Genomic DNA, 288,358 nt, shown 5'->3' on the forward strand with positions numbered 1-288,358 from the left:
AACCAAGTGTTAACTGTGATTAAGTTACGCTCTGTGCAAAATTCTACCAGGTGGATTCCTTTTTTATTCTTTATACCCAGCCCTTATTCACCTACTACTTTTCCTACTCTTCCGTTCCTATTACAGAAATCCAGTCCTCCACGACTATTAAATTTTCGTCTCCCTTAACTATCTGAGTAATTTCTTCTATCGCATCATACATTTCTTCAATCTCTTCGTCATCTGCGGCGCTAGCTGGCACATAAACTTGTACTACTGTGGTAGGCGTGGGCTTCATGTCTATCTTGGCTACAATAATGTGTTCACTATGCTGTTCATAGTAGCTTACCCGCGCTCCTATTCTTTTTATTAATTATTAAACCTACTCCTGCATTACCTCTATCTGATTTTGTATTTATATCCCTATATTCACCTGACCAGAAGTCTTGTTCCTCCTGCCACCGAACTTCACCAATTCCGACTATATCTAACGTTAACTTATCCACTGCCCTTTAAAAATTTTCTAACCTATCTGTCCGATTAAGCGATATGACATTCCACGCTCCGATCCATAGAACGCCAGTTTTCATTCAGAGTAGTCCCCGACCAGACATCCGAATTGGGACAATTTTACCTACGGAGTATTTTGCCCAAGAGGACGTCATCATCATTTAATCGTTCAGTAAAGCCGTATGCTCTCGGAAAAAATTGCGGCTGTAGTTTCCCCTTGCTTTCAGCCGTTCGCAGTACCAGCACAGCAATGCTGCTTTGGTTGATGTTGAAAGGCCAGATCAGTCAAACATCCAGACTGTTCCGCCTGTAACTACTGAAATGGCTGCTGCTCCTCTTCAGGAACCACACGTTGTTTGGCCTCTCAACAGTTACCTCTCCATTGTGGTTGCAGCTATGGTACGGCTATCTGTATCGCTGAGACACACAAACCTTACCGCCAACGGCAAGGTCCATGATTTATCATTTCAATTTTTAAATTAGTGTATTCCTTTCACGTACTTAAGATTCAGTCAAAAACTCTCACGTTCATTGCAGACTTCTTTACTAAACCATAGAACAGTTAAATGTCTGAGGGTTCGACTTATTTATATTAATACCATAATTAGTCGGTGTTGGCCAGCGCATGTTGTGGGTCAAGCTGTAAATTCACTCGCTTCGCTGCATTCGTTATCATCGTTGCCACACTCTATACTTCAGACTCGTAAGTTCTGACGAGTAGAATAGGTATCTACAAAAGTTATGATATTTCCGAAACTTCCAGTGTGTTTGAAAATGGAAGTTTACAATATGTTTATCAGCAGTCATGACTTGTGAGTAAGAGACATACATTTTACCGCAAAAACCATCCAAGAATAGAGGGTGGCTTAGCGATATATGAGAAGATGTATTGGGGGAATTACTACGAGGAAACGAAAACGTTCGATGAGGCAACATGGCAGAGCGGAATTCGTAATTACGACTGTAATGAAAACCAAATGAAGAACGGCGTGATGTTTCGCCAAAAGGATTATGATCGACGATAAAATAAGTTGTCTCCTAGATTTCAAGAAAAAGGAAAAGACGGAGACGGTGACGTAATAGAAAGTTGGCTGGTTCAAATGGCTCTGAGCACCATGGGACTTAAAAGCTTAGGTCATCAGTACCCTAGAACTTAGTACTAGTTAAACCGAACTAACGTAAGGACATCACACACATCCATGCCCGAGGCAGGATTCGAACCTGCGACCGTAGCGGTGGCGCCGTTCCAGACTGAAGCGCCTAGAAACGCTCGGCCACACCGGCCGGCATGGAAAGTTGGTAGAACTAAATGTTCACATGTGTGTGAATTCCTAAGGGACCAAACTGCTGAGGTCATCGGTCCCTAGACTTATGCACTACTTAAACTACACTCCTGGCCACTAAAATTGTTACACCAAGAAGAAATGCAGATGATAAACGGGTATTCATTTGACAAATATATTGTACTAGAATTGACATGTGATTACATTTTCACGCAATTTGGGTGCATAGATCCTGAGAAATCAGTACCCAGAACAACCACGTCTGGCCGTAACAACGGCCTTGGTACGCGTGGGCATTGAGTCAAACAGAGCTTGGATGGCGTGTACAGGTACAGCTGCCCATGCAGCTTCTACACGATACCACAGTTCATCAAGAGTAGTGACTGCCGTATTGTGACGAGCCAGTTGCTCAGCCACCATTGACCAGACGTTTTCAATTGGTGAGAGATCTGGAGAATGTGCTGGCCAGGGCAGCAGTCGAACATTTTCTGTATCCAGAAAGGCCCGTACAGGACCTGCAACATGCGGTCCTGCATTATCCTGCTGAAATGTAGTGTTTCGCAGGGATAGTGAAGGGTAGAACCACGAGTCGTAACACATATGAAATGTAACATCCACTGTTCAAAGTGCCATCAGTACGAACAAGAGGTGGCCGAGACGTGTAACCAATGCCACCCCATACCATCACGCCGGGTGATACGCCAGTATGGCGATGACGAATACACAAGTCCAATGTGCGTTCACCGCGATGTCACCAAACACGGATGCGACCATCATGATGTAAACAGAACCTGGATTCATCTGAAAAAATGACGTTTAGCCATTCGTGCACCCAGGTTCGTCGTTGAGTACACCATCGCAGGCGCTCCTGTCTGTGATGCAGCGTCAAGGGTAACCGCAGCCATGGTCTCAGAGCTGATAGTCCATACTGCTGCAAATGTCGTCGAACTGTTCGTGAAGATGGTTGTTGTCTTGCAAACGTCCCCAACTGCTGACTCAGGGATCGAGACGTGGCTGCACAATCCGTTATTGCCATGCGGATAAGATGCCTGTCACCTCGACTGCTAGTGATACGAGGTCGTTGGGAGCCAGCACGGTGTTCCATATTACCCTCCTGAGCCCACCGATTCCATATTCTGCTAACAGTTATTGGATGTCGACCAACGCGAGCAGCAATGTCGCGATACGATAAACCGCAACCGCGATAGGCTACAAACCGACTTTTATCAAAGTGGGAAACGTGATAGTACGCATTTCTCCTCCTTACACGAGGCATCACAACAACGTTTCACCAGGCAACGCCGGTCAACTGCTGTTTGTGTATGAGAAATCGGTTGGAAACTTTCCTCATGTCAGCACGCTGTAGGTGTCGCCACCGGCGCCAAGCTTGAATGAATGCTCTGGAAAGCTAATAATTTGCATATCGCAGCAACTGTTTCCTGTCGGTTACATTTCGCGTCTGTAGCATGTCATCTTCGTGGTGTAGCAATTTTAATGGCCAGTAGTGTAAATGTGAGTAGTTTTCTGCATAGTGAACTTGGAGCTCACATTGTTGAAGACCACATAACGATTCAGACAGCAAACAAGCTCGTCAGAGTCGTAGCTTCTCTGCTGTCCACCAAAATTATTCATTAATTGATAATTTAAATTTCCCTTCTCGGATAGCTGGGACTTTGTACAGTAAGCGAAGAAAAAGTTAATGGGATACGTTGAATAGTCATGACGAATGTGAATGAATCAAATTTGTATTCTTTTTCAAGTTGTCTTCAAATATATAAGTAATCCACTAACTTTTAGCCGCACGACCCATGAAACACCTTTCCAGTTTCCAACATATACAAAAAATTATAATTTGTTCTTCCGAAGAAATTAATTTTCATCTCCTCCACAAAATACCGTAATTGCCAATGTAGAGCAACTATTTATGACATAGTCTTCAATAAACATTTATTGACTTTATAAACTACGTGTATTAAAATGAAAGCGCTTATTTGACAAATTTGGACTCCAAGCCAATTCCATTAGCATGAAGATACAAATTAAGACAAAAGTCTTGTGGCGACGTAAATAGTTGACAAGTAGCCTAAATGAAAATGTGTAATAACTTTGTGTCTCCGTGACAGACGAGTTAACAACATCTTCGCTTGACTGTTCTAATTTTTGTAAGCTCCCTCTGTTCCCGCACGAGAGCATTTTGTCCCTTGTTTTTCGCTGTTCGTTAAAGTAATAAAGTTATAACATTTACGATGTCGGTATTCAATTGAGGATTATAGTTTTCAGGGACCGTATGTTGTCGCTATTCTGAATGAGGATGGCCTTGGATACGTTTCAGATTGTGACCAGATATTCAACAGCGCAACCCGACCTCAAAGATGTCACGCATTCAGTTATGTAAAAAGAGGACAATACAACCTCAGTAGTTACGTAAGTAACGAATATCTTAACATAACATACAATTGGTAATGTGGCTTATACATGCATTGTGTCGGAATATGTCGGAAATTACACAGGAAGCGAGTACCACCGGCAATTTCCATGACGCTTCAGGAGGAAAATGACAAACAAAAGCAAAAGCCACACCGGCGGCTGTCGGGTTCAGTCTTACGCTGAACTACCGTGGCCTTCACAGTCGCAGGGCAGTTATAGCTAGCCAGGTAAGTGTTATCACAGAAGACTACTTGCATGTGGCAGGTGATTGTAATTAAAGTGCAGCTATTGCGGTTAAACTTGGAAGATATTCTAATGTGCCATTACGGAACCTATTTACGCTGAAAAAAAAATTAGTCTCAATTTCGGCAACCAGGTGCAAATCTGGCGCTGTCTATGCAAGGAAGACGTATAGAAATGTGGTGTATCTAATGGATTAAGAACGGGACGTGGACAGAAAAGCCGGCCGGAGTGGCCCAGCGGTTCTAGGCGCTTCAGACCGCTACGGTCGCAGGTTCGAATCCTGCCTCGGACATGGATGTGTGTGATGTACTTAGGTTAGTTAGGTTTAAGTAGTCTGTTCTACGGGACTGATGACCTCAGATGTTAAGTCCCATAGTGCTCAGTGCCATTTGACCCATTGGACAGAAAACGTCAAACAAGTGAAAGGCGTAATTTTGATATTATTAACCGTCGCTTACACAATTTGTTCAGTATAAGCACTGGATCCGTCGACGAGATGCTGTACAGCGCCAGTTTTACACCTGGTGGCCAAAATTGGACTAATTTTTTATCCGGAATAAATCGGTTCCGTGTTAACGCAGTTGAATATCTACCAAGTTTCGCAGCCATGCGATAATTACACTTCACACTCTGTGAGTAGCTGCACTTTAATTATAACCACTTGGTATATACTAGGGAACTGTGTTCTGTAAGACAGGTTTAATCTGACAGGGAGTTCAAAACACCGCACTTTCCGCCATTGAAGGAAAGATTATTCTTACAAAAATGCATAGTGGTTTTCATCATTACTTTCGTGACTCTTCAACAAAGCTTTATTGTTATTCAATCAGCGATGTGATTGTAACATCACAGTTTAGCGTGAATTTAAATGTGTATAGTTTTAATTGTTTTATACACAGTGAGACTGGAGCTCACTTTGGGGGACTGTTTAGCTCACAGACAGTCAAAGGGAAAAGAATGGTAGTTAGAGCACAATATTACTTCCGTATCAAGAACGTCGGACAGAGCAGCAGTCCTGTTTGTATCAGGACACAGAAATTGGGCGTTGCCTCTTGAAGGTATCTTTCGAGCTTTGATTTGCACAAATTTACGGGAAGTGTGACGATCCAAGAGTCAGGATATTTATAACGCCGCATATGTTTTTCTCTCAGCTCTCTTGTTCATTGCAATGGCGTAATTAAGGGCACCATGTAATCCGAAAACATTCATCATGTGAAAGTCAACAATTTAATTTCTCAAATGACGTTCTTAGACCCATTAATTAAGGCAATCATGAAGATGCAATATCTCTTGACTTCCGAAAAGCATTTGACTCTTTACCTTGTTAAAGGAAGTGGTTGCACGTCAGTGCCCGGCGAGGAACTATCTGAGAGTTGTCTTTGATCAGTGCTACAGCCCATAGGAGGGTGGTGGGCCTCGGCAATCCAGTGTGGCTCTGGACTTTTTGGAGCCTCAGTGCTCTCGATGGGTCAAGCTGGACTTAGGCTCGTTCCCAGAGTACTGCATACGCCTGTAATTTGTTGTCGAGATCGTGTGAAGGCCGAAGATCCGACAGTAGCACAAAGGACAGTCCGAAATGCCCTCCACTGCCAAACTTGCATTCACAATAGTTGGCGGCAGTTTGTAGACACCTGTTAAAGTCACCATAGCATCCCGCATCTTAATAGGTTTCCCATCGGTATCCTTGATGGAAATGGAATGGCCCTACTCTGAGAACGAGCTCGTGGAGGGTGGAGGTTTTATGGCAGACTATGATGTGATCTGCCCTTACACTGCTGACCGAATGTGCTCTCCTTTTCTGAGCCTGCCAGCGCCCTCGGCTCCTCTACTGTTTAACTACAGGGTTTCAGAACATTCCTTTATGCTAAGTTTGCATCCTGAAACGCGTTCTTGCGACATCTCTAGGTAAAGTTACTATATTTATCCTCGTTACAGTAGAGTGTTCTGCTCCCGCATAGTCTGATGAAATGAGTTCCCAGATTGTTTGCACTTGAGGGCACTTCAGGCATTTGGTTACGACACCGCTACGTAGCCGGAAGACGCGCCCCACTCGACACCTCAGTCGGTTTCTAACATAATTTTATTCCTGCAGTTACTTGCTATTAGGCCGGCCGCGGTGGCCGAGCTGTTCTAGGCGCTTCAGTCCGGAACTGCGCGACTGCCACGGTCGCAGGTTCGAATCCTGCCTAGGGCATGAATGTGTGTGATGTCCTTAGGTTAGTTAGGTTTAAGTAGTTCTAAGTTCTAGGGGACTGATGACCTCAGATGTTAAGTCCCATAGTGCTGAGAGCCATTTGAACCATTTGAACTTCCTCTTCCACACTGCAAAAGTGAAAAGTGTCTAGAACCAGTTTAAAACGAATAATCAGGGGATGTGCTACATTCCCTACGCATCGCATCTGTAGCGACAGCAATGTGTGTTGTAGAGTCGCACCGAGGCATTTAGCACCTATTCGTCCTGAACTCCATACACGAATGGAATAGGATGAATCTGCAGTTCTGGTATAACTGGAAATGGATACAAAAGTTGGTGCAGATTACCACTTCACGTTTAATGTGAGCATACATTCATGTTACAGGGCACTTGCCTCCCGATAATGCGCCGACGTAGCTACAAAATCGGTGGTCTATAACGTACCTGCCTCTGTGAATTTCTTACCCACGAATTTCAGTTTACAACAGTGGTATCTACTTTCCTATAGCGAAATGTTCCGTAATAAAGGCACAAAAAATGAAGTTAATGACAGCTTCATGTCTGGTTACATTACATTTTAATCTGTATAAACAGAGGTAAGTTAGATGACAAACTGACGGATACCGATGCTGGTTCAAATGGTTCAAAGGGCTCTAAGCACTGTGAGACTTAGCATCTGAGGTCATCAGTCCCCTAGACTTAGAACTACTTAAACCTAACTAAGGTCATCACACACACCCATGCCTGAGGCAGGATTCGAACCTGCGACTGTAGCTGCTGGAAGAAATTTGGGATGTATATAATGTAAATAGTGAGTCTGCGATTCCACTGAATGTTCTCGTTCCACTGTAAAAGCTACGCTCTATGATTACAACTCATGAATATTCTACATTTGTCGCAGCAGTGGACCTAGCAGTGCCTAGGCACATTCATTTTACTCTCTTTTGTAGTATATTATTAAAGAGATGACAGTGTATTGTGTAATTGTGTACAACGTAAACGTATTATAGCAGGTGAGGAACACAGACCTTTTAATTATGTTTCCAGAGTGTCTGTGTTTTATTATAACGGTGCTCCTTTCAGAAAGTCATAGTTTGACAAATCTTTTAGAGAGCCTGCTTACACTACGATTCTCCGTCCTCTTCTAGAGTTTTCTGCCCAGTATTAGATCCCTAACAGATAAGATTGATGGACGACACCGAAAAAGTTCTTGTAAGGGTAGGTCGTTTCGTATTATCGCGAAATAATGGCGAGAGTAACAGGGAAATGATACGCTTGTTGGATTGTCAATTAGTGAAACAGACGTTTTTCGTTCCGGTGTGACCGTTTCACGAAATGTCAATCACAAAATTTTTCCTCCGAATGCGGAAGTACTTAGTTGGGGCAGCGCGGCATTGGCCGAGCGGTCTTAGACGCTGCACTCATGGACTGTGCGGCTGGTCCCGGCGGAGGTTCGAGTCCTCCCCTCGGGCATGGGTGTGTGTGTTTGTCCTTAGGATAATTTAGGTTAAGTAGTGTGTAAGCTTAGGGACTGATGACCTTAGCAGTTAAGTCCCATAAGATTTCACACACATTTTTGAACTTAGTTGGGTCCACACACAGAGGGAAAAATGACCGCCGGCCGGAGTGGCCGAGTGGTTCTAGGTGCTACAGTCTGGAGCCGCGCGACCGCTACGGCCGCAGGTTCGAATCCTGCCTCGGGCATGGATGTGTGTGATGTCCTTAGGTTAGTTAGGTTTAAGTAGTTCTAAGTTCTAGGGGACTGATGACCTGAGCAGTTAAGTCCCATAGTGCTCAGAGCCATTTGAACCATTTGAATTGAAAAATGACCATCGTAATAGAATAAGAGAACTCAGGCGTCGCAAGTGAGCTGTTTTTTCTACCAAGTGAGAGTGAAACAGTTGAAAAAAGTCTGGAAGTGGTTCAGTGAATCATCTCCCAAACACTTGACTGTGAATCGCAGAGTAGTCATGTAGCAGTACATGTCGGTGTCAGATATGGACTGTGGGAAAACTGTATGAGACATGTTGGAAGCATTTGGATTACAGCAGTATGTCGAAGCTGATGTGCATATCGATGGGTAGGAATAAAGGTTGGTGGAATTATTAGAAATGTGGCACCAGCTCAGTTAGAGAACTAATGGAGTGATACTTGCCATGGTAGAACCATATCGGGTTCACCAAACGTCATTTTGGAAAACCACTGGGAAACCTTAAATAGAATGGCCAGATAATGAATTGCACCTCGTTGCTCCCGAAAACAAGTCCTGTTTATGAAGCGAAACGCTAAAACAGGTGCTCGATGTAGTAGACACGTAGGACGTCTGAGAAAAAGTCTCAGATAAAAGAGACTGGTTTAGAGCATCGATTCTGGGGTGTAGTGCTCGTTATCATAACACTGCAGCCAGTACATGAGAATCAAAAACTAACTGATGCTGGTAGAAACTGGAGAGATAAAGGATGGTAATGGTGTAATAATTCGCGAGGGAGACGAGCTCTGTAAAACATCGATAACTTGCTATGTGGGGAAGTAATAAAGCAGTCTCGGCACGTATGTGGAGACTCGTAATTGTTAGAAATGTGCTAGGCATGTCCTATGAATAGTGAATGTGGAAAAGAATGTGCTACTTTTTTGCTGTGAAATACGGAATGAGAAGTGGACAATAGTGTGTTTATGTTTTGTCATAAGCAAAACTTTCTTGAATTGTTGTTGTTGTCTTCAGTTCTGAGACTGGTTTGATGCAGCTCTCCATGCTACTCTATCCTGTGCAAACTTCTTCATCTCCCAGTACCTACTGCACCCTACATCCTTCTGAATCTGTTTAGTGTATTCATCTCTTGGTCTCCCTCTACGATTTTTACCCTCCACGCTTCCCTTCAATACTAAATTGGTGATCCCTTGATGCCTCAGAACATGTCCTACCAACCGATCCCTTCTTCTAGTCAAGTAGTGCCACAAACTTCTCTTCTCCCTATTCCTATTCAATACCTCCTCATTAGTTATATGATCTACCCATCTAATCTTCAGCATTCTTCTGTAGCACTACATTTCGAAAGCTTCCATTCTCTTCTTGTCCAAACTAGTTATCGTCCATGTTTCACTTCCATACATGGCTACGCTCCATACAAATACTTTCAGAAACGACTTCCTGGCACTTAAATCTATACTCGATGTTGACAAATTTCTCTTCTTCAGAAATGCTTTCCTTGCCATTGCCAGTCTACATTTTATATCCTCTCTACTTCGACCATCATCAGTTATTTTGCTCCCCAAATAGCAAAACTCCTTTACTACTTTAAGTGTCTCATTTCCTAATCTAATTCCCTCAGCATCACCCGACTGAATTCGACTACATTCCATTATCCTCGTTTTGCTTTTGTTGATGTTCATATTATATCCTCCTTTCAAGACACTATCAATTCCGTTCAACTGCTCTTCCAAGTCCTTTGCTGTCTCTGACAGAATTACAATGTCATCGGTGAACCTCAAAGTTTTTATTTCTTCTCCATGGATTTTAATACCTACTCCGAATTTCTCTTTTGTTTCCTTCACTGCTTGCTCAATATACAGATTGAATAACATCGGGGAGAGGCTACAACCCTGTCTCACTCCCTTCTCAACCACTGCTTCCCTTTCATGCCCCTCTACTCTTATAACTGCCATCTGGTTTCTGTACAAATTGTAAATAGCCTTTCGCTCCCTGTATTTTATCCCTGCCACCTTCAGAATTTGAAAGAGAGTATTCCAGGCAACATTGTCAAAAGCTTTCTCTAAGTCTACAAATGCTAGAAACGTAGGTTTGCCTTTCCTTAATCTAGCTTCTAAGATAAGTCGTAGGGTCAGTATTGCCTCACGTGTTCCAACATTCCTACGAAATCCAAACTGATCTTCCCCGAGGTCGGCTTCTATCAGTTTTTCCATTCGTCTGTAAAGAATTTGCGTTATTATTTTGCACCCGTGACTTATTGAACTGATAGTTCGGTAATTTTCATATATGTCATCCCCTGCTTTCTTTGGGATTGGAATTATTATATTCTTCTTGAAGTCTGAGGGTATTTCGCCTGTCTCATACATCTTTCTCACCAGATGGTAGAGTTTCGTCAGGACTGGCTCTCCCAAGGCCGTCAGTAGTTATAATGGAATGTTGTCTACTCCCGGGGCCTTGTTTCGGCTGAGGTCTTTCAGCGCTCTGCCGAACTCTTCACGCAGTATATTATCTCCCATTTCATCTTCATCTACATCCTCTTCCATTTCCATAAATTGTCCTCAAGTACGTCGCCCTTGTATAGACCCTCTATATACTCCTTCCACCTTTCTGCTTTCCCTTCTTTGCTTAGAACTGGGTTTCCATCTGAGCTCTTGATATGTATACAAGTGGTTCTCTTATCTCCAAAGGTCTCTTTAATTTTCCTGTAGGAAGTATCTATCTTTCCCCTAGTGAGATAAGGCTCTACATTTTTACATTTGTCCTCTAGTCATCCCTGCTTAGCCATTTTGCACTTCCTGTCGATCTCATTTTTGAGACGTTTGTACTCCTCTTTGCCTGCTTCATTTACTGCATTTTTATATTTTCTCCATTCATAAATTAAATTCAATATTTCTTCTGTTACCCATGGATTTCTACTCGCCCTAGACTTTTTACCTACTTGATCCTCTACTGCCTTCATCTCTCAAAGTTACCCATTCTTCTTCTATATTTCTTTCCCCCATTCCTGTCAATTGTTCCCTTATGCTCTCTCTGAAACTCTGTACAACCTCTAGTTTAGTCAGTTTATCCAGGTCCCATCTCCTTAAATTCCCTCCAATTTGCAGTTTCTTCATTTTTAATCTACATTTCATAACCAATAGATTGTGGTCAGAGTCCACATATGCCCCTGGAAATGTCTTACAATTTAAAACCTGGTTCCTAAATCTCTGTCTTACCATTATATAATCTATCTGAAACCTGTCAGTATCTCCAGGCTTCTCCCATGTATACAACCTTCTTTTATGATTCTTGAACCAAGTGTTAGCTATGATTAAAATGTTCTCTGCGCAAAATTCTACTAGGCGGCTTCCTCTTTCATTTCTTAGCCGCAATCCATATTCGCCTACTACGTTTCTTTCTCTCCCTTTTCCTACTACCGAATTCCAGTCATCCATGACCATTAAAGTTTTGTCTCCCTTCACTATCTGAATAATTTCTTTTATTTCATCATACATTTCTTCAATTTCTTCTTCATCTGCAGAGCTAGTTGGCATATGAACTTGTACTACTGTAGTAGGCGTGGGCTTCATGTCTATCTTGGCCACAATAAGGCGTTCACTATACTGTTTGTAGTAGTTTACCCTCCCTCCTATTTTTTTATTCATTACTAAACCGACTCCTGCATTACCCCTATTTTATTTTGTATTTATAACCCTGTATTCGCCTGACCAAAAGTCTTGTTCCTCCTGCCACCGAACTTCACTAATTCCCACTATATCTAACCTTAACCTATCCATTTCCCTTTTTAAATTTTCTAACCTACCTGCTCGATTGAGGGATCTGACATTCCACGCTCCGATCCGTAGAACGCCAGTTTTAATTTCTCCTGATAATGACGTCCTCCTGAGTAGTCCCCGCCCGGAGATCCGAATGGGGGACTATGTTACCTCCGGAATATGTTATCCAAGAGGACGCCATCATCATTTAACCATACAGTAAAGCTGCATGCCCTCGGGAAAATTATTGTGTGAAATCTTATGAACAGACCTGGAGAGCAAAGAAAACTGGACTGTTTTCGGCGATGCACGTCATTTATCTGGCAAACTGTGACATCTAGTTGGTAAAACAAATACTTTTATAAAAGATTCGAAACATTTATTAGAAATTATACGCACACTGAGGATATCTGCAGGTGACATTCTTGTTAGCTTTGATGAGACATCGTTATTTACTAACGTCCCAGTACTAGATACAATGGGGATCATAAGAGACAATGTTGCTCCAGATGTTTGTAACTTAATTGAACTATGTCTTCGTTCGAGCTATTTCAAATACAAATGGTGAATTCTATGAACAGGCTGACGGCCTTGCTATGGGTTCACCCATTTCTCCAATTGCAGCTGACGTTTTTATGGAACATTTTGAGCAACACGCATTAAGTAGTGCTCCTTTGAAGCCTTCTTGCTAGCTCCGCTACGTGGACGATACATTTGTTATATGGCCACACGGCGAAGAAGAACTTCATGCGTTCCACAATTTCTTAAATGGAATTCACCCCAAAATAAAATTCACCTTGGAGGTTGAGAGTGAGGTCGGTTTCCCGTTCCTAGATGTGCTGGTATACAGAAGATCTGATAACACTCTAGGTCACAGAGTGTACAGAAAGCCGACCAACACAAACAGGTATTTAGATGCCACTTCGCACCACCACCCAACCCAGAAGCAAGCATTACTCAACACTCTGTCTTCACGTGCCTTCCGTATCAGCGATGACGACAATTTAGAATCGGAGTTGAATTTTTTAAAGAGGACAATGAAAGCAAATGGGTATGATAGTTATTCAATCGACAGGGCTTTTAGGCGGAATATTTATACCGCTAATATAAATGACGAGGAACCGCCTTCTCACTCCGTCAGGTTACCGTCCGTTTCTGGGGTCACTGAGCGCATAAGCAGAATTTTAAAGAAAAATGGTATTCAGACATCTTTCTTTAGTCAAAACAAAATAAAAGACTTTTTCTGACGGAAAACGGATGCACCTGATTACCTACACAATGCAGACGTCTATCAAGTGTCATATGGCTGCGGCAAAGTGTATATAGGCGAAACGGGAAGAACTGTTAAAGAAGGAATTGAGGAACACGAACGGCAGATGCGGCTAAAACAAAGTTTAAAATCGGCAGTAGCGGAACATCGCGAGAACTGTGGCTCTGACATCGATTTTAATAACGCACGTGTACTGGCTAAAGAAACAAACATTTATAGAAGAGAGGTCTGAGAAGCGGTTGAAATTTCTAAGAATGCAATAGATTCCTCAATAGAGAGGACGGCTATAGGCTTCCGGCATCGTGGCTCCGCGCCATCAAGGAAGTAAATACGCGGCCGCGGTGTAAACAACGCGCTGCAAGTCACCTCGGCGGACAATAATATTTTGGGTAAGCATTCCCTCTCTCTTGATCTGTCCGTTCGAATCTAGCCACTCATGACGACCAACCAATGGCGGTACCAGGCATTCCAGCCAATACCCCTTCTCCAGCATGTGTGGAATAGAGCCTTTCTGTCCAATGACGATGACAGCCAATGGTATCCACAGGAGATGAGCTACCAACGCCCATTCTTCTGCATTAGCTTATGACTATGGCCCGCCAATGGTAGCCATATGAATTTTAACCAATACAGTCTCTACGCCAGCACGAACGCCAGAAAACTCGTCCTTTATAAGTGGACGCGACACTCGTCTTTGACAGTGTTTTAGCAGTAGTGGACACCAAAAGATCCTGAGAAAGATCCTGGCAGAGGGGTCGAAACGTTGAACATTTTAGAAGAAACATGACGCGGCCTAATAACCCAGAAGATTTTAACTTGAGTGACAACGGCCACGAAAGTCTGCAGACTTACATAAAACAAAATGTGGTTTGGAAGGCTACACGGGACTTGTGCTTTGGTTATTATTTTACAAGTTCCTGATGAACTGATAATTCGGAGTGCCACGTACAGTATAAAGGACGTTTAAGGAATCTGTTATCTGTGTTGCTGTGAACAACGACTTATGCTTTAGCATGTGTTTCATGCACAGGTTTCATTACTTGTACTTGGTACACTGGTTGATATTACTTCAGCGTTTGAATGTTATGTAGAATTCCACGTATTGTGAATTAAAGGACGTTCTTCAAACGAATTGTTTCCTGCAATGAAAGTCAACTGTGAATTGGACGCTGACAAATGTTTTATATTTTGGTATTTTGGTTACTTTCAGAATTCGCAATTGAATTGATGTATACAACTTCATACATAGCACGTAAACTAAAAGTAACATTCAAGTGAACTGCTTTTTCGTGGTGTAACGAACTGTAGTTCAAACACTTGTATGTATTTTGCGCTCTGTTTACTATTTGCAAGTCGCAGCTTGGTTTGTGGTATACCTCATGCAGACTGCGAAATAAGACGACGTATTAAGCAAACTGTTTTCCTATTTGATATGATACACAGAGTACCAAGAGAAAATGTAATGTAAAAGTGTTTAAACGTGGAATTTAATGTTTGATGACTTTGGCACACAATTTTGTTACTCGTGCTAAGCACATTAGTTGGCCGCCATAAGAGAATTGCGAGAACTTTTGCGTTTCTTGATCTGTTAACTGCCAAAAGTGTACCTAAGTTTACAGTACGGATTATGGATGCCCCACCACATTGCGATATGCAGTTCGCAGACATGGAACCACGCCAGGCTACGACAGTTAAGTAATTTGTATTAAATAGTCAGGCTGCTAAAAGACATTTTCGCCACAAACACTGATAGCTTTTATAAACGTTCTCTCTCTCTCTGTTTATGTAATTCGTTTGAACGAAATTTTAATTAATAAATGTATAACTCTTTGGCAGTAATTTTGTGACTTTTCATTGTAGTATCGCACTTAACTGGTTGTTCCATTATCTTTTAAACCACTTATACTACCTTGAAGCAACTTTTCAGTCGAGGAAACTAGTTCTGTTGCTAAATTATTTTAAATATGAAAACTGATTCGATTTGGCGACATGCTTCCTTGCTGTATCCGCGTATATTCAGCTTCTTTCAATCTTTGTCTCTCACAATGTTTAAGTTTACATTCCCCAGTACTTCCATATTCTACTCTTACACATCTTCATCTACATAAACACTTCGCAAGCCCCCGTGTGGTTCAGCGTAAAATGAGTACGTTTCACAGCAATAAGAATTTTAAGACCTAAAGAGGACAGCTAACTCTGTCGAAACCGGTTGTCTTCAATAAAGAAATATTTTATATGCTCTAGGCTGTTGAATGATTTTTAGTATGTGTATTAGGTGGTCTGAAGGTGTCTTGAAAAGCGAAAGCTGACTCACAGTGAACAATGTACGAGGGCAGTTCAATAAGTAATGCAACACATTTTTTTTCTGAAACAGGGGTTGTTTTATTCAGCATTGAAATATACCAGGTTATTCCCCAATCTTTTAGCTACACAACACTATTTTTCAACGTAATCTCCATTCAATGCTACGGCCTTACGCCACCCTGAAATGAGGGCCTGTATGCCTGCACGGTACCATTCCACTGGTCGATGTCGGAGCCAACGTCGTACTGCATCAATAACGTCTTCATCATCCGCGTAGTGCCTCCCACGGATTGCGTCCTTCATTGGGCCAACATATGGAAATCCGACGGTGCGAGATCGGGGCTGTAGGGTGTATGAGGAAGAACAGTCCACTGAAGTTTTGTGAGCACCTCTCGGGTGCGAAGACTTGTGTGAGGTCTTGCGTTGTCATGAAGAAGGAGAAGTTCGTTCAGATTTTTGTGCCTACGAACACGCTGAAGTCGTTTCTTCAATTTCTGAAGAGTAGCACAATACACTTCAGAGTTGATCGTTTGACCGTGGGGAAGGACATCGAACAGAATAACCCCTTCACCGTCCCAGAAGACTGTAACCATGACTTTACCGGCTGAGGGTATGGCTTTAAATTTTTCTTGGTAGGGGAGTGGGTGTGGCGCCACTCCATTGATTGCCGTTTTGTTTCAGGTTCTAAGTGATGAACCCATGTTTCATCGCCTGTAACAATCTTTGACAAGAAATTGTCACCCTCAGCCACATGACGAGCAAGCAATTCCGCACAGATGGTTCTCCTTTGCTCTTTATGGTGTTCGGCTAGACAACGAGGGACCCAGCGGGAACAAACCTTTGAATATCCCAACTGGTGAACAATTGTGACAGCACTACCAACAGAGATGTCAAGTTGACCACTGAGTTGTTTGATGGTAATCCGTCGATCATCTCAAACAAGTGTGTTCGCACGCTCCGCCATTGCAGGAGTCACAGCTGTGCACGGCCGGCCCGCACGCGGGAGATCAGACGGTCTTGCTTGACCTTGTGGCGATGATGACACACGGTTTGCCCAACAACTCACCGTGCTTTTGTCCACTGCCAGATCACCGTAGACATTCTGCAAGCGCCTATGAATATCTGAGATGCCCTGGTTTTCTGCCAAAAGAAACTCGATCTCTGCCCGTTGTTTGCAACGCACATCCGTTACAGACGCCATTTTAACAGCTCCGTACAGCGATGCCACCTGTCGGAAGTCAATGAAACTATACGAGACGAAGCGGGAATGTTTGAAAATATTCCACAAGAAATTTCCGGTTTTTTCAACCAAAATTGGCCGAGAAAAAAAATGTGTTGCATTACTTATTGAACTGCCCTCGTAATAAATATTATTGTGACTCAACCCTAGGCTTACTGCGTACTCCACTTTTTAGCACGTCTACGTTCCTCCCAGTACCGTCGGGACATTGTATTAATGTCGATTATGAATACGTCACCAGCCTGCAAAAACGAAATGATCGTGTGGCTACGTTGGCTGGGAAGTTCGGCCGCCGAGTGCAAGTCTTATTTCAGTCGACAACAGGACAACACAACACCGCGTCCACGAGCGGAGAAAATTCCCAAACTAACCGGGAATCGAACCCGGGCCAGTTGCATGGTACGCAAACACGTTAACCCTGAGCTAAGTAGGCATCGCGTCCTTAAGAAAGAACGGGAGCTGTTACAAATTTCGTAGCATACAAGATGTAGCCTGACGAAAAATTAACGACAGTCGTCCCACTTTCAAAAAGTTATTCGCCATGGTATATTAGTGCAAGACTAGTTTTCGTCCTTCACAAGAGCTCTCCTCACTGCGACAAAGTCAAGTCAAATACCACTGGACGAATCCTATAGTTTACAATGGAGGCTCCACTGAAGTGCGAAACAGTGGAGCTATTGCGCCGCTGTGGATATTGCCATTCGCTGATGATGTTTGGTTTGTGGGGCGCTCAACTGCGCGGTTATCAGCGCCCGTACAAATTCCCAACCTTCGCTCAGTCCAATCTCCCCAATTGCATGAATGATGATGAAATATTGAGGACAACACAAACACCCAGTCATCTCGAGCCAGGTGAAAATCCATGATCCCGCCGGGAATCGAACCCGGGACCCCATTCGAGTGGCAATAGCAGCACTTCGATATTTCCACTCAAGTGGTAATAGTGCCACACTGTTGTTTCCACTCAGCGGAAACAAAGCTGTATTGCTATTTCCACTCGATTGTTACTAACACTACATCATTATTTCTACTCAGTTGCACTTTCTGGGTGAAGAAAAGTCAACATTATTCCTCCGGACTTCATCAGGCGTTGGTGTTCACTGCCTTATGATTCTGCTTGCTTCGCTTGGCTAAGGTAGTGGTTTGTGTTCAGCTGTTTCTTTTCTTTGTTTCGATTTTGATTATTATGCTTTGCTTGACGGTACTCCCATTCATACAGCATTTAGAGTTTTTCAGCTTACTGTTGTAGGTAAACCCATAAAATCTTCATCTAGCTCTCTGCGCTGGAAACCGATGCAGACGAATCTGTCGAAAACCTCCTTTCCGTTTCCTGAAGTTGTACGTTCAACTCTAACTCTGATTTGCGTGATGAAGCATTAATTTAAAAAAAAAGAACTTTTCATCTTTTGTAGTTGAGTATTAAGTATGTGGAAACTAATGATCGTCTAGCGTATTCAAAAATTATTTTGAAGTATAAGCACGGTATAAGATCTCGACCGAGTGGCAAAAGCTTAAGAAGCATTCTTATTGACCCCACTGTGAAAGATGGATTGTGATTTCATACGACCAAGACATACACACACCAAACAAAGTCTGCATCACCTCGGTACCGAGAGTTCCATAACCCGTACAGAAAATTGGAATAATCAACATAAACATCATTTCCGCCCTTTTTATAGCTCGTGAAAACCCCTCATTGCATGTTGTACCACCATACAGAGGTGGTGGTCCAGACTACCGTATACACCAGTACCTCTAATGCCCAGTGGCACGACTTCTTGCATTGATGCATTCGTTGTGGCATACTAACCACAAGTTCATCAAGGCACTGTTGGTCGAGATTGTCCCACTCATCAAAGGCGATTCGGCGTAGATCCTCAGAGTGGTTGGTGGGTCATGTTGTCCATAAATAGCCCTTTTTAATCTAACGCAGGCATGTTCGATAGGGTTCATGTCTGGAGAACATGCTGGCGACTCTAGTCGAGCGATGTCGTTATCCTGGAGGAAGTCATTCACAAGCAGCTCACGATGGGGGAGCGAATTGTCATCCATGAAGACGAATGTCTCGCCAATATGCTGCCGACATGATTGCACTATCGATCGGAGGATGGTATTCACGAATCGTACAGCCGTTACGGCGCCTTCCATGACCAACAGCGACGTACGTCGGCCCCACGTAATGCCACCCCAAAACAGCAGGCAACCTCCACCCTGCTGCCCTCGCTGGACAGTGTGTTTAAGGCGTTCAGCCTAACCGGGTTGCCTCCAAACACGTCTCCGACGATTGTCTGCTTGAAGGCGTATGCGACACTCACCGGCGAAGAGAACGTGATGCCACTCCTGAGCGGTCCATTCGGAATGTTGTTCGGCAACACTCTGCCTATTGCACACAGTTTGAGTTGTAACAGGACGTCCTGTGGCTGCATGAAAAGCATTATTCAACATGGTAGCGTTGCTATCAGAGTTCCTCCGAGCTATAATCCTTAGGTAACGGTCATCCACTGCAGTAGTAAACCTTGGGCGGCATGAGTGAGGCATGTCATCGACAGTTCCTGTCTCTCTGTATCTCGTCCATGTCCGAACAACATCGTTTTGGTTCACTCCAATACGCCTGGACACTTCCCTTATTGTGAGCTCTTCCTGGCACAAAGTAACAATGCGGACGCGATCGAACCGTGGTACTGACGGTCTAGGCATGGTTGAACTACAGACAACACGAGCCGTGTTCCTCCTTCCTGGTGAAATTACTGGAAATGATCGGCTGTCGAACCCCCTCCGTCTAATGGGCGCTGCTCATGCATGGTTGTTTATACCTTCGGGCGGGTTTAGTGAGATCTCTGAACAGTCAAATTGACTGTGTCTCTGATACAATATCGACAGTCAGTCTTCATGGGTCCTGGGAACCGGGGTGATGGAAAAGTTTTTTTGATGTGTGCAGATAAGCTCTTGAGTACAAAATCGTGTTCTAAGCATAATCATGAAATTTCTAGTATTCTGCTTAAGCTTTATCCTGTAGAAATGAACAGAAGAAGCAGTCGAATTTGTGAACTGCGCGGCTGAACGGCAAGCTAATCGGGAACTTGGCACCGGTCATGTCAGGGCAGTATTTTTGCTGAGTGACTTCACACGATATTGCCAATTTCCTTCCTAAATAACGGGTAGTGTGTCCATTAAGCGATGTTGAGCAAGTTTTTGATTTTTTGGATTTCATTAAGAATCACGACCGTGATATTTGCATAACAGTTGTCTGTGATTTTGCAACAGGTTTCATTGAAATAATTTTCTGTAATACGGGTAAAATGCGGTAGCAGTACTGTCATTATTCTGAAGTTGTGGGTGTAAACGGAACGTATAGACTGAATGATTGTAATTAGGTGCTGAACGTGTTTACTATGCTTGTAGTATTTTCTCTCTAGAGTACATAAGCCAACGAAAATGTTGAACTGTGTTTCGTAAGATCAAGTTGAACAGAGAAAACCTTGTTTCCAACACTGTTGTTGGACAGGGATTTTCAGTCGATCCAGTCCACTAACGATATTGCCGTGTGAAGTGCACGTAGAGTGTGAGACGTGGGAATTCAGTTACCGCTGGTTGCACAGCAAACACATACACTTTATTTAAGGAAATAATTTTTTAAACCCAATAATTTTAAAAAAATGACTGCAACACAAGCTACACTGACGGCTGAAGGCCTTGTTAAGAGAGAATTGAAAATTATTTTTCGGCTGAAGGCCACAAGCAATACTTCAGAACAAGTAATGGCTGAAAGCCTGAATCACAAATGAGGAAGACAATTACACGTCAAAAATATCAAAATAATTTTTTAAACAATCTTTATATAAAAATTGACTGTAACACAAGCTACACTGCCAATTGAAGACCTTATTAAGAAGAATTCAAATTATTTGTTGGCTGAAAGCCACAAGAAATAGGAATAATTTAAACAAAATACTGTTTTTAAACAATTGACATAATCAGACCAAATAAAAAAAAGGAGTGATCCACAGACAGTGCTCCAAGGATCGATCTGAGAAAAGTTTCTACAGCTGCGTAAGCGGTGAGATAGACAGCCAAGAGTTATGCTCACTTAAGAGGATGTTAACTCAAACGAGGGACAGCTTGAACGCCGACCGGCACACTCGCAAAATCGACCTGAGATGCGATAACCAATACCACGATAGAATAAAATTTAACATCGACAAATGATAAGCATATATTACACAAGTTGGCTGCAGCAAATCCTAGTATGCAGATAGGATTAAGACCAAACTCCCCTTTCACAATCTGACTAGATGTACACGGAACCGCAAAAGACAGTTCCACAAACAAGTCAAACAGTTCTAAAACAGTCATTATACAGCAAAAAGTCGAATTGTGAGTAGACATGAACGCTAAGGACACAGAGACGGTGGAAAGACCAGATACACGTCGTCCACTGAGACGACCGACCGAACGACCAACCGTCGGTTGTTGAAAGAACTGTTCTGAAACTGGGTCGTTCGAAATCAAAAGGACTATGTCACGTAGCTTCGTAAATGCAGATTACTGTAAAAAAAAATTTTTTTTTGGCTGTTAAAATTGGTTCACCCTTTCACATATTTAGAAGAACTATTACACACCTTACGGTATGGAAACTGGAGGTGGTCTTCAGGCTGGAAATAAAGTTTTGATAGTCGTCAGTATCTCTCAGAACTCTGATGCTTCACACAGAGGCATTGCGTGTACGATCAGAAGACCCTTCGTAAAATTGCCCTTTAAATTACGAACGACTGTTTTTGTTTAAATGCGATGGCTACTGACACTGTCGTAAGGAAGCGTTAGATCAGCGGGTAGAGCGTTGTACGCCTTGTCCCCGGAACTCACTTATAGCAGCTTCTGTCTGCATCTTGTTGCCCGTATGACACAGGTAAACTTGAAAGTGAACATTCTTCTCGTGCTGAATGAAATATTTTGCTCAGTATTACTGTTCGAGTGATCAAGGGCAGATTTGCAGATGCAAGGGTGGCCTCTGTTTGGTCCTAAATAATGGGTGCTATTACGTTTCAAGACGTTTTTTAGCGATTTTTCGGTCAAATGATTAATCCTCGGTCCAATATAGGGTAGCATCCACCCCATCATCCGCAGAACCAACCGACATGCTGACTAAAACTGCCCTGTATCTGCTCAAGAGTGTTGACGTGTTCAGACCTAACACAGGGCGGGGCAAATAAAAGCGACTCGGAGAACAGAGTTCCACGGTACACAAAAACATAGCAGGGGAAGGGAAATGCAACACTAGCCTGAGTATAGCAGATGTCGAAAGTGACCACCATTCATCTCTTAGCACTTTTGGGCCGTGGCCAGCAAGCTACAGAAGGCGGATCGAAGCTAGATTGTTGGAGTTGATGGAGTCCCATCCGAAATATTCTGCGGCAGTCCTTGAAGACTATGAGGACTGCTGTGATACACAGACCTGAGGGCTCCCCACACAGGTGATCAGGGTGGCCAGCTAGGGCCGCGATCAGACTGACCTCTGCTAACATCTCTGTCAGACGTGAATACTGTGCAAATGTGCTGCAAGGCTGGCTGTAAGGGCAGTTGATCCCTATTGTTGGAACTACTGTAAGTCTTTTCCTTTTCCCTTAGTGCTACCACAAATAGTTTCAAAATGTTGGCAATGTGACAAACCGGAGTCAGCGTCTGATGAAAGAAAATGGGACCAATATCGCGGCGTGGATACACTGCACACCAAACCCCAACATTCAAACTATGCAATGGTGTCTCGTGGAAATTATGCGGATTCTGCGCTGCCAAGAAAGATTCTGTGATTCTGTGAGCTGGCATAACCAGTCAGGTGAAACCAGCCTTCATCAGACATAAAGACTAGATCCATGTCCAAGAAATTCATTGTTATCTCAGTGAATAGCCATTCATAAAACTGGAGGCGCTGAGGAGCATCTGCTGCTTTTCAGTGCACGAGCAACAGACATTCAGTAGGGACGCATTTGCAGGTCCAGGTGGAGTATTCGTTCGCATGGTCGACGTGATAAGCTGATCCCTTGCGACAGACGTCGGACTGATTTGATAGGACTACGAAGCATTTTCTGGTGAACTGCAGCCACATTTTCTGGTGTGCGGGCACATTTCGGAATGTTTTTTTGACTTTTTCAACACAGATCCTGTGACACCATTTTCGAACTTTGCGCTGCATGGAACTCTTTGCTGGGACTTTGATACCATTAAACGTCAGAGCAAACAACTGGCCACACGGTTACTACGAATTTTTTGTTACTTAATTTTCCACAACGAATACCTGCTGCTCCACTGAGTACCCTCGCCCCCTTTGCACTGCTTCACTCACACTGACACAGCCCGCACTATGGCATGAACCGTTGTGTGATGGTCACGTAGTGCGCTGGTCACTGGGTGTGATTATGTGTGTACATTCACCTCAAATCATATCCACTCGTCTGGGCCACTTTTATTTACCTCACCCTGTGTGTGCACGTGTATGGTAATACAGATAAAAGTGCATGCATAAGATAAGAGAGGCCAAATCGAAAATCATCATCAAAAGATGACAAAGTGCACTTTTTGAACAAAAGTAAACTTTCTTCCGATCTTCTTTGTTCATATAGTCTAGTATAAATAGCGCGATTTTAGCGTTACTCGACGTATCTATATCGTTTTTGTTGCAAGAACTCTGAAATTGTCCACACGCGTTAGACGAAAGGATGTGGGGAAGGAGGCAACGCCGAAACGTCCTATTAGGCGTTTGTATGCATGAGCTAGTACGTTTCTGCATGTTATACTTATTTTTAAGTATTTGATCTTCGGCTCCGGTAGCTTCTTTCTGTACGTGGTTAAATATGCGCCAGTCTGTGATACGTGTGCACGTCCACATGTGCTTATCGCTGAATGAGTGGCGTCTTACCATCATTCTCTTTGGAACAGTGGAGCCCAGAACAATTTTGGTGGAACATTTTGAACTTCCGACGCTTCATCAGTTTCGTATATTTTTGGCGCCATCGGCCTCTCTGTAGTCCCCAGATCGTGCTAGTGATTACATACTGCTTTTTCATTATGCGAGGTGGCAGTATATCCATAATCGTGTCTGAGGAATGCCTGAGCCGCATCCTACTGTGGTTCCGTGATCAGCAGTGCGTCCTATTTCTGTATATTATTTCCAGCATGCGTATCAATCGCAAATAATGAAATCAGAAGACATCTATTGAATATCACTAGACTCTTGCAGTACAGTAAATCTCTTGCCAGAGATAAGCGTCAGCAGACAAAGGAATCCGTAAGTTCATGATCAGTATAAGGAAACAGATTTTATAATGTTTTAAATGCCTTGCCATACGGGATCTGATCGATAAATGTCGGAGAAACTGTCTAAATTCGTACCGTTGCCATCTACAGGCTTTCTGTTAATACGGACTTCGAGAAACAAAGCAAAAATCACATTTTCATAATATTTATAATTATCGTTACTTTCAACGACTTGTTTTCAAAAAACATCATATCATATCGCATTCCAGCAAGAACAGTGACACAGTTTAAAAATGCAATATTTGAGAAAAATAGACTTAACGAATTGAATAAAACTTCGGGATTTAAATACTGTAAACGTCGAATAAATTTCAAGCAAGTAATTTTGCTGCTAAATTCCATTACAGTCTATATTCCATTATAGTCAATATATCTAGTTCAATGTGAAGTGTTCTTAGGTAATTATTAATTAATTCCTTGAGTTGTTTAACTTCTCTTCATTTTCTAAAATGTTTTTTTGTTGCGGCCGCTCATGTGATACTTTTATCACTTTTCCACCCCATATACACTACTGGCCATTAAAATTGCTGCACCACGATGATGACGTGCTACAGACGCGAAATTTAACCGACAGGAAGAAGATGCTGTGATATGCAAATGATTAGCTTTTCAGAGCATTCACACAAGGTTGGCGCCGGTGGCGACACCTACAACATGCTGACATGAGAAAAGTATCCCACCGATTTCTCGTACACAAACAGCAGTTGACCGGCGTTGCCTGGTGAAACGTTGTTGTGATGCCTCGTGTAAGGAGGGGAAATGCGTACCATCACGTTTCCGACTTTGATAAAGGTCGGGTTGTAGCCTATCGCGATTGCGATTTATCGTATCGCGACATTGCTGCTCTCGTTGGTCGAGATCCAATGACTGTTAACAGAATATGGAATCGGTGGGTTCAGGAGGGTAATACGGAACGCCATGCTGGCTCCCAACGGCCTCGTATCACTATCAGTCGAGATGACAGGCATCTTATCCGCATGGCTGTAACGGATCGTGCAACCACGTCTCGGTCCCTGAGTCAACAGATGGGGACGTTTGCAAGAAAACAACCATCTGCACGAATAGTTCGACGACGTTTGCAGCAGCATTGTCTATCAGCTCGGAGACCACGGCTGCCGTTACCCTTGCGCTGCATCACAGACAGGAGCGCCTGCGATGGAGTACTTAACGCTGAACCTGGGTGCACGAATGATGAATCCAGGTCCTGTACGGGCCTTTCTGGATACAGAAAATGTTCGACTGCTACCCTGGCCAGCACATTCTCCAGATCTCTCACCAATTGAAAACGTCTGGTGAATGGTGGCCGAGCAACTGGCTCGTCACAATAAGCCAGTCACTACTCTTGATGAACTGTGGTATCGTGTTGAAACTGTACACGCCATCCAAGTTCTGTTTGACTCAATGCCCAGGCGTATCAAGACCGTTATTACGGCCAGAGGTGGTTGTTCTGGGTACTGATTTCTCAGGATCTATGCACCCCAATTGCGTGAAAATGTAATCACATGTCAGTTCTAATATAATATATTTGTCGAATGAATACCCCTTTATCATCTGCATTTCTTCTTGGTGTAGCAATTGTAATGGCCAGTAGTATATATATATATATATATATCAAATACGACATTCGAGATTTCATCACTTAAAATTAACACTTAAGTTGAAATTTCAGTAGCTAAATACAAAACTCAGCATTATAATTTATTGAAATTAATACAATTTAACAAGGGACAACAATTAGGTACAATTTAAGGAACACAATTTACGAAAACGTAGAATCGTAAATGGGCTTATATAATGTAGGAATACTTTTCACCGAGAAAGAAATTTCCATTTTTTTACCGTATGTTCCTTCAGATATATATTGTAAGATACATACACTGTACTGACACAGACATAATCAACTATATTAAGAATTACATTCACCTTACCCTATGCATGAAAAGTTTCACAACTCAGAATATATCGCTCTTTTTGAATGGCCCATCCACACCTGTCAGTAGCAACGCTGAAACAACACTGTTCTCGCCGTGGCGAATCATGAAGTTGCGTACAACAAAACTGACACATCTTTCCTGAAGTGAACAAATTTCGAGATTTGCAGTTTTCGTGCAGGTTGGGGCACTTCACAAGTATTCTCAAGTACAAAAACTGAGAATTGCCGGTTTTTTACTTGTGTCACTTTTCTTGCCTGTTTGCGATATGCAGCCTATATAATATCAAGTGTTTTGGAATATACAAAATAGTGCAGTTTATCCATGTTTATTTAATTTACTTCAGGTTTGTTAAATTTAATGAAAGCACCTTCGTGGCCGAGGACGCGCACAGAGCTGAAATATTCCTGTGATGCTATTTCTATTAGAGTGTCAAATCCGCTGTCCTATTGCACAGCCTCAGGGGAAACGATATGCAGAAATGTGTTTTGCAATTCAAGGAATCTTTTGACTCAGTTGATCCTACTCTGAAACATACCACTTCCAGTTCAGCATATTTGATATGCACACGAAATTTCAGTATCTACACCGTGTTGTCTCAGACATTCCCTATGCATAACATTCGTCAGAGTGCAGATATAGACATCATATTAAAAAAATAATAATCTGTTATGTAATTTGTGATGATTAAAACAATACGTTAACTAAGCGGCCTACTGGTGATATTTATTTATTGCTTTACATCATCCAAGCAGTTTAGAGTCTTCAGAACCTGTCTTACATCGGACGAAGATAGAGATGAAAAACTGTTACTTAACATTGTACACCAAGGAACACAGTTTCATTGCATAATTGTGACACAGTTATGTCTACATATCAGATATTATTATGAGGAAAATTTTGTTTACCAACACAAATAAATATATTGAATAATAATAATAATAATATTAATAATAGCAGACTTTAAGAATAAGAATTATATTAATTATTTTAGCACTTTTGAAACCTTGTTTAACAGCATCAGAAACTGGAGATGTTATTGACAAAGAATGTAAATGAACTGATAGTGATAGCAATAAATAAGTGTGAAGAGCGGACTGTTCCAAAATGACTCTGAAGGGAAGGGTGTGGGATGGGACGTACTTGGCAGGGGTATCGGTGGAGGGTGAATGGAGTGAGCTGTAAACAAGTATGTTAATGAGATACTTACATTGTGATAGAAGGTGAATAATGACACATGGGTTGAAGTTGCAAAGGAATGAAATTTCTTGGAGATTTCGAGGTGAATCGTTCCAAAGTCGGGTTGGAAATGATTTTGAGGTGAAGGCTGTATTACGTAATGGTCCAGAGACGCTGTAATCCTATTCATTGGATTGTCAGAGTTGAAGACAAATAAGAGAAGAGACCAGTGATTGAGGGGACGGTAGAGAAAACAATTTGCGAGTAGTTATTATAATTATTCTATTTTAGTTTTTAGATTTTATACAACACAATCACAAGAGCTTTTGGCAGTACCGTTACAGAATTCTTGCAGCCAAGAATAATCTGCAGACTGTCAATAGAAAGAGAAGATAATAAATCAATGTAACATCTATAAATTGTGCTAAGTAACTATTTACTTAATTACAGTTAAGTGTAAAAATATACCTTAAGGAATACGTTTCAAGCAATTTCTATTGCGTTGTCAACAGTACTTAAAGTAACAGCAGGTAGAGGTCAAGGGGTATTTGACGGAGTAGAATCTTCTCTATGCCTAGTCACACATGTCTATATTCGTGAAGGGAATATCTACTTTGGCTGACTTTATTGTTCTGTGATAAGGTTTTAAGCAAGTTTTAAGAACTATAAAAATTTGAAAACAATTTTAAATTTGAGCATTTGTGAAAAGCAGGCGGAGAAATAGTGGGATGACAGGAGTCTTCGGTAGGCTCATGATTGTGCAGATATATTAAACAAGGAAATTATTGGATGAGAATAATAAGTAAGTGTAATAAAGCAATCTAGAAAAATAGTAAAAATAATTATTTTTTGTCATGTTTGCAAGCAGAAATGAACGCGAGGTATGTTTGACTTAATACACAATAATATGGATCGTAACATCCCACTGCTTATATCATTCATCATTTACAGTGAGCCAGTTGCAACACGTTCAGTTCTTGAGGCAGAATTATGGATTTGGAAATAAAGTGAAGTGATATCTAAAATGTTATACTAAGGTTGTCTGTACTGTGGCAGGAATGAAGTATAATTAAAAATCGTTAATATGCTTTACTACAGAAGAATAGCGTCAAAAAGAAAACCTACAAAGTTTCAAAAATCAGCTTTAAGTGGTGATCGTAGCACTACACCACAAGTCACTACGTATCATTCCCATAACGATCGTGAGGCCAAGATCAGATTAATTACAGCAAAGAAGCATTTAACAATTGATTCTTCCGTCGCTCCATAGGCCGTGGTGAATGTAAAGGGAAGAAGCCCTAATAACTGTTACAATGGGAAGTAGATTCTGTTAGGCACTTCAGTGGTTTTCAGAGTATGTATGTAGATGAAAATCACATGGGTAACAGTTTAAAAGCCATACTAAGAAATCTATTAGACAATCGCGACTATTATCAAGCATATTAAACAAATAATTTGGGAAAAATGTGGGGGTATATTTGCGAACTGTGCGTAGCGATATCCGGCCGCCTTCGTAACCTATGGCTGACCATTACACCCATTACACATCTGTTTAAGAATTCTCTGTGAGCAAGGAGCCACAGACATTAACAGACGAAGACAAAACTAGTCAGTTTAGCTACAAACAGCTTTATATATTCAAATGCAAACTTCTTTTGGACTTGCTAGTTTAAGGGAAACAATTCATCCTTTACGGTGTATTACCTCTGTTATGTATGAAAATATAGTCAGTTGAGATATTTTCGTGAAAACTGTGATTCCAATGTATATATTTTATTACAAAGTTACTAGAAGTATTTCTTGCAGAGAGGTCAGCAAAATTCTGGCTCGCAGAGAGAATAATGTACTTTTTTCCTGCTATCATAACAACCACATTGTGTACCCTACAGTGGAAGTTGGTGTGAATCACTTTCTGCCCTTAACCATTTCTTGGTTTATTAATGAAAAATCCGCTCTAGTTGCCGTTGAGAACTTTACTGAATCCGCTACCGGTTTCGTCGTCTATAGTGGATAATTTTCAAATGGTTCTGACAAATGTCATATGTATGAAAGACATATTAACATTGTACATAACAGAAGTCGATAAAGAAGGTATGTGTATAACGGAAGTACAGGTTTAGCATATAACTCACAGTATGGTGTGGAGAATCAACGTGCAAATGATAAAAGTGCAAGTCAGGTTGATTTAAAATACTACGTATCCAATGATATGGTGAGAAACAATCGCGTGTCACGGCTATATAAAGTGTATAAGTTATTACATTAAAAGTATTGTTTGGATTTACGAAGAGATATGTCCTGATATTTGTAAATTTCAAATTGTCTGTTTTACAAATAAGAAGCTAAAACAGATTTTTAGATTTAATGAAAGTGCCAAATAGCTACATCTGACGGGACATCGAAGTGTAGAATTACGTCCTCTAGCGTGGAAAAGTTGAACCACAGGTAAGTACAGAAGTCGTTAGCGTAGCTTGGACGCTACATGAACTCGTTACGAAACATATTTGCAAATGTCTAGTTACATCTACTAATTTTCTGAGTCACTTTAAAGGAAATCATCAACAACGAGATGTGAGATGTCCAAAATACTGATGCCATTAAGTATATGTTGTCGATTTAGGGTCTTTCCTTGGAAATTTTTGAGATAGGTGTACATTTCTAATTCTTCATATATATCATTCTTCTTCTATGAAGGATTATGAGATTGTTTCCGATATTGTGCACCGTGTGACCCTCCCTTGTCATGTGAGCTGCGTTGGATTAATTTCCAACCTTTTTTTCCCTTTTGAATTCTGCATATTCCTCGCATCGCATTTTAAAATTCGTTCTCATTTCTCCAATGTCATAGCCTGAACTGTAAAATATTTCGCTATAATTCTTGCGTTATGTTAATGTTGTGTAATGAAATATGTAAGAGTGAACTGTTTTAAGGGTTTATTAAATCTAAGAAGTTACATTCACTATTTTATATGCAACACATGCAATTTGAAATTTACAAATACGTCAAGGCACAAATCTTCTTGAACCCAAAGAATACTTCGAGTGTAATGATTTAGTCTTTGTAATCTTGACACGTGCGTGTTTCTCACGTTATCACTGGACACATAACTTTTTAAATAAACCTCACTAGTATTTTTATCATTGCAATGTTGCTTCGGTACAGCTTAATCTAACTTATGTCCTGTACCAGTACTTTTAGGCCGAACATTAATAAAACCGACAAACTCCAAGGACGGATTCCTGACTGGAAAAAAGCTCCCATCAAAATGTGTCCAGAAATGCATCATTTCCACGGTAGATGGTGCTGACGAATGAAAATTCCCCTGACCAAGTGCCGTATGTTCCTTTTATGCTGCAGGCTATGTGATTGATGGAGCGTACTATAAGCAGCGTAACGGTCCGGTATTCATGTCGAGAACAAGCCGAGATGGTGTGTGTGTACGGCCAAGCAGATGGAAAGGGTCGAGAGGCAGTACGGCTATACCAAAACAAGTGCCCTCACAGACACCAAGCATATCACATAACGTTTCAAGCCCATTTTGGGTATTTGTGTGATTATGGGTCCTATCAGACAGACGAACGTACAGGGAGGAGGCAGACTGTGCATTCAGCGGGTTTGGAGGACCGGTTTCTGCAGGATACTTAGATGAACTTTAGTACAAGCTGCAAACGAGGAGCCCGCCAACATGGCCTAAGCCAAAGTACCGTTATGTGTGTCCAGCATGACAACAGCTGCGACCCCTATCACTTGCAACGAGTGCAAGGATTATCAGCAGAGGATATTCCTCTATGGGAACGATTTTGTCAATGGATTTTACACCATACCATTGCAATTATCAGATTCCTGTCATCAGCTCTCTTTATCGACGAAGCAATCTTTACCAGAACTGGCATCATCAGTCTGCATAATCATCTGCAAGATTCAATCCTCGGAGAATGATTGAAGCATCTCATCAGCATCGGTTCAGTACAATTGTGTGGACAAGCATTCTTGATGATCACATACTTGGACTGGTTATTATCCTACAACGCCTCGATAGAGGAACGTCCCTGAACTTCCTGCGGACTATTCTGGCTGAGCAGCTTGAGAGTGTGTCTTTGGCAATGTGACGGGTTATGTGGTTTCTGAATGACAGATCGCCACCACTATTCCGCATTAGAATTCGCTGACATCTCAACAACATATTCCCCGGACGTTACATAGGGCCGGCCACTGTGACAGAGCGGTTCTAAGCGCTTCAGTCCAGATCCAAGCTGCTGCTACGGTCGTAGGTTCGAATCCTGCCACGGGCATGGATGTGTGAGATATCCTTAGGTTAGTTGCCTAGGGGACTTATGTTAAGTCCCATAATGCTTCGAGCCATTTGAACCATTTTTGAACGTTGGATAGTCAGTTGAGGCCCTGTGGCATGGCCTGTTAGATCACCAGACTTAAGCCCCTGGTTTTTTACCCACGCGGCAGGTGAAAATCGTTGTGTATGCTGAACCAGTTTCTGGTGTGCAGATCGTTCAACAGCTTATTCACAACGCCTGTGACGCTATTTGGAGAGAGGTCGGAACAGGCGAAAGACTGTGGAAATCCATGTTGTGACGTGCAAACGCACGCATTGCGTCCCTTGGAGGCCACTTCGAACCACTGTTGTGACGTGGATGCGATGCAGCTCCTTACTGTGTTCTGCAAAGATTTGTTGTTGTCACACGTACACTGTCCATTTCCAGACGCATGTTTATAGGACCTTTTTTCCTCCGTTTCCAGTCAGGAATCCGTCCCTGCAGTTTATCGGCTTTATTAATGTTGAGCCCATATTTCTGTCATATCTACAGCAGTAGTCAAAAGCACTCGAAACGGATAAATACAAAGCCAAAAACCAGTAGTTGGCTCAATAAAGTTCTTAACAGTAATTTCTTAATTAAGGAAATCACAGTACAACACATAACTACACTACTGTCCATTAAATTGCTACACCACGAAGATGACGTGCTACAGACGTGAAATTTAACCGACAGGAAGAAGATGCTGTGATATGCAAATGATTAGCTTTTCAGAGCATTCACACAAGGTTGGCGCTGGTGGCGACACATACAACGTTCTGACATGAGGAAAGTTTCCAACAGCAGTTGACCGGTGTTGCCTGGTGAAAAGTTGTTGTGATGCGTCGTGTAAGGAGGAGAAATGCGTACCATCACGTTTCCGACTTTGATAAAGGTTGGATTGTAGCCTGTCGCGATTGCGGTTTCTCGTACCGCGACATTGCTGTTCGCTTTGGTCGAGATCCAATGACTGTTAGCAGAATATGGAATCAGTGGGTTCAGGAGGGTAATACGGAACGCCGTGCTGGATTCCAACAGCCTCGTACCACTAGCAGTCAAGATGACAGGCATCTTATCCGCATGGCTGTAACGGATCGTGCAGCCACGTCTCGATACCTGAGTCAACAGATGGGGACGTTTGCAAGAAAACAACCATCTGCACGAACAGTTCGACGACATTTGCAGCAGCATGGACTATCAGCTCGGAGACCATGGCTGCGGTTACCCTTGACGCTGCATCACAGACAGGAACGCCTGAGTTGGTGTACTCAACGACGAACCTGGGTGCACGAATGGCAAAACGTCATTTTTTCGGATGAATCCAGGTTTTGTTTACAGCATCATGGTGGTCGCATCCGTGTTTGGCGACATCGCGGTGAACGCACATTAGAAGCGTGTATTCGTCATCGCCATACTGGCGTATCACATGGCGTGATGGTATGGGGTGCCACTGGTTACACGCCTCGGTCACCTCTTGTTCGCATTGACGGCACTTTGAACAGTGGACGTTACATTTAAAATGAGTTACGACCCGTAGCTCTACCCTTCATTCAATCCCTGCGAAACCCTACATTTCAGCCAGATAATGCACGACCGCATGTTGAAGGTCCTCTACGGGCCATTCTGGATACAGAAAATGTTCGACTGCTGCCCTGGCCAGCACATTCTCCAGATCTCTCACCAATTGAAAACGCCTGGACAATGGTGGCCGAGCAACTGGCTCGTCACAATACGCCAATCACTACTCTTGATGAACTGTGGTATCTACATCTACATCTACATCTACATCTACATTTATACTCCGCAAGTCACCCAACGGTGTGTGCCGGAGGGCACTTTACGTGCCACTGTCATTACCTCCCTTTCCTGTTCCAGTCGCGTATGGTTCGCGGAAAGAACGACTGTCTGAAAGCCTCCGTGCGCGCTCTAATCTCTCTAATTTTACATTCGTGATCTCCTCGGGAGGTATAAGTAGGGGGAAGCAATATATTCGATACCTCATCCAGAAACGCACCCTCTCAAAACCTGGCGAGCAAGCTACACCGCGATGCAGAGCGCCTCTCTTGCAGAGTCTGCCACTTGAGCTTATTAAACATCTCCGTAACACTATCACGGTTACCAAATAACCCTGTAACGAAACGCGCCGCTCTTCTTTGGATCTTCTCTATCTCCTCCGTCAGACCGATCTGGTACGGATCCCACACTGATGAGCAATACTCAAGTATAGGTCGAACGAGTGTTTTGTAAGCCATCTCCTTTGTTGATGGACTACATTTTCTAAGCACTCTCCCAATGAATCTCAACCTGGTACCCGCCTTACCAACAATTAATTTTATATGATCATTCCACTTCAAATCGTTCCGCACGCATACTCCCAGATATTTTACAGAAGTAACTGATACCAGTGTTTGTTCCGCTATCATATAATCATACAATAAAGGATACTTCTTTCTATGTATTCGCAATACATTACATTTGTCTATGTTAAGGGTCAGTTGCCACTCCCTGCACCAAGTGCCTATCCGCTGCAGATCTTCCTGCATTTCGCTACAATTTTCTAATGCTGCAACTTCTCTGTATACTACAGCATCATCCGCGAAAAGCAGCATGGAACTTCCGACACTATCTACTAGGTCATTTATATATATTGTGAAAAGAAATGGTCCCATAACACTCCCCTGTGGCACGCCAGAGGTTACTTTAACGTCTGTAGACGTCTCTCCATTGATAACAACATGCTGTGTTCTGTTTGCTAAAAACTCTTCAATCCAGCCACACAGCTGGTCTGATATTCCGTAGGCTCTTACTTTGTTTATCAGGCGACAGTGCGGAACTGTATCGAACGCCTTCCGGAAGTCAAGAAAAATAGCATCTACCTGGGAGCCTGTATCTAATATTTTCTGGGTCTCATGAACAAATAAAGCGAGTTGGGTCTCACACGATCGCTGTTTCCGGAATCCATGTTGATTCCTACATAGTAGATTCTGGGTTTCCAAAAACGACATGATACTCGAGCAAAAAACATGTTCTAAAATTCTACAACAGATCGACGTCAGAGATATAGGTCTATAGTTTTGCGCATCTGCTCGACGACCCTTCTTGAAGACTGGGACTATCTGTGCTCTTTTCCAATCATTTGGAACCCTCCGTTCCTCTAGAGACTTGCGGTACACGGCTGTTAGAAGTGGGGCAAGTTCTTTCGCGTACTCTGTGTAGAATCGAATTGGTATCCCGTCAGGTCCAGTGGACTTTCCTCTATTGAGTCATTCCAGTTGCTTTTCTATTCCTTGGACACTTATTTCGATGTCAGCCATTTTTTCGTTTGTGCGAGGATTTAGAGAAGGAACTGCAGTGCGGTCTTCCTCTGTGAAACAGCTTTGGAAAAAGGTGTTTAGTATTTCAGCTTTACGCGTGTCATCTTCTGTTTCAATGCCATCATCATCCCGTAGTGTCTGGATATGCTGTTTCGAGCCACTTACTGATTTAACGTAAGACCATAACTTCCTAGGATTTTCTGTCAAGTCGGTACATAGAATTTTACTTTCGAATTCACTGAACGCTTCACGCATAGCCCTCCTTACGCTAACTTTGACATCGTTTAGCTTCTGTTTGTCTGAGAGGTTTTGGCTGCGTTTAAACTTGGAGTGGAGCTCTCTTTGCTTTCGCAGTAGTTTCCTAACTTTGTTGTTGTACCACGGTGGGTTTTTCCCGTCCCTCACAGTTTTACTCGGCACGTACCTGTCTAAAACGCATTTTACGATTGCCTTTAACTTTTTCCATAAACACTCAATATTGTCAGTGTCGGAACAGAAATTTTCGTTTTGATCTGTTAGGTAGTCTGAAATCTGCCTTCTATTACTCTTGCTAAACAGATAAACCTTCCTCCCTTTTTTTATATTCCTATTAACTTCCATATTCAGGGATGCTGCAACGGCCTTATGATCACTGATTCCCGGTTCTGTACATACAGAGTCGAAAAGTTCGGGTCTGTTTGTTATCAATAGGTCCAAGATGTTATCTCCACGAGTCGGTTCTCTGTTTAATTGCTCGAGGTAATTTTCGGATAGTGCACCCAGTATAATGTCACTCGATGCTCTGTCCCTACCACCCGTCCTAAACATCTGAGTGTCCCAGTCTATATCTGGTAAATTGAAATCTCCACCTAAGATTATAACATGCTGAGAAAATTTATGTGTTGAAGCTGCATGGGCAGCTGTACCTGTACACACCATCCAAACTCTGTTTGGCTCAATGACCAGGCGTATCAAGGTCGTTATTACGGCCAGAGGTGGTTGTTCTGGGTACTGATTTCTCAGGATCTATGCACCCAAATTGCGTGAAAATGTAATCACATGTCAGTTAAGGTATAATATATTTGTCCAATGAATATCCGTTTATCATCTGCATTTCTTCTTGGTGTTGCAATTTTAATGGCCAGTAGTGGTTTTGCCAGGTACAGAGCAGTGCAGAGCCAGAATGCCGTGCTGTGAAATCCACCCCCGCGTAATGACGCCAGAGGAGGAGGCGAGGGAGCTGGAGGAGTTCCCTGTGGACTGGCTGCCGCCAGGGGAACTGCAGCGATGTAGTGAGGTAGCTGACTTCTACGACGGCGCCTCCATCCTCCTCACAGGCGCCACCGGATTCATTGGCACTCTCATACTCGAGAAGCTGCTGCGCTCCTGCCCCGGCGTCTCCACGGTCTACGTGCTCGTCAGGGACAAGAAGGGCGTGCCGCTGCGGGAGCGACTACGTTCTCATCTGGAGAAACCGGTAAACCTACGATACTGGACCAGAAACTGCTCGTGTCAACACTCACAATAACAGAATAATTTGGCACTCGACAGTATCCAAATACAATGCAACTCGTGCATGTGTCTACAATCACTAATGATGTACATAATTAGTCAAAACTAAGCCTTGAAACTGGATACGTTTGTAACCACACAGTGATGGGACAGTACGTCCGGTGACGTTATTGAGTCGTCAAGAGGCAGGACTGACACCCCTGACGCATGGGTGGTTTGGTGGGAGGTGGCCTGCTCTGTGCCCAAAGACCCTAATTTTTATCATTAACAATGAAGCTTTTGTTGTTCCACATTACACTGTGTCTTAATTCACGGCAGTGAGCAGTGGCAGCGACCACCAGGGCTAATGACTGTGCCACCACGCCATCTCGGACATTGCAGCAGTGCAGACAGGTACTCAATATCCAGAGACGTCATGGCACATTGCCGGCAGATCAGTCAGCACTGTCTGTCCTGTCTCTGGTGTTAGCAGCGCAGGGCAGTGGATTACTTAATTCCTCTCCTCGACATCATAGTCTGCACCCGGGTAAGCGTCAACTGGCCCCGTACACAGTGTGCGATATGCGACTGGGTCACACTGTGGACCATGACAGTTGTAAGCCACACAGTATTATGGTAAATCTACAGGCAAAGAAAATCGATTGGTGGCTGTGGCACACCTCTACACAGTGACAATCCTTGACTGGCCCACCAGCTACGAAGGCCTGATGGTGAATGTCGCCCACAGCGTCCACCAGTCTTGACTCGAACGGCAGCACTGCGGCTTGCAGTGTCAAAATCCTCCTAGCAGGACTGGCTGTTCCATCAGAATTCAAAGACACTCTCCACGAACAGAGGATAGAATAACACAGGTCGTGCCCGAGATTGTTTGGTTGCAAACTGAGATGAAGTAGAGCAACCCACTGGATAGATATACAGGACCACGTTCATTGCCACTGCAAGCGTGATGTTGACTTCACTTGGCCTGCTTTTCTTCACTGGAAGGTTTTATGGCCAATTTACCTGTGGCTGGAAGATGTCTGAACATTGCCTTTCAGCAGCTGTATTATGCAGTGTCAGTACTCTGAATAATCGTTGTTATGTCTGACGTATGGCTTACTTCTTCATTCTGCTGTCCTAGCGATTTGGATACTCAGCTTTTATGGTATGTAGCAGTTACCATCGTCTTGTAGCCACATTACCTTATAAAAGCAGTAGTGCCTCCCCATTGGCATTCCATCTGACAGTTGCGTATAGACCTGGTTTACTCATCTCTTTGTTAGCAATGGAAGACTTCTTAAATTCTACTCCATTCCCAAGATTATTATTTTGTGGTGCGTCATTCTCTCCTTCTTTAACAAATCTGTCTTGGATCAGACTCGATGCTTTGCTAGAACAGTCTTAACAAATATTAAAAGCAAAGTTTACATTGTTCAGTTCAGTTATCTTTCTTTGCTCTAGCTCAGCCCGTGTCCAGAGTTCTCCTTCTTAATCTGTTCTTGACAACCTCACTCCTCAGAGTTTAACTCACTAAACATCTTATCTTATTATTATTTTCGTTTTCTAAGTCATTACTTATCCACTAGTGTAACCTTTCCCCATAATATAGCCGACACATATTCAAGTTTACTGTCTCGTTTCCTCCTCACATAATAAGTAACATATTACTCTTATGCTCCAATAATTATTCCTTATTCATTATTAGTAGTCCAGCTAACAGGTATCAGCTGATGTGGTGAACCTCTGTGACACACAGATGGAGATTACACAAATCTGTATTAGAACCACTATAGTTCTGGAAATTGTGACACTTATAGTCACGACGTCATGAAGCTGTCTATTATTGTCGTACATGCTTGAGTCTCTGCTCTGCTGACATTTGACCCTCCTGCGATGTTGCTAATTCATCTAATGAACGAACTTTGGGTTCAATGTATCATTTAGGAAGGCTAAATTCTGAGCTGACATTACATTCAGCGGCTTCTCTGGTCAATACAAAATTGACTGTGTCAAATTAATAATAGTTGTACCGGTGACTGTAGTCAGAAGACAATATTTCATGACCACTATGACACAGGTCATAGCACTATTTTAGTACCCTGCTGTTCAGCAATTCCATCCTAGGCATGCCCTTGGGATTTCCCTGTTCGTTGCAGTTTATGATTTTTGGGGAAACTGAATAGATCCAACACATGCTCACTCTCTGGAAATAAGGTTGTGGCGACGGTACTTCCCTTTTACACTCTACTTCGCTTACCTTTTCTTCAGTCTGAACAACTCTAGTTGCACAGATCATAACACTTTCTCTCTGACGCTACCACAGTTCCTCAGTGCATACGATAATCCTGCCCTGAAGAGGTGTATGACAACAACTGAACACTACTGGTGATACATCACCTGGAAGAAAGGTATTTGTGTCCTCCCCCTTTTAAAAAAAAGTGCAGTAATACGGTTAATCACGTACTGAAAACAACTAACATTACTCCGGCCTCCAAACCCATAAAATTATCGAAAAAATACCCCTATTTTTTCTGAATCAATCTTCTGACTGGTTTGATGCTGCCCGCCACGAATTCCTCTCCTGTGCCAATCCCTTCATCTCGGGTCAGCACTTGCAATCTACGCCTTCAGTTACACACACACACACACACACACAAAAAAAAAAAAAAAAACGAAAATAGATTAGCATGCTACTTGATGATGTTGTGTAAGTGCGTAAGGTAATTTGTGTGACCTCTCTTGCTTTTTCTGCTTTTCCAATTTATTATCCTCGACTGATGACGATATAGGCAATTGCGGCGAAGTAGGTACAGGTCATTCAAATAGCTTCATTTGTCCCACAGGAACCACAGCAGTTTTTATCCGTAATTGCAGCTTAACGTAGACAGATGGTGTCATTTCTGTGATCTGATGTGGTCCTTGGTATCAGGTCAATAATTTTCTAATCCTCACATGTGTAGGGATTCGTTACCAAAACACACTGGCCTGCTTGGTACTGTGGCGGCCAACCCACACATTGTCCTGGGGTCGTTTTAACGTTTGGGGGCTTTTATATTCGCTCTTGTCACTCTATGTCAAACATCACGTAACATTTATGAAAATTGCTTCACTGAAAGCCTGCTTCGTCGATCCACAGGCTTCTCTCATGAAAGGGAGCAGGCATTTTTCTGCCATACACCACCTTATATGGTAAGAGACCAGTCCCACTTGAATTTTAGAACTTTACAGAGACATGACAACTAGAAGATAGACATCCCAGTCGTCATGATTGGTTCTCACAAAAGGACTCAGTATCCTTGAAATCAAGCGATCCATGCACTCTGTTCTTCCATTAGATTGAGGGTCGCAGGGACTAGTTTGAAGCTTGTGAATGTGCAACTATCTGCAAAGCTGCTTCATTGTGTGAAAATGAAAACTATAGTCAATATGTAACGCTTACCTGTGGGTGTACAATTAAATGGGCCCAGAATACCTATCTTCGGCATTGCAAGTGGTTTCGACGCTTCAGGTAATTCCTGACATATTGCTCCATGTACTGTTCTCTTATCCTCCACCAAAAGTTTCCAACCACCTGCCAGTCAGTTGTTTCCCACCTACAGCGACCCACTAAGACATTGTCATACACTTGCTTCACCCCTCCCGCCGGAGGTTCGAGTCCTCCCTCGGGTATGGGTGTGTAGGTGTGTGTGTGTGTGTGTCGTTCTAAGCATAAGTTAGTTTAAGTAGTGTGTCAGCCTAGGGACCGATGACCTCAGCAGTTCGGTCCATTAGGAATTCACACACATTTTAACATTTTGAGCACTTGCTTCAGCACTTCATCCCTCTAAGTTACACACACTTCATGCATGGTCTGCCTTTCATCATTCTGTACAAGTCCTCACGTCTCATAAACTGCATCTGTGACCTAAATAGTCGACTGTCACTGTTAGGTGCTGAAACCTTTTGCCACGTGGCATTGTTCCCGTCCAACATTTGCAAAGCGTCAACCTTTCTATTTAAACTATTTGTGTTCTTATGCTTTTTTCCAGATTTATGTATCAAGATTTATGTATCAACTCATAATCAAAATCAAAAAGGCTTCAAAACACACCATGTCAACCTACTCAGTGGTTCCTTTAGTCCCTGTAACCACTTCAGTACTGTGGTCCGATACAATATTAAACTTTTCATCATACAAGTAACAACATAAGCATGTCACACCGTAAATGACAGCCAACATGTCTTTCCCTGTCGTAGAATAGCTCTTTTCTGATCTATTCAGTTATCTTGATGTGTTCCTTACTATACAAATATTCACAAAGAAAACATCCAACCTCTAGATTCCTTACATCGCGCAATAAAATAAATTCCCTACTAAATTCTGGAAATAACAATACTGGAGTCGCTGTTAATCCTGGTTTTAAATTCTGAAATGCAGTTTCACAGTCAGTTTATCACTGAAATGTCACTCCTTTTTTCAGCAGCCTCTTCAATAGTCCAGGAATTTCAGCAAGCCCTCTCACAAATTTCTTACAACAGCTACAGAGTCCAAGAAACGTCTGAAACTGTTTTGTCGTCTGTTGTGGCACACTATCGTGGATTGTTTAGCTCGAATGTGGATCTGTTTTGACACCCTCCTGCTGACCTAAGCAGTCCACTTGCGTTGCTGCTAAGTCACATTTATCGATAGCATTAATCATAGTAGGTATAATCTCTTGAAAACTTCCTCCAGTTTCTACACATGCTCTCCCTCCATCTAGTAGCCTCTGGAAGGTAGCCATCGCTTTCTTAAGACCAAATGTAATTCGAAAGTATTAATAATGGCCCTAGGGTACTGTAAAAGCGATCTTTGGATGGTCCTTCTGAACCACTCCCAGCTGATGATAGCCACTTCTTAGATCCATCATCGAGAAATAGTTACACTAACCCAAATTTCCTAGAGTCCCCGTTATATTTGGTATTGTATGTGCATATGTAATAGACATTGCATTCAGGTAGTGGTAATCACAACAAAACCCATATTTTCTCGTGCCATCTCATGACTTTTTGTGACAGTATCACGCTTACACCCCATGGCATGGACCGTCACAAGGATACTATCAGCCAACTGCTGGTCAATAAACTTTCCCATTAATGGTGGCAAATGCCTAAGAATTCTGTATGGTTTTCTGTACACTGGGGCATTACTATCTTTTGGTATTTCTTCCTTACTAAATAGATCTGCAAATCTTAACAACAATGCTCCCATAGCGGGCATATTTTCTCACTAAATGTTTCAATTTCTTGTGCAGTGCAGATCGGCTGACAACTTGATCATGCCTAGGTCATCTTCCGACCTTTTGAGATCATCCTCACCCATGATATACAAATTGGAAATCACTAACCCCTTTGGCAGGCTCTCCTCATCCGTGCCTATATTATCTATACTCCTGGGAACCATGTTAGCCTCATCTACTTGATTCATGCATACTACATTCCTATGTGCACAGTAATGTGATGAATTCATCATTGCACTCTAGAGGCTCAACAATACGCAACATTTCACTCACGTGAACAGATATTTAGTTTATGTATATGCAGTTTATTCGGTATCACCTTCATCACTGGTTAAACCTGCAGCAATGTGACACTAGCTATGCTCATTCACAGCTAAAACAAGGTTTCTCTGAGTTCGATAGTGTAGTGCAAATGGTCAATTTTTGCACGATGTTTATTTATAAATTCAAGTCCCAGGATCACACAGTATCTGTCACTGACAACTGACAACTTCTCCACAGACCTGAAAATTCTTCGCTCCAGTACTGAAATTGAGCGTTGTCGATTCCTTATGATGGCACATTATTCTGACCCACTTCATCATGCGGTCCTCAGCCTCCTCCTAGCTAAATGGTCCAAATTGGCTACCGATGCATGAGCCACCGTATCTGCAAAAAAACTATGGTTCATTCGATTAAATATGCTGACCAGGCAACAGTCCGTCACTGCAGTGGCTTTTGCAGTATTCTGTTTTACTTGGAACGTCATCCAGAGGTTGAGGAATTCCCGTTCGCATCTAACTAACTGTTGATCTGACCTTATCCGTTCTGATTATTACTGGCACACTCAAGCGCCTAGTGGTCCGCTACTGCACATCAGCAACACTGGACTCGCTGCACAGCTTCTTCATGTGGAATGAGCGTCCTGATTTTCAACTACGACGAAAGAAATATCCCACCTATCCCATCCTACGTGTCACAGTATCTTTTTCCTCAAGTAGTGTAACTACCTTAATAACAGAACGTTGATATTCGACATAACCACTAGCAATTTTTTTCCAGACACATCCAACGCCCTGTTTTCAGCTGCTTGCAAAAAGGTTTAACTCACCTCAACATTCTGCATTAATTCATAAGTATTTTATTCTAAAATGCCTCCATTGATTCGTTACGTTTCTGTGACAGTCTCGTAAGCTGGTCCTTGAAATACCTTTCTCTTTTTTTTCGATACTGTAAATTCCCTTCTCAAACTGTTCAAACGTCTGTGTTTTCCTGAGTCCTTCATGACACAAGGCTCATAAGATGGCTTCGACAACCAAACGTAGCCTGCCCATAACTAAACAAGTTTTATCCAACCAATTCCCTTCTTGTGCGGCAGCCTTTAAATCACTAACGGAATCAACTGATGCATTGCGTACGGGATATAGAGCTTTAGGCTCTACTGGCTCAACTTGCCTATGCAAATCTGCGGTTGACTGTTTGCCCACTTGCTGTCTAGTGCGTCGTTATCCAGTGCGTCGTTACATTTCTGCAACTCAGTCAGTTGCTTCCGCAGTGCTTTCAGTCGCTTTCTGTGCAGTCACTGCTCGTGTTTCTGGTATTTGTGCAACCTCCAACCAAACACACAATAGCAAAATTACACGACAATACATACAATTCTGGTGCGAAATACATTACTCCTTGCTCCAAATCACAGCTCAACGAGATTCAAAACACTGCTGTGCCTCATGGCCACACAATAGATGACACTGCACGTAAACATGGCAACTCTTGTCCAGTCCAATTACAATACAGGCAACCTACCGAACACAATTGAACCTCTCTACAATTACCATCAAACTGAGAGATACTATGAGCTCCTATGGCTTAACAAACCAAACTTTCAATTTCATGTGACAGTCACAACGCTTTCACCATGGCCGTAAACAAACGAAAAATAGGCCACAATAAAAATGAAAGAGACACTCACGACATCGTACTGCAGCTGTTACTGGAGCCATAGGTTGTTGGACCACTGATGTCAGATTCAATGATCCCAGACAGCAGCATGTCTGACGCCAGATGCAGGCACTGCTGATGCCAGATGTAGCCATCTGGTGACTGGATGATACGATAGGTTGAAACATCCCCTTACAAGGGAACCTCCCCATCGCACCCCCCTCAGATTTAGTTATAAGTTGGCACAGTGGATAGGCCTTGAAAAACTGAACACAGATCAATTGAGAAAACAGGAAGAAGTTGTGTGGAACTGTGAAAAAATAAACAAAATATACAAACTGAGTAGTTCATGGGAAGGTACGCAACATCAAGGACACTGGGACCGCAGGAGCGCCGTGGTCTCGTGGTAACGTGAGTAGCTCTGGAACGAAAGGCCCTTGGTTCAAATCTTCCATCGAGTGAAAAGTTTAATTTTTTATTTTCAGTTTATGTGACAAACTCTTATGTTTTCATCACTTTTTTGGGAATGATTATCACATCCACAAGAAAACCTAAATCGGCCAAGGTAGAAGAATCTTTTTACCCATTCACCAAGTGTACAAGTTAGGTGGGTCGACAACATATTCCTGTCATGTGACGCACATGCCGTCACCAATGTCGTATAGAATATATCAGATGTGTTTTCCTGTGAAGGAATCGGTTGCCCTATGACCTTGCGATCAAATGTTTTCGGTTCCCATTGGAGAGGCACGTCCTTTCGTCTACTAATCGCACGGTTTTGCGATGCGGTCGCAAAACACAGACACTAAACTTATTACAGTGAACAGAGACATCAATGAACGAACGGACAGATAATAACTATGCAAAAATAAAGAATGTAAAATTTTGAGTCGAGGGAAGACTTGAACCAAGGACCTCTCGTTCTGCAGCTGCTCACGCTACCACAGGACCACGACGCTCCTGAGCTCACAGTGTCCATGATGTTGCCTATGTCGCCCATGGACTACTCAGTTTGTATATTTTGCTTATTTTTTCACAGTTTCACACAACTTCTTCCTGTTTTCTCGATTGATCTGTGTTCAGTTATCAAGGCCTATCCACTGTGCCAACTTATAACTAAATCTGAGGGGGGTGCGATGGGGAGGTTCCCTTGTTAGAAAAATTATAAATTACTGTGCTGGTAAACTCCTACGTTATTTGATACAGAGACAGCTGAGTAAAACTGAACGTACTCAGACATTTCTCTCTTTACTTATTATGATCATCAATAAACTGACATACAATATGTTTAGTGCAACGTAATCTGACTTTCAATAACCCCTGTAAAAGAATGGCGCTGACTAACAACAACCTATACCTTTCATGAATCACTCACCTCACAAAAATCTTCGTTACTCGAACTACTGCAATACAGCGAGCGCCAATACTGCCAGCTAAATAAATAATTCTAACTACGGAGGGCACTAAATACATAGTTAGCAAATGAAAAGTCGTCATATATGCTAATGAAACTTCATTAACAAATATGCGTTTACTGTTCCAAAATACACTGTGTCTTCACTCATAGCAGCTAGAAGTGGTGTGGACAACAGGGAGTTATCCTCGTCAGAACGAGACGACAGTCATGCTAGCCACACCATCTTGCCAACTGCAGCAGTGGAGGTGCACACTCAGTGCGAAGCGCCATAAGCACATTGGCCACAACTCAGCCTGTATTGCTAGCGCTATGCCTGATGTTATCAGTGGAGAGCAGTGGGTTACCAGGGCAGTATCATTGAGTTTGTAGACTGCATCCTAGCTAGCACCCACTGGCCGTAAGTGGAGTGTGCGATGGAGTGGTTCACACTATGGCCCCCAACAGCATCGGAGTATGGCTACAACAATGGAATGCAGGTGGTGGCAGAAGAACACCTCACTATGATGATTACTGCTGACATCTCCCGTATCCAGTAGTTATGCACCCAGAGTGTGAATGTTATCCACAGCATCCCATCGGCTGTGACTACATCACTGTGAATTTCCGTCTGCAAGAACTCGCTGTTCCATTCACGTACAGGGAGGTCATAATCCCAGACTTGTCGGCTGTGAACTGAATACAAATAAATCGGACAAGTGTAATATTTGTACAGGAACTGTCTCACATGTATTACTATTGTGAGACGACTGTGACCTCACTTTGTCTGCTTCTCTTGGCTGGTAAGCTTTCTGGTCCCTCCAGTTTGTTTTGATAGTTGCGTCCAATAGAACATATAGGTCTGAAGAAGGGTACAATTCTTGCCACAGATGGTAATGTGTTTGCTCCTGACTTTGCATGAACAACTTAGATGCTTGAATGTGGCCCCTGTTTTCATAAAACCATATGAGTTATAAATACAACACAAACTCTTAGCAGTCGCCTGGTACTGTTGCACAGCAGAATAGTAAGTAACTACAGAAATAAAATTTCGTTGGAACTAACTGGGATGATGCCAAGTAGAGCACGTCCATTGAGTACGCAATGATGGTGTAACCTATGTCAACAGAAGAAGTGAAGTACATACAGGTCGTGAGTTCATTGCATCAGAGTGTGCAACAGAGGCCGTCATGAACACCTGACACAGCAGATAGAAGACAGTGCTTGACGGACTCAGTGCTGTAATGGGGCTATGTGTAATAGCTTCACCTAGGAATAACACAAGAACACCTTTTGGACTGCAAATTTTGTATAAAGGAACGCTCTGAAGCCCATACATTAAACATTAGGTTAGTCAAGAGCGTTGGTAGGATCAGAAAATGGGAGCACGTTCTGTCGCCAGTTACTGGCTGCTCTAAAAACCTCGCGCTCTTTCCACTTACTCTAGCCACTCCATCGGAATCAATGATACCGATGGAAGGACAGCTTTACCTATTGGAGGATGATCTGTTGAGTACAACGAAGTGACACCAACTGCCACCAGCGTGCGGTTAACTGCTACAAGCCCGCAACTGCTGCATTCCTGCCAGTCACGCCTACGACTACCCGAAGCTTAGGGCCAGGCCGGTCTTCGATGAATGAAGAACCGATCTGTCCATCTGTGAACTGTTCGACCTTGGAGCAGGGTGTATGTGCCTCCACTCCTGGACAGTACACGTATTGCCCTACCAGCTACATGCTCAGACCGCCTCTTGAGCTGCTCCTTGTGTCACAGTTGGAAACAGCAATAGGGACACGCATGCATCTGGTACCGAGCCGGAGCACAGCTTCACTCAGTGAGAACACTGTGTCTACAGCCGTGCTGGGCTGCAGCGACTCGCCAACCACACTATCCTCCTATGATAGGGTCGTAGCGCTAACCTAAGAAAATGCAAGAATCCTGCACCAGCACATTCCTTGCCAGGCGCTGACGTGGTACTCTATGTCTCTGTGCAATGCAGGCTCGGCGACGCCACCATCAGACAGCACTTTGAGGCAGACAGAGTGATTGTAAGACTCTCGGAAGTAAATGAATGTTAACTCAATGACGTCTCATTAGCTCCCAGCACTCCACAGGACTCCACCATCACATCTGCACTCATGTAGCAGGCGGCATCTGACAATAAGCTGTGATTTCTGACGTTCTACGAATTGGGCGCTAGGAGTGCTGACGGCTGTCGCTATCAAGGAGCCACACCAGCACGTCAGGAGCCATCAACATGTGTCATTATGCAGCACGATGACTAACCAATCTTTGTTCTTCTTTCGAATAACCCATTTGGATTGTACGATGAATCAACATTGGCTACTTTTCATTGTATTACATTTCCGTAGTTTCCAAATTTCCTTCATCCTTTTAGAGTGTTTTTCTCATTCTTCTTGAGTTTGTTTTCGTCTAGTTGTTTTCTTTCTCTCCTAAAATTCTGCCTTTTGAACTGCCTTTCTGAAATGTGTTCTGTTTTCTATTGTGTCTATTGTAATTCCAGCGTTTTCCATGTCTTTTTAAGTCTCTGTGAGCCATGCGGGCTTGGATTTGCAGCTCTTGAGTAATGTGAATATTCACTTGGTTAGTCTGTTGTTATCCATTCTGAATATATGTCCAAAAAACTGTAGTCTTCTCTTCTCCATCACACGAGTTAGTTTTTCAGTTTTCAAATATAGCTCTCTGTTTGGTCTTAACCTGTATTCAGCATTATCGTTTCTTATAGCTCCCAGTATTTTCCGTAAAATTTTTGTTTCGACCTTCTCTGGTTTCTCAAGATCTCCATATCTTGTTAGTTTAAGTGCTTCTGCTGCATACAGAGCTTCAGGTCTGGCCACTGTTTGGTAGTGTCTTAATTTCGTGTTCCAGAACAAGGATTTTTTGTTATAAACGTTTTTGGTAATATGAAACGCTCTTTCCATTTTGTGCACTTTAGTTTCTATAGCTGTCTTTTCTTTTGCATTGTATGTAATCCACTCTCCTAGGTATTTAAAGGAATCTGTTTTATGTATTGTATTGTTGTCAACATCAATATTTTGAGGAGCATCACAAATGTTTGTCATGGACTTTGTTTTTTCAAAGGTTGTTTGTAGTCCTACTTTGGTTGCTTGTATATGCAGTTCTCTTATTTGTTCTTGGGCATTATCTACCGAATCTTTAATCAATGCCATGTCATCTGCGAAGACTAAACAGTCGACAGTGATCTTGTTTGGACTTCTTCCTAGTTGAATCCCTTTAGTATTGATGGCCTCCCTCCATTCTCGAACTTTCTCTAACACAAAATTGAAAAGCAGAGGTGACAAACCATCTCCCTGTCGAACATCTGACTTTATTTCAAACTATTTTGAGAGCTCTCCCCTAAATTTTACTTTAGATTTTATATTTGTCAAAGTTGCTTTAATTATTTCAGTTGTTTTAGTATCGAGTCCAAATTCTTTTAAGATATCAAGCAGTGTATTTCTGTCAATTGGATCATAGGCTTCTTTAAAATCCACGACAGTAATTACATATTTCAAGTTCCTGATTTTCCTCATTTCTAATATGTTCTTCAAGTTTAATATTTGTTCTGCACATGACCTTCCCTTCCTAAATTCAGCCTGATACTCTCCTAGCTGTTTGTCAAGTATTTCTTCTGCTCTTTTTCAAAGCGCCTAAGACAAGATCTTATAGGTAACCGGTAAGAGGGAGATTCCACTATAATTGCTAGGGTCTGTTTTCTTCTTTTTGATGTAGCGGATGTATTAGTGCAGATGTCCATTCTGGTGGTAAGCTGTGTATTGTCCAGATTTCTTTGAGTATTTCTGATAGACATTGTATCATATTGTCACAAAACTACTTCCATAGATCAGTATGTATATTATGCTCTCCATGTGATTTATTATATTTAAGGTATTTTACGATTCCTTTTGTTTCTTCTGTGGTTGGCGGCTTTGAGTCCCGTGGTGTTCGGTTTACAATATCGAAATTAGGTTTTTATTTCTGTGGATCACAGTTATGTAGTTCTTCGTAGTATTCAGGAAGCATTCCACGGTTCCCTACGCTATTGTATGCAGTTTTCTGCGTTTTTGGGTCCGTGAAAAATAGGCTAGGTGGAGTGTATTTCTTTAAGTTAATTTTGAAAGTTCTGTAAAAGTCCCTAGCATTGTTCTGTTTGAAGTTGGAGTCTGTTGATGCTAGTTGGTGTTTCATGTATTGTACTTTGATCTTTTAAGGCCTTTTGATGCTTACTTTCGTGTTTTTTGAGGAAGTTTCTATTTTTATCATTTCTATTTGCATTCCATATGTTCCAAGCTCGTAGTATTGTTAGGATTGGTTCGTCACAGTCATCATTCCACCAGGCATGTTTCCATTTTTTGCCAATGAGAATGGTTTCTTCTGCTGTCTGTACTATGTGTTTTTGAATTTGTTCCCATGTTTTAGCTGTTCTCTTTTCCAAAAGTGTCCTGAAATTATTTTCCTAAGTTAATTTTTGAGTGTCAAACTTTTAGGTTGATATTGCCTCTTTCATTTATATTTTGGCCATAATTTTGAATTTAACGATAGTTTCTTTATAGGCTTGTTTTCTTTCCTCTTTTATTTTGGGGCCACGTTGGGTCAGAAGGACCTGCATAGTAATTTCAAAGTGACATTTTTGAGGCCACAAGAACCTGTGGACATATTGAACTTCTGGGGTAACTGCAGAGAAGAGTACTTGCAGCCGGCTAGGTGCCAATATTATAGTTTTCAGGACCGAATTACCGTCTACTAAACAGTGCCAGTAAGGTATAAAATTTATAGAAGATTTGGCCACAAACCATGGCAGTGTAGTGAGTCCCACCGGTCCATGATACGTAGAAAAGATTAATATAGTTTTACTTTCTTATTGATATTGCGTCGATATACTAGTTTTCCAGTTGTTCCGGATTATAATTTAAAATGGAGGTTACACAACGGCCAGGAACGCTTGCAGCAACTGTAAGTAAAGCCGTTGAAGTTTTGAGAAGTCAGGTAGCCATGTTGCTTCAGAATAAAATAGAACGAAGTCACGCTAGGGAATGGATGCATAGGGAACTGGAAATATTATGTGTCACAACTGGGAACTGCCAAGACCATAGTAATTGTACCTGTCCCATCCACTGATCTGATGGCAGATAGTTTCATCTGTTGACATCCGAAGATGTATCAGCCTCTCTGGATAATGTGAGGAAAGCAGCTCTCTTAGGGACTTTGTTCGATGCTAAGTTACGGGTATTAGGTGACGCTAAAACGTTTGTGACTTAGTAAAAAGCACACATGTGATCAGCTGGCCGAAGGGCTTACCCAACCCTGTCGTAACCAAGCAGTGCCATATTTTTCAGGGAGAAGCTCTTGAGATTAACATAAAAGAACAATTAGTAGAGCTATTCTCTGACAGAAATCGTAAGGGGAACTCGCAGACTTACGAACTGACGCACAATGCAGAGGCGGATATAATTCTCTTGCAGGAAGAAGAGAGAGGGGCCTTACGCGTATTTTTGAGGGGTATTTCAGCAGGTATGTCACAAGAGGTGAGGACGGAAAATCGTAGTAATTTGTCCTAAGCTATTAGAACTGCTACAGAGCTGGGGGAGAGAGATATTGCGACTCCGAAACGGAATAACCGTGGTGTCTTCTCCTTTGACTTCAAATGCTACATATGTGGAGAGGGTCATGTGAAGAAGCAATGTCACCAGCCACAGTGCTTTGAATGTTGTGAGTTTGGACATTGGGCGCGTGACTGCAAAATTACAAAGCAGGAGAAGCGTTTTTTAGACAGACAAACATTTAAGGTAGTTACTGACCGTGCTTCATTTAGGTGGTTATTGGGACTGAAAGATCCTTGCAGTAGAATAACATAGTGTGCAATGAAGCTAAGCGAGATTAATTATGAACTGAAGCATAAAGCACGGAAGACAAACACTAACATTGGTGCACTAAGCTGGAGGTTTTGGAATTCTGCAGGCACAAGGCAAAAGGCACAGCAGCTGACGTAGACTGACAGGGTTTTAGGTTGCAAACCCAGTTCATGACACAAAATGGCTTGCTGTGCAGAAGTACAAAGTGTGTGGTGTGCACGTGGTTGTTCCTGTATTGTTCAGGAATGAAATACTGCAACAAGCATTTGATCACCTGTTGACGGGTCATAGGGACATAGAACGACAGACAGGTATATAGCTGAAATATTTTTGTGAAGGACCAGGAAGCAAAATGTTGATATGTGAGAGACTGGGTCCCATGTGCGCAAAGAGCCGTTATTAGTCACTGGTGTATGCAGATACAAAGATTTCGAGAAGCGACAAAATCTTTTGACGTTATTAGTTTGGTTATTCTTGTACCATTTAATAGAATAGAAGCTGAATAAAGTATATTCTGACAATAATAGATCACTTTTCCCGGTCTATAGCAGTGATAGTGATTCCAGTTAAGGGTGTAAGCACAGTCACAAACGAGATGGTTAATAATTGGATATTAACATTTGGCGTTTCCTATGTAGAAATAGAGATTCAGGTACAAATTTTATGTCAGACCTGTTGAAGTAGTTGTGCCGCGTGCTTCATACCTGAAAACTTCCCATAAGTATTTTCCATTCTTGTACTGTAAGGGTTCATTGCACAATTTCGAAAATTTTATGTCATTGTATGATTGTCAGCATGATAACTGGGACACGTAAATTCATTAAGTCGTTCAGCATATAATTCTACAGTAGGGTCTTTTACCATAAAAGGTGGTATAAGATAGATACCATCTCCTTTCCATGTTTTGAAAACTAAATTAGGTGCTAATGAGTCAGTAGAAAAGTTCAAGAAATGATTAAGAGAAGTTTGGTTGAAGGTCAAACAAGCGAATACAAAGTCACTCGAACATCAGGAGAAGTTGGGCAATGTGCGCAGAAAATGTTTGCAATATTGTGTGGGTCAGTGGGTTTTCGTAACAAACCTGTATACATCAAACTGCAGAACCAAAAAACTTGTAACTAATTATCAGGATCCATAGTACGTGGCAGAGATGATTTCAGCGATAAAAGTGAAGGTTCAGCTTCCAATTAAGACATCGATTTCCAAATAACAAGCCAAACCATACCCTTCAGTTGAGCGACAGACGCTTTGCCACGAATTCCAGCGTCACAGATCGCCATGAGACGAAGAGAGACGGATTGGAGAACTCTCAGAAATAAATGACTGTTAATTGAATGCTGTCTCACTTCCGCCCCATCGCTCCACAGGACTCCACCATCAAATCCGCACTATGTCCTACAGTCATGAAGGAGGCTGCATAGACTACAGTTCTTTTACTTCTGTGAGTTCAAAATTTGAGCACTCAGTCAATCCTTCACTGAATTACTAACTATTCTGTTTCACACAAAGCTCTCGTTTGTGTGTCCAGAATTTTTGAAGCATGTATACCTTTTATAAATCTAGAGAAATGTATTGGTGGCAATCCTTCAAATCGCTTAATTCTAGAGTCCCTTTTCCTGTATCGTTGTTTTTTTCCTAGCCTATGATGTTGACTAACCTAGTTTTCTTTAATCTCTCCTCACTCGTGAAGATAGCCAACTGCACTGACACGCCACTTCCAGGTCTTGGTGAGGCGAGCCTGACCTGGTCCGGTTAACGAGCAGTATTGGTGAGCTGGCCAGCGTGGATGAGGTTTCTTAGATGGTCTCTCAATCCCACTAGGTAAATGCTGGGCTGGCACCCACATCCCATATCAGGTGCAAACCACTGAAATCTTTAGAAAACGTTATCACACCTACACATAGGTTTAACTCCAGACACAGAAAGAAGAGGTATAGAGATTCTGTCCTGTGGCGGAATGGTAACCTTAGATGTTTAGTCGTTTCAAATCCTTAATCATCAGCAGCAGCAGGCTTTGTCCTCCTGTAACGAAGTTACTGTCACAACATACTACGAAATTGTTTTCGTCCTTAGGATATTTGGTCAGTATCGCTTTATAAATACTACCTGAACAAAAATGTCAAGCACGCAGTAGACATGGTCAGATGGGAACGTAAATTTTACATATACACACTATTGACAGATATGTAAATGATTAGATTTGCCCTTTGACAAATAGAATGACCAGAGTATTTTTGCTTTGGTCATGTTTAGTGTTGTCAAAGGTACTTGCTGAGTTTATAATGGGAGTGAACAGTGTCAGATGTTAGGTGACCACTGGGAAGAATGTGGAGGTGCTTATTATAAGTTTCCATTTGGCGAGCTGGTTGGATCGTGCAATATCCAGATTTGTGGGAATTCATATGTGACAGTGGTAGAATGTTGAGTGCATGGGTACATAAGACCACAAATGTTCGTCATTGAGGCTATGGTCAACCATGTCTGACCACCACAAGGAAGGAATCGTAACCCTATTATATATAACTGCTTCCGTTTTCCTCAATTGCTAACTTCAATTATGTTTCACCATAAAGATAAGAAAACTTCCATCGTTTGCAACTGAAGTGTATATATATATATATATATATATATATATATATATATATATATATATATATATATATATATATATCTGTGTGTGTGTGTGTGTGTGAGTGTGTGTCATTTTCTTTATTATTTTATTCTAGTTACTTTTCTTATGGAATTCTGTGAATTAATTTGGATATTGATATCCACTGTTGCTCTTTTTGTCATTGAGAATATTTTCATTTTTGTTTATGGCCTTTTGTATGAAATATTCGTCCTGTATATGGTGAGCAATCCCTTCTTTTGTTATTATGGCATAATAATATTTTTGTAACCAGTGTGATATTCATTTTCTGTTATTAAATGTTCTGCATATATACAGTTACATTAACACATAAATGCCTTTACATATTTCTTAGGACCTGATGTTAAAAATTATTCAGTCATCCAAACGTATTTAGAGCTCCAGATATTACATGTTAATTCATATATTCCTTAACTGTTTTATGTATCTGTCTTTTCTGTCACAGTTTTTGTTTTCCTTTGTATTGTGCTGTTTATCTTTTATATAAATTTTTATGCTTTTTGAAGACGGTACTAATCTTGGGTGTCAGTCGGTTGTGCTGCCATTTTTCGTTGAATTATGTCGTTTCTGGCATGAGTGTGTATTCTTTGTTGTTATTTGTTGATTTATTTGGATTGTTTTTTATGTTGCTGTCTTGTGTCTGTATTTTCTAACTTTTGCATCAAGCAGTTGGTGTGTTATGTTGCAGCTTTATCCATTGCTTTGTGCTTTCTTAATTATCATGTGCCATTCTTCTTGATAGTTATTTTTTTTTTGCTTAGAGGTATTTTGCACAGACTGTATACCATATGGCACATTGGCATATTGCTGCTATTTTATGAGAATATGGGTGGTAAGATTCCTGCTTAATTATCGTTAGCGTAGCTGCATCCTTTCTGAAAATGTCTGCTGGATCATTTGATAGATTTTATGATTTTAGGTTGAGATAGTGTATTGCTTCACCTGTTTCTGTTTCCATGGCGAACTGAATGTTGTGGTGTATGTTATTTATCTCTGTGTGTAAACTGTTTATATGTTCTTGTTTTTCATCTATGAGGTGTATAATATCTATATATCTGTGCCCTTGTATTATGTGTAAATATGTTTGTCCGTATTACTTCTGTAAAAATTCTTTTGGATATTTGCGTGTATGTATGAGACTGGGCTTTCCATTGGCAGGCCTTCCTTATGCAAACTGAATGAATTGTTAAATTATTCAAAGGTCATTATTCAAACTAAGCAAATAATGTAAATAAAAGAATTTAAAAGATCACCCACACAGTGCCCCATCACCACAGACCCACAATTAATCTCTATCATGATGCCTGAATCAGTCATGTGACTATGCAGTGCAAGTATGTGCAGTGTGCTACAGTATAGGTTATGTGGAAAGACATATTTACCAGAAGAAACCTGTAATGTGTGCATTTCGCACAAACAAGACAACAAATGGTTGCATGAATACGACAGCAAATGAACGAAAATAACAAAACACAACCATATAATTATAAATAGAAATAACTAGACTCAAACAATCTGCCAAAGAATACCTGCAAATCCCTTATCAATATATACAGGGTGAGTCACCTAACGTTACCGCTGGATATATTTCGTAAACCACATCAAATACTGACGAACCGATTCCACAGACCGAACGTGAGGAGAGGGGCTAGTGTAATTGTTTAATACAAACCATACAAAAATGCAGGGAAGTATGTTTTTTTAACACAAACCTACGTTTTTTTTTAAAAAATGGAACCACGTTAGTTTTGTTAGCACATATGAACATATAAACAAATACGTAATCGGTGCCGTTTGTTGCATTGTAAAATTTTAACTACATCCGGAGATATTGTAACCTAAAGTTGACGCTTGAGTCAGGTGACTCACCCTGTATATGTAATTAAATAATTTGATATCTATTACAGATCTCTGAAGACGCAAAATATGAATCACCAAAATATGTGTGGTATACAAGAAAAAAATTCAGTTGCAGAAGACTTAAGGTTTACTTTATTTATAATAAAACATAATTTCATAATCCTCTTTATATCTGTATCTGCCATCCAAAGAGCGACATGAGCGCCACCTGCCCTGGCCGCTGTGCTACTACGCTGGCCGATTTTACTCAGTCGCTTAGGAGCTCTGCAACTTCCATGTACCTATTTTATTTGTCCGACAAACCCTGTTTTCAGGGCTATATTTTATATGATTAATGTAACTATGCAGATGTTTGCCTAAACGATAAGGACATATCACTTCATGTTGTTATAATATTGTAAGTACCAAGAATCTTTCTCACATCTTGTAATACAATATTTTCCTAATATATGTTAAACTTCATTCTTGACTCATGTTTCATATCTTAATATATGTTACGATGTTCATTGTCCTCAGGCCGTCTTCTGAAGAAGATAGATTTATATCTATTGAAACCTAGGTAAAGATTACTTTATCCTTTGCAACTGGTCGGCTGCTCTTAGTCTGATTTACGTGGAACCGTTGCTGTAGCGCAGCTATGTTTAAAGTACTGAAGTTCTTAGAATTATAATTAAATCACTCTATTTTAATAGCAACCCACACAAATTATCAGCTTCTTATTCCTTACAAACTCAACATTTGTTACACCATTCACTGAAACTAATGTTACTACAACATTAAAAATCTGAACAGTTTCGCTGTACTCCAAATAAGATATGTGGCTGACTTATTTACCCATCACCTGAAAAGAAATTCGAGGATTGGCACTCTTACATCATCCAGTAGTTAATCTGCTCAAAGGAAGATTTAGAGACCCACTAATAATTCTTTTGCCACACACATTACACAGTGAATAATAAAGCCCCAAAGTAAGGTGTTTTACTTGCGCTGTTCTTAGATCTTCAGCAATGCTCGCCAGGCATGCCCTGACTACCTACGTAAGGTGGTACCCATAGCGGGAGACTGCACTCAGCCGGGACTGGGGATCAGCCCTGCAGATGCTACTATGCTCACCAGCAAGGTGTCTGTCGTGTTCCACGTGGCTGCCACTGTGCGGTTCGATGCGGACCTCCGGACCGCCACCCTCACTAACGTGGCATCCACCTGCGAGGTCATCGCACTTGTCAAGCGCATGACCAACCTCAAGGTGAATGCTGGCTCAGATTAATCACGTATTGTTGTCCTAGAAGCAATTACCTTGTTTCTAAAGTGTAGTACGCAAAACCTTCTTATGAGTAAAGGATATTTAGCCTGCTGCTGAGGAGGAATCGAATGGTGAACCTTATAACTATTAAGCTTTGTTTAGAACAGTAGATAACTTGGTAGGTTTTAGAATTGATAGTTATACTGTTCGAGTATGTCTCTCCATTTTGGCTTTGACACACATTACTCGTAGGCTAAATTGCGAAAAAAGTCCTGGTTGATAAACTGCGATGGAGGCACAAGACATAATTACATTAATTAGCACTCTGGAATGGTGTATCAAAGTCAAAATAACTATGGTGTCTTGAAATAATAAATAAACTGATAAACTGATATCCAAAGTTAAGCTAGTTGTGGTGCTTGATAAATGGTGTCAAAAGTGAACAAAGTCAGGATACGGGTCTAGATAAAAAGCCAATAGAAGTATTGTATGGCAGTAGACAAAAAGATCTGAAATACATTGAAGTTATCGTCAAGTTAACATGGGAAACGCTTGTAGTTGGCCAGCCACACAGTTCATTCGCAGCTGGAGACCATCGTAACATTCCATCAGCAGCACAGTTTGGAGGGGCAATATCCTACTGCTGAACTGCTGCCAACATTTGTAGCTGTTGACAAGCAAGAGGCAAATCATTCATCATGATTTTACAACGGTGACAATCACTGGTCATATCAACATTTGACTCTAGCTTTCCCAAAGACAACTGACAAGTGCAGGCCAAGACTAGTCAGTGTTTGCACAAAAACCAAATCGGGATCGATGCACAAACTTTCAGCTATGGATGCCACAATTGTCACTGTGCTTAGGGTTGAAATCGTTTCCTATAATGATGATGTAGATGTGATAGCAGTTATAACATTAGAAGAATGGAGGAGATATCTACTTCTTACAAGGAAACCTCCCCATCGCACCCCCCTCAGATTTAGTTATAAGTTGGAGCAGTGGATAGGCCTTGAAACACTGAACACAGATCAATCGAGAAAACAGGAAGAAGTTGTGTGGAACTATGAAAAAAATAAGCAAAATATACAAACTGTGTAATCCATGCGCAAGATATGCAACATCAAGGATAATGCGAGCTCAGAAGCACCGTGGTCCCGTGGTTAGCGTGAGCAGCTGCGGAGTGAGAGGTCCTTGGTTCAACTCTTTCCTCGAGACAAAAGTTTAATGTTTTATTTTCGCAAAGTTATGATCTGTCCGTTCGTTCATTGACGTCTCTGTTCACTGTAATAAGTTTAGTGTCTGTGTTTTGCGACCGCACCGCAAAACCGTGCGGTTAGTTGACGAAAGGACGTGCCTCTCCTAAGGGAACCGAAAACATTTGATCGCAATGTCATACGTCAACCGATTCCTCCACAGGAAAACACGTCTGATATATTCTATACGACGCTGATGACGGCATGTGCGTCACATGACAGGAATATGTTGTCGACCCACCTAACTTGTACACTTGGCGAATGGGTAAAAAGATTCTTCTACCTTGCCCGATTTAGGTTTTCTTGTGGATGTGATAATCACTCCCAAAAAAGTGATGAAAACATAAGAGTTTATCACATAAACTGCAACAAATGAATGCAACAGTTTCACAGTCACACAGTTTTCCCTGTGCTCTGTCAAAACATATGTTTTTAACGTTTTCAAATTTTTCCGTGTGTAGATCGTCAAATACTGCATATCTCCAAGCAAATCTGAACATGTTCTGGAATTTTGGAGAGCGAAGATTATGTGTGAGTGCCCGAACTTTCATAATTGTCTGAAAATAAAAAAATAAACTTTTCACTCGAGGGAAGACTTGAACCAAGGACTTCTTGTTCCGCAGCTGCTCACGCTAACCACGGGACCACGGAGCTTCTGAACTCGCATTCTCCTTGTTGCATATGCTGCGCATGGATTACTCAGTTTGTATATTTTACTTATTTTTTCATAGCTCCACACAACTTCTTCCTGTTTTCTCGATTGATCTGTGTTGAGTGTTTCAAGGCCTATCCACTGTGCCAACTCATAACTAAATCTGAGGGAGGTGCGATGGGGAGGTTCCCTTGTTAGTCTACACATTTCCAGGAACTTCTCCTATAACATTCTCAAAGGCATGCGAGATATTTACCATAATTTCTTGGTTGCAGGCTTTTGTCTACATGTCAACGGCATATTCGAATGCCCCAAGGGATGAAATTGATGAGGAGTTCTATCCCCCAGCACTGAATGCTGATGAGCTACTGAAGCTGCTCAACATCATGGGCGACGAGCAACTGGCGCAGTTACTGCCTCTGTGAGTGATTAACTTCCGAAAATTTCTGCTCTAGTAAGGGTTGTCAGAAGTGTTTACTAGCCCATAGTCAGTCCTAAACTACACAACTGTACTCATAGAGAAAAGAGCCTTTAAGGAACTTTTTTTCTTTTGCATTTGCTGTACGCACCATGCTGCCAGTTTTTATTACAGCGATAGCGAAAATAATAATATTCTTTCACATGGGAAGGTAGCACTGCGTGATCCTCAATTTGATGTTAAATTTACCTTTAATCTCATTTCTGTTACATCTCATTATTTTTGTCTGTCTTCATTTTACTCTAAGTCTATATTTTGAACTGCTCAACAAGTCCGGTAATTCTTCCGCGCTTTCACAGCAGTTAATCTTTCTGAATATGCACTTTAGCAACCTACATTCTGGCACCGTTTCCTCTCCTAGATGCATGTAGTTGGAGAAGTGGTCACTGAAGTGCATATTATCGACCACTTGCCCGCTAAGCAGTATCAGCGAGGACATCATTTCGTGGATCTATCTATCTATCCCGTGAGATTTAAAAAAAAAAAAAAATAAAAACACTAATTCAGCTACTGAAGGTATCTGTCTCTTCTGTGGATCTATGGCAGATAATGCTCACGAAATGAGATTCTCAACAGTCCCATAGTACATTACGCGTATGAAAGTCTCCACAAAGGATGAATGGATGGGGTAACTGCATAAGAAGATCACCGAAAGCTAAGGCACTGTGTAGTCATTTGGGGGGGGGGGGAATATAATGAGCCTCTTGTCATCCTATAAGACACAGGGACTATTGCATCCACTGTATGTGTGTCTGAGCAGGACTTTGAGATTTTTAATCTATTGAGGTAAAGAGAATCTACTCTAACGGCATGGCTGTGTGCTTGGTGTTGAGGTAGAGCAGCAACGAGTTGGATTCGTCGTTGACAACTAGGTTCACACAACCTTTTGCCCACTCCTGATAACCCAGGAGTATAAGTCTCTTTGAAATAGGTCTGTTGAAGACAAAGGCACAGGTTTCTGACTTGTGTAAGGAGTCTTACTTCATCCACAGGAAATCGACAGTCATTCAGATTTACACTGCTGGACGGTAGGATGTCTGACACGATATTAGGAGGTATCCCATGACTTTCGCCATCTCAGTCTACACTGCAACAGTGTGTTCCAAGTTTCATAGAGGCATGTTTGTGGGCATCATGTGAAAGCTAATTTCGTCCTTAAGTTTTGAACACGTGTAGCACAGTGACAACACGGTCCACATGTGTACAGGACTAATTACATGTTCTAAATACTGTCTGTTCGGATTTATTCCAGGAGTGAGGTATATTGCTACTTATACACATCAAAAAAACTTCTGCATCACCTCGGTTCTGAGAGATCCGGAACCTATACAGAAAACTTGAATACTGATCAACATAACCGTCATTTCTGCCCTTTTTACTGCTCATGAAAACAACACATTGCATTTTGTTCCACCATACAGCGACACCTTCAGAGGCGGTGGTCCAGATTACTGGACATACCGGTACCTCTATTACCTCTTTCATTGATGTATGTGGCATACTATCCACAAGTTCAGCAAGGCACTGTTGGTCCAGACTGTCCCACTCCTCAACGGCGATTCGGCGTAGATCCGTCAGAATGGTTAGTGGGTCACGACGTCGATAAACAGCCCTTTTCAACCTATCCCAGGCATGTTAGATAAGGTTCATGTCTGGATAACATGCTGGCCACTCTAGTCGAGCGATGTCGTTATCCTGAAGGAAGTCACACACAAGATTTCACGATGGGGGCACGAATTGTCGTCCATGAAGACGAATGCCCCGCCAATATCCTGCCGATATGGTTGCACTATCGGTCAGAAGGTGGCATTCACGTATCGTACAGCCGTTACGGCGCCTTCCATGACCACCAACGTCATACGTCGGCCACAAATAATGCCACCCCAAAACAGCATCGAACCTTGCTGCACTCGCTGGACAGTGTGTCTAAGGCGTTCAGCCTGACCGGGTTACCTCTAAACACGTCTCCGACGATTGTCTGGTTGAAGGCATATGCGACACTCAGAGGTGAGAGAACGTGATGCCAATCCTGACAGGTCCATTCGGCATGATGTTGGGCCCATCTGTACCGCACTGCATGGTGTCGTGCCTGCAAAGATGGACCTCGCCACGGACGTCGGGAGTGGAGCATCATGCAGCGTATGACGCACAGTTTGAGTAGTAACACGACGTCCTGTGGCTGCATGAAAAGCATTATTTAATATGATGGAGTTGCTGTCAGGGTTCTTCCGAGCCACAATCCGTAGGTAGTGGTCATCCACGGCAGTAGTAGCCCTTGGGTGGCCTGAGCAAGGCTTGTCATCCACGGTTCCTGTCTCTCTGTATCTCTTCAATGTCAGAACAACATCGCTTTGGTTCATTCCGAGATGCCTGAACACTTCCCTTGTTGAGAGCCGCCCCTGGCACAAAGTAACAATGCGGACGTGATCGAACCGCGGTATTGACCGTCAAGGCATGGTTGAACTACATAGAACACGAAGCATGTACTTCCTTCCTGGGGGAATGACTGGAACTGATCGGTTGTCTGACCCCTCCGTGCAATAGGCGCTGCTCATGGATGGTTGTTTACGTTATTGGAGTGTTTACTGACATCTCTGAACAGTCAAAGGGACTGTGTCTGTGATACAGTATCCACAGTCAATGTCTGTCTTCATCAGTTCTGGGAACTGGGGTGATGCAAAACTTTTTTAATATTTGTATTTAGTATGTACTACTTATCCAGCGTCATTACTTGTGATGGAGTCCTGCTAAAATATCTCATTCGGAAGATTTGTCTAAATTCAGCGGCAGAATTAGCAGCATATTTATGAATGCATCTGTGTTTCAGGATATTGGGTGACTGGCCCAACACTTATACCTTCACAAAAGCAGTCGCCGAGGATGTAATATGCACTCACGCTGCTGGACTACCCGCCTCAGTTATCAGGCCTTCCATTGGTAAGTTCAGAATTTTTATAAACATTTTGTTCTCAGAACGTGAGGTTACCTCAGTCGCTAAGCAAAGAAATTTCGTAGCTATAGCCACGGTGCAACAGTATCCTTCAGCATACGTGTACAGCAATCAGATTCCTTCTAATGCAGCAGAAGCAACAAATGTTGATGTGATGTACTGGTTATGAAATACCTGCAAAGAGCTCATTACCATGGGCAAATATTTCCATTTCTTCTAATGCGTTTAGGGTGTAGCTTTTGGGTGCCTTGTGTAAAATTTCTAAATTATTTCATGTTTACCGGTGATGAGATGACTACCGAGAGCACTGTTGCTCTGATCACATGGCTGCTCTCTACATCGAACTACAAGGTTCCTGCCCGTTTGACCAACACCAAATCTGTTAGTCTCGGCAGTTTATTTTATAAGCACTCGAATTAGAGGAAAATATAAACTTTATTCACTGCAACAGGGGCTTCATAATGAACAAAATTATTTCAGACTTCGTTGGTTACTTTGCTATTGTCCAAGACTCGCTAGTGCGGCTGGCTGACCCCAGGATGTCGCTCGTCTGCCGTCCACCGACTGCGCTGCCCACTGGCCGTGGCAGGCGTGGCCACAACTAAACACGACAGCCGAAAGACGGCGACGAGTCCGAAGCCGACAGCTCTTTCTATGTTAACGAGTTAATACCCTTGCTAAGTATTTTAATGGCAATGTCATTATTACCATAATCAACTCACGAAAACAAGAAGAAGTTGCAATATAGCTATATTAACACCTAGAATATTAAAGTGGGGTGAAATATTACGTTGCTACTAAAACATAGTACGTACAGTTTACTACTCTACTACTCTACATTTCATTCAGAGGAAGCCATAATTTATAGGTTGTGCAATAGTTAATTACAATTATTAGATCTTCAATGATGTTGAAAAAGTACACTTAAGGGAAAAAAAGTCGCAAGATACCTCCTAATATCGTGTTGAACCTCCTTTTGCACGCGAAGTGCAGCACATGGACGTCTCATGGACCCAACAAGCCGTTTGAAGTTCCCTGTAGAAATATTGAGCTAAGCTGCTTATATAGCGAAGGTGCTGCCGGTGCAGGATTTTGTGTACGAACTGATCTCTTGACTGTGCGGTAGCGTTCTCGCTTCCCACGCCCGGGTTCGCGGGTTCGGTTCCCGGCGGGGTCAGGGATTTTCCCTGCCTCGTGATGACTGGGTGTTGTGTGATGTCCTTAGGTTAGTTAGGTTTAAGTAGTTCTAAGTTCTAGGGGACTGCTGACCATAGATGATAAGTCCCATAGTGCTCAGAGCCATTTGAACCATTTGATCTCTTGACTACATCCCATAACAATTAGATGGGGCTGACATCGGGCGATCTGGGTGGCCAAATAATTCGCTCGAACTGTTCAGAATGTTCTTCAAACCAGTTGCAACTAATTGTTGCCCGGTGATATGGTGCATCATTGCTTGGGAAGATGAAGTCGTTGAATGGCGCAAATGGTGTCCCAGTAGCCACATATAACCATTTTCAATCACTGATCGGCTCAGTTCGATCAAACGACCCAGTCTATTGCATGTAAACACAGCCCATATCATTATGAAGCGACCACCAGCATGCATAGAGCATTGTAGATAACCTGGGTTCATGACTTCGAGGAGTGTGCGCCACATTGGAACCCTCCCATCAGCTCTTTGTAACTCAAATCGGGACTCACTTCAGCAAGTCGCGGTTTTTCAGTCGTCTGGAGTGTAAACGATATGGTCACGAGCCCAGGAGAGCCGTTGCAGGTGATGTCGTTCTGTTATACCTCTGTTATACTGCAGTAGGACATACGGTGGAGTACATACGGTGCCATATGTAATTTTACTTATGTTCGAAACAGGCTTATGTCTGTTGAAGTTATTTTATTGGTTTTGACGCAGCCGCTGGGCTAAGACGTTTTTCATTTATTAGTGTGTATGACTTCTGTATTATTATATCTGAAACCATGGTCAAGGATTAAAATAGACATAATTTAGTGCAACTGTGGGCTGTTTTTCATTCGAATCACACCGTATTCCTTCTCCGTTAGCACTGACAACTCTAGACCAACACCACCGCCTTCGGTCGATAAGTGAAAGCGTTAGCTACTGGGTTTTCCGTGCTGAGAGGTAACGCCTGAAAAGTGACATTTTTGGCACACTCTTGACATTGTGGTTCTCGGAATATTGAGTTCCCTAATGATTTCCGAAATGGAATGTCCCATAGCTCCAAGCACCATTCCGCGTTCACTGTTTGTTAATCAGCATCGTGCGTTCATAATCACGTGGCAAACCTTTTCACATGAATCGCTTGAGTAGAAATCACAGCTCAGCCAGTCCAGTGCTCTTTTGTGCCTCGTGTACCGATGGAAATGAAATGAGCGTTTGGCGTTATTGGCCTTGAGGCCCCTTGCGTGGCAGGGCTTATTACATTCGAAACGACATTGGGCGACCTGCGCACCGGATGGGGATGAAATGATGATGGAGACAGCACAACACCCAGTCCCTGAGCGGAGAAAATTCACGACCCAGCGGGAATAGAATCCGGGCCCGTAGGACTGCAATCTGTCATTAGCTATCGGGGCGGACTATGTAAGCGATACTAACGCTATATATATATATATATATATATATATATATATATATATATATATATATATATCTCGCTGTGTTAGGACTTTTGTCACCTCAGTGTATATGTTTGAATCTACAATGGCAGTTTATTTATTTTGTCCTTGACACACCAACTGGGGAAGCAAGCGTGATGACCATGAGCTAGGGAATGGCCTGAGAATGCTACTGCTTATCGAAACCGGTAACCAGAAGACAAAATAAATTAACATAACCGTACCCTTCTTTCAGTACTTTGCTGTTTTACCGACAATATGTCTGATATATCCAATAGCATACTACATAAAATATTAAGTACAAAATGTCCTGTTTTACACCCTACTAGAATTGTACGTACGAGGGTTTCGTCATCTAGGCTTAAGCTCTGCCTTCTATAATTTTAAAGGCATAGCTTGAGAAAGAAAACTGGCGTTCTAAGGATCGGAGCGTGGAATGTCAGATCCCTTAATCGGGCAGGTAGGTTAGAAAATTTAAAAAGGGAAATGGATGGGTTACAGCTAGATATAATGGGAATAAGTGAAGTTCGGTGGCAGGAGTAACGAGACTTATGGTCAGGTGAATACAGTGGTATAAATACAAAATCAAACAGGGATAATGCAGGAGTAGGTTTAATAATGAATAAAAAATGGGACTGCGGATAAGCTACTACAAACAGCGTAGTGAACGCATTATTGTAGCGAAGATAGACACGAAGCCCACGCCCACCACAGTAGTACAAGTTTATATGCCAACTAGCTCCGTAGATGACGAAGAGATTGATGAAATGTACGGTGAGATAATAATAAGATAGTGAAGGGAGACGAAAATTTAATAGTCATGGGTCGCTAGAATTCGATAGTAGGAAAAGGAAGAGAAGGAAAAGTAGTAGGTGAATATGGAATTGGGGTAAGGAATGAAAGAGGAAGCCGCCTAGTAGAATTTTGCACAGAGTAGAACTTAATCATAGCTAACACTTGGTTCAAGAATCATGAAAGAAGGTTGTGTACATGAGAGAGGCCTGGAGACACTGGAAGGTTTCAGATAGGTTATATAATGGTATGACGGAGATTTACGAACCAGGTTTTAAATTGTAAGACATTTCCAGGGGCAGATGTGGCCTCTGACCACAATCTATTGGTTATGAACTGTAGACAAAAACTGAAGAAACTGCAAAAAGGTGGGAATTTAAGAAGATGAAACGGATAAACTGAAAGAACCAGAGGTTGTAAATAGTTTCAGAGCAAGCATTAGGGAACGAATGACAAAAACGGGGGAAAGAAATACAGTAGAAGAAGAATGGGTAGCTTTGAGAGATGAAATAGTGAGGACAGCAGAGGATCAAGTAGGTAAAAAGACGAGGGCTAGTAGAAATCCTTGGGTAACAGAAGAAATATTGAATTTAATTGATGAAAGGAGAAAATGTAAAAGTGCAGTAAATGAAGCAGGCAAAAAGGAACACAAAAGTCTCAAAAATGAGATCGATAAGACGTGCAAAATGGCTGAGCAGGGATGGCTAGAGGACAAATGTAAGGATGAAGAGGAATATATCACCAGGGGTAAGATAGACGCCGCCTACAGGAAAATTAAAGAGATCTTCGGCGAAAACAGAACCATTTGCATGAGTATCAAGAGTTCACATGGAACCCCAGTTCTAAGCAAAGAAGGTAAAGCAGAAAGGTGGAAGGAGTATATAGAGGGTCTATACAAGGGCGATGTACTTGAGGACAATATTATGGAAATGGGAAGAGGACGTAGATGAAGATGGAATGGGAGATATGATACTGCGTGAAGAGTTTGACAGAGCACTGAAAGACCTAAGTCGAAACAAGACCCCGGGAGTAGACAACATTCCATTAGAACTACTGATAGCCTTGGAAGAATCAGCCCTAACAAACCTCTACCATCTGGTGAGCAGGAAGTATGAGACAGGCGAAATACCCTCAGTCTTCAAGAACAACATAATAATTCCAATCCCAAAGAAAGCAGGTATTGACACATGTGGAAATTACCGAACTATTAGTTTAATGAGTCACGGCTGCAAAATACTAACACGAATTCTTTACAGACGACTGGAAAAACTGGTAGAAGCCGACCTCGGGGAAGATCAGTTTGGATTCCGTAGAAATGTTGGAACACGTGAGGCAATACTGACCCTACGACTTATCTTAGAAGATAGATTAAGGAAAAGCAAACCTACGTTTCTAGCATTTGTAGACTTAGCGAAAGCTTTTGACAATGTTGACTGGAATACTCTCTTTCGAATTCTGAAGGTGGAAGGGATCAAATACAGGGAGCGAAAGGCTATTAGGCATTAGCACAGAAACCAGATGGCGGTTATAAAAATCGAGGGGCATGAAAGGGAAGCAGTGGTTGGGAATGGAGTGAGACACGGTTGTAACCTATCTCCGATGTTATTCAATCTGTATAGCTAGCAGTAAAGGAAGCAAAAGAAAATTAAAATCCATGGAGAAGAAATAAAAACTTTGAGGTTTGCCAATGACATTGTAATTCTGTCAGAGACAGCAAAAGACGTGGAAGAGCAGTTGAACGGAATGGACAGTGTCTTGAAAGGAGGGTATAAGATGAACATTAACAAAAGCAAAACGAGGATAATGGAATGTAGTCGAATGAAATCGGGTGATGCTGAGGGAATTAGATTTGGAAATGAGACTCTTAAAGTAGTAAACGTGTTTTGCTATTTGGGGAGCAAAACAACTTACGATGGTTGAAGCAGAGAGGATATAAAATGTTGACTAGCATTGGCAAGGAAATCGTTTCTAAATAAGAGAAATTTGTTAACATAGAGTATAGATTTAAGAGTCAGGAAGTCGTTTCTGAAAGTATTTGTATGGAGTGTAGCCATTTATGGAAGTGAAACAAGGACGATAAATAGTTTGGACAAGAAGGGAATAGAAGCTTTCGAAATGTGGTGCTACAGAAGAATGCTGAAGATTAGATGGGTAAATCACGTAACTAATGAGGAGATACTGAACAGAACTGAGGAGAAGAGAAATTTGTGGCTCAACCTGACTAGAAGAACGGATCGGTTGGTAGAACATGTTCTGAGGCATCAAGGGATCACCAATTTAGTATTGGAGGGCAGCGTGGAGAATAAAAATCGTAGAGGGAGGCCACGAGATGGATGCACTAAGCAGATTCAGAAGGATGTAGGTTGCAGTAAGTACTGGGAGATGAAGATGCTTGCACAGGATAGGGTAGCATGGAGAGCTGCATCAAACCAGTCTCAGGACTGAAGACCACAACAACAATAACAATAACAACAGCACCTTGAATTGTTTTTAAGAACACAATTGTCCATTTGGTTTGTACAGAATACCTTTTACGAAATGATAGCTCGTAGTTTTTTGTGACATGACTGTAGGTTCAATCTGTAGAAGGTGACAGGTCCAGTTCATTACGTTTATGCATAACTGTCTTGAAATGACTACATGACTGTATGCTTAATTTGTAGACGTACTTGAAACCATCTAACGACCACAGATTGTTATTTCTGGTAGGCTGCCACACTATACAGCACTATTTTATGGTACAAACACACGTATGAATTGACGAGATACTGTGTATCGAGATTTTAAATGTGGTATGTCTACATTTCGTTTTATACAATGTTGTGTTTCTCGTAAAAATGTTACTTCTCATTTGTTCTGTTTATCTGACAAATTCTTTTGATGGCTGTATCCGAAACGCGTTGAGGCGTATATTTTGAAAAAGATATGAAGTATTAATAGCGATTAAGATCTTTAGTTATACTGACACTAATTTTTCGCCACAAGCCGTGTCAGTGACTGTCCGCCACGATCACTCAACAGACACTTTCGTCCCAGTTGTGGCTTTTCGAATGATATTTTTTTCGCATTTCCCTTTGCACGATATAGATCTTCGATACGGCTCCTCTTCAAACACCAGACACTTTGGCTATCTTGGTTACGGAAGCACACATAATAGGAGCACCAACGATTTGCCCAGTTTCAAATTGACTTAGCTCTGACAAAATCCGGGTTGGGGATTTTCTCTGCCCGGGGGCTGGGTGTTTGTGTTGTCTACATCTACATGGATACTCTGCAAATCGTATTTAAGTGCCTGAAAAAGGATTCATCGAACCAGCTTCACAATTCTCTATTATTCCAATGCCATATAGCTCGCGGAAAGAACGAACACCTATATCTTTCCGTACGAGCTCTGATTTCTCTTATTTTATCGTGGTGATCGTTCTCCCTATGTAGGTCGGTGTCAACAAAATATTTTCGCGTTCGGAGGAGAAAGTTGGTGATTGGAAATTCGTGAGAAGATTCTGTCGCAACGAGAAACGCCACTGTTTTAACGATGTCCAGCCCAAATCCTGTATCATTTCTGTGACACTCTCTCCTATATTTAGCTATATACAAAACGTGCTGCCCTTCTTTGAACTTTTTCGATGTACTCCGTCAGTCCTATCTGGTAAGGATCCCACAGCGCGCAGCAGAATTCTAAAAGAGGACGGACAAGTGCAGTGTAGGCAGTCTCCTTAGTAGGTCTGTTACATTTTCTAAGTGTCCTGCCAATAAAACGCAATCTTTGGTTAGCCTTCCCCACTACATTTTCTATGTGTTCCTACCAATTTAAGTTGCTTAGTGTGTAGGGCGCTCAACTGCGCGGGTATTTAGTTGAATTTGCGGCTTTTAGATTAGACTGATTTATCGTGTAACCGAAGTTTAACGAGTTCCTTTTAGCACTCATGTGGATGACCTCACACTTTTCGTTATTTAACTGCCATTTTTCACACCATTCAGATATATTTTCTAAATCGTTTTGCTGTTTGTTTTGATCTTCTGATGACTTTATTAGTCGATAAACGACAGCGTCATCTGCAAACAACCGAAGACGGCTGCTCAGATTGTCTCCCAAATTATATAGATAAGGAACAGCAACACTACCTTGGAGAACGCCAGAAATCACTTTTGTTTTACTCGATGACTTTCCGTCAGTTACTGTGAACTGTGACCTCTCTGACAGGAAACCACAGATCCAGTCACATAACTGAGACGATATTCTATAAGCATGCAATTTCACTACAAGCCGCTTGTATGATACAGTGTCAAAAGCCTTCCGGAGATCCAGGAATACGGAATCGATCTGAAATCCCTTGGCAACAGTACTTTGCGACCTCATGATTTCATGTTCGTGACAGTGGTTACATTGAGTTTGGCAAAAAAGGTGGACTGTGTAAGAATTGGGACTTTGTACGGGCCCTGATGACCGCACAGTTGAGCACCCCACACACCAAGCATCATGATGATGATGATCATCATCATCATCAACTTAGGTAATGTACTCACAACTACGCGCACCATACTTCTGAGAACTACTGACACTTCTCTGGCGGTACAGTATGTTCAAGCGTCTGTTTCTCGCATTGTTTCCACATTTTAGTCCAACCCATCTACATGTGGAGAGATAAAATTTCGTCGCAAAAGAAATATACTGGGGTGATAAGTCATGGGACAGCGATATGCCCATATGCAAATGGTAGTAATATAGCGTCCACAAGGTATGGAAGGCAGTGCATTAGCGGAGCTGTAATTTGCACTCAAGTGATTCATGTAAAAAGGTTTCCGACATGATTATGGCAGCACGACAGGACTTAACTTACTTTGAACGCTGAATGAGGTACGCGCATGGAACATTCCATTTCGATAATCATTACGGAGTTCAGTATCCTGTGACCCATAGCGCCAAGAGTGTGCAGAGAATTCCACATTTCAGGCTTTACGTCTCACCACGGACAACGCAGTGGCCGACGGCCTCCACTTGACGACCGAGAGCGGCGGTGTTTGCGTACAGTTGTCAGTTCTCACAGACAAGCAACATTGCGTGAAATGTTCGCGGAAATCAATGTGCCATGTACGACAAACATACCCGCTAAGAACGTGCGGTGAAATATGGCGTTAATGGACTATGACAACACACGACCCACGCGAGTGCTATTGTTAACAACACGAAATCACCTGCAGAGCCTCTCCTGGGCTCGTGACCGCATCGGCTCGACCCTAGATGACTGGAAAACTGTGTTCTGGTTAGAAGAGTTCCGATTTCAGTTGGCAAGAGCTGATGGTAAGGTTCGAGTGTGACGCTGACCCGGCGAAGCCATGGACCCAAGTTGTTAACAAGGTAGTACGCAGCCTAGTGGTAGCTCCATAATGACGTGGGCTGTGTCAACATGGAGTGGATTAAGTCCGGTGGTACCACTGAATTGTTCATTGACTGGAAATGGTTGTGTTCGACTACTTAGACACCATTTGCAACCAAACGACGATGACATTTTTATGGATGTCAGTGGGCCATGTCCCCAGGCCACAACTGGTCGCGACTGGTTTGAAGAAAGTTCTGCACCGTTAGAGTGAATGGTCTGCCTACGCAGATCGCCCGACATGAATCCCACTGAACATTTATGGGACATAATTGAGAGATGAGTTCGTGCACAAAATGCTGCACTGGCAATACTTTTGCAATTATGGACGGCTACAGAGGCAGGAGACTTCCAACGCTTAGTCCACAGCTCGTAGTCTAGTGGCTAGCGTTGTTGCTTGTGGATCACGACGTCTCGGGTTCGATTCCCGGCTGGGTTAGGGATTTTCTCTGCCTGGGGACTGGGTGTTTGTGTTGTCCTCATCATTTCATCATTATCATTCGTGACAGTGGCTAGATGTGTAAAATTTGGGATTCTGTATGGGCGCTCATGACCGCGCAGTTGAAAACCCCACAAACCAAGCATCATCATTAGCATCATCATCCTACGCCGACACGATCTCATATTTTTTATCACCAGATTGCATAACCACAATTAAACCAAATGTATAGTGCCTTTCACCAAAAGTCAGAAACATCAAAAAGAAGAATTTTGAATTTCTGTACAGAAAATCAACGATTAGTTGGAGTAGTTGCATATGTGCTGTGCTCAGCACAACTTGTAAGTAGGCTGTTTAGGTTTTTTTATTGGTAACGCCACCTCTGTATAAAAATCACTGGCTGTGCTGTGTGCAGTCTGTGTCTAGGTTGCATTGTTGTCTGCCATTGTAGTGTTGGGCAGCGGCAGCTGCATGTGAACAGCGCGTAGCGTTGCGCAGTTGGAGGTGAGCCGCCAGCAGTGGTGGATGTGGGGAGAGAGATGGCGGAGTTTTGAAATTTGTAAGACTGTCATGAACTGCTATATATATTATGACTATTAAGGTAAATACAGTGTTTGTTCTCTATTAAAATCTTTCATTTGCTAACTATGCCTATCAGTAGTTAGTGCCTTCCGTAATTTGAATCTTTTATTTAGCTGGCAGTAGTGGCGCTCGCTGTATTGCAGTAGTTCGAGTAACTAAGATTTTTGGTGAGGTAAGTGATTTGTATAGGTTAATGTTAGTCAGGGCCATTCTTTCGTAGGGATTTTTGAAAGTCAGATTGCGTTGCGCTAAAAATATTGTGTGTCAGTTTAAGCACAGTCTTGTATAAATTGTTCAAAGGGGACGTTTCATATGTCGACCCTTAGCCGAGGATACCTCACTGGAATCTTCTGCTTTTTTCTTGTAGTTTGTGTAATTAGTGTAGCTTTTGTTTATTGCTAGCGCGTAATTATAGAGAGAATCTCCTTTGCAGTTGCAGTCTTTCATTGTTGTTGTGGCATGCATGTTAATTTGCACCAAGTATTTCGCAGCTGCGCTTGCAATTAACTAGATATTATTTTCAGTGCTATGTTAATGTGTTCTCTTATTTTTGCTCTTCAAATTGTGTTTTTCTGTGTTATCGTGTGAAATATTGTGACAATAATGGCGTGTGAAAAACGTAACACTAGGCTCCAAAGTAAACTGAGAAATAATAATGACGACGAGCGTAGCTTGCCAGCACCACTGTGTAATGAATTAACAGACGTTCAAAGTAGTAATTTGGTAACTGTGCATGGAGAAATGGAGCGGGCGGCAAATAATGGCGTAGACAGTGAGACAAATAGTGAACAGGGAAGCATTATCGATCGATCGGTCGGCAACAGCTTGCCTCAGGAATCCGAAATGACAGGACACAATTTTGCAAATACTGTAGATTCAGGTTTTGCGTCCTCACCGTTTTCTCAAATGAGTCAAGACACATTTTCCGCTTGTCAAAATGTGAATGTTGCCGGTGCAAATTCACTGCCGAAAAGCACTGAGGAACATGTTTCAGACACCAGTGCATTGTTATTACAATTAATGCAACAAATGGGACAAAAGCTTGAAAAGTTAGACACAATGGAACAAAATCAGAGACAAACACAGCAACAGTTAGACACAATGGAACAAAATCAGAGACAAACACAGCAAAAGCTTCAAAAGTTAGACACAGTGGAACAAAATCTTAAAAAGTTAGACACAGACTGCACACAGCACAGCCAATGATTTTTATACAGAGGTGGCGTTACCAATAAAAAAACCTAAACAGCCTACTTACAAACTTCATTCGGGGATCACTGGAATCAAATAGATACATGATGATAAGTGACAGACAATAGCAAACTATCGTAGACCAGTAAGAGAAAAGGAATAACGCCTATATGTACAAAGAAGAGAGCTGATGAAACCTTCTCTGGCTCCCACTCGGGTTGCTGCTGTCAAATTCCTCGACGTTTCGATGAGAGTCGTTCTAATCACCATCTGGCAAAAACGACTGACTTCGCCAGACGATGATAAGAATGACATCAGAACTTCGCGGATTTTTAACGCAACAACCCAGATGTAAGCCCGAGCATATATCATTAGCAATGCACAGCGGGAAGTCCTACATTCATGTGTAAGAATTAGGTTATGTTACAGACCCCTCAGATTAAGTACTGTGTTTAACGGTTTTTCCAGTCTGTTGACTGACCGAGACCGCCGACAGTTGAAGAGGGTCGTAACGTGTAATAGGCAGACATCTATCCACATCATCACAGAGGAATTACAAACTGCATCAGGATCCACTGCAAGTACTGTGACAGTTACGAGGGAGTTGAGAAAACTTGGATTTCATGGTCGATCGGCTGCTCATAAGCCACAGATCACGCCAGTAAATGCCAGTCGGCGCCTCTCTTGGTGTAAGGACCGTAAACATTGGACGTTTGAATAGTGGAAAAACGTTGTGAGGCGTAACGAATGACGGTACACAATATGGCCATCCGATGGCAGGATGTGGGTATGGTGAATGCCCAGTAAACGTCATTTGCCAGCGAGTGAAATGCTAACAGTAAAACTCGGAGGCGGTGGTGTTATGGTATGGTAGTGTTTTTCATGGAGGAGGCTTGAACTCCTTGTTGTTTTGCGTGGCACTATCACAGCGCAGGCCCACATTGATGTTTTAAGCACCTTCTTGCTTGAAGAGCAATTCGGGATGGTGATTGCATCTTTCAACACGATCGAGCATCTGTTCATAATACACGGCCTGTGGCGGAGTGGTTACGCGACAATAACATCACTCTAAGGGACTGGGCTGCACGGAGTTCCGGCCTGAATCCTATAAAACATCTTTGGGATGTTTCGGAACGCGGACTTCGTGCCAGGCCTCACCGACCAACATCGATACCTCTCCTCAGTGCAGCACTCCGTGAAGAACGGGCTGTCTTTCCCCAAAAACCCTTCCAGCTCCTGATTGAACGTATGCCTGCGAGAGTGGAAGCTGTCATCAAGACTGAGGGTGGGCCAACACCATGCTGAATTCCAGCATTACCGATGGAGGGCGCCACGAACTTGTAAGTCATTTTCTAGCCAAGTGTCCGGATACTTTTGATCACATATTGTGCATACAGTATGTGGAAGTGTGTCTGGGGATGTGTGAGTTGTGCGTTTGTGCGTGTGAGGATGTGTGTGTGCGTGCGTGCGTGTGTGTGTGTGTGTGTGTGTGTGTGTGTGTGTGTGTGTGAGGGTCTATGTGTCTTTGAATGTGACAGAGTAGTGTCACCTTAACGTGTCAGTGCAATTATGGGAAGAAGCAGACCCATTTCAAATCTAAAACGAAATGGATGCAAGAAAAATACGAAAGATCAAAAAAAATGATCTCCGGATCTCTGGAAGGTCTGATTCAGATATAGACTAGTCAAAACAACTTTCGAGGTAACTAAATGCAAAATCTTGAACATTAATAGCGCAAGAGGAATTCCAGCGTTAACGGCAGTGGAGAGAGAGTATAGATGGGAGGATTACGAGCGCGGGATTAGCCGAGAGGTCTGAGTGCGCTGCAGTCATGGACTGTGCCACTCGTCCCGGCGGAGGTTCGAGTTCACCCTCGGGCATGGGCGTGTATGTTAGGATAATTTAGGTTAACTAGTGTGTAAGCTTAGGGACTGATGACCTCAGCAGTTAAGTCCCATAACATTTTACACACATTTGAGGATAACGCTGGATGCCTCTACAAAGGTGAAGAAACTGTCCGCTGACATGATAAAAGTAGAACTTTGACTCGATGTGGAATATATATGGGTTCCATTTTCGAGGGAGAGTTTAATCGAACTCTGGAAGACTTGCGATCAAATAAGGCTGTGAAATTGGAATATACATTAGATATAACTGAGGGCGTTCTATGTAGTTGCTATATAAGGTGATCAGGTAAGCGTAGGAGAGGAATTCGTGGTGTGCATCATCAAACGAACCAGAAGACGGTTGACCCCCCCCCCCAACCAAAAAAGGAAGGATCGTGAAATGAAGCGTCATTGTCACAGGAGTAGAAAGTGGACTGGGCAAATAACTGTCACTATTAATCGTATTTCTAACGATCAAACATATGGAACTCTGTCTACATCCAGTATTTACCGGATGAATCACCTACAATATGCACTGCATATGTTGTGGAAATGGGAACAGCTATAAATGTGCGGTTTTCACAGAGTGAACTGATAGTCAGGGGCTCGTATCGTTAGCCAATGAACAAATTGTAATAATACTTAGAAAGTTTAATTTTTCTGCAAACAGACACTTTATTTAAATGGAACAGTGCCTGTTGACATTAACAAATTAAAAGTAGGATGAATGAGAATGTCAAGCCGGCCGCGGTGGCTGTGCGGTTCTAGGCGCTCCAGTACGGAGCCGCGCTGCTGCTACGGTCGCAGGTTCGAATCCTGCTTCGGGCATGGGTGTGTGTGATGTCCTTAGGTTAGTTAGGTTTCAGTAGTTCTAAGTTCAAGGGGACTGATGACCACAGCAGTTGAGTCCCATAGTGCTGAGAGCCATTTGAACCATTTTTTGAATTAGAATGTCAGTGATGTTTGTTGCATGATTCTGCTGCGAGTCGTTTACGAGACATGATATTTTGGTAAGTTCCCAGACCGACGCTTGTACAATACCTGTGATGACGTAGTCCGCCCCGATAGCTCATTGGTCAGCGTGACGAACTGCCGTCCTACGGGCTCGGGTTCGATTCTCGGCTGGGTCGGAGATTTTCTCCGCTCAGGGACTGGGTGTTGAGTTGTCTTCCTCATCATTTCATCCCCACTCGGCGCGCAGGTCGCCAAATCTGGAGCCGAATGTAATAAGACCTGCAGCAAGGCGGCCGTACCTGCCCCACAAGGGGCCTCCCGGCCAATGACGCCAAACGCTCATTTCATTTGTGGTGGCGTACAGTAAAAAACAAGACAAGTGCATACACTGGTTAGTGGAATCTGACTAGTAACGAGACAATGGACCATCGCGTGGTGTGTTCAAAATGACCACCCGCAACGTCTTCCAGACTGGTACGGAAGGGCTGCTGCAATGTGCTAGGATTTCAGCGGAGATGTCCGAGCAAGCTGCAGGAATACGTCGTTGCATATGATCGGGTGTAGTTGGTATGTCCTTGCAGACAGCATCTTTCAGATTTCCCCACAGGAAAAAGTCTATAGGCATCAAACCCGGGAAACGGTCCGGCCAAGGTACAGGACCCCTGCGTCCAATCCAAAAATCTGGAAATAATTCGTGAAGGTATTCTGTAGTACTTCACCCACTACGTGCTGCACAGTCGTCAAATTGGTACCACTGGTTCCTCCTAGTCTGCAGATGAACGTATTTTAGAATCCATGGAAGATGGTCTGTTAGTAGGCTGCGATATTAGTGCGTGTTCAGTGTTCCGACTGTGAAACATGGGCCTATGAGCTGATGGTTCACTATCCCACAACACACGTTTACGCTCCATGGACGCCGACGTTCCACCTGACGAAACCAAGGGGGATTGTCAACAGAGCAATAGTGAATGTTTCGGTGGTTTACCTGGCAATGAGTGATAAATGTGGCTTCATCGCCAAACAAGACATAACACATCTGGAATATCTTGTCCTAGTGCCCATTTACAGAAGTTAACACGGTTCCCACAAACATTTCTTTACAGCTGTTGATGGAGCAAAATGTAATACGGATGGAACTTGTGTCGGTAGAGAATGCATAGGACACTTCCTCGTGCGACTGCGCGGGGGAGTACGTGTGGATCAACTGCAACAGCAGCAAGAACATTAATTTCCCCCGGTTCTGTCGTCGCTTGTTTCATTCTGTTACCTCGTCTAGGTGTTACACTACCACTTTCAAGTAACTGGGTGAAGAGGTTGATAAATAATTGCCGAGATCCAGAATGAGATTTTCACTCTGCAGTGGAGTGTGCACTGATACGGAACTTCCTGGCAGATTAAAAGCGTGTGTCGGACCGAGACCCGAACTCACGACCTTTGCCTTTCGCGGGAAAGTGCTCTACCAACTGAACTACCCAAGCACGACTGACGCCACATCCTCACAACTTTACTTCTGCCAGTATTGCCGAGATGGTTGACGTAGATTGGGATACCTGATCGCATACACCGTTCAAGAATAAACTGCATTCTTCCTACATTCTCCATACGTCATGAACACATCAACTTTTTCTGCATTGTAAGACTGTACAATTTGTACAGAAACCAGATGGCAGTTATAAGAGTCGAAGGACATGAAAGGGAAGCAGTGGTTGGGAAGGGAGGGAGATGTTATTCAATCTGTATATTGAGCAGGCAGTTGAGGAAACAAAAGAAAAATTCGGAGGAGGTATTAAAATCCATGGAGAAGAAACAAAAACTTTCAGGTTCACCGATGACATTGTAATTCTGTCTGAGACAGCAAAGGACCTGGAAAAGCAGTTTAACGGACAGTGTCTTGCAAGGAAGATATAAGTGAACATCAACAAAAGCAAAACGAGGATAATGGAATGTAGTCGAATCAAGTCGGGTGATGCTGAGGGAATTAGATTAGGAAATGAGACACTTAAAGTAGTAAAGCAGTTTTGCTGTTTGGGGAGCAAAATACCTGATGGTGGTCGAAATAGAGAGGATATAAAATGTAGACTGGCAATGGCAAGGAAAGCGTTTCCGAATAAGAGAAATTTGTTAACATAGAGTATAGATTTAAGTGTCAGGAAGTCGTTTCTGAAAGTATTTGTATAGAGTGTAGCCATGTATGGAAGTGAAACGTGGACGATAAATAGTTTGGACAAGAAGAGAATAGAAGCTTTCGAAATGTGGTGTTACAGAAGAATGCTGAAGATTAGATGGGTAGATCACGTAACTAATGAGGAGGTATTGAATAGGATTGGGGAGAAGAGGAGTTCTGTGGCACAACTTGAATAGAAGAAGGGATCGGTTGGTAGGAGATGTTGTGAGGCATCAAGGGGTCACCAATTTAGTATTGGAGGGCAGCGTGGAGGGTAGAAATTGGAGAGGAAGACCAAGAGATGAATACACCAAGCAGATTCAGAAGGATGTAGGTTGCAGTAGGTACTGGGAGATGAAGAAGCTTGCACAGGATAGAGTAGCATGTAGAGCTGCATCAAACCAGTCTCATGACTGAAGACCACAACAACAACAACAAAGACTAGACAATCGGAATGCACTCAACGAACACACAAGTACACCGTGGGGACTTGTAAAACTCCCCTTGGGAGGTCAGGGGTGCCTGTACAAAGGTAGCAGAGTACTTATGGGGTGCACTTGAGAGTTTTTTAGGCTAAGCCATAGTCTGAGGTGCTCTGATGAGCACTCGCCGGTCGATAAACAAGAAAGAGAGTCAGTGATAATATTGGTAATCGACCCTAAATAACGAAAAGTGTTAGGTCATCCATATGAGTGCTAAAAGGAATCCGTGAAACTTCGGTTACACGATAAATCAGTCAAATATAAAGACCGTAAATTCAACTAAATACCTAGGAACTGCAATTACGAACTACTTATATTGGTAGGAAAATATAGAAAATGTTGTGGGGAAGGCTAACCAAAGGCAGGGTTTTATAGGTCGGACACTTAGAAAATGTAATAGATCTACTAAAGAGATTGCCTACTGTAAGCTTGTCCGTCCTCTTTTGAAATACTGCTGCTCGGTGTGGGATTCTTCCCAGACAGGACTGACTGAGTACATCGAAAAATTTCACAGAAGTGCAGCACGTTTTGTAGTATCGAGAAATAGGGGAGAGAGTATCACTGAAATGATATAGGATTTGAGATGGACATCATCAACACAAAGGCGTTTTTCATTGTGGGGGCATCCTCTCACGACGTTCCGATCACCAACTTTCTCCAAATGCGAAAATATTTTGTTGACGCCGAGCTACATAGGGAGAAACGATCGCCATGATAAAATGAGGAAAAATCAGAGCCCGAAGGGAAGGATATGGATGTTCTTACTTACGAGATTGGAAAAACAGAGAATTGTGCAGGTGGTTCGGTGAATTCTCTGCCAGGCACTTAAATGTGATTAGCAGAGTATCCATGTAGATGTAGACCGTGTTCAAAGTAAAGTCACTTTGACTGTCAAAATTTTATCAATAACTGTCGAAATTTTCGTAATAAAGTACCGAGTTTACTGCCCTCCGGAAAGTTCTCGTGCTCAGATTGTTCTTGGGACCGAGCTGAAACACAAAATAGAAAGCTCTGAGATATTTAGCGAGCCGAGGAACGTATGTCAGAAACACAGATTCTCACATGAGGGGGAGCGTTCATTGCAGTTGACAAAAATATTGCCTCCACTGAGGTCGAAGTCCAGTGTGACAGTGAAGTTATCTGGTCTCGTATAACTGGTGTAGGTGAAACCAAGTTAATTGATGGACGTTTGTATCGGCTGCCCAACTCTTCTGTGACAATTCTAGAGTCATTGAAAGAAAGTCTGCGGTCAGTATCGCTGAAATACACAGATCATGCAATACTAGTTGGAGGCGATTTTAACCTACCGAGTAGAGACTGGTATTTCTATGCATTCATTTCGAAATACTTTTCAACACTTTTCCTGAAAACTTTCTTGAGTAGCTAGCTCGGCAGCCAGCAGTGTCAGTACACGAACGAGTCTTAACGATCATCATGTCACTATAGCAATTATGGTAACTAAAGTTAACAAATCAGTCAAGAAGGCTACGAGAGTGTTTCTGCTAGATAGAGCAGATAAGAAGTTGTTAGCATCTCACTTAGACAGTGAATTTACATCACTTAGTTTCACTAATATGGACGCAGAGGAATTATGGGAAAAGTTTAAGCAGATTTTAAATCATGGTCCAGAGAGTTATATACCTAGTAAGTGGATGAAAGAAGGAAAAGATCGTCCATGGTTTCATAACCAAATCTGGAAGATGCTGAGGAAGCAGAGGCTGTTGCACTCTCGGTTCAAAAGAGAACGCACAAATGACATTTGAAGGTTAGTAGTTATTCATGCGTCTGTGAAAAGGTGTATGCGTGAAGCATACAACAACTATCACGTCACATCTTGGCAAAATATCTGCCAGAGAACCCGACAAAATTCTGGTCCTATGTAAAGCCGCTGAGAGAGTCTAATGGACTCATATTCGGTAGGACGACGGTTCAAACCCACGTTCGGCCATCCTGGTTTGAGTTTTCCAGGATTTCCCTAAATCACTTCAGGCAAATGCCGGGATGGTTCCTTTCAAATGGCCGAATTCCTTCCCCATCCTTTCCTAATCCGATGGGACCGATGACCTCGCTGTTTGGTTCCCACCCCCAAATCAACGAACCAACCTAAAACTCTCTACGGCTTCCATTCAGTCCCTTGTTGACGAGTCTACTGTAGCAGTTGAAGATAGCGAAATGATAGCTGAAGTTTTAAATTTCACATTCAAGAAATCGTTCACATAGGAGATTCGTATAGGCAGACTGTCATTTGACCATCGGACAGACTCCCGTATGAAAGACATTGTCACTGGCCCCTTACCGAGCTTGCATTTATCATGAATCTCTCGCCCAGCATAAAGACCCAACAGACTGGAAAAAGGCGCAGGTGACTCCAATATATAAGAAGAATAAGAGACTGGACCAGCAAAATTACATACCAATATAACTAATTTCAGTTTGCTCCAGAATCCTTGAACATATTCTCATTTCGAATATAATAAATTTTTGTCAGACTGAGAAGCTTGTGTTCACGAATTAGCATTGTTTTACGAAGCATCGCTCGTGTGAAACTCAGCTTACCCTTTTTTCGCATGATACACTGGGTGAAGTACAATAGAGTTTTCATATTTCAAGATCCCTGGAAAGCATTTGACATAAGAGGCACGGGAATCGTCAGAAGTGCACCAAGGAAGTGTGGTAGGCCCGCTGTTGTTTTCTGTATACATTAATGATTGGGTGACCAGTGTGGGCAGGAATCTGCGGTTGTTTGCTGATGATTTTGTGGTGTACCGTAAGGTGTCGAGGTTGAGTCACTGTATGAAGATGCAAGACGACTCAGACAAAAATTGTAGTTGGTGTGATGAAAGGCGTCTAGCTTTAAATGTGGAAAAATGGAAGTTAATGCAGATGAGCTGGAATAACAAATCTGTAATGTTCGCTTACAGTATTACTAGCGTCCTGCTTGTCACAGTGAAGTCGATTAAAGATATGGGCGTAACGCTGCAGAGTGATATGAAATGGAACGAGCATGAAAGAACTGTGGTGGGGAAGGCGAGTAGTCGACTTCGGTTTCTTGGGAGAATTTTAGGAAAGTATGGTTCATCTGTAAAGGAGACCGTATATAGGACGCTGGTGCCACCAATTCTTGCGTACTGCTCGAGTGTTTAGGATCCGTACCAGGTCGGGTTGAAAGAGGATATCGAAGCAGTTCAGAGGCGGGGTGCTAGATTTGTTGGCTCTGAGCACTATGCGACTTAACTTCTGAGGTCATCAGTCGCCTAGAACTGAGAACTAATTGAACCTAAGGACATCACACACATCCATGCCCGAGGCAGGATTCGAACCTGCGACCGTAGCGGTCACAGGTTAACCGCACGGCCACACCGGCCGGCGCTAGATTTGTTACCTATAGGTACGAACAACGAGTAAGTGTTACGGAGGTGCTACGGGAACTCAGATGGGAATCCCTGGAGGGAAGTAACGTTATTTTTCGAGAAACACTATAGGGAAAATTTAGAGAACTGCCATTTCTAGATGACTGCCGAACGATTCTCCCGCCGCCAACATACACTGCCCGTAAGGACCACGAAGATAAGATTCGAGAAATAAAGGCTCATAAGGAGGCATATAGACAGTGCTTCCCTCGCTCTATTTTCGAGTGTAACAGGAAAGGAACAGACTAGTGGTACAAGGAGTACTTCGCCATGCACTGTGCGGTGGCTTGCGGAGTATCTACGACTATTTATGTGTAGATGCAAACTGCAAGTAAACATAAAAACATCGTACGTAGCAACCACACAGGTTGGATGGCACAAACAAGTGTCGGTGTGGATACTTTTCGAAATACCATACATCGTGAACTACTCACACAAGAATCATGCAACAAACACAAACTGACCTTATAATTTACCCTAACTTAGGTTTTTTAATGTCAATAGCCACTGCTCCATTTAAAAAGTTGTAAGTAGGCTGTTTAGGTTTTTATGTTGGTAACACCATGTAGCGCTCTATATGAAAATCACTGACTGTGCTGAATGCAGTCTGTGGCTGCTTTGCATTGTTGGAATTTGCTATTGTAGTGTTGGGCAGTTGGCTTTTAACAGCGCTTAGCATTGCGCAGTTGGAGGTGAGCCGCCAACAGTGGTGAATGTGGGGAGTGAGATGCCAGAGTTTTGAGAACGGATGATCTGGATGTGCGTCCATCAGACAGAGTAAATTTGTAAGACTGGATGTCATGAACTGATATATACAGGGTGTTACAAAAAGGTACGGCCAAACTTTCAGGAAACATTCCTCACACACAAATAAAGAAAAGATGTTATGTGGACATATGTCCGGAAACGCTTAATTTCCATGTTAGAGCTCATTTTAGTTTCGTCACTATGTACTGTACTTCCTCGATTAACCGCCAGTTGGCCCAATTGAAGGAAGGTAATGTTGACTTCGGTGCTTGTGTTGACATGCGACTCATTGCTCTACAGTACTAGCATCAAGCACATCAGTACGTAGCATCAACAGGTTAGTGTTCATCACGAACGTGGTTTTGCAGTCAGTGCAATGTTTACAAATGTGGAGTTGGCAGATGCCCATTTGATGTATGGATTAGCACGGGGCAATAGCCGTGGCGCGGTACGTTTGTATCGAGACGGATTTCCAGAACGAAGGTGTCCCGACAAGAAGACGTTCGAAGCAATTGATCGGCGTCTTAGGGAGCACGGAACATTCCAGCCTATGACTCGCGACTGGGGAAGACCTAGAACGACGAGGACACCTGCAATGGACGAGGCAATTCTTCGTGCAGTTGACGATAACCCTAATGTCAGCGTCAGAGAAGTTGCTGCTGTACAAGGTAACGTTGACCACGTCACTGTATGGAGAGTGCTACGGGAGAACCAGTTGTTTCCGTACCATGTACAGCGTGTGCAGGCACCATCAGCAACTGATTGGCCTCCACGGGTACACTTCTGCGAATGGTTCATCCAACAATGTGTCAATCCTCATTTCAGTGCAAATGTTCTCTTTACGGATGAGGCTTCATTCCAACGTGATCAAATTGTAAATTTTCACAATCAACATGTATGGGCTGACGAAAATCCGCACGTAATTGTGCAATCACGTCATCAACACAGATTTTCTGTGAACGTTTGGGCAGGCATTGTTGTGATGTCTTGATTGGGCCCCATGTTCTTCCACCTACGCTCAATGGAGCACGTTATCATGATTTCATACGGGATATTCTACCTGTGCTGCTAGAACATGTGCCTTTACAAGTACGACACAACATGTGGTTCATGCACGATGGAGCCCCTGCACATTTCAGTCGAAGTGTTCGTACGCTTCTCAACAACAGATTCGGTAACCGATGGATTGGTAGAGGCGGACCAATTCCATGGCCTGCACGCTCTCCTGACCTCAACCCTCTTGACTTTCATTTATGGGAGCATTTGAAAGCTCTTGTCTACGCAACCCCGGTACCAAATGTAGAGACTCTTCGTGCTCGTATTGTGGACGGCTGTGGGACAATACGCCATTCTCCAGGGCTGCATCAGCTCTTCAGGGATTCCATGCGACGGAGGGTGGATGCAGGTATCCTCGCTAACGGAGGACATTTTGAACATTTCCTGTAACAAAGTGTTTGAAGTCACGCTGGTACGTTCTGTTGCTGTGTGTTTCCATTCCATGATTAATGTGATTTGAAGAGAAGTAATAAAATGAGCTCTAACATGGAAAGTAAGCGTTTCCGGACACATGTCCACATAACATATTTTCTTTCTTTGTGTGTGAGGAATGTTTCCTGAAAGTTTGGCCGTCCTTTTTGTAACACCCTGTATATATATATATATATATATATATATATATATATATATATATATAATTATTATTATTATTATTATTATAACGATTGTTCCCCTTTAGGAGAGCGATTGAACTTGAATTCATAATTTCATCTTCGGATGTTTTTCTTCTTTGCTTCCCAAAACCTCCTCATGCTCTCAGAATGCTCCTTCTTCCGTTCCTCTGTCCATTTTTACCAGGCTGACGCGATGTTCTTTCCGCAAACTTCAGACTTGTGATTTTATGCCGGCACTCGGTGCGATCTTCGAGATTTTTTATGTTGATCTGCTGTAGATCCCTCTGGACTTCTTTCAGCCATTCCGTGCCACATTTACTCCTTGTTATAATATTGAATAATTTCTTTGCTGTTCTGGAGTCTTCCATCCTGTAGATGTGTGTATAAAATTTGGCTCGGCGCTTTCTGATTTCATCTGTTACTATGCTGATCTTTCTAGAGAGCTCGTTTTGTGGTCTCTTCATCCAAATGCCATTTTTGTTGATTGGACCGTAAATCTTCCTGAGAATTTTTCTTTCCTACTTTTCTATTTCCTTAATTTTAGAATGACCATCAATCACCATTGTTTCAGCTGCATAGATTGCTTCTGGAAGAATCACTGTTGTATAGTGCCTTAATTTTGCATCCGTCGAAATGCACTTCTTGTTGTAATGCGTCCATGTTAGCTTGTAGGCTTTCTGGAGCTTGGTGATTCTTTGTTCATTGGCAATTCGGTTTAATCCTGAGGACTGTATAGTTTCACCGAGGTATTTAAAATGGCAGACTTGTGCAATTTTACCATATTTTGTTATTAAAGGGGATTTATTTTCTGGCTGCCTTTCCATATATTGGGTTTTTTCGTAAGATATCTGTAGTCCGGTTTTTTGTGAAATTTCATGTAGTTTTTCCACTGCGTGAATCGCTTCTGTTCTGTTATTGGTGATAATTGCAATATCGTCAGCGAAAGCAAGGCACTTGACTTTAATTCGGTTCTCTTTCTTGATATCAATTTGGATACCCTTTACGTGAGGTTCCCATTCCCTGATTATACACTCCTGGAAATGGAAAAAAGAACACATTGACACCGGTGTGTCAGACCCACCATACTGGCTCCGGACACTGCGAGAGGGCTGTACAAGCAATGATCACACGCACGGCACAGCGGACACATCAGGAACGGCGGTGTTGGCCGTCGAATGGCGCTAGCTGCGCAGCGTTTGTGCACCGCCGCCGTCAGTGTCAGCCAGTTTGCCGTGGCATACGGAGCTCCATCGCAGTCTTTAACACTGGTAGCATGCCGCGACAGCGTGGACGTGAACCGTATGTGCAGTTGACGGACTTTGAGCGAGGGCGTATAGTGGGCATGCGGGAGGCCGGGTGGACGTACCGCCGAATTGCTCAACACGTGGGGCGTGAGGTCTCCACAGTACATCGATGTTGTCGCCAGTGGTCGGCGGAAGGTGCACGTGCCCGTCGACCTGGGACCGAACCGCAGCGACGCACGGATGCACGCCAAGACCTTAGGATCCTACGCAGTGCCGTAGGGGACCGCACCGCCACTTCTCAGCAAATTAGGGACACTGTTGCTCCTGGGGTATCGGCGAGGACCATTCGCAACCGTCTCCATGAAGCTGGGCTACGGTCCCGCACACCGTTAGGCCGTCTTCCGCTCACGCCCCAACATCGTGCAGCCCGCCTCCAGTGGTGTCGCGACAGGCGTGAATGGAGGGACGAATGGAGACGTGTCGTCTTCAGCGATGAGAGTCGCTTCTGCCTTGGTGCCAATGATGGTCGTATGCGTGTTTGGCGCCGTGCAGGTGAGCGCCACAATCAGGACTGCATACGACCGAGGCACACTGGGCCAACACCCCGCATCATGGTGTGGGGAGCGATCTCCTACACTGGCCGTACACCACTGGTGATCGTCGAGGGGACACTGAATAGTGCACGGTACATCCAAACCGTCATCGAACCCATCGTTCTACCATTCCTAGACCGGCAAGGGAACTTGCTGTTCCAATAGGACAATGCACGTCCGCATGTATCCCGTGCCACCCAACGTGCTCTAGAAGGTGTAAGTCAACTACCCTGGCCAGCAAGATCTCCGGATCTGTCCCCCATTGAGCATGTTTGGGACTGGATGAAGCGTCGTCTCACGCGGTCTGCACGTCCAGCACGAACGCTGGTCCAACTGAGGCGCCAGGTGGAAATGGCATGGCAAGCCGTTCCACAGGACTACATCCAGCATCTCTACGATCGTCTCCATGGGAGAATAGCAGCCTGCATTGCTGCGAAAGGTGGATATACACTGTACTAGTGCCGACATTGTGCATGCTCTGTTGACTGTGTCTATGTGCCTGTGGTTCTGTCAGTGTGATCATGTGATGTATCTGACCCCAGGAATGTGTCAATAAAGTTTCCCCTTCCTGGGACAATGAATTCACGGTGTTCTTATTTCAATTTCCAGGAGTGTATTTTCTAGAACAATATTTAAAAGGATTGGGGATAGTCCATCCCCATGTCGGACTCCAGATTTGATTTCGAAGGGTTCTGATACTTCGCCCATGAATTTCACTTTGGCCGTTGTTCCTGTAAGTGTCTGTTCTGTGGTTTTTCGTGTCTTTCGGTCGATCCCAAATCCTTCCATAATTTTAAACAGGGTTCCACGGTCCACTGAATCATATGCTTTCCTGAAGTCGATGAATGTAACTACTGTGTTTCTGCATTTCCTCATTTGTAATATTGTCTTTAAGCACCAGATCTGTTCCGCACATGACCGTCCTTTTCTGAATCCGGCCTGGTATTCACCAATTAGTGTATCTGCTTGGGATTCTATCCTGTTTAAAAGCGCTTTGGAAAGGATTTTGTAAGCGACTGGGAGCAGGGAAATTCCTCTGTAATTGTTCATGTCTGTCTTGTCGCCCTTTTTGTGTAGCGGGTGAATTAGAGCGCATTTCCAGTCCTCTGGTATCTGCTCCGTTATCCATATGTCTGATATTATACGGTGTAATTTATGCATAAGTATAGGATCGTTTAGTTTCCAGAGCTCAGCGATGATCCCATTTTCTCCTGGTGCTTTGTTATTTTTCAACTGCTTGACTATCTCCATAATTTCTTCAAGATCCGGGGTATGTGAGTCTGGGTGTGTGAATACTGGAGAAGAGAAGACAAGTTTTTCTTGGGGTGGTTCGCAGTTGAGGAGGGAACTGAAATATTGGGCTAAGATTTTGCAGTTATTTTTCGTGTTGGTTTCCAAAGAGCCATCGGGTTTCTTGAAGCACAAGCTAGGCGCTTGGTATCCCTGTAAGTTTTCTCTGAAAGTCTTATAAAAATGTCTTGTATTATTTTTGATGAAATCCTGCTGGATTTCAGAGAGTCTGTTGTTGTCATATCCCCGTTTTTCTTTTCTAATTATTTTTGAGGTCTGTTTTTGGGTTTTAAGAAAGTTCTCCCAGTTTTCTTCAGTTTTATGACTGCTAAATTTTTTCCATGAAGTTATTCGGTTGTCAACTGCCTCATCACAGGTTGCATTCCACCAGCGATGTTTCCTGTTGCGAGGGGGTTGTCCTAATTTGAGGGCTTCCTGAATTTTCTCTGTTATCTTCTTCCAGTCTGTTGATTTTTCCTGATTAATTTGCATGATAATTTTTTCTTTGTTCAGTTGCAGATATTCCGGATCTGGTTTGGTACTTTTTGGTGGCCTTTTTAGCATCCTGTTGGGTTGGAATTTTGTTTTTATTTGGAGAAGATGATGATCTGATTCAAAGACACCTTTGCGGGTTCTGATGTTTTGAATTTCTTTTATGTTTTCTTTGGAAATTGCGACATGGTCTATTTGGTATTCACCCTGTCTAAGACTGGGTGATCTCCATGCGGTTAATTTATGTGCAAGTTTTTGAAACTGGGTACTCATGATTTTAAGTCCAAAGTTTCTGCAGAAGTCGATTAGTTTTTCACCATTCTTGTTGGTACGTTTGTGTTTGGTGTGTGGTCCAGTGGTATCTCTGAATTTTTTTTCCTTCCCTAATTGTGCATTAAAATCGCCTACTAAGATTTTCACATGGTGCTTAGGTACTTTATTTGTTGTTTCTTCTAGTGTTTCCCAGAAATTGTCCACTGTTTCAGGGGTAGATTTTATTGTGGTGATTTGTGGGGGCGTGCACATTGATCAGAGAGTATGCTTTATTAGCTGATTTTACTGATAACAGGGAGACTCTTTCATTGGGAGACGTGAAGTCAATAACTGAGTTGAGTACGGAGGTGTGTACGGCGAATCCTGTTCCGAAAAGTGATAGTTTGTCTCTTACTTTTATGGCAGGTTTGCCCTTGTAGACCCTGTAATTCTCTGTGTTAAAGTGTCCTTCATCTGTGAATCTTGTCTCTTGCAGTGCAGTGATTTTCAGGTTAAATTTTCCCATTGCGTTGGTGAGTTGCTTTAATTTGCCTGTTTTAGTGAGGGTGTTCACATTAATTGTACCAATAAAATTTTTACGTTTCGTTTTGAGAGTGTGACGAGTTTTTGAGAAGCTCCGATTCTTCTCCGCATGGTGTCCCTGATCCCCCAGAATCCGATGATCAGGTGAATCCAGTCTATCGACTGGTGCCTGGGGTAGTGACTCTGTGGTCGTCTTTTCCATCATGCGTTCAAGTTGAATTTTAGTTTTTGTGGTGATCTCTGTTGACACCACAGGTATACGACTCGATTTTTGAGTTTGAGAAGATTTTGTGCAGCCGCCTCAACTAGAGGAACAGACGCTGACCACTGGCCGCCAGATGCTGAACAGACACCACTGGGTTTATTGGTTTTTGGTCCGCCCTGGGTATTTCATTTCCCCAGTACCACCTATATCTAGGAAGCTTTCCCCTATCCGCCACCCGGGGAGGCGCCCGATGGGGGTACCAACAACCCCACACGGGATATATATATATATATATATATATATATATATATATATATATATAAATATATAATGACTTTTGAACACTATTAAGGTAAATATATTGTTCGTTCTTTATCAAAATCTTTCATTTGCTAACTATGCCTGTCAGTAGTTAGTTAGTTAGTCCCTTCAGTAGTTAGAATCTTGTATTTAGCTGGCAGTAGTGGCGCTCGCTGTATTGCAGTAGTTCGAGTAACGAAGATTTTTGTGAGGTAAGTGATTCATGAAAGGTATAGGATATTGTTAGTCAGGGCCATTCTTTTGTAGGGATTATTGAAAGTTAGATTGCGTTGCGATAAAAAATATTGTGTGTCAGTTTAGTGTTGATCAGAATAGGTGAAGAGCGAAATGGCTGAGTACGTTCAGTTCTGATCAGCTGTTTGAAAATCAAATAATGTAAGAGGTTTATCAGCACAGTAACTCATAAATTTTTCCAAGGGGACGTTTCAATGTGTATGTTTACACAAAAATACACTTTGTAAGTATTATTACAATCTGTATACTGGGTAACAATACGAGCCCCTGACTGCCAATTCATTGTGTGAAAACTGCACATCAAAAGCATTTTCCATTTCCGCGATATGTCTGACTCTGTATATAGTTGATATCAGGCAGTAGCCGTTCATCTTGAAGACCAAGTACATGTACCACCAAAAGCAAAAGAGACATCGAAGAGCATAGAAAGAGAAAAAGAGATAGACAGTTCAGCATCTTATGCTAATAGTGACGCTGTTAAGGCTGCTTATTTTGGCTATTTACATTCATTGTTATCCTATGGCTTAATATTCTGGCGTAACCAACCAATGGCAAATAAAGTATTTTTAACTCAGGAAAGAGCAATTCGAATTATAAGTGGAGCTAACAGGAATCATTCATGCAGAAATCTTTTTAAAACACACAAAATATTAACAATGACCTCACAATATATCTTATCCCTTACGTGCTTTTCAGCTAAGAACCTACACATGCAAAAAACCAATACTTCTTATCATGACTATGACACAAGGACAAAACATGACTTTCATGTTGACAGAAAAAGCTGATACAAAAGGTGAGTATACTACTCAAGCATAAAGGTGTTTAATGCACTCCCGTATGACATAAAAAATCTTACCAGTGAAATGCCAAAATTTAAAAGTAAATTGAAGGAATATCTTCCCGGATAAAGCGTTTTACTCTCTTAATCAATTCTTTAATGTTACATTGCAACTTAGATGTAATACTTTATTTGTAATATTTGCTATTGCCACTTTGCAACTTAATACATCTTACACCAGTATGGGAATTCGTGTTCAGGCAAATGCCACTATCAAATTCCTGCTAATGTATAGTTTAAATATGGAAAATTGTAAATTATTATTTTATCGTTTTATACCTTTGTTTTACCACAGAAAATACTTAAGACTGTAACTATTAATATACTTTGTTTCTTATACACCAATTGCAATTTATATTTGTTAGCATAGACAAGTAGGCTACTGTGTTAATTTATATTGTGACTCGTTCCATATCCATGCATACCGGGTCTACAGAACACGAATAAATAAAAATAAAGAAAATAGTGCAGTAGACTGATGGATACGTCATGCAAATGACACACCGAAATTATATACAATACAATCCTACACAATTTAAAGAAGTGAATAATAGAGTTGAATTAGAAATATTATAGGCAGGCAATACATTTGTGCTCCTAGCAAAAGAATCCTGGTAACCTGAAAATCAGTGTGAGTAATGAATCCGAGTTACAGCCCATCCCCCCCCCCCCCAAACCATCCTCATTCAACCCGTCATTCGGCGACCACACTACTTGAAGCAGCGATAGAGCTCTCCCCACTTGGTGGTACACATTTGCGAGGCTGGCTAAAACTGGTGTGTCCCTACAGTGATGGCTACGAACAAGGAGCCAGTGACATTCTGGTTGGGGAACATGTACGGACCCAGCGCGATTGTGGCCGGGGGTGCACTGGGAATTCTGCACACCATGCAATCGGACGAAGACGCAATGGCGGATGGTGTGCCAGCTGATATGGTCGCCAACGCAACCATCGCCTGCGCCTGGGACACCTGGTGAGTTCTTCATATGTCGAAGCCGTGATCGCCATGAATTGCTGAAGAGAATCGATTGCCTTAAATTGCGTTGCACTGCTACTGACTTGAGTGCAAGGTTGCAAGTTCAGTTCGTAGTAAGGCTCATTTGAAAGTGCTATTTTAACAGTTACGACAGAAAAAATGTTAGCTGCTAATGACTCATCATGTACATCAGGAGGAAGACAGAAAATTAGTGTCCGGGAGGTGCGGACATCAACCTTCTGTGGGAGGTATGTATTAAACTTCACAAAATGGACATCGTCGATATTCAAGAAATGGTCAAAACAAACTATTAACTTGCACTATGAAAGCCTAATGAAAAAGGGCGCACTAAGGTGATCACAAAAGTTTGCACCATCACGATCGAAGGCGACCTCCTTGGTAGTTAGAAACCATGCAGGACGTTCAGCTAGGTATTCTCTCTTAAAGAATGCATATAGAATCGTATTGGTGTAACAGGGTGATGAGAACTGATGGAATGCGATGACACGCAACTGAATGTTAAACAATCTGTCGTGGAGCTTATCCTTAAATTGGCTATACTTTAATGCGTAGCTGCAGACAGTGCGATAATATGTTTTACAGGCACGGAAAAAGCAAACATGCAAAGGCTGAATTTGACCAGTAGTTCCAGGTGGTATGAACTGCAATATCACGCACTGTTCAGGAGGGATAACTTGCTCTATAGGTGTATGGCTTTTACACGCAGACCAGGAATCAAGCAAAATCATGTTATTTTGACCAGCTATTGACCAAACGCAGTACTCATACCATAGTTGTAGTTCTCTTACTTCCATTTTCTCACTCCTGCTTGCTGTGACTTAAATATTCACTTCTGTCCTTGCAAGATCACGCACACGACGCGCAATCGTAGGGGGCAGAGCAACTCCGCCATCTCGCAACACAATAACAAGCTTTCCAGCCAGTTTGCATCCGGATTAACAGTCGTCATAATTGTATACGGATGCGTTAAGCATTGATGTTGGTTGATGTTGATACAACTCTCTTGGTACCTCTGATTTACAGGGTACCTCTCATATGCATTTCCTCTTCAAATCCCGATTGATCGGATTTGAAAACAAATTCCTTACTGGACGATGGGATGAATTTCTAGGCCGATTCCGCAGTATTGTGTGCATCGTCAAATTGGCGCTTTATTTGAAATTTCACCATATTACGTCTCTCAATTCCACAGCACTGTTTGAAGTTGTGCAATCACCTACTGCTTCCCTATAAATCACTGTGATCTACGTCGCACGCAATTTGATGAGCATAACGTAGTATGTCACTATTATGAACATCACGTAAATAGTATCGAGCATTCTTGAAACGTGCAAACACCATTTTTTGTAACAAGTGATTCTAGTCCTTTCCTTGTATATCAGTTATTTTCCTTATGCATTGCACGGTCATATTGCTTCACACATACTCATAATTGTTTTCTTTTTACTACGCTCCTAGTGATGCACATAATTATTTTTAGTACCCGTTCCTTGGACAATGATTGTCATTTACTATATTTCTCTGGAGATGGGATTTGTGGCTCCCTGTACGACAACGATGATGAACTACATGTTTCGACACCTGTTTCAATACCACTTTCACTTGTTAAGCACATATCGTCATCATTGTACTCATGTACATTGTCCGCACAGTCGAGCGTATACATCACACATTCCTCTTACTTATTTTGCAGAGACGCCAATATTTCATCTGCTACTGCTTTCTCTCTCTCTCTCTCTCTCTACGATATTCCTGGGTTCTTTCCTGATGAAATATCAACTGTTGCTGTCGATATATGCTGTTTTTGCTTTGTTTATGGCTGCCATTCCTCTGCTTTGTATAACAACCGCTAGCACTGTAGCACTGTTGTAGGTACTCGTCGACTAAGCAGTTCAACTACGCTCGGTGATCTGATGCTGTGCTCACCCGCCCCCTGTTGCCATTAGCAGTTAATATGTGGTTGCATGGTAGACAATATGTGGGGTGTCGGAAGCAGTAAACATCATTCGCCTTTTGTGAACTAACACTCAAGGTGTTACTTGTGAAACATGTTTCTGTGATACGAAGAGATTATTGTATTATGTAATTTATATGGAAGTACGACCACAATAGATAACTTCATGTGGACATCTTTAACATAGAGCAGAGCAAGCCAGTAACCACATCTTAGTTCAACCACAATAGGTAAAAAATATGCGCATCCGTCTAAAATGGTGTCCAGTAACCTTTGATGTATAAAAATGCTTTAAACTAACTTTTTCTGATGGTCATTGGCAAAAAATACCTGGATTTGTATTACCTACATGTTTTTCACTCATTGCTATTGTTAGCATTTTGACTTTCATTCAGTAGATACGCCAAAAATTAAAAATCTGTGCTAATTATTTCTTTCTTGGTGACGCGTTATCGGCACTGAAAATGGAGTAAAATGACAAACACTGGTAGTTCACTAAACGCAGTAATAGCACAAAGGATATCTTTTGGATATTGTTGTCCTTCCGGTTTTCTGTTTTACTATCTGATGGACGAGTAACCCTAACTCGATAAAATCTACAAGTAACTCAATAATAACCTATCAGGTAGGTACAAAAAATTTAATGAGATAAAGGTAAATCTGTAGATAGTAAAAGCGATATGGAGATAAGGATGAAGTTTGTTTCTTACAACTTCACTGAGTGAGGTGAAAGGCAACTATAAATTTGCACAGTACATGCAAAGTGTGACATAAAATAGTGAAACTGTCGTGTCTGAATTTCGAAATATTGGTTAAGATATAAAATAAAATAATGACCTACTGATGATGTCACACATGCCCTGAAACGTGGTACGCAAGAACTGAATATGCATTTTTGTAGAAACAGGTGAAATTCGCTCTTACTATGTTACTGTATCAGTTCGCTGTCGTAGTCTTCAAGGGGTTTGAGCGGACGATTTGGATGGGATTTGGTTAATGAAAAGGGGACATATAATTCAAGGTTTATTTCCCCAAAACAATTAATTAATTGTAATAAATTACACTGTAGCTTACAAATTACAGTGGCACAAACAAGTCAAGCTGCTTACAATATGAGGTAATAAAAATGTTATATGCCACAGGTGAACAGAGAAACTTATTTGTGTCGTTTGAATCACTGCCACAAACAAAACTGTTCACAATTTGATACATTAACAAATAATCATCGTGCATTAAACTACATACATTCAGCTAATACAGTTAAATTTTATAATGTGAAGCACAAAAATATAATTTACAATTACATTTTCAGTCGAACTTACTCCTTCCTATACCTTCTTTAAAAGAGTGATAAAATTTCCAAAAGGTATCTCAATTAAAAATGTCCTAAAACCCTTAACACAACAACACGTACATGACTAGCTCAAATAATAAATATATGTACGGCAAACCCCAACATTTGCTTCCTTACAGAAAGTTTGCTGCTTTCAACAGCGCCGACCACATTCAAACTCTAGCCAACATGGGCCGCTTGCCAGTCAAAACATGTTACGACTGCGGCAACAGGCGAACTTACATAGGTAATAAAAGAACGCAGGCCACCTAGCAATCTTATCAAAATCAGTTTACACAAAGGAGGAAGAGGGGGGGAGGGGAGGGAGGAACATAATAAATACCATACGCAAGTGCACTTGCCAAACCTACTACTAAAAATACAGTTTAAAAGGATCTCAATTAATGACAAAATCAGGGATAGGCCCGGCAATATTGCACCTGAGCGCTAGTAGCCAAAATAAGGTTGACAGATACCAAGGTCTGACATCATCTTAGGGCTAACTGGCACAACAAATAAATAAGAATAAAAGAACAAGCAAACGGCAATGCCCAAGAGTTTAAATAGGATTAAGTACACACGAGGCTAAAATCAATTGCTAGCACCTTGGACATCGACTTAGGCTTAACTGGCACTACAAATAAATAAAGGTAAAAGAACAGGCAAATGACAATGCCCTGCAATTTAAATAAAAATAAATAAGCACAAGGCTGAAAGCAATTACTAGCAACTTAACAAGCACACATAAAAATATCAGACTGCTGCCATATCACAAAACGGAACAAGCGCGCGCAGTCCCCAGCAAGCCAGAAAACCAATAACACACACTCCAGCAACCGAGCCAGCCTGACCACAGTAATTTCAACTCAGAATCAGGGCGCGTGAGCACACCGGGTCCACGCAAAACACACACTGCCAAATAATTCCCACCAACAGATACGGCTGCCCCCCAGGCGGGAAAACGGGGGCGACGACCGGGTACACACCAGCAGAAAACTCGACACCTAGACTCCGGCCAAAACGGAGTCACGCAGAAAGTATCAACAACAGCTGAAGTAAGGTGAAACGAACCCCGCCACCCAGACCGGACAGAGCAAACACACAGAAAGCCTGCCCTGCAGTCCTTACAACTCCTGGGTGCGGAAACCCAAGCGAAATCGTGGCACCCTTTTCAGAAGCGGAGAATCTCGAGCGATGGCGTGCGGGGATCCATCAGTTGTCCACTACACCACATCAACAACACGCCACACCGCCCAACGGCCAAATCAACGAGGCCCGCCAACAACGAGACCACACCTCCGTGCCGGGGCGGAAGGCAAAATACCACCAGCTCGGTGAGAATCCAACTGTCGAGCCGAGCGCGCGCGGCCGCCAGCGAAAAACGCTCCAGAGGGCAGCAGCCGCCTCAGCGCCTGCGCAGGCCGAACCAGACGGAAACAGAAATACAAGTCGCTATCGACAGTGCCGGATACACAACGCGCCAGAGAAATGACACAGGGTTCCTAACCCTGACCAGACCAGAGCTGCAATCCTGGAGAGGAGTTATTATCGCCACAGGCTGATGTTATTTCTAGCAGCTGTCTTGAACTGTACAGACTGTACGGTTGCCTCACGTCATTCTGCGTTGCACCTGCAGAGGTACATTAATAAGACCACCCCTTAGATGTGATGATTATGTAGTATAGTTCTTGATGTCAGTCACGTGTTGTGCACATTTAAAAAAAAATGTAGTAGGGGATTCAGCGCTCACTTTCTGTCATGTGCCTAAGAAGCCATTTGTAGCACGAGTAGCACTCCCTGCCCTCTACGCCTCTCCCAACTGTGCCCAAACGCCCGACGGCAGGTCGTAAATAATTCGCCCTAGAATTTTCAGGCCGCAGCAACTGCCTCTCCCTATTGGAGACGATATTTGCATGCTGCAAAAAAGTGAATTTGTACGCTATATAATGAAGAGTATCTAGATATGCCTACGTAACGTGGAACTGACTAAGACATGTTAAGAGAGACAGACCCACAAGTGTAAGAGGAGGCTGACATGATGTCAATGGTGACGCAGTAACAGTAGAATGGGTCACTCAGGAGCGCTAAGTAACTTAGAATGTCGACTTCACATTGGAGATGCAAGTACTTCAGGAACCCATCTAAAGCTACCCATGTCGACCGTTGCTGGTGTGACTGCAAACTGAAAAGATGATGGAACAACCGCAGATAAAGCAAGACGAGGTAGATTTCCTGTAGAGACGGGGTGGACTATCGAGCAGTGTGGATGGAGGGTATAAAAAACCGTATCAAATGAGAATGAGTTCCAAAGTGCTGCCAGCAGTCCAGCTAACTCAATGCCTGTGTGTAGGTAGTTAAAAACAGTAGGATACAATGGCTGAGCAGCTCCCCATAAGCCACACAGTTTTATGCAATACTGGAAATCAGTATAAAGGCATGGATATTTCTAGGAAAATTACCATTGTCAGTTGGAATAATAGTGCACAGTGTATATACAACAGTATGGTATACAGTAGATGGACATATGCAGTGAAATTGTATCGCATTTGATGTCAGTAGTGCCGGCCGGAGTGTCCGAGCGTTCTAGGCGCTACAGTCTGGAACCGCGCGACCGCTACGGTCGCAGGTTCGAATCCTGCCTCGGGCATGGATGTGTGTGATGTCCTTAGGTTAGTTAGGTTTAAGTAGTTCTAAGTTCTATCGGACTGATGACCTCAAAAGTCGAGTCCCATAGTGCTCAGAGCCATTTGAACCATTTTTGATGTCAGTAGTCCAGCAAATAACAAGACATCAACGATACACGTGGTAGAGGTTGTAAGTATAAATGTAGTCGGATCTATACGGTGTTAGTGTGTGAATACGTGACAGCACTAGAGACAGAACGTGTTGTGGAACTAAACCACTATTGTGACAGCACTACGTGTAAAACTGTTATTATATGACGAAAAACACAAAAATTATTGCGTACAGGGAAATGGGACACTCTAATCATCAAATCGGAAAGAAGCAGAAATTTTCAAGTACAGTGACTGATAATTTCATTAGACTGGTAGCACCATATGGACAGAACGGAAAAAATCGGCAAAGTAGAAAATTATCTGAGGCATCGAAACGATTACGTTTGGTAAAGCAAGAGTACCATTAAATTATTCTACTCAAGTTGTTGCTGATTTACACTTGCCAGTAACGGCCACTCTTTATGACAAATTTTGCCACATGAAAAACGCCTCGCATTCAAGAGAGACAGCAGAAACCTGCTCTAACACCCAAACAGAAACAGGATAGATAGCAGTTTGCAGAAAATCGTATGTCCTGGACTTTAGAATGTTGTAAAGTGATTTTCAGTCATGAGAATAAGTTTAATGTAGATAGGTAAGATGTATTTCAATATTATTGTCATGAACTGAGAATAGAGCAGCAGGTAAGAATGAGCAGAAATTACTTAGAGAAGTGAGGATGGTTGACAGGGAATTCAACACTTATAAAACGGGTTAACGATTAACAGTGAGATGTATTTCATCGGATTTCATATAGAGCCGAGAGCAGTGCCCACTTTGAGTACAACTTACAAACATGGCAGCCACGAAAGGTATATCAACCAATGAATACAAGGACCAACAAACAAAATTCGAAAATGCTTGAAACGTCATCTGCACAACTTGTCGTGTCCTAACACGGGATAGAGGGAAGACAGGTCCAAAAATGGTCCAAATGGCTCTGAGCACTATGGGACTTAACATCTGTGGTCATCAGTCCCCTAGAACTTAGAACTACTTAAACCTAACTAACCTAAGGACATCACACACATCCATGCCCGAGGCAGGATTCGAACCTGCAACCGTAGCAGTCGCGCGGTTCCGGACTGCGCGCCTAGAACCGCTGACCACCGCGGCCAGCGGAAGACGGGTGTCGTAATTTTTAGAGGGCCCACACAACCGACACGCAAGATGGATTGCCGACCCTCTTTCAGGAGTGCAGAGAGAAACATCGCCAGCGGACAGAAGCAATAACAAATTGTCCAAGTAAACATGGGACTACTTAGCCAAACAACAAGTGACAATGTTTCACCAATCGGAACTCATAGGACTCATGTAGCATTCCGCCGACCTGGCTTTATGTGCACGCCTGGACTGTCAGACCGGCAGTGTTTACCAACCGCTAGGGACAGCTCCGGCCAGTACTTACGCCGGCCCTAGCATTGTATTGATTCGCTGTAGCATTGTAGTAGTACTTTGTATTTTGTAGAGTAGACTTTGGTCAGTATTTTCTTCCATTGTCGTGTTTCATTATCTGATTCGCCACCACAACAGTAGCAGGGTTTTTGTTGTTTCTCTTGCGTTCAAAACGCAGTGTATGCCAAGTAGGGTTTAATTATAATAAAGTGTGTTCAAATTAACTGTTAGTTCTTTCCTGCCGGTCGCTGGATACTACAACAGGGATTTGAAGCCAGTCTGCAGATTCCGAGCGGTGAGGAGGAAATGCAGAAAGACAAATTTCCAGTGAAGGCAGGTTGACGACTTAGATCAGTACCAAAGGTTCTCACAGGGCAGCTACGAGAGACACGGATTTTGGGACTCGACAGGATGCTTGCAGCACCAGACTCACGGAATTCAGGTGTCTGATTGACACTACTTACTAGCAATGGGACTAATTGCTACATTAAAGGCTAATTCTAAAGATTAGAAAAAGCAAAGGAGGCAATTGGTTGGGCAACAGAAGTCAGTGGCTGAATCCACAGGGGGGGGGGGGGGGGGGGGCACTAACAGAAGTAGCGAGCTCTCTCAGCATGTTAAGTACAAACTTGAGAGCAAGCACTCCAAGTGAGAAAAACGGACATCAGAGCTGGCCAATGCTGGTACGAGCAACACAGAGTCGGCGTCCTAAATATCAGACTGAGAACTCATCTGATTACAAAAACATGGGTTTTTAAAGAATCGTTGTCCCTCACTATCTCTCCCTCCCTATAGTCGACCCACCAACCCACTGGCACTTAACCAAGTTTCAGCCTATCTGATTGGCTCTGCACCTCATGAGCGCCTCTCGCCAACCACATTTGGATACCTCCCCATTTTCCTACTTGGTAGGTAGGGGATGCTTCTAGACATTAACAAACTTCGAGTTTGGCAGCAACAGCGTTAAGATGAAAGCTAAACTTCTATTATGGCCAGCAACAACAGTGTTTTACGTCACTTGGCCCCGTCTCAGTCCTTATGTGAGTGGGAACTGGCGTAGCAGCACTGTAACCTGTATCAAGCTTGCTCCCTCTGCTAAGACGTGCGTTTTCGTGGCCATCTTCCACTGAGTCGCCATACAACAGCGTCTAGACAATAGATGGAGTTAGCGGTTAATTTTCTGAAGAGAAACATCCCCCTACTACTGCTGCCCAGCGCACCTGCAATTTGCAGGTCTCTAGTATTACTACTTAGTTCAGGTAACCAAACGCTCTCTGTACTGTATCATTGATATATTTTGGAGTGTTCTTGACGGTTCCCAACAGCCTTAAGCATAACAGTGTACAAGTCATTACGTATTCAATATATGATGAACTGACTTACAGGAAAGAGTTGAGTGGGTTTGGGAATCCTGACAGCTGAAAAAGACGGCTGATTCCATGGGATAACGATTGAGGCGACAAAGGTTCATTGGTCGTGGATACACCACAAGACTGAAGATCCAGTTTGACATGGACAGGGCGATGTAGCCGCGCACGCCAAGTGAAATCAGTGACGCTTATGTGTGAGCAACACTATTATCTTCGGCTAAAGGTAATGAACACCCCAACTGTGAACTGACTCACAGAGGCAAACGTCGGGAGCAGAGCACGTTCACATCGGAGTCTCTGGCTGCTACAACTGGTCCGAAGAGAAGCCAGCAGAATGGGAAATAAGTGGTTGTGTTTCAGGGTTTTATGACACCAGTGTCCATTCTCCAGTCACCTTCTGACGTCAAAACGTACACCCAGTACCAACTGCTGAAAGGAGCTGCGGTCGGGGACTGCATGCCGGGATTAACAGCTAGTCTGTCCACAAAGTTTCAGGTACTGCCTTGGTTCGAACTTTCGAAAAAAGAGAGCATCCGTACGAATTAGCAGAATTGAACGGTTGCCGCCATTTTGAGGAGACAGTAAAATTTCTCAAAATGCCCGCATCAAAAATCGTATTTCGGAATATTGTGCCTCAACAGGTAAGGAATCTGTCTATTATGGTTTCCTTCGTCTCCAAAATGTAAAAGAGAGATTAATTTCCATTTAAAGATTAGGGAACCTCGAAATAAAATAGATAACCCGACGGTACACTGAAGTGACAAGTCATGGGATACCTCCTAACACCACGTCGGAACTCCTTTTGGCTGACTTGGTGCAGCAACTCGACGTGGCGTGAACTTTACAAGTCGCTGGATGTCCCCTGCAGAAATATTGAGCCATGCTGCCTCTATACGCTTACTGCGAAAGTGTTGTTGGTACAGGATTTTGTACACGAACTGATCTCACGATTGTGTACCATAAATGCTCGCTGCGATTCACGTCGGACGATCAGGGTGGCCCTTTGCTCGAACTGTCCATAATTTTCATCAACCAATCGTGATAAAATACGCTCCAGTGACGTGGTGTCATCCATAAGAATTCCATCGTTCTTTGCGAACATGAAGTTCATGGACGGCTGCAGATGGCCTCTAGGTAGCCGAACATAACCATTTTCAGTCAACGACCGGTACAATTGGATCACAGGATCTAGTCTATTCAATGTAAACGCAGCCCACACCGTTATGAAGGTACCAGCAGCTTGTACAGTGGCTTCTGGACAACCTTGGGTTGGTAGGGTGTACGCCAAACTCCAACCATACCATCAGATCGTGCTAACTGAAATCGGGACTCATCTCACCAGGCCACGGATTTCCAGTCCCCTAGGGTCCAACCGATATGGCCACGAGCCGAGGAGAGGCACTGCAGGCGATGTCGTGCTGTTAGCAAAGGCACTCGCATCATCGTCCATCGGGTGCCATAGCTCAGTAATGCCAAACTAGGCCGCCATATCATATCGGATACGTTAGTCGTACGTCCCACATTCATTTCTGCCGTTATTTTACACAGAGTTGCTTACCTGTTAACGCGAAGAAATCTACGCAACGCCGCTGCTCTCGGCCGTTAAGTGAAGGTTGTCTGTGGTGAGAGGCAATGCCTGATATGTGGTATTTTTGGCACGCTGTTGACGCTGAGAGCTTCGAAATATTGAATTCCCTAACGAGTTGGAACATCCCATGCGCCTAGCTCCAGCTAACATTACGCGTCCAAAGTCTGTTGATTCCCGTCGTGCGGACATAATCACGTCGGAAACCTTTTTACGTGAATAACCTAAGTGGCAGCTCCGCCAATGCATTGCCCTTCTGTACCTTGTGTATGCAGCGCTAAGGCTATCTGTATTTGTGCATCCCGCTATCTCATGTATGTTCACCAGCGAGTTGGTCATTGTACTGGATACCTTGTCTACAATGATACTTCTGGAATATTAGTTATTCTGAGTGTTTTTCTGTTAGCGTGAACCATTCCTAGGTATCTGCCTAAAAACCATATCAATAGTTTAACCATATACCTCCATGTGCTATTCACGAGTCGAATGCAATTCTTTTTTTATTATCCATCAACATACTACAGAGGAACAGCTCACTACCTTAGGTAACTAGAAGACAGAGCCTTGTCCCTCACAGCAGTTCGGCAAGACCTACCTTACAATTGGTCAAGAAAAGACGCACACAATTCTAGTTGTAGATAAATGAAGGATAAAAGACACTCAGTTAACATTGCTGGAGTAGTATGGTACCACGGGAGCAGCTTAGGGGTCAGTAGAACGTTCCTGAAATATGTTCTTGGATTGTGTGTAATGTGCTCTGTACGAACTAGGATACGAAAACTGCCGGCCGGGGTGGCCAAGCGGTTCTAGGCGCTACAGTCTGGAACCACGCGACCGCTACGGTCGCAGGTTCGAATCCTGCCTCGGGCATGGGCGTGTGTGATGTCCTTAGGTTAGTTCTAGGGGACTGATGACCTCTGAAGTTAAGTCCCATAGTGCTCAGAGCCATTTGAACCATTTTTGATACGAAAACTGGTAGAGAGATCACATTCAACTGAGGTCACGATTGAAACTTCCTGGCAGATTAAAACCATGTGCCGGACCGAGACTCGAACTCCGGACCTTTGCCTTTCGCGGGCAAGTGCTCTACCATCTGAGCTACCCAAGCACGACTCACGCCCCGTCCTCACAGCTTTACTTCTGCCAGTACCTCGTCTCCTACCTTCCAAACTTGCCCGCGAAAAGCAAAGGTCCCGAGTTCGAGTCTCGGTCCGGCATATGGTTTTAATCTGCCAGGAAGTTTAATATCAGCGCACACTCCGCTGCAGAGTGAAAATCTCATTCTTGAGGTCACGATTGTTTAACGTAGACGTTTTGTGTTTTCCCAGCTGTATAAAACGCCATACTACACAGCCAGCAGTATCCGCAATGACCAGAGGAGCACCATGACGGCGCTATCGTACTTCCCGGTCCCTGGATATCTGGTATTAGATAAATATTGTGGGACTGTCTATCATCCATCATTCAAACTTCTATGAATGTCAATAGAATTTTATTTTTCATTGGCGCTACTGATACACAGTTAATGATTACCTGTTCTCATTTTACTACAAAACAATCTTGAGATGTCCACTACAACCGTTATATGTTCGAAAAGTATGCTTAATATAGGAGATGGTCAGTCTAATTACTGTCATGAAAATGTGGACCATTACGTTTTAGCTTACTGATTTGAAGTGATAGTATTGTGATACTGAAAGTGGTCATCATCAAACGTAAAACAGTATTGCAGGTAGCAATAAGTCAGGGTTTAAACCTGCGCTATCGCTGTGTTCTGCAAAAAAGGACCGTGAAATAATGCAAACAAACTGATTTCAGATCTTCTTAGGCACTACCAGTTTGACAGCACTTACAGCTGTATCTTTAAGTGCAAATCTGTATATAAGTGGAAAAACAATCGCGTAGAAAAATAAATAATCCCAAACCTAAAATGAAACCGTGATACGCATTGCACTCACTGAGGTCAAACCATGATACACGTAACATATTACGTGAAAACATAGCGTTCATAGTCAGTCGTATGCAATAGACTATCACAAAAAAGACGTATGTCCTAAAAGTAATAAGATATTATGAATAACGCTCCCGTAAAAACAACGGGGAAGCGTAAAAACAAGGAACAGGAATTTTACGTAACGTCACAATGGATAAAAAGGAGATTAGGAGGTACGCACCGAACGTCAGCATGTAGAGGTGAACACCCACTGTCGTGTGGAACCTAGGTGACAGTCCATCGTCTAAAAACTTTTCCTGCCTTAACAGAAATATGCCCAGGAAAATGGACTGCATTGTAAGGATGCGCATTAAAATCTAAAATAAAAATGATACTATAACGAGCGAGCGTAACCCATGGCCTGAAGTTTTAGCTAGTAAACTACACATGGCGTGAAAATTAGACAGACTGAAAGAGGTGAACTAACGTGTAGTGTAGGAAAGACAATAAGTAAACTAAATCGTACCCAGAAACAGGATGATATGCTGCAAATATGGAAAGGGTGATAATGTTCAGTTACAGAGTACGAAACTTACCGAAAACAGACGTAGGCGCCGATGTGGGAAGTGTCTGTACGCACATTCCGTTTCACATGCCGGCGCTGCTTGCTGCCCAGTTACTCGTATTTCTCAACAGTGCTTGGGCATTCTGATGTGCCCTACCCAAGTCGGTGCCTACCTCTGTTTTCGGTAAGCTTCTTCCTTTTACGGAGCGTTTCCGACCATATTATTACTTTTAGGACGTACGCCGTTTTGGGGATAATCTTTTGCATGGGGCTGACTGTGATCCCTGGGTTTTCCAGTAGTATATTATACATATCATGACCCGACTCCAGTAAGTAGAATCTGCATTACGGTTTCATCTAAGGTTTCGGGTTATTTATTTTTCTAAGTGATTGTTTTTCCACTTATACACAGTTTTTCACCTGAAGCTGCAAAAAATGGTTCAAATGGCTCTGAGCACTATGGGACTTAACATCTGAGGTCATCAGTCCCCTAGAACATAGAACTACTTAAACCTAACCTAAGGACATCACACACATCCATGCCCGAGGCAGGATTCGAACCTGCCACCGTAGCAGTCGCGCGGTTCCAGACTGAAGCGCCTAGAACCGCTCGGCCCCACTGGCCAGCTGAAGCTGCAGTTGTAGGTACAGTGAAACCGGTAGTGCCTACGAACAAGAGGATTTTACAGCTGAAACGGTTTTATTTCTTAACATGATTTATCGGGCTGTGATTGCCCAGATTATTAAGTACACTTGTAGACATGTAACCTCCTGATTTAGTCACTTTCAGCCCAAGCGGCAGCCGTTGGCACGGAACTGTTGGTGGAAATAACATGACGCTGCATCCGACTAGTGACAACGGCAGTAAAACCGTGCTTCTTTAAAGACTCGAACTCGCATGTACAAAGGGCGTTCAAAAAGTTTTGAACAGTCTTCTCTAATTCTTTTATGTTTTGCAGGAGGAGAATGAAATTTTTTGTAACCACCCTTGGAACATTTAGTTATACATTGACCCTACTCAATGTAGCCTCCATCAGCTGTGACGCATCTGGGTTTGGGTTGGGTTGTTTTGGGGAAGAAGACCAGACAGCAAGGTCATCGGTCTCATCGGATTAGGGAAGGACGGGGAAGGACGTCGGCCGTGCCCATTGAAAGGAACCATCCCGGCATTTGCCTGCAGCGATTTAGGGAAGTCACGGAAAACCTAAATCAGGATGGCCGGACGCGGGATTGAACCGTCGTCCTCCCGAATGCGAGTCGTGACGCATCTGGTCGAACGTTCTTTCCATGATGTAAAAGTACTTTGGAAATATTCTGGGGATTGAATTTTACACCATCGCTTGACACAGGAAATAAGGTCTTCCTCACTCTCAAATGTTTTACCGCGCCTTCAGATCACCAAAGAGGTAAAAATCAGAGGGAGCAAAGTCGGCGCTGTAGGGAGGATGAGAAACAATTTTCCAATCCATTTTCCTGATTTTCTCCTGCGTCATAAGGGCTGTATGGGGTTTGGCATTGTCATGGTGTAGTCTGATAAGCCGACCCCTGAAGCTGTAGTCTTTGGGTCTTGATGGCACGTCGCAGCTTGTCCAGTGACAAACAGTAACGGTCCCAGTTAATTGTGGAGCCAGGTTCCAAAGTAAATGAAAATGACACCACAGTGATCCCAGAAGAAGGAGGCCATCACCTTTCGGCCTGCTATTCGTGAAAGTCTTGGTTTCTTCTTCCGAGGGGAACCCAGGTAACGCCACTCCATGGATTGGGTTTTGCTCTCAGGTTTTGACAAAAACAACCATGTTTCATCCTGGATAATGACGCCGTCAAAATACTGTTTCCACTCTTCAGTGAAGGTCTTCATGAGACTCTCGCACACATTCTTCCTCATCGTTTTCATTTCTATTGTCAATAATCTACACAACCAACGTACACAGATTTTTCTGTACCTTAGTGACTGTACCACTGATATCACACTACCCAATGACAAACGAGTCATTTCAGCAGGCTGTCGTGTTGTCACACATCTGTCATTTCGGATGATTTGATCAATGGTCTCCTTATTCACATCACTCACTGCCGTCGATGGTCTACCGCCTCGTGGATTGTCCAGTAAAGAGAGATCACTTTCTTTAAACCTCTGCAACCACCGATGGATACTGCTGCGATTCACTGATCCACTGTGTCCTGCCCATAAACAGCGAGCAACTTCCTGTGAATCGATGTGGCCGAGTCATCGCCGGTCTTGAAGAGAAACTCCATCACCGACCGTTGTAGCAACCTAATATCTATTTCACGGTCCATTATGGCTCACCTCTAAATAAAAGAAAATACTTTTTTTTACCAACGTATAGCCAAATGTTCCAAGCATGTTCACAAAAAATTTCATTCTCCTCCTGCAAAAAAAAAAAAAAAAAAAAAATAAAATAAAATAAAAAAATTAGATACGACTGTGCAAAACTTTGTGAACGCCCTTTGTATAAAACAGCCTCAATCCTCTACTTACTTTACAAACGAATTTATATTAAATATTTGGAGTTAAGCGTTGAAATGAGGAAAATTTGAAAAAAAAACATTTGAAATTTTGCTTAAACTTTGTTGGAAGTCGATAAGGGCTCTCAGTATAGAACACTGGATAAATATTTCTCGCATATCAACGTATGTGACGTCATATTTCCTGAACTGCGTTTGGAACAATGTTATAACTTCTCATGTGTATTCAGTGACATCTGTAGATACTTCTGCAAAGTGTGTTGTGAACAGAGTCAGTGGTGAAGGAGATACATATTAAAACGTCTCTTGAGCAGATTATAAAAGCATTTAAAAATTTTAAATTGGGCCAGTAATTACGTGAAAATCAAATGCTTGTTACCACTGGAAACCGGTAAATAGGCGACCTGCATATAGTACCACACTCTGGACATTCGCTTAGTAATACATATGGATAATTGACCTTCGAAGTTTTGGATCAATCACTGATCTTTTTGGGGAACAGTTTAGTTGCACATAGTATAATTTCAGGTGTGACGATTCGTCGTCCGAACGTTACAACTTTGTTGTAATGTAGTTTATGACCATCTTACTGGGCTCTGACCCTCTTACTGGGCTCCCCTATCGAATATTGACGTACCTGTCAGAAGCGAGAAGAAAAAGTCCACCGAGCGAGGTAGTGCAGTGGTTAGCACACAGGACGATGGTTCAAGCCTGTGTCTGGCCATCCTGATTTAGGTTTTCCATGATTCCCCTAAATCGCTTCAGGTAAATACGGGGATGGTTCTTTTGAAAAGGCACAGCTGATTTCCTTCCCCACCCTTTTCTACTCCGATGGGAGCAATGACCTCGCTGTTTGGTTCCCTCCCCCAAATCAACCAACCAAACACAGTCCAAAGTCTACTCCTAAGGCAAAGTCCACAAAGAAGGTGGCTATTTGTGACTTTTGGTGCCCAACAAAATTTGATGAGAACACCACCGACATTGTGGTGATGGTGGTCAGGTACCAGAAGCAGCTGGCTTTTCTACGATCCAGTGATCGGCAACAGTAGGGGCACGGTCGTGGAGGTGTGGTAGTAGGTTACTGTTGTCAACAATGTTGCTGTTTTGAATGGATTATCAATACTGTACTGTATGCAGAGCTACCCCTGCACACTTCAACCACCACACTTGTTTGTTAAAGGGCCAGATATGGCCCCTGCCTCATCTACGAAGTTGTTACTAAATAGACGAGGCGAGGCACTGTATGCAATCGAGCCGCCAGCAGCTGCCACAGCGTGTAGGGGCGACAGATTCGCCACTATATCGCGTGCGATTTGCAGCGTGCAGCGCTGCCATCAGTGGGCACCATTTTCGTTGGTGCTGTCACTTGTTCACATGGTACCACGCCGTATCCTTCTGCAGGCACCTACATAGGTCCACGCTCCATACATAGGAGGTATGTAGCCTTATTCTTTATCATTCGGTCGCTCTGTCATCAGTTCGATACGTGTGCACTACGAGCAGTAGAGTTACTGCAGCCGAGCCTCTGTACATTTTCGTAAGACGTTCGGTAGCGAGTCGGTATGCTACCTGAGGAACTGAGGTGGGCCCGTGCCCTGTTGCCATCTTTCCCTGCGCCAGCGAATCAAAGACAAGTGACCACAGCCGCTGGCATGCTCTCCTGACGACTGCGCATCTCGCACAGTGCAGCGCAGTGTCCACAGTGTATAGGGTTCGACACCCGACGCGGCCAGCTGACACAACTACCAGACGTGCTAATCCCATTGTTGTTTTCGGAAAGTATGTTTACAGTGAGTAGTGTTGGTCATTTAAGTTTCCAGTGGAAATGGCGGAAGTAGACGAGAAGGTTACTATATTCACATCCCAGAGACAATGGCTTTGTGGCATTGCCATTGTGCGTCTGTTGCTTATGTGTGGTATATGTGAAATAAAACCTGCTACCAGGATGCTGTAAGACTTTATTATTGACTGGTTTCGAGCAGTATGTCTACCCTTCCTCGGAATAACTATCTTTGTTAAACATTTGATGACTGATAAGGCTTTTTCCAACTGATTTACTCATTTCATGATTTGCTAAACAAAGATACCTTCACATACAAAAGATGGCTGTACATCTTTGATGGGTTCTCATGTAAGGCCGCAGTTCCTAAACCAAAGTATGGGCGTCCTTCATGCTCAATCAGTACCTTGTGACAATGTTGCTGTCAGGCTTTTCAAAGGGTACGTCTCGTCCCACAGATTATATTGCCGATGTGCACGGTGCCACATTTCCTCGAGCTGCCTTGCTCGTGTTCGTTGCTCTTGCCTTCTCCTTAACAGCGCCAGTTGCACCATGTCCACCTCCATGATTCTTGGCTGAAATGCATGAGTAGTAACGTATATGAACTCCACATCCAAAACTGAAAATCACACAATATTTCTAAAAAAAAAAATTATTGAGCAGTCAAACCGCACTGGACCAAACAAACAGCCTTACCAACACCTCACCACCTCTCAGCATAGCAGGTGGGCCGATCGTTAAGCAGGTGGGCCGATCGTTAACAGGCCTCAGTAGTGTACGGAATAGCAACCTTGGCTGACGAATGGAAAATGAGGTCACTACCGAGGCTAACGCACGGAACCGAACGGTATGGACTACACAGAATAAGGCTACAGCCGAGGCCACCCGACAGAATATCAGCTTCTGTGCCTGGCTGAAGAGGCCTTCGAAGCAATAGCTCACTATGAGTACTTCGGTGCAGTCTTCCTGGGTGTCTAACGAGCATTTGACAGCGTCAGGCACCCCAGCCTCATGTTCAAAATACTAGTACAGTGGGTACTGACGTCCCACGTTCGCCTCATAAACTCATACCTAGACGGCAGGAAGCCCACGTTTGTCCGCGTCCGCCGGCCGGTGTGGCCGTGCGGTTCTAGGCGCTTCAGTCTGGAACCGCGTGACCGCTACGGTCGCAGGTTCGAATCCTGCCTCGGGCATGGATGTGTGTGATGTCCTTAGGTCAGTTAGGTTTAATTAGTTCTAAGTTCTAGGCGACTGATGACCTCAGAAGTTAAGTCGCATAGTGCTCAGAGCCATTTGAACCATTTTTTTAGTCCTCGTCCAGGAAGCTCACTACACTGACGATACGGCGCTGTACAGCAGAAGCACGAACGCCGACGCCCTCCGCCGCCGACTGCAGATCGCCAGTGACACACTAGACGAGTGGGCATTTTTTTCTTTTTTTTTTTTTTTTTTGTTGTGTGCAAAGAGTGATCGCCTTTGGCGATTTTTTCTTCTGGAGTGGCAAGGTGTGAGAAATGGTTTTACTTTATTGTGTAGTCGCTTGCAAAAGGCCTTGGGCTCTCTGTGGGTCCTTGAGGGTGTTGGTTATGCAGTCGTACGAGTGATGGACAGTAACTACACCAAATAACTGAACATTACATCATCTTTGATGCTCCTGTGGGGGTGCAATAATGGCTCTAGGCGCCTTGTATTTGTGCCAACGTTGTGGTAGGGCTTGGCCTACATTCGCAAGTTCTCGGTCATGTTCACGATTCTTGTATAATTTGTTAAAAAGACGAGTTGACTGGTCTTTTATCTTTTCAACGACGTATTTTTCTCGTCAGCTGTTGTTATTTCCGCCGAGCTGGCTGTCAAGTTCCGCCTTAACTGATCGATGACGCAATTCGTGGTGGTCACTCGTCGTGCCATTCCGGACGATGTGACGTCTGACGTCGGCAGCAGCCCTGTCCCATGGCGGCGTGACTCTGGATCGTCCACTTACCAGGTGTTAGCACATCTACATCCGTATGATTACTCTGCAGTTCACAATTAAAAGCCTGATAGAGGGTTCGTCGAACCACCTTCAAGCTATTTCTCCACAGTTCTACTCTCAAATAGAGCCCGAGAAAACGAATACTTAAATTTTTCTGTACGAGCTCTACCTCCTCTTATTTTATTATGATGGTCATTCTTCCCTATGTAGATTGGGGGCCACTGTAAGAAAAAATTAATGATTGATGTTTCATGACTAGATCCTGCCCCAACGAAAAAACGCCTTTATTTTAATGACTGCTGACCCAATTCAGGTACCATACCAGTGCTGGTCTCTCCCCTATTACGCGGTAGTACAAAACGAGCTGCCCTTCTTTGAACTTTTTCGACGTCCTCCGTCCTCATTCGATGCGAATCCCACACCGCACAGCAGTACTCTAGAAGAAGACGTGCAAGCACAGTGTACGCAATCTCTTTTGTAGGCCTTTTCTAAGTGTTCGGCCAATAAATCGCAGTCTTTGGTTTCCTTTACCCACAACATTGTCTATGTGATCATTGCAACTCAAGTTATTTGTAATCGTAATCCCTAAGATTTTAATTGAATCTGCAGCCTTTAGGTTTGTGCGATTTGTCGTGTAACCGAAATTTAGCATATTACTTTTGTATTCATGTGGATGACTTCACACTTTTCATTATTTCGAGTCCATTGCCATTTTCGCATGATACAGATATCTTTTCTGATTCGTTTTTCAATTTGATTTGATCATTTGATGACTTTATAATACTGTAAATGACAGCATCATCGATAAAAATCAAAGAGTGCTACTCTGATTGTCTCCTAAGTTGTTTATGTAGATGAGGAACATCTGAGGGCCTATAACACTTCCTCTACTTGATGACTTTCCATCGGTTACTACAAACTGTGACCTTTCTGGCAGGATATCACGAATCCAGTAGCACAACTGAGGCGATATTCCATAGACGCTTAATTTGATTAGAAGTCGCTTGTGAATTACGGTGTCAAAAGTCTTCTTGAAATCCAGAAATATCGAATCAATTTGACATCCTCCGTCAACAACTGAAATTCAAGCGCACATATCGTTCACGCAAGCTCTATCCTCTGCTGAACCCGACTCCCACACTTCCTCCACGTCTCGATGTCACGAGACGCTGCTCCGCCCTGTGGCTGAGTATGCTGCAGTCGTCCGGGGAGAAGGCAGCCGAAGAACACATGAAGAAGCTCCAACGCCTGCAAAATTGCGCTGTCCACCTGGCTACGCACCTACCAAGAGACTTTCCATCTGTGTCGCCCACGACATCGCAAAAGTCCCACACCTGCAAGACAGTTTCCGATCGACTACCCATACCTTTTATTCTAAGACACGACAATCAAGGAACATGAAGATAAGGACACTGGACCGAAAGATCCATCGCAGCGTCACAACAAGATGGCCTTATCTCCTCATTGCGTAGGAAGCCTCTATAGACAAAACCAAAGAGTTCGAAAAATCAATGAACCATATCATCGCTTGCGTGGGAGGCAAAACACTTCGTCTTGCGAACTCCGCCACCTTCAGAGGACCAAGACAGCCCTTGGAGTTCCAGCACCAGCTGTAGAGAAGGCCAGCCACGTCCCGGACTCCGGCGATCTAGAACCGCGGACCGCGCCTGACGAGACCGCTGCCGTTCCTGCCAGCCGCCGAGTTCTACCGTTTTCGCCGTGAGCCACATCCGCCGCTGCGCTGCCAACAGCGGCTCACGAGGCACCACTTCGCTGTGGCTACTGTTGGCTGCATACGAACTCCTCGCCAAGCTCTCCTCCCTGCTCCTCGAGATATTGTCCAGGATAGACGGTTATCAGTTACCAAGGGATGGAGATACTTACTAGGATCCCCTTGAGTAGGAGGTCGCAAAAGGCCAATGATGTTTATGGTATTCGACGCCCCGACCACGCAAACACAATATTGGCTGCTAATGGCAACAAGGGGTGGGACTGGAGGTCTCCAACGGAGAGCATAACATGAGGCTACCGAGGGTAGTTGAACTGCTTAGTCGACGAGTAACTCACAACGGTGCTAGTGGTGTTGATACAAGGCAGAGCAATGGCAATAAAGTAAACACTGCATTATATGTACAACGACGATTCATGAAGCTGACATTTTGTTACAAAGGAAACCAAGAAATTTCGCAGAGTGAGAAAAAGTGACAGATTAAGTACGAGGTGCATTCAAGTTCTAAGGCCTCCGATTTTTTTTCTCCGGACTGGAAAGAGATAGAAACATGCGCATTGTTTTAAAATGAGGCCGCGTTCATTGTCAATACGTCCCAGAGATGGCAGCACCGTACGGCAGATGGAGTTTTACCGCCAGCGGCGAGAATGAGAACTGTTTTAAATACAATGGCGACGTTTTCCTTACTTGAACAGCGTGCAATCATTCGTTTTCTGAATTTTCGTGGTGTGAAACCAATTGAAATTCATCGAAAGTTGAATGAGACATGTGATGATGGAGTTATGGATGTGTCGAAAGTGCGTTCATGGGTGCGACAGTTTAATGAAGGCAGAACATCCTGTGACGACAAACCGAAACAACCTCGAGCTCGCACAAGCCGGTCTGACGACATGATCGAGAAAGTGGAGAGAATTGTTTTGGGGGATCGCCGAATGACTCTTGAACAGATCGCCTCCAGAGTTGGCATTTCTGTAGGTTCTGTGCACACAATCCTGCATGACGACCTGAAAATGCGAAAAGTGTCATCCAGGTGGGTGCCACGAATGCTGACGGACGACCACTTGGCTGCCCGTGTGGCATGTTGCCAAGCAATGTTGACGTGCAATGACAGCATGAATGGGACTTTCTTTTTGTCGGTTGTGACAATGGATGAGACGTGGATGCCATTTTTCAATCCAGAAATAAAGCGCCAGTCAGCTCAGTGGAAGCACACAGATTCACCGCCACCAAAAAAATATCGGGTAACCGCCAGTGCTGAAAAAATGGTGGTGTCCATGTTCTGGGACAGCGAGGGCGTAATCCTTACCCATTGCGTTCCAAAGGGTACTACGGTAACAGGTGCATCCTACGAAAATGGTTTGAAGAACAAATACCTTCCTGCACTGCAACAAAAACGTCCGGGAAGGGCTGCGCGTGTGCTGTTTCACCAAGACAACGCACCTGCACATCGAGTTAACGTTACGCAACAGTTTCTTCGTGATAACAACTTTGAAGTGGTTCCTCATGCTCCCTACTCACCTGACCTGGCTCCTAGTGACTTTTGGCTTTTTCCAACAATGAAAGACACCAGTCGTGCTGCTGTTGCCTCAGCGATCTTCCAGTGGTCAAAACAGACTCCTAAAGAAGCCTTCGCCGCTGCCATGGAATTATGGCGTCAGCGTTGTGAAAAATGTGTACGTCTGCAGGGCGATTACGTCGAGAAGTAACGCCAGTTTCATCGATTTCGGGTGAGTAGTTAATTAGAAAAAAAATCGGAGGCCTTAGAACTTGAATGCACCTCGTATTAGCTTTTCTGGAAGATGAATCAGTGGAATGTGTGGTGTCGACCGTACGGACAATGTGCATGAGAAGTACAATGACAAGAGGTGCTTAACAAGTGAAGGTGATACTGAAATAGGTGTAGTAAAGGGCAGTCGTTGTCCAGAGAGCGGATACTAAACATAATTACATACATAGAGGATCATCCGCAGCGCCACACACACAAATAAAATAAAATAAAATAAAGTCATGATCAGATTCCGAATAAGTCCGCAGCAATATGAACGTGCAGAACGTAAGAAAAATTATGGATGTATAGATATTCAAGGGAGGAGGACAAGATCCACGTGTTGTAAAATCTGTGTTGATGCCTTTCAAGGACTTTCGATACAATTTACAGGATGTGCATGATATGAGCCAATACGATACGCACATCATATGTTAAAGTGATTTCTAGGGGAGCAGTGGGTGATTACTTAACTTCAAAGAGTGCTACGGAACTGGAAGACGTAAGATAACGGCGTTTCAAACAAAGCATCAACTTGGCGATGCACTGAAACCTGCAGAATCGGCCCAAAAATCTGTTGATGAGCTAAACAAACTTATCCCATCGTTCTGTAAGGAATTTGTTCTCATCTCCGACGAGTCGAGATTTGAAGATGGAATGCATATGAAAGCAACCCTGGAAGTCAGATGCACCAAGAGTGCTGTAGCAAGATAAACTATCAATGCCTTAACTCATTCGTATACAATGACACCGACTGTTAATCAGGATGGTAAATTGGCTGTAAAATTATTTAGTGTGCTGCAAATAGTTGGAGACGGTCTTCCCCTACAAACGTTTCTAAATGGTTCAAATGGCTCTATGGGACTTAACATCTGAGGTCATCAGTCCCCGAGAACTTAGAACTACTTAAACCTAACTAACCTAAGGAAATTACACACATCTATGCCCGAGGCAGGATTCGAACCTGCGATCGTAGCAGCAGCGCGGTTCCGGACTGAAGCGCCTAGAACCGCTCGGCTACGACGGCCGGCTACGATCGTGTTTATGATCTTTCAATGGCGGTGGGGAATATTTAAATCACAGCAAGAAAGAGTGGGAAAATGAGCGTAAGAGAACTACAACTATGGTACGAGCACTGCTTTTGGCCAATAGCTGGTCAAAATAAATTGCTTTTGCTTCATTCCTGGTCTGCGCATAAAAATCGTACTTCCTTAGAGCAAATTATCCCTCCTGAACAGTGTATGACATTTCAGTTCATACCACATGGAACCACCGAACAAATACAGCCTTTCGACGTTTGTTTTTCCGTGTTATAAAACATTTTGTTGCACTATCTGCAGCTACGCCTTAAAGAATAGCCACTTTCACGATAAGCTCCACTACACAATGTTTTGCATACGGTTGCATGTCATCACATTCCATCAGTTCCTATCACCCCGTTTCACCAATATACTTCGTTCCTTAAGAACGAATATCCAGCTGAACATCCTGTACGCTTTGTAGCTCCCAAGGAGTTCGCCATCGATCATCATGATGCGAACCTTTGTAATTACCGTAGCACCATTTCGCATTAGGTCTTCATGGTGCAAGTAATGGCTTGTTTTGAACATTTCTTGAATATTGATGATATTCATTTTGTGAAACGTTATACATATATACCATTGAAGGTTGATGTCTACACGTGAGCCTAACTACAGACTGAACTTGCGACTTTGCACTCAAGGGGTTCCTTGTTAGAAGTGTACTTTGTTTTGTTACTGTAATAGTTGTGTTGTAAAAGTGTGTTTTGTCATGACTTAACAGAGGATTCAGCAAATACCTCTGCCATTCCAAGTTATCTGGACCCACTGGATACAGCTTACATCATTAAGAATGAGACGTGACTGCTATTCCACCGTGCTTAATTTTATATCTCATGAATCTTTGTTACACATGGTGAGTCTGTGACTTGCTGCCTATGGTACGATGACCTTTGAGCCCCCAACCAGGCAGGTGACAGTTCTGTTTTGGTGGGGTAGTAGCATCTTTGCAATCCCCTCAGCCGCATGGTTCTTTCCGAATTATCGGCTTGGTGCGCAGGAAGACACTCGTTACGAGAGTTGTGGTGAAGTAGTTCGCAGGGTTTGGTGAGAACTCTCAACGATCGTATCCTATCAATGCGTTCTGAACTGCGATAGTAGCGTTCTTAAATAGCCCTTTCCAAATAGGTGTGAAGCAATAAGAATCTTAGTAAACCATATTTTTCAGGACGCAATCTACACCCATGCTCATAACTTAAGGATAATTGCAGAATGTGGCAACACACAACGTGGCACCACACAAAACTGGCGCTAATGGCATAGGCACATAGGGAGCACACACAGATCTGTAAGATCACGGTACTGGTGATAAGTTGAGAAAACCGTCCCAAAACACATGTGCTACGAAACGCCACTGTTTCCTACGCATGTACCCCGACAACAATATGGGATATGATCACCACGCACACCTACACAGGCCGCACAACGGATTGGCATACTCTGGATCAGGTGGTCGAGCAGCTGCTGGGGTACAGCCTCCCATTCTTGCACCAGTGCCTGTCGGAGCTCCTGAAGTGTCCTAGGGGTTTGAAGACGTGAAGCGATCCGTCGACCGAGAGCATCCCAGACGTACTCGATAGTGTTTAGGTCTGGACAACAGGCAGGCCACACCATTCGCCTGATATCTTCTGTTTCAAGGTATACGATGGCAGCTCTGTGGGGCCGTGTGTTATCATCCATCAGGAGGAAGGTGGAACCCACTACACCCCTCAAAAGGCGACATACTGGTGCAAAATGACGTCCCGATACACCTGATCTGTTACAGTTCCTCTGTCAAAGACATGCAGGGGTGTACGTGCACCAATCATAATCCTACCCCACACCATCAAACCATGGCCTCCACACAGGTCCCTTTCAAGTACATTAAGGGGTTGGTATCTGGTTCCCGGTTCACGCCAGATGAAACACCGGTGAGGATCACTGTCCAGACTGTATATGGACTCGTCCATGAACAAACCTGGGACCCCTGTTCCAATGACCATGTACTGTGTTCTTGACACCAGGCTTTATGGGCTCTCCTGTGACCAGGGGTCAGTAGAATGCACCTTGCAGGTCTCCGGGCGAATAAATCATGTCTGTTCAGTTGTCTGTAGACTGTGTCTGGAGACCACGGTTCCAGTGGCTGCGGTAAGGTCCCGAGCAAAGCTACCTACGTCTGCGGGCACTGATGGTGAGATATCTGTTTTCTTGCGGTGGTGTACACTGTGGACGTCCCGTACTGTAGCGTCTGGACACGTTTCCTATCTGCTGGAATCATTACCATAATCTTGAGATCACACTTTGTGGCACAGGGAGGACCCGTGCTACCACCTGCTGTGTTTGACCAGCCTCCAGTCGCCCTAGTATTCTACCCCTCATAACATCATCAATATGTGTTCTTTGAGCCATTTTCAAAACACAGTCACGATTAGCACGTCTGAAAACGTCTGCACACTTCCTCGCTGCACCGTACTCTGACGTGTGCCAACACACCTCTGCGTATGTGGACTGCTGCCAGCGCCACCGTGCGACGACCGCAGGTCAAATTCACGGCATGGTCATACGCCAAGGTGATTTAAACCCGCAAACCGCCAACCAGTGCGTTGTTTCACCATGTATCAGCATTAGCCTCAATTTATCAGCATGAGTGTATATTCTCATCCAATCATGTTTGCCGATTTTCAATTCCATTACTTATCCATTCAATAATTTCATCGTTTAACACGATGGTGATTTGGTTCCTGAATATTACAACTTGTTTTTGTATAATTCTTCTAATAGTGGAATTTTATTGTAATTTTCCTTTAGTGTGCCCACGTGCTTAGGTTGTTATAGTGATTGAGTTCATAATAGTGTGCATCACTAATGCCACATCCGTTACAAATGTGAAGAGAAGAAATGTGGCGGATCTATGTTAAATTGTACCCACAAATTACTAGTAATCACATATAACGAACGGCCCACTTACTCCTTTTGTTTGTGTTGTGTTATCTATTGCAGGTACAGACACACCAGGCAACATCTGACACAACTGCCAGCACCTCGGCCGCTCGTCTACAACTGTGTATCGACTGCTCGCCATCCAAAGTCCTGGGGTACCATAGTAAAAGATGGACGTTATGCCTCAAATTTTCCCAGCATCAAAAATATCTCTCGCTCCTACGGCTTCTTGTTCAAACAGAAGTCGGCATATGTCGTCGTAGCCGTCCTCTTGCACCTAATTCCAGCCATGATTGTAGACACTTTTCTGTGTCTCAAGGGGAGGGAACCAATGTAAGTACCCCAGTCCTTTATGTACTGGCACTTCCAATGCCGCGTTCCACAAGCCTACAGTGCTGAATTTACTCTTTAAATAGCTGAGAGCGAATATGACTAATAAAGGTACTCACTCAATATGATAAACAATTCTGAGAAAACAGTAATGTAAATGACTCGTCTTAGAACGTGGTAAATTTTCTAATCTTAATTATATGTGCTTAACAACAACGATGCAGTAAAACTAATGCGAACACTATTGATAACTTATTGATTGGCGACTACATGCTGTGTTTTGTGCACCACGACCAAATAGCGGATAGAACTGGAAGGAAAATCAGCATTGGCCGTATTTTGTTGTTTTATTGCTAGCAAAATCGATTTTCGGTCACTGAGGAAATTTGGAAAATAAGTGAAATGCAACGTGATTGAAAAATAAGGGGTACTTTACACATACGCCTTAGTAATTTCTTTTCGAAATTGTAAACAAAATCCCAGTTTTGAAAAGACTAGGATTGCCGTCTTACACTTCTTAGTTTATGTGATCACTCTAAGCTTGTGGTTATAGCTTGATACCAGTGCCTATCAATTTTAATTGTATATTACAGCACTGAGGATGGTCACTAAGTGACCGAAAATCGATTTTGCTGACAATAAAACAACAAAATACGACTGTTGATAACTTTACGGTACTTGGACTCTCAAAGAAATGTTGTAATTTATTTTGCTTCATTTTTAGTTTGAATTCACTGAGAACTTTGGGAAAACCATTATTAGCCCAGCAGTCGCACAATAAATATTAAATATTATGCTTGTCTACACTGCAGAAGACTTCAGAACAAATCAAATCTAGTCGGCAAATGGTGTATAATTTCAAAGGGAGGACCTATCGAAAACTATAAACAATGTATCGTTAAACATTATTTGCAAAATTTAGCATGGATTGGTGCAATGAAGACTTTTGATGGATTGATAATAAATTTCGTTTCAAATATATGCTATCATTATTCGTATTCCAGCTTGCTTCCAGCTTCCGTCACTTTATTAAATCTCCAGAAGTGTCTCAGTCTAGCTATAGAGTCCTTTTGCCGTGACCATCTCGTGATTGATGTCTCTCGCAGAAGATGCAACACCACCATCGAATTTTCTGGAAAGTGCAGTTTTATACCCTGTAGTTCTAAGTGTCGATGCTGATATCTATATTACTTGAAATACGTATGTAGATGCCATTATGATACGTTTATTATGTTTACTTGCGAAACCAACGTAAAATGACGATAATGAAACAATATATCACATAATAACTCAAAATTAGCCCTTTTAGAAACATGGTCTTGTACGACAGAACTTTCTCAGAAGGCATACTATTGACGACTAGTGAGTGTGGCGCATAGTCGACATCGTGTATCTACAATTCGTACAACTTCGTTAGCTTGAACATTATTCATTTTTTTTAGAGAAATGTGGTAATATTGGTGTAAGAAAGTTCTTATGGACGGTAAGGCTTCTCCTAATACCTGTAGTAAAATATTAGTAAATATTTATTAAACAACATCACTTGTTTAGCGCCATAATGGCTGTCGTTTCCCTACACAGGGTGTGCTCATATAGCTGACTACTTACGGTTAACCACCGCGCCTCACCAAACAGCATATTGGACAGCGTCAGACGGTCCAGGATTTACTACAGCTAGCGTGAGAACTGAATTCTTACGCCCTGCTAATGGGTTCTGCAGTAGTGCTTGAGCTCACTGAATGCAGCTGATATCTGCCGACACGACATAAAACGTTAATTTGGAAAATAAGTGAAATGCAACGTGGTTGGAAAATAAGGGGTACCTTATTTTCCCCTCATCGGTGCAGGTCCTCCCCCGCCCCCCATCTGCAACCGTGTAACCTGTATAGTGCTGTTTTAAGTGAGTGTTAGTGTTGTGCACCCCCTGTCAGTGTTGCGAACAACCACCATACTGTCGCTACTTGTGTTTTTTATCTCGTGTGAACAGAAACTAGACTGCCGCCTTGTTTTTTAATTGTGCTTGTCTACTTATTGTGTTTATCTACATCGTCATCACAGTGGTTTTATATTTTAAATTCAACAACTTTCCGCCATTTTACAGTTTTTTTATAATGTCACTGTTTTACCGCCTTTTTTCTTGATTGTTTCTATTCCCCTTATGTTTTTCAACTTTTCTGTAGGCTGTAGAGCAGCATATTACGCTACAACCAGCCACTCCCCCCCCCCCCCCTCACGGATGGAGGGGGGGGGGGAGGGTTGTGGAATCGAAATGCAATAAAGGAAAAAACAATCGGCTTAGCATTTTCGTGAAACAACAATGTTTCTCAAGCATGTTTATGAAGTAAGCTCACAGGCACAAATTCAAAGAATCATAATTCATGTTTAAATTGCTATCTGCAGTTTTCAATGCTTTTATACGTTATTACATGCATAGCACTCATAGCACTAAGGTTTATTTTAGCAAAAATAATTTCATACAGCCTATATCAAATTAGATGGAATCACCAACTTAGATATGACTGATATATTTTCACTTTTACTGTAAAGTGGAAATGATAGACAGTAAACGTAAAAGTGTGCTATCAAATGGTTCAAATGTCTCTGAGCACTATGCGACTTAACTTCTGAGGTCATCAGTCGCCTAGAACTTAGAACTAAGTAAACCTAACTAACCTAAGGACATCATACACATCCATGCCCGAGGCAAGATTCGAACCTGAGACCGTAGCGGTCTCTCGGCTCCAGACTGTAGCGCCTAGAACCGCACGGCCACTCCGGCTGGCAAAGTGTGCTATCAGTGGAAGGAAATAGAATCTATCGTATCTACAGCTCTAGTGCAATGTTAGGGGAGGTAAGAGGTAAGAATAGTTTAGCAAAATTGTAGTAGCTTTCTGGAAGTTGCAAAAGAAAATGAGATGCCTTGGAGCTCCTTGAAAATGTTCCTGAAAGAAAATCAAGATGCTGGCAGGGCTGTCGGTTTGAAGAAATTAGGTCACCCAGTGACTTCAGTGTAATAATAAGAACAGAAATTATTGAAGTGCACAATTACAATGCAAGAGATGGAATTTAGACTTACTGCCAAACAAGTGAAGGTGGTTGCGTATGAACTGGCAGGTGCACATTATCGTGAGAAATTTTTTAATACTTCAAAGAAAACTGCAAGGAAGAAACGGTGGTTCGGTTATAAACGTCGATATGGACTGAATTTGAATATTTATCTGCACACCAGTAATCCAAAACTAATCCTGTTATGATCGACGATTACATTGGCATAGTTTCGGATGCCATAAAGAAACTGGGCTTGTCTACGATGTCTACGAAATTGGCTTGATGTTTGTGATCAAGCCCAAGAAGGTTGTAATTGAGATTAAAAAGAAGTTCGTATACAGAGACACATACTTAGAAAGGGGAGAAACTATGACTTTGGTAGGCTGTGTTTGTGCTAATGGCAGTAGGATGCATACATTTATTACTTTCTCGATGGAAAGTGATTACAAGAGGGAGTGTCTACATTCAGCTTTGTCTGTCTGAAAAGGGGTGGACTACTAAAGTGCTGTTTTCAGAATGGTTTCAATTTTGCTTGAATGTAGCAGTTCAGCACCTGTGCTGTTGCCGATAGATTGGCGTGGAACACATATTTCCCCACAACTGCTTGAGCTCGCTAGTCAAAATGGTATCCGTTTACTTAAAATCCCTTCTCACACCACGTATGTGCTCCAGCCTCTGGACTTTGGCATTTACGAGGAAATCGAGAGTGCTTGGAGAGCTGAACTGCGCGATTACATGGCAAAAAAACCCAATAGAGGAAACAAATAAAAGAAACTTCTTTATCATCTTCAATATGCCTTTCGTAAAATCTTTCTCAGAGAAAAATATAAAAAAATGCCTTATAGTCTTGTGGAAAAAGGCTCCATCCGAGCTCATTGAGTGCCGTGGTCCGCAGGTAGGCCTAACAGTTCCTGATGCAAGCAGGTGATAAAGTGGGAGTTCGAAGGCACGTGCTATTGAAATGCCACAGACTCCAACAACCTCAATAATCTCATTATATCCAGTCAATAGTATCCTATGAACACCAGCAGGAAATGTGCGAAGAAAGATCACGAGAGAAAGCACTCTTGACCCAAAGGCTAGGCTCATTTGTGGATACGAACCAAGAGTAGTCCACGAACTAACAAAGGAAAAGGAAGCACTGTTTTGGATTCACCTTCTAGAACGAGCAAAATAAAAGGCAGAAATGTTTAAAAAAATACCATTTCCAATGATGACTACTGGACTTATGGCAATATTCAAGGGACGAAAGAAAAAAAAATTGAAAGAAATGGGCGCAACGCTCATTATGCCACACTCCCTACTATGAACTCTGCCAAAGCGAATTTACAGTGGAACCTAATTTACATGCATGATATCTGCAGTTTAAGTCATGTTTACAATTATACAGTTTGGATAGGAATAAGTAGTCTCTTAATATGAGCTGATCAGTTAACGTTATTCAGCCCCTTTTCTTTAATTAATGTTAAATTTGGACCTGAGCAATATACTCGGTATTTGAGCTCGTCTTTGTAAATGTTATTTTTGTTATAAATATGTAATTTTTGCTAACTATCTTGCTTCACTATGCTCCTTTTCATTGTGTAGAAAAAAGTTCAGAGATATATAAACGCCGCGCGGGATTAGCGAGCGGTCTAGGGCGCTGCAGTCGAGAACTGTACAGCTGATCCTGGCGGAGGTTCGAGTCCTCCCTCGGGCATGGGTGTGTGTGTTTGTCCTTAGGATAATTTAGGTTAAGTAGTGTGTAAGCTTAGGGACTGATGACCTTAGTAGTTAAGTCCCATAAGATTCCACACACATTTGAAAAATTTGAGATATATAAATAATTTCATCGTATTTAAAAATTACGTTAATGTATCACCATATTTAGAATCCAAATCACCAAATTAGCTATCCTTATCACCAAGTTAGTTACCATTGTGGCATTTTAATTTAAATATCGCCAGCTCCATTAAAATGAATCCTAATACTGATATTAATATATCGTATACATATAAACGTAAGTCGCATAAGCATTTTCTGTCTGGGATGTATGACTCTTCAGCTAATTATTTATAGAATTACTGACTTTTTCCCAAAATGGAACCACCACGACACTAATCTCCAGCACTACTCCTTGTACTCTTACTTCCAATAATAGGTAATTGATTCTGTATCATTTTACTCTTGCCAACTACCTCATCGACAACTTTAACTCCGTACAGCGGTAGTATTGGTACCTCTTTTTTGATCATAAAGTCGCTCTGCTACGGAACACAAATCACTGTCTGTATCAGTACCCACAACTGTCCTTATCCCATTAATTCCCACATGTATTGGTATTCTTCGTCTTCCTTAAGGAGAACTTCTTAATAATACCAGAACCTCATTTTATCAACCACGTCATTGTCACTGGTCCGTCCGTCACTTGAGTTCGTGTTCATACCACAAAGAAACCGCTTTCTATTTTTCCATTCCGTTGTCATCTCTTTCATAACGTCTCTCTAACCTGTCATCACTGTTCCTCTCATTAGGTTCCCTATATCGTCTGTTACTTCACTCGTTCGTATCTTCTCGGTTCCACCCATGCCTATTAAAACCATTATTGTGCCTCTCGTTCTCTCTTGTCTCACTATGATCTCCACTGTGAGCCTGCCAGTTTCCACTTTCTTTTGACAGCCAGTTCATACCCCCCAAACATTATTGGATGTCTCTTCTCCTGATGAAGCATCTAACTAGACTAACGCTTGTAAAATATCTTCACTTTTCATAAATTTCTCTTGATTTTTCCTGTACACTCACTGGCAGAATGACGAATACTACCGCAATGTGTTATCTAGACATAAATTCTTTTCACAGAAACTTCAGAAGTAATTTTTATAACTGTGATACCTACTGCACAAGAAATTTTTCCCATCAAAAATACTGTTTCTTACATTGCATTATGTACTGTTAGACCAATATTTGCTAAGAACTTCTCACTAAACCCTTTGTATGACTGACACGATTCCCCTTATCTCGTTCCCCATGACAAAGCATGCACTTCCAGTCTACTGGTGACCATCCAGTCTTTCTCGCGTCGTCCCATTTCTCTGGTAACACCCTCGGAAACTCTTTTACAAATGCTTTGGGATGTAATCTTCCTTTTGCCCAAAATTATGGAATGTACAAACCTTTGACTATTGTTCCCCTTTTTTAATGTTTCCACTATTATTATTGCCAGCAAAAAGTTTTCTTAATTTTGAATCTAACTTTTCCTCTACCCTATTAGCAAAGACATCAGCGCCTCTCTCAGAATAATCACCTACCTCCTGCTGAATACCAGCAACACTACCAAATATCTCTTTAGTATTAGTTTTTACAAAATTCTAAACTGAATCTATTCTGTTTGATAGTGTTGATGCACTTCCATCGATATTGTTGTTTAAACTGGACACTGACACGTCACGTTCCTCAGTCTTATTCTTGAAATTTTCATCTGAAGTTTTAATATTCTGCTGGAATTCATTAATACATGTACTACGATTTACTACCGTGGTTATCCCAGAAGTTATTCTTTATGACAAATGCTTATCAACTGTCCTCTGTTCCAGTATTAGATTCCCTAGTGTCTCATCTGCTTCTTTAAATCTTTTGTCAGACTCCCTGATATATTCCTCTAATTTATCAGTGTTTTTTTTTATTTTTCTGAATGACTTTTATTAGCTTATTAGCTGTTAGTTAGAAGTCCTAGCAGTTTCTTCTTTTATTGTTAGCCACATTTAGTCTATTCATCAGGGATGGAAACATTTCCTGCATATTCAAATCTATGTTTTTCTTCTTGTTAGTTTCATCTCCTGTGATAATACCCTCACTAACAACTGCCTGAGTGTTTGAGTCATTCATGGTTACTGTTGATTCTAAAGCTGCTAACGGCATTTCCACGGTTCCCACTATATCACTCATTCCAACTGGAGATCCTTCCTTAGATTTGACAAGAGAAAGCGTATCCCCACTCTCTGACGAAAGTACGTTTTCTACAGGCATGTTTTGTTCTACACTTTCACTTTCTTACTCTGCCACTTCTGAACAACATTACGCTATCATTAATAAACTTCTACACATTCGACATGAACTTTAACTTAGTACTCTATAGACGACGCAGGCGTCGAAAAAAACAAACCGCTCTGGTGTCTCGTCCGTGTGTCGAACTCCGGACCTCGGCGCATGGGCCCCCACCTCACCCCTTCTCTGCCGCTGCGATGCTTCCTCTGCTTACGTCGCTGTACTAGCCTCGTTTGATATCGTTATCTTCCTTCTTCTCCACACCCGCCAGTCAATACACAGCATGTCAGACCGTGGTCTGACATTACAACTGTCAAAATTTTATCAGCAAATGTTGAAGCATTCGTAATAAAATTACGGAATTTACTGTCCTCCAGAAAAGTTATCGCGAGAGAGCTGGTTGAAGCCCGAAGTGGAAAGCACTGAGACATTTAGCGAGTCATGGGACGTATATCGGAAATACATATTAGAGGCCATAAGACGGGGAGTGGTCGTTGCAAGTGACGAAAATATTGTCTCTATTGAGGTGGAGTTTGGGTCTGACAGTGAAGCAAGTCTAGGTGAAACCAAGATAATCGTTGGATGTTTTTACCGTCCACCCGTTTCTGCTGTGACAGATCTAGAACCATTCAAAGAATATCTATGGCCAGTAGCGCGTAAATATCCAGGTCATGCATTACTAGTCGGAGGGACTTTAACCTACCGAACATAGACTGAGGTGTCTATGGACTCATTGTAGGGGTATACACAGACAGTCATGCAAAGTACTTCTGAACTCGTTTTTTGAAAACTGTCTTGAGCAGCTTGTTCGGCAGCGCACACGCAATAGAAATATCTTAGACCTTGTAGCTACAAATAGGTCGGAGATTAACAGTCGTATCATCATTGTAGCAACTGTGTTTACGAAAGTTAATAAATTAGTTAGTTAGTAGGAGAGCTTTCTGCTACAAAGAGCAGATAAGGAGTTGTTAGCATCTCACTTACACAGTGAACTGACATCACTTAGTTCCAGTAACGTAGAATGAGAGGAATTATGTGTAAATATTAAGCAGATTGTAAATAGTTGTCAGGATCATTATGTGCCTAGTAAGTGGATTAAGTACGGAAAAGACCCACAGTGGTTTAATAACGAGATTCAGAAAATGCTGAGAAACCACAAGCTGTTACACTTTCAGTTCAAAAGAGAACACGCAAATGAGGACAGGCGAAGATTAGTAGAGATTCGTGCGCGTGTGAAAAGATCTAGGCGCGAAGCATACACCTGTACTACCATTATCATACCATACCAGACGATCTGGCAGAGGACCTGAGAAAATTCTGGTCCTATGTAAAATCGTTAAGTGGGTCTAAGACTTCCATTCAGTCACTTATTGACCAGTCTGGCGTGGCAGTTGAAGATAGCAGAATGAAAGTCGAAATTTTAAATCCCACGTTCAAGAAATCGTTCACGCAGGAGAATCGTGCAAACATACCGTCGTTTGATCATCGAACAGACACCTATATGGACGACATAGTAACGAGCATCCCTGTCATAGATAGACAGCTGAAAGAGTTGAAAGCAAAGGTGTACGTTACCACGTCTGGATGGAATCCCAGTTCGGTTTTTCAAACAATACTCTACGGTATTGGCCCCTCACTTAGCTTGCATTTATCGCGAATCTCTCGCTCAGCCCAAAGTCCCAAGCGACTGGAAAAAAAGTGCAGATTACTTCTGTGTATCACAATGGCAAAACAACGGACCAGAAAATTGCAGACAGTGAAGTTACCTGGTCGCGTAAAGCAAGTCTAGATGAAACTAAGATCGGTCTGCTGCAGAATCCTTGAACACATTCTCAGCACGAGTATAATAAATTTTCTTGAGAACGAGGAGCTTATGTCCACGAATCAGCATGGTTTTAGAAAGCTCACTCGTGTGAAACTCAGCTTGCTCTTTTCTCATTTAATATTCTGCGAAATATGGGTGAAGGGTAACAGCCAGATTCCATATTTCTAGATATCCGGAAAGCGTTAGACACGGTGCCCCATTGCAGGATGTTGAATAAGGTACAAGCATATGGAATAGATTCACAGATACGTGAGAGGCTCGAAGACTTCTTAATTTATACAACCCAGTATGTTGTCCCCGACGACAAGTCTTCATCACAGACGAGTGTATCGTCAGGAACGCCCCAGGGAATTGTGATAGGACCGCTATTATTATGACGAAAAGGATGGGCAGTAATCAGCAGCCGTTTGCTGGTGACGCTGTGGTGTACGCTGAGATGCCGAAGTTAAGTCACTCTAGGAGGACACAAGACGACTTAGACAAAATTTGTAGTTGGTGTGATGAATGACAGCTGGCTCTAACTGTAGAAAAATGTGAGTTAATGCGGATGAGTAGGAAAAACAAACCCGTAATTTTCGGATACAGCACTAGTAATGTGATGCTTGAGACATTCAAGTCGTTTAAATATCTGAACGTTGCAAAGCGATATGAAATGGAACGAGCACATGAACATTGTGGTAAGAAAGGCGAACGATCGACTTCGGTTTACTGGAAGAAATCAAGGGAAGTCTGGTTCATGTGTAAGGGAGGCTGCATATGGGACGATAGTGCAACGTATTCTTGAGGCTGCTCAGGTTGGACTGAAGGAAGACAGCGAAGAAATTCAGAGCCCGGTAGCAAGGGGTATCGACACACTTCGGGACCTCAGAGAAGGCCACGTTCTTTTCGAGGAACGCTGTTAAGAAAATTTAGAGTACCGGCATTTGAAGTATACTGCAGAACGATTATGTTGCCTCCAAAAATAGTGCATGTAGGAACCACGAAGATAACATATGAGAAATAAGGGCTCATACGGAGCGTATAGCCAGTCGTTTCTCCATCGCTCTATCTGCGAGTGGGATAGGAAAGCAAACGGCTAGTAGTGCTATCCGTCACACACCGTATGGTGGCTTGCGGAATATCTATGTATACGTAGATGCAGACTGTAAGTAAACATTGCAACATCGTGCCTAGCAACTGCGCAGGCACAAACAAGTGTCTGTGTGGATACTTTCCAAAATACGATATCTCGTAAACTACTTGCACTAGAATCATGGAACAAACATAACTGAAGTTCTAATTTACCCTGTTTTTAGTTTTTTTTAGTGCATTGTTCCATTTAAAATGTGCCGTGACAGGCACAGTTTTCATGTTGCTACCTACAAATCATAAATTTCAGTCACTTTGTAAATTTATTGGTCGCTTTCTGCTTCCCTTTCCGTCGCACTTTCTGTCGAACTGCATTTCGTATTTTTAGCACAGATGTGCAACAAATAATTCCTTTTGCCGGAAGTTACCAAATGGAATCGGATTTTCCCTCGCAAGAGATACCAAATGCAAGATCCCACTACTTTACTAAATCTCCTGAAGCGTCTCATTCTAGCTTCCAAGCCCGTAAGCGTTAGTATAAGAGGTGTACAGTATGACTGGCCCACTTTTCCATCCGAGATTTGCAGGTATTAAGAAAATTCGTCCTTGAATTACGAGGGCTGTGCAGAAAGTAAGTTCTGACTGATCGCGGAATGGAAACCACCGTGAAAATTAGAAAGGTTTTATTTGTTACAGTTAGCTAGACCTTCCAGCTACTTCTCCACGCAGTCGCCGTTCTGACTTAGACGCCTGTCGTAGCGTTGTACCCTCATTATAGAAGGCAGCCGCCAGTGCTTTCCGCCAATTCTCTACGCTGGCCTACGGCTCGTTGTCTGTGGCAAAATGTTGTCTTCATAGCAGACGGTTCATGTGAGCAGAGATGAAACTCAGAGAGACAATTACGGTCTGTATTGTGGGTAATCAAACATTTCCAATTGAAAACGATGCGGGAGCATCTTCATTGCCCCTGCAGAATGTTGCTGAGAATTGTCTTGAAGAAGAAACCGCACGACAGTTATGGAATGTTTCCTGCGTAGCTTCAGGCGAAATTTCTCACCAGGTACTCGTACTTGGCGGGAGACACTATTTTCTAGACATCTTTACGCTCTCACTGTGAGCTCAGAAATGAGAAGAGCGACGTGATGCTATCTGGGGTCATACTAGAGTCACTGCCCAACACATCTGTGCAAAGCTTTATCGGATTTTCATAGTCGTTTCCATTTCGCGACTGATTGGAACTTACTTTCTGGACACCTCTCGTATCTTATTGACACGTCGCATAGGATTTCCTCCTACCTGTTTTGCATGATGAAATGGTTCAAATGGCTCTGAGCACTATGGGACTTAACATCTTAGGTCATCAGTCCCCTAGAACTTAGAACTACTTAAACCTAACTATCCTAAGGACATCACACACATCCATGCCCGAGGCAGGATTCGAACCTGCGACCGTAGCAGTCCCGCGGTTTGCATGATGATCTCATTGTTGATGTCACTAGTGGAAGTCGTAGCAGCGCCATCGAAATCTCTGGAAAGTGCAGTTCTACACCTTGTATTTCTAAGTGAAGATTGGCGTAATTACATTACTTGAAATCCGCCTGTGGATGCCACTGTGATGTGTTTATTGGCGAAAACACCGTAAAGTGATGATGATGAAACAATACGTCACTTATTATCTCAAAACTAGTACTTGTCGGGAACAAGGTCTTACATATACATCTACATGTGTGCTTTGCAAATCATACTTAAGTGCTTGGCAGAGGGTTCGTGGAACAACCTTCACAACAATTCTCAATTATTCCGCTCTCCCGAAGCGTGTGGAGAAAAAGAACATCTATATCTTTCAGTATGACCTCTGATTTCCCTAATTTTAATGTGATGATCGTTTCTCCCTATGTAGGTCGGCGTCAACAAAATATTTTTGCATTCGGTGGATAATGATGGTGATTGAAATTTCATGAGAAGACCCTGCCGCAACGAAAAACGCCTTTGTTTTAATTGTTACACCCAAATCGCGTGGCATATCCGTGACATTCTCTCCTCTATTATTGCTGTTCTTTGAACTTTTTCAATGTACTCCATTAATTCTAGCCGGCAACGATGCTACACCGCGCAGCAGAACTCTAAAAGAGGACGGACAGGCGTAGTGTAGGCAGTCTCCTTAGTAGATCTGGCACACTTTCTAAGTGTTCTGTCAATAAAACGCAGTTTTTGGTTTGTGTCCGTCACAACTTTTTTAAGTGTTCTTTCCAATTTAAGTTGTTCGTAATTGTAATTCCTAGGTATTTAGTTGAATTTACGGGCTTTAGATCTGAATGATTTATCGTGTACCCGATCTTTAATGGATACCTTTTAGCACTCTCGTTGAAGGCCTCATACTTCTCATTATTTAGGGTCAACTGCCAATTTTCGCACCATATCTATATCTTATCTAAATGGTTTTGCAATTGGGTTTGATCTTCTGTCGACTTTACTAGATGGTAAACGACAGTATCGTCAAGTCAACCTAAGACGGCCACTAAGATTTCTCCTAAATCGTTTATAAAGGTAGGGAACAGCAGAGGGCCTGTGACACTACCCTGGGGAACGCCATATCACTTCTGTTTTACTCCACAACATTCCGTCTGTTACTACGAACTATGACTTCCCTGACAAAAAATTACGAAGGACCGCACAACTGTGACAGAACTCGCTCGGGAGGCACCCTATCGGCGACTAGCGAGTATGGCAAGCAATCGAGATTTCGTATTTACATTCATGAAACATCGTATCTGTTCGTACAACTCCGTTAGCTTGAATATTATTCATTTCTTTAATGAAGAGACTAATGTCTTGCGTGGTAATGTTGGTGTAAGTAACTACTTATGACCTGTAGTGGAAAGAGTGACTTTTATTAGTAAATATTTACTAAACAAAATCATTTGTTTTTCGCCGTAATGATTGTGGTTTCACTACACACAGGAGGCTGATGTATCTGACTGTCTTACAGTTAGCCGCTGCGCCTCCCCCAGTTGCATACTGGCAGCGCCAGATGGTCTGAGGGTTACTCCAGCTAGCGTGAGAACTGAATTCTTATGTCCTGGTAATACTTTCTGCTGTACTGCGTCAGGTCACTGCATACTAGTGATATACGCAGACGTGACATAAAGTGAAAATTCGAAAATAAACATCAAGGTTTCGGCACATACAACAATGGCTGTAAAGTTGGTCTATTGAAAAGCATGATAGTGACTCAGACTCGATAAATTTGTATTATTGCTGAGATGGTAATCTGCTGTGTGATTTGCACAATTTGGATATTTCATCTGCAAGTGATACTTAGGGAAAAGCAGTACATATGGTTTAACTAAGAGGACTTGAATGTTACTCTCACAGTGAAACATCATCAAAATAGGATAATGTTTTGGCTTTTTCCATTTGCTTGTCGTGGCTGTCGCCAGTGACATTAACAGCAATTCGAAACTGCTGATAACTTGTATTATGCCTAAAGATACGGCACGTCAACACATTTTGTCCTTTGGCACCATGCTTAAAGCACTCTTGAATTAGGTTTTAACTGCCTTCTCTCCTCGCATTGAATCAATCGTAAATGTAGTCGGATTTGAAGTGAAACTTATCTCTCTCTCTCACACATATACCACAGGATAAGCATTAGATCCTGAAAAGTCTTCTGCTGAACAGCTTGATATGAGTCATATTTTGCCCCATTGTCGCTTGTATAACAGCATAAATAAATGTATTCACATAATGAAATGAATGTGTCTGTCTTAGATGAAGTCGTGCCATCTACAGTTCCAGTCCAATTTATTATGAGTTATCTTAACAGTAGTGCCGGCTTTCCTTCCATATCTTCCTCACTAACTATCCTAGTCTTTTCCAGAACTTTTCTTTGTGAAGCCCAATAAAACTGAGTTATTGAGTTTAATTGCACACGTAGGGTACTTGTGTACAGGAAGTTTCATCAGTTTTGCTTATTAACTGATCTGCATGAAAAGATTTAAAACTTTTAATGCTTAGAAAAAGTATTTTATTAGAATTGGAAATACCACACTACTCATGTTACCAAAATTACAATTGTAACCACAATTTGTATGATGGCCGGAGCACCTGTAGTGGTTTTAAATGACGTACAGAGCTGATAAATACTTGCATTTGTAATGCTATTGATGTCTGAGTTAACACATGTTACGACAAATGTTCATTCCAGGTGGTATTATAGCCAAGTGGGTACGAATGCAGGGGCAATGTGGATCGCTAACCTGCACCGTGAGCTAAGGGACAAATGTACCGTTGGGACAAACTTATAGTCTTCAATATGTCACAGTTTTAATGGCCGACATCTTCCACAGCTTCAGCCATCACAGCAGACCTATGACCAATTCTCCTAAGTACCGAATGTTTGGAAATCCGAACAGTATTACAGCTGTTTGCATTGCAGGACAGTCTGCAGTGTTGCCACACTTCCCTCCGCCCTTCTGGTATAATCGGTGACGTCTTGCATTGATGCCAGATTTCCCCCACTTCTCTGATAAATTTCAACTGCCTTTGGTATAAATTGGAGTAAATTCGCAAAATTTGTGGGAAGTTCAAAATAGGTAGGTTTTTCCTCCACTCCTGTGATTTCACTATGGAAGCATGGCAATTGTCTTGATAGTTTGCCTGCGAAAGGCAAAGGTCCCGAGTTCGAGTCTCGGTCCGGCACACAGTTTTAATCTGCCAGGAAGTTTCATAATCGAACGTGATTTCGTAAACATTTCATGTTATACACTGCGAGAAACCTATATGGGGTTTGTGTCACACAGAACCGATGTTGTATAGGGTATAAAAGATTCCAACCACAACTCTCCTTGGAAACTGTGCTGGCGTGAGCTGTCGCAAGCATACCGGTTGGCAAAGATGTAGCGCGAAGACCGACAGTAGCCACTGGATCAAGTGCGCCTATCAGGGGAGAGGCCAAAGCACCCTCGCAATCAACACACCTCCAACGCCTTCTCTACCGCAAGTATTTAGGCCTCCACCGCTGACTGGAGGGCCTCAGTCACTCAGACACCAGCTCTCTGAATCGACTCACTGCTCCAGGTTGGCGTCTGTCGTTAATTTGAGAGGCGGCATAGTTCAGCACAGGATATGCCAGTGCATAGCAACCATAATTGTGACTATTACCAATATTGTCTGCAAGAGGACTATTTCTGAATAGCTTGTACCACAACGCATGGACTATATTAAAGTTAAATATCCAGGTCATGTAAATAAAGAACCGAATTAATCACATGTGAATTTGTGTTGTAGAAATAGTGTACTGGTACCAACAACAAAATCCTCTCCCTTGAGTCCTACGGTACAAAACACTACAGAAATGGCCCAGGTTAAAATTCCATTCGCACCAAACCCTGTATACAGAAAGAAATCGATGTTACTTAAAGGATATATGTTGACTATGCTACAAATATAGCACCATTCTTATCCATCATCTATCAGAGACCATTGGAACAGCGGAAAGTTCCACTGGACTGGAACAACGTCCAGGTCATAGCGATCTGTAAAGAGGGGAGAAAATCGGATGCACATAATTACCGGACAGTTTCACTGACATCGTTTTGTTGTAGAATCAGGGAATATATTTTGTGTTCAGGCTTAATGACCCTTCTAGACTCTAAGAAGTTCATCTACAGAAACTAGCACGGTTCTAGGAAACAGCGGTCATGCGAGACACAGCTGGCCCTCTTTGCGCATGATATACAACAGACTCTAGATACCGGCTCCCAGGTTGATGCCATATTTCTAGACTTTCGAAAGGCGTTCGAGTCAGTTACGCACTGTCGCTTGCTCCAAAAAGTGCGCGCTTATGGTCTGCCCGGTGACATATGCGGTTGGATATTAAGTTTTCTAACAGACAGAGAGCAGTATGTTGTCCTGAATGGGGTGACTTCAACCGAAACAAGCGTAACTTCAGGTGTGCCCCAGGGCAGCGCAATAGATCCGCTGCTTTTTAAGATTTACATATAAGATCTGGTTGATGGTATGGACAGTGGCATTAGACTGTTTGCCGATGATGCTGTAGTCTACAGGAAAGTAGTATCACACGAAAGTTGTGAACAAATCAATGAGGATTTGCAGAAAATAAATGGGTGGTATAATGACTGGCAGTTATCTCTCAATATTAACAAGTGTAACCTACTGCCTATAACAAGGCGAAAATTCCCCTTAATGTACGACTCCAAAATAAATGCCCAGTCTTTGGAAGCGGTAGCATCCGTCAAGTATTTGGGCGTGACTATTCGAAATGATCTCAAATGGAATGATCAGATTACACATTTAACGGGCAAGGCGAACTCTAGATTGCGGTTTATTAGTAGAATCCTGAAGCGATGCAGTTCTTCAACAACGGAAATTGCTTACAATACGTTAGTTCGTCCAGTCTTAGAGAGTAGTGTTCGTCTGGATGGACCCTTACCAGTTGGGTGCGATTCTAGACACTGAGAACGTCTAAAGAAGAGCGGCAAGATTCGTGACTGGTACATTTAGCCATCGCAAGAGCGTTACAAACCTCATAGAAAGTTTGAAGTGGGACACACTTACAGAATGACGACGCCCTAAACGGAAGGGGCTACTCACTAAATTTCGAAATCCGATCTTTGCCGAGGATGTAGAATGGTTCAAATGGCTCTGAGCACTATGGGACTTAACATCTGTGGTCATTAGTCCCCTAGAACTTAGAACTACTTAAAACTAACTAACCTAAGGACATCACACACATCCTGCGACCGTAGCAGTCTCGCCGTTCCGGACTGAGAGCCTAGAACCGCTAGACCACCGTGACCGGCGAGGATGTAGAGCAAATGTTATTACCACCAACTTTCAAATCCCGCAATGATCACCATTCAAAGATAAGGGAAATTAGAGCTCGTACTGAGGCGTTCAGACAGTCGTTTTTCCCTCGCGCGATCCGCGTGTGGAACAGAGGAGGGGGAAATATGACTTTGGCGCGAAATGTGCCCTCCGCCACACACCGCTTGGTGGCTAGCGGAATATATATGTAGATGTAGATATGTAGATGTAGAAGAATAGTACTGTTATGTGACAGAAAGTATGTGATTATTGCAGCCTCTAAGCACTTACTGTACAGGAGTTTCCTCATCTTTGTGACCATGGCATGTGGAGCTCTATACAAGAGAACCTTGCTAGGTGAATGTGTTTCAGGCCAAGTAAATAGATACTGTATTCACATGTTAACAGGGTTACATTCCACATGCCTTAGAGGACAGAAACCGTCCAGTTCCAAAATTAGAACATGTTCAAGTGCAAAATCATGTGGCCTTAAGAATGAAATTGAAAACTGCGTTGCCTTATAGGGCGTACCAGTTGCGGGCGTGACCCAGCCCATATCAGACAAAAAGCGGACATCTCCTGCATTCAGACTACATGACATGACACAAGCTGTTCCAGACACGCCTAACACAGAAGAAAGCGTCTGCCAACTGCCAGAGATGGGAACACACTTCGTGCCAGGAGCCTGGGAGGCAGCTGGCCGCCAGTTGGCCTAGGGAGTCATCCCAGCATTAACGCAACACGGCACAATACAACGCAAGGACGTCTTTTACATATCTTTTTTATCTTAAGAGTTTGGTTTTTGCAGTAATCTACTTGCGACTCTGAATGGCGATCTTGAAAAGTAGTAGAAATAGGACAGTTGGAGCAGTCTGGCGCCAGTTTTTGACATTGAGTAAATTTCTAATGTTTCACTGTATTCGCTGATGTCATTTGAGTGTATCCCAGTCACGAATCCGTAGGAAGGAGAGCGATATGAGTGATGGGATTCAAGGAGGAGAAGTGCAGCTTATAGTGGGAGAGTGGGGCGATGAGGATATATAACTTTTGTATGGCTCTGGACAGAGGCAGCATCTGACAAGACCTGCTACACGAAGGCTGCAACATAAAGGTAAGCATTCCAGTTGGCACAGGAAGAGCTGTCGACAATTTTTGGACTGAAATTGGGATGGAGTGAGTTAGGTGTTGGATATTGCTAATAGTGGATCCAGCATGTGGTACATCAGGGAATACTGTTCAGGCTGGATCTAGAATTTGGTACATCTGGGGCTACTATTCGAGATCAATGCACCTCTGCACAGTCTGATGAGTGCTAGGAGTTGATCTGTAAGTGCAATAATTCCTGAATATGGATCCAGCCACATATGATCCAGGATAGTATCTGAAAGGCGAATAATCCTACGTTAAGGTTAGTGTAGCTGCCACCATTCTGGTATTAAGGGAAGAAGTGGGGGCCCCTGCTGGAAGCCAAAATGTGAAGTTGTGTAACTGTTATATGTGCGTGTACAGCAAAATAACGTCAACACACTGTCTACAACAGCAATCAATATGTGTGTGTGTGTGTATGTGTGTGTGTGTGTGTGTGTGTGTGTGTGTTGATTTTGGCATTTAGTGTAATCATTTGATGAGGTATCAATGTAAGCATTGCATGTACTCCAATTTTAAATGCTGATGTCATAGATCTGTACCACTAAACCTAAATGGGCCACATGGGGAATCCATTTTGAATTATGATATCATCGAAACTATGCTAGTATGTCTACATCTACATCTACATCTACATGATTACTCTGCAATTCACATTTAAGTGCTTGGCAGAGGGTTCATCGAACCACAATCATACTATCTCTCTACCATTCCACTCCCGAACAGCGCGCGGGAAAAACGAACACCTAAACCTTTCTGTTCGAGCTCTGATTTCTCTTATTTTATTTTGATGATCATTCCTACCTATGTAGGCTGGGCTCAACAAAATATTTTTGCATTCGGAAGAGAAAGTTGGTGACTGAAATTTCGTAAATAGATCTCGCCGCGACGAAAAACGTCTTTGCTTTAATGACTTCCATCCCAACTCGCGTATAATATCTGCCACACTCTCTCCCCTATTACGTGATAATACAGAACGAGCTGCCTTTTTTTGCACCCTTTCGATGTCCTCCGTCAATCCCACCTGGTAAGGATACTACATCGCGCAGCAATATTATAACAGAGGACGAACGAGTGTAGTGTAAGCTGTCTCTTTAGTGGAATTGTTGCATCTTCTAAGTGTCCTGCCAATGAAACGCAACCTTTGGCTCGCCTTCCCCACAATATTATCTATGTGGTCTTTCAAACTGAAGTTGTTCGTAATTTTAACACCCAGGTACTTAGTTGAATTGACAGCCTTGAGAATTGTACTATTTATCGAGTAATCGAATTCCAACGGATTTCTTTTGGAACTCATGTGGATCACCTCACACTTTTCGTTATTTAGCGTCAACTGCCACCTGCCACAGCACACAGCAATCTTTTCTAAATCGCTTTGCAACTGGTACTGGTCTTCGGATGACCTTACTAGACGGTAAATTACAGCATCATCTGCGAACAACCTAAGAGAACTGCTCAGATTGTCACAGAGGTCATTTATATAGATCAGGAACAGCAGAGGTCCCAGGACGCTTCCCTGGGGAACACCTGATATCACTTCAGTTTTACTCGATGATTTGCCATATATTACTACGAACTGCGACCTTCCTGACAGGAAATCACGAATCCAGTCGCACAACTGAGACGATACCCCATACGCCCGCAGCTTGAATAGAAGTCGCTTGTGAGGAACGGTGTCAAAAGCTTTCCGGAAATTTAGAAATACGGAATCAACTTGAGATCGCCTGTCGATAGAGGCCATTACTTCGTGCGAATAAAGAGCTAGCTGCGTTGCACAAGAACGATGTTATCTGAAACCATGCTGATTACGTATCAATAGATCGCTCCCTTCGAGGTGATTCATAATGTTTGAATACAGTATATGCTCCACAACCCCACTGCAAACCGACGTCAATGATATAGGTCTGTAGTTCGATGGATTACTCCTACTACCCTTCTTAAACAGTGGTGCGACCTGCACAATTTTCCAATCTGTAGGTACAGATCTATCGGTGAGCGAGCGGTTGTATATGATTGCTAAGTAGGGAGCTATTGTATCAGCGTAATCTGAAAGGAACCTAATCGGTATACAATCTGGACCTGAAGACTTGCCCGTGTCAAGCGATTTGAGTTGCTTCGCAACCCCTAAGGTATCTATTTCTAAGAAACTCATGCTAGCAGCTGTTCGTGTTTCAAATTCTGGAATATTCCATTCGTCTTCTCTGGTGAAGGAATTTCGGAAAACTGCGTTCAATAACTCCGCTTTAGCGGCACAGTCGTCGGTAACAGTACCATCGGCACTGCGCAGCGAAGGTATTGACTGCGTCTTGCCGTTTGTGTACTTTTGATACGACCAGAATTTCTTCGGATTTTCTACCAAATTTCGAGACAATGTTTCGTTGTGGAACCTATTAAAGGCATCTTGCATTAAAGTCCGTGCCAAATTTCGCGCGTCTATAACTTTTAGCCAATCTTCGGGATTTCGCGTTGTTCTGAACTTCGCATGCTTTTTCCGTTGCCTCTGCAACAGAGTTCGGACTTGTTTTGTGTACCATGGGGGATCAGTTCCATCTCTTACCAATTTATGAGATATGAATCTCTCAGTTGCTGTTGCTACTATATCTTTGAATTTGAGCCACATCTCGTCTACATTTGCATAGTCAGTTCGGAAGGGATGGAGATTGTCTCTTAGGAAGGTTTCTAGTGACACTTTATCCGCTTTTTTAAATAAAATTATTTTGCGTTTGTTTCTGGTGGATTTGGAAGAAACGGTACTGAGCCTAGCTACAACGACCTTACGATCACTAATCCCTGTATCAGTCATGGTGCTCTCTATTAGCTCTGGATTGTTTGTGGCTAGGAGATCAAGTGTGTTGTCGCAACCATTTACAATTCGCGTGGGTTCGTGGACTAACTGCTCGAAATAATTTTCAGAGAAAGCATTTAGGACAATCACGGAAGATGTTTTCTGCCTACCACCGGTTTTGAACAAGTATTTTTGCCAACACATCGAGGGAAGGTTGAAGTCTCCACCAAATATAATCGTATGAATGGGGTATTTATTTGTTACGAGACTCAAATTTTCTCTGAACTGTTCAGCAACTATATCATCGGAGTCTGGGGGCCGGTAGAAGGAGCCAATTATTAACTTAGTTCGGCTGTTAAGTATAACCTCCACCCATACCAGTTCGCACGGAGTATCTACTTCGACTTCATTACAAGATAAATCATTATTGACAGACACAATCACTCCACCACCAATTCTGCCTAATGTGTCTCTCCTGAACACCGTCTGAGACTTCGTAAAAATTTCTGCAGAACTTATTTCAGGCTTTAGCCAGCTTTCTGTACCTATAACGATTTCTGCTTCTGTGCTTTCTATTAGCGCTTGAAGCTCAGGGACTTTCCCAGCACAACTACAAAAATTTACAACTACAATTCCGACTGTTCCTTGATCCAAGCACGTCCTGTATTTGCCATGCACCCTTTGAGATTGCAGCCCACCCCGTACTTTCCCGAGGCCTTCTAACCTAAAAAAACCGCCCAGTCCACGCCACACGGCCTCCGATACCCGTGTAGCCGCCAGCTGAGTGTAGTGAACTCCCGACGTATTCAGCGGAACCCGAAACCCCACCACCCTATGGCGCAAGTCAAGGAATCTGCAGCCAACACGGTCGCAAAACCGTCTGAGCCTCTAACTCAGACCCTTCACCCGGCTCTGCACCAAAGGTCCGCAGTCGGTTCTGTCAACGATGCTGCAGATGGTGAGCTCTGCTTCCATCTCGTAAGCAAGACCGGCAGCCTTCACCAAATCAGATAGCCGCTGGAATCCACAGAGACTTTCCTCAGATCCAAAGCGACACACGTCATTAGTGCTGACATGAGCCACCACCTGCAGCTGGCTGCACCCTGTGCTCTTCATGGCATCCGGAAGGACCCTTTCCACATCAGGAATGACTCCACCCGGAATGCACACGGAGTGCACACTGGATTTCTTCCCCTCCTTAGCCGCTATATCCCTAAGGGGCCCCATTACGCACCTAATATTGGAGCTCCCAACTACCAATAAGCCCACCCTCTGCGATTGCCCGGACCTTGAAGGCTGAGAAACATCCTCTGAAACAGGGCAGGCAGCTGCATCTGGCTCAGCCAGAGACAGCACCTGAAACCTGTTGTCAGACGTATCGGCGAGGCTTTCTGATCAGCCTCCGGGGACGTCTTTCGCTGCCTGCCATGCCTTGGAACGACCTCCCAATCAATCACAGGCGAGGGCTCAGCCCCACTGCGGGCAGCAACCGGGGCAACCACAGCAGCAGACCGATCTGGGGACAGACGGGACGAGGTTGACATCCCTGTGATACCCAAGTCCGGCTTCCCACAGTGGCGCCCATTGGCAACAGCCTCAAGCTGCGCATCCGAAGTCGGCGCCACCTGCAGCTGTGAGCGAAGGGATGCCAACTCAGCCCTCATCCGAACACAGCAATCACAGTACCTGTCCATTCTAATCGATGTTGAACAACAGTTACTGAAACACGAGTCCGTGCCTAGATAACGCAAGGGAAACACGCAAAGAATGTATGAACTAACCTGTACAAATGCCTAACGGCTGCGCTACAATCTGCCTGAATTTACGATTACAGCAACTAAAACTCGAAATTACGCCTCCTATACGAAACTCACACGCAATTTAAGTAAGAATCTACGAAGTAAACACAGGTCACTATGGTGGATTACCACCTTGGATTTATGAATTTCACACCAACAGAATAATGATTATTGTGGACTTTTGACTCATCTGTCATCTTACACTCAGGGTAACTGCCCAGCTTCTTCAGTGACATTGTACACGTGGAGAGAACCTCTTCTTATTTTGAACATCTTGCCAGTTTGTCAATTTCCCGCCATTTTATACACAAGGCAATAGACCTATATCATAGGAGCATTCGGAATACGGAATCAGTGCATGAAATCTTGGATGATGTCACAAGGGGAGGAATCCAGAACCCCTATACCTATACTATTGTTCGAATTTCCTGCCATGTTATACTTAGGAGACTTGGTCAAGGTGATGTGTCAAGGTGTGGATAGTGTTGACAGTTAATATTGCAGCATCTTGAAGGCTGCATGCTGCCCCTAGGTAGGGTTGCTCCTTAGTCTATGGCGCATGTAGCCTATCTACATTGCCCCCTACCTACTTAGCTATACCACTCTTAAAGTCACTGAAAGTGTTCTAAACGAGAGGAGCGATAAAGTTCTCCATTTCGTTTTTTTAGCAACTTAGCAACGACAAATATTTCAGTACTAAATGGTATAGTTTTAATGTAGTTATTGAAGTTGATTATAAATAGTTTGCTTTTTGTATGTGTAATGCAAGAGACTGAGCGAGATGTTACATCGAATATATTTTCGACAGGTATATTAATAAAATCGTCATCTGGGCATCTTCATTGAGATTTTCCACAGTTTCTCTACATTTATTGAGGTGAATGCGAGCAATATAGCGATAACTTCACACTACAAGCGACATTAAAACTGTAAATTTCTGTCTTTTAGTGACAGAGACTGCTATTTTCCCAGCGTGTCCAATTAGTTCAACTTCATGGTAATATTTACTCAACCTATAGTTCTCTTAAAATCTAACACAGTAATCAATTCTGTAACCTCACTTCTATTATGGTAGAAGAAAGCACAAGGTTGAGACTGATAAAAGTATCTTAGAAGTGGACTGTTACAGCATATTAAAACAGCCATGTGGCAAACTGCCATTTTCACTACCAGTTACAGAAAAATTCTTATTTGATTTAGATCTGATGTTTCCTCAGCGCAGCAATACTTCATGTAACCCTGATAATTGCATCTTCGATTACTTTATGTGGATCTTGTTCGAGTTCAGCAAAAGCGTGTGTGGAAGAAATACAGAAGAAATATAATCGTAAAAATAATTACTCACTTTAATGGATTACAATCCTTTGTAACGCACAGGTAGTTTCACAAGTGTCACAAAATAATGAGAAGCACAAGCATCACTTGGAGTAGGAATTGCATTCAGAGAAAATGCTGAGTGACTGACAAAGAGCGCTGCAGTGGCCATCTCTCTAGCAGGCCGGTTTAATTTTCACTGTCGAGAATATGTAGTAGGACTTAACAGTGCTTTCCTGTCATAGAGACTATAATATGATTTGTTGATTTATTTACAACAATGACAAGTGGAGTATGACAGTAACACTAATGTTTCTTTCATGAAGAAGTTGAAATACACTCCTGGAAATTGAAATAAGAACACCGTGAATTCATTGTCCCAGGAAGGGGAAACTTTATTGACACATTCCTGGGGTCAGATACATCACATGACCACACTGACAGAACCACAGGCACATTGACACAGGCAACAGAGCATGCACAATGTCGGCGCTAGTACAGTGTATATCCACCTTTCGCAGCAATGCAGGCTGCTTTTCTCCCACGGAGACGATCGTAGAGATGCTGGATGTAGTCCTGTGGAACGGCTTGCCATGCCATTTCCACCTGGCGCCTCAGCTGGACCAGCGTTCGTGCTGGACGTGCAGACCGCGTGAGACGACGCTTCATCCAGTCCCAAACATGCTCAATGGGGGACAGATCCGGAGATCTTGCTGGCCAGGGTAGTTGACTTACACCTTCTAGAGCACGTTGGGTGGCACGGGATACATGCGGACGTGCATTGTCCTGTTGGAACAGCAAGTTCCCTTGCCAGTCTAGGAATGGTAGAACGATGGGTTCGATGACGGTTTGGATGTACCGTGCACTATTCAGTGTCCCCTCGACGATCACCAGTGGTGTACGGCCAGTGTAGGAGATCGCTCCCCACACCACGATGCCGGGTGTTGGCCCTGTGTGCCTCGGTCGTATGCAGTCCTGATTGTGGCGCTCACCTGCACGGCGCCAAACACGCATACGACCATCATTGGCACCAAGGCAGAAGCGACTCTCATCGCTGAAGACGACACGTCTCCATTCGTCCCTCCATTCACGCCTGTCGCGACATCACTGGAGGCGGGCTGCACGATGTTGGGGCGTGAGCGGAAGACGGCCTAACGGTGTGCGGGACCGTAGCCCAGCTTCATGGAGACGGTTGCGAATGGTCCTCGCCGATACCCCAGGAGCAACAGTGTCCCTAATTTGCTGGGAAGTGGCGGTGCGGTCCCCTACGGCACTGCGTAGGATCCTACGGTCTTGGCGTGCATCCGTGCGTCGCTGCGGTCCGGTCCCAGGTCGACGGGCACGTGCACCTTCCGCCGACCACTGGCGACAACATCGATGTACTGTGGAGACCTCACGCCCCACGTGTTGAGCAATTCGGCGGTACGTCCACCCGGCCTCCCGCATGCCCACTATACGCCCTCGCTCAAAGTCCGTCAACTGCACATACGGTTCACGTCCACGCTGTCGCGGCATGCTACCAGTGTTAAAGACTGCGATGGAGCTCCGTATGCCACGGCAAACTGGCTGACACTGACGGCGGCGGTGCACAAATGCTGCGCAGCTAGCGCCATTCGACGGCCAACACCGCGGTTCCTGGTGTGTCCGCTGTGCCTTGCGTGTGAGCATTGCTTGTACAGCCCTCTCGCAGTGTCCGGAGCAAGTATGGTGGGTCTGACACACCGGTGTCAATGTGTTCTTTTTTCCATTTCCAGGAGTGTAGATTAGTTTTTAAGTTTCACCTACCGACAGCTATCCAAGTCATTCTAGTTTTAAGTGTGAGTTCCACCCATTTCATTTTAGTGCAGCTGTTTGGGATAAACATTTTAGGGCCATTCGCTTCATTATATTATTAAGTTATTTCAGCTGCTTGAGGTGGAAAATGTTTAGAGTCATCCAGTTCAAAGTATAAATTAAGTCTTCCATTTGGATCGAACTTCGCTAGTAATACTTACAGTATTAGAGTAAGAGAAACTATACCTCTACAATGTAAAGTACAAAAAAATTTTTCAATCAGTACTATTATCTTTAAAACTATGAACTGTAAACAACAAATATTCAAACACTAACAAGAACTGTGCATTTAAAAGCAGTATTACTTCGTGTATTGTAAAAACAAGTTTTGTTGATGTAAAGCAGTATTGTTGCTGTGAGTTTTTATGTCAGAATAAAAAAAAATGTTATTAGTTACCATACATTTTTGTTATTATTTCCCAAACCCCGACGCTTATAAATGTACGTAAAGCCAGTGCAAGATGCACAAGATATTAGTTTAAAGCATGAGAGAGGTGACGTTTAAGATGAATGAAAACAAAATATATGTAACGATTGCATGGGATTTCGCTTGTCGTGCTGCACATGTAGGTTTATGGGAACAGGCGCCTCGTGATCGTGTCCGCTTCAAAAGACACATAGCAAACATGGCTGAAATTATACCCCCTGTGGTTGAACAAAGCCACAAACAAAGGATCTGGGCAAGGCTACATACTACCTAAGTAGGAGCTATTTCCACACATCTTCTTTTTGAACTTATGGATAGCAGAGCACCGGTAGAATTCCAGATCTTAAATAGGTGCAAACTTGAAGATTCGCTGCACCCACGTGATCTCCTCCTCGCATTTGACGTAAATCATGGTCTCAGGATGACTGTATATTCGAAGTGACGTCATCATTTCTTTATAACTTATACCAGGATCGTCCCAGTGAAGTCCATGAGAAAAACGTGTTAGCCACTTTGCATTCCTCCGTGTTTTAGCACAGTTGTCATCCTTGAAAGGTCTCTGATGCAATTCTTGCTGAAAATGTCTCTATTATACCAGCATCTTCCGTGTATGCAACATCTTTAAATGTGGATCATCATCGAAACCTTGAATGTCGGCAACGATGTTCACACAGCAAGTTGTCATTGTGAAATGCTCTGGGCGTGCCACAGCACGCTGCACAACACCAGTAAGTGAGCAATAGTTAATTGCACGATCATGTAAAACTAGAGCATACGCTGCAGTGTGTTCTGGGAAATTTGATGAAGATTCGTACATCTACTGGTTCTGATTTAGCTATCTCATTCTGCTTAAAACAGTCTATTACGACGACTGGTGCCAGCTCCTTGAATTTCCGTGGACTGAGTAGACATCCTTTCTCTTCAACACGTTCATAGTAAGAAGCACAGAACCTTGCAAACATGCCAAATGCTAGACTGTATGCATTCTGATCCCACTATATCATGATCCCACTGTATCAGTAAACTATCAAACGGATAGAATTCGGAATTCAAATAGACTCTGGCATTAGTTTAATTACAGTTGTCAAATACGGCGGAATCATTTGCTAAATTCCCCCTCCTTTTGTCTGGAATGCAAGTATGATGAATCTTGGTAGCTGCACTAAGGTTTTAATAGCCCATGTTTGTCTGCTCCCTGTCGGTAGCACCGGGTACTCAAAAACCTCCAACGAGCGGAAAGTTAATGGCAGATTTGTACCGGTATTCAGAACTTTTAAAAGCTTTAAACGCCCCTCGTCTGCCACAGTGATGTGCGACATTTTCCATATAATTTTTCTGATGATGATCTGATTCACCTCTTGAGCTGCTATCCATTGCGCTCCGTGCCAGAATAAGCTCCTGTTTAGTATTCATAATAATTCGCTGCATGTCCTCAAAGTACGCCATAACCATTTTCAGAGGTACGCATGTAGTAAATGTACTCTTCTACTGTTCTGCCCACAGTCTCGTCTATGAACCATCTGCATTTTCTGAGCCATTCAAATCCGAGGGTGATGATGAGAGAGAAGTTTTAAGGGGTGATACTATGCCAGCATTACGTGTACTATCAACCTCTACCCCATTAAGTTCGTAACTTATTTCCTGGAACAGGTATGCCAAAGCATTACGTTTAAGCTTTGATCCCGCTGTATGACTACCATCCTTTTTCTTAGAGGTTCCATGAAAATATATGAAACTCCTGCATGAAAAACGTCTTGGAGCTCGATGACAATCCTAATTTCATTGTTCTTATTAAATGTCGTTGAAGCGTAAGACTTATGCGAGAAGTATTCTTGTCTTATGATTCGCTCTTCATATTCCACTGGGTGAGATATATCAAGCGACGACGTCATTGCGAGGTTTCAAGCCTACTGATTTAAGATACTTGTTGTTCGAGAGTGTTATCATCTTGCGGTTCTGCTACGATGTGCTATGCTGTGGGCTGTGTGCACTGGTTTTATACCTTACGCACATCTTGTCGCAGTTGTAGTCGCAGAATGATTTCCTCACCACGAAAGTCAACAAGTTGGTTATTCTTATCCACAGTACGCAGATCCATATAATCCAATGTCTGAACTGTCACTGGAAGGTATATAGCGGTGGTAGAAGTCTCAACGATCTTATACCCTGTTCCAACTCATGGAAAGGATCCGTAAATTGAATGAACCACTCTATCGTTCAGATATGAGTTCGTTGCAGTGTTACACTCGACAATACGGAGAATATCCATTGTCTGATCAGATTTGTAAAATTTATTGGGATCCGTCTTCAAAACCTGTCCGTCTGTGAAACCCAGTAGTGGGCCTGTTGAACATTTCTGCTTAGTCAATCGATGCATTCGCCGTCCTTATTTCAGATTTAAGTGTACTTATGTTTGCACGGAGCTCAATCCCTTTCCAGTCTGTTTTAAATCGTCAATATCGTATGCACCAGGTTCAATTTCTAGATGCAGTTTATTGTTAACCTCTGTGATATTTCGGGCTGTGTCTACAGTCAGGTTTGAGGCCATCTTCTCTCTCGCATTGCCTCAATAGCATTGACACCACACTACATAACACATCTACTCATAACAGTTACTTACATGTAGCAGATATACACAACTCTCACATCTCATGGAAGAAAAACTCCATTACAAGCAAACCGAGTAGATTATAGCACAGTGGTTAGCATACTGGACTCGCATTCGGGAGGGCGATAATTCAAACCTGTGTCTAGCCACCCTGATTTAGGTTTCCCGTATGGTACCTTCGAAAGGACACTGCCACTTTCCTTCTCCATCCTTCCCTAATCGGAGCTTGTGCTCCGTCTCTATTGACCTTGCTGTCGACAGGACGATAAATCTCCTCCTCCTCCTCCTCCCCTATAAACAAAGGAAGAAAACAATCCCGCTCATGGAATTGAAACTACCCTTAGAGATCCTCAAGAGAACAATGTCATTCTACTGTATCACGAGCAATAATGTGCTTTCAGAAATCATCATCAGAACTTTCATAAAGTCGTTACACAGTTCCACTGAAACTTCACACAATTGCAAATTAGTTGGAAACTGAACTGCCAGCTGGTACATTTCAGTTTTGTTGCAGGTCTTAAGCAATATGATGTTGACTTTCAAGGACTCGTTTTGATATTTATAAGTCAGTTACGGTTTCTTGAATGCCCTAAATCTAACAACAGTAAAAGTAATTCAGACACCAGTCTCACAGACCAGCACTACGGCAACCGTACACTGAGCCATTGGAAATGGAAGAAATAAGGTCCTGTGAAGATGTGTTTGAAAATGGGCTGTAAATGTGCAACGACAAGAAATCGTCCCAGAACACAGTAGAGAGCTGCATCGCATCCACTTCACAACTGATGTTCAAAGTGGCCCCCATGGGATGAAATGCACGCTTTCAGCAAGTGGTATCACGGACTGCCGCACTCTTTCGCCCGCTCCGGCTTCTCTCTGAATAGCCTCACAGGTTTCGTGAACACGCTGTTAAGGGCTCTGCACATCAGGAACTGGTTCAGCCTACACAACGCTTTTCAGATGCCCACAGAGGTAATTCAGTGGATTTAAGACCGGTAATCTAGCAGGGCATGATACAGGGCCTTCGCACCCTATCTGAGGAAGATGTTGTTGAGGTGTCAGCGAAGCGTTATGCGGAAGTGGTGTAGTGCTCCGTTATGCAGAAATCTTGTAACTTGTTGTATTACCGATGGCACATTCTGAAGCATTCCAAGCAGGAAGTCGAGGTACATTCGTCCATGGAGGCACTGCGGATTGGTAATCGATCCAAGTATGTGAACGCCCAGAAACCCTACCCACACATTGGTGTTGAAATGATACTGTTGAGTCGCCTCAACCACGCCCCGAGGATTTTCTGTAGCCCACAGATGACAATAATGCAGACTGACGATGCCAGTTCTACTGAAGGTTGCTTCATCTTTAAAGAGGACTGATGACAGAAATACCATAATTGATCTGGTGCAAAAACCATCGACAAAATCCTTCCTGTAGGGGGGAATCCACTGCTGATGTTCCTTGTGCTCGCTGCAGGTGATAGGGATAGTAGCGGTTGTCATGCAGGATACACATAACGGTACATGGCTTACACCATGTTGCCTCGACCTTGTACTAGAGTTCGTCTCAATATCCTGTAGAACCTCGTACTACAAATCTGGTGTTCGCACAGTCCTTCCTGCACGGTCGTCAATCTGAAAGGACCATTGATCACATAAACGGCCAAGAAAGGCATGAAATGTTGTGTGATGTGGTTGGTCCCAGTGAGGGTACTTGTTTTGATATAGCTGTCCGGTGTGCGTGTGTGTTGTGTATTAAACTGGGGACCCAGAAACGACGGAGAGGCTTCGTCCCGCCGTAGCCCAGTGGTTCACAACTCCACAACAGGCCACAGCAGTCCACCCACCTCACGGCCGCCCCACACCGAACCCAGGGTTATTGTGCAGTTCGCTCCCCAGTGGACCCCGACCTTCCCCCTTCCCCCGCCCCGGAGAACGTCTCATACCAGACGAGTGTAGCCCAAACGTTTGCGTGGTAGAGTTATTAGGGTGTGCGAGTACGTGGAGACAGTGTTTGCACAGCAATCGCCGACATAGTGTAACTGAGGCGGAATAAGGGGAACCAGCCCGCATTCGCCGAGGTAGATGGAAAACCGCCTTAAAAACCATCCATAGGCTGACCGCCACACAGGTCCTCCACACTACTCCGCTGGGCGGATTCGTGCCAGGGACCGGCACGCCTTCCCGCTCGGGTAGCAGCGTGTTAGATGGCGCGGCTTGCCGGGCGGCCATATAGCTGTCCTGCCTCTCGACTTTTTCCATCTGCTTGGCCGTACACAGATACTATCTCAGCTTGTTCCCGATATGAATAGTGGCCATTCCGATGCTTCCAGTATGCTGTGTCAATCACACAGGCTCCAACACACAAAGACAGCATGTGGTCAAAGGAACTTTCTTTCATCAGTGCCATCTACTGTGGCAACGATGCATGTTGGACACATGTTCGTAGGACCTTTTTTCCTCCATTTATAGTCAGGAATCCGTCCCTCCAGTTTGTTGGTTTTATTAATGTTCGCCCTGTATTTATGGAGTACAAGAGCCATTGCCATATTTAGGATTTACCAAAGAAAATGATGTGAACCCTAATTTCATTTTTATTTTTAACTGTAAGCTTCACTGTTCAAGTTAATCGTGACAAAGAGGTTCTGTTTCAACGTTGACACCGCGTTTGTGTTGCAGACTATGGAATGTGTACTCGCGTGTTCATGGAGTCACGCAAGCTCTGGAGAAATTCACCACTAGAGAGTGGATTTTCAAAGACGACAACATGGTGGCCATGCTGGGCCGTCTGGGAGAAGCCGACCGCAAGCTCTTTCCCTGTGACATAGTAGACGTTGACTTAGAGTGGCATCATAAAAACTGTGTGCGTGGATTGCGCCTTTACATCTTGAATGAGAGCTTCGACAACTTGGAAGCAGCCAAGAAGAAATATTTTTGGTACGTGTACTTCTTTTATCATGATATTCAGTACAACTACTACAGTCGACTCACAAATATCATTGTGTTACCCAACAAATCTCTACCCTATTATACTTGCTTTATTGTTTTATATTACTATTATACAGTAATATCGCTCTCTCTTCGAATAAAAACTTTATTCATTAAAATTCTAAAGAAAGGGACTTTACCTAAGGTATTTACGTGACCTGCAAAACTTGCTCCATCTACACATCTATATTGTACACACAATTACTTTTTTGTAGTATTTATATGTGCACTTCATTCACATGCAAAAGTTCAGTAACAGTGATTCCAAACGCAAACTGAAATAACACCTACATATTAATAAATACTAAACTTTCTCATAACTGATACCAACAGATGAAACAGACTGAAAGATCTCACTGAAATAAATGAGTTTTGCCACTGAACACCTAATTGGCACACACCATTAGTATTTTAGTTGCAATACAGCAGAAGCAGATGTGTGGATGATGTCCTGTTGGAGAGGAGCATCGGTGTCATAAAAATGCTAATTACATGGACTCTGTAACCATTCGTGTTTGCAGATGACTCAGAGGGGATGCCAATTTCTTCGCTATAAAGCTGAAATTTCAGAACTTCATCTCGAAACGATAACGAACCAAGTTACTGAGTTAACCGAAGAGACGATTTTTATACGGGCTGTGGACAGAGTGGATGATGATGATGTATGGTTAGTGGAGCACTCAACTGCGTTGTTGTCAGTGACCGTAAGAATTCCCAAACATTGATCAGTCAAATCTCAACACTTTCATGAATGATGATGAAATGATGAGGTCAACACAAACACCCAGTCATCTCGAGGCAGGTGAAAACCTCTGACGCCGCTGAAAATCGAACCCGGGACCCCGGACTCGGGAAGCGATAACGCGGCCGCGAGCACGAGCTACAGACTGGACTGAGTGGAGGTGACATATACATGTTGTTCCAGCGTTGAGGAGAGAAGTGTAACTGTTTCTGGAGTGAGAGAGACTCAGACAGTATAGTGTCAAAAGTGGGAAAAACGAGCGCAATTGGATTAAAACTCACGTAATATGCCTCGAGTGTCGACGTCGAGAAACAAGTCGACGCCCCAGAAGTGCCGTGCCTAGGTTCAGCTGGTGCTGTGAATGATGATCGTATGAACAAATGACAGTGAACTGAAAGCAGAGTCTCTTCAGCAGCAACTGTGTATCCATTCACGTGGCACATCGGGAACTCCTTAATTGTTCACGAATATTTGCAAGTATAGGAAATGTCACGCAAGGACGCACGACGCACACGCACACACACACACACACACACACACACACACACACACACACACAGATGCTAAGCGTATGGCTCGTCAGTGGTCTTAGGTCCCCATAGAACAATATAACCGCTAGGCCGATCCGAGCGATCTTCACTCGACTGTGGTTTGCGAAAGAGGGAGCGAATGAACTTTGAATAGCCTGGCGAAGTTTCCAAAAATGAGCGATACTGTCTCGCATTATGACACAGCCATCTGAGCGTCTGGATCTGACTGGCTTGCGCAGAGACCCCGAAGGTGCTGCGTGGGCCGGCTCGGTGTTCCTCCACTACGCTCCGAGCAGCGTTTTGACGTAGCTAACTGCCATGTATCTTTATCCACGTGGAAGGGGCCACACACTTGATAGCTGACAATCGGTGAGAGTTCGCAGCGCCAGCGCAGCAAGACCATTTTGGTTGATACTACACGACCATGTCAGTCATACTGTTGCCTGTCAATCAGGCTGTTGCCACTGCATCTCGTGATAAGACTGTTGCCCCTCACGAGGAACCCCACGTCTGTTTGGCCTTTCAACAAATATCCTTCCATTGTGGTTGCACATACAGTATGCCTATCTGTACCGCTGAGGCACGCAGGCCAACTCACCACCGACGGGGTCCATGGTTCGCATTAGTCCTAATCGTCACAAGTAACGCAATAAATCACCTACATTACTTCCAAAGCGCGTTAAATGGAATTTCAAATAACACGAGATTATTCTTAAAATGCACTATAAAATCTCAAAACTTCACTTGTATGACATTAAAAGGATACTAGATATTCACTACGAGAATTATATCTAAAGTACGTGAGAATGTGGTAACTGTGTAATGAAAGGAATTCTGTAGGCTTCCGAACATAAGTTACACCTTTTGGAACTTCAGCCTACAGATAAATCCTTACTGTTTTTATTAATAAATAAACTAAAGAAACTTATAACCATGTGAATAAGTAACGAATGAAATGCTGCTAAAAACTTACATTTTAAGAAGCATAGAAATCGTACTAGTCATTCGGTGGCCATCTTTTAAAACACCTGTGAGAAAACACTTACGTTAAATAAGATGGAGGTTAACGAGTTGAAATACGCCATCACGACAATCACGAAGGAGTTAAACGAATAGGTCGTAAATCGGTAAATATGATATGCATGTGCACGGAAACAAATAATTAGAATTTCAGAAAAACTGGATGATTTATTCAGGAGAAAGAGCTTCGCACACCCAGCAAATTAATAACGCATTGGCTGGCCGCTGTGGGCGAGCGGTTCTAGGTGCTTCAGTCCTGAACCGCGGTGCTGCTACGGTCGCAGGTTCGAATCCTGCCTCGGGCATGGATTTCTGTGATGACCTTAGTTAAGTTAGGTTTAAGTCGTTCTAAGTGTAGGGGACTGATGACCTCCGATGTTGTTCCATAGTCCTTAGAGCCATTTGAACCATAATAACGCATTGGTCCATCTGTACCCCTTACACAAGCAATTATGATGATTGCCACTGAATGATAAAGTTGTTGGATACTCTCCAGAGGGCTATCGTGCCAAATTCCTTCCAGTTGGCACGTTAGATATCCAAACTCCAGTACTGGTTGAAGGGCCCTATCCATAACGCCCCAAACTTTCCCGACTAGGGATATATATGGCTACCTTACTGGCCAACGTACGGTTTAGCAAGTAGGAAGATTATCTTGTTGAAATTTAAGCCCAGGATGTCTTGCATGAAGATTTATAAAGTGGTGCGTAGAATATCGTTGACACACCGTTGTGCTGTGAGGGTGCTGCAGATGACAACCGAAGGGGCATTGATATGAAATGAAATGGCTTCCCATACCATTTCTCCTGCTTACCGGGGCGTAAGACGGGCGATAGTCAGGTTGGTATCCCATCGCTGCCCAGAGCCTTCGTCTTCGCTCAGTCGGAGGCGGAACTCATTACTGGAAACAACTCTACTCGAGCCAATGAAATTCCAAGCCGAAGACGTATCTGGACACGCCCCAGACAGCAGTGGAATATCGATCTAACTGATGGCAGCATGCAGTCGAAATGCGTCGTGCCAGTAAATATTGAAAAATAATCGCAACTCAAGCTGGGAAAGCGTTATTTTGCAGATACGATCTGTGTGTCGAAACAAATTTGTTCTCTTTCGTGTTTTGACTGTGGTACTCTATCAGTTAATCGCACGTTGGAAGGCAACACCGGCCTTGTAGGCTGTATTGTATGGTTCTATTACATTTAACAACATGTGGTTACATTTAACTGTTTCAGGTTGACAGTTCTGCACTACACAGTAGTTACCATAATGGGTTCGCTGCTGCTACTGATGCTGTGGAGGATTCTCGGTGCTCAGATAGGACTGAGACACCCACACTGGTGTACGACTGCACAAACAAACCCTTGAGTTCGTTTAAGCAAGCCATTTCGACAGCCCATCAATAATCAAGCACAAAATGTGATTCAAGTCCACAGTCTAAATAACTTTAGACGTCAGTTCACATCTGTACTGATCTATTATAGGGTTATTCCTTTATTTATAATATTTTCATAGTCTAAATGTAAATCACCACAACTCTGTTCGTTCTACTATTAACTACATTGTTTTAATTGTTCTTATCGTTTATTACCTTTTGTCTGCGTAGAGTATAATGAGTTTTAGTTTTTTGTATCATCCACTAGATTGCTTCTAATGATACTTGTCTTGATATAACATACTTCTTCCTGTCTCCTTTATTCTGACATGTAATAACAGAATAAATAAAAAGATTTATACATCTCCTTACAGAATTGGATTTTCATTAGAACTTCATTTCCCATTTTTGTTACAGTCTTTTTTGAAGCATACTACCTTCCAGTCCAGAGGTAGTGTATCGAATAAGACAACAGTTTCCTAATTTGTAAACAGATATATGTTGTAACAAATAATGTCTTGTGAAGCTCATGTAGGAAACACAACTGACAACACAGCTCTCAAGTCACCCAAATAACTCAACTGTAGCCCTCTGATGTCGGTTGTAATACACTTTTCAAAACTTCACAGTTCTCAGATCAGGGATACAATACAGGGAACGAAAGGTTTTATAAATACTGGACTGTAACAGAAGAAAGACATAGAATGACAGATGTGAAGTCACCCAAATAACTCAGCTGTAGCCCTCTGATGTCGGTTGTAATACACTTTTCAAAACTCCACAGTTCTCAGATCAGGGATAAAATACAGGGAACGAAAGGTTTTATAAATACCGGACTGTAACAGAAGAAAGACACAGAATGACAGAAGCAGTGCAGAAGCAAGTGAGAGAGGTTTGCAGGTTCTACCCATACTGTTCAGTTTGTATGTAGGCTACGCAGTAAAGAGAACCAAGGAACAATTTGGGAACTGAATCCAAATTCAGAGAGAAGAAATAGAAATTCAAGACTTGCTTGTGACATTATAATTGTGCTACATAGAACTTGGAAGGTCAATTGGTTGGAATGAATGTTATCTTGAAATGAGATTACAATATGAACGTCAACAAAAGGAAAATAAAGGCAATGGCTGTAGGTGAATTGAATCATTTCTTATTGTGTTGTGTCCACACTATGTCACATAGACAATAACAAATATTCATAACGAAATATAAGTGTAGGATGCCATTAAAAACAGTAAAGGTGTAATTAAACGAATTATTTTCTCTGGAAAGGAGATATTTTTCAATACAAAATGTCAGTTTAAGTATTAGGAAGCAGTTTCTGAAAACATTTGTTTGGTTCTGCAGAATTATATAGAAATGAAACACTGGACAATAGAACCCTTCGAAATATGGTGTTAGGGGAGGATACAGAAAAATAGACAAGTAGGTAGGGAACGTAATTAGGAGTAACTGAATTAGATATCAGAGCAGAGACACTGCTGCAGTGTAGAAGCATCCAAAATACACAAATCATTAATATGTTGCTATCGGTGGAGGTAGTCAAGACATTAAGTATGGTTTCTTTCAATTCCCTGTATAAATTGGGAGCACCTGTCAAGCCTAGAATCATCCTGGACTTCATCAACAGTTAGAGTAGTGACGCAGAATAATTCGCTATAGCAATGTTGCTTGACTCCTTGTCATGATACAGTAGTGTACCAGGTGGTTCACAAGATTTTTAGTGTCTCCTAATCTTCCACAGATAAAATATCTAGAACATAAAAATTTATCACCAAGTGTGGGGGTGCAGGGGCCCCGCTTAATATTTAAAGAAATTTAAATGTAGGCTCCAGCTTAGAACAGCACATCCCCTCCAGCACTTAGTATTTCCCTTAAAACATCTAGCTGTGAACTCCACCCCTACCACTCTCTTCATGCGTGCCCTGACGTCTGCATATCTACCAAGTATGGTATTCTGCACAAATTGTAATTGGGTAGCCCAATTTACACGGCATTGCTCATCATTGTAAAACTTGTATCTTACAGTTATTCCAAAACAAAAAAATGTAAATATGTTCGTTATGTATTTACTTTTTTCATCCACTGTAGGAAAAAATCATGTTTAGGGGGTCCCAAAAATTAGAAATGTCCTTTTGTGTGCCCCAAAGGGAAAAAAAGTGGACAGCTAGTGAAACGGAAATGCTGCGGGTTTTGGAACAGCGCAAGTGAAGATATTACACGTTTATTTTGTACTGAGGATGTGTTTTTTCATAAGATAATGAGCTTACTTTTCCACAGTTCCTCACTTAATGAACTTAACAAACTACTGATTCAGAATTCTCTCGCAATTGCGTCTGTACATATTAATGAGATGAGACTGTGTGAACACCGTTGTATTTTGGCAAAATAAGCAAATATTAACATGGAAACACGAGAAATTTTACTCAAAATTCGCCACTCATGATACTTCTCTGAAAATTACTAATGATTAAAAAGCCAGGCGAAAATACATCTCTGCATCTTTTATGGAAATCTTTTTAGATACTGACCAAAGAGATGGTGACAGATCTTTTAGAATGGTCACCGTGCAAGTGTGGGCGTGCAGGGGCCCCACTTAATATTTAAAAGAAATTTAAATGTAGGCTCCAACTTAAAACAGCACTTCCCCACCCAGCACTTCGCATTTCCCTTTAAACGTGTATCTGCGAACTCCACCATTACCACTTGCCTCATGCGTGCCCTGACGTCTGCACATCTACTAAGTATGGTATTCTGCACAGACTGTAACACTGCGCTGTGAAAATAATACTTCTGCCTAAGCAATGTATTCTGAACTAAGATTCACTTACACTGAACCTAATAATAATAATTTTGAAACAAAGCTGAACTGTTAATGATTTTATTGTCTTGACTGTGATGTAAGTCACCGTAACAAATTTTCATGGCTTATTCTGTGGCGGCAGAAACTCAAAGTGAGGAACCCCCCCACAAAAAAAGAGAAGAAAAGAATGTAGCACAGCAGCAACCCAGCTAAAGGCGAGAAGGCCTTGTATAGGCCAATGTAAGGGTTTACAAAACAATACGGTGAATATTGAAACTCATTCCTTGACAATTGGTTAGAGTAGGTGTCTGTGTGCATTGGTGAAAATGGTTATTTCCTTAACATGAGACATAACAGAAAATACTTTACAATGTAAGACTGAATAAGCCAAACAAGGCAGAAGAGAATGATTGGAACATGAAAAGTAGCATGTATGATAACATACGTATCTAAGCAGATGTAACTAATTTTTTCATAAAAGCAAATACAAAAGTTGAACACAGAAATCATCTATAAAGTACTAACGTAGAGCTGCACATGCATGTAGCGTAATTATGATAGCAGAAATGTGTGAACATAGTATTTCTATCACCTGTAGAGGTAAAATGTTTCAAATGTTACAAAACAAGTAACACAGAAAATATACACATCAGTAATTGTCAAGATATTACATGGTAATAATTAGTGGTAAAAAGAGTTAAAGGGAAATATTACTATGCATGCATTTAAGATGCTTTTTACTATTTTACTCAGTTGTGCACAGAACACAAACCATTACTAACTTACTACACACACACACATAAAAAACGGAATAACTACCAAGAGATATCAGGACAGGGAACAACCATGTTTGGATTAAGGAAAGGGTTACTCAATCCATTCAAAGAACTAGCTGCAAGAAACACCCTGCTAGAAAGTCATTAGTGACCAGAAACTCACAAGAAGAAATCTTGAAATATTGCCCTATAATAACAAAGAAAATATAAGACAAATAAAGTTGGTACTCCAAAGTGAACATAATTTATTAAATAATGTTATAAATGATATTTTTTGTTTCCTCACTTTCAGCTTTTTGTCTGGATTAAATCAGAATAAATGATTGAAATATAACTTAGCTAAAACTAGCAGTAAGGAACAGACACAAGTAAAGTAACCAGCATTTCTTTTTTGTGCATTGAATTTATAAAAATCTTTGTTAGCTTTTTTTACTTTTTATCACTTTTCTCTTCATTGCTCTTATTAGCTTAGCTTCATATGCCTTCAGCTTCATCAGCACTTGACCACTATCAGATAATAACTATACTTTTCTTCAGATAACATCTTTACTTTGTAGCATATGTCCTCTCTCAATATCCAACAATACCACGCTATTCATTTACCTCTGTACCATTCATTTTGCTTTTTCAAAATGACCAAATTCACAAACAGCTAGAAAAGCGACGTATATACCATATACCTCTACATATTTCCTCTTATCACTTCATAACCATTAACATCACAACACAGGAAGAGACCTAAATAAACACCAACCATCAAATATTAGATTTCTCCAGGACATTGAGCAAAATGAAACTTTTTGCTCCCATCTGATTTTTCTCCAGATTTAGAACTTCATTTTGGCACGTACTACTGTTTACCTAAATCCATTATATTCCTAAATTTTATTTTCATTAAGTATTATCATTTGTAAAGGGATGAAAAGATGGGCTGAAAAGAAGCAAATATCTCTACATAAGGTCATTCTACAACTGTATAAGTGAAACTGCGCAATGGCAAAAAAGTTAAATTTTAAAGGGAAAATTCTAATGTATTGCATATGTTGCAAGAAAAAAGGTAAATAACATCTATACCTTCTTTGTTAATCTTCCCTGATGCACATCTCACATCCATTTTAATACTTACTTCTATCATGTAAGTGCAATTCCTCCATAGCATTCTTTAAAATACATGTTTAACTTTCTTTGGAGTTGTAAATTCCTTAAATATACAAAAGACATTTTAGTATATAGAAAAGTGTTATGAAAGAAATACCATATATTCTACATTGCAACACAATTCATGTGGTTGAAAATACAATAGTAAAAATGATAGCAATGCCTATTACATAACTAAAAAGAAAAAAAAAGAAAGTAGACAGTTGGATGCAAGAATGTAGCTATGTACACATATACAAAAATCAAAGATGTTAAAATTTATTATTGCTGTGTATCTTTCCTGTGTTTCATTTTGAAAATGTGTTTTCAATTTTTTATAATGCATGCCATTACAGTAATTATAACTTTCCACATTGTTTGCTCATTTCCTGAAAAATAATGACACTTTACTTCCACATTTTACTTCACTTAATTCCACCCATTCCTCTTTATTACATAAAGACATGGTCACTAAAAACGTTTACACATCATATTCTCTACTTTCCCCATCTTACCTTCCTTTTCTCTCTTCCTCTTTTTATCTCACAATTCTTTCATCATCATTTCTCACCTTACCTTATGTATTTCATTGTTAACTATTATCCTCACCTACTCCTCCTTCATTTCACTAATTACCTAAAACTTTTCCTTAGCATTGCTCTTAAAAAATCATGACTTTATCCAGTAATCAGTTCTCAGTCTCAAACACACACATCTACAAATTCTTTCTTTGCTTTAATCATTATTTCTACACAGCAAGAAAATTCTGTTCAAATTTACAACCCTTAACTAATTCAATTAATACATTGACACACTACCATACCAACCTTGGTAAGTTGCAGATTTCCACAAATAATCATCTTATTCTTGGTGATTGCCAAACCAACTTATTTAGATCCCATAAGGCAGCAGGCCTATGTCACTTTTTTGTAATATAGTCAGACAGGATTGTAAGTAGTCCAATTTTTTCTTTGGCTAATTCAATAATTGACGAGCTATTTTTGACAGATACAGAGTATAGTAAGACAGAAGGAAGCAGTGCAGAAAACTAAAGATAGAAACAGCACTGAAACAGCTTGGGACCCTATGTACACCACTGCACATGTTCACTAAAGAGTAGTGACCCATTAAGTGAAATTTTTTTTGTTTTTCTTTTTGGTCTTGATTTCATAACATTTTATACTTTCAAACTGTAAGGGAACGCTTGCAACTGGAATTCTCATTCTTTGGTGTACTTTAATGCACTTCATTGTATCGTCTCAACCATACATTAATTTGCTTGTGAGATAAATTTTGTTTCTAAGAATGTCAGCCTACACACCATAAGTTTTTGTATTCATTTGCATTTATCAGCTTTTGAGGACCATGTTCATACACAGTTAACCTTCTGTGATCCAACTGTGGCCTTTGATTGTGTTTACCACCATGTTTTGCCTTACAAACTAGAATTAGATAGAATTTTTGGCAAAAGTCTAAAATTAATGAAATCATATCTCAGTAAAAGAAAGCACGTGGTGAATTCAGGAGGTCTGTTATCAAACACACTTGAAGCTCAACATGGAATGCCACAGGAATCAAAATTAGGACCTGTTCTGTTCCTGGCACAATTAAATGACTTACATGAAAATTCAAATGTAACGGCATATATGTATGTGGTGATACTATTTTTTTGTCTGTAAACTATGTATTTGAAGACCTTCTCAAAAAAATGAATTTGGTGAAAGAAAGTGCAACATCCTGGTTCAGTGCAAATGGTTTAGTATTGCATATAAATAAGACTTAGAATATGTGGTTCAGTTTATCAAAGACTGCAAAAATAGAAAAATCAAAATGTATAAAAATTAGATCTTTCACTTGACAACAAACTAACATGGAGTACCCCTGTAGAACAAGTAACAGCTACGTTATGAGGAGTAATATACTTGCTGATGAGAGTGATGTGAAGTGTCACCTTTGAATATGTAAAGAAAGCATATTTTGCCTTTCTGCAGTCTGTTTTAAAATACGAATTAATACTCTGGCTATATAGCAAAAAACTTAATGAAATTCTTGTAATTCAGAAGGAATCAATTAGAGTAATGGCAAGAGCAAATAGTAGAACTCATTGCAAGATCTTTTTTCACTATGTATAAGATTTTAACTTTAATTAACTTATATATTCTAGAAAGTGTTAATTATGTACTCACTGAACTACAAATTTTAAGTGTAACAGTTAAGTGCAAATCAAATACAATATTATATTACAAGAATGAGTATTACTCTCCTCTTACCACAAAACATGATAGCAAAAAAAAAGTCATATTTACATGGCAGTCCAAATATATAACAAATTATATAAACATGTCACTCGACCACCAAGCAAATCAGTTCACGTAAAACTGCACAGTGTCTTGCTAGCAAACATATTTTGTTCTTTAGAAGAATTTTTAGAAATGGTAATTACAACAATGTAAATAATGTCAATATGTATTTTGTTATATTAATAAATAAATCTTCTGACAAAGTCTATTGCATGTGCAAATGCTGAATGACTAATAAAATATCTGAATCTACATCTGCATGAAAATAACCAAAATCATTATTGTCAGTACCTCTGTCACTTTTTCTTTCTATTTCTGTGAGCTGATAGAGTATTCTATTTACTTCCCATTCCTGTTGTTGGTTAGCTTGCTTCTTACCATCTACAGATTGTTTTAAACTCTACTTTTTCATTTATCTGGAAAATGAACTGGTAAAGTGTCATCTGAATTCCTGTCTGTGCTAGTTGACAAATTTGTCATTTGCGTAGTGAGTTGGTCAGCTTTATGGGAAATAATATCTAAATTATCCTTTTTCTGTTTAGAATCGCAATTTCATTGCTTCCACCTGTTCACCTGTTTTGCGAATAGTAACTTAAGATTGTGCTGCACATTATTTTCATTTACTGGAGTGAAAACAGACCCTGACACTTTGTTTTATTTACAAATTTCTCTTTGTTCTGACATTGATTTGTTTCAACATTCGAAATGCTCTCATCTACCTTCTTATCTGTTTCTAAATATGTTTGGTTCTGTTGATGCAGTTCTCTTTCATTATAATAGGGTCTGCACTCAGCACGATTCCTAGTAAGCTTAAAATCGTCATGAACCCCTTTCCTAATTTTAGCTGGCAAACCCTGTAATTGGTAATCATCTCTCCCTGTGACTGTATCATCCCAGCCATATGGTCTTCCTATGACCTGCTATACTCATCTAGTTCAATTTCGAGTATTTTCTTTTATTTTCCTTCTTTATCTTTAGCAACAATACTATAATAATGGTGTAGTCAGATTAAACAGACATGCCGACAGAAGACAACAAAGCTACAGTTTTGGTAGTCATAATGCTGATTGTAACAAGAATCAAATACAACCAAAGAATTTTCGGTCACGAACTGTTCACAACAGAAACTGTCCCAAATAATGAGTAACTAATGAAAATCCTATGTATGTGAAACATAAAATTTCCACTACAATCACCTCAGACTGCACAGTTGCTTTTCACCGAAGGAAAACGTCATGAAAATACCCCAAAAAATTCTCCAAACTAACAAAAATCATCAGAATACAAGTTATAATACACTAAGAAAAATATAAAAAGCCAGAAAAGCAGCACATGCGCAATTTTTGCACAAAGTGCTTTTCAAGCTTCACTATGAGACACAATCTTCATCTGACTACGACATCCCCAGAAGTTCCTAAAATCTCGCATCCTAAACAAAGGATTCGCAAAATGTATCTTTTATGAATAAAAATGTGTATTTGTTGCGATCTAAATGTAAACAGGAATTGTTTCCTACCTTTTAACTTCGAGTGTCTGTGTTGTAAAGCTGAACAACGTTAGAGGTTTCACTACATAAAAGCTATCTGATTAAATGAGTCGCCAAAACTAAATGAAATTGTATAACTGTGTCACTATGTTGCAACTAGCTCCCGTTAAATTAATTGGGAAACCAAAACCGTTCCACTAAATTAATTAGGAAACCAAAACCGTAACCTAAAGAAACAGTCCTGTGAAATTCTATATTGAGCAGTAGATAGTGCTACAACGCATGCAGTTCCAACACATAAAAATAACAGAATAAAAATGGCACATAAAATTGCAAAACGAATTTTAAAAGAATAAATAACCAAAATGTTTATATGAAAGCACCCTGTAAATTCACGTATTGAAAAGTATGATCATACACACACAATTGTAACACAGAACTATGAGAATAATTCTGCATAAGAAATGTAATCTGAACTGATCTTCACCTACACTGAACTTGATAATGATTTTGAGACATTATGCTGAACTATGGAGATCTTACTGTCTTGGCTGTGATGTAACTGACCGTAACAAAAATTCATGGCTTACATGTGGCAGCAAAAACTCGAAGTGACAAAAAAATGCATCTCAACAGCACACAAGCTAAAGGAGAGAAGGCCTTGCGTAGGGCAACGCAAGGACGTGCAACACTTCTAAGCAGATCATGCTTTAGATTTGGTCATTGTGTTCCGCTCAGTGCAATGCAGTGGACACATAAACAGAAAATAAACTTTCTTGAGGAGGCGGTGGTACAATTTAAACTTGTTAAATGTATAAAAAGAAACTAACTTTTGAAAACAATATGGTGAATATTGAAACTCGTTCTTTGACAACAAAAATGATATTTGCAAAAAATTACTGTCTATAACAAGTGTGAATCCACTTGACGGAACGTCACCATCAGGTCCGTCACGTATATAACAAATGCTGCACTTCAATGAGATTAATTATTGGAACGGTTAAGGATTGGTAGATTTATATACTTTGATGCCCAAATACTTTGATATTGTTAATGTGAATGTGTACACTTAATTTTTATAGATGACAATGTGCGACAGCGTCGAACTGCACAGATAGACGAACTCTTGGAACGAAGCGATATCCCGCGAATCGAGAGACCTGCGCGTTTCCCCGGCCTAAATCTCATCGAGCACGTATAGGATGTGTTGGGGAGAACTGTCGCTGCACGTCTATATGCAAAAAGGACTATCCATCAGTTGTCAACCGCACTGGTGGATGAATGGAACGCCCAACTGCAAGAATTCGTTACCAACGTTGTGGCCAGTAAGGGAGCACGTTACGATGATCATCCACCCTATTGAGGACCATGTCCCACCTTTTCTGATGTCCAGTGGACCATCATAAATCACAATGACTTCAGTATAATTATTGTCTTTGAAAACAGCTTCATTTTTGTTCGTCAGAATGCGTATTTTTTTAGTTACTTTCTGTACTATGCTGCGGCAGTTCCTTTCATTTATGTCTACCTCTCATCATGTTAGTTGGAAGTGACACATAGTGCGAACGATACTTTCCTCCTTAAGTTTTGTATTCCAGTGTATGATTTAAGCACATGAACTCATGGATACCTATAATGTATACATTACGAGGAACACTATTATGTTTTATGTTCATGGTGTATGTAATTGTTTAAGAAAAAATTATTGCTCTGTGCGCAGATACATCTGAATATTGGTGTCATGGCTCTCCCTCTATTGCTTATCACTCGAGTAGACATAATGTTTTTTCAGTGGTGTAGTTGCACAGAGGGTGCACTATTGGTGCACAGTGTTCTGTGGACATACTCAATTATTGGCAAATAGACAAAGCCCATCGTCACAAGCAGTGCAGTGTTCACACATAAGAGTTATATGACTGTAGCAAACAAGTATCTGAATCATATTAGTTTGCATGCTATTGCTTTTGTCTTTGTATATTGCCATATGGATGTCCACTTGTGGGGCGGCGAGTAAGTTACTTCACTGGTTTTAAAGTTTTGATGCCGTCTTTAATCACGTGAGCCTGGAAACTAATTTGGTGGTCAGCCATAAAGCGAAGGGAAACATACTGACTTTAGTTTCCAGTCTGCACGGCCACATTCCAGTCCAGCCCACTGAAAGAAAAGTGTCTGTTTCCCATTTCTTTGCGGGATCAGGACCATGACTTCAGTAAAAGTTTAAAGTTCCAATCAAGATTTAATTTAGTTAAAGTTTCTCACAAACAACACTTAAAATTGCGTGATGTTCAATTGAAAACAAGTCTTTCTAATTTAACAGCATCTTTAGCAGTTCAGAGGCGACCTCTACGGTAACTTCCTACCAGATTGTTTTTCGCCCTAACAACACTCAATTGAAAGTTCGCAATAAATGTTCAAAAATTAATGCTCGCTATAAAAGTGGAAGTAAATTCACCACTTGCCACGCGGAATTTAATTTCACACGGACGGCACACTAACAGTTATTTTACCGAATTCTAAACGATCCAGGACGGTGTACAGTCCTCACTAGTTCACTATCCGTTTTCACTGCCAAATACGCGCTTGTTACAGCTCGGCTCTGACGTCATCCGAGGCTGGGCGCGACCAGAACTGGCGTGGACCTCACACTGTCTGAGAGTGAAGTGAACCTACTGCTTCAGGGGCTGTATTTATAAGGTGCCAGTGCGGACTGCCGAGAAAACATCTGTTGTCTCTGTCTATTTGCATACGGCGGCAGTCTACAAACGACTGCTATCTCGGGCACATAATCTTTAATTATATAGATACCAATTACTTCAGAAACTCCTTAATTTTTGCTGGTATGCAGATAAGCAGTTTGAAAGCACGTAGAAAGTTTCAGCTCACTAGAATGAAAACCTTACTTAATAGAATTTATTTAGTGGAACTAACGGTATATTGTTAACTCTGAGCCATATCTTTGCTAAGACTTGTATCAGTTGCTATTTATGCTACAAGTCTTAAACTTGGTGTAGCTCAATTATTTGATATATTTGATCATCTGGTTTAACCAAAATCCTCTATCATTAAAATTTCAAGTACTTAATCTACAACACTTAGGTACATTTTAGTTACAAAATTAGTTTTTATTTAATTACTCAAAAACTATAAGAGGTAGATTAACGTGGACTCTCTGTTATTATTTTTGGGGTGTACTGAAGCATAAAACAAATTTTCAAGTTTCTAAGTTCATTATTTAGTGCCTCTGATTTTTCCGAAAAACGTGGATTCTGGCGTTAATTTTTGTTTTATGGTTTTGGAAACGAGCATCACTTATTTATAACTTCTAACTGCACCTTCTGACCAAATTCTGGCTTCCTAGCGTCTTTATTTAGCGCCTCTGATTTTTCTCTTAAAACGGCATTTTCCCGTAAGCTATTAAGTTTAGAACATAAAGACTTGGTATTTGGAACATTATTACACTAAACTATAATTTAACAAAGTTTTAAACATAAATTTTGATTTTTAATTTCATACTAAATTGTGGTGCAATACGCGTTAGGGTGACGTGGCGCTACTAGCTGTGAACCCGGCGCATTCGCTCGCCTCTGTATCTCACACATGATACAGCGCTTGGTTTGCTTCACGCTGTAGAATATTCCTTTTTACACTCCTGCTCCTGTACATATGCTGTTTTCAGACGATGCATGGCTCTCAGGACTATAATTTCACATACTGGCAAATGAGCAACTACATATATAATTTTTCATCCCTTCCCTTCTTAGCTATTACAGTATCGCACAGTTTAGTAGATCAAAACATAGTTGTGGTAGATCTACGTACAATGCTATAGATATCTGTACTCATTGGGTTACAAATTTCTGTCGTTCCACTTTGACATCCCCCCCATGAACCATGGACCTTGCCGTTGGTGGGGAGGCTTGCGTGCCTCAGCGATACAGATAGCCGTACCGTAGGTGCAACCACAACGGAGGGGTATCTGTTGAGAGGCCAGACAAACGTGTGGTTCCTGAAGAGGGGCAGCAGCCTTTTCAGTAGTTGCAAGGGCAACAGTCTGGATGATTGACTGATCTGGCCTTGTAACAATAACCAAAACGGCCTTGCTGTGCTGGTACTGCGAACGGCTGAAAGCAAGGGGAAACTACAGCCGTAATTTTTCCCGAGGCCATGCAGCTTTACTGTATGATTACATGATGATGGCGTCCTCTTGGGTAAAATATTCCGGAGGTAAAATAGTCCCCCATTCGGATCTCCGGGCGGGGACTACTCAAGAGGATGTCGTTATCAGGAGAAAGAAAACTGGCGTTCTACGGATCGGAGCGTGGAATGTCAGATCCCTTAATCGGGCAGGTAGGTTAGAAAATTTAAAAAGGGAAATGGATAGGTTGAAGTTAGATATAGTGGGAATTAGTGAAGTTCGGTGGCAGGAGGAACAAGACTTCTGGTCAGGTGACTACAGGGTTATAAACACAAAATCAAATAGGGGTAATGCAGGAGTAGGTTTAATAATGAATAGGAAAATAGGAATGCGGGTAAGCTACTACAAACAGCATAGTGAACGCATTATTGTGGCCAAGATAGATACGAAGCCCACGCCAACTACAGTAGTACAAGTTTATATGCCAACAAGCTCTGCAGATGACGAAGAAATTGAAGAAATGTATGATGAAATAAAAGAAATTATTCAGATTGTGAAGGGAGACGAAAATTTAATAGTCATGGGTGACTGGAATTCGAGTGTAGGAAAAGGGAGAGAAGGAAACATAGTAGGTGAATATGGATTGGGGGACAGAAATGAAAGAGGAAGCCGCCTGGTCGAATTTTGCACAGAGCACAACCTAATCATAACTAACACTTGGTTTAAGAATCATGAAAGAAGGTTGTATACATGGAAGAACCCTGGAGATACTAAAAGGTATCAGATAGATTATATAATGGTAAGACAGAGATTTAGGAACCAGGTTTTAAATTGTAAGACATTTCCAGGGGCAGATGTGGACTCTGACCACAATATATTGGTTATGACCTGTAGATTAAAACTGAAGAAACTGCAAAAAGGTGGGAATTTAAGGAGATGGGACCTGGATAAACTAAAAGAACCAGAGGTTGTACAGAGATTCAGGGAGAGCATAAGGGAGCAATTGACAGGAATGGGGGAAATAAATACAGTAGAAGAAGAATGGGTAGCTTTGAGGGATGAAGTAGTGAAGGCAGCAGAGGATCAAGTAGGTAAAAAGACGAGGGCTAGTAGAAATCCTTGGGTAACAGAAGAAATATTGAATTTAATTGATGAAAGGAGAAAATATAAAAATGCAGTAAGTGAAACAGGCAAAAAGGAATACAAACGTCTCAAAAATGAGATCGACAGGAAGTGCAAAATGGCTAAGCAGGGATGGCTAGAGGACAAATGTAAGGATGTAGAGGCCTATCTCACTAGGGGTAAGATAGATACCGCCTACAGGAAAATTAAAGAGACCTTTGGAGATAAGAGAACGACTTGTATGAATATCAAGAGCTCAGATGGAAACCCAGTTCTAAGCAAAGAAGGGAAAGCAGAAAGGTGGAAGGAGTATATAGAGGGTCTATACAGGGGCGATGTACTTGAGGACAATATTATGGAAATGGAAGAGGATGTAGATGAAGATGAAATGGGAGATATGATACTGCGTGAAGAGTTTGACGGAGCACTGAAAGACCTGAGTCGAAACAAGGCCCCCGGAGTAGACAATATTCCATTGGAACTACTGACGGCCGTGGGAGAGCCAGTCCTGACAAAACTCTACAATCTGGTGAGCAAGATGTATGAAACAGGCGAAATACCCTCAGACTTCAAGAAGAATATAATAATTCCAATCCCAAAGAAAGCAGGTGTTGACAGATGTGAAAATTACCGAACTATCAGCTTAATAAGTCACAGCTGCAAAATACTAACACGAATTCTTTACAGACGAATGGAAAAACTAGTAGAAGCCAACCTCGGGGAAGATCAGTTTGGATTCCGTAGAAACACTGGAACACGTGAGGCAATACTGACCTTACGACTTATCTTAGAAGGAAGACTAAGGAAAGGCAAACCTACGTGTCTAGCATTTGTAGACTTAGAGAAAGCTTTTGACAATGTTGACTGGAATACTCTCTTTCAAATTCTAAAGGTGGCAGGGGTAAAATACAGGGAGCGAAAGGCTATTTACAATTTGTACAGAAACCAGATGGCAGTTATAAGAGTTGAGGGACATGAAAGGGAAGCAGTGGTTGGGAAGGGAGTAAGACAGGGTTGTAGCCTCTCCCCGATGTTGTTCAATCTGTATATTGAGCAAGCAGTAAAGGAAACAAAAGAAAAATTTGGAGTAGGTATTAAAATTCATGGAGAAGAAATAAAAACTTTGAGGTTCGCCGATGACATTGTAATTCTGTCAGAGACAGCAAAGGACTTGGAAGAGCAGTTGAATGGAATGGACAGTGTCTTGAAAGGAGGATATAAGATGAACATCAACAAAAGCAAAACAAGGGTAATGGAATGTAGTCGAATTAAGTCGGGTGATGCTGAGGGAATTAGATTAGGAAATGAGGCACTTAGAGTAGTAAAGGAGTTTTGCTATTTGGGGAGCAAAATAACTGATGATGGTCGAAGTAGAGAGGATATAAAATGTAGGCTGGCAATGGCAAGGAAAGCGTTTCTGAAGAAGAGAAATTTGTTAACATCCAGTATTGATTTAAGTGTCAGGAAGTCATTTCTGAAAGTATTCGTATGGAGTGTAGCCATGTATGGAAGTGAAACATGGACGATAAATAGTTTGGACAAGAAGAGAATAGAAGCTTTCGAAATGTGGTGCTACAGAAGAATGCTGAAGATTAGATGGGTAGATCACATAACTAATGAGGAAGTATTGAATAGGATTGGGGAGAAGAGAAGTTTGTGGCACAACTTGACCAGAAGAAGGGATCGGTTGGTAGGACATGTTCTGAGGCATCAAGGGATCACCAATTTAGTATTGGAGGGCAGCGTGGAGGGTAAAAATCGTAGAGGGAGACCAAGAGATGAATACACTAAGCAGATTCAGAAGGATGTAGGTTGCAGTAGGTACTGGGAGATGAAAAAGCTTGCACAGGATAGAGTAGCATGGAGAGCTGCATCAAACCAGTCTCAGGACTGAAGACCACAACAACAACACTTTGACATAAAAGCATGGTACCTATTACTACTCTTACTACTCCTCCTCTCTACAGCCCTTGAAGGACCTTGGCCTGCATCACAATATCCTGCCATTCTATCCGGTCCATGGCTTTCCGTCTCCATCCTCTGACACCAAGTTTTTTAATGTCTTCTTCAGTTTCGTCCATCCATCTCTTTCTGGGACGTCCCTTCCGTCGTTTGCCCCAGCCTTGCCATCAACAATCTTCTTACATGTTCTGTCTTCCTCCATTATGAGCACGTGTCCTGACCATCGCAGTCTTTTTATTTTAATAGTAGTGACAATATCAGGTTCTTCAAAAAGTTGTTATAATTCTGCATTTGTACGGATGCGCCAACCGTCTTGGCCGTATATTTTACCAGAACCTTTCTCTCCCAAATGCTAAGGATCTTCTCCTCATTTGCAGTCATGTCTTGGCACCATACATAACAACTGGTCTTAACAATCGTTTTGTAAATGAGGATTTTAGATTTCCGTGATAGAAGTGAGCTCCTAAGCATAGGTAGTGTGCCAAAGTAGCATCCGTTGCCTGCTGCTATTCTAGCTTTCACCTTGCTGCTGATGTCGCTTGTCTCTGTGATAGTCGTTCCGAGATACTTGAAATCTCTCACCCTTTCAAACTCCTTGCCGGCTATCCTAATGTTTGGTAGATTTCGCTGGTTTGTCATTCCCATATACAGGGTGATTCAAAAAGAATACCACAACTTTAAAAATGTGTATTTAATGAAAGAAACATAATATAACCTTCTGTTATACATCATTACAAAGAGTATTTAAAAAGGTTTTTTTTCACTCAAAAACAAGTTCAGAGATGTTCAATATGGCCCCCTCCAGACACACGAGCAATATCAACCCGATACTCCAACTCGTTTCACACTCTCTGTAGCATATCAGGCGTAACAGTTTGGATAGCTGCTGTTATTTCTCGTTTCAAATCATCAATGGTGGCTGGGAGAGGTGGCCGAAACACCATATCCTTAACATACCCCCATAAGAAAAAATCGCAGGGGGTAAGATCAGGGCTTCTTGGAGGCCAGTGATGAAGTGCTCTGTTACAGGCTGCGAACAAATGCTTGCTGGATGCGTGCATTTCCAACGAAGTATGGTGTTAAACCTCCTGATAGGTGGTGTTTTAAACGTTGGTATAAACACGCTGAACAACTGTCGTCGATTCACTTCTGCCGTACTCAATAACACAAAAAGCTTTCTGTTGAGCGGTCGCCATCTTAGCATCAACTGACGCTGACGCCTAGTCAACAGCGCCTCAAGCGAACAAATGTACAACTAAATGAAACTTTATAGCTCCCTTAATTCGCCGACAGATGGTGCTTAGCTCTGCCTTTTGTCGTTGCAGAGTTTTAAATTCCTAAAGTTGTGGTATTCTTTTTGAATCACCCTGTATTTGGTCTTTTCGACATTGACTACCAGGCCAAATTCCCTTGCACCTCTCTCCAGTTGTTGGTAGGTATGAGCCAGCACAACAGTGTTTCGTGCGAGTAATGCCACATCATCTGCGTAGGCCTGGTACTGCAGTGAACGATTAAAAATGGTTCCACCCCCATTTATCTCTATCTGACTTATGACTTTTTCTAGGCAGCTGTTGAATAGCAATGAGGAGATATTGTCTCCTTTTCTCAGTCCCTTCTTCCCTTCGACTTCTCTGGAGATTTCGCCCAGCATTTTTACTTTATAGTTGGTTTCACTGAAGGTCATTATAGTACGTTTAAGGAGCTTCTTATATTTTCCTGCCTTTTCCATCACATTCCGTATTGTCAGATGCTATCATAGGCTTGTTTAAAAGCGATGTAAACCTGATATATGTTTATTTGATGTTCATAACATTTTTCAAGTACACTCATGCTCGTACATTAAGGCTAATGCTGATACATGGTGAAACAATGCAGATTAGATCACCTTGGGGTGTGACCATGCGGTGCATTTGAGCTGCGGTCGTCGCACGGTGGCGCTGGCAGCAGTCCACATACGATGAGGTGTGTTGGTGCATGTCAGAGTACGGTGCAGTGACCAAGTGTGCAGACGTTTTCAGACGTTCTAATGGTGACTGTGTGTAGAAAATGGCTCAAAGAACACATATTGATGACGTTATGAAGGGTAGAATACTAGGGCGACTGGAGGCAGGTCGTAGCACGGGTCCTCCGTGTGCCACGAAGTGTGATCTCAAGATTATGGCAACGATTGCAAAAGACAGGAAACGTGTCCAGGCGCTACAGTACGGGACATCCACAGTGTACAACACCATATGAAGACCGATATCTCACCATCAGTGCCCGCAGACGGCCACGGAGTACTGCAGGTAGCCTTGCTCGGGACCTTACCGCAGCCACTGGAACAGTTGTCTCCAGACACACAGTCTACAGACGACTGAACAAACATGGTTTCTCGCCTGCAAGGTGCATTCCACTGACCCCTGGTCACAGGAGAGCCCGTTAAGTCTGGTGTCAAGTACATGGTCATTGGAACACTGCTCCCAGGTTATGTTCACGGAAGAGGCCAGGTATAGTTTGAACATTGATACTCGCCGAGTCTTCATCTGGCGTGAACCAGGAACCAGGTACCAAACCCTTAATGTCTTCGAAAGGGACCTGTATGGAGGTCGTGGTTTGAGGGTGTGGGATGCGACTATGATTAGTGCACGTACACTCCTGCGTGTCTTTGACAGAGGAACTGTAACAGGTCAGACCTTAAGAACGGCAGGGTGTGCTCCTGTAGAAATATCAGCGGTAGTCGACGACGTCACCCGGCAGCAAACCCGTAAGCTATTTGAACATTCAATTCGCCGGGAAAAGTTAAGGTCTCTCATTCTTTACCTCTATGGGGAGGAAATGTATCGTTGCTTGCGGAGGTTGGATAAACTTGGCAGAAGTAGAGTAAGGTGGGAACGTGCATTATCGTTTTTTAAGTGTCGAAATCATAGTGTGGTTCCAACGTTTGCTAAGGTTCTGCATCATATTAATTCTCCTTCCGCCAATCGCATCAAGCAACATGCTGGTTTAGATCTTGTTCGTGAAAAGATCCGCTATACTCGCAGTCAATTAGATTTTGTTTCTAACAGGGGAACCTCCCCATCGCACCCCCCTCAGATTTAGTTATAAGTTGGCACAGTGGATAGGCCTTGAAAAACTGAACACAGATCAATCGAGTAAACAGGTAGAAGTTGAGTGGAACTATGAAAAAATAAGCAATATATACAAACAGAGTAGTCCATGCGCAAGATAGGCAACATCAAGGATAATGTAAGCATACGTGCGCCGTGGACTCGTGGTTAGCGTGAGCAGCTGCGGAACGAGAGGTCCTTGGTTCAACTCTTCTCTCTGGTGATAAGTTTACTTTCTTTATTTTCGTAAAGTTATGATCTGTCCGTTCGTTCATTGAGGTCTCTGTTCACTGTAATAAGTTTAGTGTCTGTGTTTTGCGACCGCACCGCAAAACCGTGCGATTAGTCGACGAAAGGACGTGCCTCTTCAATGGGGACCGAAAACATTTGATTACAAGGTCATAGGTCAACCGATTCCTCCACAGGAAAACACGTCTGATATATTCTATACGACACTGGTCACGGCATGTGCGTCACATGACAGGAATATATTGTGGACCCACCTAACTTGTACACTTGGCGAATGGGTAAAAAGATTCTTCTACCTTTCCCGATTTAGGTTTTCTTGTGGATGTGATAATCACTCCCAAAAAGTGATGAAAACATAAGAGTTTATGATATAAACTGAAAATAAAAAATTAAAATTTCCAATCGAGGTATGACTTGAATAAAGGACCTCTCGTACCGTATCTGCTCACGCTAACCACAGGACCACGGCGCTCCTGAGCTCACCTTGTCCTTGATTTTGCTTATGTTGCGCATGCACTACTAAGTTTGTATATTTTGTTTATTTTTTCATAGTTTCACACAACTTCTTCCTGTTTTCTCGATTGATCTGTGTTCAGTTTTTCAAGGTCTATCCACTGTGCCAACTTAGAATTAAATCTGAGGGGGTGCGATGGGGAGATTCCCTTGTAAGGAATTATTTCAGCTTCATGGCGTCTAAGCCGGCCGAAGTGGCCGTGCGGTTAAAGGCGCTGCAGTCTGGAGCCGTAAGACCGCTACGGTCGCAGGTTCGAATCCTGCCTCGGGCATGGATGTTTGTGATGTCCTTAGGTTAGTTAGGTTTAACTAGTTCTAAATTCTAGGGGATTAATGACCTCAGCAGTTGAGTCCCATAGTGCTCAGAGCCATTTGAAGCATTTTTTTCATGGCGTCTAATGTTTCTGAATTTTCTTGGGATTGGGTGGACGGTGCCTCTTGGTCGCAGTCTGACTGGGAATTTCAATATATAACTGCTCGTCATTCGGCGAAGTTTGAACGTTTCCTTGGCTCAGTGTCTAATTCCCGACGTTCTGTGATCAATCTCACGCAGAAAACGTTTGACGACGCAGCTTAGTCTGTGCTGGGGAAAGGTTTGAATTTCGCACCGACGCCTACGAGTTTGCCAGTCGTTGATTTTATTAGTTCTATTGAACAGGCTGTTTATTAACTGCCGGCCGGAGTGGCCGAGCGGTTAAAGGCGCTACAGCCTGGAACCGCACGACCGCCACGGTCGCAGGTTCGAATCCTGGCTCGGGCATGGATGTGTGTGATGTCCTTAGGTTAGTTAGGTTTAAGTAGTTCTAAGTTCTAGGGGACTTATGACCACAGCAGTTGAGTCCCATAGTGCTCAAAGCCATTTTATTAACTACCTTCCGAGACTGCGGAAGATGTTAGGAGGTAAGCTTGCCGTATATTGACTGGGGACAATCCACCGAAGTGTAACATTACAGCAACTGAGGCGGCTGCTTTACGTTCACTCAGAATGGATCCTGATATTGTTATTTTACCTGCGGACAAGGGAAATGCCACGGTTTTGTTGAACAAGCACGATTACATTTAAAAGATGCTGTGTTTACTTTCTGATTCGGCGTATCGCAAAATCGGTACTGACCCTACTAAGAGTGTTGGGAGAAGGACTAATAACCTCCTGAAGAAAAGTTCTTTGTCACAGGAGACTGTCAAGAGTCTTAATTGTTACTGTGCTGTACCACCTAATTATATGGCCTCCCTAAGGTCCATAAAGAGGCTGTCCCGTTGAGGCCTATTGTTTCTAATATTGGTGCTCCGGCATATCGTGTAGCTAAACATCTTTCTAGTTTGTTGAGCCCACTAGTAGGTAGGTGTGAACACCACATTAAGAACTCTGCAGATTTCTTACGTCGATTGCAAGGACTGCGTTTGAATGACTCTGATATTTTAGTCAGTTTTGATGTGGTTTCTCTTTTCACTCACGTTCCTCTCTCTGATTCGTTGCAGCTAATTGAAGTTAAGTTCGGTGTCGACATAACAAATTTGTTTCGACATGTGCTGACGTCCACTTACTTTTTATTCAGTGGTCAGTACTACGAACAGACTGATGGAGTTGCAATGGGAAGCCCGTTGTCTCCTATTGTGGCCAATTTGTTTGTGGAGGACTCTGAGGAACGTGCATTGGAGTCAGCGACCTTGAAATCTGAGTGTTTTTTCAGATATGTAGACGATACTTTTGTTGTTGGGCCTCATGGTAGAATTTAAACCGATTTTTGGAACACCTGAATTCAGTCCACCCGAATATTCATTTCACTATGGAGGTGGAAAAGAATGGATGCCTTCTCTTCCTTGATGTGTTGGTCAGAAGGAAAACTGTTTATAGGAAGCCTACTCACACTGAGTTGTATCTGCGAGCTGATAGTTGTCACCATCCAGCTCAGCGTGAAGGAGTACTTCGTACCTTGGTTCACAGAGCCCACGTTATCTCATCTAAAAACAGAGGGACAGAACTAGTGCTACCTCACCTGTTGATTAATAGTCACTACCGATATTTCTGATGTTGGTTATCTTTGGTTGCGTGTTGACTTTGCGGTTACTTGTTCTGTTTGTGGTATCTTCTTCGTTTCCCCTCTGTGAACCGAGGTATTAAATTCCCTTGCACATTGCTTCCTCCTTGCAGTTGTGCCTTGAGAATGGCAGGGTGTGCTCCTGTCGAAATATCGGCAGTGGTCGACGACGTCACCCGGCAGCAAATCCGTAAGCTATTTGAACACGTAACAGTTCAGTTGTATCGGAATGTCATTTTCCACCAGTACGTCCGCCTTTTCAGGGGTGCAGTGGGTCCCACCTTCTTCCACATGTATGATAACGCACGGCCTCACCGAGCTGTCACCGTGGAGGAGTACCTTGAAACAGAAGATATCAGGCGAATGGAGCGACCTGCCTGTTCTCCAGACCTAAACCCCATCGAGCACGTCTGGGATGCACTCGGTAGACATATCGCTACACGTCTTCAAACCCCTAGGACAATTCCGGAGCTCCGACTTGCACTGGTGCAAGAATGGGAGGCTATACCCCAGCAGCTGCTCGACCACCTGATCCAGAACATGCCAACCCGTTGTGCGGCCTGGGTACGTGTCCATGTTGATCATATCCCATATTGATGTCGGGGTACATGCGCAGGAAACAGTGGCGTTTTGTAGCACATGTGTTTCGGGACGGTTTTCTCAACTTATGGTTCAAATGGCTCTGAGCACTATGGGACTCAACTTCTGTGGTCATAAGTTCCCTAGAACTTAGAACTACTTAAACCTAACTAACCTAAGGACATCACACACATCCATGCCCGAGGCAGGGTTCGAACCTGCGACCGTAGCGGTCGTGCGGTTCCAGACTGTAGCGCCTTTAACAGCTCGGCTCTCTCAACTTATCACCAATACCGTGGACTTAAGATCTGTGTCGTGTGTGTTCCCTATGTGCCTATGCTATTAGCGCCAGTTTTGTGTAGTGCCTCGTTGTGTGGCACCATATTCTGCAATTATCCTTAATTTATGAGCATGAGTGTAGTATGCGTAATGTGAATATTTGGTCAGTTGTTGACCTATTTTTCTAAAGCCACTCTGACAGTATCCAATTCTTTCTTCACGCAGGGAGTAAGCGTCCTAGTTAGGATCTTGGAGAACATTTTATATGTAGTATTTAGCAGGGATATTCCTCGGTAATTCTTGCAGTTTTATTTATCTCCTTTTTTATGTGAGGGGCACATAATAGCCGTTTTCCACTCCATTGGCATGCTCTCCTCCTGCTAGATGTTCAGTATTACTTTATGTATCGCGTTCCACAATGCTTCCCCACCATATTTGAGAAGTTCTGTCTGGATCTGATTTTCTCCAGGTGCCCTGCTTTTTTTTAAGGTGTTAATGGCTTATATCAATTCCTCCAGTGCGGGTTCTGATGTTAAGACTTCTGGCCCAGAATAAGATATTTCCATCAGTTCTTCTTGTTTTAATTCTTCTACTTCTGGGTTCAGTGACTCGTGGAAGTATTCTGCCCATCTGTCGAGTATTTTATTACTCTCCGTTATCATACCCCCTTCTTTATTTCTACATATGTTTGTTCTGGGTTGAAACACAGTCTTTCCTTGTTTAATCTTTTGGTACATTTCACGTACCTACTTCTCTTCACCTAACTGTGCAATTTCTTCCAGTTTTTTCTTTTCTAGTGCTCTTTTCTTGATTCTGCAAACTTTCTTAGCTACACGGATCTTCTCATCATATTCATTCAGATTTGCTCTAGTTCTTCTCTGAAATAATTCGATTCATGGTATGTTACACTCCTCAATTCTTCTCATACATTCTTTATCAAACCAATCTGCCTTCCTTTGAGTTCCTTTGAGTCCCAGAACCTCCCCAGCTTCCTCGAGGATTGCAGCCTTACATTTTTTCCACATTATTTCTATATGTTCATTTGATGTGTCGGTATCGTTCTTAATCCCCTCTTCTCTTTTCGTCTGATATGCTCTCCGTATTTCTTCTTAGTTCCTCAATGTCAAAACTCTTCTGTTTGTGGTCTTTTTGTTTACTCAATAGTGAAATCCTTTGCCTGTGCTTAATTCTCACTAGATGATGGTCTGAATAGCAGTCAGCTCCACGTTGGCTCCTAACTATCTGATTTCTAGTTTGTCCATCTGGTGACATCCATGCTTCTTTGTGTTTCTTTCTGTGTGGAAAACATGGTACCTATATATTCCGAAATCCACCAGGATGACATGTCACTAGCGTAACATAATGGCACCTTTCTGACTCTTCTAAGTGCACATCCACTTGTGACAGAATGAATTGAATAAATGGCGTGGAATAGCTATACTGCGTGGTATTAATGGTTCCTTGCAATTCTAGTAACTATTAGTCTATGGTTGGCAATCTCACACTTATATGCCTAGGTAATATGAAGTCCCCGAAGGTGTTCTCTAAATTTTGGAAAAAAGTGAAGATCAGATGGGGCCAAATTGGGACTGTATGGAGGATGATCAATGTCAGTGAAACCAAGGCATTGGATTCTGAGTGGTCTGGCATTGTTATACTGAAGGAGAGAGTGTTCCATATGTGGACGAGCACTTTCAGTTCGTGCTTTCAGTTTTCTGAGCTGTTTCTCATGCACTGACATAGTTATGCTGCACATCACCACGTTATACGCCACAATTCAGAACCCTCTAGTGGCAGGGGATTGCAAGTTGTGTGAGTGAAATGGTAAAGTCGACCGAGTAATAAGCAGGACATGTAATACCTTAACGCAGGGCTTCCCAACATTTTCAGCTGGCGGACCCCTTCTTCAGTTAAAAATCCATGGCGGACCCCTCGTCAGTCAAGAGCACAGTAACTTTAAATTTCAGGGCGGAATCCATGGGAACTGAAAACTTCTTAATGCACGTGCCATGTTCCCAATTCGTCTAGCATGCAAGAAACAATATCATTAACACACGGCTTTATGAGATTTTCTGCAATGGTATGAGCTTTGCCTGTTTCTGCCACTGGATAACTAACCAAGAAAGAAGCTTTTAATGAATTTCTATTAATTGTTTTTGTATGAGTTTTCATGCACGCTGAGAAGCAGCTAGTTCAGCACTCTTCCCTTTGAAAAAATCGATGTCTTTAGCCTGGAAACCTGGGTGAGTACCTTCAAAATGACGGTGCAATTTAACTGAAACCATTGAACTGTTCGGAAGGACTCACGCACAAATTACACACTGAGCTTTACCCTTCTTTGTCTCCATAAAGCCCATTTCTAAATAGCTTTCGTTGTATTTACGCTTCTTGGTTATTCCACTTCCACAGGATATTGCAACCAATGGAGTACTTGGCAGCGTTTTCACATAATAAATCCGACAAAGCTCGCACCGCGCATGAGTAAAAGGTTTCAGCGCATCTAGCGCCGTGAGCCGGCGGTCAAACGACCCCCTTATTGTTGCGAAACAGTCGATCTCCGGCACTAAACTGTGTGTGTCTTCTCACTTAGGAACCGCAAAGGCTGCTTGGGAATACGACCTGAAGTAAAAGTACACATGTTTTTCACAAGGAAAAAAATGATGAATTTCATTTTCACATTTTTATTCAATAATTTTACTTATTATTTTACACGATTTGGTGAAAGGTGGCCGCGGACCCCCTAGAAAGAGCCGGTGGACCCCTAAGGGGTCCGCGGACCACACGTTGGGAAGCCCTGCCTTAACGAATATTGAGAACAGAATGAAAAATTCAGAAGCATCACTTTTCAGCACACCTTTTCATACATGCATTTATTTTGCTTTCATCAGTGTGAAGTTTTGGCTGTGTACCCATTTTTGAATTATTGGACAAAATAGCTCATCAATTGGTCATATTTGGATTCGAGGCCTAACATTTGACTAAAGAACAATTACTACACTTTCTGCTCAACTTCCTTACCCAACTCGAATTCCTTGGCCTCTACTCAGTGAAGTTCACATGCAAACCTCAATCTATATAAAAACCAACCAAAAAGCAAATACCTCAATTTCAACAGTTGTGATTCTTTCCACAATAATGTTCATTTTCCTTCATCCTAGGCATTCATGGCAAACGTAACTGTTCCAGCACTGAATCCTTAGGCATCTAATTCAACAACCATCTCCCACACTTTCCTGCCCACAGCTCTTACCCACATCGTACAAATCTCTCGGGTAGTCTCCTCCTCCCATCCACTGACAAATACGGCTCCCACTCATAAGAAATTCAGAAGCAATCCTCTCACCCTGTACTACCCAAGCCTCAAATACTTCAATATTTTAGTACACTAAGGCTAGGACTTTCCCAACGTAAGCCTTGATAGCCATCCCACACCACCCACCATTGCTTCTATCACCCTCTTAACCTCAATAACAGCTTTGTGTCTCCCAGACCACTATCCCTACTCCTGCAACTTTTCCTGCTGTAAAATTTACCTCATGCACCCACTGCCCATGGCTTACTCCAGCCATACCACTAGCACAGCTTACAACATCAAATCCAGAGCAATATGTGAAAACTCACATACCACTTACCACCCAAGATGTTCATTGCACAAATTTTTAGAAAAAAAATGACCACCACTAAACTAACTGAGTGCATGAACGCACATAGAAAAACTCTTGCCATGCGAACATCCAATATACCAGGTGCTAAACGCTAGGGCCTACTCCAAGAGAGATGAGTGCTTTCCACACCACATTGCTCCATGTTTTTCTGTGTCCATAATGTTAATCATGCTTTGAGAGCTTGTAATCAACTGACAAACATCATACTAGTCAGTTCATCTTTCAATGCCTGAAAAGAATGAGGAGATGCACATCCCACTAAACAATATCACAGATGCAGAAAAACATGAGCACATCATAGGACACATCGTGAACTAGGAGAAAAATTCAACTGTTATTAGGGTATGTCACTTCAAAGTGTGGTTGGGGTCCAAGAAGTGAGCAAACACAATGCGATTTCTAAATGAATAGGTCAGTCACTAAAATATTACCTATAAATCATCATCAATTTGACAAGAAAGCCTTAGAATACTGCATCAGTCGTCCATGCTGACAAACTGAAATATACCACAGTGCAAACATAGCTCGTTAGTGGAGTATTCATTATATTTGCTGAATTATATTGTTGTGTCACTGCACGAGTGCCATTTTCAGTTATGAGCAGTGCTTCCTGAGTCGAGAATGCACCCATGTCAATGTTCCCAGAACAAATATACATGCACTAATGAGTCTCAAATTATTGAAGAAATTAATACATCTAGTACAGACGTGTTTTGAGGAAATTGATTGCAGAGTAGTGATCAGTACAGGAATGTCAGGGAATTTGATAGTCAGAAGTGGTTGCAGACAAGAAATATTATCCCAATGCTTTTTAATTAATTTAATTTTTGGAAAGAGAGACAGAACACCAAAAAGTAAACCCAGCTGGAAAAGAACTGACAATGTAATAATAAATCACCTTGTGTATGTGGACAATTTTATATAAGTGGCAGCAAAGAGCATTTGCAGTTCATGACAAATTCTTACAGAAATATTATAAGGAAAAGAGATTTTCAAATTAATGAGGATAAAACTGAGTACATGATCATGAGCAAGGCACCCAGTAATAGAGCCCTTTTGACGGTTGGTGAAGTAGCTTTTAAAAGAATAGACAAATACATATCTGGGGATCGTCTTTAGCAAGCAGAACAGAATGGAAATGATATTAAGGCAAGGATTGCAGTAGCAAATAGAAAAAAATCTTTGGCATACAGTATGTGCTGTGCAGTAGGACAGTTTTCACAACTTTTAAAATCAGGCTAGGCCCTACACCAAAGTGTAATAATCCCGATAGCGCAATACAGCCCTGAAACACTCGCATTAAGGAAAACAAATGAACAAAACTTGCTAGTTTTTGAGTGAAAGATATTACAGAAAATACTTGGCCCAAAGAGGGCTCCAGTCATAGGAATGGGAGATATTAAAAAATCAGGAACTGAGAGATCTATACCTACAAAGCTGAATTTGTCAGAAAGATGAAGAAACGATGACTGATGCGGGCACATCATCTGATTAGGACGGAAGATGAAAGGCTACCCACTGTAGCATTCTCAGAATCTGTACAGGGGAGAAGAGGGCAAGGAAGGCCACAGACAAGATGGAAGGATGATTTCAACAGGGATACGGAGTCAATGGGGCTGAGAAAAGGTGAATGAACAATGAAAACCAGGAACAAAAGTAACTGATGGAGGAATGTAGAGAATGCGTATGGCCTCCCAGACCAAAGTGACAATTATTAAAGTAAAGTAAGTAAAAGACTTCATCTGCTGGCTAGGGTTTCCTATTTATCATTTGTCAGGTTAATTCCATGAGTCTACTGCACCAACTCTTATCTCTTGGATGGTCATCCAATTTAGTTGTTTCGCTTGTGTTCGTCCATGAGACATAGCATACAGCACTTTTGCACTGTCTGTGATGAAATATTATTAACGATTTTATCTCAGAGGATGAATTTAGTTTGTAGTAATATACTGATCAGTATTTTAGCCTGAGCTCAAGGTTAGGTTGGAAGGTGACAGTTTAGATGAGAAATGGGGAAGCCAACGAATGTGAATATTAATCCTAGGTTGTGGTGATTATTTATCTATAGCGTAGCCAGAGGTTCATGTTATCTTTAAAAGTGATAATTTAATTTGAACCCTGGTTATTATTAATTACATGCCTATTTACCCCTGTAACTGAAATGATTTTTCTCTCTGAACATTCAGATTCATCTCACTCTATCAACAAGTACAATTGTCTTCTGAAACTAAGAGATACTTTCGAATAACTATATAGAGAACTGTTTTGAACAGTTAACAGGGAAATGATGGTTGTAGTGTTCCATCGATCTGGTACAAATCTGATTTCACAGCCTACCAGTTAGTGAAAACTGTTAGTGGTAATTTAGTTGGTGTAGGGATGACAACAGTCGCAAATCCACAGGATTATCTGTAGCTACTGCCTTTACATATGGCTGCATGCAGAGTTCTATGGGAAAAACTTGGTCTTTTAGTTATCAATTGAATAAAACAAAAACTCATGCAGAACTTATGTAAAGTCCGTTTTACACGAGCGACTTTCTGGTCAAAATCGACCATTCAAAGTGCGTGTGCTCTTTGTGAATGTCGTGTAAATCAGCAACCAATCACGATGCGAGTTTGTGTATGACGTCAGTCATCTATAGATTGTGCCAACTGTATAGTTCTAAATTTGCAATGATGCTGCACACTGCGCGTGCGCACACTATAACCATTACGGCGTAAAGTCAAGCACTGGCTCACCAGTCTGGAACGATAGAGCCGAGAGAGCTGTGATAGGACTTCAGCCAACTGCATTCTGACCGACCCCTCTCTAGGACGACAACACAACATCAGCGGCCTCTATGCGAAGAGGACATAACGCCGCACTGGACCGGTCCCAGCCCAGTCAAACAGCATCCTCAAGGCTAGCGACTAACATAGAAGCATCAAAGCCAGTTACTTTGTTTGAACCCTCTATGTATCAGACTTCGGAATTGTTATACAGAAGAAACTTGATTATTTCGTATGTCGCCCTTTGCTTGCGACACATCGGTGTAACACAAAGTTAAGTATCGTAATCGCTCATTTTGTAATAAAATTCTTTAACAAGATTTTGTTACCTCCCCGCAAAAATGATTACAAGAAAATGTAAATGTGTCAAGTGTAACCTCCCCACAAAAATGATTAAATGAAAATTGAAATGTGAGCCAAATGTAAACTCCCCACACAAAATATTATTTAAATGAATTTTTAATTATTCTGAGCTCAGAACAAAACTTGGCTCCGACTTATAGTCTCTATGCAAACAAAGCATTCACACTTAATATTCCCACAAAATTCTTTTCTCATTTAAATGTCAGGTTCGAAATAGAAAAATTCCTAATCACCAAAACTAATAAAAAGTTTCTGTAACCTGATAAATTTTATAAGGACAGCAGCGCTGACCTTCGGCCCTGTATTCTGAATAAAAAGCAAAAATTCTTACCTCAATAAAACTGCAATTACATCCGCTCTAAAATACTCATTTTTCGACACAGCTTCATGCAATGCTGGCGTATATATATATATATATATATATATATATATATATATATATATATATATTGATTATTGGAAGGAATGATCATGCATTTGAAATTCTTTAAATTAAAATGAATGCTTTTCTTTAAAAGAGTTGCTTTATCTTATAAAAATTATTATTGGGGCATTTCTTTGAATAAATTAAATTACAATTAACATACATTATTAAATATGCGCAAGGCTGCTCCTTTACCTTCTACAACAATACTCATCCTCCAGAGTCCTGACCAGAGTCGCGACCAGAGCACACAGCCGACTCCCGCCGACTAGCACGGACTAACGACTACTGAGGACTGCTACCCACTCGCTACTACAACTGACGACTAGCGCGGTCAAGCGCAGACTAGCAACAGCTAACGATAAACTACTCTCTGGTCAGAGATTCTGTCATGCCTCGCCCATCGCTGGCAATGTATATGTCTTTCATAACCCTCCACTGGGGGGGGGGGGGGGGGGGCAAAAATTTGGCAGCGATGGTGAGTCAATTGGACTTACCATGAGCAACAAATTTTTCTTAATTAAGTAAGTTTACAATCACATAATATGTACAGATATATAGGTGCAGAACATGAAATAAAATATAGTGCACATGCACTGAGTACAGAACATATCAAGCAATGACAAAATGTATACAGAATGAGTACAAATCATATTAACAAATGACATAAAGTGCACACGCACTGTAGTACTGAACATATCAGGAAATCACAAAATGTAAAGGCAATGAATACAAATCACGTTAACAAAATGACAAAAGTGGACACGCACTGTAGTTCAGAACATATCAGCAAATCGCAAAATGTATATGCAATGAATAGAAATCATGTTAACAAATGACAAAAGTGCACATGCACTGTAGTTCAGAACTTATCAGCAAATCACAAAATGTATATGCAGTGAATACAAATCATGTTAACAAAATGACAAAAGTGCACATGTACTGTATATACTTTTCTTTACTATGTTACAAGAATTAGGATAGGAATGGGAAGGATTGCGTCATGGTTGTAGCACTTTAGGTTGTACGCAGCTGCACTGAAAGTCCATATCTTTCTACAGAAGCACAACACCAAGTGAGACAATCTGAAGTTCTTTTCCTTGAAGTATTAATCAGTGTAGCCAAGACACTGAAATGTCGTAGTAATATTCCATGTTATCATTTTGGTAGTACATTAGGTACACCAATTAGAGGGATCATAATAACATTTCCATCGCTCAAGGTGGTGGACAGCATGTCGTGTCAACACCACGTTCTTGTAAAGTACGCCAACGTAGAATTAGTGCAAAAACCAAATATAGTGCTCCATGATCATGAGGATACACAGGACAAATAGATATTGCAGTAATTTCCGGTAATTAGGTCAGAAGGTGAAGGACATTAAGTCACATACCAGTCTTCATTGAGAATTACACTAGTCTAACAACTGATTTGAGTAATTGGTGGCACTCATCGCCCAGTGACTGAACATTTCTGTACCATGTATGTAGTATTACAGAATAACGTTCATAAATCGTTTGTTTACAGAGAACATTGGCACTGATTGCCCAGTTACAAACCATCATAAGTCATCATTCAAAACAGGAGCTAATTATGGCACAGTATTACAGAATAATGTTCATAAATCGTTTGTTTACAGAGAACATTGGCACTCATTGCCCAGTTACAAACCATTTTAGAAGTCATCATTCAAAACAGGAGCTAATGAATGGCGTAGTATTAACAGAATTCATTTGGTCATACTAATCAATGGCACTCATTGGCTAGTTACAAACCATCAGAAGTCATCATTCAAAATGAGTTAATAAAATGGCCTAGGATTTATACATATTTAATCTAATTATAGTAAACATTGGCCTCATAGTTCATCTTATTACAGTAATCAGTGGCATTCATTGGCCAGTTACAAAGCATTTTTTTTGTGCTAGCAATGCATTGCGTTGGATTCGATAATTAATAACAATATTTGCCTTTGAGTTATTGCTGCAAATGAAGATGTGTAACGTCATTCGTCATGAGTCAGCTGTAGCAAGGTTATGAAAAAGTAGAGTATATGTGATCACATTCATAAATGACATAGGTTTAATGAACAACTGCTTATAGCACATTAATTTCATGAATAATTTCTCCTGCAAAATATACAAAAATGGATTATTAAACTGAAAGAAGAAACGCATATTATGCTGAAAAGTAGTGAACCTCGAATTAACAGGTAATCAAATGTGTATAAAAAATATATGTATTCTCTAGCTGTCCTTTCCAAAGCCTTCAGTCATCATACTATGCGATATAAGACATAGTGTCAAAACGAACTGCAACAAATACTTAAATAACTACATAGCATAAATACATAAACTTCAACATTATCCTCATCTGCAAAGAAAAATTTCATTATCCATATTATCATAACTCCATTATTATCATCACCTGTAAAGAAAAACTTCATTATCCATTTCATCATAACTCTAGTATTATCATCACCTGTAAAGAAAAACTTCATTATCCATAGTAGCATATTCTTCATCATTATTCATCACCATTCATTATCGTCTGCAAAAAAAGGTCACTTCATTATTCATTATACAACTATTCCTTATTTATAGCATATTTCCTCACTAAAACTAAGGTGTGTAGTTCTATCTGACAACCTGCATCAATCGCCTTGTACTCTGAAAGAAAAAATTAGTTAAGACTGCTATTCTACGATGTGTATAGTATATTCTTGTTAATGCTTGTTAATTCTGATCCATTTATCTTCCTCACGAGGTATTGCATCTTCTTTCGTTCATTCCGAAGGTGAAATTCCCATGTCTGTTTAATTTTTATATATATATATATATATATATATATATATATATATATATATATATATATATATATTTGTACACGTTATTGCTTTCTGAAAATGATGAACAAAGATTAATGTCTTGCATTTAAATCACATATCCACTAAATAAAAACTGGTTTATAGTAACATAATTGAGCATACAGCATAGCATGAGAGAAAACGTAATATGTCAAAAACATAGTGTTCAGAGGCAAAAATGTACACAGTGTATCACAATGTAGCAGCAAAAAAAAATGTAAAATAGTCACGATGTTGAGATATCATAAGGCAAAATGTCAAAGTTAACTGGTGTTTGTTATATCTTGAATATTTCATAGTGCATACAAACAAAACAGGAAAACAATCATACATACATAAAAAATGGAAAATGTGCACAGTCTGATGTGTAACGACAAGAAAAGCGACCTGCTAACCTTACCTGGCCGGGCACTTGCCAAGAAAAATACGACAATCATCAGTAAGTAGTCACATAAATATAATTGCATAAATGGTCATAAAATGTGTAATTTCATCTGGAAAAATATGCACGGTCTGATGTGTAACGACAAGAAGAGCGACCTGCTAACCTTACCATGCCGGGCACTTGCCAAGAAAAAATTCGATAATCATCAGTAAGTAATCACATAAATATAATTGCATAAGTGGTCATAAAATGTGTAAGTTCATCTGGAAAAATATGCAAGGTCTGATGTGTAACGACAAGAAGAGCTACCTGCTAACCTTACCTTGCTGGGCACTTGCCAAGAAAAAATACGACAATCATCAGTAAGTGTTCATGTGAATATAATTGCATAAGTGGTCATAAAAAATTAGTAAATGGCATTACAGTGTGATAAATCATAAAGTATGTTCATTCAATAAAAGATTTGATGTTGGAGACGTGGTGGTTCCCTTTGCTTTTTCTGGTTCTCAAAGTTTCGACGTGTACTACATTGGGGTGAGGAATGCTGCGAATTCGATATGGACCTGCGTATAGAAGCTCAAATTTACTGCATCTACTCTTTCCTCTGTTGGATAAATAGTGTGTACGCACTAATATCTTCTGTCCAATGTGAAAGTCACGGCGTGTACAAACCTGTTTTTGCTGTCATCTCCGGCGCTCTGCGGCACGTTTGATGTTGTTCAGCGCAATGTCAATTATTTCATGGTGTCGTAGTCGACGAGATGTAGGAAAGGTTACTAATTCTTTAATTTTGTTAGGTGGTTCAACATTTTTCAGTATAACAGACGGAGATAGCATAGTAGATTCATTTAGTATGGAATTAATTACATCCTGGAATGAGAGTATGTGTGTGTTCCAATCAATATGTTTTTTATGGCAGTATATTCTACACAGTTTACCAATTTCTTTCATTAATCGTTCACAAGGGTTCGAAGAAGCATGGTACCTGGATATATAGATCGGAGAAATGTTTTTAGCTCGTAACATACGTGTCCATATAGCAGAACGAAACTGTGATCCATTGTCGGAAATTACTTTCAACACATGTCCTACATGAAATAGAAAATGCTTTACAAATGCTTTCGAAACAGTTTTAGCAGTAGCTTTTCGTAACAGAGTGAAGGTAACAAATTTTGAAGTGAGTTCAACAGCGACAAAGATGTAGCAAAAACCTCTATTAGTTCTGGGAATCGGACCAAAAATGTCTACAGCGGCCATATGTCTCAATTTAACAGGTACAATGGAATGTAAGGGAGGAATATGTGAAGTCGTATCTGACTTAGCTTTCTGACAGATTTTGCATGACGCTAAAACTCGTCGTATACGTTTCTCCATGTTGGTAAAATAACAGTTCTGTCTCAGTATAAGAAAACATTTTCTGGCTCCGTAATGTGCGTAACTTAAATGAGTATACCAGATTAATTTGTTAACAAGTTCGTCAGGAATGCATAATAACCAATTGTTGCTGTCAGGATGAGAGCGGCGAAACAGAATGTTATTGCGTACAGTGTAATGGTTTCTAATTCCTATCTTGCCAAAGGTGTTTAATTTCTTTCCATACGTTGTCTTTACTCTGCTCTTGTGCTATGTCTTGTAATGACGACGAAATGAAATTTTCAAATGCAACTTGTTGAATGTTCATGACGCTGAAATTTGCTTTGCAGAAGTTGGTTGCGATGTCTTGCTGATTGTTGTTAAGAGAACGGGATAGTGCGTCTGCTACAATATTTTGTGTGCCGGGAATGTGAACAATTGTGAAGTTAAATTCCTGCAAATAAAGTTTCCATCTACTTAATCTGTCGTGTGTAAATTTAGCGGAAAGTAAAAATTGTATCGCTCTATGATCTGTGTAAACGGTAGTGTGTCTTCCATAAAGAAAATGCCTAAATCTGGTAAAAGCCCATACAACACACAATGTTTCAATTTCTGTAACAGAATAATTTCGTTCAGCAGGTGACAGAATGCGACTTGCAAAAGCGATGTTTTTAATTACTGTACAACCATCTTCTTCAGTTTCCTGAAAAATATGTACGCCTAAAGCGGTGTTAGAACTGTCGGTGGCAATAGAAAAATTTCTGGTAAGATCTGGGTGCGATAAAAGTGGTGCATTCAACAAAGCATGTTTCAAATAACATTCTCGTGAACAAGATTCTGCGTGTCAAAAATATTGCTTGCGTTACTGTAAAATGCAACCTGTACTGTATCTAGTCAAATCAGACGTGTTACTATTTTCGGGAGGATGCTGCGGCATTTCGACTATTTGAACTGTTCTGTTATTTCTTCCTGACGTATTACGTTCTGGACGATACCTACTGTCTGGTTCATTCATGATAATATGTTGTTGCTGATGTTCTTGCTGCTGATAAGATCGACTGTTATTAAATGTACGCTGAAAATTGTGTTCATTACTTTTACGTCTGTCATGATAATCATTTCCATACGGTGCATTGCGATAGGAATTGAAATGGTGTGTTTTCTGTACGTAGTTATTTCCTTGTTGCTGTGCATTACATTTTGTTGAAGCTGATGCTATACGTGCACGCGGCGAAACATTAAAGTTCGGTTAACCTTGTACATTACATTGTTGGTTAGGTATGCTAACTGGTTGGTTTTGTTGCTGTTGTTGGGAAAAAACGTCTATTGTTACCAAAATGTGGTTGCTGTTGCTGATAATTTCACACATACTGATGATTAAATTTTTGTCAGGTATTAAAGTTCTCGTGGTTGTCATTTCTGGAGCGTCTAATGATAGCTGTCACTTTTGGTAAAATTTGTCATATCAGGTTTTCTTTACTCTTTTCTTAATCCTAGGTAGAGCGATAGTTGAAGAGCTGTTTTGATAGATATAAAGGATAGTAGAAGAGAAGGCAGCAGTGCAGAAAACTAAAGATGAAATAGCACTACTACGGATCGGGGCCCTGTGCACGCTACAGCACATATTCATTAAAGCGTAATGAATCCCCTGAGGTTAATTACGCGCTGCAAATAAATTTTAGCTTTTGCGTTACAGGAAATGCCCGTGAAAATTCGAAAGAAAATTGTAGTATCCAGTCCAAAGCTAGTTTCTGCATTACAGGTAATGACAGTGAAAGTACAAAAATAAATCGACGTATCCAGTTCAATGCGTGTACCTGTGCTCTGTCATTTTCAAATACCTTAAATATTCTTACAGATAAAAATTGCTTATAATCGACGTTATCGTCTCTGAATGTGTGAACAGGTTCACGATTGCATAAGACTCTGTTTGTCTGTGACTGTTCGAAATCTAGGTCACGTACTCTCTGTAAATTACCTAAATTATACTGGATGTGTGAGTCTGACAAATGTTCGCAAAGTGGCGTCTGCTGTGATGTGTTAAACGCAGAAACATTTTTCATCTCTGTTACTTCTTGCTGTAAAGTTGACAATTTTCTACGTAATGTATTATTAGACGAATCTATCTCACTGATTGTCTGCTGTAGATTTTGGAATTCAGGTGTTTGGTTAAACGAAATCGGTGACGTATCGTCTGATTTGCAATCATTATTACTTTCAATAACGTCAATACGACTCGCCAATTCATCATATTTTTCAGTCAGTATTTTTACCTGATCATCGTTTTTAGTGTCAGAAGCATTAATTTGTTTTTGTATTTTACGTGTGGTTTCCTTCAATTTTTTAACGTCAACTTTGATGACATCGGAATCCTGTGTTAGTTCTAATTGTTCGAGTCTGCCTGTCACTGTCTAAAAGTCTACTGTGTGTGTGTCTGTTTTTGATTTAAGATCGGTATTCAATTGTTTGATAGTATTAATTTCGTCTGAAACTGTAGCAATATTATTGTCTACGTATGTTTTTGCTTTCGCAAACAATTTACGTTTATCTTCCTGTCTCTATGCGGTGATTGTTTCCATAACTTGTCGTTTTACCTTATTCTGTTCCTGTATAAATTTACGGAAACGCGTATCACTGTTTTGTAGGTGATGATTAAAACGTTCGTCAATTTGACTATTCTGTTGGTCGAATTTCGCGTCTACTTTTGCATCCAGTGTGCGTGAAAGTTCTGCTGTCATTAATTTAAACTCGTCGCGTAACTGTGTTGCTTTTTCAGAGCATTGTCTACCAACTGCACTAATTTCGTCTCTAAGTGATTCTGTTGCAGCTGTTTGCATATCCCGTAATTCTTGAGCAACAGATCTAATTTCTTCACTACTTTTCCTAGCACAAGCCTCAATTTCCACACGTAATTGTTCCTTAGTATCATGACACTGCGCGGCAACGGCTGTAATCTGTTCACTAAGCTGTCTGAAGTTTTCATTAAGTTGTTTGTGATTGCTATCTTGCTTATCATTCGACTGTTTAAGACTTTCACTAAGTTGTTTGAAATTTTCACTCTGTTGTTTGGAATTTTCATCTTGTTTTTTATTATGTTCATTAATTTGTAGAAACAATGCCATAATCTGATCCAAGCTAAAATTAGCAACTCTATTCTCTGTGCTGTGTGATGGTGTATTTGCATGTGTCACGTTATCTGTAACCATTTGGTCATTCTGTAATTCTTGAAAACGTTTGCTAATCGGATGTGCACTGTTAGTCACTACCTCGGAATCAAATAAATCTGCCGTACTTTGAGTACATTGTTCATTTTCGTTACAAAAATTTGTCTGTTCATTACGTAAATTTTGCAAACTGGGTGTATCAAGCTGAGCAGCGTTCATTGTAACAGAACGTTCCGCGTCATCAATTGTCGTCAAATTAACAGAGGACACAATTGAATTCGTTTGTTCATCGTTAAGATAAAAATCATTATTAGTGGTCGGTACGCACTGATTGTCTGTAAATTGAGGATTGTCATCATTACACTGAGTGTCGAAAGTACTATCGGTCAAATTATTAGAATCGGCTATTTCACTCATTACACATCGCGATGTACTGTTAACAGTTTTTCGCGGCATTTTTCATAAATCAAAATTATTCACGAATGAAACAAAGACAATGCGGAATGCAACAAACACAAATACAACAAAGAGCAACAAATTGCCGATGATCTGTGAAAGAAAGTGACAAAATTAGTAAATGCGTTGCGCCAGATGCAAACTACATTAAGTAAATAAGAGCAGGTATCTGACTACTTCTCAGAAGATTCACAAAAAAGAATACGATCCTGGCCGGATGTCGCCAGGTGTAACCTCCCCGCAAAAATGATTACAAGAAAATGTAAATGTGCCAAGTGTAACCTCCCCACAAAAATGATTAAATGAAAATTGAAATGTGAGCCAAATGTAAACTCCCCACACAAAATATTATTTAAATGAATTTTTAATTATTCTGAGCTCAGAACAAAACTTGGCTCCGACTTGTAGTCTCTATGCAAACAAAGCATTCACACTTAATATTCCCACAAAATTCTTTTCTCATTTAAATGTCAGGTTCGAAATAGAAAAAATTCCTAATCACCAGAACTAATAAAAAAGTTTCTGTAACCTGATAAATTTTATAAGGACAGCAGCGCTGACCTTCGGCCCTGTATTCTGAATAAAAAGCAAAACTTCTTACCTCAATAAAACTGCAATTACATCCGCTCTAAAATACTCATTTTTCGACACAGCTTCGTGCAATGCTGGCGTATATATATATATATATATATATATATATATATATATATATATATTGATTATTGGAAGGAATGATCATGCATTTGAAATTCTTTAAATTAAAATGAATGCTTTTCTTTAAAAAAGTTGCTTTATATTATAAAAATTATTATTGGGGCATTTCTTTGAATAAATTAATTTACAATTAACATACATTATTAAATATGCGCAAGGCTGCTCCTTTACCTTCTACAACAATACTCATCCTCCAGAGTCCTGACCAGAGTCGCGACCAGAGCACACAGCCGACGCATGCCGACTCCCGCCGACTAGCACGGACTAACGACGACTGAGGACTGCTACCCACTCGCTACTACAACTGACGACTCGCGCGGTCAAGCGCAGACTAGCAACAGCTAACGATAAACTACTCTCTGGTCAGAGATTCTGTCATGCCTCGCCCATCGCTGGCAATGTATACGTCTTTCAATTTGGTTGAATTTTGTCTTGCGATCCGAGAAAGCAGTTTTCCTAGACACCCCATGTTGACTACCAGGCAGGATTTAACATTAGCGGTGTCTGCTAACGTAGGAAATTATACCCTGTTCCTGGTCGACCTCATTCCAGCTACAGAAAATGATTTTTTACTTTTGAGTCTTCTTAATTTTTATTATGTTGTTAGCTTCGTTTTCTTGGCACATTGAAAAATTACACAAGTTCCCGGTATTTTGCCCTATTGTAGTTCTCCTACATGAGAAAGGAATTAACTGAAAGCAAAAATTACTTACGTTTTACAGAGGAGAAAGCCTAGACTATGTACGAATAAGAATGTAAATAGATAAATCTGTTTTAATGAAAATTAATTCAACAGTGAAAAAGTCAGGATTATTAGACATGAAAAATAATAATCGCTCTTATTTGGCACTTAACAAGAAACTGAGATATAATGGATAAAGCAAAAAGAGGCGCTATTTACTGCGTTCTACAAATTGCCGGACGTGTTTACAAGTACATATTTTCTCCAGCAAATAAATGTATGTATTCTGAAATATCTGAATGACACTGTTCCTATTGTTTCAGTTCTCAGGAGTGTGAACAATTTACCTCACGACCGTTGACAAAAACTTTCACTTTGAATTCTGCTCTTATCATTAATAAATACTAGTGTCATTGCAGGTTCCTAAATTTTATTACTATATTTCGATTTTTCTGTAAAAAGGATAGTCCCTCATAACGTCATTTTCACCACCCAGATGCCAAACAGCACAGCAGTCAACTCTCACAACATGGCCGTTTTGGCTCTGACGTGTCAACGAAACTGACCACTCAATGCAGTCAAGACTAAGTACGGGAATGAAACACCAGAGACGCTGCAGTAGACACACTTGTCTCGAGTGGTCAGTTGAGACAAGAACGTCGATCATGTAAAAGGGGTTTAATAGGCCGAAGGAGTGTGATCTTTAACAAAAGGTTTGGTGCATCAGAAGAGAATGCTGAGTTTAACGTGCGTCTATGAAAAGCAATGTTGACCGAAGCAGTGCTAGGACACGTAAGCCAGTGTTCGCCATACGGATGAGAAGCATTTAAGGCATACTCCTTGTAGAGAAAGACAAGTAAAAATGCGCCGTCCGCAGCTCGTGGTCTCGCGGTAGCGTTCTAGCTTGCCGACCACGGGGTCCCGGGTTCGATTCCCGGTGAGGTCAGGAATTTTCACCTCCCTCGAGATGACTAGGTGTTGTTGTGTCGTCTGTATCATTATCATTCAACCTCATTACGGTCGGAGGAAGGCAATGGCAAACCACCTCCACTAGTACCCTGCCTAGTACGGCGGTGCGAGTCTCCCGCGTCGTCCCCTACGCTCTGTTACGGAGTATGGGACTTCATCATCATCCCTGTATCCTGCAATAGAAAAGGTAATGTAAATTATTAGGCTAGTGAATCGATGATGTGAAATATGTAAGTATACCTGGCTTATTTAACTACTCTGACAAGTTAATGACATTTGAAAACTAAGAAAAAAATAGTACTCTAAAGTAATTAGTTTCATGCACAACAACAACAACCACACGCGTGAAATATGCAAGAAATGTATCATGACATACTGATAAGTACAGTAAATGGCAAATATTTAGGAGCCTTTTAGGTTCTCATCCCGAACGACAGTCATTTACCACTGAAGCATGACGTAAGTGTTCCAAACAACAGCGATTTACGACAGCTGATAAAGTTGACTACAAACTGTTCCTAAATCATTATTTGCATTGATACCTTTCTACGTCGATCAGTGAAATGCATCATTCTACCTAAGTAGCACACGAAGGCGAAAGTCCTGCAAATGACCACTTTACGCGTAGGTATTTAATCTGTGGCCGTTATAAAATACAATGTCACAGCTACTCGCACTATAGCAAAGTCTTTCTATGATAATTGTTTTCGTTATCTGCAGCGGGAGATGAACTCAAAATTGATCATGGGTTTATTCCATAAGTAGTTTCGGCAGTGATTTTTCTGATTATAGGGAACTTGTGTCAGGATTGACCAAGGTGAGAGCTGACAAGCTGAGTCAGACTCAACACAAAGACTCTGCAGTATCGACTGTCGAAGTAGCCGTCTCATCATTGAACAATCAGAAGTTACTTGCTATCACAATGAGTGATAAACAGCTCATTTCAACTTCTGGTTTAATGGACTTGATAGCGCCAGTACATTACATGAAACTGTCTGTGACACAATTCCTATGAACGAATTATCAGTCACAACACCGCTTTTGCTAGATCTTTATGCAGACCAAAATGTACGCAAACATGCAGTCTAATGGGTCGCCTCTTCTTAGATTACCACGGAACGCCATCTAAAGTGGCTCTAAAACTGCGTAACTATCACCTTGCCTTTACTAAGAAGGGAACCTCCCCATCGCACCCCCCTCAGATTTAGTTATAAGTTGGCACAGTGTATAGGCCTTGAAAAACTGAACACAGATCAATCGAGAAAACGGGAAGAAGTTGTGTGGAACTATGAAAAAAATTAGTAAAATATACAAACTGAGTAGTCCATGCTATGATAGGCAATATCAAGGACAATGGTAGTCAAGGAGCGCCGTGGTCCCGTCGTTAGCGAGAGCAGCTACGGAACGAAAGGTCCCAGGCTCAAGTCTTCCCTCGAGTGAAAAGTTTAACTTTTTACTTTCAATTTATGTGACAAACTCTTATGTTTTCATCACTTTTTTGGGAGTGATTATCACATCCACAAGAAAACCTAAATCGGGCAAGGTAGAAGAATCTTTTTACCCATTCGCTAAGTGTACAAGTTAGGTGGGTCGACAACATATTCCTGTCATGTGACGCACATTCCGTCACCAGTGTCGTATAGAATATATCAGATGTGTTTTCTTGTGGAGGAATCGGTTGACCTATGACCTTGCGATCAAATGTTTTCGGTTCCCATTGGAGAGGCACGTCCTTTCGTCTACTAATCGCACGGTTTTGCGGTGCGGTCGCAAAACACAGACACTAAACTTATTATAGTGAACAGAGACGTCTATGAACGAACGGACAGATCATAACTTTGCGAAAATAAAATTTTGAGTCGAGGGAAGACTTGAACCAAGGACCACTCGTTCTGCAGCTACTCACGCTAACCACGGGACCTCGGCGCTCCTGAGCTCATATGCTCCTTGATGTTGCATATCTTGCACATGGACTACTCAGTTTGTATATTTTACTAATTTTTTTCATAGTTCCACACAACTTCTTCCTGCTTTCTCGATTGATCTGTGTTCAGTTTTTCAAGGCCTACCCACTGTGCCAACTTATAACTAAATCTGAGGGGGGTGCGATGGGGAGGTTCCCTTGTAAGATACTTCGTAATTATTAAATTGTGGCTAAAGGTTGAAGAGATTCTCATAAGCAAATCACGTGAACTGACGGAACTGATATCGGCCAGCGTATTCAAATACGGAGATACACTGTAGAGCCAAAGAAACTGGTACACCTGCCTAATAGGGCCCTCACAAGCACGCAGAAATGCAACGACACGACGTGGCATGGACTCAACTAATGTCTGAAGTAGTACTGTAGGGAACTGACGTCGTGAATCCTGCATGGTTGTCCATAAATCCGTAAGAGTGCGAGGCGGTGGAGATATCTTCTGAACAGCACGTTGCAAGGCATCCAAGATATGCTAAATAATCTTCATGTCTAGGGAGCTTTGTGGCCACGGGAAGTGTTCAAACTTAGAAGAGGTTCCTGGAGCCACTCTGTAGCAATATTGGACGTGTGGGGTGTCGCATTGTACTGCTGGAATTGCCCATGTCTGTCGGAATGCACAATAGACATGAATGGATGCAGGTGATCACACAGGATGCTTACGTACTTATCGCCTGTCAATGTCGTATCTAGACCTATGAGGGGTCCCATATCATCCCAACTTCACATGTTCCACACCATTACAGAGCCTCCACCAACTTCAGCAGTCCCCTGCTGACATGCAGCGTCCATGGATCCAAGAGGTTGTCTCCATAACTGTACACGTCCATCCGCTCGATACAATTTGAAATGAGACTCGTCCGACCAGGCAACGAGTTTCCAGTCATCAACAGTCCACTGTCGTTGTTGACGACCCAGGCGAGGCGTAAAGCTATGTGTTGTGCAGTCATCAGGGGTACGCGAGTGGACTTTCGGCTCCAAAAGCCCAAATCGATGATGTTTCATTGAATCGTTCGCAGCGTGACATTTGTTGATGGCCCAGCATTGCAATCTGCAGCAATTTGCGGAAGGTTTGCACTTTTGTCACGTTGAACTATTCTCTTCAGTCGCTGTTGGACCTATTCTTGCAGGATCTTTTCCTGGCCGCAGCGATGTCGGAGATTTGCTGTTATACCAGATTCCTGATATTCACGGTACACACATGAAATCGTCGTAAGGTAAAATCCCCAGTTCATCGCTAAGTCGGTTGTACCGCATCCCATCGCTCGAGAGCCTACTATGATATCACTTTCAAGCTCACTTAATCTTGGTAACCTGCCATTGTAGCAGCAGCAACCGATCTAACAACTGAGCCAGACCCATGTCGTGTTATACAGGCGTTGCCGACCGCAGCACCGTATACTGCCTGTTTATTTGTATATGCATTGCTATACCAGATTTTTTGGCGCTTCAGTGTATAATACAACAAGTGTCTTTCACATGTATCAGTCTCGGAATCAGTAATGGTAGTATAGGACCTTGTTAGGTAAATTGCTGATTTAACGCTCAAATGGTTCAAATGGCTATGAGCACTATGGGACTTAACATCTGAGGTCATCAGTCCCCTAGAACTTAGAACTACTTAAACCTAACTACCCTAAGGACATCACACACATCCATGCCCGAGGCAGGATTCGAACCTGCGACCGTAGCGGTCCCGCGGTTCCAGACTGTAGCGCCTAGAACCACACGGACACATCGGCCGGCTTTAACGCTTATTTACAGTTGCTGCAGTAAATACTTTGCTGTTAAGTTAAGAAAGAAAGTACGTAGGCTATCCTTGTACAATCTAAAGGTTAAACTGGTTGAATCTTATTTTAATGAGTTGCTGCTGAAGCAATGTAAGGCGTTATTCGTCGACAATGTATGGCAAAAGGCTCTTTCTTATCGTCGTTCCATATAAGAAGTTTGGACCCTCAGTGCTCTTCTTGTATATTTATTCTTCTTGATAACTATTTACTGTGCCCGTTTACAACCACATAATGTGCCTGTCCGTATGTTAAAATCTTGCCGTTTATTCCATACATTCCCAGACACCGCCTCTGCAACTGATCACTTGTCGCTAGCAACTCTTTTCCTCCGACTACTGCTGCGCGACTTGGCGTTTACGCGCAAAGTGACAATATTCCTTACTTCAAACACGCTTTGGCTCTACACGGTAGCAAACTTCCCTGACTCGGCCACAGTTTTTACTACGTCGTAATTACAGCATTCTTTTTTTTAATCAGTTCGTTTGAATTTCTTTGAAGTTTCATTACGTGACAACATTAATAAAATAATGAAAAATACTTATGATAGAAATTACATGACAGTTACAGAAATAGTTATGAGAAAAATTTATTTGGCACTGTGTTTTTGTGTTTCGAAGTGTAAAAGAAATTAATCTGTTCAAGGTCTAGATGTTTTCCGCATAAAATTTTACATTGATATGATATTTGACTGTCAACAACAACAAAGAAAGATTGAAATAAAAAAGTTTGAAATAAAAATGGTCAAATCTTTTGTGAAATGATTTGTTTAAAAGCAATAAATAGAACAGATTAGAGAAACATTTGACATGGTTCTGAATGATGCTCAAATCATGTACAGCAGAATTTAAATTTCAATGCTGAACTTATGGTCTGTGAATTTTTAAGAGTGCTAGAGGATCTTGTTTGATGGGTTATGTACACTGTGCATCTCATTTTCTGTATACGTTTTCGAGTATCATTCAGAAGTCCATCAAGTGTTTCTCTAATCCATTTTATTTCATACATTTAGAAATGATTTTCACTGCAATGTTAAACCTCTCTTCATTTAGTGTCCCTTCTCACGTCACTTACCTTCTTTATCGCACATACACGAGTTCTCTATCATACTCGTTCTTCTTCTTGAATACACGCTAAATAGTGTATGCACGACGAGCACCGTTTTACTACCGAAATCACTTTTTTCTAAGTTTCAAGAGGAGAAATTTATGTGCAAATACTCGCTTCGAACACAGCTGCACGGCCTGCTGTGATATTTCTGTGATATTTCACTAACACAGCCTGATGCCGTCTTCATGTGACTAATAAACAGTTTTAATAATGCAGGAAGATGATCCAGCGAAATATGGGCAGACTGAAAAGATAAAATAGTACAAATGGATTGTAAGTTCTCATAGGAAACAAAAAGCAATACGCAGTAAAATATGACTTTGTGTATACTTGGGCCAGCGGAAAATTACTTCTATCGGAGAACAAAGAAGGCGAATTTGTTCCTGCTTAAAACACTGACTGAAAATATGGGCACCTGCTGCCTCATTTTACCATCCTCAGTACCTTCAAAAATTTTGTCAAAGATTTTGGCATGTGAACATTTGCACTCTTTTTTAATATACAACTCACTTCTCACTCTTATATGTTCCTCTAACTGTAATTCGCTCACACCAGTCAGTCCATCGCTGTATGACGCTCATACCCACTCACTCCCACTTTCCCATTCTCATTCAGTCACGCAGCCCAACTCATTGTCATTAGTTCCTTGTGTATCTCTGTCACTGCCTCCTGTCTTACAGCCACAGTTTCCTTCGTTCTGTCCTACTACTGTCTCCACTCACTGTCATTTTCTCCCTCTTGCTCTCTCTTACTGTTATGTTCTCATTCAGTCCTTCCCACTGCTGCTGTCTCCTCTCACTTTCACCAACTCTCTCATCCTCGTTGTCGTTGTCATGCACTCTGCCTCTCATTATGACTGATTCTCATCCACTTCCACTTTCTCTTTCTCTTGACTCCTCTCCTAATGCCACTGACTCTTTTGCTCTTTTACTGGCACTGATCTGTCAACTATGTTCCATTGCCACTGCGTCCGTCTCTTTCTCTCACTCTGCCATTACCTCCTTCGGTCTTTCTGTACAACAACCACTATCTAATTTCTTCCAGTATTTATTATTTTGCTGTCTCTTTCCGACTGCTCTCAGCATAAAAAGCTTAAATTTGTTGGCACCTAAATCTGCGGGAACGTTTTAATAGTGCTGTGGAAGGTAGAATGAGGCAGCTGAAACCAACTTTTAAGTCAGAGTCTTTTATACAGGAGCATATTTACCTTTCTTGTACTCCGTTTTTCCACTGGTTTTCTCCTTTTCCCTGCCACGACAGGGCGTATAGCTCGTATCAAAAGAACATTATGGGACAGTACAATCTGATAGCTTATTTATGTGAAATTGAAACAACATGAAGCTAATTTTATAACTGAGAACGAGTTTCATATGCATAAACATTTTGCATATGTTTCAGTGCTACAACACAGGGTTCCCATAACCATTCTGATGATAACGGACAATCTTTGCAACTTATTTATCAGTGTTATGTCACTTTATAAACTTTTCACTTCTCACCGGATTTGTAAGTGCGTAACTTGCGTGAGCAACTAAGGTAACTCTGAATCTATGTACCTCGACAACGAATAAAGATTTTAAGAAAATTTTTACTATTGTTCGAGGTCGGGATCTTAGGAATGCAAAGTAAAAATTACAGTCATTTGCTGTGTATAGCCGTCTTGTAATCCGCGGCTCGGTTTTGATACCTGATAAGCATGTTTATGGGGTGTTTCTCGATAACGGATAAAGATATTTGAAAAAAGGAAGATGGTACATCTAGATAAATGCCTAGATTATATACCCTTAAAATTTGATCATTTTTCTGCTGTTATTTATATTTCCCCCAGACCGTATTTTACGTGCGTATTTTCGTGTGCAGGTAGGGTAGCTTTGAACCTCTGTATCTCGAAACGGGATAAAGATATCAAGAAAAGTTTCAAGGTTTTTGGGGCTTGGGATCTTGGAAATGTATTGTAAATATTTCTGGCATTTTCTGTGCATGGTAGTCTTGGAATCCGTTGCTCGGTTTTGGTACCAAAAACCTGTGTTTTTCGGGTTTTCTCAGGAACCGCCAATGAACTGAATTTTGCTTCCAGATGCCCCTTAAGGAGCGCCTTAGACCACATCTAAAGTAAAAGCACGAAGTGTGTAATACTCAAACTTTGCCCCTGTACTCGTTATGTAGGACAGTTAGGGTAAGGCGATCCTTTTTTGGGGTCTATAAATGGTCTTAGCCCAAGGACTACCCAAAACACTTGACCCTACCTCTCTATCACCAGTGAACCCCTGAAAACTCTCATTTTTATTCTCTGTCTTACGGAACAGATTAGGTAGCGTGCGCTGTCACAAGCTTATCAATTTAGTCGTCGTTCTTGGAGAAGTGAGACCAATAGTTACTTCCGCACGCATTACGATTCTTCTTCTTCTACATATTTACCTTACATCTTCTGGAATGCCCATGTCCAAACAAATGAGATTATGGAGACCATGATAAAAGTATTAAACCGATAAAACAGTAACCATACGATCACATAAAACAATGGATCGAGAAGATGTGTCTAGCAGAGAACCGAATTGCACAGTGCCGGTATCTAGTGTCGAGAGACTCATCAGGCTACCGAATCTAAAGCCGGCAGGTTGATGATCTGCGCTCAAAACGGCGCATGAGCATCCCAGACCACTCGACATATCTGATTTGTAGTTGGATGTGACCGTATTTTCACTTGACATTACTGATTTGTGTTCCTGACTGTGTCCTTGGTTGGTTGTACGAATTTTGCATATAGTGTCTGGAGAGCGGTCAGCAAACGAAGTACTTCCTTGGCGCACAGATAGAGTGGATGCTCTACTCGCAAAACCTTCCAATTATTCATTGAAATACATATATAGATCGTTCAAAGGTGTGGCTTCCTTTTTTCCAAAACAGCTAAGAGAATTTTACAGTAATTACGAACGAACTGCCAACAGTGAGTCGTTCGCTGGAGCAATATTTCTTTTGGCAGCAGAGAGACGTACTCGTACGTAAGTTTATTTCGTGAGCCCGAAGGAATGAAGTAACCTATCTGAAAGAACCAAATCACGGATCATAACGTGTGAAACATATGTGGTAAGTAATTACTGGAACCTATGTTACCAACGATGGCATGCTTAACATAATAGTGTTGTTGTTGTTGTTATTGTTATGGTCTTCAGTCCAAAGACTGATTTTATGCTTTTCAGCACGCTGGTCTATCCTGGGCAAGCCTCTTCATTTCCGAATACTACTGCAGTTTACATCCTTCCGGACCTGCTTACTGCATTCATTTGTTGGTCCCCCTCTACAACTTTTACGCCCCACACTTCCCTTCAATACTAAGTTTTCGATTGCTTGAAGTAACAGAATGACTCTCCTTCAAGTCAATTTATGCGACAAATTTCTTTCTCCACAATTCTATTCATTTCCTCCTCATTAATTATGCGATCTACCCATCTATTTTTAGCATTCTTCTGTACCACCACATATCGAAAGCTTCTATTCTCTTCTTGTCTGATCTGATAATTGTCCAAGTTTTCCTTCCATAGAAAGCTACATTTCCAGCCAACAGCCTCCAGAAAGGACTTCCTAACACTTAAACCTATATTCGATATCAACTAATTTCTCTTCTTGAGGAACATTTTTCTTGTCTGTTCCACTCTGCAGTTTACATCAAGGGTATTCACCCTTTTTCACCTACCGTCTACTTTTGTATCTTCGTTAATAATAAAATTTTGTAACCGTCCTCCACGTCCTCAGTAATGGTGTTCTACACTGAAGCGCCAAAGAAACTGTTACAGGCATGAGTACTCAAAGACAGAGATATGTAAACAGGTTGAATACGATGCTGCGGTCGGCAACGCCTATATAAGACAACAAGTGTCGGGAGCAATTGTTAGATGGGTAACTGCTGCTACAATGGCATGTTATCAAGATTTAACTGAATCTGAACGTGGCATTATAGTCGGCGCACAAGCGATGGGGCACAGCATCTCAGAGGTAGCGATGGAGTGGGGATTTTCCCTTAAGAACATTTCACGAGTTTACTGTGAGTATCACGAATATGGTACCGTGAATATCAGGAATTTGCTAAAACATGAAATCTCTGACGTCGCTGCAGCCAGAAAAGAGCCCTAAAGAACGGGACCAACGACGACTGAAGAGAACCGTTCAACGTGACGAAAGTGCAAACTTTCCTCAAATTGCTGCAGATTTCGACGTAGGGTCATCAACAAGTGTCTGTGTGCGAACCATTCAACGAAACATCACCGATATGGGCTTTCGGAGCCGAAGGCCGACTTATGTATCCTTGATGACTGCGCGACACGAAGCTTTACACCTCGCATGGGACGTCAACACGGACACTGGACTATTGATGACTGGAAACATGTGGCATGGTAGGACGAGTCTAGTTCCAAATTGTATCGAGCGGAGGGACGCGAACGGGTATGAAGACAACCTCAAGAATCCATGGACCCTGCATCTCAGCAGGGGACTTTTCATGCTGATGGAGGCTCTGTAATGGTGTGGGACGTGTGCAGTTGGAGTGATATGGGAACCCTGACACATCTAGATACGATTCTGACAGGTGACACGTATCCTGTCTGATCATCTGCATCCATTCATGTTCACTGTGCATTCAGTCAGACTTGGGCAAATCTAGTAGGACTATGTGACACCCCAAACGTACAGAATTGCTACAGAGTGACTTCAGAAACACAGAGCCGGCCGGTATGGCCGTGCGGTTCAAGGCGCTTCACTTTGGAACCGCGTGACCGCTACGGTCGCAGGTTCGAATCCTGCCTCGGGCATGGATGTGTGTGATGTCCATAAGTTAGGTTTAAGTAGTTCTCAGTTCTAGGGGACTGATGACCACACATGTTAAGTCCCATTGTGCTCAGAGCCATTTCAGAAACACTCTTCTGAGTTTAAACACTTCCGCTGTCACCAAACTCCGCAGACATTAAGATTATTGAGCATATCTGGGATGCCTTGCAACGTGCTGTTCAGAAGAGATCTCCACCCCTTCGTACTCTTACGGATTTATGGATAGCCTTGCAGGATTCATGGTTGTCATTTCCTCCAGCACTACTTCCGACGATAGTCGAGTCCATGCCACGTCGTGTAGCGTCACTTCTGCGTGTTCACGGGACCCATGCACTATATTAGGCAGATGTACTAGTTTCTTTGGCTCTTCAGTATATAAAGTAGGGAAGGTACTCAACAAAACTTATAAAAAAGAATCAAAGAAAGACGTATAATAATACTAATTGACCAAATACCTTAAGTCAAAATTTTATGAAAATATAGTGAATTTTGATTTAAACTCCTAGTGCCTTCCTCCAACCAGGAAAGCTGGAACTGTCATTAGTGGGCGGTACTGACCAGCTTGACTACCACTGTTTTATATCGTCTCTATCGCGGTTCACCATCAGTTATTTTACCGCCGAAATAGCAAAACTCAAATCTACTTATAGTCTCTCGTTGCGTAATATGAATTCCTTACCGTCGGCAGATTTAATTCGACTACATCTCATTGTCCTTGTTTTGCTTTAGTTAATGTTCGTCTTACATTCTCCTTTAACACCTTGTCCTTCCTTTCAACTGCTCTTCTAACTCATTTGCTGTCTCTGACAGGGTATGTATCTTTTTATAAAATGCAGAACAAGTGTTGCCCTTATACATTGATTCAGTCGGTGGGCTTTCTAAACGGCATCATTAAGCTAACAAAGAGACTGGTAATCTGGTAAGTGTTTTTCGAATGACTTCTAAGACAAAACATGTTTAAGGCAAACTAAAGCTACTATTTGCGCGCATATCTTTGTGATATTGTTTCTCATTATTGAAAAAGATCTAAACAAATCGTTTCATCACCCAAAAGCTTGTCATGTAAAATAAACGAAATTCGTTCCTCGATGTGATGTTTCAACTCATATTCACAAGGAGTAAATCTTCTCTACTCGTCGCAAATGGATGGCCTGCAACGTTGAGAATAAGAGATTCATTTCTCTGAAAGAATTTCCTCTGCTCTGTTAGGTTTTTGTATACCCGCCACATTGATACAATTGAGAGCCAGTGATAAGCATGTTGCTTTACTGTTCTTCAGCGCATATCTTGACTTGCTTTCCTCCCTGAACTGCTGACTCATCGTAAGGGTGACCGATCGCTATCGCAAGTCACCCAGATCCCAGTGAAAGCTGTCCCCAGATAACACACGGCGTCATCCTGACAACACACTGTTATTGCACAGTGACAATACTTTGATTTGTCACGTTATCTACGATAAAAGCTTATGTTCCGCTTGTGGAGAATCCCGTATCTGAAACAGCACCAGATTAATGTCGTGCTATTGGTTCCACATTCAAGATAATTATGAAAGCAAGACGTATACAAGTCTCCTCTCAAAACAGGTAGAGCACTACAGGCCTACAGCAGCCTGCACACAACTTAAGGTCCACGCCCTAAACTGTAAGTATTTCGACTACTTTACAGTACTGTAGTTCATAGTGATTCACTGTTGATACGAATACGTAAACTATACCTGTTCTGAAAGTAAACCTTCGACTTTATGTACACGTGCTCTAGATAGTACCTTCGAATCTTTAGCTTCATTGGATTTGTCGAATGTGGCTTACTAAACACTTGAGACAGCATTGCAAATGCAGGGGAGAGGAAAGTGGAACTAAATTATGCTGAGAGTTGTATTTAGCTAATTCATGTCATAATCAGCACATGAAGCAGGCGAATATGAATCAAGTGTGTCACCTATTATATCAAATCCTTTCGGAATACTAACTTTCAGTTAAAAAAATAATAATTTGTAGTGAGTGATGGAATGAAGACCCATGTTCTTTCACCGATAATACAGGATTGTCAGATTAAGTACGCCGTAAGCAGCAAGTGAAGGAATTAAAGCTACGTAAATGTATTCTTGCGACATCTTTAATGCTGTACAAGCTTACTATGCCTGCGCATTCACTGGCCTGCTTAAGATGTAATTACTTGATTTTCGAATTGACAATGCGGCTTCGTGTACCCACGACAATGTACACGCAGTATACCTAAGCGAAGAGACGGAGCGTTGGAATTCAGCTTCGCTTTCGTGGAAGGACGACTAAACACAGAAAACAACATGTGCAGGGTATTGTATCTTTGGATGTTGTTGTGGTCTTCGCTAAAAGGACTAGTCCTGTCACTAGACTATCCTCTTCAGTCCTCCTCATTTCTGCCAACTGCTGCAACCTAAGTCCATTTGAACCTGCTTACCGTATTCAAGCCTTGGTCTTCTACGATTTAGTCCTCACACTACTGTACAATATCAAACTGATTTGTTGATGTATCAGGATTTACTCCACTACAGATCCTTTCTTTTAGTCAATTTTTGCCATAAGTGGCTCTTTTTTCAGTTTGATCCAGTACCTTCTCATTTGTTGTCCACTCTAGCCGTCTGCTCATCGACATTCTCCTTAGCTACACATTCCGATAGTTTCTATTCTCTTCTCGTCTGAACTGTTTGTCGTCCACTTTTCAGCTCCGTACAAGAATGCACACCAGAACTTCACAAAAGATTTCCTACGAGTTAAAACTGTATTTTGTGTTAAAAATTTCTTCTTTTTGAAACTGCTTTTCTTGCTATTGTCAGTGTGCATCTTTTCTCTCTATTTCTGCCATTATTAATTATTTGATTGCCCAAATAGCGAAAGTCATCGACTATCTTTAGTACCACATTTCCCAATATAATTTCCTCAACATCGCCTGATTTAATGCGAACTACATTCCATTACCCTTATTTTACTTTACTTGATGGTCCTCTTGTAACTTTTTTTTTGGACACTTCCCATTCCATTCAACAGCTCTTCCATGCCTTTGCTGTCTCCCATGGAACAGCAATGTCATCGGCAAACCTCAAAGTTTTCGTTTTCTTTCCCGAGCTTTAATTCCTTCTCCAAATTTGCTTTGTTTTCCTTTACCACTTTTCAGTGCACAGATTCAGAAACATCGGAGAAAGGCTAAAACTGTCTCACTTCCTTCTCAACCACTGCTTCTCTTTCATGCCTTTTGGTCTTATAACTGCCGTCTGGTTTCTGCACAAGTTGTTAATAATTTTTCACTCCCTTTATTTTACCATAGCTCCTTAGAGAATTTCAAAGACCGTGTACCAGTTAACATCATCAAAAGCTTTTAACAGGGTGTCCCAGAAATGTTGTGACACACTTAGAACGGTTGCAGAGGGTGGTTTGACAAACAAATCGAGGATAGTAACCTTTGGCCGGAAACATCATCCAATGACGTTTCAGACCATAGACTTTAAAGACACTGGCGCCTGTCATTAGGCCACCTTTTCAGCAGGAAACAGGACTTCACACGCTGAGGCACTGCAGGCAGAACGCCTCCCAATGTTGTTCTTCAGTGAGAGCGACTGAATACCATGATCGTCATTGGAGAAGTTAGAGCTAACTGCTGCGAAGACAGGCCTTCTCTCCTATGGATGCGATGCTCTGTTGCAGGTTTCCGACACGGGTTTCTATTTGCACTTTATTTTTCTATTGTTTACCGAAAAACATTGGAGATTTTAGAGGGTTCCGGGAGAAAAATAAACTGATGATGGAAACCCGTGTCCGCAACTGTCATCCACTGAAGCAACAGAGCATTGCCGTCATAGGAGACAAGGCCTCTCTGCTCAGCAGCTAGCTCCATGTTCTCCAGTCACGATCGTGACAGTCAGTGTCGATCACTGAATAACAAACAACATTGCTGGACAGTCTGCTTACGGTCTATCAGCATACAAAGTCACTTGTGCAGCTGAAGGGGTGGTCTTGTAGCAGTTACCGGCACGTATAACTCTCACGCTCTGTAGTATCGTTGGTTGATATTTCTGGACACGGGTTCTTATTTTAGATTTGTTGAGACACTGTCTATAGCCCCTTTAAGTTTCTCACAATATTTCTAGGGCACCCTGTACAACGAGATAGATTCATGTGTGAGAAAACCTAACGATGGCAGCACAAACCTTTTTTTCATTTATTGAGTTTCGATTCCCCCCGAAGAGGGCGGGCTGGCAGCAGCTTAGTACGCTGATCTTCAGCCTATAGAATTTTTAAAACAGAAAGAAGATAATAAATAGTGAAATCAGACGATAAAAACCGTGACTTAAATTGTAAGATAGCGGAAAATTAAAACAAAACAAGGGGTTGGCGATGCTAATAAAATACACAGGAAGCAACAGATAAACTAGCAGACAGATAATTAAAAAAAAACCCAGTGACAGTACGATTTCTGTTCGTAACACTACAGAAAACACACATGACAATTAACACTTACTTAAAAAACTGCACTAAAAAGTTGGCACAAAGATGACACATCACAGCCAAAGGCAGATGGGGGGGGGGGGGGGACCTGTACAGATGAGGGGAAGAAAAGGGGGGAAGGTGAGGAAACACAAAGTCTGGGGGAGGACTGATGGAGGGAGAAGACTCATAAGGGAGGGGGGGGGGCAGGGCAGATGCGAGAGGGAGTGGGGAAAGGCAGAGGTGGGGAATGAAAAAGGACTCAGGGGAGAGAAGAAGGCAGAGAGAGGGTAGGCAGGGAAAAAACAGGATAGAAGGGGGGGAGAGGGAGCCCGGGGAAAGGACAGAGGAAGGGAGAGGGGGGGTGAGGATCAGAGTTGATAGAATGGAATAGAAGGGATAAATGGAGGGAAAGAGGGCATCATCTGGGAGGAGGAATCGATGGAAGCCACCTTGGGAAAGGAGATGAAGGGTGTAGAGGTGGAGGGTAGGGCGAATGCAGTGGTGAAGGTGCGGCAGAGGGCAGGGATTGAGAAGGAGAGGAGCAACCAGGGTATGAGGGGGATCAAGGTGGCAGGAGGCGTAGAGGAGGAAAAGGGGCAGATGAGAGAAAGGAATCAGGTCCTAGAGGATCTGGGTAGGGGACAGGAGGCATATACAGAAGGCAGGGGCCAAGCTGCCCAACATCGTCTTCATCGTCGCCGACGACATGGTGAGTGCCGTCCTATCCTGCGGTGCACTGGACACAGTAACCCACACCTTTGTTTCATGAATTTTCAAGATGAGCCGTCGGTCCGTTGCACCCAACTATAGGCTTGTATCACTGGCGTCAATCTGTTGTAGAATTATTGGACACGTTTTGTGATATCATATTATGACTTTTTTGGAGACCCATTAACTCAGTTATGTCTGTGTGTACTACATGGAATAGGTTGTCAGAGGTGCACAAAACTGCAAACATACTTTACATATGCGTCGCAAGGATTACGCTGAAGTCACTTTATTGCAGCAAAGATGCACAAGCGATAACTCCAGATTTTACAGTTCACTACAAATTCCGCAAATGTGGACGCCAGGTGGGTCTAAGCGGTATGCCTTTAAAAGTTTAGGACTTCACTTGAATGCCAAGCAGCGATGGTGAAGCTGTACTGAGACTAGAAGAGTCTGTGCAATACTTTTGCAGGAGGGATAATCCTACAGCAGATAGCAGATGGTTATTGACTATGGGTAGTCACTTTTTGCTTCAGTGGCGTAGAACACCTTAGTGTTCCTCTCTCTGATTTATACACAGCAAGGTCTCTAAGGCCTAACTCGTGAAGCGGTCTATATTCCGTTAGCGTCAAAGAATACGACGTCTCAAAATGATGTTCTTAAGTGACAAAGATCTACTACTGAGTCTTCTCTTCTCTACAGTCCATGTAATGAAATTCTCTCCACTCACTGTGCCAGTGGTCAATCCGCATCAGAATTACGGGTCTTACGAGATGTAGACGTTACCCTTGTCTGGTCTTCAATCCATTCTTCAGTCGATATATGAGGATTAGTAATGATATGCCGCAAACCTAGAGACGAGCAAACTACAGAAGAGATGGTAAGTTAAAATGAATTGAAGGGAGTAATGAAGAGACAAAGCACGTGTTACAGCGCTTGTAAAGAAGATAGGCAACATAACGCTGTACTCTCTGAAACTGAGCACAGTAGAGTCTGAACGAATTGCGCGAAAATTTCAGAATACACAAAAAAAAAGAAAACTCTTACCATATTTTAAAATGACAATTAAGGAAAAAGTTTTCGTAACTATGAACTCTAAGGAAATTCATGTTGACAAATTAAATGTTAGCAACAGAAGAAGCGAGATACAAAAGAGATTACGCGATTTGAGAAACAATACTTGAAAAGGCTTTTACTCATTAACGCAGCAGATGAAGTCGAGATGAAGGTCAGGAACGATAGGAAACGGTATCAAAAAAAAATCTTATGAAATTTGTTGTGCATTAGCTTAGGTATTTAGTTCAATATTATGGAAGGAGACGGAGGAAACAGAGATCTCTTCACTTTTTCCAAATATGTCACTCCCAATAGTCGTAAATAGGTATAATCTATGACAACTTGATTTTTTCCCACAGCACCTCCGTATCTTTATTTTGTTAATTATATTACGTTTTGGCCGAGCGGTTCTAGGCGCTTCAGTCCGGAACCGCTCTGCTGCTATGGTCACAGGTTCGAATCCTTCCTCGAGCATGGGTGTGTGTGATGTCCTTAGGTCAGTTAGGTTTAAGTAGTTCTAAGTCTAGGGGACGGATGACCTCAGAAGGTAAGTCCCTTAGTGCTCTTAGAGCTATTTTAACCGTATATTACGTTCGATGGATAAGCCCAAGTGGTTAGTAAAGGAAATACTTTTGTCTCATTAGACACCTGTGATCATAAGCCGGAGAATGTGTGACGTAGCAAAACGTGTTGCAGGGCTGGAACGACGTGAGCTTCCACGGCTCGGACCAGGTGCCCACGCCCAACATCGACGCCTTGGCGTACCACGGAGTGATCCTCAACGGCCACTACGTGCAGCCAGTCTGCACGCCGTCCCGGTCGGCCATCATGACCGGGAAGTACGCCGTCCGGCTGGATGAGTCTGACGTCAGCGACGGTCATGCACTCAGTAAAAGCGCTTTCTCGTCATCAGGGCTCATAAAGTATACCATGCACGAAAATCTTTTACCAACTCCCATCTTAATTTCTGCACGGTTTGCTCTGATTTTACCTTCGAAGACGTTTTCGGTTCTCCTTCTTTCATTCGACCACGGCGTTGATTCTTAACTTGTAAGTTACCTTACGTCGCAGTTGAAACTGCTTTGTTGTTTCATAAGTTCAAAAAGTAACCCGTCTTCCCCAATGAGATGTTTTATATCTGTATCAGCCAACGCTTCCAAGGCCAGTCTTATAATATTAGGTCTACAACTTTGCTTCCGCCGTTGTGCAATAGACGGCAATAGCGACAAGTGGGGTTCACGTGGTTGGTCGTAGGTGTAATACAATAAAATTAGGCATCTGTAAACATAACGTCATAAAATTATTAGTCGATATGTGATTGCATCATAAAGTTATTCTCGATTAAGTACGTCAACTTACGTTTCATTTCTCGCCGTTTGAGGGTGGTTTTAATTTTCTGCTTTAACATGAAGAAATCTGCGTCTGTGGCTCTTAAAATGCTGAATAAGACCAATGGTGAGGGAACTATTAATAGAAGAACGTACAGAGAATGTTTTCAATGCCTTAAGACCGGCATGGCGGGGGAAGACAGAACGTTTTCATAGCTACTGAAACAGACGAAGACGGTCACAATACATCATTATCGAAAGCAATTGATGCGTTCGAGCCCAGAACTGAAACACAAACGGCCACAATACAGCGATGGACACGTAAAGCTAATTTTGCAGCAGGTCAGTGCTCGACCCCATGTCGCAAAACCCGTCAAAATATACATGGAAACGTTGAAATGAGAAGTCCTATCTCTCCCGCCGTATTATACATACGTTGCTCTTTCTGACTACCACCTTTTTCGAACATTGGCGTACAGTATGGCTGACCAGCACTTTCGATCATATGGGCAAGTGGAAAATTGAATCGATTCATGGATCCCAAAAAAAGACGCCCAGTTCTTCCGCCACGGGATTCGTATGCTATCGAAAAGCTGGGAGAATGTAGTGGCCAGCGACGGGCAATACTGTGAATCATAATTTTTTTGTAAGTTTTTCACAATAAAGCCCAGAACTTCAAGAAAAATGGCGGAAGCGAAGATGTAGACCTAGTAAATCCAAACTTTTTCTTTCTAGAACCATTAAAACTGCCATTAATTCATTATTTGTAGATTCTGCAGCCAGTAAATTGCCTGCTAGCACTGATTCACATAAGAGTATTCGCACTGAGTGTGCGGAATTGATTATCAGTCCACGAAGACCCTAAATAAAGCAATAAAAATCATCTCTGGAACTTTCTACATCCTAACATAGCACACAATCTTCACATTTAATGAAATCAACTATAGCTGTTAACAAATAAAATAAAATACACTCTACGACGAAAAAAAAAGGACGCACCACGAGAGAAGTGTCGGAACAGAAAGAAAATCGGTAGATGTGACGTACGTGTGCAGGCAAGCAACGGACTACAATTTCGGAAAAATTGGATGATTTAGTGAAGAGAAAGAGCTTCACAAATTGAACAAGTCAATAGCACGTTGGTCCACCTCCGGTCTGTATGCAAGCAGTTATTCAGGTTGGCATTGATTGATAGAGTTTTTGGATGTCCTCCCGTGCGTTGTCGTGCCAAATTCTGTCCAGCTGACGCGTTAGATCGTCAGAATCCCAGGCCAGTTGGAAGGTCCTGTCCGTAATGATGCAAACGTTCTCAATTGGGGAGGGATCTGGGAATCTTGTTGGCCAAGACAGGCTTTGACAAGTAGGACAATAAGCAATAGAAACTCTCGCCTTGTGCGGGAGGGCATTATCTTACTGCAACGTAAGCCCAGGATGGGTTGCCATGAAGGGCAACAAAACGGGGCGTAGAATATCATCGACGTTCCGCTGTGCTGTAAAGGGGTCCTACCGCGAAAAGAAATGACAAACGAGACCATCACTCCTTATTCGACAGATCTCTCCTCAACTTAGGAAGTTTGGGTCATTATGTGAGGGACCCTTCAACCAGCTCGGGTTTTTCACGATCTAACCTACCAACTGGATAGAATTTTCAGGACATCCCTCTAGAGGACATCCATAAACTGTGTCAATCAATTGCAAGCCGAAAAACTCGCTTCCATAAGAACCTGGGGTAGATCAACGTGATATTGACTTGCTCAATTTCTGAAGCTCTTTCTCTTGAATAATACATACAGTCTTTCTGGAAGTGTAATTACTTGTTTCTTTGTACATGTACAGTTACGTCATATTCAGACGTTTTTTAAATTTATATGTATATATATATATATATATATATATATATATATATATATATATATATATATATATATATATATATATATATATCATTTTGAAATGTATGTATGGACAAGAACGTGATAATTTGTTATTTTTCGTTTTATGGTAGTTTCACAAATTTTCGACACGAGTGTTAGTCCGAATTTCTATTATTAGTTACTATTATTAAAACCATGTGCAGCTTCACTTTGGTATGCCATAGACTGTGTGGTTGTAATTGAAGAAAGCTGTTCTTAAAGTGTACTAATGGTGAATACTGCTGGTCTAACATTTGAGAGGTCAGACTGTGGGAGGTTTGAGAGTCCGGAGAGAATTCAGAGATCCCATAGTTCAGTATCTATAGAATTGCAGTACGTTCAACATGTCTTGCTACTGTTCACTATAACGAAGATGACTGGAAAAAACTGATACTTATACGTTCTTTTGAACAAAAAATTATTAACTGGCAAATAATTTAAACAAATGTACCATTAATTTTTAAAATAAGAAGCTGTCTCATCAGTATGCACGGTTAACACTCAGGGAAACGCTAAAACACTCGCTCAGGGATATGTTAAATAATTCGTGTGAACTACTACAAAAAACTTTAAGCTCATTCATTCTCTTTCATGGTCCCCAGTTGGATCCAACATTTCCCCGCACCATGGCCGATAAGGGATTTTATTTATACATGTAACATATTACATTAAGCCAAGATTGTTTCGTCGACTGTCAGGCTTCACGTGGTAGTCTCAAAACAGGTGCCCATTACTTTCTTAGCGTTATTAACAAAGTACTCCTCGAGGTTCTTATGTCACATGAGAAAAAACATGTCAGCAAGTGTTGGTGGCCAGGTGAAAATTTCATTCCTCCCGAGAGTATATTCGTCTTACTAGGTAATAAGTTTGAGCTGAATCACAGCCATCAAGTGAAATAAAGAGCACGGTGAACACGTACGGCTTCAGCAGAAACAGTATCTACTATCCACTACAGTGACATAGCGGCTTCTATTTCAGTCATACATTGCGATGCCACGAAGTGAGCCTATCTTTTTCTCAGTGAAGTATTGCTCTGCGGTTCCCAGCAGGTGTGCAGCCCCACGCATTTACTCTCTAGGCGTCAGCGCTGTGACTAATGGATCCCTCGTGTTGTTGCAGGCATGCAGGGCCACGTGATCCTGGGGGACGAGGTGCACGCGCTGCCCGAGGGCAAGATCCTGCCGCATTACCTCAAGGACCTGGGCTACGTCACCAGGGCCATCGGCAAGTGGCACCTGGGCCACTACTCCAAGGTCTACACGCCCACCTACTGCGGGTTCGACTCCCACCTCGGCTACTGGAACGCCGGCGTCGGCTACTACGACTACATATTCGAGGACAGGGTAACCATCCCGCTTCTTTCCAGCGATAGAAATAAGCTCAGAAAGTTCTCAATCCTACTGGGCTGGAGAATCATTCATGAATGTATGTACGACACATACATACATTCACGAATGAAATCACACATGATGGAGCAAAATTGAATCAAATCAGCTTGCAAGATAAACACTCCCAAAAATGTTGGTATCAAAGGCAAAAATTATCACTATGCATCAGTACAGTTATTAGTATCAGCTTCTCATTAAACAATAAACTATACAGCGGCAAACTTTTTGGTCAATAGTCGGCATTTCAGTCACCGACAACAAGTGGAGACAGGTAGTATAATTCTCACCACACTGAAATTATATTGGTTTTTCAGTGCCAAACATCTCTTCCACAAACTACTTTAACTACCATTGTCTCTCACAAGAAACTGCTTTCCCATCTGTTTCTCTGTTTTATATAATTACCAGTGCTCTGCTAGTGTATAGCCGGTACAGATGCTTTCATCTTTTCCTAGTTGTTCTGAGACGGTACTGGTAGCATTGTGCATGTGATCGACAAAAAAAGGACCAAATGGTGAGAACACATTTCACTTACAGACCACATACTATTGTGGATTTAGCTGTGCCTTTACCGCATTTAGCACTTTTATGTACATCGTCAGCACTATTGATGGCCAATTTGATGATAAGGTTTCCTTAAAATATTTCGTAAACTAAAGTAGGGTACTGATTTCCTGTCATCCTGTTGCGGCTACTCACAGAGTGATTTTTACTGAGAAGCTCTTGTTCTCCAGTTTTAATTATGCACTTACTGTAGTTTGCTGACTGGCTTCATTCCAACGAATTGATTGGCTCGATTGTTGTTTTCTGAAATTTTTCAGACTGGCTGTCAACATTTGTCTAAAACAATTATATATACATGTATACACACACACACACACACACACACACACACACACACACATATATATATATATATATATATATATATATATATATATATATATATATATTAGTATTGAAATATAGATATATATCGTGGTTAATATGAACCTATGAACCACAAGCAGCAACACCTACAAAGATCGTGTAGACACTTCTGTTCTTCATATCCCTGTCGTAAGGAAGGGCGCATATCTAAATCTCAGGAGTGCAGATAATCTGTCATCCAAAAACATAATCCAATGCCTCAAGTGCTCCAGGCTATGTCCACATTTGACGATGAGTTCCGATCGTTCTGTACGCCGCCTCAATTTTTTGTAGTCCACTGCAGCATTACTGTACGATGCAGGCCGTAGGAATGTCGTACCGGCATCCTGTCCTATGGTATTCGCATATGCGACTTAGGAAAAGTAACTCTTCATGTGCCATGGTGTCACTCTAGTACCTTTGGTTTTACTCTTATACATGATATATGCCAGAGGCTGCAGAACGGCCCAGTGTGTTGCTAAAGCGCCTGTCCACTTATGATAAACAAGTAATTTTTTTTTACAAGGATTGCCACTCAAATTTCTTCAGCATAATCCTTATATTTACGTACGTTCCAGCTGTTAACCTGTTTACAGTTTTCATAATATGCCTTTGTATAATTTCGGTGCGTTGGATAAGGGCTCGTAAGGTTGGAATAATATTCTAGGAGTGGTTGCAATGACGTATTACAATGTTTTCTTTTACATATGTACTGCGTTTTCCCAGAATTCTTCCAACATATTTATGTTTTCTATTCGCCGCTCTGATGCTGATTTCACGCGTTCGTTTTGTTTCACCTATCATCGAAATATTGCTCCAGGTATTTAAGGAATGTGACGGGCTCTATAAGGCTATCACAAAACTTGTAATAATAGACTGCAACCGGCGACGACGTATGAACGGCTAACTGCTCTGCAGGTCAAGCACGTGCCTACGCAGTGTGGAGCGAGTTGATGATTTCGTTTTAAGCACAAAATATCATAGTGTTCATTTAGATGTTAAAGACGAGCTTTAGGTTTTCTTGTTTCGTGCTGTTCTGTAGAAAATGGCTCCATAATAGGCTTTTCTCTGCCGAATAGCGCTAGGTTTTGAAGTTTAATATTGTGATAAGGAAGGCGATATCTTTTAAGTAGATGTTTTCTGGATTACCAACTGTCCTTGGCATACAGTGTATAAGACTAGGAGAACAACACGACCTCCTCTCCCATTGGTAGCTGAGTGTTGCGTTTTCCCCGGCAGGGTGCCCACGGGTACGACCTGCGCGAGAACCTGACGACGGCGTGGCAGTGCAACGGCAAGTACGCGACGGACGTGTTCACCGAGGAGGCGGAGCGGCTGATCCGGGACCACGACACGGAGCGGCCGCTGTTCCTCTACTTGGCGCACCTCGCCTGCCACCCCGGGGACCACTCGCAGCTCATCAACGCCCCGCAGGACCTCATCAACAGCTTCTCCTACATCTCGCACCCTGACCGCCGCATACTCGCAGGTGAGCCGTGTCGCACTCTGTTACTGCTTTCCGTCCTCCTATGAACACCTTCACCACCAGTGCGGTGATGCTGGGATGGAACAATAAGTGTGCGAAGCTGCATTTCAGACTTGTTTTAACAGCTGATGGAACTAATGTAGATGAAATGTTATCTGTTATACTTGTGTACCACGGACTGTAGACTACGGTATAATAAATGGGAGTGTTATTGTGTTGATAGCGGTGATGGCGAAGATGGACGAGTCGGTGGGGCGTGTGGTGGCAGCCCTCCATGAGTGCGACATGCTCAACAACTCCATCATAGTGTTCGTCGCCGACAACGGGGTGGGCAGCGACGTCAACTGGGGCTCCAACTTCCCGTTCAGAGGCGTGAGTCGACTTCTCCTACACTCTCGTACAGTCTGGAGTCTTGTGTTACGTTACTTTTAAAACGTATATTCAGTTCCTCTATAGTAAACCATGACTACCCATACAAAAGAAAGTGAAAACATAATATACGAAGAACAGATCGTAGCAACAACTGACGTAAATGAATAATTTGGCGGGGGACGTCTACGGTTCTTATACAAGGTGTCCCATTTATCTGCTTTAAATCCTCTGGACTTTTTTCTTTGGCTATATTCCAAAAACTCCAGAGGACATGCAGGAACTTATCTTACTTGCTTGTAATTCTCTTCCGCAGGCAACACTGAAAGCAGTAAATAATTCTTTCATTCAACGAGTGCACCAGTGTATCAGTGTCCAGAGTCACCACTTTGAGACCTTTGAACGTTCTACTCCTGGGCAATGATACAGGAGAGTCAAAGTCAAATTTGTGTTATGTTTTTACTTGGTTTTCATTACTTTTCTGACATCTCCAGCAAGTAGACGACTATGTGATGACGAGCTCCAAGTCAGTGTTGTGTTATGTAATTAATAACGTTGTGTTTTTCTGTGAATGGTACACTGTGATACATTTTTGAATAGGTCTTTAGCAGAGGAAATGAATTACCGAATAAAAAATACAAGGTGCCATTTAAAAAAAGTCATACCGGTGTTCATATCTTTGTAAAAAACAAAGCTACAACGAAGGCAATTATTCAGATTGGTGCCCCCCTGACGGCTAAAGAACATTTCATTGAAACGTTTCGTAATTTGCATCTGGACAGAGTTATTTAGGGTGGTCAAGATAAATGGGACACCCCCGTATATTGTACACAGGCGACACCTGTCTGTACAAAGAGGTGATGCATTGGGGGAAGTACTACTTGGATGAGATTCAATTAACGTTAAAATCGTGGGTCAAGAAGCACATCCTAAATTTTTCCAAACTGGTTTTGATGCTTCGGTTCAGCGATAGCGCATATCTGTACAAGTAAACGGTGACTGTGTTGAACGGTAGAACTGTGTAGGGGACTGATGACCATAGATGTTAATGGCTCTGAGCACTATGGGACTTAACATCTATGGTCATCAGTCCCCTAGAACTTAGAACTACTTAAACCTAACTAACCTAAGGACATCACACACATCCATGCCCGAGGCAGGATCCGAACCTGCGACCGTAGCAGCCGCGTGGTTCCGGACTGAAGCACCTAGAATCGCTCGGCCACACCGCCGGCCGCGTTACAGGGTGATCAACTGGTCTCACTGCGTAGATACTGCTACTCTGTGACAAGACGAACAGTGTGGTACACAGCCGTAGAACCACCATCATTAGGCCACAACGGGTGGATAAACTGAAATTTAAAGACAAGTAGTGTGAAATGGAAAGGTGAGGTGGGGGAATACGGCTAGTGTGCTCGGTAACAGTCCCGTATCACTAACGTCGGTTTGCAGTAGGATTTTGGGACGTGTACTGTGTTCGAATACTATGAATTACCTCGAAGAATACAGTTTATAGAAAAATAGCCAACACGGATTCGGATAATACCGTTCTTGCGAAGTACAGCTAGCTCTTTAGTCCCACGAATTAATGAGTGCCATCGAGAGGTGATGTCAATTCCATAGTTTCAGATTTCAAGAAGGCTTTTGACACCAATCCTCGCAAGTGACTTGCAACCAAATTGCAAGACAATGGAGTCTCAGTTTTGCGACTGTATTCGTTATTTCTTCTCAGAAAGGTAACAGTCCGTAATAATTGACGGAAAGTCATCGAATAAAACAAAAGTAATATCAGGGATTCCCCAAGCGCATGTTATAGCCCCTCTGCTGCTCTTGGGCTTTATAAACGATTTACAAGACAATCTGAGCAGCTCTCTTAGATTGCCTGTAGATAATACTGCCATTTACCGTCTTGTTAAGTCATAATACGATTGAAGTACATTGCAATATGATTTTGAAAAGACATCCGAATGCTGTGGAAAGTGGAAATTGAGTCTAAATAATTAAAGGTGTAAAGCCATCTACTTGAGCAATGAGAGAAATCCGCTAAATTTGGTCGCACGATACAAATGTAAAGGATGTTAATTCAAATAAATACTTAATCATTACAATTGCCGATAACTTAAATTGGAACGATCACCAAACACTGCCATTTATTGTTAGAACACTTAAAAAGTGCAACAGGTCTACTAAAGAGACTGCTTACACCACGCTTGTCCGCTCACTTCTGAAGTATTGCTGTGTGGAGTGGGATCTAAATAAGATAGGACCAACGGAGAACATCGAAAATGCCGGCCAGTGTGGCCGTGCGGTTCTAGGCGCTTCAGTCTGGAACCGCGCGACCATTACGGTCGCAGGTTCGAATCCTGCTTCGGGCATGGATGTGTGTGATGTCCTTAGGTTAGTTCTAGCGGACTGATGACCTCAGATGTTAAGTCCCATAGTGCTCAGAGCCATTTGAACATCAAAAAAGCTCAGAGAAGGGTAGCTCGTTTTGTGGGGGGAGAGTGTGTCACAGATATGGCACGAGAAATGGGGTGGAAAAACAAATGTGTCTTTCGTTGCGGCAGGATCTTCTCATAAAATCTCAATCACCAACATTCTCCTCTGAATTCAAAATATTTTGTTAGCACTCACCTACTGAGGGAGAAATGATCATCGTAATAAAATAAGAGAAATCAGAGCTTGCACGGAAAGATTTAAGTGTTCTTTTTTCTCATGCACTGTTCTAGAATGGAACAACAGGGAAACAGCTTGAACGTAATTCGATGACCCCTCTGCCAGGCACTTAACTGCAAATTTCATGGTCATCATTTAAATGTAGACATCTGAAACTATGTTACCAAAATGGCGGCCATTTAGGAAGTCGGAATTTTTGCTGCAACTCTTGATTTTGAAATGGAGGAGTGATGTGACATATCAAGCAGACAGAGAATTGAACTAGAAGATGTATGGCGTCTTTCATTTGACCACAGTGTTATCCATTCTCGAATTCTGTTGCATTCAGTATTGTACGAAGCTAATTCAGGTGATGGCACATCGAGGGTAAATGATGAGCTCGGGGCGTTGTCCGTCTCGTTATGAGGTTGCTGTCATCCATTTCAGCCGTTCTCCGTGAACTTTAATCAATACATGTATCGGAATGAGAGGACAAGCAGCAGGTACCCGATTTGTAAAGTGACATTTACGGCTGACAGCTTTTCCCCGTGAGCTGCGGAGAGTACTGCGCTCTGGATTTCATAAGTTAACGATGCCGGAAAGGCAGTCGTTGTTGCTCCATCCGTCACCGTTTTCGGTCGCCCTGCTTCGGGTTTGTTTGCGACAGTAACAGTTTCACGGAATAACGCTGTAATTTTCACTAACGTACTGTGGCACTGCTTGAAATGCTCAGACATAACACGGGTGCTTCTCTCTCCTGATACGTGAACGATATCAACGCGTGCGGTGTGTGTTAACGCTATAAGTTTTCACGACACCTGCAAGGAAAAACAATCAGATAAAACTGCGTAATGAATAAAACTGACTTCAAAAGAAAGGCAACTTTGTTTTTCTTTTGTAACTGTCTACGTATAATACATAAACAAACGCGGTCTGGAAAAAAAAAAAAAAACTTTTTACTGCCGGCTACAACTTTCAATCTGCGTTTCAGATCATCTTCAGGTATAGGTTGGGACAAAAAAAGGCAACAACAATAAAAAATTTACAGAAGTGCGATGTCACAAACACATCTCTGATGCTTTGTACAAATAAGAACAAAATATTACTAATCCACACACATATATTGAACCGAAAAGCGCAGTTCGTCACCAGTTGTGTGAAACCTACATAAAAACCACGTGTGTCATGTGCGTAAGCCATAGATGAGTACGTTAAAACAGTGTAAAGTTATTTATACGTGTATAATTCAATAAAAAGAAGTTAATAACAATAAGACTTAAAAGACATGTTACTCTAATAATATTCAACACGGATGATGGTTTGCACTATAAAAGATAGAAAACAAATGTTATAAACAAACTGACAGCGCACCATGCATCGTTCATTTCACATTCGTTTATATATTTTAGTAAACAGAGCAAAATTACCAAACCTATTTGAAAGTCTAAGAACTTGCCTTCATTTAATTAATAATTCTCTGTCTGTTTGAAATCTCCATTGACCTCTATTCCATTTGAAAATTAAAAGTTGCATCCAACATGGAAGCTTTCAAAATGGCTACTGTGCGGGTAACATAGCTACACAAGTTTTTCCACTACCCCATGTCATACTGTTTGACTCATCCAGCTGATTTTGCTTTACAATAATAGATCCACATCAGTGGCCCGACCCGTAGTTGGCTCACCTGCAAATTCGATTCAGACTATGGAATATATTTCAGTTCTTTGTACATGGTGTTCTTTTTGAAATTATTACTTTATGACACATTGGGTAGTAGTCAAATATGACAATATCTGTAATTAACTTCTCATATATATCACGGTGATCATGACATTAAATTGCTAATAAATGTTTTACATTTCACGTACATCTTACTCGTAACAAAACATTGTGTATAATTATAAACCAGTGCGTCTACAATCAAGCTATTACAACATTAGTCTTCACAATACTGGCCCGACCTTTGTATAGATTTTGAAAGGTCTAATAGGTCTGACGCCATATACCTTTCCTGTGACTAGCTACTATCATCTCTGAACAGTAAAATACTTCTTTCTACTCCAGTTCATCGACTCCTTTTACGAATGTCATTTATTGTGACTTTTCTAATAAGAAACAAAAAGGCTTTGGTTACTGTGTGGGTGTAGTTTAGCAGACGGTCCATCGGGTAGTAAAGTTAGAAATTCCTTAAAAGCAATTTTATTGTCGTTTTAATGGCAGTTATTTAGCAAGTCGTCCATTAGGTACTGAAGTTAGAAATTTCTTAAAAGCAAATTGAATGTCGTTTTCATAGCAGCTAGATTCAACGCAGCTCTTCTGTATGTGCACACTGAAGCTTGAATGTAGGAACATACCCTTGTCGCTTACGGAGCTGCCTTTTCCAGGAGGTAATGCGTCAGACCTGCCGGACGACCTGGACGGCGTGAACATGTGGCCGCGGCTGGTCTCTGGAGAGCCCAGCCAGCGCACGGAGATACTCCTCAACTACGACGAGGTGGCCGAGAACGGCGCAGTCCGCGTCGGCGACTGGAAGCTGGTCAAAGGTCAGTAGCAGCCATATCCGGACTGGCGTTTTCTGGAACCTATCAAATACATCAGACGCTGTACTACTGGGTCAGTCCACATCACACAACAGTTGCAATTGTGGAATGGCACAGCGAACAGTGCACAATTAAGTGATACGTGACACACTTTGTGGCTACGATGAGCATAGAGTTCACGTATAGGGTGTGTAACGAGTATAACTGCAGACAGCTTTATATGTGGTACATTAAATGTGTAAACACATCAGTGTATAGGTTGTTTCTTCTCTCCAGCTAAGAGGTTTCCCACAAACACCTTACCCACCTGATGTTCTCTGCACAGTTGTAACAGCATCATTAAGTGGACTACAGCTCTCGGTATAGACTTACCGTTTTGTGTCCAAGCGTCCACCCTTCAACACCTGACTTGATTTACAGGGGAAAATTAGTATTAATGGATTACTCTTGCCACATTCTCTGGCAGGTACAATCCACGACTAAAAAATTCGACTTGTGATAGTTATAATTGTTAGTGTGCAAATGATGTACATACTGATGTAATGCTTTTCAGTACAGCATCCTTAGTCAGCAGTATCTGCACTTATGCCCATTACATCCTGTACATGTCTGATGTGTGTATTATAAATATTCTTCTGTATTAATATTCAGTGAAATCCTATTTCGTAGATCGAAAAAAGTTTTGTATTTGCTGTCTTAAGGCAACTCAGTGATAAACGGGAAACGTGATCAGATACTTAGGTGGAAGGATTCGGTCACGTATTTATATGATGGTAAAATTTTGTGAACAGATTTTGGCCATGAAGGATAAGGAGGCATATAAACCAAAAAACCTGAGGAAAATCGACAGGGCACAGTAAGATTTAATAATGGATATTCGATCAGGGGACCATTTCTAACATTTTTGCCATTGACAGTGTGCTATGGAAACCAGTGATGACGGTACTAAAGAAGGAAAGTGTGCAATATAGAAAGTGGTTACTCATACGGTGTTCGCACATCGTGTAGTGGTTTCCGTGAGATGTGTGCAACACCAGCTGCTAACCCTAAAAAGTGGTCAAAGAAGGGTAGCTACATTTATGTAAATTATTTAATGCACACTGCGCCTTCTGATGTGGTGAGAAAAAAATTGGCAGGTGTGGGAGGAATGAGAGAGTATGAAGAAATAGTAGTTTTTACGATGTTGGGCCATTTACTGTAAATTTAATGTCGTAAGTTGTTTGAATCGAAACCGTAAGCGGTGTGGTGGTGCGGCAGGTTCAAAAATGGTTCAAATGGCTCTGGGCACTATGGGACTTAACAGCTATGGTCATCAGTCCCCTAGAACTTAGAACTACTTAAACCTAACTAACCTAAGGACATCACACAACACCCAGTCATCATGAGGCAGAGAAAATCCCTGACCCCGCCGGGAATCGAACCCGGGAACCCGGGCGCGGGAAGCGAGAACGAGGTGCGGCAGGTGTGCAGAACAACGACTACTACGCCGGGACGAGCGGCGCTGAGGACCCGCTGTTCACGGCGGCCTACGGCCCAGAGGAGGTGCTGGCCAGTCCAGTGGGGCAGGCGCTCTCCAGCGTGGTCGGGGCGTCCCCAGAGGCGGAGGACGTGCTGCGGCTGCGAGCTGAGGTGACCGTGTCCTGCCCGCAGCGGCCCGCCCACGGGCTGTGCAACATCACGAGCAGCAGCGGCTGGTGCATCTTCAACATCAGGCAGGACCCGTGTGAGGCGGGTGACGGCGCTCCCGCCGACATGCCGGAGGGCCTGTTGGACACTCTGCTGGAGCGGCTGGAGACGCTGTCGCAGCCGCTGATGCCGCAGCCGGGGGCCAACGTCACGCAGACCGACCTGGCCGACCCCAAGCGCTGGAACAACACCTGGGTGCCCTGGGTCGACTGCATCGCCGACAACGCAGACCCCATGTGCAACGTCGTCACGTAGTGGCCATTCTCTCTTTCAGCACTTACTTTGCCTCAATAGTGTGATGTAGCTATGTAAAGAGCAATAAATGGCTGTCACATATCGTACTTATTGAAATTTACTCAACAGTATGTGTACCTTAATACCAATTCCAGTACAAGACCTACAACCACTACCCCTGTGTTTATACCTTAATTAAGTTGTTTAAATACCTATACTCCTTCACCTACCTGATGATCAGCTGTGGTCCTGAAAAGGAAGCTTTAGCCAGCGTTCCAGTCTTTACAAATAGCAGTGCAGACTGGTCATAAACTCTTCATGTCAGTGACAGCATTCAAAGGGAAGTTGGGATAGAAACTGTTGAAGAACTGGATCTAACTAGAAATAGCAACAAAGTCTGGAAATTATGCAAACATCTCAATAACGACACAATTAAGGTTACTGCACATTACAGTAACACAGTAGACCAGGTAACTCACCATCTACTCATGAATGGAGAAGTCAGACACGAAGCCTGAGATACACTATATAGGGGTGAAGGAATGTGACGCTCTTACTAGCCTATTTCAGATACTAGAATTCAAAGTGGCTGCCAAGAAAAAGAAAAGCGCTAGAGTTGCCGGCTTAGACGACATTCCATTAGAACAAATTAAGACCTGTCACCTATCAACAAAATAGTGGATCCTACAGGTTCTCAACACTTGCAACAGCAGATGCCAAATACCACAGATATGATGGAAGAGTACAGTAAGTATGCTTCATCTTAAACCAAGGAAGGGAAGAAACGACTGCCAAGCACTATAGACAAGTTTGCCTTTTCAGCCGCCTTTACAAACAGCTAGAACGAGTGTTTCTGAACAGATTTGTGTGTATTATTGGTTCTCTGCTTCCAGCGTTTCAACTTGGGCGTAGCTGCACATGGTAGCTCTTGAATCTTAGTAAAGTAAGAGTTTGAAACTCCTCGTGTTACTAGTGTGGCTTTCGCGGATCTGACAACAGCATATGACATTGTCAGTCACTGGCTACTACATAAATTCTACAACATTCCCAGGTACTACATTTCACGGAGTTTATCAGCTTACTTGTGCAACGGTGATAGTTTTTCGTTGATTTCCAAAGACATAGTACTGACTGTAGAGCACAGAAAAATAGCTTACTTAAGGAAGTGGACTACCACCAACGTTCTTCAACATGTAGCACAGGAATCAGCCCCTGACTTCGAATAAATTAAATTTTCTCTATGCTGATGGTATAGCCCTTTCTGTTCATAGCAAAAACTTTGATGCAGTACAGAGAGATCTGACAAATGCCAACAGAAAATTATCAGGGTACTATAATTCGAACCCGCTATGAAAGAACTCTTCCAAGAAAAGTGTGTGCACTCGATCAACAGAACAGAAAAACGTGAGGATGTCAGGAACTCTATTATAGCATTGTCCTCTCTAAAATATTTGAACAATAGTCTTTAGCAGGTTACCTTCCATTCAGAAGGCTGTTGCACTCACTGTTATATTGACTTGTAAATAATAGATTTCAGCTATCAGTCGTCCTTTATAAATTTTTTTTGCCGATCGAGATTTCAGCTAGAAACTAGTCATTCTCAATGCACTATCATTTTTGATCAATGCATGTAATGCCTGTTGGTCGGGCTTCAGGCACAGTTCATTGAACAGTATTTCCCTGCTGCAAGCGGAGCAGCTAACAGTCTTGCTCCGTCTCCCGCGCCCCATGCCAGCTAGGAGCGGAACTAGCTTCGCCACAGACGCCACAGACTGCAACCTATAGTCTCAACACTAGCGTGACAGCAGCGCTCGGCGAGGGAAGAAGAACGGCGTGCGGCGTGCAGTGAAATTCAGATTTACGGCACAGCTGAAATTACCTACACTTTTATCAAATCTTTTACAGTCCTCCCTCACCTGGTATCATATTTTATATACGCAGAACGAGATTTCGAAGTAAACTTATATAGCCGCACTCGTCAACAGACACTTAATTATTGTCGCTTAATAGAACCCCAACGGATATAAACTAAACACAATACAGCTAATAGCCAAAATAGGTACAACACACAAACAGTAAACAACAACACAATAAAAAGAGCACAATAAAAAGAGCAACGGACAAACCGATAATAAAATATCAACCACCTCAAAGAGCCTGTGAAACCAACACGTGACAATCACAGCAAAGCTGGCACACTTCATAAGGAATGTTGCATGCTATGTTATAACACACAACAACAAAAACGTCCACAGGGTGGCGAACATACTGAAAAAACAATGACTATAAAAAGCATAGCGCACAACCAAAATAGTACAGAAAAAACTCTGCAGCAACACCTACACAGACAAACTGAACAAAATTATATACTCGATTCACGAACTATAGTGATTCACAGAAGTCGAGGCACAGGTGGAGAGTGCATTTCTGACGGTTCCAAGTGACAACTGCCGTACTCTCATACACGCGCTTTCCGCTTGAAGACAGCACTTATCTTGCAAATCATGTCTGCCGCTTGCTTATCTAGAATTTGTCGCTTACTGTCACCATCAGCGATGGCAACTAACAACAAATGGAATAAAAATTTGCTAAATAACTAGCTACGATCACTTCGAATGCTCGCGTTGGCTACAAAATTCAGACCAGAGCGCTTAGAGCACTACACAGCTCACATTGGCTGTCGGAGAATGCATGACGTAGGTGCGTCGAACAAGGCTAAACTCATCGGTCATCGTTCGTGACTCCGCTATACAATCTGTCAATTATGTAAGTTTGTCTATACGCCAGAGCCTTAAAAAGTGACAATACACGCTTCACTTTTTCAAACTATATCATAGAAGAAAATCATCATCCAAATAATACTGAAACTGCCGATACTCACAGAAAGTAACACACTCTACCAAAAGCTAATAATAGAGGATAACTACGACGCTGAAGAACCAGTAATTCAAGGAAAGAAAACTCACAATACTATGCAGCAAGCACTGTTAGCAACGCTAAATTTCTCAAAGTAAACATAGTGTATGAAACATGATCGATACTCCAAAATCACCTGTTTCTCAACCCCTTTCGTCCCCCACCTCTCTCTCTCTCTCTCTCTCCCTCTCTCTCTCTCTCTCTCTCTCTCTCTCACACACACACACACATATACACCCACTCACACACACAGACGCACACAATAACTGCGTCTCTCGGTGACTAATGCTCCGTTAGTTAACTCCCACGTCTTGTCCTGTGTACGAAAACGTGTGATACCAGATGTGGGCGAAGTGTAACAGGTGTGGAAGACTGTGTATGTAATTACAACCAAACAACAAAGCACGTCAGTGATGTACAACAAGATGGGAAATGCAAACCTAGGACACACACGACCACTACTCTCTAAAAAATACTTCAAAATGAATAACTCTCTAAGTTCTCCCGACTCCTTCGCAACTGACATGCCGTAAAACCGTAAAATGGCGTAAATGCAAGCAAACCTGTACCGAACCCTTTCCTCAAGATAATTCCACGTGAGCAAACAAAACGAAAATCGAAATGCATAATTTATAATTTTTATACCTAAAATAGAAAACAACCACAAAACTTGTATAACATTTTTAAATAAATAAAGCGAGATAGGTGACACATAGGTGTCGAAACATGTCGGGGTAAACAGAAAAAAGAAATGCAGTGTGTTTTGCAGCAGTCCGAGTTCAAAAACACAACTTGGAAGACGTCACCTGAGGCTTCCATCACAATAAGATGAGAATATTACGTTGATATATGAACTCTGTATTTGTTGTCTTATGATTACCTGAATATGCAGTCTTTCTTGTAGATCTAATTAGTTCTAGGTGTCATGTTCATAGTATCTACCATTCTCCTCTAATCCAGTATGGTGGATCTTTCCCTTCCTTACGTTCATTCTTCTAACCAAATGACGTGCTATAGTTCAAGCAATCATTTTTGCAGCTTACAGGACGTAATTCATCTGTGCTTCTATTGAGACATGTAGCTTAATGTCATCCATGTACATCAGACGATTTAACACATTCTTTAAGCCGTTGCTACTTTCGATAACGAAACTATATCAATTTCAATTAAGTATAGACAGAATTGGATTTAGTGCTAAAAGATAAGGGGTTCAAACTGTACCTTCTTTGTCTCTCAAATCCTAATTGACTCAGTTATCATAGTTTTGTTGCCATTTGTCAGGTGTAGACGTGTCTTCTAGTGTTTCATCACTGACGAACATGGCTTGGTGGCTGAACTGTTGATTTTACTTTTTCTTCTTAATACTTCTTATCATCATTTCTGAAGCATTTCGAACTGAACCGTTATTAAAGAGCAGGTCACACTTACTTCTATACTCTATTCCCTTTAGAATTACCACTCTCTGTAAGAACTCACTCATTAGACGAACTCGTGATTTGAGTATGGTTGTCCAACGAGTAATGAGTATACAACCATACTCATTAGACAAACTTGTGTTTTGCCGTCTCTCTAACAGATTTTATGTTCTCATTCTACCGTAACGGCTCTTTATCACGACTAATATAGACTGAATAGTTGGATGCAGAAGTCTATCGCTAAGAAGTTCTCAAATCTAACGTTTCATTTCTCTGCTAATAAATCACATTAGCTTGCATTTATCGACATTTAAAGTGGCTAGTCATTCATGACGAGCTGAAAACAATGTAGTGAGTGATTTTCGTTATCTGTAGTTACACAGCTAACAACTGCAGACTCAGAGAGTGTGCTCCTCAGCACTTGATAGCGATCTCATCAGACTCTCATCTTACGACTCCAACACAGGTGCCAACGTCAGATTCAAGTAGGTCTGATTACCTTTCTTAATTTCTGGGATGAGTAGACGCAATAAAATACTGTGTGACATCGAAAACATTTCGATAAGTGGTTCGAACATCTGAACACGGCGAAACATCGTAAAGGTGAAACAGTATTTAAGACACGGAAAAAAAAATACGATGAATTTGGTGACTTGCTTATCTGGTTGCGACACCAACCTGCAGAGGTTGGTCCTCATTGTTGCAGAATGTCCCGTCTCATTTGTTTAAAGGCGCTACTCTCCTAGGATGACGTAGAAAATTTCCTTCTGCTTCTCATGCGGACTTCGCGTTGTAAGTCTATCCGTACCAGGCCAACTTTCTTGATTCTGAGTCATTTCCCTAATCGTTGTATTTCTTATGTGGTCTCGCTGAGATATTCCATAGGATCTTTGTCCATTTCAACAACTCTTAATTTGTTTTTATCTTTTCCAGTTAAGTTTGACATGCTGGCCCACTACTTTCAAGTTTGTTACAGTTCCACCACTGAACGGGTATACAGTGTTCTCAAAATTTACCTTGAATCTCCACTTATCAACTTCTTCTAACAATTTTCTTAGCGTAAAGCATATATTATCTTCAGAACTGCCTGATCATCTGAGAAGAACCAATGCACACAAACAGTGATACTTTTTTTTATCTGAATACCCGTTTCTGTACATTTCCTATTCCACAGGTCTAAGTATAAGAAGAGAAAGAAAGTCGGCAGTCTTCGTTGCTACTCGGCGCGGTGCACAGCACAGCTATACGCGCCTGCGGAAGCACACAGAGAACGCTGGTTAGCCTGGTAGACAAGGTACAGCTGAGCCATTACGGGTAGAACGTCATGAGCGCTCCATTATCTCTATAGTTTTTCTCACAAGATTTTACAGAAACAACTCATCAAAAAAATTTGATTTTTAGTTACGTAGAACTATTTATGTCACCTTCACGGTGAAGTGCCCATCGTCTCCCTAATGGTCATATTTATTGTGATACTCGCAGCATTGAAAAATATTAGTCGCTATGATTTTGCGATTGGCGCATATTACACCGTATTTTGCTACGGATGAAATGTAGCTAAGATATTTAATATTTCTCTACACTTGGGAGGAGATCGCCATCTATCCTCAACCTCGAGAAAAAAGGAATTTATGTAGCACTTTCACTTCCGATCGCACGCGTGCGAGAAAGATATCTTCATAACATACCTCATATTTATTAAACCCCTCGCGATATTGAAACCAGATTTTTGCAAATGATAACACACAATAAGGAGAGTATTTTGCCATATGCTTACCATAAGGAACTTCGTTATCTTTGTTGATGTAACCGAGGCTACAGATTTTATTTAATTTTTTTTTCAGTGCATTATTGTAAGACTTAAAAATTTATTTATAGGTATCAAAAGCAGAATATGCTAGTATGAAAATAAAGGTGCTATTTCTTCTCTTATGTTACAGCAAATCCGACTCAATGACGTTTTCTGAAAGATATTGACCTCTTTGGTCATCCATTACTTGTTTAATAAGACATTCTATTTTAAGTTTCTGTAGCGATGGCTATTCAAAGGGAAATCTGAGCAGTTTATAGTGTGTTTTGGCAAAAAAGCAAAATTTTACATGGCAGTTGCATAAATGTATGTGTTACTCAAAACTCGTAACTGATGACACTACTCTTAAGAAAAAAGTTTAACAACTCAGACGAAAATAAATCGCGAATTCTATTGCAGGATCAGGGGAATCCTGTAACCCAGAGTATTTTTAATAACAGACGACTATGACTGTCACTGTCCGCGGTTCAGTTATATTTGGCATATGAAAAAGTACAGGAAATACTGTACCATCTTTCCGTTCTTGTCCCTGCACAGTGCGAGGGAATGAATCTTCTTACCTTTTAATTCGCCAGTAATATTGACTTTCACGAATAGTTGGCAAGGTTCTGTGAGTCGCCATTATGTTCACAGCTTCATAGTTACGAAAGAGTTTTATTGGGTCAGTTTTAGTCTATAGCAAAAATCCGGCATTTTTCCATTAGAAATAACAAATGTGGTAGCTGTGTGTCTCTGGATCACAATGTTATAAAAATGTGATTGTCATTACTTTATGAACCGCTTGAGAGTGGTCAAGCTTAAAATAGATTATAAATATATACAATCTATTTTTAACACATCAAAGGACTCTTAAAGTGAAGGGGATCACCACTGAATGGGGATAGGCACAGAATGATGGTATACTATTCGCTGAAAATTATTTTCATATTTCGTAGATGTAGAACAAGGAGAAAATCCGTTTGTAAGTTTCCAGACCAGTCGTTCACTATTAAAAATATGATGGTTTACGGGATTCTGCCAAAGTCGCAACAAAGTTGCTGGGTTATTTTTGTCTAACTGTTAACCTTTTCTGACTTGAAGAAGCAGCATCAGTTATGAGTAACGGCTATGTTTCTCTTTTTGATGGATTTAATTTTGCTTCTTTTGCTAATACGCACCATAAATGGCACAAAATCACTTTACAGCAGCTCGTGAGATAATCTTAAAACAGAGTGTTTTATTAAACAAGCAATAGGAGAGTAGAGAGATCAACACCTTATGGAAAACCTCGATGTTTCGGTTTGCAGAACAGAAACTTACAGAAACGCTACGTATTGCCGGTCTCACCGCCGTACTGACTCTTGAAAAGAATCACATACTCCACAAATACAACAGGCGAGCAGTACTTGAAATGGCTACCAAATCATCATCAGTTTACGTGATTGCTTGTGTAAAACCGTGTAACAAGTATATTCCAACATCCTCAAGCTGCCAGCGAGCACAAAGGGAATCTTACCTCCTGCGCTCCGTACACGAATGGAACTCGAGAGAGCTGCAGTAACTGGTACAGCGTGAAGTACATTCTCTCAGGCTCCTCAGAGCGATTTGCAGGTGTGGAGGAAGTTATCGACATAAATCAGAATTTCTACGAAGCAGAACGAGATCCGCATAAATTTAGTAATAGCAGATATTCAATATTTTGATGAATAAACTTATATAGTTTTCAAAAGTTGCAGTTTGATGCATCGACAGTTGCTAAGAGAACATTACCAAGCAAACATATTAAATGATACATGTCAGTCTTTGCGAATAACTGTGGTTTCAAACTGAAATTAATTCTTCTTGTAAGATATTTGAAAAGTTGCTTTCTTAGCTTGTGCTGTGCGTAGATTAGATAATGTTGGACAGCACTTCACGTTATAAACTCTCTTTATACTTGGCATCCTGAAAATCGTTTGCTATGGTTGCTGATGACTATCTTAAGTTATATCGGAAAACGCGTGTAATACTACATCTTAGTTACAGAGACTTCTTTACGACAAGAGCCGACTTGAAATTAACGCGTGGGATTCTATGACATATCGAAGCATTTCTTCATCACAATAACGGGAAAGTACGAATATGGCGAATCTCCCAATTAATCTCAAGTTCTCTGCTAAGAAACTCTCTTATTAGCGTCTTCTAACTGTGGGTGCAGTATTTCAATACAAAATACAGTGTTACTGAATATTAGATTGTAGTACATGCATCATTTCAGGCAGGAGATTGATCAATAACATTTTGAACCAAAGGAAAATAATCCAGATCTATTACAACGTTTTTAGCTCGAGCTATTTTCATTAAACATTAATCTTGATACATTTTTAAACAGAAAATGAATCTTAGTACGTTTTGAATGATAAGTTCTTCTATGTAGAATGAAGTTTTCGCCTTACAGTGGTGTCTGTGCAGAAGACGTGTCTCCGAGCAAAAGTGAAGGAGTGCCCCGGTCTCAGCCGGTCACAGTGAAGTGTCGCTAGATAAGTAATAGACAAGAACTGTATAAATCATGACACACGATTATCAGTATCCTGCAGGTAGCGAAAAACAAGTGGGGCTGCAGAAATAAATATGATAATTGTGTATTGACATTCTAATTAACTCAGGAGCACAACAGAAGATGTGACACGATTCTAGTGCTGAGAGGAATCAGACCCCTCTGTCCCGAATCTGCACAGAAACAGGTCGTTCTTGCAGGTGGAGCAATGTTGCTCTAGAAACAACTTCGTCCACAGCTTAATTTTCTAGCAAGGTTATACAGCTCTTTGGAAGCCTCGTGCGAATAGCTCAGTAACCGTGACGCGCATTAATACAGTCACTTGTAGTATGGCATTTACATTCCGCTGACAGAAGTGCGAAACAAGTTCCGTACACTACCACTACTCCCCTAGTTGGACACAAAAACTATTCACACGGCGAGGACTGCAATCGGCTATCTCTGACTAAAGTTCCGTTGGCACCAGAGATCGTCAGTGCTCTATTCTACTGAGCTCGATGTGTGACAGGAATAAAATGGAACATAATAGCATTTTTGTGTCCATAATATAGCTACGAAGACAACTCTGCCACCGAAATTATTGCGTCGGTGATCCTCATTAGTAACATGAGAGCTCGAAATATTCATTAATCAGCAAGATTCCCTGTGCATCTTGCATGGATGTTTCAGAAGTGCTAGTACCTCCGACATTTCCGAAGCCGTATGAGAGGAAATAAAAAAATGTAGTTTCAACGATTCGTCGTCTAAGACAGTGTTTAACATTGTTGATTAAAGTCCGGAATTTTTTTTTTTAAATTAGAGACGGATGTAAGTCAGAGATCCAACATGTAGTAAGATTAAATTTATAGGAAAACAAGAATGACTCCCACCCAATATTTTAATATACGAGGGCTATCCACAAAGTACATTACGTTTTGGAATTAAAAATAAATAAAGAATTGGAATTTTTTTAAATTATATACAGATGAAAGCCACACTTAAATACTACTTTTCTACATAGTTGCCATTTAAATTAAGGCACTTATCGTAGCGATGGACGAGCTTGGAAATTCCTTCATCGTAAAATTCGGCCGCCTGTGCCTTCAACCACGTAATGACTGTCTTTTGGGACAGAAAAGGTGTGATTTTTGTGGATTTCCTGGAAAGAGGCACTACAATAAACTCTCAAAGGTATTGCCAAACTCTGCACAACCTCAGAAATACAAAACAAGCGCAGGGGAAAGTTGGGCTCAAAGATCTTGCTGATTCACGACAACGCCAGGGCCCACACGGCAAATGACACACGTGAAGTTCTCGAATCTTAAAGTGGGAGTTATTTCCTCATCCGCCGTACAGTCCCGACCTGGCACCGAGCGACTTCCACTTATTCCCAGCAATGAAGAAGTGATTGGCTATGCAGCGTTTTGATGACGACGCACAGCTTCAAGAAGAGGTAACCACGTGGTTGAAGGCGCAGGCGGCCGAATTTTACGACGAAGGAATTTCCAAGCTCGTCCGTCGCTGCGATAAGTGCCTTAATTTAAATGGCAACTATGTAGAAAAGTAGTATTTAAGTGTGGCTTTCATCTGTATATAATAAAAAAAATTTCCAATACTTTATTTATTTTTAATTCCAAAACGTAATGTACTTTGTGGATAGCCCTCGTATATTTCATCAAACTAAAGCTAGTGTAAAGCTTTTAAATTTTTTTGGAGGAGTCATAGGTCATGGCATTTACACTGAAGAAACTGGTACACCTGCCTAATATCGCGCAAAGCCCCCGCGAGCACGCATAAGTGCCGCAGCACGACATGGCATGGACTCGAATAACGTCTGAAGGAGTGCTGGATGGGAATGACATCATGAATCCTGCAGGACTGTCCATAAGTGTACAAGAGGATCGAGATCTCTTCTGAACAGCAGGTTGCAATGCATCCTAGATATGCTCAATAATGTTCATGTCTGGGGAGTCTGGTGGCCAGCGAAACTCAGAAGAGTGCTCATGGAGCCACTCTGTAGGAATTATGATGTGTAGAATGTCGCATTGTCCTGTTGGAATTGTCCAAGTACTCCGGAATGCACAGTGGACATGAATGGATGCAGGTGGTGATCAGACAGGATGCTTCGTACTTGTCACCTGTCAGTGTCGTAATGTCGTACCTAGACCTATCAGGGGTCCCATATCATCCCTACTGCACATGTCCCACACCATTACAGAGCCTCCACCAGCTTCAACAGTCCCCTGTTGACATGCCGAGTCCATGGATCCCTGAGGTCGACTCCACACCCGTACAAATCCATCCACTCGACACAATTTGAAACTAGGCTCGTCCGACCAGGCAACATGTTCCCAGTAATCTACAGTCCAATGTCGGTGTTGACGGGCCCAGGCGAGGTGTAAAGCTTTGTGTCTTGCAGTCATCAAGAATACTCGAGTTGCCCTTCGGCTCCGAAAGTCCATATCGACGATGTTTTTTTGAATGGTTCGCGCGCTGACACTTGTTGATGGCCCAGCATTGAAATCTGCAGCAATTTCCGTAAGGGTTGCACTTCTGTCACGATGGACAATTCTGTTCAGTCGTCGTTGGTCCCGTTTTTGCAGGATCTTTTTACAGGGCGCAGCGATATCAAAGATTTGCTGTTTTACCAGATTCCTGATATTCTGTACACTCGTGAAATAATTGTACGGGAAAATCCCCACTTCAGCGCTACCTGGGAGATGCTGTGTCCCTTAAATCTACCGAGCGAGGTGGCGCAGCGGTTAGCACACTGGAATCGCATTCAGGAGGACGATGGTTCAATCCCGTCTCCGGCCATCCTGATTTAGGTTTTCCGTGATTTCCCTAAATCGCTTCAGGCAAATGCCGGGATGGTTCCTTTGAAAGGGCACGGCCGATTTCCTTCCCCATCCTTCCCTCACCCGAGCTTGCGCTTCGTCTCTAATGACCTCGTTGTCGACGGGACGTTAAACACTAATATTCTCCTCCTCCTTAAATCTTGATAAACTACTAGTAGCTGCAGTAATCGACCTAAGAACTTCGCCAGACATTTGTTATCTTGCATAGGCGTTGCCGATCGCAACGCCGTATTCTGCCTGTTTACATATTTCTGTATATGAATGTGCATGCTTATACCAGTTTCTTTGGCGCTTCAGTGTAGATGCTTAAAACTTTAAGTACTCATTAACTATTTGTAGTTTTGTGTCTCAACACAGGAGAAACTTGCAGAATATGTCGTGTAAATTTCCTGGTTATGTTAGAATTTTTGGTGGAGGATTTAACTTACCAGTTATATTATGGGGCACACATATCGTTAGGATGGGTAGTAAGAACAGAGAATCGCGTGAAATTGTTTTAAGTGCTTTATCCGAAAATTGCCTTGGCAGTCAATCAGAGAACCGGCTCGTGAAGATAACATATTAGACCTGATGCTGACAGACAGACCCGAACTTTTCGACTCAGTTGGCGTAGAACAGAGATTCAGTGGCCTTGAAGCGGTTACAGCATCAATGAATAGTAAATAGGAATACAAAGGAAAGGAGGAAGATCTTTCTGTTTAGCAATAGCGACAATAAAGAAAATTCAGATTACCTTAGCAATCAGGACGAAAATTTCGTCTCCAGCCTTAACAACGTTAAGTATCAATGGATAAGTTTCGAGAGCAATATACAATAGGGTATAAACAGATATGTGCCAGGCAAAGTTGTAAGATTCACCTGATTCGACAGTCATGTTAGGAAACCGCTACGAGAGCAGAGAGACTTTACTGAACACTTTTAATGTACCAAAAGCTACAATAAATAAAAACAAAACGAAACCAAATCAGCATAAGGATAGTAATACGTGAAGGGTTCAACGAATTCGAAAGTAAAATTCTGTCTACCAACTTGACACAAAATCCTAAGAAGTTTTGGTCTGATGCAAAGTCACTAAACGGACCGAAGCCATCTTTCCCGACACACTGTGACCATAATGACACTGAAATGGAGGCTGACACAGGAAAGTCCGAAATACTAAACATCTTTTTCCAAAACTGTTTCACACAGTAAGGTCGCCCTGTAGTGCCTCCATCGAATCGTTGGACCAAGATCGATTATATCGAACTAAGTGACCACGGGACAGAAAATAAACTGAAATCGTTGAACGGAAAGAAGGTCAGTGGATGTAACTGGATGACAATACGATCCTACATAGAGTATGCGAAAGAATTGCCGCCTCTTCTCGAAGCAGTAAACCGTAGGTCTCTAGAGGAGTTACGTGCTCCTGATAACTAGAAGCACATGACAGTCCCATTTCCAAGAAGGGTCGTCGAAGAAAAGCACGGGATCACAGGCCTATATCTCCAGCGTAGGTCAGTTGTGGAATTCTCGAAGATGTTTTATGCACGCTTATTACGACATTTCTGGAGGCCGGAGATCAAGTGAAACTCAGCTCGCTCTTTTCGTCCACGAAACCCAGAAAGCTGTAGGTTCAGGTGTTCAGGTAGATGGCGTGTTCCTTGAATTTCGGAAAGCATTAGATACGGTTCCGCACTTCCGCCTAACGAACAAAATACGAGCATAAGGAATATCAGCACAACTCTATGCAACTGCGTGACTGGACTGTAGAGATTCTAGGAGACCAAAGACAGATGTCATTGCGGACAGAGAGAAGTTTTCAGACGTAAATCGTAGAAGTAACTTCGGGCGTGCTCCAGAGGAGTATTTTATATATAGGGACACGTGACGCAATACTGATCCTAAATCTTGTCTTAGAGGATAGACTAAATGAATAATACATTTTCAATTTTTGTAGATTTAGAGAAACAATTTGAGACTGCTGACTGGAATACACTCTTTGAACTTCTGGAAGTAGCAGAGGTAAAATGCAGGGAGCAAACGGCTATTTACAACTTGTCCAGAAACCATACTACATGTAAAAGAGTCGAAGAACATGAAAGGGAAACAGTCGTTGAGAAGGGAATGAGAGATTTGTAGCCTATCCCCGAAGTTATTCAGTCTGTACACTGAGCAAGCAGTAAAGGAGTATATCACTGCACATCACTTCCTTCGAATGTCGGATTGTCTCTTTGACTAGGTTGCAGTCGACCTCTGTTGCCTACGCTCCGTAGTAGTAAGCACGTTCTTCCCTACAGGTGGCAGTTATTCTAAGACCGTTGGCTAGTACCTATATGTCACACGTGAAACAAACCATTACTCGACAATACGTAGACATACTCAGCGAAACACAATATATATTGTGGAACTAGTAATTGAGAAAAGGTCGCAGCATCATCGCTCAAATGTCTTGATACATGACGATGACTTTCAGGACCACGATGTCAACCGTTCACTAAAGAACGAGGAGCACAAGCGATTTCTCTAGCCCGTAAGTCTCCATTACGTCTCTCATATGCCTTCATAAGTTTTTCCAAAATTAGTTAGCCCAGTGAGCACCCAGTTTACTGACAGACTTCATTCCTAACCCACAATTCTGACAGCACTCGGAAGAATTCGAAGTATAAACCGTACAACGTACAACAGATTCTCTCTAGATAATATTATTCGGATTTATTGTGTTTTTAAGCAACCCCCCCCCCTCGTTAACTCAGTTGTAGGTAGGAGACGTGCATAATGACTTGTCTGTTCTTGCTCTAAATACTGACCAGCGCTTCGTCAGTACTGTGTTGCGCAAACTGTGGATGTCACGAGACGACGGCTAGCCTCAGTGATGCAATGAGTGCTGTCGCAAGATGATGTACCTTTCCATCCTGACAACACAACTTGTTACGCAGTCTTAACTACTCTGATTTGTCGCGTAATCTGTGATAACAGCTCACATTTGATCATCCACTTGACTTACATAACATATAAGATTGGGTCCGCCGATAAAGATAAGCAAGTAAACAAGTAGTATATAAGTCTCGTCTCATAACCAGATTGACCACTACAGGTCTACGACAGCCTAGACACAACTTGTCGCCAGAGATGGGAACCGTATTTCGGCTTCCTTCAAAGAGTGAAATTCCGAGTAGTGTTCATAATTTCAGTATGGTCAGAATTCGAATACGTAATCCCCTTACTCAGACGTAGCTTCCCTGCAGTTCCTTGATCCGTCCCAAGTTGTAGATGTTATAGCGATTGTCATTACGTGAAGTAGTCAGTACACTTTTCCTGTAAAAATAAGCTTAGTCTCGATTTTTTTTGTGCTCTTTACCGCAACGGACTATCCCTATATCATGGTTGTCAGCAGTATAAAATTTGCAAAGCCTGTGCTCATTTAACATTGGCACCTGAGACAGAATGCAGAACCTAGATTATAATCGCTGTGGCCCCTTGTATGAAAAGAAATTCATACCAGAATGACCACTGAACTTCCATAATTGATTACGGTACAGATGAAGAGAAATTATGCCATTGTATAGACCAAGGGTGTGTGGCCACTACGATGGATGGTGGAATTGGGTTTGTAGCGACAGGAGATGGTATTCACCTCCCTGGGCGAAGTAATAGTGGAGCAACGAGTGGTTATCTGGCTGCAGGCTGAAGTTCATGACGAAAACATCATTGATTAAATATACATTTTATTGGTGAACACATTACAACATTGTAACGAGGCTCAGTGCTGGCAACGACCCCCAGAGCGTCTGCTGAAGACAGCTGTTGTGGTACCGCTGACGTAAGCAGGCAGCCTGCGGCCTAGGGTAGCCTACGGTGACGTCAGCGACTCAGCGAGAATACTGACGTCGTGTGGCTGCGTGTATGACAACTGTAAGTAACTTTGCAGCTCAGGGCAGGTCGCGTCGGAAGGTGCAGAATCCCTCCGTGGACTCCGTAGAAGAAAACAGCTCTCAGAAATTGTAGTACCTGAGTTTACATATGGAGACAGATACGATAATATGCCCACACAGGCGAAGGTGGCTGAGTGACTGCCCAGCCCCAGTCTGGCAGCCCCAGGCTGGCAGCGACTGGAAGTAGCCCTGGAGGTGCCTCACTGGATGGAAGCAGCCAAGTCCACGACATCGGACGCAGAATCAGCAGTAGGCTCACAGTTAGAGGACGGAAAGTCTCGAGATGACAGCTTGCAGATTCATGTCAACTTGTGGACCAGCCTGAACCTCTCCTCGAAGGTTGCCACTGCCAGATGCATGCATTCGTCTACAAACCTACAAATGAGGAGTTCTTGTATGGGCTTGTTGTGTGTTTGCTTTGCCAAGGCATCAGTTCCCATAACGTGGACCCTACAGAGTCTATGGCCCGTTCGTGAAGCAATCGGACCACCACACCACAGTGGCTCTTTCTTTTTGTTGAGTCTCTTTTATTGCGATGCTTGTCTTTTGGCTGAACCGGATGTGCGGTAATCAGCCGACATTGTGGTGGAAGTTTCTGTCACATTAACAGGTAGTTCCTGACGCAGCCGTTTTTTGTAGGCTACCGTCTGACCTGATTTCATGGCCTCTTGCGTTAGCTTTGATAGTGTTGCTATTGTTCAATCGTGTCAAAAGATAGCGTTTCAAACTGTATGTGAAACAATGTACATATGACGTTTGAATTTGTATGTGAAATAAAAATTCGCAGACTATACCTATAATTCTGAGATTTCTTCCAAAAATGTGGAGCATGAACAAAGCCGCCGTTCTTACCTTCTTCAGCGTGCAGAAAAAGCAGAGGCTCGTACTGCCACCTAATATAATTCACACCTATCTGCTGCAGAATCCAGATCATAAGTTTTAGTTTCATATTTTATAGAGTGTGGTACTCCAGATGAAATACGAAACTGAAAAAAAAAGTCGCACTCACATGGTCTGAGGCTGTATGTCGTTATATCCGATCTATGGCAAGTGTTGTAAAGCTACATGATTGATTCACACCTACAGAATTTTCGTTAAGCATAAATAATTGACCTTGAGAGTGTTGTTAGATCATATAGACCTAGCCTGCGTGAGCAGTTGGTTGGAATAGGTGCGAGATACATAGTCATTAGCTGAAAAATATGACACTGTCTATTCCAATTTTAACTTAGAACTGGCGAGTCTCTTATAACAGTATTCCATTACACCAAAATTGCTTGTGGTTACCAAGGAATTAGCATATGTATCAATGTAACATGTAGTCAAAGAAAGATGGGAGATTCATTAATGCTGCTCGTCAGCTTTAGGATACTGCTAGAATGAAAATGAGGATGACATAAACCCTATTGACCAGTGTTCTCATTGAAGACTATAACAAAAACCATAATAATAGCACGTTACAAGCAGTCATTGTAAAAGGGTATGAGATACAATGTGTTCAACAATAGCTAATATGCCAGTCTAACGAGATATGATATCTGTCCTGCATTTTGGATAGAAACAGATTGCGATGAAACATTCAGCTTGTGATAAGTAGGAGTCTGCTTCAGATCTGCGTCTTCCCATCCTAACTTAAATTTCTTTAATTTTTTTCCTGTGGCAGAAATTTTGTGATTGTTCTTTCATTAATACTTTCACAGCATCCCACTACGGATTACGTCTGTAGCGAAGCATCGGCGTTACACTGGAATGTCAAAACTGTAAGTGAATAAAATCATAGATCTGTGCGCACAATGTATTCTGTTTGATTTTTATACAAAAAAATACAGTGGTAAAGCAGCCACTACAGTTGGTAATTATCAGTCAGAATTTCGTAGTCGCGAATCACCAAAACTACGGGATACTAGTGTGACATTCGAGGCTATTAACACAGGGACAAAACTCGGGCATTTGTGCTGAATAAACAGTTAAAAGCGTCTGAAGAACCTCTATGTAGATACAGGCTACTCAGAAAGTATGACTTCAACTTGGGAGTAACCAGGACCGGAGTACTCATACTTATCAGCTATAAAAAGTACTCCACACTTCTCCCATTCACTTCTAAAGAACGAGCATTTGTTGTTGCAATGTAACACAGCATACAATACCTTCATTTATGAAACTGTAAAACAGTTGTCTCACTGTCATATCGTACAAAGTTCGCGTTTCGACACCAAAGTTGGCAACACGAATCTATACCATAGACACCTGCATCTACATCTACATCCATACTCCACAAGCCACCTGACAGTGTGTGGCGGGGGGTACCTTCAGTACCTCTATCGGTTGTCCCTTCTATTCCAGTCTCGTATTGTTCGTGGAAAGAAGGATTGTCGGTATGCTTCTGTGTGGGCTCTAATCTCTCTGATTTTATCCTCATGGTCTCTTCGCGAGATATACGTAGGAGGGAGCAATATACTGCTTGACTCTTCGGTGAACGTATGTTCTCGAAACTTCAACAAAAGCCCGCACCGAGCTACTGACCGTCTCTTCTGCAGAGTCTTCCACTGGAGTTTATCTATCATCTCCGTAACGTTTTCGCGATTACTAAATGATCCTGCAACGAAGCGCGCTGCTCTCCGTTGTATCTTCGCTATCTTTTTTATCAACCCTATCTGGTACTGATCCCACACTGCTGAGCAGTATTCAAGCAGTGGGCGAACAAGCATACTGTAACCTACTTCCTTTGTTTTCGGATTGCATTTCCTTAGGATTTTTCCAATGAATCTCAGTCTGGCATCTGCTTTACCGACGATCAACTTTATATGATCATTCCATTTTAAATCACTCCTAATGCGTACTCCCAGATAATTTATGGAATTAACTGCTTCCAGTTGCTGACCTGCTATTTTGTAGCTAAATGATAAGGGATCTATCTTTCTATGTATTCGCAGCACATTACACTTGTCTACATCGAGATTCAATTGCCATTGCCTGCACCATGCGTCAATTCGCTGCGGATCTTCCTGCATTTCAGTACAATTTTCCATTGTTACAATCTCTCGACAGCATCATCTGCAAAAAGCCTCAGTGAACTTCCGATGTCATCCACAAGGTCATTTATGTATATTGTGAATAGCAACGGTCCTATGACACTACCCTGCGGCACACCTGAAATCACTCTTACTTCGAAAGACTTCTCTCCATTGAGAATGACATGCTGCGTTCTGTTATCTAGGAACTCTTCAATCCAATCACACAATTGGTCTGATAGTCCATATGCTCTTACTTTGTTCATTAAACGACTGTGGGGAACTGTATGGAACGCCTTGCGGAAGTCAAGAAACACGGCATCTACCTGTGAACCCTTGTCTATGGCCCTCTGAGTCTCGTGGACGAATAGCGCGAGCTAGGTTTCACACGACCGTCTTTTTCGAAACCCATGCTGATTCCTACAGAGTAGATTTCTAGTCTCCAGAAAAGTCATTATACTCGAACATAATGCGTGTTCCAAAATTCTACAACTGATCGACGTTAGAAATATAGGTCTATAGTTCTGCACATCTGTTCGACGTCCCTTCTTGAAAACGGGGATGACCTGTGCCCTTTTCCAATCCTTTGGAACGCTACGCTCTTCTAGAGACCTACGGTACACCGCTGCAAGAAGAGGGGCAAGTTCCTTCGCGTACTCTGTGTAAAATCGAACTGATATCCCATCAGGTCCAGCGGCCTTTCCTCTTTTGAGCGATTTTAATTGTTTCTCTATCCCTCTGACGTCTATTTCGATATCTACCATTTTGTCATCTGTACGACAATCTAGAGAAGGAACTACAGTGCAGTCTTCCTCTGTGAAACAACTTTGGAAAAAGACATTTAGTATTTCGGCCTTTAGTCTGTCATCCTCTGTTTCAGTGCCATTTTGGTCACAGAGTGTCTGGACATTTTGTTTTGATCCACCTACCGCTTTGACGTAAGACCAAAATTTCTTAGGATTTTCTGCCAAGTCAACACATAGAACTTTACTTTCGAATTCATTGAACGCCTCTCGCATAGCCCTCCTCACACTACATTTCGCTTTGCGTAATTTTTGTTTGTCTGCAAGGCTTTGGCTGTGTTTATGTGTACTGTGAAGTTCCCTTTGCTTCCGCAGCAGTTTTCTAACTCGGTTGTTGTACCACGGTGGCTCTTTTCCATCTCTTACGATATTGCTTGGCACATACTCATCTAACGCATATTGTACGATGGTTTTGAACTTTGTCCACTGATCCTTAACACTTTGTGTACTTGAGACAAAACTTTTGTGTTGAGCCGTCAGGTACTCTGTAATCTGCTTTTTGTCACTTTTGCTAAACAGAAAAATCTTCCTACCTTTCTAATATTTCTATTTACGGCTGAAATCATCTCTGTTTAACTGCTCAAGGTATTTTCAGATAAAGCACTTAAAAAAATTTCACTGGATCCTTAGTCCCTGCCACCCGTTATGAACATTTGAGTCTCCCAGTCTATATCCGGCAAATTAAAATCTCCACCCAGAACTATAACATGGTGGGGAAATCTACTCGAAATATTTTCCAAATTATCCTACAGGTGCTCAGCCACAACAGCTGCTGAGCCAAGGGGCCTATAGAGACATCCAATTACCATGTCTGAGCCTGCTTTAACCGTGACCTTCGCCCAAATCATTTCACATTTCGGATCTCCGTCAATTTCCTTCGATACTATTGCACTTCTTATAGCTATAAATACGCCTCCCCTTTGACTGTCCAGCCTGTCTCTGCGGTATACATTCCAATCTGAGTTTAGGATTTCATTACTGTTTACGTCTGGTTTCAGCCAACTTTCTGTCCCTAGTACTATATGGGCGTTGTGACCGTTTATTAATGAGAGCAGTTCTGGGACCTTTCTATAGACGCTCCTGCAGTTTACTATTAGCACATTAATATTGTTATTCTCTGTTGCATTTTGCCTACTCCTACCTTGCTGTGTCTCAGGAGGCGTCTTGTCAGGCCTAGGGAGGGAATTCTCTAAGAAACCCCCATGTGCACTCCACACGTACTCCGCTACCCTTGTAGCCGCTTCCGGCGTGTAGTGCACGCCTGACCTATTCAGGGGGACCCTACATTTCTCCACCCGATAGCGGAGGTCGAGAAATTTGCACCCCAGATCTCCGCAGAATCGTCTGAGCCTCTGGTTTAAGCCTTCCACTCAGCTCCAAACCAGAGGACCGCGATCGGTTCTGGGAACGATTCTACAAATAGTTAGCTCTGATTCCACCCCACGAGCGAGGCTTTCCGCCTTCACCAATTCCGCCAACCGCCTGTTCGAACTGAGGATGACCTCTGAACCCAGACGGCAGGAGTCATTGGTGCCGACATGAGCAACAATTTGCAGTCGAGTGCACCCAGTGCTCTCTATCGCCGCCGGCAGGGCCTCCTCCACATCTCGGATTAGACCCCCCCGGCAAGCAGACAGAGTGAACACTGGCCTTCTTCCCCGACCATTCCGCTATTTCCCTAAGGGGCTCCATCACCCGCCTAACGTTGGAGCTCCCAATAACTAATAAACACCTCCCCCCGTGTGCCTGCTCGGACCTTGCTGAAGGAACAGCCACATGTCCACTCACAGGCAGAGCGGGCGATGCCACACGGCCAGCCTCCACATTTACCCTCCGCCTCGTGCGCCGCGAACGCCGCTGGACCCACTACTCCCCTTGGGGAGAGGGTGGCCCAACCGCGCCCGGTACCCGTGAAGATGTCTCGACAGCAGGGACAGTGGGTGAAACATGTAACACCTGGGGTGTACCATGCGACGCACCAGACTCCCCACTGCCGCTACACTCCGAGGCAGCAGCCTGAAGACGGCTGACCGCCACAATCAACACGCTCAGCTGTTCGCGAACAGTGACCAGCTCCTCCTGCGTCCGTACACAGCAGTCACACATCCTATCCATCCTAAGGAATCAATTTACTGTAGAGGGTTAATCAACTTTTAACTAGACTGCTAATTCCCTAAAGGCGGCTGATTGTTGACTAAACTGTGATTGCTGGACACTTCTTGTAGAAAACAATGAAAATAGCACTACCTGTCTCTGGACTGTATTTAAAACAGACACTAGCACTACTGGCACTGTGGCTGACTAAAGGGACTCTCTCTGACTGTATTCAAAACAAACACGAAATCTATGGAACACTATTACTAGCACTCGACAATTAAAGCTTCCTAAAAGCAAAAACACACGAAAGAAGAAGTGACAAGTAAGAAAAATACAGTTAATACTTAAATTAACGTAGCTCGCTGCACAGCAGACGTGAAGCAGGCGGCAGTTACGACACTCGTGAAGCCTCGCTGCAGTCCGCAACCACGTATGCGAGGCCCTCCTTAAGACCACGCCTCCTTTCTGAGACAGCTGGGCACTCACGCTGAGATCAATAGAGTGCCCAGATCGCAAGAACTCAGCTCAGGTTCATGACCTCATCTGAAGGAGTCAATCTCATAGCACGGGACCATGTGATAGTTAAAGTTTGTAATGAATGTACCTCGTAAATGTGGAACATTGTACCTCAGGAGAACTGTATGTTAATCTGTGCATCAAGTGACACTTTAATAGTCAATAACAGTTGTAAATTATCCAGTACTCCTGTGACAAAGCGTTGATTTCAGTGGTGTTGTGAGGCCAGTTCACCACTAGGACCTCTCGCTATGCTCTCCGGGCTAGTAGACAATGGTTTGCGGTAACTACCGCAGATTTGCACACTAGCAGCAACTTCCGCGTATACAGTACATCTTCAGTACCAACGTCAGAGAAAATTTTTAATTGAACTGTGTTCAAACTCATGTACTTACGACTGATTCCAGAACGTATAGAAGAAAAAGAAACACTGAAAAAAGCTATATCAAACAGGGTAAAAAAGAAATTTTTCACAGGAGGTAAGGTACTATTAACCCAATCTACATAAAAGCGACATTGCTATACAGGAACTGAAAATAATAGCTGTATATGACGAAACTTGGAAGTGAAACATGGACAATAAATAGTTTGGACAAGAAGAGAATAGAAGCTCTTGAAATGTGGTGCTACAGAAGAATGCTGAAGATTAAATGGGTAGATCACATAACTAATGAGGAGGTATTGAATAGGATTGGGGAGAAGAGGAGTTTGTGGCACAACTTGACAAAAAGAAGGGATCGGTTGGTAGGACATGTTCTGAGGCATCAAGAACTCATCAATTTAATATTGGAGGACACCGCGAAGGGTAAAAATCGTAGAGGGAGACCAAGAGATGAATACACTAAACGCCGGCCGCGGTGGCCGTGCGGTTCTAGGCGCTCCTGTCCGGAGCCGCGCTGCTGCTACGGTCACAGGTTCGAATCCTGCCTCGGGCATGGGTGTGTGTGATGTCCTTAGGTTGGTTAGGTTTAAGTAGTTCTAAGTTCTAGGGGACTGATGACCACAGCAGTTGAGTCCCATAGTGCTCAGAGCCATTTTTGAATACACTAAACAGATTCAGGAGGATGTAGGCTGCAGTACGTATTGGGAGATGAAGACGCTTGCACAGCATAGAGTAGCATGGAGAGCTGCATCAAACCAGTCTCAGGACTGAAGACCACAACAACAACATTGCGAAACTAAATAGGATGGACAACATTGACATAAATACACTTTGCGAATGGAAGTTTATTCATAACGAAAGTTATTTCTCGTGTACCAAGCAGAGAGGCGAACAATAATAGTGCGATTTACATCAAGATACAGTCAAAAAAGGGAAGAGACAGGGGTTGCTAAACACTGATAGTTATCAAAAAATCTCAAACTGTAAGAAAGGGCTTTAATGATAAGAAATAAAGATAGTAATTGGACTTATTGTGAGCAAATGGTTAAAAAAATTGTCATTGGGGAAGTTTACTTCAATATATCCACGGCAGACCACCTATCTGGTTCTTCTTACATGAGACACGTGAGTATATTCATTTGTCTATATTCGTATATATGACCTACATTCCCTCATATCGGGCTGACAGAGCCTATATCATTTTTACTGATACTAATTCTGAACATAGACAGTATGAAATCGAAAGACTTGCACCCGGTGAACGGTCTACCCGACGGGAGGCCCTAGTCACATGACATTTGTCATAATGATGAAGGCTGGAAAGTGTTTGCCGTCCTTTTTAAATGGAATGTTCAATATTCTCTCTTAAATTTTCTTACCACCCAATACCAATACCTCCCCCTCTCCCTACCCTCCCCCCTTTGTCGCCCTGCACAGCAACTTGCGATGTACATAGTGAATCCGTTGCTTTCCCACTGTAATGTCAGTCGAGCCCTATTCAGTGGCTCTTTTTTCTACAGCTGAATTTTGAGAACAATTATTTTGACTTTTAATTGTTTTTGCCTTCGGTATGTGCTGGATGTTTCTGCCAGTTTGAGTGGCGTGGAATTAATGCGGTTACTATTATTGTGCGAAATGACAAGATGCTATTGTAAAAATATTGCCGAAGATTGCAAAGTTGTTGTTCGTGCAGCTGATCAGTTTCTCTTAACACCCTACCCTCGCTACCTTTCCCACGTGCTATAGTCAGCCTTTTAACAGCTGACTTAACATTTGATTGTTTTGAAACTCAGCCTTATGCGATCACAATTTGTTTATTTTTGTATTTGTGTGTGTGAATTCCTAAGGGACCAAACTGCTGAGGTCATCGGTCCACATACACCCATACACGAGGGAAGGCTCGAACCTCGGGCGGGAGAGGCCTCGCAGTCAGTGACATGGCGCCTATAACCACGCGGCCACTCCATGCGGCTTATTTTGGTATTTACCCAGACATGTTTCGACACCTATGTGCGATCTCCTGTGGGTCAAATTTTTATTTCTGTAAGGTATAATATGAAATTTTTAATAATTTAATTGTTGTAGGCCTAAGAATTACAATACGTGCAATTTGCTTTGTTTCATTTAGACGCTCACCTTAAAATTACATCGCTAAATGAACTTATTATACATCAGTTTATGTGCTCCTTTTTGTCGGTTTTTTAACAGTATGTCATCTACAAACTAGCCACGAAGAAAATTAATGCGTATTTATCGAGAAGTGTTTCGTGGGTAGATGTTATGTGCGTTTCTGTACTTACATTTTTTTTCGTCTTGTTGCGTGCTGGTTGGTGTCTCGATTAACAGCTGTTCAGTGTACTGTTTCCACACAGTTTTTCACACAATTTTTGCTCAACAAAATAAACAAATGTGTTTGCGTAAGACTTATTTATCTCCAGTTTTGTCTGGATTTCTTAAAGGTCCGGTTAATAAAGTTGAAAGTCTAAATCAACGTTTGAGATGTTTACATATTAATGTCGCTAAACGTGTTTTCCATGTAGCTGCTGGAGATCTTTCGGGCTGTAGGGCCATGGCATATTTAAGGTGGGTAGATCACGTGACTAATGAGGAGGTATTGAATAGGATTGGGGAGAAGAGAAGTTTGTGACACAACTTGACTAGAAGAAAGGATCGGTTGGTAGGACGTGTTTTGAGGCATCGAGGGATCACAAACTTAGCATTGGAGGGCACCGTGGAGGGTAAAAATCGTAGAGAGAGACCAAGAGATGAATACACTAAACAGATTCAGAAGGATGTAGGTTGCAGTAGGTACTGGGAGATGAAGAAGCTTGCACAGGATAGAGTAGCATGGAGAGCTGCATCAAACCAGTCTCAGGACTGAAGACCACAACAACAACAACAAGACTTATTTTCAAAATAACGCAATTTTAAATCGCAAACACTTAAGAATATTAAGAGGAGCTTCAAACCTTAGTAAAATGAGCTCATTTAACATGATGAATATTACACTAAGTGAAAATACATTGTAGTTTTGTCTGGATTTCTTAAAGGTCCGGTTAATAAAGTTGAAAGTCTAAATCAACGTTTGAGATGTTTACATATTATTGTCGCTGAACGTGTTTTCCATGTAGCTGCTGGAGATCTTTCGGGCTGTAGGGCCATGGCATATTTCGTTTCACTTTCAAATCTGAGAAAAACCTGATCACGTAAGCTCTCGTTACGATTCGTTTTATGCTTTAATGCACCAACTGTCTTCCTCGCAGAAATACCTCTAGATGTCACATTTATCCACAAGTACGATTATTTTCCTATTGCTTTTCTCAAAAGCAGTAGATGAATTTTGCCCTTCCTTATGTTCACGTCTCAATTGTCTAGCCCTTCTAGGAAACATTTGTACAGCATCTTGGAGATTGGTCATTTGTGTTTCGGTTGTGATATATTATTTAATGCCATCTTACGTACATCAGATCAACATCTAGATTCAGCTGTTTCCTGTTCTTATGGTAAAACTGTATCAGTTGGAAGTTTGTACATATATAAACTGAATGAGTGCTAAACAGGGCCATATAGATCTACATCTACATCCATACTCCACAAGCCACGTGACGGTGTGTGGTGGAGGGTACCTTGAGTACCTTTCTCGGTTCTCCCTTCTATTGCAGCCTCGTATTGGTCGCGGAAAGAAAGATTGTCGGTATGCCTCTGTGTGGGCTGTAATCTCTCTAATTTTATCATCATGGTCTCTTCGTGAGATATACGTAGGAGGGAGCAATATACAGCTTGACTGCTCGGTGAAGGTATGTTTTCGAAATTTCAACAAAAGCCCGTACCGAGCTACTGAGCGTCTCTCCTGCAGATTCTTCCACTGGAGTATATCTGTCGTCTCCGTAACGCTTTCGCGATTACCAAATGATCCTGTAACGAAGCGCGCTGGATCTTCTCTATCTCTTCTATGAACCCTATCTGGTACGGATCCCACACCGGTGAGCAGTATTCAAGCAGTGGGCTAACAAGTGTACTGTAACCTACTTCCTTTGTTTTCGGGCTGCATTTCCTTGGGATTCTTCCAATGAATCTCAGTCTGGTATCCGCTTTACCGACGATTAATTTTATATGGTCATTCCATTTTAGATCACTCCTAATGCGTACTCCCAGATAATTTATGGAATTAACTGCTTCCAGTTGCTGACCTGCTATATTGTAGCTAAATGATAAGGAATCTTTCTTTCTGTGAATTCGCAGCACATTACACTTGTCTACATTGAGATTCAATAACCATTCCTGCACCATGCGTCAATTCGCTGCAGATCCTCCTACATTTGAGTACAATTTTCCATTGTTACAACCTCTCGATATACTACACAATCATCCGCAAAAAGCCTCACTGAATTTCTGATGTTATCCACAAGGTCATTTGTATATACTGTGAATAGCAAAGGTCCTACGACACTCCCCTGCGGCACACCTGAAATCTCTCTTACTTCGAAAGACTTCTCTCCATTGAGAATGACATGCTGCGTTCTGTTATCTAGGAACTCTTCAATCTAATCACACAACTGGTCTGATCTGTGCCCTTTTCCAATCTCTTGGAACACTACAGTCTTCTAGAGACCTACGGTACACCGCTGCAAGAAGCTTTTCTTTTGAAATCTACCCCTCTTGATCCTAATTTCCTCTAAACCATTTTTTGTTGCTTTTTTCAGATGTAGAAATGTCTTTCAGTGTTTGCTCAGTGATAAGATAGTGCAGAATACTGGTCTGTTTGTATCATTTTCTTATTCAATTTATTATTATTATTATTATTGTTGTTGTTATTAGTACAGATCTAAAGGAAAGAGGAACATACACATAGGACTGTCATTTAAAAGACGGAACTGATGCCATAACAGGTCGAGAAGCCCAATCCGTGAATGGTAGAAGAAGACTATTACTATGTTAACTTATTCTTCCGTCGTTTCTTTGTGGAACAACGCGAAAGTAAATGAAAATGCTATAGAACAAACGCAATAGATAAGACTACCATTATTATTATTAACTAATGATTATTAACTAATGAACAACCTCCGTTGTCCAGATATGTATTTATCCCAGTCTTCTGTTAGTCCATATCCTCCTTCCCCCTCTCTCTGTCCACCTGCTCCTTCCCCTTCTATCCACACGTTATCACCCTCACCTCAATAGGTGGTTGTTGGTTCTTAACCCCAAAATAGATCTTTCTAGATAGTAAGTACCAAGTTTATATGAAATCAGGCCAGGGGATTAGGACGAGCTTTCTACGCTTGGGATTACTCGTATACGCATGTATATTTAACATATATCACTAATATTTGTAGTTCACTTATATCTCTAGCGAATTTCGACCTGCAGTTACGTTTTCACGCAGCTCACTGTTACGGCATAATAACCCCTGAACTATGTGTCGTAAAATGATATATCTTTTCTAGTGTAACGGCATATGTGAATATGTTAAATTTGTTGCAAACAGAATTAGCGGTAATGAAGTAACAATATGAAAGATCACACCAGATGCAGCAGTTTCACTGCACGAACAGCGAAAATGTAGTATACAATAAACTTTTTTCCTTTATATGCAAAGTTACTTGCGAGTAACTAAGTGTTCTCATTCTCAATTCTTTTTAATTTTTTTTTATGAGTCGTCAGTCTTCTAACAGGTTTGTTGCGGCGTGCCACGAATTTTCTCCTGTGGCAACGTCTTCATCTCAGAACATCACTTGCAACCCACGTTCTCAGTTATTTGCTGGATGTATTCCAACCTCTACTTTCATCTAGTTTTTACCTTCTACAGCTCCAGCTGTTATCGTGGAAGTTATTCCGTGATATTTTCACACATCTCCTATCATCCTGTCATTTCTTCTGATTAGTGTTTTCCATATGTCCCTTTCCTCGCCGATATGCAGATAACCCGTTCCTCTTCTTATCAGTCCATCTAATATTCAGAATTCTTGTATGTAGCAAATTTTTCAATTATCCTTTTCTCTGGTTTTCCTTTAGTACACGTTTCACTGCCGTACAACACAGTGATCCAGACGTACATTCTCAGGTATTTCTGTCTCAAATTAAGGCCTATATTTGATACTAGTAGACTTCTCTTGGCCAGAAATGAATTTTTTTCCAGTGCTAATCTGCTTTTTATGTCCATCCCGCTCCGCCCGTCGTGAGATATTTCTGCCTAGTTAGTAGAACTCCTTATCTTCATGTAATCCGCGATCGGTAATGCTGACGGTAAATGTCTCGTTTGCACTCATTTCTGCTATTTCTGATTAGTTTCGTCTTTCTTCGATTTACTCTCAATCCATATTCCGTACTCATTAGACTGTCGATTCTATTCAACAGATCCCATAATAATTCTTCTTCACTTCCACAAACGATAGCAATATCATAAGGAATCTTTCATTGATATTCTTTCATCTTGAATTTTAATCCCACTCTTGAATCTTTCTTTTGTTTCAGTCATCGTTTCTCCGCTGTATATATTGAACAATAGCGCCGAAAGACTACATCTCTGTCTTACACCCTTTTTAATCCGAACACTTCGTTCTCATCTTCCACTCTCTTTGTTCTCTCTTTGCTCTTTTACATAATGTATATTACCCGTCTTTCCCTATAGCTTACTCTTATTTTTCTCAGATTTCTAAACGTTTTGCAACATTTGACACTGTCGAACACTTTTTCCAGGTCGACAAGTCCTATGAACGTGTCTTGATTTTTCTTTACTCTTGCTTCCATTATCAACCACAACGTCAGTACTGCCTTACTGTTACCTTTACCTTTCCTAAAGCCAAATTGATGGTCATCTAACACCATCTCAATTTTCTTTTCCATCCTTTTGTGTATTATTCTTATCAGCACCTTGGATGCATAAGCTGTTAAGGTGATTGTGCGATAATTCTCGCAATGGTCGACTCTTGCAATTTTGGAAATAGTGTGGATGATGTTTTTCCGAAACATAATGGTATATCGCCAGTCTCATACATTTTAGACACTAGCGCGAATAACGTTTTTAGAAATTCTAATGGAATTTTTTTATATCCATTCTGCCTTATTCGTTCTTAAATTTTTCAAAGCTCTTTTAAATTCTGTTTCTAATACTAGGTCCCCTATCTCTTCTATATTAACTCCTGTTTCTTCTTCTATCATATCATCAGAAAATCTCTCTCCTCATAAAGGAGTTCAATGTATTCTTTCCACCTATCCGCTCTCTCCTCTGCATTTAATAGTGGAATTCCCATTCCCCTCTTATTATAAGACCCTTGATTTTAATTTCACTGATGATCGTTTTGACTTTTCTGTATGCTGAGACAGTCCTTCCTACAGTAATTTCGATTTCTTGACATGCTTCATGCAGTCATTTCGCCTTGGCTTCCCTGCACTTCCTGTTTATTTCATTCCTAAGTGACTTGTAGTTCTATATTCCTGAATTTCCCTGAACGTTTTTGTGCTGCCTTGTTTCATCGATCAACTGAAGTATTTCTTCTGTTAACCATGGTTTCTTCGCAGTTACCTTCATTGTAGGTATACTTTTCTTTCCAATTTCTGTGGCTGCCTATTTTTTTAGATATGTCAATTTATCTTCAACATAAACTCCTACTGAGTTATTTCTTATCGCGGTATCTATAGTCTCTGAGAACTTCAAGCATACTTCTTCATTCTTTAGTATTTCTGTATCCCAATTCCTTACCCATTGATTCTTTCTGATTAGTCTCTTACACTTCAACCTACTCTTCATCACTTCTGAATTGTGGCCTGGGTCTATATCTGCTCCTCGGTACGCTTTATCGTCCAATAATTGATTTCAGAATCTCTGCCTGACCATGATGTACTTCATTTGTTGCAGAACTCAATTAGTCTTTCTCCTGTCTCATTCATAGTACCAACCAATATTCTCAGGTAACTCTTTCTTGTACTACTTTCTCTATAACCACATTCGAATCTCCCTTGACTATTAGATTTTCATCTCCCTTTATGTACTGAATTATCCATTCAGTATCCTCGTATACTTTCTCTATCTCTTCATCTTCAGTTTGCGACGTTGACATGTACACCTTAAATATCGTTGTCGGTTTGCTGTCAGTTCTCGTGATAGCAACCCTATCACTCAACTGTTCACAGTTAAGTCAGTGTCTGTCCTGCCTTCCTATTCGCAACGAGTCCTACTCCCGTTATATTTTCTGGTGCTGATGATGTTACCCTATAGTCGTCCGATCAGAAGTGCTTGTCTTCTTTCCATTTCACTTCACTGACCCCCACTAGACTGAGCATTAGCATTTTCCTTATCACATTTCCTAGCTTCCCTATCACGTGCAAACTTCTGACATTCCACGCCCCGACTCATAGAATATTATCCTTTAGTTGGTTTTTTAATCTTTTTCTCACGATCACCACTCCCTTGGCAGCGCACCCAGGGATCTGAATGGAGAGATCATCATGACACTTTTTCAATTATAGGCCACATGTGTCTTCAGTGTAGTGGTTTCCATTGCCTTCTGCATCCTCATGCCTTTGATCCTTTGATCTTTGCTGATTCTTCCGGCTTTAGGGGCAATTTCTCACCCCAAGGGTAAGAGAGTGCCCTGAACCTCTGTCCGCTGCTCCGCCCTCTTTGACAAGGCCGTTGGCTGAATGCGAGTGACTTCTTATGACGGAAGTCTTCGGCCGCCATTGCTGATGGTTTTTATTCAGAATTTAAGTGGTGGTGGGGTTCGAAAACAGGATCAACAACATTTTGGCTACGAATCAAAGAAGTTACTCCTAGACGACGAGTGCACATGGTCATTCTCAAACACTGTAGTCTGGCTTTTGGCACGTCGTAAACTACGCTGTATTTTCACACCTCTCCCCCATCCCCCATCCCCGCCCGCCACTCTCTAGAGGCGGACCGCCGTTCTTGCCATTACACTGTTTCTTTCCAGTGGTATGCATACAAAGTATGGTAGAAATCTATGCAGTAGTTTAGGAGGAAATTTAGAACATATATACATATAATATTGTAACAATGTGCCATGCCAGAGACGTAATAACTTTCTATTTTCTTTTTCTATCGGAATATTAAGGCTTAAAGATATAATTTAACCACTGAGTCAATAAACTGCACTGCAAGTCAGCGAATATGTACGCCCAGAATAATGAGAGCGGCGTATCATTATCATCTGTATTTTGTACTGTATAAGAATACGCACTCGTCTTTTCTTTCTCTTCTAAAATCGCGCGCCTTTCCGGCAGAATTTTACACTATAAGACTTCTGTTTTCTTCCATTTTGTTCGAATGAACTAAACTTGTATTCCTGCTGGGAATTTATTTAATCACTCTATTGTTATCGCCAATTGCGAGTAATAATATGACCTTATTGTGAATGATTTATTCTTCCAGAGTTGAGCTAAGATTACTGTAATTTCCAAGTATTTCGCCAAAATACGGCACAATTCTTTGTTATGTTCAAACCTGTGAAGATTATTCACAAAATGCTAGATTTCTGTACAAATGATTTACTTCGTTAAACAATAATTGTTTAATTTAACATTTATGCTTTCATTTCGTAATAGCAGTCAAAAATTTCCAATTGATAAATGTTACACACATTTAATTACTGCATTTTTTCTTACGCTGCCAACGCGATACTCACCAGATTAAATCAAATTATTGTGATTCTCTCGTGAGTCGAGAAATTTTCCTGAGATTACAAAAAAGAAATTAACCGTTTTTCAGCACGCTGCCTGCCTTCTGATCGTCACTTCAAGCAAAAAACGTAAAAAGAGTAAAATAAATTAAGGAGTGAAGTGATAATATTGTGCGTTCAATAGTATTGTGTGTACTTTCTGATAAAAATAATTTTTATTATAAAGTCAAAAATAAGTGGCGTGTGTGTGAAATATGTAATTCATTTACTTTTAATTAATAATAAGAAGTGATTCCTCTAATTATTCCACGTACTAATAGTTGTGTGTGAATATTTAAGTATTAAAATTAGCTAGTCTCATGCGTATATTTAAATAATAGTAGAACAGAAAATTTAATTGGGATACATTAAGTTTGAAGAAATTTTGCTTAACAGTCATTCAATTACTGAACTATTGCCAATATATGAATATACTATACGCTTAGGTCACATCCATCGTAATTTACGCTAGCCGAAGGACAAATTTCCACAGTTCTATAATATTATTTACCCATATTTATAAAATACACCGTAGTCAAAAAGATTCTGTATAATATCTATGCGTTACAACAATAAACAGAGTAAATACGTTCACTATGCTGGATTTCGTGTTTCATCACTAGTCGGGCACTTTCTACGCACGTAATTCTGCGTGATGTATCCGCGGTTAATTCAAGCAGGTCCCATTAGAGTATCTTCCTGTAATTGGAAGATGGATATTACATCAATGTCAATGGTTTTCAAGAGCCCACTAAGATCTTTTGGCACTGCTCCAGGTGTACTTAGAAAGACTGGGACCACTTTCACTGGTTTCAGCCAGCGTGCTATTATCATTATTATTGATGATAACGATAATGTTTGGTTTGTGGGGCGCTCAAGTGCGCGGTAATCAGCCCCCGTACAAAATCCCAATCTTTGCTCAGTCCAGTCTCGCCACTTTCAGGAATGATGATAACACCAACACCCAGTCATCTCGAGGCAGGTGAAAATCCCTGACCCTTCTGGAAATCGAACCCGGGACGCCATGCTCGGGAAGCGAGATTATTATTATTATTATTATTATTGTTATTGTTGCTATCAGGCCAGACGCACATCTGTACACGGCCTCTTCTGTGGAGGTGTTCCTCTCTGAAGGAACGCGCTCACTAGACGAAATTTTGATTCGCCTTCGCTATAACAGATTTTATATCTTCATTGTGTTGTAACCGCTTGGAAACATACACGCATAAATTGATTCATGTGGCTGGGTGCAGGCGGTTATCGCTAAAGCAGCAATCAAATATAATGTGTTTTTTTTCATTTAATTATGTGCATTACCTTGCTTTTCGACGATATTTAACGTGAATAGTCATTCACGACGAGTTGAAAACAACGTCTTCAGTGAGTTTGCGTTTCTATGTAGTTTCTCAGCTAGTACACGTCCACTTAAATGCAGTGTCAGCAAAAAGTCTGACAAGGTGGCTCGCAGCACCTGATAAAATTCTCATTACACTCCTGTGTTTCGACTCTAACACAAGTGGTCAAGGTTCAAGTAGGTCCGATTACTTTCCAGAGCAGCTGTGGTGATTAGTCACGTTAAAATCTTGAGTGTTCTCGAAAATATAACTATATGCAGTTTGAGCACTCTAACGCGGTAAAAATATCATGAAGGCAAAGTGGATATCATATGAAAAAATTTGATTCCCTGCTCCCTCAAGGAAACGAAAGGAGCTGCTTGTGTATTCAAGACTATCGAAAAATGGAGCTCTTAGTGTACTCTTATTAGTCTTTCGAGAGAAGACGCCTTTGGAAATATTACATCGCAAGTAACTCAAAATTCCACCGTACTTGATTAGTGAAAAATCGCTATTTGGTTGCTCATTATCTACATCTACATCGCTACTATGCAACTGAAAATTAAGTGCCTAATAGAGGGTTCAACGAACTGCCTTCAAGCCACTTCTCTATCGTTCCAATCTCGAACATTGCGCGGGAAAAACGAACAATTAACCTTTAGTAAGGGCTCTAACATCCATTATTTAGAATGATTATCATTTTTCTTTATGTAGTGGGTGCCAACAAATTATTTTCACACTGTGAGCAGAAAGTTGGTGATTGAAATGTCAAGAAAAGGTCCTGCCTCAACGAAACACGCCTTTGTTTTAATGATTGCCACCCCAACTCGTGTATCATACCTGTGGCACTCTCTTCCCTGTTTCACAACAATACAAAACGACCTGCACGTCGTTGAACTTTTTCGATATGATTCGTCGGTTCTATTTGATGTGGTGGGTGGGGGGGGGGGGGGGTGGCAAACGTAGTGTAGGCAGTTCCTTTAGCAGACATGTTGCATTTTCTAAGTGGCCTGCCAATAAATAGCCGACTTTAGTTTGCTTTCCTCACAACATTAGCTATGTAATGGATCCATTTGCTTGTAACTCTAATACCTAAGTGTTTAGTTGAATTTGCAGCCTTTAGATTTATGTAATTTACAGTGCAACCAAAATTTATCGGATTCCTTTTAGCGCTCATGTGTATGACTTCACACTTTTCATAATTGAGAGTCACTTGCCACTTTTTGCGCCATACAGGTATTTTGTCTAAATCATTTTACAATTGATTTTGATCTACTGATGACTTTATACGGCGGTAAATGATAGCATAATCTGCGGACAATGTAAGAGAATGCTCAGATTGTTTCCTAAATCGTTTATGAACAACAAGAACAAAAGAAGGCCTATAACACTTCCTTGGGAGATGTCAGTTACTACTTTTGTTATCCTCGATGACTTTCCGTCAATACTACTCACTGTGACCTTTCTGACAGGAAATCACGAAGCTAGTCACACAATTGAGACGATGCTCCTCAGTCGCGGAATTTAAATAGAAGAAGCTATACCAAAAGCCTTCTGGAAATGTAACAATTTGACAACCCCTGTCGGAAGCACTAATTACTTTGTGAGAATAAAGAGACACTTACGTTTCATAAAAACTATATTTTCTGAATGCTTGTTGGCTATCTGTCAATAAATCATTTCCTTCGAAGTAATTCATAGTGTTCGCTCATTCTGCATGTTCCGAACTCCTACTGCAAATCTACGTTAGTGATGTGGGTCTGTCATTCAGCAGATTACTCCTATTCCCTGTCTTGGGCCACTTTCCACTCTTTGGGTACAGATCTCTCTACTAGTGAGAGGTTGTCTATGATTCCTAAGTGTGCAGTTATTGTATCAGTATACTCTTAAAGGAACCTCACTGGTATACAATCTGGACCAGAGGCCTTACCTTTATCAAGTGTTTTAACCTGCTTAGCTACTTCTAAATTACTCATGTTGGCAGTTGTTCTTCATTCGACTAATGGAATATTTACTTGGTCTCCTTTTGTGAAAGAATTTCGTAAAACCGTGCTTAGTAATTCTGATTTAGTGACACTGTAACCATTAACATCACCACTGTTATCGCAAGTGAAGGTATTGATTGTGTTTTGCCACTGGTGCACTTTACGTACGACGAGAATCTGTTTGGGTTTTCTGGCAGATTTTGAGACGGGGTTTCGTTGTGGAAACCATTAAAAGCACCTCTCATTGAAGTTCGCGTTAAATATTAAGCTTCTGTAACACATTTTACGTTCTTTTCAAATTCGCGTGCTATTTTCGTCACTTACACAATAGTGTTTTGACCTGTTTTGTGTACCACGTGGCTTGAGTATCATCTGTAATTAAAATATTTGGTATACATCTCTCAATTGCCGTCGACATTATTTCTTTGAAGCACATATAGTCTACGCTTGCATGTTGTTGTTGTTGTGGTCTTCAGTCCTGAGACTGGTTTGATGCAGTCCTCCAAGCTACTCTATCCCGTGCAAGCTTCTTCATCTCCAAGTAACTACTGCAACCTACATCCTTCTGAATCTGCTTAGTGTATTCATCTCTTGGTCTCCCTCTACGATTTTTACCCTCCACGCTGCCCTCCAATACTAAATTGGTGATCCCTTGATGCCTCAGGACATGTCCTACCAACTGATCCCTTCTTCTAGTCAAGTTGTGCCATAAACTCCTCTTCTCCCCAATCCTATTCAATACCTCCTCATCAATTTTGTGATCCACCCATCTAATCTTCAGCATTCTTCTGTAGCACCACATTTCAAAAGCTTCTATTCTCTTCTTGTCCACACTATTTATCGTCCATGTTTCACTTCCATACATGGCAACACTCCATACAAATACTTTCAGAAACGACTTCCTGACACTTAAATCTATACTCGATGTTAACAAATCTCTCTTCTTCAGAAACGCTTTCCTTGCCATTGTCAGTCTACATTTTATATCCTCTGTACTTCGACCATCATCAGTTATTTTGCTCCCCAAATAGCAAAACGCCTTTACTACTTTAAGTGTCTCATTTCCTAATCGAATTCCCTCAGCATCACCCGACTTAATTCGACTACATTCCATTATCCTCGTTTTGCTTTTGTTGATTTTCATCTTATATCTTCCTTTCAAGACACTATCCATTCCGTTCAACTGCTCTTCCAAGCCCTTTGTTGTTTCTGACAGAATTACAATGTCATCGGCAAACCTCAAAGTTTTTATTTCTTCTCCATGGATTTTAACCCCTACTCCGAATTTTTCTTTTGTTTCCTTCGAGGCTACGACCCTGTCTCACTTACTTCCCAAGCACTGCTTCCGTTTCATGCCCCTTGACTCTTATAATTGCCATCTGGTTTCTGTACAAATTGTAAAGAGCCTTTCGCTCCCTGTATTTTACCCCTGCCAGCTTCAGAATTTGAAAGAGAGTATTCCAGTCAACATTGTCAAAAGCTTTCTCTAAGTCTACAAATGCTAGAAACGTTGATTTGTCTTTCCTTAATCTAGCTTCTAAGGTAAGTCGTAGGGTCAGTATTGCCTCACATGTTCCAATATTTCTACGGAATCCAAACTGATCTTCTCCGAGGTCGGCTTCTACCAGTTTTTCCATTCGTCTGTAAAGAATTCGCGTTAGTATTTTGCAGCCGTGACTTATTAAACTGATAGTTCGGTAATTTTCACATCTGTCAACGCCTGCTTTCTTTGGGATTTTAATTATTATATTCTTCTTGAAGTATGAGTGTATTTCGCCTGTCTCATACAGCTTACTCACCAGATGGTAGAGTTTTGTCAGGACTGGCTCTCCCAAGGCTGTCAGTAGTTCTAATGGAATGTTGTCTACTCCCGCGGCCTTGTTTCGACTCAGGTCTTTCAGTGCTCTGTCAAACTCTTCACGCAGTATCATATCTCCCATTTCATCTTCATCTACATCCTCTTCCATTTCCATAATATTGTCCTCAATTACATCGCCCTTGTATAGACCCTCTATATACTCCTTCCACCTTTCTGCTTTCCCTTCTTTGCTTAGAACTGGGTTTCCATCTGAGCTCTTGATATTAATACAAGTGGTTCTCTTTTCTCCGAAGATCTCTTTAAGCTTCCTGTAGGCAGTATCTATCTTACCCCTGGTGAGACAAGCCTCTACATCCTTACATTTGTCCTCTAGCCATCCCTGCTTAGCCATTTTGCACTTTCTGTCAATCTCATTTTTGAGACGTTTGTATTCCTTTTTGCCTGCTTCATTTACTGCATTTTTATATTTTCTCCTTTCATCAATTAAATTCAATATTTCTTCTGTTACCCAAGGATTTCTACTAACCCTCGTCTTTTTACGTACTTGGTCCTCTGCTGCCTTCACGACTTCATCCCTCAAAGCTACCCATTCTTCTTCTACTGTATTTCTTTCCCCCATTCCTGTCAATTGTTCCCTTATGCTCTCCTTGAAACGCTGTAGAACCTCTGGTTCTTTCAGTTTATCCAGGTCCCACCTCCTTAAATTCCCACCTTTTTGCAGTTTCTTCAGTTTTAATCTACAGTTCATAACCAATAGATTGTGCCCCTGGAGATGTCTTACAATTTAAAACCTGGTTCCTAAATCTCTGTCTTACCATTATATAATCTATCCGAAACCTGTCAGTATCTCCAGGCTTCTTCCATGTATATAACCTTCTTTTATGATTCTTGAACCAAGTGTTAGCTATGATCAAGTTGTGCTCTGTGCAAAATTCTACCAGGCGTCTTCCACTTTCATTTCTTCCACCCAATCCATATTCACCTATGTTTCCTTCTCTCCCTTTTCCTACTACCGAATTCCAGTCACCCATGACTATTAAATTTTCGTCTCCCTTCACTATCTGAATAATTTCTTATATTTCATCATACATTTCTTCAATTTCTTCATCATCTGCAGAACTAGTTGGCATATAAACTTGTACTACTGTGGTAGGTGTGGGCTTCGTGTCTATCTTGGTCACAATAATGCGTTCACTATGCTGTTTGTAGTAGCTTACCCGCACTCCTATTTTTTTTATTCATTATTGAACCTACTCCTGCGTTACCCCTATTTGATTTTGTATTTATAACCCTGTATTCGCCGGACCAAAAGTCTTGTTCCTCCTGCCACCGAACTTCACTAATTCCCACTATATCTAACTTTAACCTATCCATTTCCCTTTTTAAATTTTCTAACCTACCTGCCCGATTAAGGGATCTGACATTCCACGCTCCGATCCGTAGAATGCCAGTTTTCTTTCTCCTGATAACGACGTCCTTCTGAGTAGTCCCCGCCCGGAGATCCGAATGGGGGACTATTTTACCTCCGGAATATTTTACCCAAGAGGACGCCATCATCATTTAAACATACAGTAAAGCTGCATGCCCTCGGGAAAAATTACGGCCGTAGTTTCCCCTTGCTTTCAACCGCGCGACTGCTACGGTCGCAGGTTCGAATCCTGCCTCGGGCATGGATGTGTGTGATGTCCTTAGGTTAGTTAGGTTTAAGTAGTTCTAAGTTCTAGGGGACTGATGACCACAGCTGTTACGTCCCATAGTGCTCAGAGCCAGCCTTGCTTTCAGCCGTTCGCAGTACCAGCACAGCAAGGCCGTTTTGGTTAGTGTTAAAAGGCCAGATCAGTCAATCATCCAGACTGTTGCCCCTGCAACTACTGAAAAGGCTGCTGCCCCTCTTCAGGAACCACATGTTTGTCTGGCCTCTCAACAGATACCCCTCCGTTGTGGTTGCACCTACGATACGGCTATCTGTATCGCTGAGGCACGCAAGCCTCCCCACCAACGGCAAGGTCCATGGTTCATGTATAGGCAGATCGAAAAGAGCTGAGGCTGTCCTTGGGGAAGGTGTCAAGAGAATTTTTATCTGCTTTTTGAAATGGATGTATTTTGCGTTTATTTTTGGTTGGTTTGGATTTTACGGTATCCAGTCTAGCTACAACCTTGTGGTTACTATTCCCTATTTGGTTAGGATTATTTGTTGCTAAGAGGTCAAGTATGTTCCCACAACCATTTACATTTCGAGTGGGCTCCTGAACTAGACGTGGATGACGTTTTTGCCTACCACTGACTTTAAACATGTGTTTCACTAACATATCAAGTATAGATTGAAGTCAACACCAACTAAAATTTATGAGGAGGGATATTTAATTGAAATGACACTGAAGTTTTATTTGAACTGTTTAGCAGTTGTATCATCTCAGTCGGGGGGTTGGCGAAAGATATCAATCATTAATTTATTCCATTTGTCAGGTATAACTTCTACCCACACTAACTCTATCGTTTCATTGTCGAATAATGGTGATGTAGCAGGATGGACTGAGAATGCACTGGTGCTATTCCAATATCCCCAGACTCAATGAACCAGAGGCGATGGCTGTTGTGTATGGGGCTCAACTGAGAACGCTTGAAACGGGTTTTGTTCCCTTTTCCGATCACGTGTGTGTATATGTTCGCCTTGCTGTGTGTTGTAGTCCACAGTACCACTCGAAATTGGCAGGAACTGTCCTACAGCAGGTGCCTGAAGAACTGCCTCGTACTAAATCTACAACTGTATAGCTGCTGAGGAACACGTGTGCACACACACACACACACACACACACACACACACACATATATATATATATATATATATATATATATATATATATATTGGTAAGAAGGGTCAAGGTAGCAAACTATCACAGAAGTGTAGGAGGGCCAATACACACTACCTCAACAGAGGGAAAATACTTCACTGTTCTAATTACACATCGAAAAAGTCATGGAAAAAAGCCACCACCCGTAAACAATGGATCATAACGCAGCTTACATACTGGGAATTGATAAAAATCATTGTAATAACACAGCTACCGCAAAAACTGACACCAAAAGATATCGCCAAGAGAGTGACGGCAGCTGGATATGTGTTCACCTCGATGTGTGGATACAGACTAAGTGGCCTAAAACCAGTGTTTACTCCCCTCCTATCTCCCTTTCACCTTCTCTCCCCTACCCCCATAGGTATGGGTACTGGTTTTCCATGCCTGTTCTACCCTGTTACTGACGGCACACAAAGGGATCCATCTACTGGCAGTGATGTACTATTTTCTGTCTGCAGAAATCAGTTACAGATGAACAAAAGACTCAAGAATAGAACGCTTTCCACAAGCGAATAATCGTGTTTCCTCGAAAGACTGGCCTCCCTGGAAAAATTTCTCAGAAAGACTGACCTCCCTGGAAGAAAAGCGAAATACATGAATAGCCATCACGGATGAAGAACTGAATGGTCAACAATAGTGTGCTTTCAAACGTTGTGGATGTGCCAGCACTGTCTGAGAATGGTCCTCGGAAATCGGTTCATGTAGGAAAAACATTGAAATAATACGCCTCGCGTAAATGAGATACACACAGTTGTCTCACTGTGCGCCGATCTGCCCCCGAGAGGTGGGGAGCAGCGCCCCGCTCTCGCTGTCTTTCACATCTGCAGGCGGTTATAATCTGTCGTCACTATCTTTTATTGTACTTCTTCATGTAAAGTGTCTGAAGGCTATCTGGCAGAGGTTTCAGATACTCCACAGTTTCAAATAATAGCTTTCTGTGTGTATGTGTGCGTGTTTGTTTTCTCATTTGCAGTTTACGGATGAGATTCCTGCTGTACAATTGGTGGATGAATAGACGATGAAGGAATTTTACACAGATCGCTTGGTTCTCATGGAGTAACACACTGCATGTCTGAGTCAGTGTTGCTGTTGTTAGCAGCTCAATTGCTGTAATATCGGCTCATTTAATTAACAAAAATAAATAAACAAATATATAAAAACGAATTATCATTTGATCCATGAAGTACTATCATCGTTTATTCTTCAGATGTGTGATTCTTATGCTTGCTACAGTAAATATTGTACCGACAGTTCTCACCTCACATTGTGTAATGGGTGTAGTGTTACGCTTTTGAAACGAATACTGTGATGGAAACAGTACAAAATTGGGTCTTGCACTTAACACCATCCAACAGTCCTTAAACATACATAGAGCAAGGAAGTTTGACATACTATGGTGAGTAGAAGACTTCACCAATAACGTAATGTTGATAGGAGCGAACAACACCATGATAACCAGTAATGAGTGTTGATTCCAAGATGGATAGACGTGTTTTTCTTGTGTGAGGTACCGGTGTGTCTTAGGCAGAGAGAGATCTAAACCTCTTATAAGCCATCAACGATCAGAAATAACACAGTAGCAACGACTGTATTAAGCCACGAATGCAACCTGGCCTTGGTTCTACACAACTATCGAAAAAAGAAAACCTTCCACTAGGACAGCTCAAGAGTTGTCATCTTGACTTGTGGAATCACATTGAGCTTCTTAGAACTAGTCTTACTCCCCTCCTACCTCTTCCCTTCCCTGTCTCTCCTCCCCCCGTAGGAGGGGATGCTGGCTTTCCAGGGCCGTTCTATCCTGTCGCTGATGGTACAAAAGAGCTCCATGCACTGCAGGTGCTCTGCTTTGGTGGGTGTTTAGTTGACAATGACATTCTGTTTCCAGTCTGCAGCTGGACACTTAGGTAGGCGGTGGTTCTGCTTTACCAGGAATTTCTACATTCTCGCTGTTGGAACACGAAGAAATCCGTTTGCAAGATATACTTTGCTTTAGTCGGTGTCGGGACGACAATGATATACTGTTTCAAATCTGCAGAAATCACACATTTTTCTAATGAATGCCAACCCCTGGTACGACGACCCCCCCCCCCCCCCCCTCTCCTGCCGTCGCCTCCGGGCGCTTCCAGCAGTAATCTCTTGCAGATCGTGCGCTAATAATTAGTGTCTGTGGATGTCTTTAAGAAAACAAAGTTACCTTCATATCTCTGACGTCATATTATTATGGCACCCATTGTCCCATGTAACATTTGTCCCACAAACTTTACAGCTACTATCATAATTTTGGAGTTATTCTTGGTGGCAATAGTTAGTGACTCACCCCGTATAGTGGGGCAGATCCATACTAGATATTGCCTGAGAATTATTATAGAGACAGACCCGCCCTAACAGTTACCCTCGAGGTTGCGTGAGTGAATTCACCCCACCCCCCTCCTCCCACAAAAAAACCGTTTGCTGGATCCAGCATGAATAATGTTCCTGGAATTATAACATGCCAGATCCATTCCAAACAATAATCTTGGACTTACTGCCCCTTACTGGCCCCTATCTTTTTACTCACACGCTTCAAACCTATGGAACATACTCTCTCCTCCCACAATATTTCCCACCCAATGCATGTCCTTCAGAGTTCAAAAGAAAGTGCAATGCTCAAGAGTTTTTTCATCGAAGAATATTATCATGTTGCATTTGTGTTTTTAATCCGTTTGTATTTTTCGTCCTTTCAGCTGTCCATCTTTATTACTTTTAACTTAAAAACGAAAATCAGTCCTCATATCTCATCTGTGACATATTTTTAAGAAGGCTGTTGGATGAAGAAAGGAGAATTATACCAGTCCACCTCTTGCCCGTATGGGGCGAGGGCGATGGAACAACAGTAAAGAAAAAAAAGTAAAAGTTCACAGATTAGGAGGACGCAGCTACTTTTAAAGAAGCCATTGCTTCTCGTCTTGGACAACACAAGTGTTACTTTCGTTTCGAACTCCAGAAAATGCATTTACATACCTTTGCAGAGATCACAATCGACGGTTTCATAGGAACAAAGATACAAATAATAGAACTATACAGTATTCACATCCTTCAGTTACAGTACCCTTACAACCTGTAGAATGAATGTATAATGCAAGCTTTCACATCTAGTACTGACATCACACAAATCTTCCGGGTTAGTAGGCAGTGGTCGACGTGTATAACTTTCTCCTAACGTCTCCTCTCCGATTGTGGGAGACATCTTCAGAGGTAAAATGGCCAACTGTCAGGAGATAGCTTTATACATGGACCATGGTCTAATACTAAGGAGGTTTTAAGTGATGTAGAATGAGTAGCTAATGAGGCATTCTTTTACATTATATTTGAAGTACGTGGATTTTCAGTTTCCTATCTGATTGGAATCTATTATACGAGGGTTGGAACTTAAATAATGGCAACTATTCATTTACAGCTCGTACAAAATGGAAACGAGTTTCAAAGTTTTACTGACCTACAAATTAGTAACCAGAATTGTACATAACCCGTTGCTAGCAATGTGGAAGTGCCAGTTGTGTTGACAGTTCGAGCGGCGCGGTCTATTTCCCGACGAATCTGTAGCAGTTCTGAAGCGAATGACGTGAAGTGTTTCCTTCAGTTTAGAAATCGAGTTAAACTTACGAGGGCTTCAGTCAGGGGAGTGCAGTAGGTGGTACAGCACTTAGCAGCTCCATCATTCAAACAAATCAGTAACAGCCTGCACTGTACGAGCTTGAGCATTGTGCTGCAAAATGATGGTCAGGTTCTGCAGGTCCTGTCTCTTAGCTGGTCGTAGGTCGTGTTCCAAAAATGAGCAGCATAGAGACAGAAGTGATGACACTTTCTGCGGGACCTGACCATCATTTTGCAGGACAATGCTGAAGCACGTACAGTGGAAGCTGTTACTGATTTGTTTGACTGATGGGGCTGCTAAGCTATACCACCTAGTGCACTCCCTTGACTTAAGCCCTCGTGAGTTCAACTCGATTTATAAACTGAATGAAACACTTCACGGCATTCGCTTCAGAACTACTACAAATTCGTCGGGCAATAGATCGCTCCGCTCGAACTGTCAACACAACTGGCGCTGCTAACGGTGGCAACAGGTTATACACAGTGCTGGTGACTACTTTGAAGGTCAGTAAAACTTTGGAACCCGTATCTATTTTGTACGAGCTGTAAATAAATAGTTGCCACTATTTAAGTTCCAATACTCGTAGATAAAAACTCCTTTCAGATACCTAGAGTGGGAGGCACAGTATGTTTAGAAATTATTTTTATTTCAGATATTGTAAATTGCACAGTTCATTGAAGTCCCTATTAATTCCCTGAAGTGGACTCAGAGAGATGTCCAGTTACAATCTTCACGGAACACCCTTATTAAAAGATTTTTTCTCTTTTTGAGTGGGGGCTGAGTTGGGTTTCCCCAGAAGTTCATGTTAAAGGACAAGATCGAGTGTAAGTGCCCATAGCATGCGACCAATGCCATCTAGAAATTTCGATGTACAAAGCAGGCAGGTCTGAGCTTTGTCGCTAACTTATCCATGTAGTGATACTGCGTAAGTTTATCATCCACACAGTCGCCTAGAATTATCACACGTGGAGTGTCACCCAGTGAATGCCTGGCGAGTTATATTTAGGATGACCGTCAGACAGTGTTATTTGTTTTCATTTTCAGTATGTGAGATGTTATACGACTAAAGATTAAGCTGTTTGCTGTGAAGGTTTTGTAAGCCATTTACACTATCCTCCTACGTGTGTCTCTTACGAATATGGTTGAAACTTTTATCACTAAATATGTGTCATCACCAAACATGAGAGATTTTTAAAAATTAAACAACTTCCGAGTAAATCACTTATATAGGTCAAGAGCAGCAGCGAAAAAGGCACATAAAATTGCGAGATTCCATTTTTAATGTTCCTTACTCCCAGTGTAGGCTTATATCTGTCGTATTACTCGTTAACGTGGCCTTCTGTCTTCTGCTGTTGAGTTTCATGGAGAGCAAGTCTTTAATTCCACACCGCCCTAGTTTCTCTGAGAAAATTTTCTAATGTGCACAATCTAAGGCGTTGGCAAGGTTACAGAAAACGCCAGCAGGGAGATTTAATATTAAGTTGCCCAAAAAGTGAGTTCATGACGTCATATAACGCCTTCTCAGAAGACAACCCTTCATGGAAGCGAAAGGTTATTCTCAGAAACGTGGGTCAGTATTATTGCGTAGACTAACTTTTCAAAACAAATCGGGAGCGCGTAAAGGAGGGAAAAGAGTTATTTATTTTGTCGTATAGTTTTACAAGTACACAACGTATTTACAGTTAAGTGGAAATGTCCTAATGTGACAACCAGTCAAGAGCACTTTGACTCACTTGATGTAAAGTCCTTAGATCATCGGTAAATGCTCGAAGTGGGCACTCATTAACAACGTGAACTATTGTTTGCTCCTCCTCTCCGTAGTCGCAGTCAGCGGATGGACAGAAACCCCACTTCTTAATGGTGTAACCCTATCTTACTTGGTCAGTCCTCATGCGGTTCAGCCTTGACCAGATTTGCGGTGGTACTTCGAACCCCTGGACCTGCTTTGTTGGGTCTTGAACCATGTGAGCGTTGTTGGGTGGATGTCCGTTGCAGCGGTGTCGCCATTTGCAGGTCACGTCAAAACAACTGGTACCCTCTAAATCAGCCCAGGGTGGTTTGCGTGATCTGAGACGAGTTGTTGGTGGTTCCTGTAGGGTATCATACAATGGGGAATTTTTAAGAGAAGTAATCTTTTTGAGCAAGCTTATCTTGGCTCCTTTCTTCCTTGGCCCCTGCGGAGCAATGTTAGCTAAGACTGGCAGCCACTGACTGGGAGAAGGTCTGACAGTACCAGTGGTGACTCTCGTGCCTTCATTTAGCTGCTCATCAATATTTGTCGAATGGCCACTGTTTTCCCACGCAGAAGAACACTATTCTCCAGAGATTCACAGTTGGGAGTGCGACAATGCGTAGAGTACGAGTCCGCATCCAAGCTACTTCTGGCAATCTTGAGAAGTAGATTTACCCTTGAGACTAGTTTCTCAGATAACTTGATGCACAGTTGCTTGAATGTCAAGAGTATCCAGAATGATTTCCAGACATACTGGATTGTAGTTATGTGGTACTCATATTTCATTGAAAGCAATATGTAGCTTGGGCTTATTTATTACTTACAATTTGGTGGCTCAAATGGCTCTGAGCACTATGGGACTTAACATCTGAGGTCATCAGTCCCCTAGAACTAACCTAAGGACATCACACACATCCCTGCCCGAGGCAGGATTCGAACCTGTGATCGTAGCGGTCGCACGGCTCCAGACTGAAGCGCCTAGAACCGCTCGGCCACACCGGCAGGCTACAATTAGGTGAAATGCAGTAACATCAGTTTCATCTCGATTAGTGAGATGAGTTCATAATTTCAGATCAGTTGCACATACACACTACTGCATACTTTCAAATAAGATACCTTGAGTCATACATTGATTATGAAGGTGCCTCAAGGGGATGCTACGAAGTCAGCACAAGATTTTGATACTTTGATATCATTACCTGAAATCCATGGAAATTGTTTCCTATTATAATCCCTTCAACTGTAGTAACTCGTATCGTAACATGTGCGCGCAAATGGAGCCCAACGTCCTTACCGGAAATAGCGGAAACGTATGCCAACAAACCTGCGAGCGTATAGCTCTAGTGTGAGGGTTGTACCGTTGTTAGTCGCCTACGTCTGTCTTGTCAATTGTTCCAAGTTTGTATTAGCCTCATGTACAGACAGTTTCAGAAAACTGCTTCGCTGCCCTCAAGGGCACATTCTGACTTTCATTTTTCTCTTAGCTGCTGACTCATAGTACGGCCCAGTGCTTTGCTGTCGCAAGTCATTCCGACCCCTGGGAAAGCTGTCCCCAAATCATGTAGTGTGTCATCCTGACAACACCTCATTTCCGCACAGTGGCATTACTTCGATTTGTTACACAATCTGTGATAACAGATTCCGTTCCACCTGTGATAAATCATATATCTAAAGTAACAAAAGATTGCTTTCATGATACTGTATACTGAAATCAAGATAATTACGTAAATAAGACGTATATAAGTTTCTTCGCGAAACAGACAGAGCACTATAGGCTTGTAGTAGCCTGCACACATCTTACGGTCACCGACGTCAGCTGTAAGTGTTTCTGCTGCTTCTCAGTTCTGTAGTTCACAGTCAATGTATATTATATCAAATTTTTTTTTGTTTTTTGGTCATCAGTCTACTGACTGGTTTGATATGCGGCCCGCCACGAATTCCTTTCCTGTGCTAATCTCTTCATCTCAGAGTAGCACTTGCAACCTACGTCCTCAATTATTTGCTTGACGTATTCCAATCTCTGTCTTCCTCTACAGTTTTTGCCCTCTACAGCTCCCTATAGTATCATGGAAGTCATTCCCTCATGTCTTAGCAAATGTCCTATCATCCTATCCCTTCTCCTTATCAGTGTTTTCCACATATTCCTTTCCTCTCCGATTTTGCGTAGAACCTCCTCATTCCTTACCTTATCAGTCCACCTAATTTTCAACATTCGTCCATAGCACCACATCTCAAATGCTTCGATTCTCTTCTGTTCCGGTTTTCCCACAGTCCATGTTTCACTACCATACAATGCTGTACTCCAGACGTACATCCTCAGAAATTTCTTCCTCAAATTAAGGCCGGCATTTGATATTAGTAGCCTTCTCTTGGCCGGAAATGCCTTTTTTTGCCATAGCGAGTCTGCTTTTGATGTCCTCCTTGCTCCGTCCGTCATTGGTTATTTTACTGCCTAGGTAGCAGAATTCCTTAACTTCATTGACTTCGTGACCATCAATCCTGATGTTAAGTTTCTCGGTGTTCTCATTTCTACTACTTCTCATTACCTTCGTCTTTTTCCGATTTACTCTCAAACCATACTGTGTACTCATTAGACTGTTCATTCCGTTCAGCAGATCATTTAATTCTTCTTCACTTTCACTCAGGTTAGTAATGTCATCAGCGAATCGTATCATTGATATTCTTTCACCTTGTATTTTAACTCCGCTCCTGAACCTTTCTTTTATTTCCATCATTGCTTCCTCGATGTACAGATTGAAGAGTAGGGGCGAAAGGCTACAGCCTTGTCTTACACCCTTCTTAATACGAGCACTTCGTTCTTGATCGTCCACTCTTATTATTCCCTCTTGGTTGTTGTACATATTGTATGTGACCCGTCTCTCCCTATACCTTACCCCTACTTTTTTCAGAATCTCAAACAGCTTGCACCATTTTATATTGTCGAACGCTTTTTCCAGGTCGACAAATCCTATGAAAGTGTCTTGATTTTTCTTTAGCCTTGCTTCCATTATTAGCCGTAACGTCAGAATTGCCTCTCTCGTCCCTTTACTTTTCCTGAAGCCAAACTGATCGTCACCTAGTGCATTCTCAATTTTCTTTTCCATTCTTCTGTGTATTATTCTTGTAAGGAGCTTCGATGCATGAGCTGTTAAGCTGATTGTGCGATAATTCTCGCACTTGTCATCTCTTGCCGTCTTCGGAATTGTGTGGATGATGCTTTTCCGAAAGTCAGTGGTATGTCGCCAGACTCATATATTCTGCACACCAACGTGAACAGTCGGTTTATTTCCACTTCTCCCAATGATTTTAGAAATTCTGATGGAATGTTATCTATCCCTTCTGCCTTATTTGACCGTAAGACCTCCAAAGCTCTTTTAAATTCCTTCTAATACTGGATCCTCCATCTCTTCTAAATCGACTCCTATTTCTTCTTCTATCACATCAGACAAATCTTCACCCTCATAGAGGCTTTCAATGTATTCTTTCCACCAATCTGCTCTCTCCTCTGCATTTAACAGTGGAATTCCCGTTGCACTCTTAATGTTATCACCGTTGCTTTTAATGTCACCAAAGGTTGTTTTGACTTTCCTGTATGCTGAGTCTGTCCTTCCGACAATCATATCTTTTTCGATGTCTTCACATTATTCCTGCAGCCATTTCGTCTTAGCTTCCCTGCACTTCCTATTTATTTCATTCCTCAGCGACTAGTATTTCTGTATTCCTGATTTTCCCGGAACATGTTTGTACTTCCTCCTTTCATCAATCAACTGAAGTATTTCTTCTGTTACCCATGGTTTCTTCGCAGCTACCTTCTTTGTACCTATGTTTTCCTTCCCAACTTCTGTGATGGCCCTTTTTAGAGATGTCCATTCCTCTTCAACTGTACTGCCTACTGACCATGATGTAATCTAATTGAAATCTTCCGGGATCTCCCGGCCTTTTCCAAGTATACCTCCTCCTCTTGTGATTCTTGAACTGGGTATTCGCTATTACTAGCTGAAACTTGTTACAGAACTCAATTAGTCTTTCTCCTCTTTCATTCCTTGTCCCAAGCCCATATTCTCCAGTAACCTTTTCTTCTACTCCTTCCCCTACAACTGCATTCCAGTCGCCCATGACTATTAGATTTTCGTCCCCCTTTACATACTGCATTACCCTTTCAATATCCTCATACACTTTCTGTATCTGTTCATCTTCAGCTTGCGACGTCGGCATGTATACCTGAACTATCGTGTCGATTCTGATAAGAACAACCCGGTCACTGAACTGTTCACAGTAACACACCCTCTGCCCTATCTTCCTATTCATAACGAATCCTACACCTGTTATACCATTTTCTGCTGCTGTTGATATTACCCGATACTCATCTGACCAGAAATCCTTGTCTTCCTTCCACTTCCCTTCACTGACCCCTACTTTATCTAGATTGAGCCTTTGCATTTCCCTTTTCAGATTTTCTAGTTTCCCTACCACGTTCAAGCTTCTGACATTCCACGCCCCGACTCGTAGAACGTTATCCTTTCGTTGATTATTCAATCGTTTTCTCATGGTAATCTCGCCCTTTGCAGTCCCCTCCCGGAGATCCGAATGGGAGACTATTCCGGAATCTTTTGCCAATGGAGAGATCATCATGACACTTGTTCAATTACAGGCCACATGTCCTGTGGATACACGTTACGTGTCTTTAATGCAGTGGTTTCCATTGCCTTCTGCATTCTCATGTCGTTGATCATTGCTGATTCTTCCACCTTTAGGGCAATTTCCCACCCCTAGGACAAGAGAGCACCCTGAACATCTATCCGCTCCTCCGCCCTCTTTGACAAGGCCGTTGGCAGAATGAGGCTGACTTCTTATGCCGGAAGTCTTCGGCCGCCAATGCTGATTATTTATCAAAATTTAGGCAGTGGCGGGGATCGAACCCGGACCCAAGACGTCTTGATTATGAATCAAAGACGCTACCCCTAGACCACGGGTACTTAAAAAAAAGTCAGAGTGTTTCGTCTAATCACAAGCGTGATAGTACTGATGAATAAACCTGATCCAAAAGTAAATTTGGCCGTTGCTTATATGTGTTCTGGGGTACTACCTTTAAGCGCGTTAGATTATTCTAATGCAGGTTATTGCCCACGAGAGAACTAAAGCGTTAACTTGGCACTGTCAACGCAGAGAAGAGGTCTTCAAGTCCACAAAATAATTTTGTGCTATGTTCAGTTAATTCATGTTCGAAGCAGTACATGAACTAATTGAATTGGAATAATAGGTTCTCATGTAGAAGACTGGCCATGAATTAGCATGTACTGGTACTCTGGTACCGTTGCTGCTGAGACTGTAGGGTAGGCAACTTACGGAGGGGGTAGAGTGGACCAAAACGAAAAAAAAGGTCTCATGAACAAGAGCTCAAGAGCTATGTGAACTTGATCAGTAAAAAGATGTATTCCACAGTATCGAAGATGAACAAGTGATCACGGTTGTTAAGGTCGGTATTTCAGAGCCCATGTTCACCACACCTTTTTTTCTTGTTTTGGTTCATATTACCTTATCCAAAAACGTGGGAACTTAAGAGCTCGCTATAAATGAGATGTGTTTCCTTGAGAATACACCTACATTTCTTCCAAGGATTCACAGTTACGTTCCCTGAGCAGATCTGCTACTTTCGCATATACTACGGTTCTATCACAACGCTTTTGGACTAGTTCGGTATTTACTGCCGTGGTTACTCGATGATGACTCCCCGTGCCGGAGCAGAATGGGTGCATCTAACGTCTTGTAAGGAGTATGTTTTAGAGATGCACTGCACTCTGCCAGAAATCTCGTTCGTCTTCAGGTTGACTATTTTGGGGAACAAATGTGTACATGTGAACAATAAACATGTAGAATGTTAATAACGTTTGTCTCATTTAAAAAACTATGATAGTTTTCACATAGAAAGTTCGGAGGCTTTAATTCTCAGCACAGCTTCATAATTGGAACACTTTCCGGACTGTCGGCCCTGTAATCTAAGTTTATTTTGAAATGACAACTTTCGCTTTATGTGTGCTGCAGTTTTTTCTGAAGTTACAAAAATTCTTCCTGAAGTTAAAGTTTTTAAAATGTGAAAAACTGTTCAAAGATACAACATGGTCATGCACCTAGGGACAAACATTATATTCAAATTTAACAGTGCTTGTTTCAAATAACTACACTACTACAAGCCAATAATCAGTAAGTAAAATCAAATTAAGAAAATGTGTTATCAAAAATTACTTACAAATTAAAAACGTTTTTAAGTGGAAGCTCATGGCAGCTGACATGAATTTCCATTTCAAGACAGGGAAAATTGTTAACACATAAGAGAAGACTGACTGTGTGGCCGAGGGCTAATAGTAATAACTACTTACTCAGGAGCTGGATTGCTACACATTGCAAATTACCTTCCTAGCTGAATGTTGTAAGCTGGTCGCACAGCTCTGAAAGACTTACAAATGAATTGCATTAGTATGACAACCAAGTGTACATTTCCAGTAGAACAAGGCATTGTACTGACACCTGCTCTGTCTGACTGTCGGCAGAGACATCTGGGGAGGATGCGACTGCTGCTGGTGGTGGCTAGTGTGTGGCTGGTGGCCACCGTGGGGCAGGCAGGGGCCAAGCCGCCCAACATCGTCTTCATCGTCGCCGACGACATGGTGAGTCGCCGTCCTGTGCTGCCGTCAAATGGACAAATAGTATTATACATCCCTGTTTCTTAGGATTTCATGAGGGAGCATCTGACAGATACGTCAGTTACAGGGCTTGAACTGCTGACGTCAATTTTTTGCAGAATTACGAGACACCAGATGGCATGTTACAACTTTTTGATGATATAAAGTCTCTAACTTCATTGCTTCTCATTGCAGTAGGTGTTATACGTTTGTAAGAGAGAAATGTAACTCCAAGGCAACTTTACATTATTTGGCACAATGACTTCATTTCATGGGAGCCATGATTTCACCATCAGCATGTGCAGAGTTTACAGTTCATTATAGATTCTCCAGCTGCTGGTTGGTGTAGTTGGCTCGTCCAGCAATCTTCACTGCATGAGTGACAAAGCCTATGATTTTACAAAGGAGAGAATCAATTAAAACTAGTGCTTCTAAGTGACTGATATCTACTACTCAGTCGTACCTTCTCTGCATTCCGAGTAACAAGGTTGGCTCACTGCTGGGTTCTGTGTCAGGGGTCAACTCTCATCATAATTGCACGTCTTCATAGGATACTCAATAGTCGTCCCAACGAGGGTTGCTCGGAAAGGAAGGTCGGCTCGGCCGCGAAATCCACAAGGAAAATCTAAAATTTTTTACCTTACAACAGGTAGCTGCACCTTCCAGCTACTTCTCTACATCGTCACCGCTCCGACTGAGACATTTGTCGTAGCATTGTACAAACTCCTCAATACTATCGTCATAGAAGGCAGCCGCCTGTGCCTCCGCCAATTATCTAAGCTACTCTACAGCTCTTTGTCTGTGCCAAAATGTTACCGTCTTAGCCAGTCGTTCATGAGAACAGAGACAAAAATCAGCGGGAGCCAAGTCTAGGCTGTATGGTGAATGATCAAACACCTTCCGCAGAAAGAGCTGTAGGAGCGTTCTCATTGCCTCTGGAGTATGTGGGCGAGAATTGTCACGAACAAGGAAGTGCATGACAATTACGTCGTGTGATCGGCACGAAATCAGGTGAAACTTGTTACAGGCACTCAAACTTGGCTAGAGACATTGTTGTTCTAGGCGTATTTACGTGCTCACAGTGCGCTCAGAAGTGAAATCAGCGACGTGACGCAATCGACGAACATACTGCAGACACTGCCCAACAAAGCTATTCAAAGGTTCATCGGATTTTTCACTGTGGTTTCCATTTCGCAAACGATCGGACCTAGCTTTGCGAATAGCCCTCACGTTTTGCAGTCGAATCATCAGGTTGAGCGATAATAAGCCGCAAACTTAGACATAGACTTGTACTTTACAGTTGAGAAATTAAATAAAAATTACTTGCAAGGCGAATGAGGCAACAGTAATTAGAAAGGTTATAGAGAAGAGGGGTAACATATAACGATCTGTGCAGTGATCTGAACACAGTACAGTTCCAATCAAGTGCAAAAGAATTCCAGAACTGATATAAAAACCTGAATGAGTTCCTAAGGTCTGCTTTTCTTGAGAAAGGTTGGAAGAAAATTGATGACTGAAACGGAGCGGCAACGTAAATCAGGTATCTAATACATATTCGAGTAATAGGGAAAAGAGTAGGAAAACGGAAGAGTAATAAGCAACACAGAGGAAAGTAAAATCCTGCTAAAAGAACTGTTCATGAATATAATTCAACAATTAAGTACACTCTTCTCATATTCTAAAACTCTAAAGCAAAATGATGCTATGTATACCGAGGAAATTAATGTCAAGAAATTAAAAGTAAACAGTTGAACAAGTGGGCTAAGAAACGACCTGCACCATCCGGAAAATAGGTCTTAAAAAGGCTTTTGAAATAAATGTAATAAATGAAGTTGAGTTTCAGATCAGAGAGGGTAGGGAAAGAAATCTACCAAAATCTTGTATAATTATACGTTATATTTTTTCCGTGTGTGCGTAAGTATTCATTTCATTTTTTTAGGCAATGGAAGTAGTCAATGGAGATCAGTTCATTCAAACGTGTCACGTCTAAAACGTGTAGTAATAGTATAGATGAGAACTTGTCTTTTTATTTTGTGATATTTTGTTCAACAACACACTGTTTTCAGTCTCTAAACGAAAATTTATTACGTTTGGGGAATAGGCCCAAGCGGCTAGTGAAGACGAGTGGTATTGAGCCGAAGAATGCGTGTGACGTAGCAAAACGTGTTGCAGGGCTGGAACGACGTGAGCTTCCACGGCTCGGACCAGGTGCCCACGCCCAACATCGACGCCCTGGCGTACCACGGGGTGATCCTCAACGGCCACTACGTGCAGCCAGTCTGCACGCCGTCCCGGTCGGCCATCATGACCGGGAAGTACCCCGTCCGACTGGGTGAGTCTGACGTCAGCTTCGTCATAACGGCTCGTGAGTTCAACGTATACATAGAAATCCTTCACCAACTTTCTAACTTGCTTTGTGCATGGTTTCTTCTCATAATACCTGCACAAGTTTTCGTTCCTCCTTTTTCATTGCAGTGAGTACAACGTATACATAGAAATCCTTCACCAACTTTCTAACCTGCTTTGTGCATGGTTTCTTCTGATAATACCTGCACAAGTTTTCGTTCCTCCTTTTTCATTGCAGTGCAGCTCTCAAGCTGTAGGTTACTACACTTCACGATTGAAGTTGCTTTACTGCTGCATTAAATCAGTAAGAATCCCGGTCTTACAGCCGAGTGGTCTTACTTTTACATCTGTCATCACTTTCAAATCCAGGCTCAAAACACAAACGTTTTCTGTCTACAATTTTTCAAACAACCTCTTAGTTGACGACGGAAACTGTTCACACTATGTACGAACTGAAAACCCGGAATAAAACATTAAAAACTTATCCTTGTATATTTGTACACCTGATCGGGAAAGAATATCGCAGTACATTGGCCAAATATAATCAAACGTAAGTTAAAAATGTTGGCGTTTAGACACACAAAGATTGCAACTATGATAGTGACAACTACTTATTTACAACTTATACAAAGTAGATACGTGTTTCCCATTGTGGAAGTCGTGGAATATCCTTAGCAAATGGTTCAAATGGCTCTGAGCACTATCGGACTTAACATCTGATGTCATCAGTCCCATAGAACTTAGAACTTAGGACATCACACACATCCATGCCCGAGGCAAGATTCAAACCTGCGAACGCAGCGGTCGCGCGGTTCTAGACTAAAGGGCTTAGAACCACTCGGCCACAACGGCCGAATATCCTTCGCAGCGCTAGTTGTGTTTATAGTTCGAGTGGAGCGGTCTATTCCCTGACGAATCCCTGCAGTAGTTTTGAAGGGAATACCATGAAGTGCTTCCTTCAGTTTACGATTCAAGCTGAAGTCACAAGAGCTTAATTCTGGGCAGTGTGATAGATGGTACTGTACTTTCCAGCCCCGTAGACTGAACAAACCAGTTACAACTTGCACCATATGCGCCAGAGCTTTGTCCTGCAAAATGATGGGCGGTTCCTGCAGAAAGTGTCGCCGCTTCTTTCTCTTGGCTGATCAGTTTTTCGACACAGCCTGCAACCATCACAGAGAAAGAAGTGAGGGCACTTTCTGCTGGACCCACTCATCATTTTACAGGATAATTCTTTGACGCATATGGCGCAAATTGTAATTGATCTGTTAGATCTGCGGTGTGCCGTACCAGCACTGCACTCCCAGGACTTAAGCCATCGTGACTGCAATTTCATTTCTAAATTGAAGGATGCACTTCATGGCATTCGTTTTAGAATTGTTACATAAATTCGTTGGGCAATAGATCGCTCCACTCGAACTATAAACACAACTAGCGCCGCCTACGACTTCCAAATCGCTGGCAACGGGGTATACACAATACTACTCAGAAGGCCAATACAACTTTGAAACATAAGTTGTAAACACATAGATCCACTGCTAAAGTTCCAATCCTCGAATTTTCGAGACAAAATCTCTTGTGTAAATATTTTACACTATTGTGTCCAGCAACAGAACTCGTGTTGATCAGAAACGGCTTCCAGACCCTTAACGGCCATCTGATTTGGATCTCTTGTCATTTCTCACAGCATTGTTCTTTGAACTAGACCCTTGGAGATATCAGTCGCCATTCTTGACCACTGAGAACTGGTTTCCAATTTTTAATACCTCTGCTTCAGTGGGAAGCAAAATTGTAAGCTACCTCCTTCTTTCGATCTCGCCAGTAACTGACGACGATATTTGCCCATTGAAATCCGTTTTCCTACATCGGTGAAGCCCCACTAACTTCGGTGACCAAATGTTTTCCCGTTCCCAGCAGATGAGTTGCTCCACACATGTGCCCTCTACGTGTGTGAGCGCTGTGACTAATGGATCCCCCGTGTTGTTGCAGGCATGCAGGGCCACGTGATCCTGGGGGACGAGGTGCACGCGCTGCCCGAGGGCAAGATCCTGCCGCAGTACCTCAAGGACCTGGGCTACGTCACCAGGGCCATCGGCAAGTGGCACCTGGGCCACTACTCCAAGGTCTACACGCCCACCTACCGCGGGTTCGACTCCCACCTCGGCTACTGGAACGCCGGCGTCGGCTACTACGACTACATATTTGCAGACCAGGTAAACAGTCGGCTTCTTTTCTGCGCTTCAGTTCATCTCACAAATTCCCTAGGACCTGCAGAGGGGTCGGTAGTCAGTGTAAAAGCACAAAATTATTGTAATCAATGTCTTGGTGACTAATTACTTCATTAAACTCTATAGCCAGATTCAGTTTTGGAGTCATCACATCATTCAACGATTACAACAATGACATGCAGTACTGACTATGCGTGTTTACATCTTTGCTATATTCCTTGAATTTGATGATGACTGCAAGATCAAAAGAAGTCATCAGTATCAAGAGACTGTGACCAAGAGATTGATTTCTATGGCTTAATCATCTCATAAAGTCTCAGGAAATTTTACTTGCAGCTTTATTAAGAATGCCTTCACTCTTGTAAATTTTTAATTTGTGCCTTGTTACAGTTTCCCAAGTGGCTACATATGAGATGAACATAAAGGTACACCTGTACCTGCCTCAAAATTTTCAGAGTGGTTGTCAACACCACATGTTCATTTGGTGTTCCCAATCTATGTCTTATGAAAACATAGTCATCTTTTAAAATAAAACAAGTATATATTGGCGTCAACCTATTGGGTGCCCAGTTAAATGTTTCAGCAAAAATATCTCTGGAACAGCTACAGATATTGAAAACCGACTTATTCTAAAACGTTAACTAATATTATTGTCAACGAAAACTTATGTTTATTTAATGGACGTTCCATACTGTTTCTTATAGAATCAATAACATAAAAAATCACAAAAAGAATGGCTTTTGTTGCAGCGAGATACGTGAATTACATCCTGAGAAATTCCAAAGGGAAATTGATGTTTGAAATGAACAAAACTCACCGCTGTTGGACATTCCGAGATGCAAGCGTGAACTCCACATTGCTCGTAATCGCGATGTGATGGACGTACTACGAGTCAACAAATGCTGTACATATTGCTATTTACACTGCTTATTAAATGGACTGGAAACAATATAGAGGTCCCATCACCCACGATGAAAAATAAAGACAGGGTTTGTTGGTTCATACTTTATTTATCGCTACTACAATACTAGAATGTTGCATCGTAGAACGTCATGATTACGACCAACGTGGGGTTCACGCTTGCATCTCGGGATGTGCAATAGCCTCGCGTTTCGTTTATTTCAAACATAATCTTCGTTTTGCAATTTCTCGTTATGTAATTGACGTATTACGTTGAAATCAAGACCATTCTTTTTATGATTTTTCAAATTATCGATTGCGTAAGAAATGACATGGGGCACCCCTTTTTTTAAAAAATGTAAGTTTACCTTGAAGATAATAGCTGCTTACGCTTTAGAATGTCTAACACTATTTACTTTCGTGAGCCCCTTGCCTTCCACTCATGATCGTGAAAGTTTGTTTTCAGTGTCTATAGCTGTTCCAGAGGTATTTGCGCTGAAACCTTTAAGTGGACCAACCTGCATATCACAAACATATGGAGCATTACATCAATCACCGTGTAGAAATATCTGTGCTTCAAACCCTGTTTTGAGACAACATATACAGCTGAGCCTGCCAGTAGTGTAGAAAACATGTCGTTGACATCCTTATCTGATACAGCATGTATCTGTATCAAGATCATTCCCAGAAAACCTGTACCCCACTGCAACGTTATGTACCGAGGAAACTACTGTACTGAGCATAGTGGAAACAAAGTCGTACCAACATAACAAGTTCCTGTGAGGGAAAAGAAACTGTTCATATATCACAGTATTATTGTAGTATCTCTGATGTTACTCTCGTGATCTTTATTCAGGTTATACGACAATGAACTGCCCCAAATGTTGCTCAACACCTGTTCCCCAAATTTACTCATTTGGTAAGCTACGTCACCTTCCTTCAAATACTCGCATTAAATTCCGTCTGTATATCCCTTATCTATCAATCGTATTAAAGTCTTATCATCTGTTGTTGAATTATTTCCAGTCCCCATTGTCGTTACATGATGGCACAATGTTCTAGAGTTAGTCGCACTGACGTACTATGTATGCTCTTATTTATTTGATGCACTGCAATTTCCCAGAAAGAAGTCTATGTTTTCAGCTCATTTGATGAGTTGATACTATTGCACATAGCTTTGTAATACTACACTAGATAGGTAGGAGATATGACAGCCTGCAGAAACTTACCACCAGCCTTGTAACAGAATATTCACTTCAGAGGGAAAATATGACTTCCTGACTGCCCCGAGGAGCCATTCTTTACTCTACAACGACCGTCAATGCATCTGATCTAGCATTTCCGATATATATGTGCCACGTTTGTCTGAAAAGGTTCGAATATCTCCAAAAAGTTGCAGACTACAAGTTCCACGCTCCACATATCGTCTTTGAATGACCCTTCTTACCTGTCTTAAATGAATGAACAACTACGATGCCACTGTATGAACTGAAGATACAAAATGTTTCGTGGATTTTGTAGTAACTCACCTAGGGGTTCAGAAGATTTGGTGATTATCGTTTATGGGCACGTACTGATTTAGTGCTTCTTTAGGTGATGAAAATGAGGATTAGATTGTCGCATTTCGCATTACAATAAATTAGGTTGTTCCTGTTCAGTATAGGTCCTTTTGAAGAGAGACTATTCTTGTTACGTACTGTACAAGGTGTAATGAGAGCTAGAGCTTTATCGATAGAAAATCATGTAACGGCTATTACGTTTTCCCCGGCAGGGTGCCCACGGGTACGACCTGCGCGAGAACCTGACGACGGCGTGGCAGTACAACGGCAAGTACGCGACGGACGTGTTCACCGAGGAGGCGGAGCGGCTGATCCGGGACCACGACACGGAGCGGCCGCTGTTCCTCTACTTGGCGCACCTCGCCTGCCACCCCGGGGACCACTCGCAGCTCATCAACGCCCCGCAGGACCTCATCAACAGCTTCTCCTACATCTCGCACCCCGACCGCCGCATACTCGCAGGTGAGCCGTGTCGCACTCTGTTACTGCTTTCCGTCCTCCTATGAACACCTTCACCACCAGTGCGGTGATGCTGGGATGGAACGAATAGTGTCCAACGTGGCACTTCGTCGTCTTGTTCATAGCTGATGGCATTAATATGAATCAGATGTTATCTGTTATACATATACACTACTGTCTATACATTATTGTATAATATATGGGAGAGTTCTTGTGTTGACAGCGGTGATGGCGAAGATGGACGAGTCGGTGGGGCGTGTGGTGGCAGCCCTGCACGAGCGCGACATGCTCAACAACTCCATCATAGTGTTCGTCGCCGACAACGGGGCAGGCAGCGACGTCAACTGGGGCTCCAACTTCCCGTTCAGAGGCGTGAGTCGACTTCTCCTACACTCTCGTACAGTCTGGAGTCGATAATGATTTGCTTCATTTTCAGAAGTCGTTAGCCAGTTCCACATTTTCTACTAGTAAATAATGTTGTGAGGACAAATAAGCCGGCCGCTGTGGCCGAGCGGTTCTAGGCGCTCTGTCCGGAACCGCGCTGCTGTTACGGTCGCAGGTTCGAATCCTGCCTCGGGCATGGATGCATGTGATGTCCTTAGGTTAGTTTAAGTAGTTCTAAGTCTAGGGCACTGATGACCTGAGATGGTAAGTCCCATAGTGCTCAGAGCCATTTGAACCCTTTGAGGACAAGTAAACACCAGACCAAAAATGTGAAAGCATCGACAGTAACTTAAAACTCATGTTACAGCTGCTGTTGTAAACGAATCATTTTGTGGAGGTCGTCGACTGCTCTTTAAAACTGTCAGCAGACGATTCTCTACAGAGAGTCTGGTTCAAATGGCTCTGAGCACTATGGGACTTAACATCTGAGGTCATCACTCCCCTAGAACTTAGAACTACTTAAACTGAACTAATCTAAGAACATCACACACATCCATGTCCGAGGCAGTATTCGAACCTGCGACCGTAGCGGTCGCGCGGTTCCAGACTGAAGCGCCTAGAATCGCTCAGTCACACCGGTCGGGAGAGATTCTGTATTGGGGTACCTACTAGAGGGAGGTATTTTCATTTACCTTACCTGTCAGTACGAATACAATAGATGGGACTCGCAATAATGTAGGAAGACAAGTCTTGTTGACTGGAGCAGTTTTAACGAAAGATAACGCTACGAAGTTTAACTGCAGTTGGTAGCTACAAGTGTCACGCTTTCTGTTGTAAAACATACGTAGTAGCTGTTCTCATAGTCCAGACAAGGAACACAAAACTCTTGCAATGGGTGCATAAACTTCCTGCTATTCTCTTCTTCCTGATGATGATTCTTCCGGAAATACAAACGCTATTTTTTTTTCAAGGTCCGATTGGTCGCGAAATAAAAATCACAACAAAAATAAAAAATGCTTTATTTGCAACATTTAGCTACACCTTCCACTACTTCTCTACATAGTTGCCGCTCCGACTTAGATAAGCCGCGCGGGGTAGCCGTACGGTCTAGGGTTCGCTGGCTCCCCCCGTCGGAGGTTCGAGTCCTCCCGCGGGCATGGATGTGTGTGTTGGCCTTAGCGTAAGACGGTTTAATATTGAATAGTGAGTAAGCCTAGGTACCGATGACCTCAGCAGTTTGGTCCCTTAGTCCTTACCACAAATTTCCGACTTAGATATTTGTCATATCGTTGTAGCAACTGGTCAGTACCCTCGTCTTAGAAAGCAGCCGCCCGTGCTTTTTTCCACCATTTCTCTGCTGTAGTTTCTGCGCCAAATTGTCGTCCCTACAGCCAGCGGTTCATGTGAGAAAAAAGATGAAAGCGAAGTCCGGGATTTACGGTAGGTGGTCAAAGCACTTGGCATCGAAAATGTTGCAGGAGCTTCTTTGTCCCAGATCACGTGTGCGGCCGGGCATTGTCATGAAGGACAACGGCTCATGACAACATTCCTCTCCGCTTGTTCAGAATTGAACTTCATACACGATTTGATCCATAGCTGGACAAGACCATTGGTTGACACTCGCTTCTTTCCTTGACCGCATGTATCATGGAAGTTTGTACGTCCCGTTTCAAAGTTTTGGCACCATTGCCACACTTTGCTGTCACGCATGACAGTCACGTAATCTGGGCTGCATGCAATCAGGCGAAACCCCTCAGTAATTAGCAGTCGAATGACAGTATACGTTTTACACTTGGCAGGTGACACCATCGTTCTAGGTACTTTTACGCGCTCACTATGCACTCACAACTGAAAAGTACGACATGACGCCATCGACTAGCATACTAGAAACATTGTACGACACATCTGCGCAAACCTTCGTGGGATTTTCTCCGTGGTTTTAATTTTGCGACCGATAGGACCATGAAAAAATGTATTCCTCGTATATCTTGACACTTCAGTGTCATTCTTGCGTGTTCTCCAGGAGATCAAGAACATTCTTCTCGGACTCTTTGCTTCCGTTTCTTGCTGATGGTTCCACTTGGAATGTCCATAACGGTCGGTTACGAGTTGGCTCAGCTACCCCTTATATGAACTGTGGTTCATATAACAGCCAATCAATAGAGAAGTGCTTTCAGGGTGAAGTGTACTTTATCACAAGCTGCAGTGAGTAGCCGTTGTAAGAATAACCTAGATTTGGCACTTCCACAGGAGAGCGGTTGATCCTGCAAGTTGTATATTCACTGAAAGAATACATGAATAGTTTACGTAATGTAAACAGAACTTTTTATATTTTTTGCCTGTCCATTTTTTAATTCTTTCGCCTGGATTGTTTACCAAGATAATTAAGAAATTAGCCACAGCAGAGTGAAAGAACATCTAAGAATTTCTTGAGACGATTATACATGGTGACGCATCTTAGCAAGATGGTTTCAAATGTGTAATAGTTATTGGGTTTTTAGAAAATACAAATTTATACAAAATCAAAGATTAACATCTTCTATTTGATTTACATTGGTATTTATGTCGTGCAAGTGGAGGTCATCTTCTTGTTACAATTGTAACTCTTTCTCAGAAGTTCCTCATAACTCGGGCCAACTGGTACTGGGCAATCAAGCACACCTCTTCTTAATGGCAACTTTCAATTCCACTAAGAATGTTTCCTGTTCCTCTGAAGTTTTGTTACCCCTCATAGTATTGTATAGCTAGGTGTAGCTGTGCGATTAAATACCAAATAAACATTCACGACATTGCAATGACATTCTCAGCATCTAGGAAAAAAACGTTTACCATACGTGAACACATGTGCTCTATCGGCCACTTTTACTTAGCTACTGAAATGGCTGACAGTCCTGAAGTGAGTGACATATGTGCTGTCTGCTTCCCACCACTGACAATGGAGTACTAACAAACCTGAAAGCATCTGTTTCCCGTACTTCAATACAACAGTGCCACAAACACACTTTAAAGTTTGCAAAGGTTGATGCTGGATTAAAGCCGTGCACCACATACAGCACAGCTTTACGTGTTTTAGAAGACTTCATCTGAGACGCACCGTGTATCACCTTCAACAATGCAGTAATCACGCTATGTTCACGATAAGGGGACTACAGAAATCCGACATATGCAAGGGTGTGCAGTCAGTCGATCTTCGTCAAAACTTTTTAACTTTTGAAGGGGACGGGTATCCTTTGTGCTGGTGTACCTCATATATGCGATGGCTTTCACAGTACTAATATAGATTTGTATATAGCTGTAGATGTGTAGCATAGAGGTTTTGCAGGAGGTGTACAGCTTCCAGTTACATCTGCACAACTCCACACTTGCCACAACAGGGTCAAAAAATTTACATATCAGTTCCCTCGCCAATGTGTTGGGCCTCGAAAAATTGAAGCTAATCCGTTAAACAATGTAAATCATTCACAATATGTAATATGATATATGATGTCTGAAGTGCTGTGACGTGTCGTGCTGTTTTGCTTGCAGATAAAGAACAGCCTGTGGGAAGGCGCAGTGCACGGCGTGGCTGCTGTGTGGAGCCCGCTGCTGCAGAACACATCCAGGGTGGACCACGAGCTGATGCACATATCGGACTGGCTGCCCACGCTGTACGCCGCAGCAGGTACGTCCTGGGAGGGAGGAGTTGGGAAGAGGGGGCAGGGTGCTCATTTTGGAGGGTCGCAGGGAAACAGTCACAGGCAGTGCCCACATCAGTGGCATTCACATCTAATAACACTGTCTGACAATAAAAGGTGAAGTACCAAGAAGACATGGTCTGATGTGAATGTACGTTCGTACAGCCACACGCCATCAGCAGGTATCACTGATTAGATTTTCAATTCTCTGCGACAGTTACAATATTCAGCAGAGTGCATTAGCATTGTGTTGTCATCAGGTGTAGTAAGGTATATGAGGGACGTTGAATGATCACTGAGAAACACATGGAGACGCCGAGTAATCGAGAGAGCTTCATGAGCACTGACAAGAGTTAGAGACACGCTTCATTTTGCGTGCCTATTTGACCGACTGATCAAATTTTGCAGTAACCAGAGTATAACAGTGGCCCAATGTTGGACTCCATTCGAATGTGAGGGCCAGTATACTCGTCACAAAGTATCAGTCGACTATGTCTAACCACCATAAGGGGTAGGGGGAGGATAGCTGTATTGCTCACCAAGACCATC

General features: G+C 42.0%; 3 protein-coding genes across 4 annotated transcripts in view; all 3 read left to right on the forward strand.

Moving 5' to 3' along the window:
- The first annotated feature begins 4,345 nt into the window (after positions 1–4,345).
- Positions 4,346–154,000, forward strand: LOC124545139 (fatty acyl-CoA reductase 1-like). Of its 2 annotated transcripts, none has more exons than XM_047123968.1 (9): positions 4,346–4,426; positions 36,099–36,415; positions 56,376–56,624; positions 58,805–58,950; positions 61,835–61,944; positions 91,095–91,278; positions 118,006–118,278; positions 149,652–149,909; positions 153,485–154,000. In XM_047123968.1, exons 2-9 carry the CDS (start codon positions 36,122–36,124, stop codon positions 153,615–153,617), a joined length of 1,647 nt encoding a protein of 548 aa, XP_046979924.1. In that variant the 5' UTR covers positions 4,346–4,426; positions 36,099–36,121; the 3' UTR covers positions 153,618–154,000. The 2 variants fall into 2 exon arrangements, with proteins under 2 accessions (XP_046979924.1, XP_046979925.1); XM_047123969.1 differs by having other exon boundaries at positions 4,372–4,426; positions 36,087–36,415.
- Positions 154,001–194,356: 40,356 nt separating this feature from the next.
- On the forward strand, positions 194,357–224,354 carry LOC124545661 (arylsulfatase B-like). The gene is made up of 9 exons (XM_047124609.1): positions 194,357–194,361; positions 208,707–208,770; positions 210,522–210,671; positions 213,231–213,240; positions 214,186–214,450; positions 216,611–216,852; positions 217,073–217,221; positions 222,167–222,416; positions 223,876–224,354. The coding sequence occupies exons 1-9, from the start codon at positions 194,357–194,359 to the stop codon at positions 224,352–224,354; spliced, it is 1,614 nt and encodes a 537-aa protein (XP_046980565.1).
- A 45,031-nt stretch (positions 224,355–269,385) lies between these two features.
- Positions 269,386–288,358, forward strand: part of LOC124545662 (arylsulfatase B-like) — a 22,175-nt gene continuing 3,202 nt past the window's right edge. Inside the window, exons 1-8 of the mRNA XM_047124610.1 lie at positions 269,386–269,398; positions 271,978–272,018; positions 276,197–276,244; positions 278,432–278,591; positions 280,595–280,818; positions 283,505–283,754; positions 283,975–284,123; positions 287,661–287,796. Of these exons, the coding sequence (XP_046980566.1) occupies positions 269,386–269,398; positions 271,978–272,018; positions 276,197–276,244; positions 278,432–278,591; positions 280,595–280,818; positions 283,505–283,754; positions 283,975–284,123; positions 287,661–287,796 (1,021 nt within the window). The remainder of the gene's footprint in view (positions 269,399–271,977; positions 272,019–276,196; positions 276,245–278,431; positions 278,592–280,594; positions 280,819–283,504; positions 283,755–283,974; positions 284,124–287,660; positions 287,797–288,358) is intronic.

Source organism: Schistocerca americana, chromosome 8 (genome assembly GCF_021461395.2).
Source record: "Schistocerca americana isolate TAMUIC-IGC-003095 chromosome 8, iqSchAmer2.1, whole genome shotgun sequence".
Lineage (NCBI taxonomy): Eukaryota > Metazoa > Arthropoda > Insecta > Orthoptera > Acrididae > Schistocerca > Schistocerca americana.

Excerpts from the sequence above, each read along its gene's own strand:
- LOC124545139 (XM_047123968.1), top strand. The coding sequence starts at position 36,122 with ATGCCGTGCTGTGAAATCCACCCCCGCGTAATGACGCCAGAGGAGGAG. Across the intron at positions 36,416-56,375 it reads GTTCTCATCTGGAGAAACCG|ATCTTCAGCAATGCTCGCCA; the intron begins GTAAACCTACGA and ends CGCTGTTCTTAG. Across the intron at positions 56,625-58,804 it reads AGCGCATGACCAACCTCAAG|GCTTTTGTCTACATGTCAAC; the intron begins GTGAATGCTGGC and ends TCTTGGTTGCAG.
- LOC124545661 (XM_047124609.1), top strand. Across the intron at positions 217,222-222,166 it reads CCAACTTCCCGTTCAGAGGC|CAGCTAGATTCAACGCAGCT; the intron begins GTGAGTCGACTT and ends TCGTTTTCATAG. Across the intron at positions 222,417-223,875 it reads CGACTGGAAGCTGGTCAAAG|GTGTGCAGAACAACGACTAC; the intron begins GTCAGTAGCAGC and ends GAGGTGCGGCAG.